This window comes from Zootoca vivipara, chromosome 4 (assembly GCF_965207765.1).
Source record: "Zootoca vivipara chromosome 4, rZooViv2.hap1.1, whole genome shotgun sequence".
Taxonomy (NCBI): Eukaryota; Metazoa; Chordata; class Lepidosauria; order Squamata; family Lacertidae; genus Zootoca; species Zootoca vivipara.
The window spans coordinates 45,038,752-45,282,544 of NC_142587.1; the positions used below are offsets into that span (position 1 = coordinate 45,038,752).

General features: G+C 41.2%; 2 protein-coding genes and 1 long non-coding RNA gene across 9 annotated transcripts; 1 reads left to right on the plus strand and 2 right to left on the minus strand.

The window, feature by feature from the left end:
- Positions 1 to 14,208: 14,208 nt before the first annotated feature.
- Positions 14,209 to 205,312, minus strand: CFAP47 (cilia and flagella associated protein 47). Of its 5 annotated transcripts, none has more exons than XM_088667791.1 (64): positions 205,017 to 205,312; positions 204,251 to 204,402; positions 202,516 to 202,631; positions 200,774 to 200,912; positions 200,216 to 200,444; positions 197,215 to 197,375; positions 195,911 to 196,047; positions 194,232 to 194,467; positions 191,981 to 192,173; positions 190,214 to 190,424; positions 188,779 to 188,931; positions 188,034 to 188,214; positions 187,237 to 187,333; positions 186,799 to 187,015; positions 185,512 to 185,756; positions 184,239 to 184,369; positions 183,576 to 183,698; positions 183,065 to 183,196; positions 181,799 to 181,876; positions 180,559 to 180,703; positions 174,682 to 174,770; positions 173,605 to 173,770; positions 169,067 to 169,167; positions 167,325 to 167,484; positions 165,350 to 165,545; positions 162,716 to 162,928; positions 160,188 to 160,285; positions 158,737 to 158,862; positions 156,865 to 157,075; positions 155,140 to 155,346; positions 153,279 to 153,372; positions 152,635 to 152,742; positions 151,825 to 152,020; positions 147,113 to 147,210; positions 145,550 to 145,666; positions 144,086 to 144,220; positions 143,066 to 143,178; positions 140,882 to 141,032; positions 138,919 to 139,007; positions 137,853 to 137,939; positions 132,257 to 132,339; positions 128,898 to 129,100; positions 127,034 to 127,142; positions 125,017 to 125,243; positions 124,130 to 124,307; positions 115,614 to 115,807; positions 114,675 to 114,818; positions 112,666 to 112,839; positions 107,670 to 107,781; positions 105,288 to 105,401; positions 100,030 to 100,127; positions 81,489 to 81,667; positions 80,483 to 80,590; positions 76,617 to 76,728; positions 69,335 to 69,439; positions 66,557 to 66,713; positions 58,484 to 58,576; positions 47,639 to 47,798; positions 44,933 to 45,030; positions 40,045 to 40,197; positions 26,395 to 26,566; positions 24,232 to 24,393; positions 15,371 to 15,539; positions 14,209 to 14,659 (listed from the first exon to the last, which is right to left on the minus strand). In XM_088667791.1, exons 1-64 carry the CDS (start codon positions 205,182 to 205,184, stop codon positions 14,450 to 14,452), a joined length of 9,513 nt encoding a protein of 3,170 aa, XP_088523917.1. In that variant the 5' UTR covers positions 205,185 to 205,312; the 3' UTR covers positions 14,209 to 14,449. The 5 variants fall into 5 exon arrangements, 4 of the variants coding, with proteins under 4 accessions (XP_088523917.1, XP_060129516.2, XP_088523919.1 ...); XM_060273533.2 differs by having other exon boundaries at positions 160,185 to 160,285; XR_015949533.1 differs by lacking the exon at positions 44,933 to 45,030 and having other exon boundaries at positions 160,185 to 160,285.
- On the minus strand, positions 109,973 to 112,649 carry LOC148685925 (uncharacterized). Its single transcript, XR_015949541.1, has 2 exons — positions 112,523 to 112,649; positions 109,973 to 110,790 (listed from the first exon to the last, which is right to left on the minus strand). It is a non-coding gene; the product is annotated as an uncharacterized LOC148685925 (long non-coding RNA).
- Positions 205,313 to 218,914: 13,602 nt separating the features above from the next.
- Positions 218,915 to 239,995, plus strand: PRRG1 (proline rich and Gla domain 1). 3 transcript variants are annotated; one of them, XM_088667797.1, is made up of 5 exons: positions 219,069 to 219,198; positions 220,042 to 220,116; positions 227,224 to 227,261; positions 228,106 to 228,266; positions 235,628 to 239,995. In XM_088667797.1, the coding sequence occupies exons 3-5, from the start codon at positions 227,243 to 227,245 to the stop codon at positions 236,129 to 236,131; spliced, it is 684 nt and encodes a 227-aa protein (XP_088523923.1). In that variant the 5' UTR covers positions 219,069 to 219,198; positions 220,042 to 220,116; positions 227,224 to 227,242; the 3' UTR covers positions 236,132 to 239,995. The 3 variants fall into 3 exon arrangements, with proteins under 3 accessions (XP_034970580.3, XP_088523923.1, XP_088523924.1); XM_088667798.1 differs by lacking the exon at positions 219,069 to 219,198 and adding an exon at positions 219,641 to 219,925; XM_035114689.3 differs by lacking the exon at positions 220,042 to 220,116 and having other exon boundaries at positions 218,915 to 219,198.
- The last annotated feature ends 3,798 nt before the right edge of the window (positions 239,996 to 243,793 follow it).

The window sequence follows — 243,793 nt, forward strand, 5'->3', positions numbered from 1 at the left end:
TGTTGCAAATTTGAAGCCGAGGTGAGCTGCGTAGCCTAATTTATGGTAGGGTTTGAGAGAGGAAGGTTGTTATTTATATTTCAGCTAGTTTATTGCATTCCCTGATGTGAAAGTGAAATCAGACATGGGGTAAGGAGGTTTGGATTTGAAAAAGAAACATTCCTGTGTTTTTAGGAATAACGGGAAGAGTTGCTACCGCTACAAGATGTAGGAGTACCTTGATGCATTTTCTTAAAAACAACAACATGAAAATTGTGGGATTAAAAATCCCTCAGTTTTTTTAAAAAAGTAGAATTAAGGGTTTTACATACTCCCTAATGCCCAAGCAACAAATGTGCTATACAATTAGTAAAGATATTGTATGGTCCCACATACTGTGCTTACTTACAATTTAGCATCCACATTCTTGCTTGGGCTTTTAGCTGAAATCTTCAACTGTCTGGGAAAAACTGCTGGAGAAGAGCAATTACCAAGCAGGAAAAGAAAATGATGTGAGAGGGTTAAGAAGCTACAGTATATCCCCCAAATGGATCTTTTCCTTTAGACTCTGCGGCTTCAGGTTAAGATAAATAATTAAATAACCCTCAGTGACTCACAACATCATGTGTTGTATAAAAAAATGGCAGGGTCCAGTGGCATCCAAAAATGTAATAAGGATGTAGCCTTCCACAAAACCATAAAAGGTCCGGAGGTGGGAGAGTTGAGGTGGGAGAGAGAGAGAGAGGGAGACTAGAGTATAGTGACTGAGGGACAAATACTTTCACACTGTGAGGCTAAATGGCAAAGAAAATGCAAGAAATAACACATATGACCCCATTAGAATTAGGTGTGTCCGAATCCCAGTGAAGCCAAAGAGTAAAATAAATGTCAAGTCATTAATTTCAGTTTAGCCTTGGCATACTCTGCTGAGGAAAATAGAATTCAGTCAGCATGCCTTGATATGCTAATATTAACACGACATGGGGTAGCGGGGAGATGACAGCTCTTACTTATCGTACTGAAAAAAAACAAATCACTGTGTTTCTATTAACAAACCAAGGCCTCCCTCAGTTGTTTATTGAGCATTCTTCCTGATTTGTGGGGTAGTTATACAATGCCCTTTGTCTGTTAAACATTAATAATGGTTTGTTTGTGAGGAGGTTATACAAGGTAGCATCAAGCAATTGTTATCCCACACTTTCCAGTGTATTCTTCTGTACTGCAACAAGTCTAGGGTTTGTTTTTCTGTGGAAGTGGTTTTGTTGTGCAAAAACATCAAGTCCACTTTAGTTCTGCAACCTGAATTTACTGCTATGCAATTGAATCCCACTCTACATAGGGGCAGTCCGGAAGCAGCGTGGGTGGTACTCTTTGCTAGTGGACTCTCATTTTGATGTCACTGTACTCTATTCTCTTGGGCTGTAGCAGACTTAACACTAACAAACTGCTCAAGAACCTGCCCACAAGTCTCATGGGACTTTGGGAGTCATTATCATACAGCGTTATCCCAGCATTAGCATACAGCATTATCATATGACATGTCTACTCAGAAATAAGCCCCAGAAACTCAGTGGGGCTTACGTCTGGTCAATTTGGTTCAGGAATGCAACCTTAATGAAAAGAGTCTGCAGAAAAGCCCCTTACATTTTAGTTTGCAAAGATAGGAACCATTTCATTTCAATTTGACAGTGTGGCAACTGGTTGACATTGGAAAGGCGAACAGCAAAATGATTTACAAGGCATGACATATTTCAAGTGAAATTGATTGTATTAAATGCTTCATTGAACAGCATAAATGGCAGGACATCCATGGTATTATTTTTCAAATACCCAAGGGTAGCAATTCTATAGTTATTAGCATCTGGTATGATGAAAATATTTTAAGGGAGTGACTTTTGGCTGTTAATGCTACATATCATATCACCAAAGGGAAAAAAAACCTGGCACATTGAAGTGATTGTGCTGAATCTGATGAGATGTGAAGACATTACATTAAAAACGACTGTTCTCTCTGTGGATCTGGGCATCTGATGGTGTTATGTTAGCTATGATTTCTTTGCAAAACTACAAGAACAAGGACAGATGGTAACAATGAATTGGCAGTGACAAGAGAGTTGTTTTAAATCGTTCTGTAGATGGTTCAACCCAGTCTACATTTTTAGTGGTCCATCTATGCTACTCAGCGGACAATATTCCAATTTCATATATTTAATTATAATATTAGAAACAAACTGGCCAAAGGGCATTTGGCTCAGTCATTCTGGGAGAAGTGCCAAGCTTTGTATAATTGGGGCATTCATATCTGTGATTTAACGTTTTTCAAGCGGGCCTATGCAATTTGTTCGTAGTCTGCTTCTGTTGCAAAATGCTTTCACTCTGGTGGGAAACATACCTTTGTTTCCACACAAGCTAGGGGGTAAAGAAATAGACTTGCCTTGAACCCCAGCTGATCATTCATAACAACTCCCAACAGTGGCTCATTTCTGTTCTCTGTGACAAAACCTCATCCCTTTTCCTTTTGAGTCTTTGATCAAGCCAGATTGTCAACACATGTTTTGCATCAGTCATCCCTCTGAAGCTGTCTGCTCCAGGTAGTCTAGGCAAAGGGCTTGTTTAAAAAGCCTTCTGTTTCTTTTGCTCGAATTGCAGGTTAGCTGCTGGATTTGTTTCAGCAAAAATAGCACATGTGACGCCTGACAAAACGGCACCACCTGCTCCGTGCATTGATTATCCATGCCGTGCTCTGGAGTAATTAGCTGTGGCATCTGAGAGTTATAACCAAAGCGGGTATCTGGAATGATGCAAAGAGTCTTCTAAGCTTGTAATTAAGCAGGCACTCTTGAGCAACCAAAGTATTTGTTTACGACACAAATAATCAAACTCTGCCACTGAATGCCTCTGTAATCTGAACGATCAATTCAATACATGCCAAAGGTGCAATGCAGCAATTGCATGATTATTCTGCAAGCGTTAATTCAAAAGCAATAGTGAAATATTCAGCCTTGCTAAGGGTATCGTGTGTGCAGTTTATATATATATATATATAAACTGTGCTGTCGATGGCCTTTTTCTGTCCTTATTATATGTTTCAAGATGGGGGACATGTGGCTGCCAGATGTTGCTGGACCACAGCTTCCACCATCTCTTTGACTATTGGCCATGTTGGTTGGGGCAGAGGAGAGTTGGTATGCAACAACATCTGGAGGCCACCGGTTCCCTACCTCTGCTCTACATGATTAAGATCTCATGGAAAGTGAGTTCTCATGGTTGAACCTGTTGGCTCTGCACCATGCTGTTTGCACATTAGCAAAATGCCTGTACCAGACAAGTCTTGTAAATGTGCATAGGCTCTCACCGTTGCCTGAACCCATGTGTGATCAGGGTTCCCAATCATGGGAAGAGTTTGCCTATGCTCAGCCAACTTCCCTCCTTCAGGGTGTGAACAGGGCAGGGCAGGATGGGCATGGGACATGACATCAAGGACAGAGGCAGAGGGCACAGTGCCGCTTCATTCATCCTATAGACATTGTGTGGAGTATAGCGAATGAAGAGGACTAATGCTTCCCCCATCTTTTAATGGGTTGATAGTGTGCACTCCAACAAAAGTGAGTGACTTAGAGTTTTATATAAGAAAGTATATTCTTATACAAAAGTGTGTGTGTGTGAAGCACACATATGTTGGGGTATATAGGGAGGAATTAGAAAATACAGTAAGAATAATATTACGGATGCAAAGAAAATGGAATTTAGGATATGAAGCAACGTTAATAAAAACCCAAATATATTTTCCACGTGCTCTTGCATGCCATACTCCCCTCAAAGTTTCTTGATGAAATGCTTATTTATGTGAGCCATTTAAATACAATTAACATCAGATTTCAAAGTCCCAAGTGATCTAGTGTGTTCTGTCTTTCAGAGTTTCAATGAATTAAATTATTGCTATTTCCTCCAGAATCTTTTTTTATGAAGCATTTTTGCCTTCCTAAATTAAGTTTCCAAGGGGCAACATACATACTGAATCGAGTGCCTTGTAGATATAAGAATCTGATTTTGGACAAGAGGTGGAACCTTGGTGAGAGGAGGGGTTTCATCGGGGTCAAAAGGTGGCTCTTTTCTTAGCGGGGTGTGTCTTCCAGTTCTGAGACTGTGTATATATTTTATTGTTAGGTCCTATTGATGGGAATTGCTCGTGCACTGCTTAATCTTAGTGTAATTTGGAATATATTGAAATGCCTACTGACATGATGATGGTAGTATTTATATTTATATTATTTATTTACTACTGCTGCCTTGTTCCAAAATGTTGGTCTTACATTTTGTTTCATGTTTTTGTCTTGCTTTAATGGTTTGTTTTTTGGTTTGAGGTTGATATATTATTTTGTCATTATTTTGTATTCTTTCAGTACCTTTATTGTTTGGCTTTGGTATGAATTGCTAGGGGATTATTCATTCATATTGAATTTACTGATATAAAATGTTTAGAGGGGCATTTTAAAATATTGATGCCATGACTATTTAGCCCTATATTTCTCTGAGGGTGTGCTTTAAACTTCCTTCCTTCCATGGACCTAATCATCTTCCCATGCCTCCACCCTTCCAGTTATGATTTTAGCTTCCCACACTGCTTCTATATAAGACAGTAGTTATTTCCCCTGATGGAATTTGCCCCTGTGAAACTACAATAGCATCAGCTGTATAAGTCTTGGGGCAACACCTACAGAAATGCTGAAACAGGAAGTACAAGTGATTTGTGCTTCCTTTTTCCATACTTTCAGGTTAATGAATGAAAAGGAAGTTGGATATTTCCCCTGTGAGAGATCCATGAGCTGAAGCCACTTGGGTAGTAAAATGTGGAGGCTTCACAAATAGAGTCTTGTTCCCACAGAACTCTAGTTCATGCTCAGGCTTATTGGGTTTAACACAGATTCCTTTTGATTATGCACTGGGACTTCTCTGAATGTTTCCAGATAGCAATCTATACCATTCAGACTAAGTAAAATGCCCTGTTCTGATCACCTGAATCCCAAGGAAACCAATTTTCCCATGAAGAAAGCTGTTCTGTAATCAAAGAACTCTCTCCTGCAAGGTCTTGCAGATATGTGAACATTTAAATGCAGACCACACACTTGTTCTCTGAGTTGTCTTGGGGCAAGAAAGAAATGGTAATTCTAAAGGAATCTATGTTTTGCTCCAAGGGTTACATCTGATTGCAAGGTTCTTATGCACAAACCGTGGTATTTCTCTTGTGATTTGTAAAGGTAACTTGAAATGTAACATCGGCACATGAATGCAACATAAAGCTTTGTTTCTGCTTTCGGTACATGTGCCATAATCCATAGGAACATTGCCTTACCCTGAGTTGGATAACCAGTTCATTTAGCTCAGTATTTTCCACACTAACTGACAGCAACTCTCTAGAAATTGAGGCAGGACTCTCTCTCAACCCTACGTGGAGATGTGAGGATTTGAACCGGGGATCTTCTGCATGCAAAGGAGATGCTCTGCCATTGAGCCACAGCCCTTCCGGTCTGTAATTCCTGGGGACCAGATAGGAGAACCCTGCTTCCTGACCTTTGCAGCAACCTAGGTGCTAGTTTCTATGACTAACCCTTTCAAGATATGCACCGCAGTCCACAGGAACGTAGGAAGCTGCCTTACACTGAATCAGACCGTTAATCCATCTAGCTCAGTATTGTGTACACAGGGTCTCAGGCAGGGCTTTCCCCTCCCAGTCCTACCTGGAAATGCCAGGTATTGAACTTGGGTTCTTCTACATGCAAGGCACATGTTCTACCACTGAGCTATGACCCTTCCCCGAATGATTTCCTATGGAGCAGATGGCTTCTGGACTGCAAAGGCATTCCCATTATTTTCAATGGAAGGAACGGCTCTGGATGCAAAATGTGTGTCTCCATAGTACTACCATTTTTGAAGTGAGAAGGGAAATTCATGTGTAGGGGCTGTGTGTGCTCTTTGAAGTGAATATGCTGTTTGGAATCTGGGGATAGAATACCATATATGAGGCAGTGGGGTTTGAACATTCTGCTCACACCCATTTCCAGCAAGTCAAGATCATGTTTAGATGGAACAGTGTCAGAATCGCGGCCAACGAAGTCTCTACTCCAAAGTAGCCAGGGTTTCTCTTGTTGCATTCAAAGGTGGGTGGCTTCATATGTCTAGTTGGTAAGCATTCTCTCTGACAAGGGTTATTTCACAAAATGGCTCTGTCTGTGAAAATTAGCCAGTGGAACCACCCCATGAGAACATTACCAACAAAAAATAAATATCCGAAAGAGCCTTCAGATAAATGATGTAGCAGATATTAAGCACCCCATTGTACAACTAAATCCATATTTGGCTGGTTTGTACCCAGATTGCGCAGTGTCAGAAAAAGGAGGGGGTATGCTAAAAATAGGATTACTAGCCTGTAATCCTATACTCTGTCATTTAAACAACAGTGTTTAGATTCTTTTTTATTTTTTAAACATTAGTATTTGCCTGTGGCATGTGTAAATTGTTTGTAATAATGGAAGCTGAGTTCTTGGCTAGAGGCTTTAAAATCCTACCGTATTAGGAGAGCTTGCTTGACAGAGTTCAAATATTAGCTTCGTATCTGCATACAACTATTGTGCTTTGAAAGGAAACTAATATTTCTTTTTTCACAGGCTCTGGAAAGCAGTGCTTTAGGAGCTGAATCCTCCAGAGCGTGACTGAGGGAAACAAGCAACATTCATTTTTCTTGGCACAAGAGGTCTTCAGGAGCATGTTCCTCCAGTAGGAATGGGAATGCCAAAAGTGAAAGTGTTGGTGTGCCTTGTAAATATCTATGCACAAAGGACCTGCTCTTGTTCACTGCCAGCCTGCCAGACAGGAAAATTACTACATATGTGAAACAAACTCCCCTGAAGACTATCGCATGAAGGCCTCACTGTTTGAGGCAATACAACAGAAGCTGCCTTTTGCTTTCATCGGTTGCGGAGACCTCCTGCCACTCATGAATCACATTTCCCCTCTTTTCTGTCTGCTTGAGATGCTTTGCTAGCATTCCAGGAAACGTTTGTTTGCCTTTCCATCTTTACTCAATGAGTGACCATTAAACAGGGAATATTTCTAAGCTGATATGAACAGAGCAAGGGATAGAGTCAGTGGGTGTGGAAGGCCTAGTCTATGGGAGCTGAAAATCCATTGAAAATGGGAGTGGAGTGAGACTGATTTTTGGTTTTTGAAGAGAAGTTGCAATACACAGTGGTACCTCGACTTACGAATGACTCGACAACTGAATTTTTCGACTTATGAATGGGGCAAATGGCCGTGCGCTTACGAACATCTCGACATCCAGAAAAAAACCTGTGGCGGTTTTAGATAGGGATTTTTCGACTTACGAATTTTTAGAAAGACTTACGAATTTTTTCGTTTTCAATGCATTCCTATGGGAAATCGCGTTTCCAATGGCGTTTTTCGACTTACAAATTTTTCGACTTACGAAGGTGCCTTTGGAACGGATTAAATCCGTAAGTCGAGGCACCACTGTAAAAAAGTGGCATGTGCAAGTAAAGGAATTTATGTGGGAAATAGAACAGTAGGCTCATAGCTTACGCGACAGAACATCTGCTTTGCAGGCAGAAGCCCCCAGTTTCAGTCTACGGCTTCTCCAGCTGGGGTTAGGAGAGATCCCAGTCTGAAATTCTGGAGAGCCACCACCAGTCAGTGTGGACAGTACTGAGCCAGATGGACCAGTGGTTTGATTCAGTGTAAGGCAGCTTCTTATCTTCTTGTACTGTCAATGAAACAGGGCCCAATTGCTAGATGATGAGCGAGGCTTGCTTTGACATAGTATATAGTGAGGAACAATCCCATATCAAGTACAGTAGCTGTGAAATTTGCACTCCTGCCCTGCCTTCTTCTTATTGATGGCACCAAGACCATATTACACCAGTCCTGAAAGACCTACATTGGCTCCCAATATTTTTCTGAGCACAATTCAAGGTGTTGGTGCTGACCTTTAAGGCCCTAAACCACCTCGACCCAGTATACCTGAAGGAGCGTCTCCACCCCCATCATTCAGCCTGGACACTGAGGTCTAGCTCCAAGGGCCTTCTGGCGGTTCACTCACTGCGTGAAGTGAGGTTACAGGGAACGAGGCAGAGGGCCTTCTCATTCGTGGCGCCTGCCTTGTGGAACGCCCTCCCATCAGATGTCAAGGAAATAAACAATTATCTGACTTTTAGAAGACATCTGAAATAACCCTGTTTAGGCAAGTTTTTAATGGATCTTTTATTGTGTTTTTAATATTCTGTTGGGAGCCACCCAGAGTGGCTGGGGAGACCCAGCAGGGGGGAGATGACAGATGCCTGCAGGCTATCGCCTCTCAAGAGTCAAGGAGTTCAAGGAGCAGAAGGCTCCCATGCCAATTTCTGGTAGCGATTCTGCAGGTAGGTGTGGAACCACCACAACACTGTGCCCCCAACTCATAACTTATAAAGTCACTTCAGACATTGTATGTCTGAATACTCTCCAGTGTCAAAACCTTGGAAAATGGATATTGAAAATGAATTTAAGTGTTTTATTCTATATTTTTGAAAACGGCTGGGAGGGTTGTTGTTTTTTTTAGCAATCAAGTGGTATATAAATATTGTTAAATAAGTAAGTGAAATAAACTGTGTTTCCTCCAGAAGAGTGGTACATGTCCTCTTAGGCTACAGTGCTATGTGAAGTAAACACTTCCGGGTGTGCCGCGCTCATAACCAGAAAAAATGCAACGTGAAGCAAACACAACTCGAGGTATGACTGTATAGCAGGACTTTCTTCTGAGTAAAATATGCATAGCATTGCACAATTAGCTTTCAATACAATCCTTCGTACCTGAGAATGTCCTAAGCATGCATAGGATTGAGTCATAAGAAGGCTTGAAAGATGGACTTTTGACCCTTCTTGACAGCCCTAGAAGCAAGAATAATTTGGACAGGCAACAATCATATCCATCACCTGGATGTGGGAGAGGATATTCTAGAAGCCAGTGACACCTACCGTAGCAATGATTTTTAGCAAGTGCACTGCTTGAAACAAAGAGTTTCTACTGAAATCACAAAATACATTTTTTCCCCGACCCAAGAGGATGCTGTGAATTCTGTTTTTTATTGTAAACCACCATGACCAATAGTTGTAACCTTGCTGATTCCTCCAGGGCCTAATTGGTGCCTGTTGCTGTCAACCTACTGCTGGGGGGGTGGGAATGTTTCCCCTGCTCCACACGCATTTCTAAATCTGCAAACAATAAACGGCTCTAAGGAGGCAAGCTGATGTTTTTCACTGCCAAGGCACAGTGATAGTGCCATTTTGGCCAAGTTGCTTTTTTAAAAGGAGAGGGTGCTTAGAAGCAGCAGCTTCCTTGTTTTGCTTTGCCATTAATTGCCATCTAATGGAAATGGGGGAGGGAACCTGCAGTTTCAAGTACCTTTTTACAGGGAGCCTGGCAGCTCCTAGCCCTGAACAGCCTCAGCACCAGTTTAATATACCTTGTCCTGGTTGTTATTATTAAGTGTGGACAAGCCCTGAAACTTCCCTGCTTGGGGGGTGGGCCCATTTGCAAACCAACTTTGTTACAAAGATTTCTGCAAACATGACATGAAGTCTAACATCAAACCCTGCTGTGTGGGAATCCCTTGCAGATTACTGCAGTGCCGGGAAATAGACTGTCAGGTTGTGTATCCACAGCAGTGCCCAGAGGAGGAATGGCTGCTGACAGGAGAAACACCATGGTGTACGGTATCTGCTGCAGCACAATTGGATGCCTTCATCTGCCCCAGCTGCAACAAAACATGTCTTAGTCTCTACAGCCACAGCAGGCTCTGTAACTCTCCAACAGTTTGACTCCCCCCCTCCCAAAGACACACCCCTCCATTCTCTCCCAAGACAGACTGATGCCTACAAACAAAAACTCACTATCCCAACATCCCTTCCACTTCTTGGTATTTACTGTTTCAGATCCTTTTGCACTTACGGTAAACCACCTGCATTACTGAATATGTAAGCTTCTAATTCAAGATAAGATGTGTTTCTTTCAAGTTCTTTGTTTAACAAGCTGGTTAACTTTCCCACTGTGATTTCATCCTCTCCTTTCAGTTCCTCTGCAATTTCTGTCTTATCCTGTGTCTTATCAGAGACAGAGATCTCTTTGTATTGCTGACATCCCAGCAGATGTCTGCGTCTGACCTTAGTGTTCTTAGTACCTGCCAGCATTTCCTTCTTGCTTGATTAATCCCCCATAACCTTGACAATTATCTAAGCCAGTTGCTGCACCAAAAAAAAAAAAAAGACAGTGGACACAATCCACCTGCACTCTTTACATTCAGTGCCTGCAGGTAGAGGATTCTAAGACTTGTGCACAAAGAACTGTCATCCATATCCTTTAATTTTAAATTGTGGAACTCCTCCCAGCAAAAGAAATCTGCAACTGTTAAGTCAATTCAATCCAGTCTCCTTTATTGGCATAGAAACTGTTAAGACTACAAAGAGGTGAGAAGCTATTTCAGGCTGCCTTGCCATTGGATCTTGCCAAACTTCAGATGAGAAGTGAGATCAGGTCCTGTATATGGTCAACTCCCCATCAGTATACTTGGAATAAGATTTAGGGCAGGGGTGGGAAACTTATGCCCTTCCAGATGTTGCTGGACTCCCAGTCCCCAACATCCCTTATCATTGATGGATGAGAGTTAGAATTCAGCAGCATCCGGAGGGCCACAACTTTCCACCCTGTTTTAGAATAATAAAGGTTGTGTGCAAGCCATACATTTAAAGCATACAACTTGCCCATAGAATCCTGGAAACTCTAGTTTAGCCCCTCAGAGAACTATAGTTCTTGCTCATACTGAAGTAGCTATCCAAGATATCCATTATTTATTTGCAGCATCTTGAGCAAACTTACTTTTGGCTTGCTTGTCTAGAATGATTTATTAAGATACTATACCTTATTTTGTTGTCTTGGAACATGCCATTCTTAGTGCTCTTCCATATTTCAGCTAATATTACAACGCTTGGTGTTTGCAAAGAAAAAAAAACCTCATAAAAAACAGAAGCATCCATTTTTCAATTCCAAATGCATGTCACCAAGAGGAGGAAATGCAGCATGTTTGAATGACATTAGAATGCGCCACATAGCTGGGTCATTGTTCGCTTTTGTGTTTCCTTAATATTTGACATTTTGATTGCCCTATCTTCTTCCTTTACCTTATCATCATTTCTTTTCTTCATGGGTTGTTTTTGTTTTTTTAATGTTAGATTCCTTGGAGTCCAATGAGCTGCCACTTCTCTCCTGATATCTTGAGAACATGTTCAGAAGAATCCAAGTTAGCAATGTCTGCTATAGCAAAAACACAGAATAGCCACTCCCTTACAACACTAGAAACCTTAAAGACCAACTAAGTTTATATTTTGGTATGAGCTTTCATGTGCATGCACACGAAAGCTCATACCAAAATATAAACTTAGTTGGTCTTTAAGGTGCTACTGAAGGAATTTTTTTTATTTTGCTTCGACTCAGACCAACACGGCTACCTACCTGTAACTAACACTAGAAACATCTGCAAAAAACTGGACTATTAATATTCATTCAGATGGGGATGTGCTACCATAGTGGGCTTCTGGTGAGCATGCAGTTACAGTTGATTTCTCTCCAAGAAGCCTCCATTGGCTGCCATGTTCTTTGATTCATCACCATTGTACCATTGTAGCCCACTGCTTGCAAGTGATACAATCCTCTTCCCATCAGTGGGTATTTAAATTATTGTAGGGGGGGGAATGGTTTCAACAGCAGTCAACTCATAGTAGGTCATTGGTGGCAGAATGTGATTCTCCCATCATCCACTAGTACCTACATTGCTATTGCTAGACTGTATGACTGTGCAACTGCCACAGGAACCTTTTTAATGCAACTTGTGATAAGTTATTAGTGTGTTTGTACTGTGATGCAATTGGTTGTACGCTGCCCTGAAATTCTAAATAGGTTATAGGGCAGTATATGTTTTGAATGAGATACAAGAAGAAAGATTTGATGTGTAATTTTGGCCTCTCTACACTTCAAAACCTTTTTAAAGATGCAAACTCCTCTATATGATTGCTTTTCTTTGGATCATTATATATTTTCTCTGTGTTCATTTTTAGTTTGCAGAAGGCTCTGGGTCTGCATTTATAGGAGTAGAGAAAATGTTTTTGAGGCCCTCACCTCCTTTTAGATACCATCTCTATTTCACATTATATTATTAATGTGTCACAGTCTTTCTATTAAACTGTCCTGTTGCAAACCGGGTGCTGATAGTGGCATTATGAGTCCAGAGTGAAGTAAACTATGGAAGAATATGTTTAATGTCAGCGCAGGCAACAGAGCCAAGAGATGAATTGAATTTCTTTCTGATGAATCTTATGGATCAGCAGATTTATCCAGAGTTATTTAAAAAGCAGTTAACATTCCATTAGCAACAAACTGTGATCTGTGTCAGCAATAAGACACTGTTCAGTCATTTATTTTAGAGCAAGAAGTCACTGCAGGGAGAAATACCATTATTAAATATCTGGCAGGCAGATAAACACCCTGGATGTGCCTTGATATTTATCTTTTTTATTATAAATATTAGATTTACCTGTTACAGTCCTATTGAAATATTTTGATTTTAACTATTTTTCTTGCTCATTTCAGACCAAGGAAGCCGGCAAATGCCATTCTTATTTTTTATCCTTCAGATTTGCAATTAAAATATACTGCTTAAACTGCGGGTAAAATAGCATTTACAGAGTTCTTTTAATGTGGTTTTATGGTTCTAGTCAAACTATCCCAGCACCACCTTTCTTCCATTCTATATTGGATGATCTAAAAGACCACACTTAGAATAACCCCTTATTTCCCAAAATAGAAGTTAAGGGAAGAGATCTGGGTAGTTATGCCCAGGATGGGTTCTCGAGTGTTAATTATGACAGGGTGAGTTTTGGGATAGCCATATAATTGCACCAGTCATATAGGGTTGTGCAGCAACAGCGGAAGCAGAAAGTGTTAGGGCACAGATGAAAACTCCTGGGGAGGTCTGTGTGAAACAAATCCATCCTTAGCGGAACATCAGTAAAATTTATAGGGATGTGCTAGAATATCTGGGTGGAGAATTTGCTCTTTTAGGGCCAATCATGAAAGACAGCCACAATGTTGTGAGGATTTTGGCACAATACTTCCCCCCAAAAAACATGCACACTCTGGAGCCTTCCCTCACTCTACCAATTATTCCTAGAAAGACAGGATTAAGCACTGTTGCCCTGCTTCCTGCAGAGGTCATATGCAAAGAATGAGTGCATATAAGTCCTAGACAAAACCCCAATGTCAACATATCCTAAAGCTTCAGATCACAGCATTGCTGATCTAGGCTATTAGGATTGCTAGGTAGGGACATAATCCATACATCACTGCACCCACATAATGCCCATTCATTTTATCTCACTGTAGGAAAGTGCCACTTGTTGAATGCTCTAATGTATGTTGCCGGCTGACCCAGATCCCTGCGGTCTTCACGACTGAATGAATTTAAGTGTGTCTTACAGCATCTTCCCCCACTTGTCTGCCAAGGATAGCTCAGCCAGAATTCCACAGTTCTTGTGCTACTGATATAATTTCACTGTACTCTTGCCAACGAAGCTGACACAGCAGAGACAGTAAATCAGTAGCTCCTACCAGTTCCACACCATCAATATTATAAATGCATCCTGCGGGGCAGGCATTACCAAGCGCCCTTGCTGTTTGCAATGCTCGAAACAACTTTTAGAATTTGTAGTCCTTAGTTTACAGAAAGTCAAAAAGGATACAAGTAGGAAGCAAGAAAAAGTATTTTTTAAAAACCAGCTGTATTGAACTAGTATTAATAAAATTGCATTAGTATTCAATGCAGTATTGCTGCATTAATTATGCAGCATAATTAAATGACTTTGATTCTGGGAAGCCCCTAACCAAGTGCTTAATTAACTTCAGTAATACCAATAGTAGATTGCAATGGTACCCTATACTTGGGGGGCTTGTTTTTTCTATTATGGCTATCCTAAAAAATGACGCTCGAAGCCACCAACATGAGTCTGACCCAAACTGACCCAAACTGCGGGAGGAGTGTCTGGCGTGCTCTGGTCCATGGGGTCACGAAGAGTTGGACACGACTAAACGACTAAACAACAACATCAAAAAATGACGCAGTGCTATTCTAATGTTAGGACATTGCAGATCTTGCAATATTTTTAATGTTAATATGCTATCACCACTTGATCAGGGAAACTAAGCAAAAATTTCCAGCACATTCTCCCAAGTAGGAAAAACAAACTACACTGAGTTGCTCACTAGAATCATTACAAAATTTATTGTTTTACAATTCCCTGTGTATAAAGTATTTAGTCTGAGAAAATACAACTCTTCTAAAAAAATAATAAAATAAAATGAGGTCATTATGCTTTATTTTGCTTTTAAAATGAGAGGTGCTCCTTTAATGGTGGAGGACACGCCAGTGGATAACAGCTTCATATTTTCCCGTACAAAGTTGCGTTGTTGCACTGAAGCTGATCTGACATATGTATTCCTGCAGTCAACTTTTGCTGATGAACTTGGTGGCACAGTTTGTGGGGGCAGGCCGTTGATCTGATACATCCATTGCATTGCTGTGGTCTGAAAGCACCAAAGAGAAATTTCAGTAGAGATGAGTTCATAGTCTATTACTGTGAAGCAGACAGCAGCTATCTGCCACAATGTGTGTAATTAGGTCATTTATTGTTCCCAGCATAGGGGGTGCTTCAAAAAGCCACATTACCGGAACTGCACCATGGTGGAAAAAAACATTACCGTGCAATAATAAAGCAAGGCAGAACATTTCATTTTATGAACTAAGAGCAGAGCGCTAGAAATATGTATACTGTCTAGTGCCCTAGATAATCAAAACTCTTGTTAATGCTCAACAGTTTGAAATGCAGCTTCTGAGGGAATTAGTTCACAGCAGGAAGTAAGCAGAAATAATAAATGGGCTGCTGGCTTTATTTGTACCCCAGGGGTTAATGGGGTGCTTGAAATAAACAGCATCAACTTCTAGCATCTTTGCTTGGGTCAAGTGAGTCATCTCACACTATGGGTAGGAAAGGCAACTCAGAATTCCACACTGTAAATTCTGTACATGCACGGAGTGTGATATGAATACTATACAACCAAGAACAAAAGTCATTTTCAGGTACCTTCTTTATAGCAGAGCTGACCTATTTCACTAGAAGGAGATATCTAGCCACAGGAAGGATATTTTGTAAGCATTTATTTTAGTGAAAAAATCCTTAAATCCATGAGCCTACTACAGTAAAATCCCCTATCAGGAATCCCATTGTCAGGGCTCACCTGTATTACTAATGTTGCTTTGTGTTTCTTGCTGTACATATTAGGCTTGAATCCAACAGTGATCCAGGTTCCTGTCGAGTCAAGTGGAAGAAGTTCCCCAGCTTGAGGCGATACAGCAAATTCTGGATCGCTGCCTGTTAAGAAGTATGCCGTGTAAGGCTCTGGGTACCTAAGTGAAGAGCATTCAAAATATATCATACATCATTTATCACCATGCAACAGTAGTCCTAAATAATTGGTATTCTGCTACAGGAGATCAGCAATGAAACATTAATGGTGCCTTATAGCTGTGCTTCCTGTTATTCAACTTAGTACATATACTGGTTTTCTTAGCCAGCCTATTGGAGAGACTTTCTGAAATGCTTGCAGTAATACTTGCTTTTTTAAAAAAATAAAATAAAATACAACATGGTTTTTAAATGTTTCTCCTCCTTACTGCAGGCATTTATCTAACTAGTGGTTTCCTCCTTACTTGGACAGAAGGAGGCAGATGTGTTCCATTCAATCTACCACACTTCTTTCAAGGAATCTGGGAGTCTTCCAAAGTAAGGGGAAGCTGCAAGAAATAGTGCGCATGCACACATGCACAAAAACCCACTTATCGTAGTAACAGCAGCTTCAAGAATCTAAAACACAATTGGTTAGGAAAATCATTGACCTAATAAGTCCTAATTAAAAAAAAAACCCTACTGGAAAGGTTATTTGGGCAGCATATAAGAGACCAGTCAGTAAGAGTTCATAAACTTGCATTCCAGGAAATGTTGCTGAAGTCCTTCCTGTAGGATAGGGCAGAGTTGTGCCTTGGAATCAGCTGGAGAAATGAGAAAATGCAATTCTCCATTCACCACCTCTCTCTGCAGATTCCAGGGCCAGGGGCATACCCATGATCAAAACTAGGGGGGGGGGGCAAGGTCATTCAGGTTGTGACATTTCAGCATGGAAAAGGCGAATGAAACCAAAATTTTAAGAAAATTATATATAATTATAGCAGTCCTTATTACGGTAGTTATTACAATTATTTGCTTGAATTTTTTTTTAAAAAAATTATTCTAGTTACATGTCTTATACTAATATCATTTTTCTTGGGTTTGAAGAAAACTTGTTCAAAACTTTCGTTTCAATCCAGTCCTGATTTTCCTTGAAGAATTTCTGATGGACGCTCATCAAACACAACCCAGTCAGTCTGTCCTCTCCCATCAGGGCCATCTTAAGCATATCCGGTGCCGTGGTGCAAAGATCCCTCCGGCGCCCCCCCCCCCCGGTTTCCCAGAGTCTTGGGTGGGGGTGGCCCAAGAGAGGGCATCCTGGGGGCAGATCCCCCATTGGGGGATTCCCTCCCCACAGAGGCACCCCGGGCACCTCCCCCTCTTTCCCAAGGCCTCTGACAACAGAGACGTGTGTTTTCAGGACCCAGCCTATTCTTGTGCTTGTTATTTGTTTTGACTTTTAAAAATATTTTTAAATGGTTGTAAGCTGCACTGGTACTAAGTGGAACAGTGGTAACAATAGTAATAATAATAACAAACACCAACAATAATGAAGCCTCCAGCGTGGGGGAAAAGATAGCGCCTACTAGAATCCTAGAAATGCAGCAGCAGTATGAAGAATAGGCAAAACAACATCCAGTACGAAGCATAAAGCTTCAAGCATATGGGAAAATGGCCTCAAGTTACGTGGAGAGGCTCAAGAAACAGGCATGGAGCTTGTTGGAATTTCCAGAGTTTTGAGAATTTGGCTCAATCTGGTTGATCTAAATTTAAATTGAAACATAAATAATTACCTTTGCTTTGAACCTCCCTCTCACATTCATCAATAGACTAACACTTTATCATAATAATAATAATAATAATAATAATACCGTTAATAATAATAATTTATTATTTATACCCCGCCCATCTGGCCGGGTTCCCCCAGCCACTCTGGGCGGCTTCCAACAAAACAGAAATTCTAAAATACAGAAATCCATCAAACATTAAAATACAGAAATCCATCAAACATTAAAAGCTTCCCTAAACAGGGCTGCCTTGAGATGCCTTCTAAAGGTCTGGTAATTGTTGTTCTCTTTGACCTCTAGTGGGATTTGTTGAGTTGGGAGGGACCCTGAGGGTCATCCAGTGTAACCCCCTGCAATGCAGGAACCTCAACAAAAGCATCCATGACAGATGGTCATGCAACCTCTGCTTAGAAACCTCCAAGGAGAGTCCACCACCTCCCAAGGGAGACCACTCTACTGACAAACAGCTCTTTCCACCAGAAGGTTATTCCTGATGTTTAGTTTGAAATCTCCTTTCTTTTAACTTGAAGCCATTCATTTGAGTCCTGCCCTCCAGAGCAGGATAAAACAAGCTTGCTCCATCTTCCATATCAAGGTGTATGTGTGTGTGTGTGTGTTTTGAAGCAAGCCAGAGGGTGTATGTTTTTTGTGTGGGCAAGTAAAGAGGTGTTGAAGAGAAGCTCAAGGGCTCTGCGTGTGTATGTTGGGGTTGGAGCAGCCCTCTAGCGACACTCTTCCTGTCACCATGGCTGCTAATGCGGGTGGGCTGCTCGTTCTCCCCCCCCCCACCGCAAAAGCGGAGCATGCTGGCAGCGGCTTGGGAGGAGGAAGAGCAGCATCGTTACGGGCTGCCCCCTCCCTCCCCTTCATGAAGGCAGCCCCTGTGCCTTCCCTGCTCCCTGTCAAACATCTCTCCCCCCCCCCGGCAGCTTGTAAAAGCAGGCTTTTGCAAGCGGCAGCGGCAGAGATACTTCACGGAGCAGGGGAGGAGGGGCGGGCTCGCTTTTCCCGGAGCGGAGATAGGCTACCAAGCCTGCCCCGGCTGCTTTGGAGGTAAGGAGGTGGAGCCATCCTCTGTGGCTCACCCCAAAGCAGCGAAGAGGGAGAAAAGTTGCCTACTCGGGTGTAAGTGGATCTTGTCCAGCTCCGCTGCCCCTTTCCGTCGCAGTTTTTGATTATTACAACTAAAGTAATCTTGGCTCTTGAAGCAATTTATGATTGCAAAGTAATTCTCTGCAAAAAAATAAAATAATAATCCCCAAATATTATTTTTAGGCCCTCTAGATTATTCATACATCCGTGGATGTTTTCTCAAGTTTATTAGATTATACCCAATAATATTAATTAGTTTCTGAAGAACATGTTGCAAAGGTAAACTGGGTCACTTGGTATTTCAAAGTGAATATTGCATTGATTACCGTATTTTCCTTCTGCACACAGCGATTTTTTTATATAAACAATACAATGTGTAGGAATCTCTAACTCAAAATATAGTTCCCAACAAAAGCAAGGCTTGTTCAGGTGTTCTGTGTTTAATTAACACATAAGGGGGAGCACGGGTGTGTGTGTGGAAGCATCCTAACTCTGCTTTCCCATTCCCACCCCCCCTCCATAAGTCGGAGGGATAACTTCAACAGGGAGTCTTCTCTACTAGTGGAGGCTCCCTGTGTGATTTAAAATCCTGGAAAATCAAGATATGGGAATCTTCTATGAGCTGAAAAGGCTCCCTGCTGCAGAAGTTATCCATGCAACTCCTGGAGGGAAGTGGGAAGGAGTTAGTGTGCTTGTTTCCCCCCTCCCCCTTGCATGTTGATTAAACATAGAAGTAGGACAGCTGAACAGTACAATTTGATCCAGTCCACAGAAATAAAAAAATAAGTACATTATATGGGCAAAGCCATTTCATTTGTCAAATAAATAATAAATTACTTTTTCAATTTTATGATATATATATATATATGTAAAGGTAAAGGGACCCCTGACCATTAGGTCCAGTCGTGACCGACTCTGGGGTTGCGCGCTCATCTCGCATTATTGGTCGAGGGAGCCGGCGTATAGCTTCCAAGTCATGTGGCCAGCATGACAAAGCCACTTCTGGCGAACCAGAGCAGCACACGGAAACGCCGTTTACCTTCCCACTGTAGCGCTTCCTATTTATCTACTTGCATTTTGACGTGCTTTCGAACTGCTAGGTTGGCAGGAGCTGGGACCAAGCAACAGGAGCTCACCCCATCACAGGGATTCAAACCGCCGACCTTCTGATCAGCAAGCCCTAGGCTCAGTGGTTTAACCCACAGCGCCACCTGGGTCCCATATACATACATACATACATACATACATGTGTGTAAAAAGCTTTTCGAGAGCAAAAATTATTAAAGGTTAAGAATGGACTTTTTCAAAAAAAGAAAAGCAATTTGGTATTTGAAATGCACATTTCAAGGTAGTCTTGTTATCATGAGATAATTTACAGTGGTAAAGTTTAATATGACAAGCGCAAGATAGTTGATAGGCACTTTTCAAGAAAATGATGACATAACTACAGGAATGTATAAAGGGCCCATCATTTATCATCACTGATTGCATTATGTACCTGTCCAAGAGAAACTTTGCTTTAATCAATCACTCTGGGGCATGAAGTTTAGACAACAAAAGATATTTCAGCTCTACGGATGACCCACTGCACTTTTGGAGAGAAAGCTCAAAACCCCTTAATGAAATAAAGGTTGGTTATACTGTTAAGTAACCCAGCCAGGGGCCAATATTACCTTGGTACCTCCATAGTGCCATTTTCCAATAAGACATTTAAAGTATTTTTCAGTATCAAGGAAATCTTGCTATGCATATGAGTAACATTTTGCTCACAGCAGGTTTATATTAACCACTATATTTGTATACCCCACATACCATGCTCTTTACTAGGGACTTGATTCGTTTCTTAACTTTCCCTACTTCTTCATAAAATCTGGCAGAGACCTGATATGTATGTATATATATATATATATGTTTGTATGTATGTATGTATGTATGTATGTATGTATGTATGTATGTATGTATGGGATGCTTGTGGTGCTGTGGTCTAAACCACAGAGCCTAGGGCTTGCTGATCAGAAGGTCACTGGTTCGAATCCCCACGACGGGTGAGCTCCCATTGTTCGGTCCCAGCTCCTGCCCACCTAGCAGTTCGAAAGCACATCAAAATGCACGTAGCTAAATAGGTACCGCTCCGGCGGGAAGGTAAACGCCGTTTCCGTGCGCTGCTCTGGTTCGCCAGAAGCAGCTTAGTCATGCTGGCCACATGAACTGGAAGCTGTCTACGGAACAAACGCCGGCTCCCTCGGCCTATAGAGTGAGATGAGCACGCAACCCCAGAGTCGTCCGCAACTGGACCTAACGGTCAGGGGTACCTTTACCTTTTACCTTATGTATGTATGCCCACTCAACAGCTGCTAAGGTTTGGGGTGCCTATTGCTGTCAATGTTCTCATTTAGACAGTGAAAACATATATAAGTGTCTTTTTCTATATAGTTTTCAACATGCTACAAGCTTACTATATTTATCATTAGTATGATCCCTGGATTCAATTTTTTCTGACTTTTGAAATAAATGGCCAACTAGCAATCATGGCACACCTAGATATGGCTGGGGTAGGAAATAAGTGCTGCTTTTCCCAGTGAGACTTGCCACACTTCAATTGCATTGTCTTGTGCTTATAGTACAGCACCATGGTGCTTCATCTATTACTTTCTGGTTAGTGGGTATTAATATTACAATACTCAGACCCAGTGCTATTTTTCGGGGGGCGGGGGTGCAGGAACTCACCATGAACACCTCCCTCATTCTCTTAGAATGGCAATGGCACCTACCTGAGAGGTCCCAGAACTGAGTTCTGGTGAGTTCTGGCTGAAAAAAATGCCCTGATCACAGCTTCCCTGTGACCTTCCCTGAGACTTTCAGGATTTAAATAGTATATGGAATTCCACATTCTGGCAATTCTTCATCTGATAGCAGCCTAAGGAATTAAGATTCTCCTGGTAGCACTATAAAAATGTTTGTTCAGCAAAACCAGGAGGGATGACAACCAGAGTAATGAATATTAGTTTCCTGAGACAAATGCAGTATGTGTTCTATTTGATAAATGACATTTTACCCCAGTCACCCTGATCTGCCCCATGCATGCTGTCATGTTTGTTTATTAAATAAATACAGTAAATAAATACAGTATATCACACCTTTTCCCCAGAAGACCCTAGGGCAGCATATGATGTCTAGTAAAGCCACGGGTGCAAAGGAAAAGGTGAGGGGTTTGATGCACACTCCTGACTGTTCCTTGGCAAGCAGGACTTGCATTCCATGCCTTTTAAATTGGGCACAAACTGGAAGACCTGCTGGGATTGGTTTCACTCAGTCTGAGCTCTTGAGTGCAGTTGATCCCTACCAAGAGTGGGCCTTGTAGTTGGTGCTGAATTTAAGCCCCACTTTTGGCAATAATCCTTGCAGCCATAGCTTGAGAGGAAAAAATCAGTAGCATGCTTTGAGTGCACTACTGATTCTTTCTCATCTAAGTCTCAATCACCTGACATATAATAATAATAATAATAATAATAATTTCTACCCCGCCCATCTGGGTGGGTTTCCCATGATGTTCTATGATGGATGGCTGTTCACACCTGCCAAAAGTGGGATGCAGAGGGTGGACCAGATATGGGCAGATCCAGTTATTTATCCCTATCCTATATAAAAGCATTAAAAGTAGTACTAATTGCCACTGTCTTGAAAGTAATGTGTATTTGGCCTGCAGATTAAAAACACTTCCAAGGATATTTCAACATTTAGTGAAAGATAAAACATTTAAACTAACAGACTAAAATACTAACAGAACTATATTAAACATTTTTTACTCAGTATGATTTGCTGAGTTCAGTTGCAATACACTTAGGGCTGTGCACAATGCTATGGTTTTCTGGCATCAATATTTTTTCCTACATTTTTTTCTTAACTAATAGAAGTCTAACAGTACCATTCATTTTCATAGCTCTCTCCTACTGTAGTCAGGCAGGTGAAGCCTTCTAGCTCATAAGGCCCACACCCCTCCCAAACCTGAATGAGAGTCATTTTCACAGAAGAAAGGCATGCCAGGTTGCTGTTATTTTAAACAGTGGCTTCAAATATTCATCCAAATATTCATCCAATCCTCCATTACTAAGCTAGAAATCTCATGACCTTCCTGTACTTTAAAGTTCTAGATACGAGGTCAACGGGGCCAGAATTCTTTCCCTGTGTCTAACAAATGCAGGTTTTTCCTATTCCTCAGAAGATGAAGAAGAAACATATGAAGAAAGGAGGGCGCTCGTCAAGGGAATTGTCAGCGTAACAAATTACATTCTTTGCTAGAGAATAGAAAGAATGGGGGAAACAGGGGCGGGGAGGAATATTTCCCAAGTGTAATATAGGCTGTTCTATGGTTTCTCTGACATGAATAGGCTGCATCATGGATCCTCTTTCTATATAACTATAATGATTCAGACTTTATTATACCTTTTCCTGGAACATTAGATCTCTTCACTACTATCAAACACCTACCAGCAGATTACAGCATTGCCAATGCAATTACTTCAACTTTTGTGCTCAAAAACAGCCTATTCTATTGAACCTGATAACTTCACCATTGTGACAGAAAGCATTGCCATATTTTGAAGGATCCTCTCGGCTGACAGCCATGAGCGATAGCTATAGCAACTGTCCGTCTCAGGTACACAGACGCAAAAAGTGGTCTCTTTGCAGAAAATCAATAATGGCCAAGGACATCCTTTGAAAGTGAGGAAGCTAAGATTTCAACTCGCAATCTCGTCTCTCTTCCAAACACTTAGCTGAACAGGCAATAAAAGTTAGATTTAGAAATTATGAAAACTTCCTTGCTTCCACTATTTAGAGATAGGCAAGCTTCCCAAAGCTTTACTTAGATTACTTCAGAAATTACCTGAGTTCTTAAAAAAGAAACACAGAATTTAGGCTCAATTCAAGGGCTGATAAGAAATACTCTGTCCTTTTCCCCACCTCCATTCCCCTCTGGGGAGGTGTATTTGGCCTGCAGATCATAGTGTATTTGGCCCTTTCCCCATGCTTTCATTCCCATAGGGTTTTTTCTTCACTCACAGAGGCAGGCCTACTGAGAGATGGGTATGGGTGGTACCGGGCACAATTTCAGGATGGGTCCACCATATGAAGCAAGCAGAAACCACAAGGAAGCCTATTTGCAGTGCTTCAGCCGCTGGAAAGCACAGGATCAGAAGAAAGTAGCAAGAGAGGGTGGAGCAAGAAGGCAGAGGAGCACCAAAACAGGCCCCTTTCACCTGCACGTAAGAGCTACTCAAGCAGGAGCCAGCCAGCAGAGGGAAGCAAGGTACATTTTGTTTAATAATTGTTTTTTGATTCATTCATTCATTTTTGTTAGGGCAGGGCAGAGCTAGGGCAGTGCCTGAAACTTGTTGCAAGAAACAAATGCAAACCCCAAAATGCTCTAGGCACAAGGAACACCATCATTTTAGACAGAACATCTTTGGACAATATTTTTTTTTTATGCTGCATGATTACACAGGAATAATAATAATAATAATAATAATATGATGATGATGATGATGATAGTTATATCCCCATAATGATCCAGGAAAATTATTCACCTGAAACAGTTTCTCTTGGTGTGTTTGTGTATGGGAGTCCTCAATTATTTCTATGGTCCCACAGCCTTAATAAATGTTAACCCTATTTAGGCACCTATTTAGCCTGGCGTGCTCTGGTCCATGGGGTCATGATGAGTTGGACACGACTAAACGACTAAACAACAACAACAACAACAACAACAACATTTAGGCACCACATTCTTAGTATAGCATTATTTCCAAACAAGTCCTGATCTACTTGCTCATTGGGATATTTATTTATTTATTTATTTATTTATTTTGGGGGGGAGGAATCTGGTATCAGTCTTACTGACTAGTTGCATATTGTCCCTAAATAAGCTGAATCCCGTTGGATGCTACATTTCATCCTCGAAAAAGACCTTTAGGTTTTCCCCCTTAGATATTCTTACCTTGTTTTGCTTGTAAGCTTAAATTTAACTACCGATTCCTTGTTTAAGCCAGCTGCCTCAATATTGATGACATCATCCACTTCTGGTTCAGTGGCGACAAACAGTATTGGAAATTTCCAAATGCCTCCCGTGACACACTGTACCACCAATGTTGCCGGATGCCTTCAAAATTAAGTTTAAAATATTCATTATAATAGAAGGCATAATGCTACGTAAGTCAAATAAATCAATGTCCAAGGTGCACTTATATTCTTGTAGACCTGTAATGCATTACACAGCTGGTCCTAAATTGGATTGCAGACATTATTTTTATGCAGGATAGTATATCCATTCTTACTTTGGAAAGGGCTGTCAGCTAAATATCACATTATTTTTCCCGTCTGTTTCTGTAAAGAATGAAGAACCAAACTAATTGGTGCAGTCTAATTCACCTTACGCTTATATTTCAGCAGCAGTCTTGATTTCTACAAGGTGACACCTTGATTTATCATGTTGCTGAAAAGGAGAACTGTTTACAGTATGGCAACAGTATGACAGCTCAGTAATTGAGATGTAATTTAAGTTCTAGTTTCCAAAGAAATGTAAAATTCTGTCATTAAAGTCAATGACAACTCCCACAGACTTCACTGGAGATGGAATTTTATTCCTAAAGAAGCTACAGCTTTAAAAGAATTATTATTCTCTCCACCCACCCCTGAACTGCTGTAACTGTTTAACGTGTTCTTCAGATATAGTTAATCTTGACAACAATAAAATATACTGTGGGACAAAGGATGAGTGACAATGAGCTGTCCAAAACCATCCAATAAATTCCACAGAGAAGTAGAATCTGATTCCATATATCTCAGTCAAACGTTATCCAAAAGCCCCTAGATTTATTTTCTTCACTGTTTTTCACTCTCCCATAATGATGCAGGATGAGACACATAATGAGAAGTAGTGCGTTTTCAGAACAATTCAACTCTTCTTAGATTGACACTCATTGCCCAGCTAGGGCCATTGATATAAAAATGGCCAGAATTGGTCATTTTCAAAAGAAAAGCAGGAGGTAAATTTGGAAGGAACAGAATGTATTTACTCATTGCTGTTGATACAGTGTTCTGTATGACCCCAGGGCATATGACACTTATGCAAGCAAGCTTCTCTAGTTACTTTAAGGGATGGCACAGTTCCAGCATGTTTTTGCATCACATGAATGGGGATGTTTCTATGGACCTCCACGTACAAATTCAGATTCCTGCATCAGAATTAATTGTTGAACTAGAAACAGCTTCAGAAATCAGGATAGCAACTGTTGTTTTTTATAAGGTTGCAAAGCCAGTGGCCAAGCATGCACACACGCATGCCATCACTCTACGGGGGGGGGGGGGGGGGGGAACCTGAATCTAAATAGTACATTATATTTCCATGCATGTGCAAACTTATTTCCTGTATCTTGTGCATAGACCAGATTTTTATGGCATTTTTTTTTTAGGTTTGTTGGGGCCAATGACATCAAGATTCCAAATCATGCCACGAGTCTATGCAAATATACCAAGCTTCTCTTTATAGGACCCCCCCCCAAAAAAAAATATGGGCAGTTGAGAATGTGGGGTCAGGTAGGTAGCCATGTTGGTCTGACGCAGTCGAAATAAATTTAAAAATTAAAAAATTGTCAAGTACCGCCTTAGAGACAAACTAAGTCTGTTCTGGGTATAAGCTTTCGTGTGCATGTATCTGAAGAAGTGTGCATGCACACAAAAGCTTATACCCAGAACAAACTTAGTTGGTCTCTAAGGTGCTACTGGACAATTTTAAAATTTATTTCTTTATTTTGAGAATGTGGGGATTAGGCTAGCATATTCTGTCTCTCCATGTGACCACAGTTGCATGAAAGGAAGCACCTGGAAAGATCTATTGAATTCACAGGAATAGTGGTAGCCAATATTTACAGGCCCCTTGGGTGTCAGTGATGCATAAGAGAATTATCATCATCCCCTAGGGACACAGGAAAAAGCATTTCTAGTCCTATGTAATTAACAGACATACATGCCATACTTGGCTATAGATATGAATCAAAAACAGACCTTAATAAGCCTGAAGAAACAACAACAGAAAGGGGTTTCAATGAAAAGAAAGGAGGCCTTGTATCAGGCCTAGAGAAATGACAATTGGGCACTGTACCTCATTGGTTTGCTAGGTGCAAATATTATATTGAAGATCAAGGTCACAATTCCAGTTTTCAGATCCCAAAGTTTCTTCAGCAAGTTTATAGCTACTGCAGACTTCAGCTGAAATGCCACTCTATCAGATTCAAACTCAATATCATACACAAATTCTTCTGGGGTAGAGAATCCTAAAAAGAGAGAGAGAGAAAAAATAAGAACATAGCATTGTACATGTAGTATACGGTAAATAAAATTGGATTTCAAAGAGGAGAGACTTGCTGTTTTGGAAAAGGTTTGATACCAAAAATGAATATTTTTTACAGTTCCCGCCCCCCCCCCCGGCCACAATATCATCCTTTGCCCTCTTAGAAAGTAAACTGTGTATTTATATTGTCTGCAAATTGTTTCCACCACAATCTGACTGCTGGATACATTATATACAAGGTGATAAGACAGAAACTATTAATCATGTACTAATACCATAATATAAACAATATACACCCTCATTAACGGTCAGGGGTTCATACCCAGCACAGCACCTAGCTCCTTGTCTGTGATGTATTGAAAGGCAGACACGCAGTGCTGTGAAAACATAGTTGGCCATATTAGAACCTTTCAGCTCTCTGTGCTATCTAATTTAATGGGCTATGGTCAATTACAGATGACTGTAAATCTGAGTTTCTAAATAATAAGCAATTTAAGAAGTTACCTATGTATACCTGAGGGTACAGTAGGGAATGGATAAAAGCACCTCGAGTGCAGCAATGTGCTCTGAGGCACCACAACTTTATATGCTGATGCGAGTTCAAAAGTTACCTAGGCCTTGTCCAGTTTGAATAGCTAGTGCCAGAGAAATGGTGTGCTGCGGTGATTTTAATCAATTTCTCACCGCTGCAGGTGTCTGTATCTCCTGAAAAGCTGGAGGGAATCTATGGAACAGCAAGGGAAGTGATGTGTGAGTCTGCAAGGGGAATGAGGAGCTGGCAAAACTGCTGCTCAGTCCTCTTCCTCTTGTGAGGAGTTTCCACTGGATAATGGTTCTCTGCATGAACAAAATGAGTTTTTCCACTTGTGGGGGAGCATGTCTGGATCCAAATAGCAAGTGCTTCACTATTGCACTATGGTTAACAATGGTACTAAAGAACAATGGTACTAAAGAACAATGAATTATACAGTGCACATGCTGAAAATGACAACTCATGAAAAAAGACATAAGTCTGTGGGTAGGCATATAGGATCTGCTGATTTGATCATGGTCTCCTCCTCTTGGGGATATGTGCATGCTATGACATTAAGGTATGAAAACCATTTCTTGCCTTTGTTAAATTGATCCACTGCTAATTGTGATACTAAAGTGGGACATTCACAGTAGGACACAACTAAAGGCTCATAATTATTCCTCAGCACAAAATGTCACCACACAGAGGCTCTAACATAAAAATAGACTTAGTGGGGGAGAGGAGAGATGACATCATTTGAAACCTACCACAGAGACAAAATTGCTACTGCTGAACAGATGTTTCCTTCAGCAATCAAATCACTGGATACTGCATAGTGAATGTTTATTGTATTGTTCACACCGTTCAGATATGAAGAAGATGGAGCTGCAGTTGGTAATTGTGTTGTACATTCTGTCAATGCATTTCTAAAAGGACTCTATTAGCTTTGCTTCCTCCATATGTATGTGGCACCTGCCGTCATTCACTAATAATACATATTTATTTATTTTTCCTGGAGGCTTTCTGTTTTATGAACTCTGCTGTGTCTCTGTTAAGCACTCTGAAAGTATTTTACAGCACCTGAGGAAAAACATGTTTTGTAAGAACCAATTGAAGGTATATAAAACTATTTCTCTTTGCCAGTTCCATAGCTGGTTGTGAATCTCCACTGCAAATCTAATTTAGGGCTGCTCAAAACAGAATAAGGTAATTAGATTTTCAGTGAGAGCTGCAAACTCTAAAGACGACCACACCATCTTGCTATAAAAACCCCTCCGTGAATATGTTAATATTTTAGTTTTAGTATCTAGACAGCTCCCAGACACACATGCTGCCTGAATACAGTGACAACTGCTAGAAGCAGAAAAGAAAAAAGACTATGAATCATCATCACAAAATTGTCTAAAGTTGTGCGATTAAAATCAAACGATGAAATTTCCAGATGCTCCTAAAAGGCTCACAGACTTAATGAAAATGATAACGCAACTTAGAAAATATCGGAGTCTTAACACAATGTTACAAAATAGAAGATGAAGCAAGAATGAAGCTTCTAGTGTTTCTACCTACACACGTTAACCAATGGGCAGTATTCAGCACACTCATTCAATAGTGCAAGGGTTTACAACTGCATGATGGAACTCCCACCTCCCCACTCCTGCCTTTGTGTGTGCCCCATGCCCTCCCCAGATCTGTTCTGGAGAGTTCAAGGAATATGGCGGAGGAGGAGAGAGGGGGAGGAAAGTTCCATTGCACAAGTATATGTAAGCTGATCCTGGAACTTTTACGGCTGAAAGGTGGGATTTAAATACTCTAAATAAATAAAGTGGTACCACCCAAAGGCAGGTTTACTGCCTCTACCAGCAGATGCTAACTGTGAGGAAATGGCAGCTTACTTTGACTACTTTTTTAGTGAAGGTATAATTTCACAATATTATTGTTCAAAAAGTTATATTAATAGGAATTATTGATGCAACATCATGTGTGACAGTGATATGCTATAGGACATAGTAAATCCTGTATTTTTGTTAAAAGTATAAAAAAATAAGCAGTGTAAGATCTGTTAATTTAGGAAAAAATTCAGAGAATCACATAAAATGAGGTAAAGTAAAATCACAATAATGGAAGAATGAGAGAGGCAAGTCTCCTTCAGTGCACATAACCAGCTGAGGTCTAGAGATCATTTTTCTATGTAATGAGCTGGATATTCATCAAGGGTTTCATGCTTAGGGCTTCTCTTTGGCTGTCTTTAGAGAAATGATGGGAATAATTTATGGCTGTACTTTTGTCATATCTGCCTCACCAAGACAGATTCTAATTGTTTGCAAGGGCAACTTAAGACTTTGTTGTCATGCTGCTGCTTTTTTCAGACAATGGATCATTCTTATGTGAATCATATTCTCACGAGGAGGAATACGTCTCCTAAGCAGCACGGATAGGGGCAGAGCTCTAGCTAGAGGAGTGAATCTTTCCACCAAAGGAGGGAGTCCTTCCATCATGGAACGCTAGCCTTTCGGTCCAAAATAATGTTTTGGCTACTTCAAATGTGATGTGAGGGTGATTAATGGAAATCCTATAGTTTTGGAAAAGATAATGTGGTGATCAATCCCAACAGGGCTTAGGAGAAATGAAGTTGAAATTCCAACTGAGCACTGGTACAGAAATAGAAACAATTGAAAAAATGGCTACTATTTGCTCATGATTTGCCTGAGTCAATTATTATATGAGTATAGTGTATTAAATGGATTGCAGAGAGGGTTGAACAGGTAACAAAAAAGTTACTTCTCTCTTTGGATGCACTGGGATTTGGAAGAAGGAAGTGCCACCAATATCTCTATTAAAGTTCCCAGGGTTTGTTTCAATAGCTTTGAATAGGAAGCCTCAAGAGACGGACAAACCTGAGAATAGTTCAATTTGCAACTAATTCAATATAATCCATTGAATTAATTTGGCCTGAAAGGTAATCCTGAGCACTGGTGTGCATCAGGGCCTAGACTCCACTATGCTAAGGATGATAGTTGGAAAGACCCAGTTTCCAGAACGAATGCCACAGACATTAGAAGGAATTTTTTATACTCCTGAACAAACATTACGTATCCATGGCAAGCTGGGTATCATTGGCTCTGCAGTTCCATTGAAGCCAAACTGCCTAGATGTGCCTTGCATCTGCTAAGGCATCAAAGGCGCCATCTGTAGATACCTAAAAAAAACTGCTATGAAGCACTCCTAAAATCTAGCATTTGCTATAGTAGCGTTCCATGTGAAAGGACGCTCTGTATTGGCCTGGAGATGCCTGGAGAGAAAGCCTCTATTACAGCATGTTTCAAACAAGCTGAGTTGCAACACTTCCTGGTATATCCATTCATTACTGTCTCTTTGACTGTAAAACTCTGCCTCCCACTCTTCTCATTTGTAAATCTAAAGTAAACAAAAGAGCATCAGGCTCCTTCTGTCAAGCCAATGCGATTAGCTAAAATGTCCCTGCCTCAATCCCCACAACAGCTAACAAAGAAGTTTAAATCACAGGAGGCTCCAGGGAGAAAAGCACAAAAGGTATGTCAATCCCTTTACCCCTACTCACAGGAGAAGCAGAATGAAGATGCAATTTTGGAAGTCATTTCTCAGATATCTAGGACAAGTGCTCCTGACTGGCACTGTTAATTTTTTCCCAACCTGGTAACTGCCAGGAACACAGGATTGCTAGTCTTTGTTTATATTTATTAAAGCTCAACCGGAGTATAAAAAGTGATGCTTTCACCATAGCAGCTAGGAATCTCTCCCATAGAAAGAGTTCTCATCTCTCTCCATAGTGAAAAGGAACCCTGAACTCCAACACATCAAGCCACCTCCTTGCACATATAAGGACAGGTACTAACCCCCCACGCCTGCAAACCCAGTCAGCTGTCCAAGCCCTGACTCTCTCCTCTTCCTCTATCTTTTGCATTTAAACCTGACCAGGTGCCTTTTTCTTGAGGAGACCTGTTCCCTTTATGCTCATTTGCTACTTAAGCTCATCCTCTGCCATTGCCCGGAAAGCCTTCCATGTTGCTTCCTTCAAATTCTTGCCTTGAAACTTCCCCAACTGTGATTCTGCGTAAGGTTCTTAACGAATATGCTAATGCCTTTTTTGACACAATAAAATTAACCTTTTATCTTTCTTCCTTCCCCTTCTTAACCTTTGGGGTGCCAAATTCTGGAGTACATCCAAGGTCTCAATGACAAAAGACACCCCCCCCCAAAAAAAGGGATGTCAGGGTTGCATGTGAGAACTGCAGGCTTCTGTGCAAACTGCATGTTTCATAACAACGGTCAAAACCAGATAATGCAAGAAAAGGGGAAATGTAATGTAGGGTGAAGAAAGAACATAATGTTTGTCCCAAATAAATAAATAAATGCAAACATTGACAGCATTAATTACCCTAGCCTTAAAAACATACCAAAGATACAATATGACGACTATCTCAATCAACAAATACTTTTGTAGGATTTAGGACTACCAGTGTAACATCTGTTGGGTATAATCTACCTTGCATATCTATAGGCAGTAGAGGGCAGGGTTGCGACTAACAGATAGGGCAAAATACTAAACCCACTAAACCCCAAGCTCTGTCTCCCCTCTCTCTTTTGCATGAGGCAGCAATGGAACTAGTTTCCACCCTGTAACCTTAGAATCCAAAATATGTAAATATGAACCAACTGCGAGTAAAAAAAACCTTTTTGTTCCCTTAGCAATGCAACCTTTGTGTGTTTTATCTCCTCTTTTAAGCAATGCTAGTGATGTGTGAATGAGACAGAACAGGTGGCGGCGGCACTGTGCATCCCCAGGTAATTCCAGCTTCCAAGCACTTTAAACTATGCTATAAACCACTTTTATTTTTCCAAACCCCAAAACATCACTGCGATCCCCGGTGTGAATTCATATCAAGATAATATGCTAATGCAGATAGCATAGTGAAAGTATAAGGTTAAAACAGCCTGACCTTCCCCTGCCACAGAAATGGCCTATGGTGTGTAAAATCAACTATTATGGTATGCCACTCATAAATGATTAAAAATATTCTAGTATTTTAAAACAAAAGAGAAAAAAATGTTTTATATAAATAGATATTATATCTAAGAGGGTGAAAGCAAGGATGTTTAAAAATGGTCAATTCACACCGTCAAGTCACACATATAGGAATTAAACATTCCCTTCATTGCATACGTTTTGTAAACTTTAAAAATGCATAGTCCTCAGGAATACTGATGCAAGGGCAAGAACATACAAATTCACTTGCCATTTTTAACCTCATGGGTCAAGTAACCCTCTCCTTGTTGGGCAGAGTGGGGACCTTTTGTTGCGTGGAATCTGCTTTAGCTGCATCATATGGTCCATGGTAAATCCAGCAATGGAAAATTTCTGTGGGGGTCTCCACAGCTTGATGCCCTAAGCACATGCTTATTTTGCTTATTGGTTAATCCAGCCCCGAGTGTTGGGGACCAAGGAGCCAACTCTTGATATGTTTTAGAAATACCTTGTACCTAGAAATACCTATTGCTACGGTAGCTGGTGGGCCATTTATGTCAATGAAACATTCTGCAGGCCTACTGGGCTGCAGAAACTGTGGCGTCCTGCTCATGGACTTATGACACTTACAACATTTATGTCACTTCCCAAGGCCCCTCTGTTGGTTTTTAACGAGCTGCAGAAATACAGCCTCAGTGGTTTTAGAAAGGTTGACAAAGTTTTGCCTTTTTCAAATTCATTCCAAATTATTCTGAAGTCTGTCAGAAATGTAAAAAGGATCTATAACTCTAGATCTGACAATTTAATATTACAGAATGAATAATTTACTGTCTTTTAAAATATTTTCTTGCATAATTAATTTTAAATGTTCATTTAAAATTATTCACTTGATTTTACTTCAGATTCTCATACTTCTTCTATTTGACTCTCTCAGTTTAGGTAAGCCACATATTTTAAGCACTCAACTCACACCTTTATTTTTCAAAATGGAGTTTTGAGATACAGAAAGATCAATAGTTTTTATTCAGATATATCGTGTCCTCCCTCAAAGAGGACACGTGTTGCGGTGCGATCTGGCAACCAAACCCTGTGTTGTGGGTGGGTATGATTGGATAGCCACAACACCCTATTGGTAGGTCCCTTGATGCTGGGTTAATCAGGCCAATGGGACACTAGCCAAACCGATCAAGGGACCTATATATGCCCATGCACATGACTCAGAGCTTCCTCTTTCGGTGCGTGCATTCGGAACACCCGCCCACTTCTCCCTACTTTTAGGGCTTGCACGCTTGACCTTGCTATGGCGTTGTGTGTCGTCTGTTGTTGGGACAGGGGCACGGCAGGAATCTTCCCCACTTGGCTGATTGGCTGGTTCCACTTGGGGTTCACCTGCTGCGTAGCAAATCGTCACAACTTGTAAGGTTGCGGATAGGCTCTGGTTCAGGTGATAGGGATGGGGGAACGCTCTCGCCTTCCCTATGTGAAGGGTATTCCATTAAAGGAATCCGGGGACTCAAAGGTTTAGTCAACCCTGAGAGGGGGTTGTGCCCGTGCCTGAGTCCAGGGGGACATCTGGGTGGTGGACATAGCATGTCCCCGGCTTTCCGCCATTCCAGGTGTTCACCCTAGGCTGACTTATGCTGGTGCCCTGGGTCAGCGCTACCTGCAACGGTGCAGGGAGCTAGTCGAACCAGAGCCTATGCAGCCATTCACCTGATCTAATCAATGAAGTTGTGGCCTAAATTCTGCCAAAAACCAAACCAAAATTTGAGTCCTGTCTGAATTTATTTAAGGGGGAAGGTTTAAAGGTCTAAGCACGCAAATATTTTATCTGCCAAATTGGAAGTTTGATGAAACACAGAAATGAATAAAGTTTCTTTGTTCTCCAGCTAACAATGAATATTGCTACAAGGCTGGGCAATAGGTTAGACTGAGCTACACTTTTAAATAGACAACTGATTTCACTCCAGCATTTGAAGAGAAACCATTTTTTCTTTTTTCTTAAAAAGCGCAAAGCCTTCTGCCAAAATGGATGTCAATGTCAAATGTTGTGCTAGTTCCTCTTTCTCTGAATGTCTTCTTGATTTGTGCCTTGTCAATATGCTAGGAGATGAGAATTTGACAGACCCAACTAATAACCAATGATGAGTTGCAAAGGTGGAGGCTGGCAAAGGGACTAAATAAATCTTCACTCAGCTGCTGTTTTTGGCATAGCTGCCAAGTTATCCCTTTTTTTAAGGGAAATTCCCTTATGCTGAATAGGCTTCCTCGTGAGAAAAGGGAAAACTTGGCAGCTATGGTTTATGGAGACAAATGCTGTACTACTGGGGGAAACATGCTTATTCTCACTTGTTTTAAATAAAGTTATGGGAGTAACTGTTTTTGCCAAATTGATATTCCACTGTTTGTTTTTCAAAAATAGCTTAAATATGAATATACTGCAGTATAGCAATTTCATTCCATGCCTGTGGTGTTTCTATAAAACTCTTAGCCAGCTGCTTATCTTAAAATTTAATTATTAGCCCCATCTGCAAAGCTTCAAATCATCTTCCTGTCACGGGGTATCAAAACTGCAGATACGCTGCAGCTTTCATTTATAGAAATGTAATTTTTATGTATATTTCCTAAAATATTCTAGGTTTATTTTATGTATTTTGTCATTTGCATTCATGCGGGAATCTCAGACCAATACAAAAAATCAAAAGTGCTTCATAAAGAAAAAAGGAACCTCACCTTAACTAACTTCAAATCCATTTTAAAGTTTATTTACAGCCTTGCTTTTTTATTTTGTTAATTAATTAAAATATACCGCCCATTCATAAAATACCAGGGTGATGCACAACAACATATATGCACACAATTAAACACAATTAAACTGGCTCATCTTGGGGGCAGGGGGATTAAACAACTGAATAAGCTTTTGGTTCATAAGAAATTACACAGAAAGGGATAACAGATCATTGCAAAAGAAAGTGAAGAGGGGCCAAGATGCTACAAGGAAGAAACAGGAAGTTTACTTCACAAACATGGCTGCATGGTACCATAGCAAGAGGTGAGATGGACTCATCTACCCACATTAACATGTAAACACACCAACACTCCACAACCATACACTAAATATGCCACAACACAGATACCACTCAACCACACCCACCACACCATGCAGGTAGTAATTGTGTTGGTGAGGGAGCAGTCTTAATCAGAAATAAGCATTTCTGAACACAGAGAGCCATATATATCCATTTAGGCAGATCTAAAGACTTGCATGTGCTTTGTTTCTCAGAATAATTCTGTAAGATGGAAATACTGCAGAGCTATTATAGCAGGAAGGACAGGTCCTGAAGCTGAGGCTCCAATACTTTGGCCACCTCATGAGAAGAGAAGACTCCCTGGAAAAGACCCTGATGTTGAGAAAGATTGAGGGCACTAGGAGAAGGGGACGACAGAGAACAAGATGGTTGGACAGTGTTCTCGAAGCTACGAACATGAGTTTGACCAAACTGCGGGAGGCAGTGGAAGACAGGAGTGCCTGGCGTGCTCTGGTCCATGGGGTCATGAAGAGTCGGACACGACTAAACGACTAAATAACAACAATTATAGCAGCACTGTGCCAGACTACCAGCTAATGTCATGGGAAACTGTTTAAATGTGAAGGCAGGGGGAATCTCGCTTTATAGCCAGCAAAGGATGTTTATGTGTGATGATTCAAGTGGAGGCAGAGAGAAATGGGGGGGGGGGGGAGAGGGATTGCTTGCAAAGAGGAAACAAGACACTCATGCTGGTTCAAGCTCCAAAAAGCCAGAAAATTAAAAGCTATGGCTGATGACTTAACAGAAGTGCCCTATGATCAGAAATGATGCTGTACTTACTTACAAATAGTCCTTCAGGTACCCAAAGATAAAGGTTTGTACAAAAATTTACGGTAATAGGTTTTTAAAATAATAATAAAAGAACCAGATGAGGGAGGAAAGGGGTCCCTGGCTCTAGCAAAGATGCCTCATATTGCCCAGGTCCTGTATTGGCAGCATGCCCCAGTCACCCTTGCGCCATTTGCATCACGTGTAGCAAGTGAATGCCAAAAAAAGAGCATCGGTTTTCTTAGCACTGGTGACCTAATTAACACCTGTACTGGAGCAGCAAAGCACAATGCCTGTTCACCCCCAAATGAACATCAAGCAACGGGAAAGTCTTGCTTTATTGCACTGAACAGCCTCAGTGGATTGCACCCTCGCCACTAAGTCTGTGATAAGGGAGCTGAAACTGCTTATAGAAGTTATGACATCTCCTGTGTTTTCTTTTCTCTTTTTAGAACAATGTTCCTGTCATTTCCATAATCACCAGCATCTTTCTTTCAAGAAATGAGAGAAAGCAGAAGAGAAAACCACCTTATTCCATCAGGCTTTGAGGAACTGGCTGCTTTTAATGAAATGGCTGGTGCCGTGTTGATTTTATTGTAATTATTTCTATGTTTTTAACAGATCTTTATATATATCGTATCGTTTTAATTCTATTGATGTTTAATAGTTTTTAGTTTTTTCATGATTCCTCTATGTTTTCAGCAGTTCCTATTTTATCTGTAAGCTGGCTTGAGTACCCTGTCAGGGGAAAAGGCAGGGCATAAATAAATATATTGTAGGAATAATAATTCTTTCTAAGCTTCTTTGAAACCCAAATGAAGTGAAAAGTGGGGTGTAATTTTTTAAACTAAACAAATTGAATAAATAGATGCTTGACTGCTATAGTGAAGACTGGCAAGGTGTCCCCTGCATCATCACATCTCTTTTCATTTGCCATCTGCAGAAACAAGGCAGGGATTACAAATGCTCTTCGTTTTGGAGATTTCCAGCTGCTCTCAGTGTAGCGGGTGGTGGGATCAGTCCTAAAGCTTCCTTCCATTCTCCCATTCTTCTCCACAAAAGCTTGACATTGCTTTTTGTTAACCCCTTCCTTCCAACCCGCACAAACAAAAGAGGTCACAAGGTTTTTCTCAGTGCAAAAACTTGACTGGTGAGCAGACAAAACAGCAGATGCTGGCATAAACTTGGGTCCTTAAGATATAAAACAGAGTCCATAGGGTGATGCCAGTGGTGACTGGGGGACACTTTTATGTCAAATTTCCCAGTTGCATCTCTTGATCTGCTGGTATAGCTTGCTAAGAGCAAAGGTGTGCATTGAAAATATATCACTCATTAGAATGTCCATGGAGCCAGTTGCAGGAAGAGTTTGCCAACATTAAGTAAAGCTTGTTTGCGCTGTAAGTCAGTCTTTTGTGGCATTGTATTGTAAAGTTTGCAGAACCCTCAAATATTCTAGAGTTTTGAACATTAGAATAGCTGGTGCTGTAATTAACTTTTTAACAAAACCGTTAAATGATCAATCCTACCTAAGCCTTTAATTTTGAGATAATGATTTCATTGAATCTGGCCTTTTAAGGCATAGGCATGCCTTTTCCTAATGAATTTTAATATAACTGTTAGTAGAATTTCAAATCACAATGACAGGACATAGGAAGGCCTGGAAAAGTTTCATAACTTAAGAATTTATTCACATCTAAATAATTCAAATCCTGAACCACAGTTGTGACTATTTAAAAGTGAAATTCCTATAATTATCATCATAGATCTTTGGGTATAAAAATTGCTTGCTACACGCTGACTGATGCAGAATATTTCAGTTTGTGCGTGTGTCAGAGAAAGACAGAGAGAGAGAGAGAGAGAGAGAGAGAACTTGCCAAGCTGCTATCCTAGAGCTTTCAATGTGCATGTATGTTTTTAGTACAGTCATACCTCAGTTTAAGTATGCCTCGGTTTGAGTATTTTCAGTTTAAGTACTCCTCGGACCTGTCTGGAACGGATTAATCCACTTTCCATTACTTTCAATGGGAAAGTTTGCTTCAGGTTAAGTACGCTTCATGTTAAGTATGGACTTCCGGAAGCAGTTCCACTCATACCTCGGGTTAAGTACGCTTCAGGTTTGAGCACTCCACGGACCCGTCTGGAACAGATTAATCCACTTTCCATTACTTTCAATGGGAAAGTTCACTTCAGGTTAAGTATGCTTCAGTTTAAGTGCTCCACGGACTGTCTGGAACGGATTAATCCACTTTCCATTACTTTCAATGGGAAAGTTCGCTTCAGGTTAAGTACGCTTCAGGTTAAGTACAGACTTCCGGAACCAATTGTGCTTGTAAACCGAGGTACCACTGTAGTTGCTTGAAGAATACTAAAAGCACCATTAAATCTGACTAACTGAAAGGCATCACATTCTACCACATTCATTTAGGAATAATGACATTATAATGCTATTGAGAGAAGTCAGAATAAATTTAATTGATCCGACTATTTTTTTTCTGTCCAAGTATTTTTTACCTCATTACTTGCCTTAAAAGTTCTATTATTCCAAACCAGTGTCTTGCAATACGTAAGAGAATCTACTGTTAATCATGAAATATTGTTATCTTCATGTAGCACACACACATCAACACTTGAAGCATTTCAAAATGCGGTCATTGTGGTAAGCACATTTTACTGAATTCCATTTAAACACTATGGTATTTAAGAAATTAGATGAAATAGCGTTTAACTGACCTAGAGGGCACTTTTCTAAACACCAAGCATGTGCTACCTTGTTATTATGAAAGAACGGTAACCACAGACTTTGATATGAAACCATCAGCACCATACTAACTCACATGACAATATTGAAAATTCTAAATACAAAGGATTACATAACTCAAATTGAGAGCATATTGTACTTGACTAGACACTGTACTGTACTGTGATAAACACATTTGTCACAAAGACACCCTGAGGTCTCAAGGGCCCTCCACAGAAGAGCTAGCCTTGTATCCCCTCCTTCTGAGGTGGTCATGCATAGTCTGGGTTAATAAAAAGGTTAAACTGTTGAGTTTCTCTTTGAATAAAGTTTAGTGGATGACTTTTACCTCAGGATCAAACTCTATGCATGACTTAAATCCTCCCTTCATCAGATTGGCTAACAACTGTGGCATTTATGTACGGGTAACTCGTATGTTACCCGTACATAAATACGGATTATGTAACCCGTACATAAATACGGATAAATACGGGACCCAGGTGGCGCTGTGGTTAAACCACTGAGCCTAGGGCTTGCTGATCAGAAGGTCGGCGGTTCGAATCCCTATGACAGGGTGAGCTCCCGTTGCTTGGTCCCAGCTCCTGCCAACCTAGCAGTTCGAAAGCATGTCAAAATGCAAGTAGATAAATAGGAACCGTTACAGCGGGAAGGTAAACGGCGTTTCCATGTGCTGCTCTGGTTTGCCAGAAGCGGCTTTGTCATGCTGGCCACATGACCTGGAAGCTATACGCCGGCTCCCTCGGCCAATAATGCGAGATGAGCGCGCAACCCCAGAGTCGGTCACGACTGGACCTAATGGTCAGGGGTACCTTTACCTTTACCTTTTAACTCGTATGTTATGTGTGGCTTCAGTTCTGGCAGGCCATGCATAAACACAAAAATGCAAAAAGCTAAGAACCCATTACTGCTCCTACCCCCACAAAGTAGAGGGCTGCTTGCCTAGCTTTGGGAAGCAGGTACATAGGCTCTGGGCAGGGTCCCAGATCCCTCCTGCCTCCTTTCCAAAGCTGGATAAGCCCGCGATCGCATCGGGGGGGGGGGTTAATAAATTAATGAAAAGTGGGTTTCCTCCATTCTTCATTTATTCCCATCCGTGCAAAACTGTGATTGCATAAGTAAAATAAGTGTTAGATGTGAGTTACCTCTTCATTTTGCCTTCCTATGACTTACACTGATTTAATCATTTTTGTCCCACGGGGTACATTCTTTTCTGCCAGTGTATTTTAGCCCAGAAATTCTACAAATGATTTTAAGTATATCTTGATTTGAGAGAGCTGTAGGAGTGCTAATTCGTTTGGGATAAATAATTTCTGTGCTCTTCTTTTCTTACCTTCATCATTAATAGCGACGGACTTGCTTTTGGAAGGAATTATAATTATACTGTCTGAGACTACATGTGCACCAGATGTTGCAGGCGTTACACCAGTTAACAGCACTTCTATTCTTTCATCCAGTCTACTGCGGGCTCTGCAGCATACAACAGCTAGGAAAAATATTTTGTATAATTAGTTCTCTGAAATAAAAGGAGCTCATATCGAGAGCACATTACACCTGACTACATTATGCAGAAGACACATGAGAGGTTTTAGTTACAATCATAAGATGTCTGGTGAGTGAGCATGAGAGATGGGGTCTTTTTAGTGGCGGCTGCACAACTTTGCAACACCCTTCCAGCTGAAATCTGTTCCCCACTTTAACATCTACTTGTCAGAAGTTAGGGATTTCCGTTTCAATAGGCTTATAACATTTGTATCTAATTCTCGCTGCTGCTGTATCAGTTTTAGACAAAAAAAACTATTTTTTTTTAAACTGCTATTATATTTTGTTTTTAAATGAGTTTTCAACTATGACAGTATTTTGTTAGTTTATGATCATGTTATTGAGTCAAATCATGATAGTGGGGCTGAAAAAAATGACACCTGGCAACCAATGCACCCCTTTGGTTTCGGATAGTACATGGGTAGATGAGTCTAAAAAACATGGGGCACAAATTTTTGTGGCCCGCTAGCTGCTATAGTGGCTCATTTACCAGAAGTAAGGTATTTAGCATTAACTGTAGAAGTGTATACACTGGTACGTCGGGTTATGAACTTAATTCATTCCAGAGGTCCGTTCTTAACCCAAAACCGTTCTTAACCTGAGGCGCGCTTTCGCTAATGGGGCTTCCCGCTGCCATCGGCAAGCGATTTCCGTTCTCATCCTGGGGCAGAGTTCGCAACCTGAGGTACTACTTCTGGGTTAGCAGAGTTTGTAACCCAAAGTGTTTGTAACCTGAAGCATTTGTAACCCAAGGTACCACTGTACTCAGTTCTGACCAAACTAAACCTCTTAGGCCAAAATATACCCCACTATGAATGCATATGTAGAAGAGGATGCAACTAATAATGTTGTTGTTGCTGTTGCGGTTGTTGTTATCACCACCATCAGTACTACTACTATAAAGTCTCGTCCATTTCAAAATAACCTAAGTATGGCAATTTTAAAGAAAACACCAAGCTCTACCTGGTATATCTTCAGCTGTGTACAATAAGAAAGCTTTGACCACTTTAAAACCATTTACTGTCTCATTGTAATTATTGATTTCCTTTGCCACCCCACTTCTGAAACGTAGGCACAAAAATGACTGCACATGAAGTCAATGGTGAGTGAACCATAAATACTGCTTGAGTTTTGTGAAGCTTTCAGCTTAAAATATTAAAATATGGTGGCTTGTGATTATAAAATGCAGCATGTCTTATAAGCAATTCATGATTGCTAAACAACAGCTTAAGGGCACATCCCACATTCTTAGTTCAGCTCTTTAGCATTGAGCTAGCAATCCCTGACTAGAGCTGGCACTGCAAATGTGGTCATGCTGAGTGCAGTCACAATCCAAAGGACAGTTCATTTGTTTAAAATGGCTTAAGAAATGTACTGTTGAATTGAGGCCTTGGTGAAAAACATAGATCCCATCACTGCTTCTTTATTGTAGTGCAAAGCAAGGGTCCTCAATCTTTTTGGACCTGGGGGTACATTTCAAAATTTAAGGAATTTTTGCGGGTATCACAAAAAATAGATATTTCACAAAAGATAAACTGGTGATGCTCAGACAACCCCTAGCCACCCATAGGCAAAACACCTACAATCACAAAAACAGACAAAAATAAGCAGGCAGCAACTGCCACCCTGCAAACAGGCAGCCTTCTCAAGACAAAAAAAGCAATTTAAAAATAATTTAAAATAGAGAAGGGCAGGAGGCCTTGGTGGTGGTGGTGGTTGACTGTTATGTTAGAGACCCCAGGTATAAAGTGTGAAGACCAGGCATTGGACTACTGAATATCTGGACCAAAACACATGCATATTCTGGGGTAACATGGCAAGTATATTCATTGTCTATCTTTACTTTCTCAAAACATACATGTGAATGGATTTTCTTCCATGCAACTAACTTAAAGAATACCAATATACTGTACACATTTGTCATTATAGTACTTTATGAGGGTGCCATGCTGTGCAAAGTAAGAACGAAAGAAAAGATTTGGTGGTAACATTCAGCATTCTATCCTTAATTAATTAAACAGCAAATTAATGAGATGAAATCTGTAATTAAGATTACACTGGCATTTTTCTTCAAGTTAAAGGTCTTTAACAAATTAGAACATTGGCAGTACAAATAATATCTATTCCATTAAGTTCTATAATTTCATTCCTCAATAAGTCTCTCAATTACCTTCAAACACCAAGACAGACTATTGTTTTCATTCCTTTATGAAAGCTTTTGTATATAATTGACTCACACATTTTGAAGTGCCCTTATCAGCCCACGTGGTGTGTTTTTATGAAGGCTATTAGCTTTATCATTAAACTGATTTCCAATGTTCTTAATAGGTACCCAAGGAACAAATTAATTCTGTAATTGTGCTTTAGCTAAGAAATTAATGTATATACTTTTGGCATATTATCCCCAATTTGAAAACTAGGAATCCAACTGATATGGTTAACATTTTGTTACATAGAAATTTATTTTCCCAGAACTGCTATTAAGAATATATTTGTTGTTGCAATATTCCACATAGCACTCTATGGTGACACATATACCTGAATTCAGTGCATTTTGCCTATGTATAACTATGCACTATTAGTTGTATCCGCTTAAATGGTAGCCCCATTGAAATTAATGTACCCAAACATCAAAAGGGTTTACTCTGACTAGGATTAACGCAAAATACGACCCTTTCTAGAAGTTTTGGGGAAGGCTAGAGTACCTTTTTTGAAGAACATCCTAGGTTAAATCCCTGATGCCAAACAGAGGGCTGGAAAAGATTCTGGTCAGGAAACCTGAAGGGCTGCATACATTGTAGACGATATTAAGCTAGCTGGAGAAACAGTGTGACTGTATAAAGCAGCTTCCTGTATTCCCAGCATCTGCTGTCATCTAAGTAGCAAACTGTTTTTCACTGGTCTCATGTAAGAACAGCCCTGCTGGATCAGACTCAAGGCCTACCTGGTCCAGCATTCTGCTCCCACAAGCAGGACATGATTATAATAGCATTCTCTACTCATGTTCCCTTCTAAACAATATTCAGAGAGGAAATGCCTCTAGGAGCCAGGGCAGCATAATGTTGGACTAGGTCCTGGGACAGCAGGGTTCGAATCGCCACCTAGCCATGAAGCTCCCTGGGTGACCCCTGGGCTAGTCACCATCTCTCAGCCTAACCTGCCTTGCAGGGTTGTTGGGGAAGAGAAGAATCATGTACCCCACATTGAGATCACTGGAAGATAAAGTTGGTATATAAATGCAATAAATAAAATAATAAATATTAGAGGTGATATATAGCCTGAAGTAGCTATCTGTTAGCCTTACTGAATGATAACCCTGTAGTACACAACTAGCTCGAGCCACAAAAGATTTAGTCTCTCATTTTGAACAATAGGCGCCCATTGCTACACAGAGAGATCGGTATTGCTGAATTACAGCCCATGCATTGCTTTATGTGGGTCTGCCTTTGGAAATGGTTCAGAAACTGCAGCTAGTGCAGAATGTTGGAATCAGACTGCTGACAGAGAATAGCTGATCAGACTGTATAACATCAGTCTTGGCAGGACTCACTGGCTGCTGAGACATTTCCAATCCAAATTTAAAGTGATGGTTTTAACCTATAAATCCCCATATGGCTTGGAAGTATAATATCTGACCCAACACCTGTCCTGAAAGAAGCCTACCGAGACTCTTTAGTCCTTAGGAGGATGGCAACAAGGGAAAGGCCCTTTTCTGTTGTGACCTCTCATTTATGGACTGCTCTCCCCAATGAGGTCCACCTGGTGCTGACTTAACATCTTTTTGCCAACCTTACTCCTTTTTCAAGCATTTGAGTGGGCTGTTAATTGGAGCTACCGATGGCTTCCCTGCTGGTTCTGTTTGGATCTGCTGTGCTATTTTTTTGTGCTGCTTTCTAAAGTACTTGTTGCTTTGGTGCTCTATAATTATTTATTACTGAGGGCTGTTTATGTTTTAACTTTTTTGTATATTTATTCTACATTTTCTAGAGACTGCTGTGTATTAAGCAACTAACAACTGAAATAATAATATGAATAAAAGTAAAATATGTATATGGAAAAATACTTTGAAAGGGTAAATCAATTTCTCCCAAATAAATTGTGCTTATATAGCCATGTAAATATAAAACATATCCATAGAGACTGATCGAAGTTGGGTAAGTAACCCCCAAGGAGAGGGACTTTTTGGTAGTGGCACCCTGTTATGAAACAGTCTTCCCAAAGAGGCCTGTCCAGTGCTATCTTAGTGGTCCTCATTGGTGACAGAACCATTTTGCTCATCCAAGACTTTGAAATATGTCTTGGCCCTCTCCATTTTAAAATCTGTGTTTCATATTGTATTTTAATTGCTTCATTTGTCTTCTGAGCTTAGCAGATAACTTATGTTACAGGCATGCTAGAAACATTCAGGTAATAAACAGAAATAAAAAGTTCTCCTAGCAGGTTTCAGTTGGGATGCAAGTTTAAAATAAGCCTTTCGACATCCCGCTTCTTGAGTGTAGGCTACAGCAACATTCAAAATAATTTAAGTCAGAAAGAGGGAGAGCTAGTTTATTTATTTAGTCTCCTAAATGTTAGGGACCATGGCTCCATCTATTTCCAGCCTGAATTATAGCTAGAGAAGGGGGGAATACTATTTTCATTTATATAAGAAAAGTTTGCAGTTCTTGGCTCATATGTACCTGGTGCAGATTTATAGGGTGGCGATTCAGGAATTCCATGAATTGGATAAATCCAACGAATTCCCCGGATGACTTCATCCTTCATTATTACAGTGTTGCTGAGAAACATAATATATACATATGAATATGATTACTCTAGAAAATTGATACAAGTGATATTGACAATACAATTAACCAAGATTTCCAGCAATGCTTTGTGACCATTTTGAAATTCGTTCAATGGGACCAGCTTCCAGAAGGTGCTGCCTTTCAGTGGTGCCAGGCCCGGCTCGCCAATTGACTCTAGTGGTGCGTTGCGCCAGGGCGCCTGGGCGATCAGGGGGCGCCCCAGCAAGTGGGGGAGATGCGCGGCAGCCTCCCTTTTCCCTCCACCAGCCGCGCCGTGAGAGCAGGGAGGTAAGCACTAGGACCCTGTTCCGCTCTGCAGCGCCAGGGTCATCCCTCATCCCAGCGCTGTGTTTCATTGGTAGAGGCAACGCCACATGGCAGCACCTCTACCAATGAAACGCAGCGCCCTGTTGGCAGGAAGGAAACGTCCGTGGACCCAGCAAGTGCTGGAGTCGCAGGAGACAGCTGGGAAGGTCCCAGTGTGGCCCGGCCTGCCCAGGCACCCCAGCCCGCTGGGAGAAGGGAGGAAGGCTGCACAGAGCAGCGGCGCCCCCTCCCCCGCTCAATACGGCATCGGACAGGCGGGCGGCCTCCGGCACAGCGCGGCCCCGCTGTGAGGTGCGGGGGCCGCTGTGAGGCTCCCCCTGCCCCCACTGCCTAGAACGCCAGGTAAGAGCTTTCCTTTTTTTAAGAGTGGGGGGGCGCCCAAGGGATCCATGCACCAGGGCGCCCGATGACCTTAAGACGGCCCTGAGTGGTGCACTCAAGTAAAAGGCTTTTGGGGTTTTTAAAATCCACTTCTTAGGACAATCATAAATAGACTTCTTATTAACACTTGTCATTAAATCAAAACAAAAGATAATTAAATGAATCATATCAGAAGTTAATCTGCACAGTAAAAATTCTTTTCAGTTGGAGTTGGACACAAATATATTCTAAGATCGTGGCTATTGTGTTTTGCTACCATCCTATCCTCAATTATTTTCTTTTCTATAGAGAACTATATTCAAAGGAGATAACAGACTCGAAGCATAACACATCAAAATAATTGCTACAATCAAATAATTTAAAATACAGATTACAAAATTCTTTGCTTAAAGTACAGTGGTACCTCGGTTTACAACCGCAATTGGTTCCGGAAGTCTGTACTTAAACTGAAGCATACTTAACCTGAAGCAAACTTTCCCATTGAAAGTAATGGAAAGTGGATTAATCCGTTCCAGACGGGTCCGAGGAGTACTTAAACTGAAGCGTACTTAACCTGAAGCGAACTTTCCCATTGAAAGTAATGGAAAGTGAATTAATCCGTTCCAGATGGGTCCGCAGCATTTGTAAACAGAGGCGTTTGCAAACGGAGGCGGTTGTAAACCGAGGTATGACTGTATATCGCTGAAACAGTTTGTACAATCACCACTAACAATCAAGGGCACAGGCTGAGTACATATGTGGCTCTTTGAGTATCCTGTCCATACCCCCTGGGTGAACAAGTGGAGAGGTATCCATATCAGCCTGACCAGACAGAGCCATAGCTACATCACAAACCATTGCTATTGTAACTGCAGCTTCCAAGTCAGAATTGTATGCAGTGCCCTTAATCCTTAAAGTGTTTAGCAAATCAGTGGCAGCAGACTACTGAAGGTTCCATTAACTTTCTTGGTAGGAGTCTCTCACCATTCAAAAGATCTAGGCTGGATGACACTGCACAGATTCAGTTATATTGGAGAAAGAAAGCTTTCATCACTACCACAGAGTAGATACTAATCATGAGTTCTAAGATGCATTCAGTTGTATTCAACTCTAATTCTACATCATTTGTGCTGTAGCTGTCATCATAATAGTTCCATTGTCCTCAGAAGCTCAGAAAACGGTGGAGTCTATATGCCACTTTCTAGAAAAAGAACACTTAGAAGGAATCTTGTCAGGTTCCAGAGCCACCACTTCAGTTTCAGAGATCCAGAGGGCATCATTGTTAGGATTTATATTTTGAATAATGGGGGTGGGGGTGGGAGTTCTTTAAAAACAAAAACTCTGAGAAGATTTGCATAATGTTATTACTGGGGATTGCCCGCTAAGATTTGTTCTGCAAGATGGCTGTTTCAGAGGACTGAGTTTCTAAGGCTGGCAGAGAGGATACTTCGGTGCATTGCTCTCCACCACTTTCCTCCAGGGGCAGGGTACTACCGGTATCATATTTGCTGTGAAGCAAACTAGCATCTTCACACCTCTAAAATTCAGTAATATCAATCTAATAAGCCCTGGGTAGCTCAGTTGGCTAGAGTGTGGTGCCGATAATGCCAAGGTTGCAGGTTTGATCCCCGTATGGGGCAACTGGATATTCCTGCATTGCAGGAGGTTGGACTAGATGATCCTCGGGGTCCTTTCCAACTCTACAGTTCAATGATTCTATGTACAGTAATAAAAGTGTGAAAAATCATTCTAGACTTAGTAAATTCTAACCATTTCTAACAATTGCAACATTTATAGCAATATATAAATACTACAATATACAATCTCCTAAAGTGATATACCTCACAATTATTTTTCACTTCAAATAATAACAGATATCAAATTTATCTCCACTGTGACTAAAATGTTTACCTTGTTAGTGCTTTGGTTACATCAAAGGTGTCATCGTAAGACCATTTATCAGCATCCAACTTTTCAACTTTGATAACCAGCACAACTTCATACAGTTTCATTGACTGAGGTGCAAAAAATACTGGAATATCCAACTTGCTTTTTGGAGCCAAAACGATTCCTAAAAAAACCAGTAAGTAATTTAAACACATATTGTGAAAGGAGTGCTTTGTCTGCTACTCACCATCATGCCAGAAATTTATCTCCTATATATTCAGTGTCAGTTTCATGGACATAACATTTTGGTATAGTGTTTCTCAAACTGCAGGCTATAATGTGGGCTGACCTCTCCTTCTTGGCTGCCATTTTGCAACTGCTGAGTACAGTAATTTTCAACATTTTCAAGAAGACTCCGTGGACAAAAGAGTTTGAGGATCCCTGCTTCTGGTATATAATTGCATAGTTTATTGGTGGTTCCTCCATGGGAAGCCAGCAGGGGTTTCAATCCAAAACCAAAGAGATGCATATACCATCTCCTAGTTGTCTTGCAGGTACTGATTTCCCCAATATACTCTAAGAGGTAAAGTACATTTAGTGCTTACGGAAGTTGTCTGCCTACCACTTAGCATGTAATTTATCAAAACCTGGAACAATCTAGGTTTGGGTGCAGTAGTAGTCATTGGAGAAATCATGTCTGATATTGCATCAAAATACAATAACACACCTCGGAAAAAGCAGCTACCAGAAGCACCACTTCATGATGTTTCAACAACAGCTTGTTTTATCTGATATTGACACCAACAGTTTAAAAACCTGTTAATGGGCTGAAACCTAAGAACAGTAAGCAGAGGGAAGCTTGGCAGATTTTATTATGTCCTCCTCCCACATTATCCTCTTGCTTAGCCCCAGAAAAACCTGTGTGGGTGGTTGGTAGAGCCCTCCTGAACAGTGTGGGTAGGGGGAATCTCATAAAATAGGGCAGGGCACCTTTCACATTCCAAGTAAATACAGGTAACTCGCAACTCATGCTTGAGAGTGTTTGGGTGAGGAAGAGGCAGTTAGAGAGGATGATCTAAAGAGGCCAGAGAGACATACAGAGAGCTTTGGGGGGACAACGAAAGAGAGTGGAGTGTGTAAGAGGTGGTTGGGAGAGCTTCAGACTGCAGAACACAAGGTGGTGTCGGCGGCATAAGCTGTTGAGAAACCAAGGACGTGCAATTCTGCTTATATGTGCAAGAGCCAGGAACCTGCATAAGTTGTGAGTTACCTGTGCTAAAAGTCTACTTTGTTTAAAAGAATTTTGTTTTTATGTTATAATAATCTGGCCACTGGCTCTGATTCATACAGAACCATTACAAAATTCAGGAACAACTGAATCTATCTGGGTTTTCAACTTGACCTGAATTGCACCAGGCAATGATAAAAAAATAATCCCCGAATCAGCTAGCTGCCAGCATGCAAAGGACATCACAGGTGCATGCCAGGGGCTCAGTGGGCCAAATCGAAAGTACAGCTGCCATTCAGAATAGTCTAGCCACAATGATCCACACACTGGCAACCTCAACCACAGTAGTGCACTCTATGTGGCACTATCTTTATGCTTTGTTATTGTAGTCATCTTCAAAAGACATGGAAATAAATGAATATTCACATAAGCAATCCACTTGCATGAACAACTTAACATAAGATTTTTGTGTTATCACAGAAATCCCTTCTGCCAGTGTTACATTGCTGATGTGAACATACTAAAAATGTACTCAAGGGGGGGAGCTGCGTTGTGACATGGGAAGCCCACCCTGTCTTGGTTCAGTATAGGGGTTTGGTTTTTTTTAGGAGATGCACACAAATCCTTAAAAACTGCAATTAGTTCTTTGGAGTTTAAAATATGCACCTCTGTCTTCTCTTGGTAGTTTTAGAAAAGTAATTACAGCCACCAACAAACTGCCAGCTAACACATGAGTTCCTGTCATTGCATGCATTGAAAATAATTTAGTAGCAGCAAGTCCCCCTGGAGGGAACAAGACTTGATGCTGTGACTATGCTCTCAGAGGAAATTGTACAGAAAAAAGCATGGTTGACCTCATGATATGCCATCAAGTACAATCATTCCCAACAGCCATTGCTACAATCAAGCAATATGCATCGTGGCATGAGCTAGCTGCATGTATAGGCAGGTGGGGAAAGTGCCTATTTTGGGATGCAAATGGAGCTCGGTGGAAAGTGCATCTTTGGAATTTGATGTGAATGGAGAGAGGCAGCCTTTATAAGTGAATCTACATGACCTGATGGAAACCAGCAGTCTGCAGATTCCACAGCAGACAACAGTTCTCACATTGGTCAGGATGGGGAGGATCAGGTGGGCTCACATTACGCCACGCAGACTAGCCACATTGTGAGCAATATAAGGCAAGATCTTACAGTGCTTAATATTGTTAGGCAGCTAATACAAGGAGTATTTTTTAAATTACTTTTTGAAAACAATAACACAAAAAACAAGAAACAGTACCAAAACAAGTAAATTGGGAAATCTAAATTCCTAAGCCCATCTCACAATTTTATTTTATTTTTTAACAGATGGTATTAAATGTGAAATTAAAGCAGTAAAAATGTTGCTGCTGCTATCATTTTCACCACAATATTTAACACTATTGTTCTTCTTCAAACAAACAAAAGACCTGCAAGCGGTTGGATGTGAAAATCTCTAGAAGCAGATCACCACCTGGTTTGCATGAATGGCTTGCAGGGGGCCACCAAGCTGCTGTTTGTCTACTGCTATCGAGAAAACCTGAAACAAATAACCTCTCTAGTAGAAATTTTTAGATTGTGTTTGAAACTGGGGAGCTGCATCCATACCACTTGAAAAGGCAGCCAAGAGGAAACGGTACAGTATGTACAGTGAGGGGGGAAAGTATTTGATCCCCTGCTAAATTTGTCCGTTTGCCCTCTGACGAAGAAATGACCAGTCCATAATTTTAATGGTAGGTTTACTGTAGCTGTGAGAGACAGAATAACAACAGGAAAAACCCCAGAAACCCAGAAGACAAAAGTCAGAGGCTGATGTGCGTTATAATGAGTGAAATAAGTATTTGATCCCCTATCAACCAGCCAGATGTCAGGCTACCTGGTATCTTCACTGTATGTAATGAGCTGGGATTAGAAGCACCTGCTGTAAGGGAGAGGTCTTACCTGTAATCCCAGCTCATTACAGTACCTGTACAAACACCTGTCGACAGAAGCAATCAGTCCAGCAGATTCCAAACTAGCCACCATGACCAAGAGCAAAGAGCTGTCCAAGGATGTCAGGGACAAGACTGTAGACCTGCACAAGCCTGGACAGGGTTACAAGACTATTGCCAAGCAGCTTGGTGAGAAGGTGACAGCAGCTGGTGCAATAATTCGCAAATGGAAGAAACACAAAGTAACTGTCAACCTCCCTCGGTCTGGTGCTCCATGCAAAATCTCATCTCGTGGAGTTGCAATGATCAGGAGAACGGCGATGAAGCAGCCCAGAACTACACGGGGGGAACTTGTCAATGATCTCAGGGCAGCTGGGACCATAGTCACCATGAAAACAGTTGGGAACACACTACGCCATGAAGGACTGAGATCTTGCAGAGCCTGCAAGGTCCCCTTGCTCAAGACAGCTCAGGTACAGGCCCATCTGCAGTTTGCCAATGCACATCTGAATGACCCAGAGGAGAACTGGGTGAAAGTGTTGTGGTCAGATGAGACCAAAATCGAGCTCTTTGGCATCAACTCAACTTGCTGTGTTTGGAGGAGGATGAATGCTGCCTACGGCCCCAAGAACACCATCCCCACCATCAAACATGGAGGTGGACATATTATGCTTTGGGGGTGTTTTTCTGCTAAGGAGAGAGGACACCTTCACCGCATCGAAGGCATTGATGGACGGGATCATGTATCGTCAAATCTTGGGTGAGCACCTCCTTCCCTCAGGCAGGGCATTGAAAATGGGTCAAGGATGGGTATTCCAGCATGACAATGACCCAAAACACACAGCCAAGGCAACAAAGGAGTGGCCCAAGAAGAAGCACATTAAGGTCCTGGAGTGGCCTAGCCAGTCTCCAGACCTTAATTCCATCGAAAATCTGTGGAAGGAGCTGAAGGTTCGAGTAGCTACACATCAGCCTCAAAATCTTACTGACTTGGAGAGGATCTGCAAAGAGGAGTGGGACAAAATACCTCCTGAGTTGTGTGCAAACCTGGTGGCCACCTATAAGAAATGTCTGACCTCTGTAATTGCCAACAAGGGTTTTGCCACCAAGTACTAAGTCATCTTTTGCAAAGGGATCAAATACTTATTTCACTCATTATTATGCACATCAATCTCTGACTTTTCTGGGTTTCTGGGGTTTCCCTGTTGTTGTTCTGTCTCTCACAGCTACAATAAACCTACCATTAAAATTATGGACTGGTCATTTCTTCGTCAGAGGGCAAATGAGCACATTTAGCAGGGGATCAAATACTTTCCCCCCCTCACTGTATCCTACCTCCCCCTTAGAAAACTTGCCCGACTTGTGGTGTGCTGGGAGCATAAAGTGGCAGGAGCAGTTCAAGCATTAAAAGGATGCTACTGACTCAGTCATGTTCTGACCTGCAGTGACCTCAAAGGCAAGTCCGCAAGAGGGACTATGAAAAGACTTTTAAAGAAAACACAATGAACGTTTCATCTATTTGATAATACGACTGTCATAACTCAGGAAAAAATATTTACCAGAGACAGAATATTTACAAGCTCTGGTTGCCATTTCATGAGGCTTATCTTTCATAAAGATATTGGCACTTCCAACAGCAGCTCTTTACACTTTCACTGATTGAAAGCTTGAATTTAACAACTGTTCTTCTGGTATTAAAGAAAAGCAAGTTAACCAGTTGCTGTTTAGATGAGAACAAATGGATTGAGCACTGATATTAGTAATGAAATATGCAGTGACAATGCAATTTACTTTGTTTTGAAATGAAGCCTGCTTAAAGATCAGCCATTAATAACTGCTGCTAAAAAAACACACCAAAAACAAACAACCAGTCACATATTCTGGCAATTAATATTAATTTATCATAAAAAGTGCACTTACAACTAACACTATCATATACAAGATTAATGCCATGATTCTATGCACATTTAGCAAAGTTCTGCTGGAATCAAGTGGGCTTACATCCAGGAAAATATGTTTAAGAATGAGGTGTTTAAAGAACACATTGTCAAACAGTATAGGAATGAACATAAAGAATGTTACAATTTTAATACTTCAACTCTGGGACAATGTTTTAGCCACACATATTTTGAAAGTATGTAACATAAAGGTTTCTGCTAGAGAAAGATACAAACTCCCTCTCAAGTTATTATGTTTGGATCTTTGCACCCAATTATTCTAAATATTTAGGGTTCCATTTATATCATTAAGGTATTGCAAGTCAATACATAAAGTAAAAGGATTAACTGTTATATCAATTCCAGTAGACTAATATTTTGTCTATGTTCATGTTTCAGAGTAAAATGTTCATAAAATTGCAGGATGTAAATAATTCTTTCAAATTCAAATATTTGAATTTTATAACAAATTTATTATCTTGATGAATGGCAAGAGAGGAAGTTCCAAGAGTGATTAGATCAGGAAAAAATATTGCTGGCTTCTTGAGAGGAGAAAAATATATAATTATTTGTCTTGGCTTTTAATTGTTGTGTCTCTTTGCACTGAATTTTATTGGTCTGTGACCTTAATAAACTATTTGCTTGCTTCCTATAAGAGTGACAGGTCCCAACTAGAGGTTATGATAAACATGTTTCTACTTAGGAAGATGGCAGCCATGTGTCTAATTCCCTCCTCCTGCACTGTAACACCTAGTACGGGTTGCTCACATCCTGACTTTACAACCTTCTCAATTTCCTGAACACATCAATACAGTGGACACTAGGGTTGCGAACATGATCTGTGCAGGAGGTATGTTCACAACCCGCAGCACCACGTCTGCGCATGTGCGGGTTGCGATTCAGCGCTTCTGCACATGCGCAAAGCATGATTTAGTGTTCCTGCGCATGCGCGAGTGCCAAAACCCGGAAGTAACCTGTTCCGAAACTTCCGGGTTTGGCATGGTGCGCAACCCGAAAACGCGCAACCTGAAGCGTCTGTAACCCGAGGTATGACTGTAGTTGCAGTCAGGCTTGCTTGATAAGTCCCTATGAACTCAATGGAGGTTACTTCTGTTTAAAATGTAAACAGGATGATGCAGGTAGTGAAATTATTGACCTTTTACTATAATACACAGGTAGGTATGAAGGAATGGACATTCAGAAAAATCAGTTACACATTGTGTGAGTCAATAAATCTAATTCTTAACTGCCTTATAGACTGAAGAGTGAAGGCCTAATAAATACTACTACTACTACTACTAATAATAATAATAATAATAATAATACCCCACCCATCTAACTGCATTTAATCGAAAACCTAAAGTTTGGTGCTAATTTTTTTCTAACTTGTTTTCTATAGGATATTTTAAAACTGACAGCTTCTGTACCATAATCCAGAAGCAAAATGGCACAATGACTGTGTTTTATTATACTTTGCATCTGTGTATTTGAATCATGGCAGGGTCCCTGTTACTACCATATAAAATAACATTTCTAATGATCAGCTTCCTTTCAAAGTTCTAAAAATTACATTGCTTTCAAAAACAAATAATACTAAACCAGTAGCAAATCAAAGTATCCATCTATTTTAATTTTTAAAAATTTTAAAATTTACATTCTGTCCTTTGTAGACACCAGGGCATGTTTATTCCAAAATCAACTGGAATAAAACTCCATCTGTTTCATTATCAAAGTATATTTAAAGCATGGAATATTTTATTATATTTTCAACCTTAAGTCACATACTGTACTCATTTTGTAGCAGTAAAAGGTAAAGGTAAAAAGGACTCCTGTATGGTTAAGTCCAGTCAAAGGTGACTATGGGGTTGTGGCACTCATCTTGCTTTCAGGCCGAGGGAGCCAGTGTTTGTCCACAGATAGCTTTCTGGGTCATGTGGTCAGCATGACTAAACTGCTTCCGGCGCAACGGAACACCATGATGGAAACCAGAGCACACAGAAATGCCGTTTACCTTCCTGCCACAGCGGTCCCTATTTATCTACTTGCACTAGCGTGCTTTCGAACTGCTAGGTTAGCAGAAGCTGGGACAGAGCAATAGAAGCTCACCCCGTCGTGGGGATTCGAACTGCCGACCTTCCGATCAGCAAGCCCAAGAGGCTCAGAGTAGAATTAATATGTTCTAAACTGAATAGCTAAATACAAACTGAAGCATAGCAGTAATAAGAATATTCCTTTTATATTAACTCAGACAGGTTTAACAGCACAAGTTTTATTTAATCCAAATACCACTATTCAGAACAGTAAATTGGGAAATCTAAATTCCCTTTAATAATGGCAAGGGATAGGTTTGTATATGTGATCTGAATGATTTATTATCTCTTCTATAATAATGTTTAGAGAAGTTTGTTAATCCTAGCGAATATGTGATGGAGTATCAAAAAGAAGAGAATGACAGTGTTGAAATAGGGTATATATATTCATTTTAATTAAATTAATCTTTTGCTACAGTGAACAATTTAAATAACTCCATTTGTCAAGAACTAGAGTTATGATATTACTAGATTATAAGAGTTATGGAGAAGGTAAATAATATATTCAAGGCAGTGGGATCCAAAAAACAGAACAGTGAGCTAACTTTGGGTCTTTCTATAATCTGGAGTTAAAGCTGGAAGATATACTCAACAAGTACTACTACACCTATGCCAGCAATGTTTTTACTATCAGGATGGGATTTCCTGGAGAAGATGGCAATAGAGTATGAAGCTGCATCCCTAATATGGATCCTTGATTGGATCAAGTTAGAAAGGGAGGAAATAACAGAACTGGAAGGACACGATAAGAGGTTTGGATGGCATCCTTACCTATGGTATGGAAAAGCAAAAGTACACAAAGGGTTCCATAACCACATAGTAAGGAGATCATTGTTCAAAGTGTGGGGGAAATATAAAGACTTACTAGAACCCAATGTGGTTATCACCTATTGAAGCACTATCACTTAAAACATTTTTTTGGGGGGGGGAGAATGGCCAACATATAGTGAATTACTGGTGGCAAGAGGGGGAACTAAAGCTGAAAGAATATGAAGAAATAAAAGAACATCTCCAAAGTTGGTTGCACCATAGACAGCTAAAGGATATTTTCAAGAGGACAATAAGAAAGGATTTTTATATTCGGTTTCCAAATTCCAAAAGGAAGTGATAGAAGAAAATTTGTAACTATTAAAAAAGGCATATAATATCATTTTGCTATGGGAAACTAAAGATGAAGAAGTAAAATTGGTCATGATTAAATGGGCACAAGACATAGGTCACAGTATACTATTTGAAGATTGGATAAAACTGGAAAGTAAATTTGAAATTCACGGATTGTATATTATTGAGAGAGAATTATATGAAAATGATGTATAGATGGTATATAAAGGTAAAGGGACCCCTGACCATTAGGTCCAGTCGTGACTGACTCTGGGGTTGCACGCTCATCTCGCATGATTGGCCGAGGGAGCCGGCGTATAGCTTCCAGGTCATGTGGCCAGCATGACAAAGCCGCTTCTGGCAAACCAGAGCAGCACATGGAAACGCCGTTTACCTTCCCGCTGTAGTGGTTCCTATTTATCTACTTGCATTTTGACGTGCTTTCGAACTGCTAGGTTGGATGGTATATATCACCGGTTAAATTGGCAAAAATGTATAAAAATGAAAAGAAAGAGTGTTGGAGATGTGAAGCAGAAGGTATGTTTTATCATATGTTGTAGGATTGCAAAAAGGTAAAAATGTACTGGGAAATGATATATAATGAATTGAAGAAAATGTTGGAAATAACATTTGGTAAACAACCAGAAGTTTTCTTGTTAGGTCTTTTAGGCCAAGATCAACCGAAAGAGAAGAGGACCCTATTCATGTATGCTACTACAGCAGTGAGAATTTTGATGGCATTTCTGCAGTCTTCCAATTTTGTGCTAACTAAAGAGCAATAAACACTAAATTGCAAAAACTCAGGCCAGAAGAAAAATGGATTTCAAAAATATCTTCACAAGGTTTTATTTGTGTGATGAAGAGTTCAAATAGGAATCAATCCCAGTATAGTAGGCAAATAAAAATAAATCCCAGTAAAAAATCAGGACAATGACATTTTTCTTCTGGCATGAGTTATTGCAATTTACTGTTTATTTCTGGACTTTACCAAGAACTCCAATTTCTACTTCAACTAAAGAGCAATGGGAAGAAAAACTAATTAACTTTTCTGGAAATGCAAAGAAAAAGAAAGAACCTTTTACCACATGTGGTGGACATGCCCCAAAGTAAAAGACTTATGGGAAAAGATTTATAATGAAATGAAAAAACTGTTGAAAGACACTTTTATTAAAAAACCAGAAGCCTTTTTGCTTGGAATAATAGGGGAAGAAATCCCCAAAAAGGATATTACATTCTTTCTGTATGCCACAACAGCTGCAAGATTATTAATTGCCAAGAATTGGAAGATACAAGAAATACCAACTATAGATGAATGTCAAATAATGGACTTTATGGAACTGGCCAAACTGACTGGGAGACTCCGCAACCAGGAAGAAGAGACAGTGGAAGAAGATTGGAAGAAATTTAAACTATATTTGAAAAAATATTGTAATATTTAAAATTTTAAAACCCTTAGGGAAGTTGATATAGGCCTTCGGGGTAGAATTAGGATTTATGTTTAGTGTTTTAGGATGTTTTAGTGTTTAATTTTGATTAATTTTCATATTGATAATACAGTATTTTGATTATCTTCAATTGTTAAAATGGGATATTGCTAAAGTTGATAAATATTGAAATTAAGATGGGGGGAACTTGGGGAAGTCACCCAAATAGGTTAATAAAAAGTATCATCTGGTAAGAATTTTTGTGTGTTGTCTGTTTTTGTTTTGTGTGTTTATTTGTGTTATTATAAAATGAATAAAAAAAATTGAAGAAAAAAAGAAAAACTGATGAACTATGCAGAATTGGCAAAATTGATAGACAGACTTCGGGGAAAAGACAACAGTGACTTTGAAAGAGAATGGGAACTATTTATAGTATACTTGCAGAAACAAAGGAAGACTATTGACTTGATGGCAGGATTTAAATAAACACTCACACCTTTACTAACAAAAAATATGTAGAAGATAAAGAAATAATATAGTGTATCTTTTAAGAAACAGCAGTGTGTAATAAGGGAAAAACAAATCAGAAGTGGAAGTTGGGGGAAGCCCAGGAGGGGAGGAAAGAGGGAATGTAATATAAATGTTATGGATATGAGATGTATGTAATGAAAGAAAAAGAAAATTGAATAAAAATTTAATAATAATAAAAAAGATATGTTAACTGAACCACATCAATGAGTATTCATCTAAGATTTAATTGGGATGCTGGGAGGAATGTTTCCTTCTCAACATTTTCTGCGTGGGCCACACTTCTTCTAACTCAGGCATAGGCAAACCCAGCCCTCCAGATGTTTTCGGACTACAACTCCCATCATCCCTGACCACTGGTCCTGTTAGCTAGGGATGATGGGAGTTGTAGTCCCAAAACAGCTAGAGGGCTGAGTTTGCCTATGCCTGCTCTAACCTGAGGACAGCTCCCAACCCATGTTAAACAAATACGAGTCCCACCACCACCACAATATATAATAGAGCAAAACAGTTCACTTTTATTGTTTCGTTAAATGGGAATTAAGCTACATAAATGAATATCTGTTTTCAACACTTTGCAAAAACATACATAAACCATACAACTGTGTACCTTGTTTTTGCTTGAGGGAAAGCCAGAAAATGCTGTCCTTATTGGGCTGGTGGGATACAGATTCAGGGGGATTATGCATGACATGCTGCTGATCTAATAAAAAGAAGGGAAAGAAAAAGAAAATTCTGTTATGCTTCAATGTCACATTCAAGGAAAGGAATTCACTGGAGGTTGAAATGTGATCAAAGGCTGTTCTAATGTAAGAACTGATGAATGCTCTTCAAAGTATACTTTGAAATAGGAGATGACAGTTTTTTAAGGTCTCTCTGCATTTTAATCGTTCTCCTATGCATGCCAAAAATGACTATAGCTACTCATGGAATCCTATTAAAATTATTTGGAATAATATACTCCCAAAAACCAAGGTTTTAGAAAAGGGATGTGCAAATATGTTTGTTCTTTAAAAATATATAGCAAAGAAGGACTCTCCTTCCTCGGAGGTTTTTAAGCAGAAAGTTGAGATTCATGCATTGCACAGAGTTGGATGAGATGACCCTCAGAGTCTCTTCCAACTCTGCAATTCTATGAAATTATATTCCAAACTGAAATTTTAACTAAATTCATAAAGGCCAGTACCTCAACATGTTACTTCTTGCTGTATTCTACATAGAAGTTTCTGGAGACACGTGTTTTAATCCATCCCAGAGAGATCATATTTAATTATGACTGTACTACATGGTGAGATGACCAACAAAATAAAAATAAAGCTCAATCTCACACAATACATAGCTATAGGAAAAATATGATACCAGAAAGAAACAACTGGTGTTGAAGCAGTGAGAAAATCGTCAGTATTAATTTGATCTGATAATCAGCAAATATAAAGTTATACAAACTCTGATGAATTATCACTGGGCAACCCAAACTCCAATCTGCCAGCCTGGAGGCAGTTAGGATACAATGCAACCAGGTAGCCCTCCAGCCAAAATGCAAAACCAACTCACTGCTGGCTAAAGGCCATTTGCCTAGTTGCATTTAGCCCAGCAAGAGGAAGCCCAGAGTGGCTGGGGAAACGCAGGTAGTGTTTAAATAATACAATTATTATTATTAAGTCAGACTCACCATTGATTAACAATGTAATGGCCAAAATAAGGCCAAATCTTGAGAGCAGGATTGAGAGAAACACAATCCCCAGTACCTGCCATGCTACTACTATGGAATATTACAGATTATGGGGAAGAGATACATATGACCCTACTGTAGACACTGCAGCTGTTAGATAAGTGAGTTGGGACTTCTTCTCTTTAAAATTCAAGGCAGAGAAGAACTGAGGTGCCATAATGCTTGCCTTTGAACTGAGAGCAGTCATTCATTCCTGAAATTTATATTCCAAACCAAGGAATAATGAATTTATATTCCAAGCCAAGCAACATAACTAATTTTAATATCACCTATTTTCATACAGAGTATGTAGAATCATAGAAACATAGAACTGGTGAGTTGAAAGGGACCCTGAGGATCATCTAGTCCAAGTATAGGCAAACTCAGCCCTCCAGATATTTAGGGACTACAACTACCATCATCCTTGACCACTGGTCCTGTTAGTTAGGGATGATGGGAGCTGTAGTCCCAAAACATCTGGAGGACCAAGTTTGCCTATGCCTGATTTAGTCCAACCACCTACAATGCAGGAGGAATATGCAGCTGTCCCATATGGGGATCGAACCTGCAACCTTGGTGGTATTAGCACCATGTTAATAAATAAGTGGTTTTCATTAGAATGGCCATGGCGTGGAGGGAAATATATGGTAACAGGCCAAGCCGACCAGCCTGTATGGTAGTCATAGGTAACCAGGAATTCACCTCAGGTGCCAAAATGTATTGGGCAGCCCTGAGCCTGCTTGGTTTCTGTGCTAACCACAAGGAGGGAAGTTGCAGGATAGCAACTTTGGAGCCTTATTTACAAGGCTGAATTATGCAAAGAACCAACTCGTCCTTCCCTCCTAACATCCCATAGTTACAAAGATTTATAACTTGTACACAAATTTGCTTTGCATGATTTAACGCGACAATTTAACTGTCATACCATCCATTAATTCATCTCAACCTTCTTTTTCCGAAAACGTACAATACTGGTCTTTACTACAACTCTTATCTCAAACTTGGGAATGTGAAGGTGATCACAGCAGCAACAGATAGGTACCTAATTAGTTGAGTTGACATTTACAGTGATTGCCAAAAAGACTATAATGGAAAACCAATTTCAGCAACATTGTACCGAGTATGGTGAATGACACATGTGAAAAAAATTACAGTGAGAGTGGAAAAATAGGCTGTCAAGAATCAAATGATGTTACATCTGCACTGTCAAACTGTCTAGCAGATTGTTATACAGAGCAACCCTGGTAAGAGTTGAATATATGCTTTTTCCAACTCTACTGGAAATGAGACTCTAAATGACCCAACTCACATTGCAATATTAGTCCACGTGCACCTGGCTGACACTGTAGAAAGACAAAGAAGCAGTCTTGCTCTCTTAAATTACAAAAGCAGTGGATTGCTCTTAAACAAACAGTGTGTTTTGGAATGTGTTGTCCCAGATAATCGATCAGTGAGATTACAAGAAATTACTTCTTCTGAGTATTTGTTCATGTATTTGACAGTTTGCTAGTGCAAATATTTATTCTCTGTCAAACTTAAGTTTTTGCAATATAATTTTGATAAATTGTATTTCTACAATTATTGAATATTTTGGGTGGGGTCCACCTAAGAAGCCTTATCAGCAAAAGTCCTGTAGAAGGGCTCCCATTACTGCAACAAGACTTTCCCCCTCCCCTCGCTGCCAAAACTGGTTCAAGGGGGTTCACAGGAGCAGGAACTGAGCAACAGGAGCTCACCCCGTCACAGGGATTCAAACCGCCAACCTTCTGGGCTCTGTGGTTTAGACCACAGCGCCACCCGCGTCTCTTAAAAAAAGAGAGAGCTATAGTTATGCTCAAAATAAATGTTTTAGTTAACATTTTCAACAAATGTGATGTTTATTTGCTCTTAATTATGTTTATTGAATTAAATGGGCTTTGAAGGTTCTAATACCAACTACCCGGAGGGAAAAACTGCAACAAAAAGAAGTTTGGACCAGGCTGCTACAAATCCAGCATTTAGTTCTGCTGAATACTTCATAGAAATTAAAAGAGTTCTCAGAGAAGCATAAGAGCAGTCAGAAAATATTTCCACGCCAATTTAGGCAAAACACCATGAATATGGGGTGACCAAGCTACACTGTATGTCTGTATACAATTATGTTTTGTAAATAGTTTTAGCTTTAGAAATCCAAAGGATGAGGCAGCTGCTATACTGTGGCAGTGAACAACCCCAGATTAACACAATCTCAGATATTGCTACAGAGATCTGTTTTAAGCTTAAAATGCTTACACAAGTAGATAAAGTCAGATCCCAAGGATGGAGCAATTACTCTCCTAAACTGATTAGTAATTGCAGAGACATTAATCTTTTAGTTCAGCACTTATTAGCATAAATGCCAGTTGCACTTTTAATGCATTTTTCCCTGTGAGGAGATACCAATATGTAAATCCCAATTTATGCAAATAAACATGTTTAAATATTACTGTATGAATGAATTTACAAATCCAGAATTTTATTTGCCCAGAACAATGATAGAGCTATTTGGTAAGTGTTGCAAAGGAAAAATCTAGGTCTTGGTGCCTTTAGCAATTGGAGGTCAGATGTTGATGTGTTGGGGAATTCAAACAACCAAACCATTCAATCTTGTGACAGTACAGAACTATAAAAAACAATGAATAGTCTATTTGCAAAATAACATTCACTGAACCCTGAAGCCAAAGATTCAAGTAGTTACTTGTGAATCATTATGTAAACCTAAATGCATTTAGCTTCTTGTTCTATTTAGGAGAAAGGCCATGCATAGTTCAGTGGTTAGAGCATTTGCTTTGCATGCAGAAGGTACCAGATTCAATCCTGCCATAAACAAGCAGGGCTGGGAGAAACCCCTGTCTGAAAACCTGGAGAACTGCTGCCAGTCAGTGTAGACAATACTGAGCAAGATGGACCAATCTTGTATAAGATGCGTCCTAGGTTCCTATTTGCTCCCTCTTCTTACTGTGCCTTTCTCTCCCAAGTTTGCTTGGTGTCCACCACAATAGTATTCATCTGTGCACATGATTTCTGCAGGGATTATATTGAAGGTCACTTCTATTATCATTTCTGTGGAAACTGTTTTAAGAAAGCACATTACAAATAGCAGCCCAATACCATGATACTTCTAAATACGCCATTTGGCAGAGTGTTTAGACTCTGTTTGCTTCTTATAATAGTTTTGTTGCTGTGCAAATCAGAAGAGATACTGACTTGAATGATAAATCAGGACAAAACATGCTGTTTTCTAAATGGTGCGGGATGAAATGCTGTAATAGTCACACATCTCTTCTTTCCAAAAAATGTGGTCATCAATATGCGTGCAGCATAAAACTGTTGATAGCCATTTCCTAACCATGTGCATTACACTTCTCCGGATCAGATTTTAAAAATATCCTGGGTCAACTAAAAGGCTGATTCAAATCCCAAATGTCTGGGGTTCATGCAATTTCTCACTGCAGAGCAATCCTAGTGTTCCAATGGGGAACATCAACCATTAGCGCTTGCTTTTCAGTGCAGATTTGTGTTAATCCCATGTACAGACAGGTGAACAATTCCTTTGTATTGTGTGATGCAGCTCCAAATACTTCTTCCTTCAGCGCTTGGGTACCAAATCATAGAATAGCACTAATGAGTGAACTCATTTCACTCACACATCTTTGGATTCAATACAATATTAGCTGGCCTGGATAAGTGATGTTCAGAAGGAAGGAATTTCTTGAAGGAGGATGCAGCTTGGCAGTCTGTCAGTTTGTTTTAATGCTCTTTTTTCATTTTGCTCCCCAGAGTACACAGAAGGAGAGCCCCAAACATACTCCAGGCTTTACCCAGGCACACTAAATAGAGTCTTAAACATACACCAAGTACAATATAGAAAGGGTCACGTAAGCTTGGAGCCAATTTAGAGCGGGTTGAGGAAGAAGAGATTGAATATTTCAGATTTACTGAATAATTTTTGGGAGAGTCTCTGTTCACTTCAGTTGCATTTCAGAGCCATATGAAAGGTGTATTTTTAAAGCTACTCAATTGGACTTCAAAAAACTTTATAAGACTTTTATATTATGTGACTGATTTGGATGTTATGTGTGTCTCGTGTTAAGGTGATTACAGAATATCATATATTAGTATTGTGATAATCAGCCGGTTACGTTTAGTATGGTGTTAACTTTATTACAGTCACAGACCAGCATAAGAAAAACATACAAATAAAATAACAGTTAGGATATAAATAGATAATTGTTAAACAAATAAGAACAAGGAAACAGGCACAGGATAAAACGTGTGAATAGAATAAGAGATTAAACACGGATAATGGATGGATAAAAACTGATAATTAAAACAGATAAGAACTAAAAGACACACAGTTAAAACTATAAGGGGTGGAGCTTAAGGGAATACAGGTGTTGCAATATGGGTGTTCAATTTAGGACTGGTTTGTAACACAAACCACCCTTCAGCAAATATTCATCATGCCAGCGCAAAATCTAGCAACTGAATATATGATATCTGGGTTTGCACCTGGAGTTGTAGAGTTGCTGAGTTGTTCTATACGTCCTGGGAATTTATGTCGAATAGGCAGGATAAACCTGGCTTGGATGTCTATATAATACTGACAATGGAAAGAGACATGTTCCATTGTTCCCTGTTGTCCAGAGCCACATGAGCATTTCCTCTTCTTGTACGGTGTTTCCTATAACGGCCTTCCTGAATGGCTGAGGGAAGGGCCTGACAATGGGCCAAAGTGAAAGCCCTTCGCTGTTTTGGGATTTCAAGGTTGGTTATATATGGCATTTGGGAGGTGAGGTATCTTCTAGTTTCTCTGATTAGAAATGTTGGGGACCTGACTAGATCTGCCTGGCGTTCTGTGTCTTCCACATGCTGTTTATTGATTTTTTTTAGCTTGTTCATACCCCATGTCAAGTAAAATCTGTGGGCTGAAGCCTAGTTATATTTTTCACTGCTTGTGCCATGTCGATTGGAAATCAACCTTAATAGTCAAGGGAGCAAGGCCACTCGGGAAGGATATCTCAACCAGTAATTAAAAGTGGCGAGCCACACTTTGGCCTCAATTCTTATGGATTCAGTTTCAAGACGTATATTGAAATCTTAGGAATTTGGATTGAACCAATTCTAGTGGTGTGCAGTTGGCGGAGGGGCCTAATTGGGCACCATATAACAGCTGTGCAATCAATTTGGCCTCAAACAGTTTGAGGGCTGCAGGTACATAGTGTCCACCTTTGGTTCTGAGGTACTTGAGAATAGCATTAGGGCATTCCCTACAACGTAGTCGCCATGGGCTTTTCTGCTTCCTTATGAGTGAAGGGCTATACCCAGATATTTGAAGCAGGTGACCTGCTCGATCTTGTGCATCGATGTACCATGTATGTGGTTTGGGCCTCTTGGCAAAAAACATGATTTTGGTTTTCTGGTAATTGAGTTCCAATTGGCTCTCCTTGCAATAAGCTGCCAGTGTTTTCATGGCTCTTTTAAGGCCTATCGGTCATCTTAAGAGGATTGCTGCGTCATCTGCGTAAAGAGGCACTGGAATATGCTTTCCTGTGAGTTTTGGAGGGTGAAAATTCATATTGTGAAGGTGGGAAAATAATATCATTTATATAAAAATTGAATAGAGATGGGGCCAGTATGCCATCTATGTGGCCATAAAGAAGGAATAGACGGTGACAAAGTGAGAAATAGTCACACTGCCAACCTTTTCCACATGATTTTGGGATTTTGATTTTATGAGAGTACATCATAACAGGCCCTTGGACAACAGATGAAGATGCAAGTTGCATCTGTATTGTGGTGATATGTGCACTCTGAATGCTGCAACGTCAAAGACATTGCCACCATGTGGCAATCCATGCCTTAATAAAGGGCCCCAATGGTGGTTGCAATTTATATTCAATGAGCATTTAACAAGAATGCATGCATGTGCCTTGCTTTCCCAGGAGCCATCAAACAGATAAGCTAAGAACAAAGGCAAAGCTTCACTTAGTCAAGTGAATCCCTGGTAACCTCAATGACCTTTTTAGCTAGCACAGAGCACACGGGACTCCAATTATCCTAGGCAGACAGACCAAGGCCCAACTACATATGATGCTAATGACATGATTACCGTAGCAATGTTGCTGGGTGTGTGTGTTTTACATTAAAATATTAGGTGTGAGGGGTAGGGGATTTAAGCTTCTGTTTGGAATGTCCAAGGCGGCCTGGGCAAGGTTTGTGTGGTGGTGGTGGTGGCATGATAGGAGGTGGGTGTCCTGGATTTTGGATGGGAAAATTTGCTGCATATGGGGTTTCTTATCAGGATCCCAACATAGATGGTGGTGAGTGGGGTTTTTTCGGGGGGGGGGGGCTGCCATGGTGCCAGGTATCTGTAGAAACAGCTGAACATACAATAGTAGTTTCAAGCATTTAATCCAGTAGAGACCAACATGCTGTCAGACAAAAAGATGAAGAAAGGCAAAAGTGGTCCATTGCCAAAAGCAATCCAAGTTACAGAAGGAGAACTGACTTGAAACCGTTTAAGGGGGCCCTGGTCTACCACCCAACCTGTTCTGGCCTGTTAGCAAAAGATGTACCCTTGCTGGTAAGCTTCTTTCCTTGTAGTTATCCTACTTTGGCTAGAGCTGGGGGGTTGTGAACAGGGTAAACCTTTCTTGATGTCCTTCAGGTTGCCAACTAAAAAGCAGATGTGAGATCCAGCAATGATATCCCACCAAGGAGAACTTGGTTCACCAACTGTAAATACAGATAAATCCTTCTGTGCCCAAGAAGAAAACACACTTCTTTGCCTGTGGGCTGGCAAAGATTTCCACTCAAACTTAAAGTATGTGCTGAATGCTAAACCCCCTATTGTTTAAGCAAAGCAACATGTTTGGGTACTGAATTCAACTGAACAATAAGGACTTAAGCATTCAACATATATTGCATAATGATAAAAGGAATCTACTGTACCTGTTAAAAAGACATCCAACACTATGTCTTCAAATGTAGGATTCCTGAAGCTTATGATGATAGAAGAATGGTGACCAAGGCAAGAACTCACACAAGCTGGCTCCAATGGCTGAGGAATCAGACCAACTCCAGACAATAAAAATACCCATTCCTCAAGCTGTGGTAAGAATAACATTGTTCACATTTTAATCAGAAACCACTTCTTTGTCCTTTTTTTCATTTTCCTGTAAATGTTAAGCTTCAGGTAAAAATATGATGGCCCCAATCAAGGGGTTTTTATATACATAAGGAACTCCAATGCAAACTCAGAGCTCAATGCAAGGAAGACCATTCACTTGCAGCTCTAGATAGCCAGCCAATTCTAGCACAATTTATTTGGCTTCCTTCTTTTAAAAAGTTTCATACATTCTACCTGTTACCCTTAATTGGTAATGAGCTAATTAAGCATTAGAGGAAAGCTGTTTCACCCACTTCACTGCTTACATTTTTTTGAAGTGAATTTGAGATGATGCATTATTCTTAGCAGCATATTAAATAGAAGAAGCTGAAAAGAATGTAATCAAAGAATACTTGACACTCTAATAATAGATCCTGCTCGTCTCTAACACTGCTCAGTTTTATTAGTCTCACTCCATTACAGACAGATATTGCTGGTTTACTGGGAAAACTAGGTGCTATAAGTATATTAGTATCTCGACTAACTGTTCTACTCATCTTGGCATTTCAGTTGTGCTGTTCCAACAAAGTTAATTTCAGTGATCAAAAACAAGAACAAAGTGATTGCAGTCAGAGTTCAAATTCGTACTGCAGAGTGTTCTTCACACAGCTGCAAACCAGAAACAAACGAAGCAGATAATAACCCATAGTGGTTTCTCTCAATTCAGCAATGAGGCACAATCAGAAACAGTTAAGCCTTGTCCTGTAAGTCCTGCCATTAGCTGATTTTATATTAGTCAGTTACTCAGCTATGAGACAGCTTAAAGTGTCATTTCAGAAGCATTTAATCAGTGAAATCAAGGGAAGAAAATCAATGCCAATTTTTAAGGTTAAGATTTTGCCAGGCTTCCTATATATACAGTGAAAAGGACCCCTGAAAACCTTTCTTAAATAATCTTGGCACTGGAATGGTAGAAACGTAATGCTGATGTATATTCAGTATGCTACCATCATGCAATAGTTTAATACCTTTCTCTTATGAAGTTCAGTCGATAATTCAAAAGTTTCAGATGATTTAGGGATGAAAAGAGCAAAGTGAGTCACAAAGGTTAGAGCAAAACACTGAAAAGGTTGAGAGGGCTGGACATAGCAAGTGAAAGGATGAGATATTGATTAAAGGTTTGGCTGAGATAAAACTTGAAGATTTGCCACTATTTGACAGGAGAGGCATGTTGACAAAAATTGAGTGTCAGGCCTCAATTTGAACCTGAAAGGTTTCAGTGACTTATTTGCTTATTTTATGGCTTTGGTATTTGATAAAGAACAAGACTTTTTAATTTATTGATCAAAGTTCTGTGAGCTATCATGGTTTCAGACAGAATAATAGCACTTCATCTTCTTGAACTGTCCTTGTATATACACCATATATACCAGAACTGCTAGCACTTAGTTTTTCTTGCTATTTCTCTTTCAACTGCATGTTAAAGCAGAGAAAATAATCAAAACAGTATACTTTGTCAAGCAAGCTAATCTTATCTGCTTTGATTTTCAGATGAATGGGTCTTTTAAAGTGAAATCAGTGGAATTAAAATATACCAATAGCAATAGTGCAATTGTGAAGTAAGTCCCATTGTGTTTTGCAAGACTTGTTTCCAGGTAAATGTGTCTTTCCAAGGCTAAAGTATAAGGACTCTGATGTGAATCCAGCAATTTGGCTTAATTTGGTTGTGGATTAGTCTGTAAATCACTTCAAACTTTCAAAAAAAATATTGGTTTTGCTACATTATAAGGAATCATACATTTTAGCTAGTAATGAGATGAAGTGTTAATCCTATTAGATTAGAGAATCAAATAACCCAACAAGGGAATAATATGCACTTTAGAAACCAAACTTTTTTACTCAAGCACAAATAATATGCAAACATTAGAGCATAATAATATCATAATATTAGCTCATTTCTTTTGTCTCTAACTGCAGCTTTAAGTAAGGTAGAGTTGGAGAAGGAGATGAATCTTATTAATTTAGTTATTTCCCTTTCAAAATTCAACACAGTAAAGAGGCAGAAAATGCTAATATTTTGAAGAAACCTTTAAGTAAAATTATATCTAGTGTTTTTAAGCACTTCTTTTTAATAAATAGGATATTAGCATATGCCATATGAGATTTGTGTGTATTTTAAAAAGTCATAATAGGTTTTCAAAAGAACAGTGGCATTTGTAATTGTATACATTTTAGAATACTTTCCTGAATGTTAACCAAGCCATAACTGTTAGTAACCTCAGTCAAATCTCAAGTACCTAGGTGAAAATCAAGAATATGTGCATTTTCAAATGGACTACCCATGAAGGATCCAATATCAACATTCCAATATGCCTCTGAGCAGGATTTTAAAATCACCAGGCCCTGAGCTTTATCAGGCCCAGTAGCTCTTTCCCTGAGCATCTACAACCCCACGTTGTTTCTGATCTTTAGGCTAGTCATTCAGGAAGAATGGCAGGATAGAAGCTTTGGCAAGTGAAATACAGTCCACTAGCCTTACCTTGCCTGCCGCTGGACCATATAATAATATTTTACAATGCTAGATAATATTTAATTCATCAAATCTAATTGAGCATCCATACCTGTGGGCACATGAAAGTGATTTTTGCTGTGTGGTTGGCCCTTCCTAGGGCAGAAGGAAAAAACCGAACTGGTACTTCGGTGGTGGAATGAGGAGCTACAACCAACTGCACAAACATTGTGGGAGGGAGATGAGAGAGGGGGGTGGGGAGGAAATGAAAAATAAAAATCAATTTTATTTTGGAGCCAGTTCTTTTATTGTGCCTTGTATCAACACTGTTGATGTTTACGTAATTAATGTGTTCCACTGTATGCCTTCTCCACTCTCAGCATGCAGGATCTGCTAAGACTGATAAAGTGTACTGCAGTAAACAGTGCTTAGCGGCAGTTGCAGCACATGTATTCCCCAGCAACTAAAAACTAAAAACATTATGTTATTAGCCACAAAGAAAGAAGTGGAGGCTGTTTTTAAAGTATGGATGAAAGAAAGAGCGCTTCGGTTTTTCAGGTCATATACTGCCACTATATCTTCTTTTTTCACATTACAGAGATGCTTAGAAGTCTTATATTGCTGCACAATTAAAAAGCCAGATACCATTTTAAAGGGCAATGTGGAGTATATATTTACAGTATATGCTGTTTGTTTTCCATCTACAGTTATGCACATTTATATGGGCTCAAAGAAACTACCATGCTGTGATGTGCTTACTCCAAATTAAAAGAGTTGGATGCACAATAGTGGCCAACTATATGGTGATAAGATAAAATTGTTTGAAGCTTCTAAGCAAGGAACTAACATTTAAATCCAAGAATAAAATTACTTGGTACACGTGCAGCCTAGTGCCAGACATCCAACAGCATATCTGCCTGAAACATACATATTGTTGCTGCAACTTCTGATTGGTTTTTCTAGCACAGCATCCAAACTTCACCTTTAACTTTGCTAATATAAAGGCTGCCATGTTTTTCTCTTTGTTTGATTTCTCCTTAACCAGGAAACTGTATGTTTCACTTAAGCCGGCATGAGTCAGATCAAAATAGCAGTTAGGGATACAAGATAAACTTGGTTGTTGTTTTTGTTTGTTTTTGCATTTTAATACAAAAATATCCAATTAATGTTTCCCAAACCATTTTTACATGGGATATGAAGTAAATGCATGATCTCATTTTTATGTTAATAAGAAATATAATATTCATGCATGTTAAGAATGTTAAGATCCAAGTGACTAATATCAATAATATAAGCATCCACACGAGTGTTGCTAAACTAACCATACAGTTTAAATGTGAAACTTGTATGTGTGGCACAAGACAATGTGTAACACACAACACCTTTGTTGTATTCACAGTGCTCACTTACGAAACCATACAAATGCAACTGAGCATAATAAGGTGAGACTACACTGTGGTACTGTCGAAGTGCAGAAGGGAATATCTGCATGCTTGGTTCAGGGTTCAAGTTCACAAGCTGTTATTCAAAACTGTGCATGTATTGAACATGAAATATAAATTTTGCTGAGAATCACATAAAACATATGCAAGAAGTTGGACCCTGGGTCCCTCCAGGTAAGCCGAGATCAAAGCTCTTATAGAAGTTAGTCCTTATCCCAAAAGCTGGTCCACCTTATTGTTATTCAAGAAGCTTCTTTGCTATTAGGCTGATTACAATGAAATTTGCTCTGTTGGTCAGGACTTGGTGATATCTCTCTGGAATCCCTCAGGCTGCTGCTAAAGGCATAGCTTCCTACACCGACTCCCTCCCCAGCAGCTTGTTTCCTGTGATGAGTTTCTTATTTATCTTTTTATTTATTTATTTATTTTGTTTATATAGGCAACTTATATCAAACCCTTCACTCAAGGGTTTGCAGGTGGGCTTCAGTCAAAAGAGAGAAAATACAAAACCACACAAAATACAAGCTGGTGTATACAATTAAATCACAGTTAGTGTTCCTTGATTCCTTGGGAATCACCCAGCAAAACTAGATTTTTATAATGAAGAGATATAACTATTAGAAACCCTGCCTCAGTTGAGCTCCAGAAATACCATGCTACAGTTAACTATGCATGGACAACTATGTTTAGCATTCTGTGGAGCTGAAAATTCATCTTTAAAAAGTTGTTCTTCTACGCCAGGCACCCCCAAACTGCGGCCCTCCAGATGTTTTGGCCTACAACTCCCATGATCCCTAGCTAACAGGACCAGTGGTCAGGGATGATGGGAATTGTAGTCCAAAACATCTGGAGGGCCGGAGTTTGGGGGTGCCTGTTCTACGCAATATTAAGAGCTTTTAAAGAAAATAATCAAGTGTTAAGCTCAAAAGGTGAGAGATCAGTACTTGATAAAAAACATCTTTTCTAAAAGAATTCATATACCATAGCACAAATACACACACAAAACTCTAAGAGATACTAAAGGGATGGGTGTCACACAATTTCAATTAGAATCTGAGATCCTGTGCACTTTGAAGGTTCTCTTGAAGCAAAAAGGTGGCAGCTGGCTGATTACTGAAAATGCTCAAAGCCACCATATTTTAAGAAAGAGGCAGAAGTGGAAGTGTTTGAAATTCACATGCCCAGTGTTGAAGACTAATGCATTTGGGATTGAACACTTTCATGAAGTAAATTTAGGTAATTTATTTTTAATGTGCCTTTACAGATAATGTGCCATGAATAGTGGTGGCATTTAAGCATCTGGTAATGAATTAGAAAAGCTGAAAGCAGGAAGGGTATATTAAACTGCCTGGACAGTTTGTATGCAGGCTACAGGAGTCAAAATTCATTATCATTAAGTTTAATCAATTTCTCTGCTAATGATCTGACTGTAATATGTATGAACCCGTTAGAGCTCTTCCAAAAATCTATCTGCAGCAAGCTAATAATATAATGAATCAAGATCATAGTGCTATGCGTGCAAATACTGATTTGTGAAATTGTAAGTAACAGAACACATCCAGCTTTTACTTATTTTATAATGAAGTGTTTAATATATTTTACATTAAACAAACGGAATGAGAAAATGTCCGCTCCAGCATATTTGTTCAGTTTGATGAAATAGAATAGTAAAATGTTCAATACATAGAAAGGTCATTTTATTGAATTCAGAAAAATCTGAATTTTGACTTAATATTATGCTACATTACAGCAACACAAATTTGTTATCATAAGCCAAGAAAAAGCAAGCAGCTTAATAGACAAGATTAATTTATTATGCTTTAGAACATGAATGCCTATCTTAAATGCCACAAAGGCATTTTATAGGTTTATCTGATAGAGGTACATGTTTCACTTCTTCTACCTTTCAGAAACTTGTAACGATTTACAAAGGACCTTGCATTTTAAGAACCACTACAACATGAATACATAAACAACACATAGAAGCTGCTTCTCAGTGACTCAGCTTCAATAAAACATTAATGGAAAGGACACAACATTCTAAAATCACAGTACAGTTTCTAGCTTTGGAGGCAGAAAATGTTGCTGGCAATAAATTTTGTTCTGTCTGAAAATGAACAGAACTACTCATGTCCAAATAAAAAATAACTGTCTGACAATTAATGAGACTCTCAGGTCTATTGTTCAAATTTCCCAGTCTGGAGCCTGATATGTGTAGAATCTATAGGACAGACTATTTCTAGAAGGGATTCAGCTGCCCATCTCAACATCCTATGGCTTGGAAATGCCAAGGTTGTGGGTTCAATCCCTGTGCTGCATATTCCTGCATTGCAGGGGGTTGGAATAGATGATCTCTGGAGTCCCTTCCAACTGTACAATTCTATGATTCTGTGACCTAACAGTCTAGATCACATAGTTTAAAAGTTCCTGAATACCTGAACCTGCCTTATACTGAATCTCACAAGCTGCTCCATCTGATCCAGCATTGTATACCATGTCTGGTAGCAACATATCAAGTAGAGAAGGTTTCTGAAGCAAGAACTGACCCAAGAACTTTTGCTAACAGTAATTCACTAAGGTATTTTCTACAGCCAAGATTTTCATCAGGTTGGGAAAGGAAATGCATCCCAGCAGCAGCAGAGTAGCACAGAGTGGATGAGATTACTTATATTGCCACACTACAGCCTCTTGCAAATCTCCTCTTTGCCATCTAGAGCCTCCATCTGTCATGCGGACCATAGAAGCAGAGTGACGGAGACAAATATTACCTTGAAATTCAAAGGTGTCCTGAAACTTTGAGTGGAATTAGACATTGCAAAAGGCAATGATGAGCTGCTGCTACTACCCATCTATCTCCAAATGTCTAGTGAATTTTATTGTTTCACTATAAGAACTCCAGCTGTAGGGCGGTATATAAATTCAATGAATAAAATAAATCAATAAAATTGTGTGATAACAACAAAGAGATTTGTGGCACCTAATGCTAAACGATTTACTGTGGTATAAATTTGTTGACTAGAACTCACTGCAGTAAATGTAAAACCAGATGCATCTGATGAAATGGGCTCTAGTCAATTTGTTAGTCTTCATAGTACCACTAGGCTCTATGTTGGTTCTACTGCAAAAACAAAACAAAACCCGAACACAGCAAGCCTGCTGTGGGTGACAATGGCTGCCACCATCAGAATGGGGCAACTCAAAGAATGTCTTCAGGGTGGGATCGACACACGTTAAAAACGTTGTGGATTTTTTTTTATCGTTTTAAAAAATGTGTTGCAAGGGCTATAGCTCACAGCCACCATCTAGTGTCACAATTGTATATTGCACTTTACGACACATTTAAAACGTTTTATTTGCAGCTGTGGGTTAAACCACTGAGCCTGGGGCTTGCTGATCAGAAGGTCGGCGGTTCGAATCCCTGTGATGGGGGGAGCTCCCGTTGCTTGGTCCCAGCTCCTGCCAACCTAGCAGTTTGAAAGCACGTCAAAGTGAAAGTAGATAAATAGGAACCGCTACAGCGGGAAGGTAAATGGCGTTTCCATGTGCTGCTCTGGTTTGCCAGAAGCAGCTTTGTCATGCTGGCCACATGACCTGGAAGCTATACGCCGGCTCCCTTGGCCAATAATGTGAGATGAGCGCGCAACCCCAGAGTCGGTCACGACTGGACCTAATGGTCAGGGGTCCCTTTACCTTCACCTTTAAGCGAGTCCCAGGTCACATAGTAAGTTTCGCCAGATATTTTAGGCAGACGTAGATGCTGATACAATTGGCAGCCATTTTGCATAATATCCAGTTGCTCTTAATGCAATTGGTTGGATCTAGAGTGTCCCTTCTACAAGCAGAGAACTCCTTCTGCTTACAAAGAAAACAGACCCAGTGGAGGAAGAAGGTGACTGCCCCTGAGATGTCCTTCCTCCTGCAGCCCACTGTGCCACCTCTCACACTATTCTGCTGATTCTCCCAAGCCCAGCTTGTACAGCTTTTCATGGGACAAAGGGAGCTGCAAGGGTTAGAATTGGCCAAAAAAAGTGTCTCCCCTGCTTTCTCCAACCGGAGTAGCTTGTTGTTGCATCTCCTGAGTGTGGAGGTGAAGGGTTTCTGCTGATGGGAATTCTGGATCCAAACCTATGCTTTGAACATCCTCTGTTCCCATTTTGCCTCTCTAACAGTTTTATTGTCACCTTTGAAAAATGAAAAGAAACAGACTCCCATTTTCTCCTTTAAGCACTTAACATTTCCCAATTATATGATATCAAACTGAGAAAATAAGGCCAATTATCAATTTATTGTATTCAGTATATTCAATCCTAAAGTATATTAAACACCTCATTATAAAATAAGCAAAAGCTGGCTGCTCTCTGTTACTAATCATTTCACAAACCAGCATTTGTGCAAGTAGCCAAACTCTATAATCTTGATTCATTATATTATTTACTGTAGAAAGATTCTGCAAGAGCTCTAACAGGTTCATCCATATTATGGTCAGATCATTAACCCAGAGATGGATTGGAGTTAATGATAATGAATTTTGACTTCTATAGATCACAAACTGTTGAGGACATTTAGCAATTGTTTCCCTCCATTCAGCTTATCCAATTCATTATCTGATGTTTATATGTCATCATTATTCATAAGGATGTTGTAAAAACAAACATGCAAAAATAATCAATATTTAGTGCGAAAGATTTTAAACCCACTTGTTTCTAAAAGCTGTTGGATTCATACTAGTATTCTTATCTTTTAAGCAGGTTGGGTCCTATTGCTATGGCAACAAGAGTCCCAAAATAGTGCTCAATGCATGACAGAAAAATGGATAAGATCTTCAGTGACAACATCTATTCAACTGTCATAATTGATGTTTTCATTCCCCAGGAATGCCGCTATGCTCCTTCTAGTAGTGGCCATCTTTCAATGGAGTTACCTTTAAGTATAACCCTGAACACTTTTTAAAAGGAATATTCTTAACTTTCCAAAAGTAAAGACACTTTTAGAGGGCAACACCTAGAATCTACTCATTATGAAGTTTGGATTAATCTTTCCTTAAACCGCTGGTAATCATTTCTAGCATCTTTGGGATTCATCCTTCTCTGTACTCTGATACTTTATTATTAAGATAGTTGTACAGTCCAGCTCTTTGAGATTCATGTTACATCCTCTCTTTTTACATCTTTCCTGGGGATCTTAGTTCCTTATATCAATGCTCCACTATGGTATATTTGCTTCTTTCCAGCGTCTTGGGCCTCTGTCTTGACTTTTAAAAATAACTGGCTACTGCATGCTTTCTCAACATCAGATTATTAAGTTCTGTCTAGAGACTACTCCTTGTTGCTCAAAAAGCTTCAGAATACAATCTGAATATACAAATCAAACCAAATCTTTATTATGGTCACAGACCAGCATAAGGAGGGGGTGGGGTACAGTCATTTAAAATCTGAAAAACGATTTGAAAAACTAAAAAGAATTAAAAGTCTATAAAAATCTAAAGGAAGCAAGGAAAGTCTAAAAGAAGGGTTAGGAACATTAGATGGGAGTGGCAGAGCATAAGAGGTTAGCATATATAAGACTATAGCTATCAGTCTACAGAGCACTCTGATATGAGTGCTCATCAAATCTAGTTTGTGACACAGGTCATCGGCCAACGAATTTTGAGCACTGCTGTGCAGAATGTGGCAACGTTGTATGTTGTAGCAGGGTTGGTATCTGAAAGTAGCAAGAAGGTAAAGAATTGTCCTGTGCACCCAGGATACTTATGCAGTAATGGTTAGATGAAGCTAGTATGAATGTCTCTGTAACACAGGCACTGTAGAAGCACATGCTCTGTCGTTTCTATTTGCCCAGAGTTTTGTTGCCTTTAACATATAAAGCCACCACACCAGATATTTTCCATAATTGTTACATTCCTGCATAGTACCCTCTCATATGATAATAAAATAATTTTGTTCTTCAACTTACAGGGATTTCGGGGTCTATCTCCATAATAAAATGGGCTGAATTGCTATTCATATAGTTCAGCTCCAGAATTTCGTATGTAGGATTAGCTAGAAGGATATGCTGATGGACCCATCTGCAACAAGCATAAAAAGTCATGTTACTACATCATTATTAAGTACTGGGATTGATTCAGGTTCTACTGAATAATCTGATAAGATTATTCTTGTGTATTTAGAAAGTAATGTAATGATCAATGCAGAACAAAACTTTTTACTGTTACGAGCAGCTGCCCTCTTGGATCTTAAGCAAATATTTCCTATACCTGCTATCTAAAATCTTTTAATTGTCAGCCTAGATCAACAGGGGCCTTAAGCAAACTAAATATTCACTCTACCAATGAATCCCCTCTTCTCGAGCTATAGCTGTACCAATATTTAAATACCAGTAATAGGCACTGAATAGAATTCATAAATCAATTTTAACATGTCAAGTGATCACTGTTCCTCTATTATTAAATTGACACCTAACAGATTTATAATCAATGTAGCTCTCTTTTCAAGACTAATACCGTCTTTCCCACATTTTAAGACACCGTCTTATCACTTTTTTTCCTCAAAAAAACACTGGGTGGCTTATTTTCAGGGAATGTCTTACTGGTATTTTTATTACATCAGGAGCAGTGCCCCTCTTTCTCCCTGTCTCCCTGCGGGGCAGGACTCTTGACTGAAAGAAAATGACGGGCAACAGCCACCACCAAGCTCCATGAGAGGGAGTCTGAGGGAAGGGAGGTGTGTGCATCGCTGGCCCAGCCCTCTCTCCCCGGCCCTGGGATGTTCGTGAGGGAGGGAAGGAGCTCCTCCGAAGGGCTGCTCTCTCTCTCTCTCCCCTCCCAGGTGGGGACTCACTTAATAGCAATCTGCTACACTGGAGCTTCTTAAATTTAAACCAGTACAGTATAATGGAATCTATCTGTGTGATGCAGTCGTAGCAGTAGCCTATACTAAAGCAAATAAGGATCTCTACCAGCCAGCCAACTGCCCAAGACTTAAGAGCGAAAGTTCCAACAATGTAGCACTTTGTAGCACTGATAGCAAAGAGGCTACCGGCTGAGATACTGTAGAAAACAAAGCAGCCAGCTGAGCAGCAATTAAGATGGTAAATGGTAGCAATTAAGTAGCAATTGAGCCAGCAGAAAGCGGGGTGAGATAATCTGCTGGTCCTAACAACCCGTCCGTGTTTCTCTTACCCACAAAATGTTAACTTTTGTGTAGGGTGTAGGGCAGTGTTTAGCAGCTCCTAAACAGCGAGAAGGGGAAAGTCCTTAATCCCCAGGGCAAGGACTGCGCCACCGGCAGCGATCCCGGTACCGGTACAAATCCTTAAAGGGGAAGCTCTACAGACAAGCAATGGAAAGAAAAAAGAATCCTCACTTTTTAAAAGGCTATTAAAAGGGGGAAAGGTGGGGGGAAGCGAGAGGTGGGCTGTGTGTATGTGTGTGTGTGTGTGTGTGTGTGTGAGAGAGAGAGAGAGAGAGAGAGGCGGGGGGGGGGAGAGAGAGACGCGCACACAGAGTCTCTCCCTAAAGGGGAAGGCAGCGTCTTCAATCGCCCCTCTTTTTTCCCTCGTGCTTTCATCTTCTCCCCACCGCAAATGCCACTTTTCTCCTCTTCACCAAGCAAGCAGAGCTCACACAGCCTAGCTAAAAAATATATATTTTGGAATCCTTTTACAGGTATTTTAAAAAATGCTTACAGAAACAGGAGGGGGAATCACGAGGCTGCAGGAACGGCTCTACGGTGCATTTTTACAAGCTTTTAAAAGAAATACGTGTCTTTGGAGCGACAGTAAAATGGGGAGAGATTTTTATGGGGGAGAGTTGGCTGGCGGGAGGTGGGAAGGGTCTATCACTATGTCTTATTTTCGGGTTATGGCTTATATCGCGCAACTGCTTAGAAATCCTGCTATGTCTTATATTATGGCTACGTCTTAAAAAGGGGGAAACACGGTAGTAATATATTGTGGCCCGACACATAGATTATACCTTTGATCTAGTTTTCACCATAGGGTGAATTGAGAGTATTTCATTTATTAGTGTGACAGCCTGTTCTAGATGGGGTGGCATTCTCCCTAAAGAAGTAGGCACATAGCTTTGTGAATATTTTAGTTTTGTATTTTTTTTATCACGTATGTAATTTTGTACTTTATCCTTGGTTGTACATTGCCCTGGACTCTGTTAAAGGAAGGGAGATAAATACAATAAATATAAATAAATAAAGCTATGTATCAATTATAGAACTGTTAAAACAGAAATATAACAAGAAAAGATCACAAATAGCCATATAACAGAGTCCATAAAAGCTACAGAGTCTACCCTCAGTAAAACCGTACAAAAATTAATGATACCCAAACTATAAATGATGATACCTGTATTTCCTTTCAATGAAAAAAACTGCAAGGGAAACTTGTAATTAACTGACTCCTCCAATAGCATTTGATTTAATGCCATAGACCTGCAATTCCTCTTTATCATTGTGTAACCTTGAGGACTCAAACAAGATGACCACTCTATGCTTAAAAACAGATTCATCCACCCCTTTTCACTCCCAGCTTTTTGTCCACATGTGTTAACTACCAATTGCTCTTTGGGCAGCCTTTGTATTTAAGACTGAGGCAGAATTATCAACCCTTAAGCTTACATATAAATTAGGTACTCTGCTCTATGTTGTGGTTGTGGTGGTCTTTTAAAACAAACAAACAAAAAACCTTTTAAACCTTTAATAATTTATGAAACTAAAACCATATTTTTTAAATCAGCATATGCACTACCCAAAAATATGTACTTCTTTCTCAATGCTCTTGCAACTCTTGAAAATGCATGTACAAAAGATGCAGTGGGGTTTTTTTAATAAAAAAACTGTTTTCCAAGGTAAAGGTCACCTGGTATTACAACATTGGTTTTATCTGGATTGTGCTATAATTTCATAATGGTTTCAATTAATAAAAATGTCACTATAAATCAAAGGACAAGAGCAAAGAAAAAAGCAGATGCTAGATGGGACAAGCTAAAGGTCTATGATGGAAAACTGTGATTGCAAGCACGTTGCTGTACCTGATTGCATCCTCACAGTCCCCACAAAGACCTCATTCTGAGAAACAATATGACTGAATTATACCTGAGAGAGAGAGAGAAGGGGTGCAGTGACCTTACTGCAGACTCCTTATCTCCACCAATTTTTTATAATAGTAAAGATTTAGTCGAAGAAAAATTTACAGGCCATGTGATTTCCGCTGCTCTCTCCCCCTGCTGTGATTGAAGCATTCATAAGATGTTGCAGCTCGCAACACGATGGCAATCTTCATCATGTGAGCAGGACCTCTCAGAGCAAAAGTTATTGAAGCACAAAGTACTATTTGTCCTTATGGAGGAATAACAGAAAATACCTGAGACCTATTCTCCCAACCTGTGTAACTTCAGTTATTTTCTTTTATATGGTATATTTGCAGAACCTGGGCTACGAGGCAATATTCAAGGGGTCTTTGTCAAGTAAATGGAGAGATAGAGTAGTAGTGACTCTGAACTAGAATGTCCAAAGTATCCTTCACATTTAAAGTCTGTACAGAGTTTTAACAGAGTCGAATGATTAAGGGAATCACTCCAGTTTTATACTGATGCACACATTGCTCATCAGGCATCAACCAAGCTAAGCTGATGACCTAACTGGCTCCAATCATTCAAACTCCCCTGCAGTCACCTCTAAAACAATCTCTTCTAAAACACCAAGGTAGTCAGATGAGGAAGACAAGAACATATTATATAATAATATATTGCACTACTATTTCATATTTCAGCATATTTGAACTAAAGTAAGGAACAATCCTACACTTACTTTCCAAGTTCACATTCTGCTATAGGCAATGTTTGGGACCGAGGTCTCTGTGCCTTCAGTTTCAGCGCATACCAAAACTCTCCATGCTTCTCTGACTGGAATACAACACTAAAATGAGAGATATATGAAGTTGTGAATAAAATGACTTTGCTGTGCGCAACAGTTCTAAAGGTTGTGGTGTTCTGTGAGGGCTGGGGCCATTCATAAAGGTGATGGAAAAGCTCATCACAGAAGCGTTATTCTCATTACTTCCCTCAACTACTACCAGGCGGAGGGAGGGGATCACAACAAAAAGAAATGGGGATCAGTAGTAGTAGTAGTAGTAGTAATAGAAAGCAAACATTGAAACAGCTGCCCCTTTATTGGCCAATGGATGAGGCCAGGGTGGTTGTTATTCTGCCATTATGTTCTGGTCTTCCCCTTGCCATGATGCTCTATTAGACATGACTTCATATTAGAAGTTTAGTTAAGCATCCAATAAATAAGTGACATAAGAGTATGGCAGAGTTCAGTAGTCTGGTTCAGCTGAAGACTATGAAAACATGCTATAAGGCAGGAACCAAGTTCAAAAGGTCAGCAATCTTATTGATTCTAATTATTATACTGCAGCCTCACTCAGGTTTCCGCCGTGATTAGACATCTTTAATTTAAATGCCCTCCATATTCATTAAGCTGTAAATTATTTTTAGTTCACAGAAATCTTGAAGCAAAAGTCTTGGATCACATCATTTATAGTAAATAACATATGAAAAATAATTTAGCTATCAATCTGAAGTTAACATGAATATTGAAAAGGCAGCATGAGAAAGCAGCTCCAACTACAGAAAATGACTAAAATCCATTCTTCGTTTTTAAGTCAGTTCTGCTCAGCGAAGTGCAAGCTTTATTAAAATGATGTTTCATGGAAAAAGTAGAATAAAGGCAATTAAATAATATTGCTAAAGTGACAAGAAGGACGATAGATCTAGAGAAACTCTGTTCTAGCAGCCACAACTGTAGATCTTACCTTCCATCCGAATCTCCAGTAACAGCTGGAGAGTACTTTACTTCATAGTGAAATGCTTCTTTTGGCTGGAGAACAAGGCTTCTTTCACCATTAAGTGTAACAGAATCTATTAGCTCCACTTCTAATTCCAGAATATCAGCTGTGGGATTGGTTACAGGAATTCCAATGCAAACAGTATCCTAGAAAAGAAAGAAAGACCATGTGTCCTTAGCCTTTACCAAACATGTCAAGAAAACAATGCTTATTGTTTTATGTATGGCTTTACATCCACTTTGCCAGATCTGTTTGCTGAATGCATCATCATACAGTAGTGGTGAAAGCATATCCACAGATGCCACAAGAGAATGAAAGAAATTGCCACAAAACGGTACAAGCATCACAGCAAGAGGTGTTCAAGCCTGAGGCCATCTACCTGTCAGGAATATTTGTGGGTACTGAAGAAATAACAACCCATGCTAAAAAAGCAACTCCTGACTTTTGTGCTCAAGAGACATTCCATGGGGACCTCACAGAAACAGGCATTATTTCAACCAGGAGAGATGCCAAATAAGTGCTCCTATAGTTGCTTCAGTACAGCAAGTGCGAGGAAGCTCAGTCCCATTCCAAACTCAGAAAATCAAAGGATGGAGGAAAGCACTTCATCCCAATATTAAACCCAGTTACAGAATTCCCCTTTGACTCATTGCTAGGCCAAACATCAAGTGAGAATATGCAAAAATTAACAAGTCTTGATACAATTCAGATGTTTGATACGATTTTACAAGATGAAAAGAGGTTTGTAATAGGTGAAAAGTAGCCTCAAGTTCAGTTTTAGGGTCGATTAATGCATGCATTTTCATCACTTGATGCCTTATACATTGCAATGTAGTCGAAGCAAAATTCCAAGTATTGTTGATACTTGACCAATAAATTATTCTATTCTATTCTATAAAAAATTTCACCTCAATACAGAACAGCTCCAGTCTTCCTGAGCTTTATCAGAAAATCCAGGCAGGGCAGGATGTGAGGGGTCTCAGGGTTTTTCTGAGACCTCTCAGAAAGACCAGGCTCAGTCCAAATGCTGGTGCCTGCTTTTCCCAGCAATGTGCCTGCCATCAGCTTCCTTCCTTCTGCTTCTGGGATTTCTGGAATCTTTAATTTTAATTCCTCCTAGTTTAATGGACTGGGCACAGAGGAATTAAAACTACAAGTCCCAACACCCTTGGTGGTGATGAAGGAGTCTGAGATGCTGAGAAAGCTCCACTGTATCATGAGAACACAGGGAAGTTTAGGAGGGTTCTAAACATTTAAATCTCAGAAAGCAAAAAGAAAAAAGAAAAAAATCAAGGATTATTTATATATAACAAGGATTACTCCTAGCGTTTGAGGTGGTTCATATGTAAAACTGACAGTAGGCATGGGATGACCATAGAAAGGGAGGGGGAGTTTACATTCTCACTTTTCTACATTAATAGGTGGGAGGAGGACTGCAGAGAGCACTGTGCAAAGGCAAGTGTGTGTATGTGTATATATATATATACTTAGTTCAACTTAACTTCTCATTGTATTCACTTTTACTGATACAATAGCATGTTAATATTTGTAGACTGCTTTGGAAGCCTATATACTGAAAAGCAGCACAGAGGTGTGAATAATAAAATAATAAATTACACACATAATTATTACGGTATAATATATATAATTATTATATATTGTGGAAAGGAGATACACAGATACACACACACACACACACACACACACACACACTTTAGGATTTATATCCTGCCTTTTCCTTAAGCCTCAAAGCAGCTTACAAATCATATAACAATAACAACAACAGTACAAACTACTGGCCACAGATCCTTGCCACTGCATAGCAAGAAACAGTTACCGCTAACTCCTCTCTGACAATCAAAACTAGGAAGCAAATAGGTTTTATCTCACACAGTATAGCAAAATAACCTTCAATTTTTGTTCTCAGCCCTCATTACTTAGCAAAAGAAATAAATAAATGATCACAACACCATAATATTTGCTTTAGAAATATGGTTCAAAGGGAAGATCCAGTCCTTTCATTGAGATGCCCCTATAAACAAATAAAACGCTACACCGACAGCAACGGAGTTAAGGATAGTTCTGTGGAAAATATGGATCATTCTATTTATGTATAGTATAATAAAACAGGAAGGGGTGGGGTATGTGTGTAAATAAATGAGAAAGATAACAATAATAAAGCTTAGGCAGGAAATTTACTGCCTTACGAAGAGTGTGGTATATCTTTGCCTGCTGCCCTTCATAAGACCCCTTGCATTTACAGAAAACGGCAATTTAGACTAAATATGCATTTAAAACATTTAATGTTTTACAGATGGCAGAGTTATATCCACCTAAATCATTCACTAGCCTTGCATCAATAAGACACATTTTAAGGTTGCAATGAAATACTTTAAAGCTCAGATGAATCATTTTACTGCTGTAAACAAATTTTAGAGTCCCATTAACTTTTTACCACTAAGGGCTTCATAGCAAAACTTTGTAAAAGGAGCTGAAGCCAAGAGTTAATAAACAATTCATTATTTTTAAAGAAATCCTGTTCGACAAACCTGGCAAGAGTCTAAACACCTGCTAACATCTATGAGCAGAGCAATGCTACTCGCCAGATCCATTTACAGGAGGAAGATAAGATTGAGCAGAGGTGCCTTTTCCCTTACAGCAGAGGACCTGCCCTAACCACAGATTATCCCACGGGTGCTGAGCTGGTGCTGGTGGTTATTTCACAGGTAGGAGCCTAAACAGCCTCGTCCCTGTATACCTGAAGGAGCGTCTCCACTAGAGATGTAAAATTTCCAGAAATTTTGAAGCTCGGGAAAAAATCCGGTTCTTTTCGGGGGAAAACCAGAATTTTTTGGAAAAAATGCTACATTAGCACTTCTTTTTTCTTTTCCAGATTGAAAGTCATTCTGTTACTTTAGAAACATAAAATATAACTATGGACAATTTTAACGGGCATAAAATTATCACAACTACCCTGTTTCTCATATTTTAAGACATACCCATAAAATAAGCCATAGCAGGATTTTTAAGCATTCAATGAATATAAGCCATACCCCGAAAATAAGACATAGTGATAGGCGCAGCAGCAATGCCGGCCGCAGCAGGAGGAGGAGGAAAAAATAAGACATCCCTTGAAAATAAGCCATAGTGTGTTTTTTGAGGAAAAAATAAATATAAGACATGTCTTATAATATGAGAAACACGGTAGCATATTAAAAATATAGTGTATCCAAACAGGAACTGAAATTTAACTTGTCATTCATCATTGTTTGCTATGCAACATGCTTACTCCACCTCCCATGTTTTGCCCATGAGACCTTATGTATTTCCTCACACTGATGTTGTGTGGTCTGTTAACCACTTTAGCTACTACTATATGCTTAAATTAGTTTATTTCACCTTTTAAAGACTGTTTTACAGCATTTAATGTGTCACAGTGGCCGGATGGGACTACTTCAGAGTAACGACTCTACACCGCTCTGCATTTTATCTTTTTATTGGTGCTGCGTATTTACAGTGCTAAAGGTAGAGCTATTTACAGAGACACATCTTTTCAGCTTGAATCAGTACCTCCGAATGGCGTTTGGCGCGTCTTTCGCCAGCATAACAACTTGGGGAGACCCATCCTCTTTCCCCTACGCTTTTTGCGCAATTCCGGAGTTGGGGGGATGGGTCTGCCCCCCTTTCTTCCTCCTTCCTGTCCCACCTGGGACGATGGCTCCTCTACCCTGCTAGAGCCTTGGACACCACTTCCTGTTTCCCCACTTGAGCTGGAGCTTTCCCTGCTTTCAGCCGGGCTCTGGGCTGGGCTGGAACTCAGGAGGGGAGGGACTTCACGATAGCCCCTGTCCCTCACATCCACCCCCCTCCCAAGCCCCCCTTCTCCCCTCCCGAGAGGCTGCACGGGTGTCGGCGACGACTGAAAGCCTAAAAACTCCGTGCTGTCCGAGCCGGTTGGTGTGAATACCTCCCCCCAGTCCCGTTGGCTCCCTCCTTCCTCCTGGGAAGACTGAAATCCCAAAAAGTCCGTGGCCTCAGAGCTGGTGGGGGTGAAAATCTGCTGCCAGTCCACCTCTTCCTCTGACCGGGTGGACCGCGGAGACGCCCACACCTCTTCCTTTTTTTTTTTTATTTTTTTAAAAAAATATTTTTATTAATTTTCCAATTAAAACCAATTATATCACATTCAATATTTCAAATTATACACATATATATATCAATCAAACCGAATGTTATGCCAAATCATCTAAATAATTTATTTTTGGGTTCCCATGCTTCAAGAAATTGGGAATTCCTCGCAACTGTCCACTGCCGTCTTATTTCTAAAGTTCAAATCGTCCTCCAAGCTCATAATATTCCAAATCTTCCCCTTACAGTCACCTAGATGTTTTCCACTTTCATCCGATTGTTCCAGCTGCTGAGATAAATGTCAAACGAAGTTTCACAGATGTTCTTTCTCCTGTGTGAGTTAATCAGTCCAGCCTCCCCATAAATCTTCTTAGTGGAGCTCCCTGTTGCGACGGAGTAGCAGCGCCATCTTAAAAGGCTCAAATCACTTTCATTTTCTCTCATAGCCATGAAGATTTACGATTTATAGAATTTACAGCTTTTTCAGGCAGGAGACCCAAACATCCAACCATGAACTCTTGGTAAATTAATGGATCTCCTTGCCCTATAGCTGAACTTAGCTTCAGGTCGCTGCTCCAATTTAAAGTGCGTCACAGCTCATAAATCCTCCGAACGCGTCCAGGACTCCTTCCGTCTGACTAGGGGGGGGCTTTTCTCATCGGCAACTTCACATCTTTACAACTCACACAGTCTTTTGCTTCTCTTTCACTCCAAACAAGCCAGGACATCGCGTCCGGGAAGATACGAGGCAACAATATGAAGAAAAAATAAAAACTTGCTTCCCTTATCGCTCCGTCCCCATCAATCCTTCTTCCAGATGTCGTACATTCTTTGACTCCTCTCGCTCAGCAGCATAAAATTCTCAGCAGTAAACAGCGCTTCTTCCCCTCCTTCTGAAGTATGTCCATAGATTTAAGCCTAATTATCTTCTTTAACCATGGAAATCCCCGCCATGCAGATTAGCGTCCGGGAGTCCTGGCCGTCGTAAGTGCTCAGCCCAAGCTCCCCCCACTCCAAAAACAGTCGGAGTGGGTCTGGGGGCATCGCGGGCCAGCGGCCCCTCTCCGTAACCCCCGGAGAGGGTAGGGGGTTGCCATTTACTCCCCTAGCAACCGCCAAATTCCTTACGAAGGTCAGAGAGATGGAAAACAGGTCCGCCATTCCTGCAGGCGGAAACCGGAACCGACGCCCACACCTCTTCCTCCGGGTCCTCAAACTCCGCTTCCCATCTCCATGGCGAACTGCTCTCTGCGACCTCCTCCCCTTCTCCCTCCCCCTCCCTTTCCATGTGCCAGGGTTTGGGCCTGTGTGGGAAGAGGGCGTGGAATTCTTCCACCAAGAATTCTTCCCGTATCTGAGTGGCTGGGACCCATTCATTCTGGGATGGCGGGGCATCCTCCCATGCCATGAGGTACTCCAGGCCCCCCACCCCCCTTCGTGAATCAAGTATGGCCATTGCTTCATTGAGTGGCTCCCTGCCTCCTCTCTCCCCCCCTCCCTCGGGGGGCTGTTCGCTGCCTCGGAACCTGCTACTTTCCCTGTACGGCGACAGCAGCGATCTATGAAACACTGGGTGCACCCTCATGTCCTCTGGCAGTGCCAGCCTGAATGCCACCGGGTTTACCTGTTGCGTGACTGTAAAGGGGCCCAGCCGTCTGGGTGCCAGCTTTTTGCACCTCCCTCTGGTGGGAAGGCCCTCCGAGGACAACCAAACTTTGTCCCCCACCCTGATGACCTCCCCTTGTCGCCTGTGGCGATCTGCCCCCTTCTTGTACGCTTCCTTGGCTCTCTCTAAGTGTTCTCTGAGCTGCTGGTGCACCGTCTCCAGGTCCTCTGCCCAATCCTCTGCCTGTGGGCCCTCCTCCTCCTCCTCCCCCTCCCTCTCCGGGAAAGATCTGAGGTCGCGCCCGTAGTTGGCCTTAAAGGACGACACCCCTGTGGAGACGTGCACCGCATTGTTGTAGGCAAATTCTGCTAGTGGCAGGCGATCCACCCAGTCCGTTTGCCTCTGGCTGACGTAGCATCTCAGGTACTGCTGCAGAATGGCGTTGACCCTCTCCGCCTGTCCATTGGTCTGCGGGTGCCGAGCTGTCGACAAGCTGACCTCCACCTGCAGGAGGTTCATGAGCCGCCTCCAGAACCTGGAAACAAATTGGCGGCCTCGATCCGAAATAACTCTCAAAGGTAATCCATGCAGTCTGAATATGTGGTCAACAAACAGTTTGGCCGTCTCTTCTGCAGAGACCGCCCTGGCACACGGTATAAAATGGCACATTTTGGACATGAGGTCCACCACCACCAACACTGCAGTCTTGCCCCTGGACGATGGCAGGTCGGTGATGAAGTCCATGGACACTACTTCCCACGGCCTGTGCGGTGTGGCTAATGGCTCCAGCAACCCTGCTGGTGGTGCTCTGACCACCTTTGCTCGCTGGCAGGCGTCACAGCCCCTTACATAGTCCCGAACATCTTCCCGCACCCCTGGCCACCAGAAGTGTCTCATGACTAGGTGAGTGGTTTTGTCCCTTCCAAAATGACCCGCCGTCGGGTTGTCGTGCATCTGCTTGAGGACCTTACCTCTGAGCTGGTTGGTGGGCAGATACAGGGCTCCCCTGTAAAAAAGGACCCCCCCGCGTGCTGCAAAGTCCTTTGCCTGCTCCCTCCCCCCTCGCAGCTCTCTGAAGATGCGGGTGGCAAACTCATCTGCTGCCGTCAGTGCTGTGAGTTCTGCCTCGCTCACCACTGCTGCTCCGCAGGACCATGCTGATGGGGGGAAAATGTGTCGGGGTGCCGGTGGCAACTCCTCCTCCATGTACTCCGGCTTGCGGGATAGGGCATCCGCCCTGACGTTCTGCTCCCCCGGTATGTAGTGGATGGAGAAGTTGAAGTGCGAGAAGAACTCTGCCCACCGTATCTGCCGCTGGTTGAGCACCCTGGCTGTTCTCCAGAACTCCAGGTTCTTGTGGTCCGTGCACACCTGAATGGGGTGCTTGGCGCCCACCAGGAAATGTCTCCAGTGTTTAAACGCAGAATGGATCGCGAGAAGTTCCTTATCAAACACCGTGTAGTTGTGTTCTGGCTGTGTCAGCTTTCTAGAGAAAAAGGCACAGGGTCTCCACTCTCTGTTGGCATCCAGTTGCAACAGGATCACTCCCAAATCTCTGTCTGAAGCATCGGTCTCAACGCGTAGGGGCGCATCCTGCACCACGTGGAACAGGTTCTGGTCTGAAGCGAACACCCTCTTGAGGCTTTCGAACGCTGCTTGCGCCTCCTGTGTCCACCTGAACTTCTGCTTGCCTCTCAGGCAGTCAGTGATGGGAGCCGTTACCCGCGAGAAGTTCTTGATGAACTTCCTGTAGAAGTTGGCGAAGCCTAGTAGGCGTTGGGCATCTTTGCGCGTCCTGGGGCTGTGCCAGTCCAGGATGGCCTGCACCTTGTCCTTGTCCATCGCTAGCCCCTTGTCTGACAGTTTGTAGCCCAGGAAGTCCACCTCTTTGGTGTGAAACTTACACTTCTCCAGCTTCACATACAGGTGGTGCTCCTTCAGGCGCTGCAACACCTCCCTGACATCCTTCACATGCTGCTCTGGGTCATTGGAGTAAATAAGGATGTCATCCAGGAAGACCAGGCATTTCTTGAAGAGGAGGGACCCCAGGACGTGGTGCATGAAGGCCTGGAAGCATGCTGAGCCCCCTTGCAAACCGAAGGGCATCACCAGATATTCAAAAGAGCCCAGAGGCGTGAACATCGTGGTCTTCCACTCATCGCCTTCCCGGATTCTGATCAAGTTGTACGCCCCCCTCAGGTCGAGCTTGGTGAAGATCTTGCCCCTGCGTGCCGCTGTCAGCAGATCGTCCACTCTGGGCATTGGGAAAGCCACCGGTTCTGTCATGTTGTTCAGGCGCCTGAAATCCACCACCAGACGGCGCTGTTGCGTGTCTTTCTTGTCCACCCAGAAGACCGGGCTGCCCCCTGCTTCCTTGCTTTCTCTGATGAACCCCCTCTTGAGGTTCTTGTCTATAAACGCACGCAGATCCTCCAGCTCCTGATCTGACATGGAGTACAGCTTGGCTGGGGGTAGCGTGGCCCCCGGCACCAGGTTGATCTGGCAGTCAAACGACCTGTGCGGGGGCAGGTGGTCGGATTCCGCTTCACTGAAGACCTCCTGCAGGTCCCAGTACGGCTTGGGTATCGCCTCACCCCCCTTGACGTGCATGGTGGCCACCGTGGCTATTGGAGGCCCCTCCCCTGGTTGGTGCTGCATGCAATGTTCCAGACAAAAGTCCGATCCAAACGTGATGCATCTCTGGTGCCAACTGATGGATGGGTCATGGCGCGCCAGCCAGCTCATGCCCAAGACGATGGGGGGGGGTCTGAGATGGTGGTGACGTTGAATGCCAGTGTCTCTGAGTGTCGCCCCACCGTCATTCTCATGGGGGGGGGGTCTGGTGGGTGATGGCCCCTCCCAGCAACTCCCTGCCGTCAATGGTGGAGACGTGCAGGGGAAAATCCAGCTGCAGACGTTGGATCTGGTGCGCTTCTGCAAAGTTTCTCGAAAAGAAGTTGGCCGACGCCCCCGAATCGATTAACGCGAGGACCGTCAGGGGATACCCATTAGGGAGCGTTAGCGTCACTTCTAGAACCACCCCTGCTCTGGGGGGGGGGGCTGGCGCTGTTCCTCGCTGTGCGGGTGGGTGGGTTGGGGCTGTTGTTTGCCGATTGCGCCTGGCTGCTGCCCCTTGTCTCCTGCAGCCAGGCTGTCTCGTTTCCCTGCTGTGGTGCTGCGTCAGTGGGGGAGGGCACAACCGTTCCCGCCTTTCCTTGCCATTCCCTGCGATGTGGGCAGTCTCTGACGAGATGCTGAGGGGAGTTGCAGAGAAAGCAATTCCCGCCTCTTCCCTCCTTGCGTCTTGGCGCCGCTGGGGTTTGAAAAGCCCCCGCGCGCGCGCTATCAATTTGCATGGGTTCCTGGTCTTGGCTGGCCCCTGGCATGGCGTGAGATGGCTGTTGGGGGAGTGGCTTCTCCTGCGACCGTGGGAACCAAGCCCGCTTTGCACGCGTTGCTTGCTTGTCGTTCCACCGGGATTCCTGTCTCACCCCCATCGCCAGAGCCGCTTTGCTCAGCTGATCCATATTACTGGGCTTTGGACCTCTCGAGAGCTCATCTTTCACATCCTCATTCAACCCCAGGTAGAACGCCGCTTCCATCGGAGGCGAGTGCAGTTCCCACCCCAGTCTGTGCACCAGCATGGTGAATCTTGACCAATATTCACGAACTGTCATTGTTCTTTGTCGTAAATTATGCAGTTCCTCTTTGGTCTGGTCCATATGGCTATCAGACGCATACATGGTTTTTAAAGCCTCTAAAAATAGTTTGACATTCTTCATGCAAGGATTTTTTGTCGCGATTAACAGTCTAAGCCACTCCCTGGCTGCCCCGGTAAGGTGTTCCACAATAAACGCTACTCTGTGCCCATCATCAGGGAACTCATCATGGTGCAGCTCAAGAGCATACACGATCTCAGTCTCAAAGCCATGATATTCCCTCGGGTCTCCATTGAACTTGCTTACTAGGGTCCCTGCTCTCCTTCCTGGCAGCACTTGGAGTTGGGCTCCCCCTCCTCCCTTGTTTTTCTCTGCATCCAACTTGTTTTGGAGGTCCACGGCTACCGCCCTTAACTGCTGCTCTTTCTCCTGAAGTGCTCTCACCTGTTCAGCAAGGTTGTGCCTGTCCTCTTTGACTTTCTCCGTTTCTTGCTTAGCCGCCTTTAATTCCCCCTGTGCCTGCAACGCCAGTTGCTGCAGGTCCTGCTGGGCTTTCTCCGCAATCTGCCGCCATTTCTCCGCTTCTGGCGCGCTCATCCCGGCAACTCCAAAGTAGCCCAAAAAAAGATTCGGAGGTAGCTGTCACAGTGGCCGGATGGGACTACTTCAGAGTAACGACTCTACACCGCTCTGCATTTTATCTTTTTATTGGTGCTGCGTATTTACAGTGCTAAAGGTAGAGCTATTTACAGAGACACATCTTTTCAGCTTGAATCAGTACCTCCGAATGGCGTTTGGCGCGTCTTTCGCCAGCATAACAACTTGGGGAGACCCATCCTCTTTCCCCTATGCTTTTTGCGCAATTCCGGAGTTGGGGGGATGGGTCTGCCCCCCTTTCTTCCTCCTTCCTGTCCCACCTGGGACGATGGCTCCTCTACCCTGCTAGAGCCTTGGACACCACTTCCTGTTTCCCCACTTGAGCTGGAGCTTTCCCTGCTTTCAGCCGGGCTCTGGGCTGGGCTGGAACTCAGGAGGGGAGGGACTTCGCGATAGTCCCTGTCCCTCACATAATGTTTAAAATATTTTCATTTCTTTTTTTCTTTCATAACACTTTTCTGATTGCCACGACAGCACATATACTTTCAGGCCCTTTTTGTTGCTCTATATTTTCTTCCAGTGCTTTGAGGCCTAGTGAAGAGGAACAGAACCAATGCATACCACATGCATGCAAAAACAAAAGTGAAACCTTTTTCTTTTCTGGTGACAACAGCACCTCCTAAAGCAAGAAATGTATCTTGTTCTTGTTCTTGCATTGGAGAGAGTTCAGTTTGTAACCTAGGACTCGCTTGTCCTCACAGAAATTAGAATAATCTGATACCATACATATTTTTAGAAATAATTTACAGTGGTACCTCGGTTTACAAACACAATTGGTTCTAGAAGTCTATACTTAACCTGAAGCGTGCTTAACCTGAAGCGAACTTTCCCATTGAAAGTAATGGAAAGTGGATTACAGTATCCTATTTTTAAAAGACATCTGAAGGCAGCCCTGTTTAGGGAAGCTTTTAATATTTAATGCTATACTGTTTTAATACTCGATTGGGAGCCACCCATAGTGGCTGGGGAGACTCAGCCAGATGGGCAGGGTACAAATAAATTATTATTATTATTATTATTATTATTATTATTATTATTATTATTATTATTTATTATTATTATGTCCCTGAAATGAGCATTCTGGGGGATGGGGAGAATAGAGACAGTAATGGATTCACTGAACCCAAGGCCCTTTCATTTGCTGAGGAGAACCCAGGAGTTCTATGCCAGCCTGGATCTGCTGCACATAATCTCCCTGCCACATTGTAGCCAATGAAAAACAAAGCCCATGAAAAACAATGTTTTCAGTACTTATTCAATGAAACGGTGTACTAATCATAAACAAAGCAAAGCAGACAAATTTCAACCGTGCTACTGGGATTGTTGAGTGAAGCTTGAAAATATCGTACTTGTCAGGGGTTTTAGCTAATGCACCTGGAAGCTCTTGATGAATACTAGGGATACTAGGTGCTGGAGAAGGGTGGAAATGTTGAGAAAAGATTGTTGCCTTTGTATCCTACTTGTGGGTTTCCAAACAGGAATGCCTGCTTGATGGGTCTCTGGCTAGGTCCAGAGGGAGCTCTTAGATAGGGTTGCCATATTTCAGACAGTGAAAATCCAGACAGAACAGTTGAACTTTTTTAAGTTTTGCTCAAAAATTCACAAAATGTTTGGCAAATTTGCAAAAAAATAAGTTTTTGAGCTATTTTTAAGGGAAATTGCCAAAAACGACACTGCCGACATGGGTTGCCATATGTTCGGATTTTCCCAGCCATTTTTGCGATTTCCGCCTGACTCCAGTATTCCAGATATGTCTGGGAAATTCTGGACGTATGGCAACCCTATCTTAGACATTTTTTCACACTGCTCTGCACCCTTTGGGGTTTTAAGCTGCATGCTTATAGCTTTAATATTTTTCAGCTATCAATAAATAAACCAAGTGATAAGATAATTGGCTCAGGAAAAATGTGTCGGGAAAGTAGCAAAGCTGTCTCACATTTTCTTCCACTTTTTAACTAATTATAGAATTTCAGAATGCTGCAGTTTTCTGCATATATTAATTAAAGAACTGCTTCACAAAGAAAGTGTGGTCTACACAAATTGTTAACATCTCTGCATCTGCCAACATTCAGCTCCTTCGTAAGTGGTCCTCATTTAGCATGTTTAATTGAACTCCTATTAAATTTTATATGGAATATTTCCCCAACATTTGGAAAGCAGAGACCTTTTCCTATGCATTCTTGCCCCTTAGGGCTTAATTGCAAAGATTCCATGCAAAGTTGTTACAGTGTTAGTATTGTAGTTTAAATTCTACTGGTTGTTATCTAAACTACAGAAGTTTGTGTGGGGAAACACTAGAAAGCACTCAACATATTACTCTGAGCCACTTAAAACATAATACGCTGCAAACTTATTCACAAGTGTGTTTTTTAAATAACAGATGAAGTGAAATACAGAATTTTTAGAAATATCATTGAATTGAACACATATCTTCAAATGTGTACGTTGCAAAGGACTCTTGAACTGTCTCTTTACACACACACACACACACACACACACACAGTCATTGTCCTAAAAGAAAGCCTGTAAAACAGGGTACTACAAAATTATATTTAAAATAACTAAGGAATCTAGGTTATAGATATATCTAATAAAATAAATACGTATTTTGGTTTGAGGCCTTGTTGCAATAAAGCAGGCATCCCCAAACTTCGGTCCTCCAGATGTTTTGGACTACAATTCCCATCTTCCCCAAGACTGGTCCTGTTAGCTAGGGATCATGGGAGTTGTAGGCCAAAACATCTGGAGGGCTGCAGTTTGGGGATGCCTGCAATAAAGTATCATTCAATTACCAAGAAGTAGTGAAGGCCATAGAATTACAGGGGTGAAAAGGAGCAAAAGTTCATCTAAGCCAGGTCAACTTCTTGCCTCAGAGTTCTTCTTTCCCTAGTTAGCAGTTTCAATGCTTGGTTTTCCATGGCACCTGCACAATGCTGCAACAACATTTTATATTGCTATAGTAATTAACTTTGTACTAACGTAAAGAAATGTGGTAAAATCCAAGCAACTTTTTGAAAAATCGTATGTCAAAATCTGCTTCCAACAACAGGAAATTTGCTGAATAACCAAACTGTAGATGTTTGCCTCATATTAAGAACTCCTGCTGAGCAAACACAATGATGATGATTTTTTCCCTTCAAAAAACAAACTGTTATTTCCCTAGCTTTATCTCCCACCCAGCCCTAGTTGTTTTAAACCTTATGATGCATTTAATTTAGCTCTCAGAAAAAATGCATAAGCCCAGAGCAGTTCCAGACACTGAAAGAGAGTTACTGCACATTTACGCCAGTGAAACAAAACTTGTCTCCATTTCAACATCTTATTCAGCAAATTAGTTGTTGAGTTTCAGATAGCATTTCAACACACACCCGGTTTTATTGAATAGTCACTACTACTGTTTTAAATCAACTTTCAACTGCATTAATTTATGCATTTGGCATTAGGCCTATAATATTCAATGGGATGGTTTTATGTTTAAAGCTTACAGAAAGTACTGAGCTAATGACAAATTAACAAAAAAATGTTCTGCTATTTGACATGATAGGCAACTCATTTTCATGAACATTAACACATGTCTAGCCATTCAATGAATAGCCCTCTGCTGACCATTTTTCAGTCTTCCTAGGTTTATTTGAAGACAGTAGATATTTTATGATCTACGCTAGCCACCTAGTGATGCACCAGAGAATTGATTAATGTAGTATTTTGCAGTCACTGTGTACATATCAAATATTTTCACACTAGACATAGCTGTTTATTCTCCTTTTGATACTTACTTCTTATGATCTGATCTGATTTATTTGCTATACAGAGCTTTTAGTTAGAATGATTAACAGCAGCCTTCTCAAAGTTGAGATATTTCCTCATCAGCCATTGTTGTTTCACAGAACACTGCCAGGTGTTGTGAAGTGCACAATTTTCTACAAATTAAAATCCACCTTTAAGATGTGGTTCTCAACTCCGATTTCAGAAACATTATTATTATAAATATGCCAACTCAGTTTGAAGTTTATGAGAAAATGTCCTCTCATTTAAATTGACAAAAATAAACATTATTAGTTTCTCTACATCCATAATGATATGCTCTGAAACTATATTGAATAGGTGTACATTTATAAAGTTATCAGTAGGACTGTCACTTAATTTAATGTGAAACCAATTTATTAAGTAACAATTAGCCCAACCCAGCAAGAAAAAAATTCTTAAACAGATGATTTAACACAGGCATCCCCAAACTCGGCCCTCCAGATGTTTTTGGACTACAATTTCCATCATCCCTGACCACTGGTCCTGTTAGTTAGGGATGATGGGAGTTGTAGTCCCAAAACATCTGGAGGGCCAAGTTTGGGGGTGCCTGATTTAACATGTCCATCCCTTAGCAAGTTTCAGTGCTGCATGTACATCCCCTTGTAAGGCTCAGCGCGCGCGGGGGGGGGGGGGGACACCAGACCTAGAAGGGGGGAGTAGAGAAAACTAATAATATTAATAATACCGCACTGAAAGAATTCAACACAATAAAATCGCAGATAGCCTAGAGCTGAAGAGCAGAGGATAAAACTTTGAACCAGCAGACTAAAACGGGGGGGGGGGGACAATTGGAAATGAATAAAAAGCATTAAAAACAAACACAGCATGGAGGGTGGAGGTGGGGGATTCTCCAAGAGAACCTTGTATAGTCTAAAGGGAAAAGAAGAGAAAACAAATGAATTGATGGACAAATAAATCAAGTAGCTGTTGTTTGCTGAAAACAGAAATAAATGAAGAAATAGATAAATAAATCACACCAAAAGCTTCACCAATCATCCAAGGGAAAGGGAAATGATCCTGTACTGACCTCTCGTAAAAGTTTGCAAACTAAATGGAAAAGAAGAAGAAGAAGGGGCAGCGCAAATTGACTGTTTTTAAATTGTTAAGAAACAGAAAATGATTGGGAAGGATGCCAGTAGTCCACTGCTCTTATAAATGCCTTGATTTCCAAGGCACAATTTGCAGATGGACAACCACGTGAAAAATATGGGCTCTTGGCTGGCCCTCAGGCGACAGGCCCACCCATCTTCCCCAGGATGAAAGGAGCTGAGGTGACAGTGAGCCAGGGAGGAACTTCAGAACTATTACCTAAGTCCCTGACTAACGTCATGCGAAGCAGAGCTTTCCTAGAGGAGAGCTTTCCAAACTCTTCCATGTTGATGACACACTTTTTAGACATGTGTCATTTCACGACACAGTAATTCAGTTTTACTAGCAAACTGGAGGTTAAACTAACCCTTTTCCAGCCCCGGGAGGAACATGGGGAATGTTTTCACAACACACCTACACATTGCAGTCGATGTGTTGCATGTTATGACACACAGTTTGGAAAGCTCTGCCCCAGAGGCTGTAGGGGGAAGGAGGGAAGTCAAGATAAGCCACTGTTCCTGCATCTTCCACCAGAGGGAGCTTCCAATGGATCAGAGTCACTTTAATAAACAGTAGGAACTCTTAAATTCTCAAAAGGTACACCAGATCCAATCCAGTTACAGGTAGGTAGCCGTGTTGATCTACAGTAGTCGAAACAAAATAAAAAAATCCTTCCAGTAGCACCTTAGAGACCACCTAAATTTGTCATTGGTATGAGCTTTCGTGTGTATGCACACTTCTTCAGATACACTAAAGCAGAAGTCACCAGACCCTTATATATAGTGAGAAGATGGGGAGGGTATTACTCACTATATATAAGGGTCTGGTGACTTCTGTTTCAGTGTATCTGAAGAAGTGTGCATGCACACGAAAGCTCATACCAATGACAAACTTAGTTGGTCTCTAAGGTGCTACTGGAATAAAATAAAAAAAGTATTTTGTTCAGATCCAATCCAGTATATACTGAATTATTTTGGAGGCAAGAAGGATTTAATAAAGCAAGTAGACTCTGAGACCCTCAGGGCTGTTGGCTACCCTGCCAAGGCTGCTAAACTACAAAATGATTTATATAACCATTTAAATTTCATGTTGTTTTTACAACCTATGGCCACACAATAAAATTCTGCTACAAAAGCTACAGAGCAGAGTATATGGAGCTAAATCATAATTCAAGGGGGAGTAAGGTGAGAAACTGAGAAAGATGAATCCAGGATCTAGTGTATAGGATCCAGAACGGGCCAAACAGGAAATGAATTCAGGGGGAAATGGGGAGGGAGTTTAAAATTGAAATAGTGAATTCTGAAACACACAAGGAAATAAACAGAAAAGAAGGGGCAGAAAGGGGATGGAACCATATAAATAAACTGTTCAGGCCCAAGAAGGCTGGTTCAGAGAAAGTGGCCAACAGCAGCCTAAAAAACAGAAAACGGGACCTATTCAAAGCAAGAAATTTATCCTCTTAAAAAGATGGCAAAAAGGCAAGCAGGCCTTGAGAAGCCTCAGAACATGCAAAAATCTATTAGCTAAACTTGAAACTAAGCAAAAATAATATTAAGCAAAGAAGTGAGTTGCCTCTAGCACTGGCTACTACAGGCTCCTTTGAAACCCCCATTAATTATCTCTACTTTTCTGCATTCTACTTTTCCTCATTACAATTCAATTATGTATTGGTAAATGTATTGGTAAACGATGGAGCAAACTCCTGCAAAATCAGTTTTCCATTGTTTTAGAGGATGACACAATCCCAAGTCTTACTGGGGCACAGATCATTCAGTGCTGCTAGCCACAACCAATAACAGATCGTGTACTTTATCCACACTGGGGTCTTAGCTCAACTACAGCATGGTCATGATTCTGCTTCTCAAACTCCAGACAAATATTTCTTCCCTCAAGACAGACATTCAAGCCTACTTCGGGCATGAGGAGAATTTCTTGACCAAACTTTCCTTACATTCCTTCTGGGGTAATCATATTTACAAGCACATAGATTTGTTTCCCAAAAGTTAGCTCAGTAACAGAGAAGGTTTTGTTGGGTTTCAATTGTTGTTTTGTGCATGCCATTCCAATGCTTATTTACTAGAGTGGTCTTTTTTGTAATTGGTATTAACCAACCCATTATCTCAGTACACACGTCAGAAAGCAGAAACATGGTGTTAAGAAAATATATTGGTATGGCTATCCCTACACAGTATTTTACCATGCAAAATGCAGCCCTCCCCACAATGTGAGCTTGTATGCAGAGAAATTAAATGGAAATTGGCCCTTACTGAAATTTGCACTCCTCATTTTCAAAAGTTAAGCACATTTGAACATCCTCTCAACAAACACATTTTGTTTGTTTTTTCATGCACAGCATGCTCACTTATTATTAATATTTTAACAGCACATTTCAAGAACGACATACATTCTTAGAGAATGTTTTCAAAATTGCACATAGGAAGTAGGTACTTTTGTTTTGTTTTTTCCATTTCTTCCTGAATAGCTGTTCTATTTTCTCTTACTGTCAAAGAGAGTGCAATGGTTTGCATATTAAAACAAACACCTTTCTGTTTCAGCTGCAGATGTGGGCTGCTAGGCAGCTTATATAAACAGATACTAACTTTCCATAATGCATTAATGACTTAAACCTGCCGAAATAAAGCCATAATTGGAAAATACCTGTAAAACAGAAAACTGTCAAATAATCTGTCAGCTATTTTTATGCTGTCCGATAAAAATCTGGCTGCTATCGAAGGCACAGACACACCAACACAGCTCTTTAAAAGCATGCCATCACTGGAGTTCTGCAGAACACCATGATCTCATTTAGCAGGATTATTGGGTTTATGACCTGTGGTTTCCCAATTCTGAACACTGTAGTACGTTCCACTGTGAGTTTTGATTTCAGATAAACACCAAGTCACATTTAATATTATTCTCATTAACAATTGTTCTCTTCCACTCTTTTCATACAGAAACTACCTCCTTAAATTTGAGCATTTTTCCTGGATCTGATATCTTTTAGGAAGGCATTCACTGTACGTTGACTTCAAAATTTTCTCCCTCGTTTCTAAATTTGGGGCAAATCAATTTGTACTGAAAATCAGGACTAGGTCATATACTCTGCAAGAAGAGCTTTTAAAAGGGGAGCAACACACAGAGAGAAACAATGGTGTTGTTCAAAATGTGTATACAGTATGTAATTTAAAGTTTTTTGTTCTTACAAAGTAATACGCATACCTTAAACCAGTGTGCTCTGGAGAAGAAAGCACAACTTTGTATAGAAAAACCCCAAGTATAAGCACGGACAAGTTTCAGATTACACCAAACTGACTTTAGCTATAGTTTCCAATGCACGGCTTCTACAGTACATTTTACAACCCCCTCCTTCAATGTGCTGGGCATCAACTCCCCCTACAAGAAGGCATTAACCATCCCCTGGACCCACCCAGTCAGTCCCTTCTTGCAAGATATTTCATAGCCAGGGAGGACAAGAGCCAAGAGAGCATGTAAATTATCACATGAACCTATCCAAATACACAGCTAAGAGATCTCTTTGGGCCATAAGTGAAAGTAATCTTACCAGAACAGCACATTCAACATGTATAGTTTTTTCTGGTGCAGCAGGTATACAATTTATTTCCAGGGAAAACCAGACTTTGCTGTATGGTGGACTTTGTCCTAAACAGGTCAAGAAACAAGGAGGGCAGGGGGGGAGGAAACACAATGAATCTTGAGTATTAACTGAAGACTTAATGCAGACATGAAATCATTTCCTGTATGGAAAGCAGTTATGCCCCTTAATACCTAAATTCTATAGCCTTGGATCCAAATTGCAACTTAGGGGCATGCAAAGCCTTGAACTAGCTCTGTGAAATTGTTGTATTTTTAAAAAATGACACCCACACTCACCCTGAAATATTAAGTTTACCAGGTGACAGAGAGGGTCAAGAGGCTACAGTTCAAGGCAAACAACTCTGAGGTATCCCTGGTCTCACTGAAGTAATTTCCTGATTATTTGGATACTGGCTAAAATAGACTGACATTCAAAACAGTTTAATGATGGAAATGTTCAAGAACCTAATGTCATTTATTTACATAGCCATGTATTTGAGATGCATTTTTCACTTACATTTCGAGTACAATACAAAAAGCCAAGGGTTTTGTCAACCTCCTTTAAACAAAGTCATTTGCCCATGGAGAATCCATTAATACTTTTCTCACCATCTGGAGAGAGTTGCTCAAGGTATGGGTTTGCTGTTGCCAGGAGCAGAGCAGCTGAGGGTCAGAGAAAGCCCCAAGACAACCTTTGATTAGCCACTTCCGTTTCCCCAGCAACAGGGAGAGGAGCAACATCAGGTAAGACCAGCGGATGGCACTGCCCATGGCTCAGGCTCCACCTGTCTCATGGAAGTTCTAAGATGGGTGAGGTACTTGCTGGGGTTGTAAAAAGTGAGTTAAAAGCCCAGCAGGCAAGGCCAATTTAGACTCCTTGTCCCCACTACTCTACCAGAAACAAAGAAGTTACAACCTCCTTCCCCCTAGGTCTGCTGTCAAGGACAGGCAGGGTATAAGATTACGTATGGGAACTGGACCCATTTCTTGCCACATTTATAACTCTAGCAATTCTCCCTATCACTCCATTAACTGGATATTAGTAATCTAAAATTTTGTTCGTGACATGCAGTTGCAGTCCTTGGGAAACAAACATTAAAAGGCTGAAATCTTTAGAACCTCTTAACAAAATCTTCTAAACATGTACTCCATAGAAAACTGAGATCGTTGTGTCGTTGTGGGTTTTCTTTCTTTTTAATCCGCCTCAAAGCATTGTGCCATCACTTTTAGTTTGGAGGTTCCAGTTCCCTAACTTCTATAAATTATTTTGCATCAGATAATTTTACATAGCTTCAGTATTGTTGCTTAAATATGTTGAGAAGTCAGGGTTAAAGTCACACAAATTTTTAGGCAACAACCTCTGCAAATTATGCTATTCATATATCAATGTTTCTTGATTAAAAACGTAAGAATCCCCGAATCCCCTTATGTTTGTGGCTTGGAGCTACACCAAAAGTAACATTCTCTTGTTTAATCCAAAATTTAAAAAAACATTTTTAATGGTAATTATATCTAATGTATTTATTTCAGAATGTGACACTGACACACACACACACACACACACACACACACACACACTTTGTATGGCATTTATATTTAACTGGAAAAGGAGAGATGCCTTGCAGTATCAGACCACAGTCTGCTGATCTACTGTTCTGTTTCCCACAGTAGTCAGCCAGACTCTACATGTTTATCAAGTATACTGTTGAGAATGCAACAACAAAACATCTTACACAGCAGGGAGCAAAAGAAGCTTTTGAATATAAATGGAATAAGCTTCTGTTTTTCACTCAGTGTGATCTATTATTCTAGATTCTACCATTTCACACCCACCCACGTGAAAATACATAGGCAATAGGAATTAGTAATTTTTTCAGGTCAGTATGTGGGTCATGTAAGTTACAGGAAATATATTGTTGACTAAAGTACTGAAAACGAGCCAGAGGAAAGCTGTACAAACTATAGAATAATGCAAGCTAAATTGGAGAAAATATGTATTTGGTAAAAATAAATCATGCCTTTGTTAACAGAGAGTTGGTTAGATGGGTGAAGGAAACTAAGTGGAAATAACACCACTTGATTTTAGGCAAGAGGTATTAAAAAAAATCATAGCCCAATTAAAAAGTAAATTGGAAAAATGTGGACCAGCAAGTGTGCACCTTATGTGATTTTCTTCTGGTTTGGCAAGCTGTATCCAAAAATAGCAAATAATAGAGGCTCTGGTTCGACTAGCTCCCTGTACCCTTGCAGGCAGCGCTGACCCTGGGTATCAACCATAGGTCAGCCTCAGGTGAACACCTGGGACAGTGGCAAGCAGGAGCCCTGCTAGGCCTCCACCCATATGTCCCCTGGACTCAAGGCTCCAGGCACAACCCCTCACAGGGAAGACCAACCATGAGTCCGTGGATTCCTTTATCAGAATACCCAATGCATAGGGATGGCTAGGCATCCTGCCACCCCTATCACCTGAACCAGAGCCTATCCGCAACCTTACAAGTTGTGACGATTTGCTACACGGCAGGCGAAACCCAAGTGGCACCAGCCAATCAGCCAAGTGGGGAAAATTCCTGCCGTGCCCCTGTCCCAACGACAGGCGAGACACGATGGCATAGCAAGGTCAAGCGCAAGTCCTAAATATAGGGAGAGGTGGGCGGGTGTTCCAATGCAGAGCCCCAAAGAGGATGCTCAGGGACACGTGCATGGGCTTAAATAGAGGTTCCTTGATCACATTGACTGGCATCCCTATGGCCCAATTGCACCCAGGATCAAGGGACCTCCAATAGGGTGTTGTGGCTATCCAAACATTCCCACCCACAACACAGGGTCTGGTTGCCAGGTCGCACCGCAACACATGCCCTCTTGTTAGGGAGGACCTGATTTATGATTTAGCAAAGGGTTTAGGGCACTGGATATGGTAAATACATAAAATGCCTTTATTGATTATTCATCCGTTTACTGGCCTGACTAGATTCTTAGGACTTGTGTGAATCAACCTCAAAATACTAGTCTGTTTGGATGTTTAGCTGGTTTTAGACTGGACACATCATTACCCGGTATATAAAAGAAGCTAATTCTGCCTGTCTAATATAAGTTTCAAGTGGCTTGTTGTTGTTTTTAACAATTTCAGTGTGATTATCTCAGGGAGATAATGCAATGCCACTCCAGTTTAAAATCTGAATCACCTACATGAACTAACCCCTTAAAACAAGTCCATTAATATTAACAATAAGACAGCCCTAATTACATAAGCATCCCTGCAATTATAGAGAACAAAAAGCTGCAATTAGGCAAATCATACTCAGCCACATACTACATGTACATTTGATATTAATGGGTTTTCATTAGACTATTCTTTTGGAAAATAAAATCTCAAACATTTCCCAGAAACTGCTAATAATGTAATAATGCTCTGAGGGAATATATCACATGACACTAAATATAAGTAAATATAATGTCCAACAAATTGACCAACATAATTATTTTAAAAATTGATAGACCACAATAAAGCAGCAGGTAGTAAAGAAATTATAAATGTACACATTTCAACTTAGTCTTCAAAAGAAAACCTGGATTAAATATTCTAGCGAATAAAACCTAGGACTAGATAAATCTGTGATCCAAGTTTGCTTTTTGGTCCTTAAACTAGAAACATACACAAGGAGATTCCAAGTTCCAAGTGATCTAATTTGTTAAAAGTTATCAGCGATTCTTGATTATTTTCTTTGCAAAAGGTTTGTTTTAAGAATATATCATGTCCCCTTCATTATATTATCTTCAGGGGGGGGGGTACATGTTTTATGTGGTATCATAGCAACTCAGAAAGACTACAGATATTTGTCAGTCATGATTGCTAAAAAATATTCTCTAAGAAACAATATTCCTATGTGGAATGCCTGATCCCTGGCATTCAACATCAGTAAATGTGTGGTCAGAAAGGTGAAAGAGAGTTAGACATTTTCTGTTAGCCATTATATCCTTCTTCTTTTTCCTTTGCAAAACATAGGATCCTCATTTATCACAGCAGTACATAATGCATTTTTGTCTTTGTCTTATGAAATCCTTCGCCAATTTGTTGGGGGTTTTTTTGTAAAGGTTCTGGTATAGCCTTATAGTTTAAATAAGATCCTTCTCTTTTCCCCATTCACTCATGCTCAGTTTGCTTTAACTACTATGCCAGTTTCACCTCAGTGCTATTGCATAACTTTTATCCCCAATTATGTATTTCAACCTTACATTCTTTCTTTCACCCCTTCTCTCCCTGCACTGTATAATAGTCTGCACTTCGAGTTTTTCATTTTCTCAGGGTCACTAGAAATATATGATTATAGGCCAAGAAATATGAATCATACTTTTCTATCTACTGCAAAAGTAAAAGGAACAAAACACAGTTGTAGTAAATGTGTGACTAATTGCATCAGTAACGTATTCAAATTTAAGATGCACTGTAAACTCAAATAACAACATGTGCTGTAATAACATATAGTAAAGAGCTTTGCTTAGAATGTTTTGTAAAAATATGAGAACAAATTACTGATGACAAATATTATACAGTGTGAAAAACTACATGGTAAATGTTATAAAATATGCATTGAAAACAAACTATCACTCTGTGTTGCAAAAAGAATTTGGATTTAGAACAAACATTTGAATGATTCAATGAAGCTTGCACCAACACAATATGAGCTGAAGACTCGTACATATGGTTGCTAAAACAACTAAGGGTCATGTAGCACCCTAAAGAGTAACAAATTTATTGTGTCATAAGCTGTCATGAACCACACCCCACTTTATCAGATGCATGATTGTGACTTCCAAAAAAAATGACACAGAGCAATTTATTTTCAACTGATCAGTCACAAACATTACCAGGTTTCCACTCGTAGCATAGAACGATTTATAGTTCCAAACTGGTTGTGAGGACAATTTAAACTGCTCCCTGAATGGAATATAATTTCAATGGAAAGGTTCCTATACTATTCTGATATATTTTTTGGTCTAAAAAGCCTTAAGTTTGATTACTGGCAATAGTGTTTTAAATACAAACAAGCAGTTTGTATTTAACCTAAATAAGTATGTTTCTCAAAACAACAAAAGACTAGTCAGCTTACATCCAGGCAGTATGCATTATTTAAAAAGGCATATAAAATATGCATTTCACTGAAAAATGAATGATGATAGAACATCCATACAGACTGATAATGAAATTACCCATAATAAAAAACCTACCAGTGTTTGCTGCACTGCCTTTTTTCGGTGGTGCTCCTGATAATTTCTGAGGGATCTGTACACCATCTGTCTTCTGTTGCTGTTCTCCATCTTCAGCAGTAAATATAATTACACCTGAAACAAATAGTTACCAGATGTTCTATTAATCAAGGCATTCACTTCAAAAGATGGCCTGATACCCTCATGGCGGTGTACACACAACCCTGCTTATCAGACAAAATCCATGTTTTTAGCTTAATTGAATTTTTGTACTAGATATTTCATTTTGGAGAAATATGTGGAATTAGGGCCTTCAAATACGGACCATGGCTTAATAAGCTTTCAGTAAATGACATCCCTTTTCCAGTTCAAATTTTAAGGTCTGACCCCCAAAGTAAACATAATGTTGTTAACCTGTTAGACATAGTTAGATATTGGGGGACTGTGCTTCCTTCAGCACCACGCCGGTGTGAATTCTGCCCCACCTTTCTATTGTCAATTGTGGTTAAGCAAAGTTAATACCTTCTATTTTTCCCTGTTGTATAATTTAGGAATTTTATAGAAATCAATCCCATTTACCCTTTGCAACAGAAAAGTCCCTAGTGAATATGTCAACTTTTGGAAATCTCATTCTGAAATCTAAAGAAGATGGAAGTGAGCACCTAGGCTCCAGTTTGAAGGTAGGAGACTTTTACAGATAAGCTATATAGACTAATTTTTACATGAAAGCAGGACTACAATGAAAAATCAATTACAAAAGAATTTGGAATTTTAAAAGGGATTTTTAAGCAAACAAATACAACTGAATATTGTATTGCTTCCCTTTTCAGCAGTAATGAAAAACTCAAAAAAGAGGGGAATATAACTTTATGTCTGTAATATCATGTATAACAGAGTAAAAGATACAACACAATATGCAAAAGAAACCATATTCATAGTTCTTTGCCCAGCCACATTTAGCCAGAATATTTAAAATCTTCATATTGCCAAATTATTAGATTGTATCCATATGTAGTCATGCTCAGCATAGACAATTGGAATCAGTGGAACAAATTAGTCATGGCTTACTTAAGTCCCACTATTTTCATTTTTTCATTGTTACTCTAAACATGCCTAAGTCTGGATGCAATCCACTGCAGAATTCAGTATAAAGTTGTCAGATAGAAAAGTGGGGGAAACCTCTGTTTGAAACTCCTGCTAATTGAAGGAGATAGTTCTGGACTAGATAAGAGATGGGCAGAAGGTAGATCAGGAACTACTGGTAGACCTCTTGATACCTTGCAGTAGGGTTGGCAAGGATTTCTGACTCCCAAGTTTCATAACAGCATGAACAAATTAAGACCTCCTCACAGGGGCGTAGCCAGGATGAAAATCAGGGGGGCGGAGCCAAGAGGCGGGGGGAGGGGACACAGCGGGGCAAGGAAAGCTCCCTTCTCCCTTGCCCCATTTCCCTCCTCCTGCCCCGGCGATCGCGGAGGGGGAGGAGGGGATCGGAGCAGCCCGATTTTGGGCTGATCCGACTCCCTCCTCCCCCTCCGCGATCGGCAGGGGCCAGGGGGAGCCAGGATCAGCCAAAAATCGGGCTGCTCCGACTCCCTCCTCCCCCTCCGCGATCGGCAGGGGCCAGGGGGAGCCAGGATCAGCCAAAAATCGGGCTGCTCCGACTCCCTCCTCCCCCTCTGCAATCGCCGGGGCAGGTGAAGGGAAAGCCCCAGAGCTGTGCAAAGCGGTTGCCTGGCTTTTCCTCCGCCCGCCCCACAGCCAGCCAGGGAGAAGGGAGACGGCACCGGGCGGGCAGCGGGGCAGGCTGGCCAGCGGCCCTGCTTCTGGGGGGGCAATTGCCTCCTCCTGCCCCCCCTGCCTACGCCCATGCCTCCTCACTAAATTAGACTGCTCAAGTAAGGAAATCTTGGGGCTACCAGGAATAAGATTTTTGTGTGGAAGGACTGTGAGCTCAGCTCAGTTATGATACTCAAAACAAATCCCTATGCTCAGCTGCTGAAGGATCAGTCCATTAATAGGTTATTGTGTTGTTTTGGCTACGATAACTGTAGCAAAAACAGCAGAGAAAGCCTTGACTCTGAGCATGCTCTCTTCTTTCTTTGGCTTATAGTCAAAGACAAATTGGCATAAATGGCACAATCCTAGAGTAGTTCAGCATTCCTTCAGGAAAGGGAAAAGTCAAATTGCCTTTGAGTTAGGATAAATCTAGGTTGAGCTTAGATTTTTAATTGCAATGTTATTAAAAGTGGATTGTTGAGGAGGGAGAAAAACTTTTCTAATTGATACTTTGAAAAAAAACAGAGGTCAGTGATGCATAATTTCATTAGCAGTTAGCTGTGTCTTGTGGAATCATGTGGTAATTATCTCATACTTACAATGTAGCACTAGGTTAAAACCTACCTTCAAATTTTCCACGTTTCCATGGGAATACAGTCAGAGTATAAGCAGCTGTGTCACCAGGTTCTACGGTGAGAATTGGGTCACCACTGACAATTGGAATATCTGAAGATACCTAGTATGACAAAAAAGCAGCAGCAAAACCAACAATGGCAAAGGCAGCACTGTCATAATAATGTAGAAAATGTAGCTCTTAGCAGTGAGTTCAAGTACGAATATTACTGCATTCCTTTTAATCTTTCCTACAGTGCTTAATTGACGATAGATTGAAGGGAACACTTTCTGCTGTGCTCTTTCAAATGTATCAAAGTTAAAATTTGGTACTATTAATCAAGTGAAGGTACATTAACTCCTTGAAATATTCCTTCTGACCAACTACTGCTAAACACTTAAGCAGGGGTGAATATGTGTAAAATGGCAGGCTATCTCCTAGCTGTGCTGGCCAGGGTGGGAGGTGGGAATGAGCAATATATTTCTTTTCACCCCAGCATTCTTTGAGTGTGGGGATGGAGGGAATCCTGTCCATTGAAACAAATGTTATAGGCAGTTACCCACACCAGCTCCTGGTTGGCATAGGTAACAAGCCCAATCCCGGGGCCTCTCACAGCAATAAAGAGACTTTGGAACCAGCAGATCCAAGGCTGTTTCTGCCCCATCATCATCTTGTCTCTAGAATACCCCTTTTGAGGCCTACCACTGGCAATGGAACTACATCTATGGAGCTTTCTGCCTTGACAGTAGATGCCACCACCAGCACAGAGGAATCTCTGCCCCATCCTAACCCCCTGTGGATATGGGGAAGGAGAGTAATGGTTACCTCTTCATCTAAGGAGCTATGTCAACAAGGCAGTTCTGCCTAAGAAGGAAACATGAGATGAAATGCAGGGGAAATGTGCTGGTGTGAGATTGAGTAAAGTGAAGTGAAGTGAAGTGAAGTGAAGTGAAGTGAAAGATAAAATAAAATAAAATAAATCAATCAGATATTAGGGTGGTATCTACCTGGGAATAGGGATAATGTTCAACCATTAATCTCATATTTCATTAAGGCTCTAGTGTGGTTAAATATCAGCAATACATTTAACTACATTTAAAGCATTAGGGGGATTGAATATTTGTGCATATCTCCTCTGCTTTTCACACACCTACTGACAGGAGGAGAAACCAGAGCCTGCTTCTTTTAGCAGTCAGCAATGAGGAAAGCAGCCGAATTCCCCCCGGCTCAGCCAAGAGCAGCTGTTGACAACAGGGGGCCTTCGCCTCACCACTGGCATCAGCTGCACTCAAAAAAGGAAAAATTAAATATAAAAATAGTTTGAGGGATTTTTTTTTAAAAAGTATATATATATATTGCTTCACAATATTTTCTAGAATTTTTAAACCAACTAAAATATTATGTATACTGATTAAATTTCTTTCAGGGTGTGTATAATATCACCAGTTCTGAACAGATTAGAGGAAAAGAGAGAGATTTCACAATTGACTATTGCTATAAGGGAGGAGAAATAGTCCTGGCCTATGGAGTCTTTCAATCCAGCCAACAGCCTCCCCCTCTGCCCTACCAATGATCACCTCTGCACTCCACAAGGCTGATTCAAATTCCCCCCTCTCCAGCAGGGAATAGAGATGGAAGAGAAGTTTTATTTGGTTCACATGTATAGGGGAACCTACCTACTTTGTGCTTTCTGAAGCAACAGAAGAACTGAAATAGAACCATCCTTCAAAATTCACACTTGTCTGAATTTCGCAGTGCTCTTCTCTAACTAAGTAATATGCACAAAAATGCATGTGCTGGGGTGTGCATAAAAGTGTGTATATTAATGAAAACATGTAGAAATGCATTACAGTGGAATTGCATCTTATGTAGGAGTTAGCAAGTGAAGCAAAAAAACCTCTTAATCAAGAAAAACTGAATAAGTGAGATTATATATATATATATATATATATATATATATATATATATATATTCTACATAAATAAGTAATAACAGAATAATGATTCTGTTTCATAGCCTGTTTTTAATGGCTCCGGCATCACACACAAACTTGATTTCAGAGGGCACAAGTGCAAAAGTGCTGAGGCAGACTCTTAAGATTCCTTCGCATACATACAAAGTTGTGTGGAAGCCACTTAACCCTGGCACTATACCACAGGGGTCTAATATTATAATTTGTACAAGAGCCAGTGTGGTGTCTTCTCCGCCTAACCTTTCTCTCAGGGTTATTGTGAGGATACATTGGAGGGGTGGTGGAATCATTACACCACGCTGAGCTTCTTGAACGAAAGGTGGGATATAAATGTATTTTTAATAATAATAATAATAATAATAATTTTATATCCTTCTCCAAGCACTTAGAGCAGATTGTGTCAAAGAAAGCACAATATAATTATCACAAAACTGCACATTAAGACAATGCAACAAAAGAAAACAATGGAAAAGAGCAAGCAATATAAAAACATCAGTAGAAAATGCTCGGTGAATATGTGAATGCACAGCACAGATACTGTTCATATTAACCTGCTGGAGATCTGGGAATGACAGTGCATGAAACATATATATTGGGGGGGGCACATATTTTAACCTTGCATGAGGATGCTTTGATCTCTGGTGGGTTCTTCAGAGGATTGTCTCTCATTCTGTAGAGAAGACTGGGGACCTTAGTTGAGGACTATGCCAGCATATCAAATGTCAACAGGCCAAAAGGCATGGTTTCCAGACAGGATGAAATATATATATCAGTTGTTTTTATTAATTCACCACAGAAATAGGAGGGGAACGGGAAGAAGTAGGGAAAGAGATGTGCCAGATCTTAAAAAGTTCACTTTGTGGTGAAGTGCAGGTAAGAAAACGAAAGAATAACAACAGAATGATAATGATATATGAAAAAGCCAGGGTGCAAGGGTAGGGACATTTTTCCATTTCATTCCAGTAGTTCTTGCTTTATTTGTTAAATGATTTCAAAGGGAGCAGATTATCAGCATGAGGGAAAGAACAGAATCTTGTGGGACTTCCAAAGCTCAATTGCCTAGGGATCAAGTGCTGGTCCCTCAGCATCTCATTCTGAAATCGGCCAGCCAAACAAGAGCAGAACCAAACAAATGCCCCCCCCATGCCAACTCAGAGAACCTATCCAGAAGGCTGCCATGGTCAATGAGATCAAAAGGCACTGAGAGACTCCAGGAGAATCAAGAGGGCTTCTCTCCTGGTCACTGCAGAGGGTGACCAAAGCAATTTCAGTTGCAAAGCAAAGTTAAAACTAACCCACTTTAAACACATCACCCACTTTGAAATAAATGGAACCAGCTCCTGTAGCATTTTTTTGGGGGGGGGGAGCACAGAGGAGAGACTCCCCTAGAAATTTAGGAAACAAGCTGGAACACATCTTGAATGCAAGTGGATGAAAGATCTGAATGAATGCAAACAAACACTGGTAAGGGCTCATTGTTGAGCCTACCTAGTGGCAGTGAAGGCAGCAAAGAAGACATACTTTGCTTCCTCCACTGCATCCTCTTTATTTCACCCAGCAAGCTTTTACAAGTTGTACAGGCTGGCCAAAAGCAGGTGGTAGAACCAGATGTAGCTCACTGTGACTTGTTTGCAAAGCATTTTGAGGATAAAATCACTTGCATGCACCAAGACCTTGACTCTGCTGGTACAGCAGATGAATTTCATGAGCACAGTCTAGTCCTGTTGTGTTGGATGTGTTTCAGTTGGTAAGGCTTGAGGATGTGAACAGGGTGCTCGGATAGGTCAGGGCAACCACTTGCGCTCTAGACCCTTGCCACTCTTGGCTGATAAAAATCAGCAGGGAAGGAACAGCTGGCTGGGCCAGGGAGGTGATCAATGCCTTTTTACAAAAGGGGGTGGCCACTGCCTGTTTGAAGGAGGCAGTGGTGAAACCACTACTTAAGAAACCTTCCATGGATTCGGGAAAACCTAACTAACTACTGGCCAGTTGCTAATCTCCTTTTCCTGAGCACAGTTCTGGAGCGAGTGATTGCAGACCAGATCCAGGTGCTTTGGGAAGAAACTGATTTTCTGGATCCATTTCAATCAGGGTTTAGGCCCAGTTTTGGCACAGAAACTGCTTTGGTTGCCCTGTCAAGAGAGAGACAAGGGAAACACATCCCTGTTAATTTTTCTCAACGGCTTTCCAAACCATCGACCATGGTATCCTTCTGCAGTGAATGTTTCAGGGTGGTTCACAGAACACAATCAAAATATAAAACCACAAAATATATAACCTACCCAGATCACAGGATCATCTTCTGAGGCCTTTCTATGTGTGCCTCCTCCTTGAGAGGTGTGATGGGTGGCAACACAAGAACAGGCCTTCTCTGCAGTGGCTCCCTCTCTGTGGAATGTTATCCCCAGGGAAGCTTGCCTGGTGCCTTCATTATATACCTTTAGGAGCCTGGTTCCTTTTCAACCAGGCCTTTGGCTGATTTGATTGACATCCTATGCCCTTTTAAAATGTGGGTGAACCACCCTGAGACCTCTGGTTATAGGGTGGTTAATTAATTAATTAATAAATAAAACAAATAACCTGCTACTATGGAGAATGGAGGACCAGGCCATGCGGCAAAGGAGCAGGATCTGAACTCCACCAACTGGTTTGAATTAACTAGCCATATCGTTGGCTGAAGGTCTCAATTTGTTGTGGAAAAACTGGTGTTTACAATTCACTTGTAATACTTCACTGAATTAAAGTAATGGTGGAAGTATTAAAAAAAAATAACACTGGGCAGGGGAAAACCATCAAGAACAATTTAAACATCACTCGTTTTTAGTAATTTTGCAGTGGTAAACCTTTCCAATATGAATATGACATTTTCAAATGAAGGGAGGACAAGATGACTCTAGCATCATCTGCCACTCAGATAGCCTTCATAATGATGAGTGGGATAGCAAATGCTCCAGTAAATCATAATAATACATGCATTAGGCAGAGAACTATTGTTACTTTCACTCAAACCTGTATTCAAACCTGCACAATTTTACCTTGTAGTGCAATTCCTCATTGGTAAAATTGGGTACCATTATGAGCTTCTGTGTAATCTCTCTAACTCGGCACTCTATCGCAAGATAATCCAGCGCCAAAGGTTTTGTTGCAATCCCCTTCAGGACAAAGACATGTTCTGTGCCATCTGCTTCATTTTGCAAAATGAGTTTCCCCTATGATAGTGAAAGAAATGAACATTCAGCAGGGTGCAAACATTTCTCCAAAACTTCAGAGTCCACTCGAAATGAGACCTGAATGTGCTAGTGGGATGAAGAATTACACAGAGCTGCCTTGAAAACTATTCAGAAACTTAAATGAGGGCAGAATACAGTTGCATGGATGTTTGATGCAAGTTGTAAAGTCAGAACATGTGATACCAATGTTGCACCATTTCAATTTGCTACCAGTGCCATTTCAGGCCCAATTCAAAATGCTGGTGCTGACCATTAAAACTCTTAACAGCTTGGGTACAAGTTATCTAAAGCACCAGTCTGTTCAATACAACCAGCTTTGGGGGTCCTGCTCATTTGCCTACCGGTAAAATCAGTTCGTTTGGTAAGTACAGGGGTTTCTTGGTGGTGGCCCCATCATTTAATTATTACTGAATGACTCATGCTTAGTTCCTTCAGTGCAGGAATTCAAGCGGGCCTTAAACATCTATTTCCAGCTATATATTTCCTTAATCTCTTTCCTCAATGTGTTTTCAGCTATATGATTAGGAGTAATTTTGTTTTATATATGGAGGACGGTATTACATCATACTTACAAAATTAAGGTGCTTCTTCATGATGATTTATACCACATAATGTGTTTACTTTTTTGTGTATCATCTCTACTGCATACACTACTTTGTCAGGCCATAGCCCTAGTGGCCTATAAATTCATTAAATAAGCAAACAAACATATCATGTACATGCCCCTGACAGAAAGAACAACATTAAAATATAAAAAGTAAGCATACAAATACAGAAGCAGTAGGGCATCTGAGCCAAATATACACTCTTCACAATCCATATATCCATTTTGCAATTACTGCCACTGCACAAGACAAACCATACACTATCATACAATGCAATAACCTGGCTGCTTATTCTAAATAAATCAGCCGCATGGAGTCCAAATTATTTCCTTTTAACAAAACACTTTATTGGTCTGGCATAAATTAGAAAAGTTATGAATAGCTAGGCAGCTATCATCTACAAGTAGCAGTGAGATGCATTGTGGGTGTCAAGTTGCCCGGCCAGATGCAATCTGTGGCCCTGTGAAAGAGGTGAAATAACCTTGACAGGATGCGGGTGTTGGGTGAGATCAGCCAAATCTTTACTGACTACAGCAGGAAGTGAGGTTGGCATGGCAGGAGGGCAAGAGTGAGTTCCTCATTCACCTCAGCCCCTTCTGATGAAATGCCATTGGGAAATACCCAAACACCCTCCATGGGAATGTACATTATGTGTCAAACCCTGTCACGGCAAGTCAAGCATCCAGGGTTTTACTGGACGACTAGACTGAATCCAGCCAGTCAGAGGCTCTAACCTTAGCCAATCCTTCCCTCAAACCCCTTATATGTATCTGAAGGTATCTGAAGTGTGCATGCACACGAAAGCTCATACCAATGACAAACTTAGTTGGTCTCTAAGGTTCTACTGGAAGGATTTTTTATTACTATTATTTTTTGTTTCGACTACACCAGACCAACACAGTTACCTACCTGTAACTAGAACTATGGAAAGTAGCAATAAGAATCACACATAGATATAACTATAGAGGGCATTATTTAAAGTCTTCAGCTCTTTACATGCTTAGTTCATTTTTGCTTATGGGCACATTCTCTCATTACTTTGAAATGTTTTGAAGTCACCACATTTACAATGTCATTTCTATGCTGTTAGTATTATGTTTATAGATACCCTTGCATTATAAGAACTTATAAATTCCACAGCTATACCAGTTCTCATTAAATGTAGAAAAGCTAATCAAACAAGAAAAAAAATGTGTTTTGTTCTCCTACCGTAATTACACATTCGGAAGTTGGCTTAAACATGAGGGTGTATGGAGTTGTTTCACCTGGGGCAACGTATATAAGCGGGGGGCCATAAAAACAGCATCCTTTTAAATGAGCTTTAAGTTTCCAATCTTGTTGACTCATGTTAGTCTGAAACAAGAGAAAATCCAAATGAAATATCTAAAGGTACAATGAATATCAGTAATTAAGGATAAAGGGGTGAAGCAGAAGTCCTCATGGGAAATATAGGTTTTGAATATAAGCACATGATCTATACAGTTATCTAGTACCGTCTAGTATCAGAAATGTTAACTGATGGGAGCTCTCAGAAGACAGCTTTCCCCTCCTTCTCCCCACTGTAGCCACCAGTGTCCTCTGAAAAGCCTCTTGAGGGTGGGAGTTAAAGGAGCCCTCTTAAACAATGCAGGATATTGAAGGCTGCTGGAGGAAAATTTATTTTATTAAATTTACATACCACCCTTCATTTGAAGATCTTAGGGTGGTTCTCAACATAAATGACCCCAAATCAATCAGAGGTTTGCCCAGTTTAGAGGCATTCTCTCCTCCATCTGCAGCTCAACACTCCCCATTTCTCAGGAGGACTCAACCCAACTTTCCAGAGAGGCTTGAAGAGTGCACATGTGGCTGCAGGGCAGGGCAGGGGAGAGAGAAGGATGGAAAACTTCCCTTCTATAACTTCCTTGAGCTAACTTTTTTAAAGATGAGCCTATATCTTTTTCTAGCATTTTTAGCATAATAATACATTTGTGGCCAAGAGATATAGAAGGTAATCTGTATCCTGTAAAGATTAACTTAATGCAGGAAGAACTCTCATCCCTGCTTTCCATCTATTTATACACATATTTATGTGTTTGCTCAGTCAGCAGTTTTAACCCAGTAGTGACCAGCCTTATTTAAATCTTGGATGAAGCTAAATGGACATACTATTGGAATGTCTTGAGTCACTGCTTGATATGCTGGAGTGACAAACTCTAGCTCAGCCTCGGCAGTATTTGTATTCACCACACATTCTATATGAAAGAGTCGGACATCGTACTTCGACTGAAGAAGAATCTGACAAGGATATCGGCCAGGATACTTAGGCAAAAACTTTATAGGAAGCTCAACTTCTGCAACTTCTGTGGGGAGAAAATAAACATTGTTAGTTTAAATATTGTAGGAAGCTCAACTGCAGCATCTTCTCCCAGGAAGGAAGAGGGGTAAGTATTTTTAATATAAGAGAGAGAGAGAGAGAGAGATGTACTGGTGATGCCTAAATCCTAAAATTATCATTGTTACTTTATTAATCTGATTGGACACTTGCATCTATATGGAAAATGGACCAGAATTTGAGGGCAACCTGATTTATTTAATTTCACAACTATCACATAAAAAGCACCTCAACTGCAATTAGGAATTAGAACAAAAATTAACTGGCTTCTGCTAATGCCCTCCCTGTCCCTGCTCTTTATATTTATACAGCTACTGTATCAACCTACCAACTATAGACTGGGGTTTATACCATGAAAACCTTTAGGTGGACTTTACTCCTTCTGTTTAGAAACAATCATCTGGTCACAGTTAAGACCATTAAAATGTGATCCTAACATACATAATGGAAGACAATGTACTATCACTGAGCAGCAACAAAAGAAAAATTCAAGTACTGATTTAAAAGCCTTTTGTGTAAGTAACCTCATGTACCAAAAATACTGGCTTAACACACCACCTACAACAGTATCTTTAAATTTGCTGCAAATATCATTTTAGAGAGTAAGTCTTACATGGAAACTTTGAGAGAAAAGTAGAAAAAGCTGTAAGGATTTGTAGGTGTGCCTGTCCGGTTTGCCATAGTATACTTCAAAAAGCTTCTGACAAAGCACCTCACCAAAGACATCTGAGGAAGCTTAGCAGTCAAGGAATAAGAGGAGAGGTCTTCTTGTGGACCATGAATTCGTTAAGTTGCAGCAAGCCAAAAGGAGTAGCCAGTGCACCTTTCAGGCTTTAGGATTTACTCTGAGAAGTACCTTTTTATTTTCTCCCATGAAGCAAGAAGTGGTTTTGTGCCCTGCAAGGGGGGGGGGGGTTACCCTTCCTCAGCATCACAGCCCCAGTATGATTTGGCTTCCTCTGCAGCTGCTTTTTTTAAAAAGTGGAAGATCCTGATCATCATTATTAATCTCATCTAAATATCCTGAAGCTATGGCAGAGCCTCTTCCAGAGAGCCAGTGTGATGTAGTGGTTAAGAGCAGTAGACCCGTAATGTGGTGAACCGGGTTTGCGTCTCTGCTCATCCACATGCAGCTGCTGGGTGACCTTGGGCTAGTCACACTTCTCTGAAGTCTCTCAGCCCTACTCACCTCACAGAGTGTTTGTTGTGGGGGAGGAAGGGAAAGGAGATTGTTAGCCGCTTTGAGACTCCGTCGGGTAATGATAAAGGGGGATATCAAATCCAAACTACTACTACTACTCTCTTCTTCTTCTTCTTCTTCTTCTTCTTCTTCCAGCTGGACTTCTCCACCCCTGCCCCAGTGCTATCTTACTACAAGCTGCCCTGTGGGGAAAAGCTCAGGAGCAAGGGAGGCAGGCAAAATAGACCTCCAGCCCAGCTCTTGCTGGATTAACCTCTTCCCACCACAACCATCTACCACCAACGGCCCTGTAAGAATTCCAGGAGAGGTAAGGGGGCAGGCAAAGAAGTCATCAGGAGCCTTCTCTTGTCTGTCCCAGCTGGACTCTGCTCTCCCCACACAAGGCCATCCAACACTGTCAAGTGGGAAGGAACCTGATGGCTTTATATTGTTTATTGCTTTTTTTAAAAAAAAAAGTTGATGTTGTCAGTTGTCTTGGAAGGATTTGTATCCTGAATAGCAGGCTATAAATAACTGTAATGAACAAATAGTGTCTTCATTGGCTATTTGATCTTCCTGTTATAAAATGGTGTTCAGTAGCAATTCAAGCCTTTACCAACTGGGTAACTAATTGATGCCACCATTGCCATGTCAATACTTTCATTGAACTCTTTGTTATTGCTTTAAAAAAAAACCCTCAATTCACAACAGGAATAACACAGCATTGTGTTATGTGCCTCCAAAATTAGCAGGCGATCAAACAGATTATAGCACCTCAGCTTCAAACTTCTCTGAAATAAATTAGCTTGTTCTCTCATAAAGACAAGATTAATGACCTGCTAATTTATGAATTATTGCCTCTTTTCTGTTTTGTCACCAAGTTATTATCCCCATCGGCTATCTTCCACAAAAACGTCCCACGTTTGTCAGTTATACTAGTAATAAAACTCGCTCACTTATTCTTGGCTCATAAATATTTTCCCCCCAAATTAGAGATTGTAACTATCTCGTATCATTCACGCAGTACATGGGAGCACAGAAAAATCCACATTAGATGATGTTTCAATTTTTTTTGGTATATAGTTTAAGTATTCAGTACCACAAGACAAAACCCATAATTCTTTCACACAAAAATATTAGCAATACATTTTAGATAACAAGCCTTTATTATCAGTATAGGTCTAATTTTCCTAACCACCCATGTGCTATTCTTTCTCCCAATAGCTACACAGGATTTGCATTTTGCAGGATTTATTGCACACCAGAAAGCATATTGGGCCAAGCTAAAGGCTGCTTTTCATGGTATGCTTGCATTCTGGTTTTGATACTCAAGTATAATTAAACACATATTTAAACATACTGCAGAAAGCGCTGTCCAAAATTAGGATTTGCCACACCAAATGAGGAAGTCAAAGCGGATAATTCTATCTGGCTCAATTCAGGAGAGGTATTCACAAGTCACACAAAGATCATTCTAGATCTAAAGGGACTTACTGACATAGTTGGATATTGTATAAACTTGATTTCTAGCAGAATTAAAAAGTTGAAGATGTTATTCATTGAATTCAAGTAGATGTTTGTTACAAACCCAAGGATTGGGTCCACTTGTGTTTTCTCCTGGTATATTACAACTGCCAAAACTATAATTAACAGAACAGCAGCCAAGAGGTAACATTTAATTAACATAAGAACTGCATGCCCTCATTCCAAGCAATTTGTGGCTCATCCCGCACCCACTGTGCACAAGGAGAAGTAGCAGTAATACTACCTACAATTCTGAGATGATACTTTTTGTAAAGATGCTTGTCCCAATCTAGTAAGGAAGATATGCACATGTAAGTGGCCTTCTATGTGCACTTCCATTGTTGATACACATCTGAATGCACATCTCCTTCTGCATATGGTTCACAATGCCCATTTATCCTACTGAACTGGTTGTACATCTTTTGATGCAATACTGAGATGCACATTTATTTCTAAAGTCACCAGTTCTGACATATAATTAGCCCTCCATAACTATGATTAGAACACTGGTGGGCATCTCAAAAAGTCAAATCTTAGTATGTATGTAAAACAAAATAGGCCACCCACAGAACACAACCAGAAGGGAAAGAGGACCACTGATATCATTGTGCTGGGGAGCAGGTTTAAAGCTCCAGGAAATTACTGTGAAATAAAAGATTGCTCCGATTACCCCAGACGCTGAACAGAGGCAGAATTCATAAGGCATATAGTGAAAATGATAAGCTGTTCTTGAGTATAATATGAAGGCATATTTTTAACATACACATATAGAGAAGTATTCAGGAAATTGTGCTTTCTAGATAGTGTTATTAAATATGTAAATATTTATGTCTTCTAAATTGAGTAGTGGAAATAAATGTTATTTCTAACAACCATAGATGTCAACATATTGTGAATGATTTGCTAGCCTAAGTAATGTGAGGTGACATGCTATTCAATCTTATTTGCAAGGATTAGTGGAGGATGTTTGGCTGTGTGGTCTGCTTTATTTTAGTGATGTGACAATCAACAGTGTAGCCATGTCAAGGACTGGCTGGACAAAAATGAGTGGTGGGAGGCACAAGTCAGGGAACCCCAGAGGAGGAAGGCTCAGGACCAGGAGATTGGTGGTGGGACACCAAGGAGAGTTCAGGCGGAGAAGAGTTCAGAAGAATCCAGGGAGTCTCCCTCTCCTGCTGCAACAGGCTCCCCTCCCCTCCTCCCTGGTCCCCAAGAACCTGCATAGTAATGCGAAGAGCGGGGAAGAGGTCAGAAGTGTGCAGACTGCAATTTTAGAGTGCTTGAGAAACAGCCGGGAGAGGAGGAAGGCAGGGACCTTCAGTTCTGTCAACTGCTCCATAGAGGCAAGGCCTGCTGGGAAGTGTTGCTGAGACCACTAGGCCGAGTGTATGTTTGTTTCTTTGAAGAAAGAGTTAACTTTACTGAAAACAGAGTTGTGAATCTTTTAGTGCTGCCCTGCGTCTGACACACAGGCATGTATATCTGTTGCTTTCTAATGAATGGATCATTAGAGATGAAAAACCATGGAGAGACCGAATTAAAAAGAAGATAGAATTAGCCTATAGCTAATATCCACCCTTATTTTAGTTTCAGAGTATTGAACAGCTATTGATTAAGCATGAAAGCACAGCACACCAAAAGACAGAATGTAATTATTAAAAATTTCATTTAAATTATTCAGGCGCAAAATTTAAAAAAAATAAAGCATATTAAAGTGGTTAGTGCCTTAACAGTTCAATAGCACTTCACAAGCATCAAGTACAAAGCAAACTATTTAATCAGTCATTGGAATATTGTAAGTTAGAGGAAGAAGAAGGGGAGGAGGAGTTTGGATTTGATATCCCACTTTATCACTACCTGAAGGGGTCTCAAAGCGCCTAACATTCTCTTTTCCCTTCCTCCCCCCCCCACAACAAACACTCTGTGAGGTGAGTGAGGCTGAGGGACCTCAGAGAAGTGTGACTAGCCCAAGGTCACCCAGCAGCTGCATGTGGAGGAGCGGAGACACGAACCCAGTTCACCAGATTACAAGTCTACCGCTCTTAACCACTACACCACACCACACTGGCTCTCTCTATTCACATGTATTTATAACTCCAAAGTCTACCTGTCATTGTTGCCTTCTGACCTGAAAGATGGTCTGGTCTGCTTCTGTACCTTTAACAGCAGTTTGATATGTATACATTAGCAGATAAAACCTCACATGGTACGAAGGTACCATAAGATTTCTGCATTTAGAGTCATAGGAACAAGGTGCAGATGATGATGATTATTTTTTTTAATGCCAACCATATTAGTTGTTCAAAGCTTCAGGAATTAGACCTCTGTTCCTCTTCTCATCAACATGCAGTTGTAGTTACCATGATGGCCAATTCTTCATTTTTGTGCTTATTATAAAAAAGGGAGTTTCGCTTCTTTGCTAAAAAGATCCAGCTCAGTCTTGTAAGATGGAATTTGAATTTGGAATATATAGGCTAATATTTGTTTTCTGAAGCATTACATATAAGTACCTAATTGAAGACAGCTTGGTATGTCACAGCCAGCTGGCAGTCTTTTACTTAATATGCACACAACTCAAACTCTATGAAGCCTAAACACCAATAGCACCGATCCAAGCTACAAACTATTTAATTAACGTATGAATACAAATGTGCGAGAAAATTGGTAAGAGTTACTTTTAAAAGAAAAGAAACAAGTATTTTAACACATTAAAGATAAACCAATATTGTATTCTCTTCATAAAGGTTAAAAAAAGGTAAAAGACCCCTGTACAGTTAGTCCAGTCAAAGGCGACTATGGGGTTGCGGCACTCATCTCACTTTCAGGCCAAAGGAGCCGGCGTTTGTCCACAGACAGTTTTCTGGGTCATGTGGCCAGCATGACTAAACCGCTTCTGGCGTAACGGTACACCGTGACAAAAACCAGAGCACACGGAAACGCCATTTAGCTTCCTGCCACAGCGATCCCTATTTATCTCTTACCTTCCAAGTTCCGGACTGCAGAATCCGGGACCGGCAGCCATTTTACACCGGAAGTTGCGTCGATGTAACTTCCGGTGTTGCTTTGCCCTTCTATGGGCACCCATAATGGCCGCCGCCGGCTTCAAAAGTCGCTTGTACGCATGTCAGGAAGTGTGCCGACGCAACTTCCGGTGTCGCTTCGCCCATCTATGGGCACCAAAATGGCCGCCGCCAACACCGGAAGTCACATCTATGCACTTCCGGACATGCGTAAATGCGACTTTTGAAGCTGGCGGCGTAAATGCGACTTTTGGTGCCCATAGAAGGGCAAATCGGAATGAAAAAAAATGGCCGCCAGCAGGAGAAAATAATGGAGAAAAACGGGAGACGAAGTGATACGGGGGACCACCGGGAAAAGGTGAGTAAAAAAGGGGTTTTCCCGAGGAAAACGGGAGACTTGGCAGCTATGATTTATCTAATCACTGGTGTGCTTTCGAACTGCTAGGTACTACAATGGAGCACTTATGCAACAAAATCCAGTGAATTTCAAATTAGGTATCCTGAATATTTAAGCAACCAGGCAAACTTGAAATTACCTCCTTTCATTGCTACAGCTATGGTTCAGGGATCTTTAATTTGACCCCAAAGACACAAAGATGGCACAGACTGACAATGTGAAATATGTAGCAATATTTCACTCAGGTACATGAAGAAAATCATGTTGATGTCAAAATGAATCAAGGGCTCCTTTGAGATTAAAAATGAACTAAGGGCTCTTTTGAGATTCAGCAAGTGTGATAGTATCTTCTTGAAAAACTGGTAAGCAATTCTGAGACATTTTATTTTTATGTTAGCTTATTCAAAATATTTCCAAACAGATGGATGCCAACAACAACATCGGTAAGATTTCCAGTAAACATGTTGATAATTAAAAGTTTTGGATACCAAAGTCAGTCACTGGCCTTTTTTGTATGATTATTCCACTACATATCCTGTATAATAAAAGCTGTTTGTCCCACATGCTCTGTTTACTTCACTGGCACAAGCTTTTACTTCCAAAGCTCCAGTCCTTAAATTTCCAACCATAATAATTTTTTACTGCTGACTTTAATCATCTTTTGAATACTCTTAAATACCTGCTTTTAACTGTCCTTTATCAATCATTTTAATGTTCTGTTTTATATTTTTTGTAAACTGTTTAGAAGCTCTCTTACCATCGTGCGGTTTTTAATATATAATAACAAATTCAATTTTAAAAACACACACACTCCTTTTCCTTTCAAACAGAGTTTGAGTCTTACTGCAACATACTATTCAGTAACTGGGTGTCGGTTACTTCTGGGCCTGGCATGCCAAAAAATTGCCTTACGTTTTGCCCCGGCTGTCCTCAAGTAGAGATGGGAAGGCCTGGGAAAAACCCAGAAAAATGGGGGGGCAGGTCCCCCCTGGTTTTTTCCAAAGACGTTTTTAGAAGTCCATGAGAAAAATGACAAAGAGGAAGAGGAAGAAGAAATGGGAAATGATAGCAGTAGTTCAGAAAATGAGATAGAATAAACTGCATGTATACTGCATGTTGTATCTTCTGTTTCTTTTTCTTTTTTTAAGCACTACTCAAAGGGTAGACCTTCTATGGAGCTTAAATATTGAGGTGGACCTTAACTTTATTTGCTGTTGGTGCGAAGGGGCAAATCTAATTTTTTTTTAAGTTGCTGGTTTCTTGCTTTTTTGGTTGCTTTGAGGGAAAGGGGGGTGATTACCTGTTTTATTGCAAGCATAATACTTTAATATACACTGCGTTTCATGCAATTTGTTAAACTACTCCACACTGAACTTTGTTTCAATTTTCCCAAATTTTCCATCCCCCCCCCAGGGAAAAACAGAGGGGGAAACGTGTGTTGTTTTTTCCATGGCTTCAAAATTTCCGGAAATTTTACACCTGTAGTCTTACTACACTGATGTTAGTTAGTAGCTTGTAAAAAAACAAGAGTAGCTTTCCTCTACGACTGATATCCCACTCCCCTTATGCCTGGTTATAATGAAAATAAGCGAGGTGCAGAGGAAAAGAAAATGCTCCTGTAATCTGCAGAAGTTGTAAATGGCTTCAGACCATCTCTCATCTCCACAGTACAGATATTGTTCCACTCACTGGGCATCCATTCCCAGTGAAGAACATCTGCAGTAAACAGGATGGTAAGATATATGAAGAATTCCAGCATTAGTATCAAGTGTTGTTGTTGACAGTGGTAGTAGTAATGACCGCTCCCCACATAAAAGGGGTGTGCATTTTGCGTGGTCACACACAGCCCCCTGGGATCCCCGGGACAGCCATGGCAGTTCGGATGCTGGCGCCGCCTTCCTGGGCTGGATGCTTGTGGTCTCCGCCCACACAATCAGCCCCCACACATGCTGGATAACCCTGAAATAACCCAGATCCCTGGTTAGGGGCTGGGAAGGATAAACACCCAATGCCTGAGCCAAGGTCTCCCTACATCTGAATCTTAATAAAGTTGTGGCCAATTTTTAATCCCATAAAACGTTGTCCTGTGTCGTTATTCCGCTCGGGGGCTGCCTGGGGTTTGGGGGGACTCCGCCTGACCATGCAATTTATTAATCAGATGCTTGTCACCTCTTTCTTCTGCAGACCAAATACGTTCTTTTCCCTGGTGTGTAGGATGAACTCTGCTTGATGCCAACACAGGTATTTCTATCTTTTCAGGGCTTTCAAAATATTCAGGCATGCTCACTTCAACACTGTACTCAATATATTTTTTAGAAAATTTAGGAGAGTTGTGCAGCGCATCTTTCTGCAAATAAAAGAACAGCGTAGTTGATTCTTAACTATGTTTTCATACTAACTGCAAGTCAACGAGGAAGCATGTAAAAGGTTCTGTGTACGCAGCTAGATTTTTATTTCCCTGTTTTTGCAGAATTATTTTCTTAATTATATTACACAATTATCAAAATACCTTCAAAATCTCCTATGTTTAAAAAGCCATTTGGGGGATTTGGTGGCACAAGTATAGTTTACTTTTTAACTTCTGCCTGTAGGAATGCTATATTTCCCTTAACCCCATGCCACACACCAATTTTTCTTTTCAAGTTAAATGGATGATACTGTTACTAAATTATGTTGGTTGGAACAATTAAGGATGGGAGCGGGCACAGAAATGTCTAAAGAAACTGAATTATCTTGTGCATATGAATTGTTTTTCGGCTGGAAGAGGGTCCACTAGCCCAGGAACCACCATACTTCTGATCCAACCCTGCTACTATGTGCTGAGACGCTTACTCCCAGGTTGGTGGTTACCTCTCAAAATCAAACTCTGGGGGTTTGGGCAGCTTTATAACAGAATGGAGAAAACTGCATTACAAGATTGGTGCTCAGATAATCAGCTTGACAAAAGGGCCCTTTACCAATCGTGCACTATGCAGTCAAAATGTTGCTTCCCTGTCAGCTTCAAAATGCAATGAACAAAGTACAATTGTAAGATCTGCAGTCAATAATGTTATTACCTCAACTTGTGACAGACCTAAAGCTGCAACTGCAACTCGAACACTGCTGCTCTCAAGTGTCCCAGTGACCTTTCTTCGCTCATACTCCAAAGCAGACATTTGCTGCTGTGCTGCAAGAGCCAGAGCCTTTTCCCTAGCTTCATTCACGAGAGGGATCTTCAGCTTTTCTTGAAGCATATTACCAACACAACATTTCAGACAAAGCACTGGTTGTATTTCTCTGTCACCTGTAATAAAGAAGAGCAAGAGGTAACATCAACAACGGCCAACTAAGATTTTTGCTTCTACAGCACACCAGGCAGATGCTAAATTTGGTACCATAGCACCAATTGCTATGGCTTCCCAGAGCGAGAGCCAAAAGCCTAGTGTTAGAAAAAGCTGACAAGGACAACCCAACCCCAAAACTAGTGTTGCTAACTTTATTTCTCAGCAGGGCTCCTGTGCTTCTAACACCTATGATTCAACAAAATGCACCTGATAAATAAAGTGAAGGAATAAAATTTCATCTGGTAGATTTTCTCATGTCAAGCAAACTACAAAGATACAGAAGTCCTGCCAGAAAAAAGTTGGCAATCTGAATTCCCATTTCTATTATGCACTGGAATCATGGAGAAAACTAGCTTGAACCCACTTGTTTTCAATTTATCAACTAAAACAGTTGAACTACAATGCTATTAAAACATTTTCTTCCCCTTTTAGCAGCCATGATGGAAATAAGTCTTAATCTTATAATTCTTGATTTTTCTACAGTTTCTACAGGTTTTTCTACAGCTTAAATACATATAAAAGAATGAGCATAAGGACATGGCTGATGATTGGTACATGATGCAAACAGATCTAATCACCAAAATATTCACAAATGACTAGGCAAAAAGTCATTGCTAGCATTACAGTTCAAGCTGCTGGTTTCATTCAAAAGCACAGCACGGAAAAGATCTTGAGTATGTAAAAACGGAGTTCAATTAAACACAGATGGGTTTAGAGACTTTACATGCCCTATTGCCAAAGCTGTGTAGATCTATGGCCCAGTGGTGCTAAAGAAATGTAGCTATATTTCTCGTTGGTACTACTGTCAGTATATACTCCATTTTGAAGAAGCCTAGGGGCACACTGTCTCCACAAGCATCAATCCCTTGCTGACAGGGCTTTTTGGCCCTCATTAAATGGACATGCAGGAGTATGTCTGAATCACAGGCCATGAAAGAAAGGTCACTTGTGTAGTAACTGTAACTCTTCCAAGGTAATTTGCTGTTTGGATCCATGCAAAGTGAAGGAAGGCTATACAAGCTATTATCTTCAAGAATTACAATTACAGATAAGTAACCTTTTCTTCTCCTTTAACTATTGCCTGTTTGGGTTGCCAGCTCATGGTCATTATCAACCAGTAATAAATCCAGATGGCAGCATGGCTAGAGGATACTAATTGAACAAAGATAGCAAATTTGAATTTTGCAAGCTGAAGTAAGTCTAAATATAAAGAGACCTGTAAAAAAAAAAAAGCTAAACAGGTTCCCAGGCCTGAAATACTGTGAAGGATTACAGCATGAAGCTTTTTTATACCTTTAAGGGTAGTTCATGTGGCTTTGATAAATGGTCAGAACAGAACTCTATACATCAATTTTTAATCCTTTGGAGTCTAGGAACATTCACCTGGCATAGTGCTCATATAAGCAGAGTCATAACCATATGCTACCAATATACAATGCTGAGACAACCAGGAAAGAAGCTGTAACTGATAAAGATGTATGGAGAACACTGAAAATAATCCTTTGTTATTTGCACCAGTAGAGAGCAGGCATATGCAAGGATAAGAAATACGTGTGAGCAAGAAGTAATTTGTAATCCAAATAAAAATGTCTGACTACCATTTGAGGTACCAGGAAAAGTAACATTTATATATTCCATGGCAGTTTTCTGATGCCTCTGCATTGCAAAATATTTCACTGCTTGTGAAATTTATTGTATCTAAAAGTTTAATGGGGGGGGCGGGAGAGATATTTTTACACCCCCACTCTACCTTCTAACACGCTGCTAATGCACAGAACATTTGGGCTATTCATTGGAAGTAAGCCTGAAGGCAATGGTAAATCACATGTTCCTTCCACCAGGTACACAAATTCCCCAATCTGAAACACAAGAACATATGCATTTCAATTTCGACAACAATTCATGCAGAACAAATTAGAAGCCTCTCAGACTATAAACAAACACAAATCCATTGCAGCAACATTGAAGCTTGACTTACAAGAATATTTCATGCATTTGAGAGTCTTCGTTTTAAAGCCTCTTCATAAACTAAACTGGAAATACTATAAGGTATAATAAAATAAATCTAGTAATTCAACGTTGGGTAGGAAAGAATTAGGACCAGAAGTATTTGTCATTATTTAACTCGGATGCCCTATCAATGCCATGAAAGCCATTACTCCCATTGATTGCATGCATTATTTGCATGTAAGATGTGATGTAATTGGCTTAACCCATTTGGACCTTTAAATGTGTGTCAGTCTTCAGTGGAGGACTTCAAGGATATCAACCTATTAGACTGATCCCATGGTACATTCTTTACTTGCTGGAGTCACAAAAAGAAAACTTGGTATTAGTCCAACATTTTTCACATACGTATATCCAAACATTAAGAATATCATCTATAGTGGCATCCCATTCTAGAGCTCTAATCCTTAAGGCAGTATTTCTGCCATTATTAGGACAGCGTGGTCCCACTCATTAACTTTGAAATGCAGCTACAATTTAACAGACACCCAGAATTTATGGTTATACCTGTAGGCAATCTTGACACCTATCAATGAAGGTCAAATTAACAGTACTACTCTTTTCTATTTCACAGCATGCTGACTTGCATTTAAAAATAAAGGTTGAAAAATCTTGAGCTCTCCTGCTAAGACACTTACACAACTGCAACTTTTTAATAGCCATATGGTTCAAAACTGCTGAATATGGAAACCAATCCTTTAAAAGTAAGTATGTGTGTCTCTGTGTGTGTTTTAATCTAAAACATTCCCTCCATGGACACACACACAGCAATTCAGCAGAGATTGCTAAGAGCACCACAACGATGGTGACTGTATGCATATTGGAATTGTTGTGGAGCAGAGGTTTTTACAACTCCACCCCCAGCAGTCCAGATAGATCTTAAATTGCTTGATAGTGTCATTTTCCCCATCACCTAGCTGCTGGCTCATCAAATCAGCATATGGGTAAAGTTGGTGGGTTTTTCGGGGGGGAGAGCCACATGCACATCAGGGGCTGTGGTGTGCCTACATGTGTTCTAGTGACAGTTTTATCTCTTACAGCCTGCTTATCACAGAATTGGAAGAGAGGTGGGGGGGTTGCTATTTCCCCCAGTTCACCTGAGGTTTCATAAAAATAGCAGCAACAGCTATAGAAATATCAAAGGGACTGGGAATGCTTTTAACATCAACTCTCCCCAGTCTATTTCTTGAGTTCCCCATCAGCAGGACAATTCTTTTTATTATATTGTTATAATCAACTATAAGATGCTGGATATAATTTGACTGAAAAGCAGGCAATAATTTCATTAAATGAATGAATGAATGCCTTTTTAAAAGTGCTTTGGTTTGTTTACTTGTTTTAAAAGGTATGTGTCGGCATGCAGATATGGATATGGAACATCTTCCATACTTTCTTCAGGATTGCTTAATATTGACCTATGAGTCAATAGGAGGATTGGAGAAGATAGAAGGACTTTGCAAGAATGTACTAGGATATGACAAGTATTTGATGTTGGTGCATTTTATTTTATTTTTATTTTTTGCATTTTCAATGAACTATAAGATTTAGTGTCCCAATTTTTCTCATGTCATTCACAAGGGCAATGCATGTAAAATATACATATTTACCTGTTCATTGAATAAAATTATGGCACAATAACGTTTTCCCATAGTAAAAGGAAGATAGTGAAGGCTGAGGATTGAACTGCTTTCTCCCGTTAGGAAAACTACAGCCATTGGGCTGAAGAACTCTTGTAAATAGTTTGATTCCTTAGTTGCCACTGCATCATCTGGAGGTTCATCTACAGAATCAGAGCTCGTAAATTCTTCTGCTATAATATAGAAACATTGTAAGAATGCAATTACAGTACAGAACAATATGTAATATTTTAAATTCTTAAGTAATACAATGAAACTTGACATATAATAGAAAAATGCTAATTCATGCTTTCCATTTTTATCAGCTTTAACTATGCTGCTCAAAGAGCAGGAGAATTTTGAATAAGGTGCTTTTTTAAAGGGCCAGAACCACACATTGCCTGGTAAATCTGTTCCTGGATATTCTGACATGTTTGTCTCTGCCTAAAAGCAACTTAGGGAGTGTGGGGTAGGGGAGAAATTAGAATTGTGGCTGCAGTGTGGGAGAAGGGGCATTAATCCTTCCTTTTAACACCATTCTCTGTTGCAAATCACCCCAGTTGCTATGAGCCATGCTATGACTAGACATAATGCAGGCATTGGGAAATTTGAATCAGGAATCAGCAAAGAGGTCCATTTCAAACAATCATGCAGTTAATTTCATATACTCATTTAGTTGTAACTGTATTCAACTAACTTTTAATCAGAGTAGACCCACTGAAATTAGTAGCCATTAATTTCAATGGATCTACTCTGATTAAAAGTTAACTGAGTACAACCCAATGTCATACTCAGAGGTGTAAGAAGACAGTGATTTCCTTTCTAATTTGAATTCATTGCAAGGACCACTTATCTCTTCCCCCAGTGAGCAGTGTGTGGCCTGACGCTAGGGGTGGGGGGCAGGCGCCTGTTTCTCACATGAGTGGGAAGACATTGTTTCCTCCTCCAATGGTCACAGGGGATTCTGGTGGCTCAACTGCAGTTCTGATCAATTCCTCACAGCAACTGCATGCTGACGCTCTATGCTCCCCACCTCCCTGACAGCATATAATAATGGACACCACACACTTATGTTTGGATCAAATAAGGCCGCAGATTTATTGAATACAGATGAAAAGATTTGGCATAGGCACTGGGCAACCATTAACTTCTGGCCCACTTGCCAGAAGTGCTGTCAAGGGTCTATTTGGCAGCGAAGGATTCCTAAGACTTACATCAAATTAGTTGACCTCTGCAGGAATTGCTGCTTTGAGTCATGCTGTGCCTCTGATATAAGCAACTCCCCCCCAAATCCCCTTAATGGGATACCATAGCACTGGAGGGGCAGGAAGAGACTACAACCCCCCTTCATCCAAGACTAAGGTTTGCCCAGTGCCTATTCAGTAATCAAGCAACAGTCAGATTGGGTGATTTAGGATACATACCCAATGACTATGCCAAGACTGACTTACATCTGTAATCAACAAAGTTGTGGCCCATTTTATCCCAAAGCAATTGTCCTGTGATTATTTCATCTCCCCATATTAGCCCTTGACTGCTCACGGCCACACTGTACCCGGGCCAGCAATCAGTGCTATTTCTGTTCTGCTGGAGTTTGATTTCTGCCAAATACTATCCCAGTGTCTGCTGTTTAATGTAAACTAAATAGATTATGTAACTAATTGTGCAACTTATGTAACTTAAATTAAATGACTTTTTTGCCTATTTTTGATATTTATATTGAAATGAATGTATCATTTGCTGATTATATTCACTTGCCTGATTTATTTTCCTGACCACACAAACACAAACATACAAACTGTAGCAATTTCTGCTTCCCTTTTCATCAGAATTCTCTGACCTTTACCTCCACTTAAAGCTAGTTCAAAACAAGAGGCAGGAACGGTGACTACTCTTCCAGAGTTAAAGCTTTCTTTCTTTAACATCCCACTGAATGCACACAAATCCCTGAATATAAGAACTCTCCATTGTGATCTATGTTATATACCAGGGGTCAGCAAACTTTTTCAGCAGGGGGCTGGTCCACTGTCCCTCAGACCTTGTGTGGGGCCAGACTATATTTTGGGGGGGGGGATTGAACAAATTCCTATGCCCCACAAATAACCCAGAGATGCATTTTAAATAAAAGGACACATTCTACTCATGTAAAAACATGCTGATTCCTGGACCGTCTGCGGGCCGGATTTAGAAGGCGATTGGGCCGCATCCGGCCCCCAGGCCTAAGTTTGGGGACCCCTGTTATATACTATATATTGTAGAAGACCATTTTATATACTATGCATTATAGTAGAATATGTTATACTGTTATACACACTTAAAAAAATACATACAAATACAAGACAGCAATGACAGATTATTTTTTTTGTTAAATAAGTAGCTTCTTTTTTTTAAAAAAAAAAAACCTGGACAACAATCTTTCCTTCATAAAGATAACAGCATGCAGAGCAATTCTATCTAGAGAGAAGCTGAGTCGCAGATCCACTGCTGCTTCCAGAGTCCTCTTGTTTTATGCCAGTCAGGGCAGAAAGGGGGAGGGCAGTTCTTTCTTAATCGTCAACATTGGGAGCAAGGCTATGTTTTCACTCTGAATCTGTATTTCAGGAAATATTGTTTTTTCCTTTTTGAAATAAAAGTCTTAAGTCAAAACATATATCTAATATATGTCAAAACAAAACAGTAAAACAAATGAGATATTTCCTCTTTCAAAAGCTGCAAAGAACTAACAGTTATTTAAATAAGATATTTAAATCACTGATCTTTCAGGAGCTCAGCTGCCCAATACATCACTGAGAAATAAGGCCAACAATAATGAATCCATAACCTGATAGGAAGAGGCAGGAACTCAGAATTATTTGTAAAATTATTGTTTCAGTGCTCAGCTGAAACCCCATCAAAAAGATACACAAAGAAAAGGCTCCATCAGAAAATACTTTGTGGACCTAAGACCTGGCAAATAGACTTAATAGGATCAAAGGATGCACTTGCAGGACTTTTAAACCCACCTCTCCTCTCCTCTCCTTTTCCTCCTCCCCACCCTACTCCTGCTCTCCACACCAGTGCACTGCAACTTCAAGCTAGAAGTGCCTTAGGGTGCAATCTCACTTACTTGGGGTAAAACTCATTTAATTCTGTGAGACTTACTTCTCAAAAGACTTATACAAGAATTACATTGATACTCTTTGGGGAAGGTAAAATACATTTGGGCACTATAAGCCTTCCCTCCCCACCCCCCAAAAATCAATATTTATAAATACAGTAGGTTTTTCTTAAGTAATCAGAAAAATGCTATATGTAGTTTAACAAATTAAACTGTGAAACCAATAAGAAACATGATTAAAAATAGAGCTTACCAGTGTTTGAGCTGTCCTCTTGACTGCAGATTTTTCTTACACCTATCACTTCATGTCTTTTATTCAGTATCTCAGATTCGAAGCTAAAAAAGAAAGAAAAACAAATGTTTATTGACATAGAGAATAGAGGCCAAATTCCTGGATCTTGGTGTGCCTCGGTTATCACAGTTATACCCAAACCTTAACAAGTTGAATCATATAGACTTATTTCATTCATTAATATGAATGCTAATTTACAGGGATACTGACCAATTGCCTTTTAAAGTAATTTACCCAACTATGTCCACCATGACCAAGTCGGATTCATAGCCTATTAGAAAGATTCTCAATACATTTTTAAGGATCAATCACGTCCAGAACCTCTTGTTCTCAGGATGCTGGATGAAGTCAAGGCATTTGATTGTTTAAACTGACAGCCTCTCTTTACAATTTGAGGTTCCTTTGGTATTTGTGCATCCTGGGTTGATATGCTCTCAGATTTATGCTATGGATTACTGGCCCAAGTTCTGGCGAATGGGGAACACTCATAGATATTTCCCATTGGCCGGGGCACGAAGCAGGACTCCACACTACCTTGCCCTAGCCACAGAACCCTTAGCTTTGGCACTGTGAAAGCAGATGAGGATCTAAAAGGTTTTGAATTATTCGGAAAAATCCATCTTATCAATATGTTCACATATGATGTTGCACGATTCCTTTCTGATCCTAAAGCCTCTTTACCTGCTATTATGCACCAACTTGCTATATGTGCCAAGATATCTGGGTTCACTGTTAACTTCGCCAAATCTGAGTTCATGTGTATACACACACCCCACCAAACCTACAACTGAACTGATACAAAACAACTGGCCAGAAATACCTGGGAGTGAATATACCTATGACTCTATCTAAACTATAAAAACTGAACTTTACTCCCTTGATAAAACATTTAACAACTAAGCTCAAAAGCTGGTCAAAGTTAACCATCTTTACTTATTCCGAGTCTTACCAAGAAGCATACCCATCTCTCGTTTAATAATGGGTCAAAATTTTATTAAATTTTGTTCATGAAAACAAGAGACCTCGGCTACCTCAACGAACCCTTTATAGGGACAAGAAAGAAGAGGTATAGCGATATCTAACCTAAAACGGTATGAAGACTCCACTCACTTACACAATACTCTCTTGATTTTACAATACAGTGGTACCTCGGGTTACAAACAGTTCGGGTTACAAATGCTTCAGGTTACAGACTCCACTAACCCGGAAGTAGTACCTCAGGTTAAGAACTTTACTTCAGGATGAGAACAGAAATCGCGCCCAGTGGCGCAGCGGTAGCCGGAGGCCCCTTTAGCTAAAGTGGTACCTCAGGTTAAGAACAGTTTCAGGTTAAGAATGAATGTCCGGAACAAATTAAGTTATTAACCCGAGGTACCACTGTACTCAGTGGTCCAATGTTTCACCTGGATCACTGTATCCAGTATTTTAATGCCACTGCCATGTTACATTCAGTGAATATGTGCTACCAATCTTCTGTTGTTGTTGTTGTTTAGTCGTTTAGTCGTGTCCGACTCTTCGTGACCCCATGGACCATAGCACGCCAGGCACTCCTGCCTTGCACTGCCTCCCGCAGTTTGGTCAAACTCATGTTCATAGCTTCGAGAACACTGTCCAACCATCTTGTCCTCTGTCGTCCCCTTCTCCTAGTGCCCTCAATCTTTCCCAACATCAGGGTCTTTTCCAAGGATTCTTCTCTTCTCATGAGGTGGCCAAAGTATTGGAGCCTCAGCTTCATGATCTATCCTTCCAGGGAGCACTCAGGGCTGATTTCCTTAAGAATGGATAGGTTTGATCTTCTAGCAGTCCATGGGACGCTCAAGAGTCTCCTCCAGCACCATAATTCTTCGGCGATCAGCCAAAAGCATCAATTCTTTGGCGATCATCCCTTCATGGATCAATGCCTTGTCGTGGCGAAGGGGCTTGAATAACTCAGAGAAGCTATGAGCTATGCCATGCAGGGCCACCCAAGATGGACAGGTCATAGTGGAGAGTTTTGACTAAACGTGATCCACCTGGAGAAGGAACTGGCAAGCCACTCCAGTATCCCTGCCAAGAAAACTCCATGGACAAAGACCAATCTTCTACCTAGTTCATTAAGACTCTTTAATCTCGCCCCTTATGTTTCCTTCACTGATATAACTTCCTAAATAGTTACACTAAATGTTCTTGCAAAGAATATAGCATCACATGTGTATAACAAATATGAGGTAATTGATCTTGATATCTGATCTTTAATTCCTCCAGCAAATTGTCTTAATCCCAGTAATTTACCTGAATGTCTAATTTAGGCCACAAAATCTAAGAATTTCTATTTCATTAACTATTATAATGGAGTAACCTTGAATTTGAAAATGTGTCCTCATCTGCAATTCCGAAATCTATTTGGAGTCTCAAAGGAATCCCCTAAGCCAACAATCTATTCAGTTACTCTAAGCTCTTTCAATTACAATTCTATATAGTTAACTGGCTTATTTTAATTTGTAATTGTAAATTCAAATTGTTCCCTTGAGATTATGACTTACTACCTCATGGATAGCCATGTGTCACTGAAGGATCTTACTTGGTTCAATCCTAAACACAGCTGAAAATGTCTAATTGATCAGCAAGTGGTTTAGGACTGAAGCCTATGGGCAGTTTTATATTCCTTTATGGCAGCTATTTCTCTTATACTTATTTTCATTTTCAGCATACTTTCTCTCCATGTGAAAAGGTATAATGTCCCTCTATGACTTGGCTTACCTCCTAACATCAATGTAAACAAAAGAATATAACACAAATGTCATAGTGAAACCTTGAAACTCCTGTGTTTGATATCCTGTATCTTGTTCTTAGCCTGTTGCCCCTTTTATTTGTTATGCTGTGGATTCTGATCTTTTAATAACTCCTGTCACAGGAACTGTCACAGGATCGCTGGCGGCTACTCTAGAGTAACAAATCCAACACGTTGCCTTTTCATGCTTTTATTATGTGCAGACTATTTACAGTGCAGAAGCTGTACAATGTACATGTTCTCAGTCTGGGTCAGTACCCCGGAATGGGGATTCCTGCGTCTTTTTCCAACAAATTGGTCTTGGAATCCCCAATCTCCACCCCCTTTTTTTCATGCGCAGCTCCGGAACGGGAAGGAGAGGTCTCCTAGCCGCGGTTTCCTGCCTCCCCTTTTCCCTCTCCCTTCCTTCCCCTCCATGTCGGTGCAGAGGCTCTGTGACCCTGTCAGAGCCTTGCCCTCTACTTCCTGTTTCCCCGCTCGACTCATCCCCCTCCCCGCTCCCACTTGTGCTCGGGGAGGAGCTTGTTGTCACGATGGGAGGAGGCAGCCTATAGCTCCTGTCCCTCACAATGGGTAATGACTGCTCACACAAAAAATGACACTAAAGGCCTATTGCTTCACAAAATGTATTTCATGATACTTTGGTTCCTGGCTACAATTGATCACAGTAGGATTAAGAGACAAATATTCAAATTTCACTGTCTGAATAGGTCAATCTAGAAGCCATCACAACTGATAAGGCAATTATACAGCGAAGAGAAAACAAACTTAGGGTTGTATCCAACTATATTCTACTCAGAATAGGCCCATTGAAATTGTGGACCTAAGTTATTCATGCCTATTAATGTCATTATGTATGTTATTCAAGACAGTAATCAGCTGCAGAACATACAAGTCACACTAATTTCTTGCTATTATCTAACTGTGGAACAGGATTACATTTTCCATAATTAAACCTTGCAGCAGAATAATGAAATTAGCAATGTTAGGGTTAATGTGAGCTTCATCAGTTATAAAGACTATAAAAAAAGAAGAAGAAGAAGAAGAAGCATATATTTTAATGAATTGCCTTCAAAGAGAAGACTTTCATATACAGTCATACCTCGGTTTAAGTATGCTTTGGTTTGAGTACTTTCAGTTTAAGTACTCTGCGCACCTGTCTGGAATGGATTAATCCACTTTCCATTACTTTCAATGGGAAAGTTCACTTCAGGTTAAGTACGCTTCAGTTTGGTTGGACAGTGTTCTCGAAGCTACGAACATGAGTTTGACCAAACTGCGGGAGGCAGTGCAAGACAGGAGTGCCTGGCGTGCTATGGTCCATGGGGTCACGAAGAGTCGGTCACGACTAAACGACTAAACAACAACACGCTTCAGTTTAAGTACTCCACGGACCGTCTGGAACGGATTAATCCACTTTCCATTACTTTCAATGGGAAGGTTCACTTCAGGTTAAGTACGCTTCAGGTTAAGTACAGACTTCCGGAACCAATTGTGTACTTAAACCATGGTACCATTGTATTGGTAAACCACACCAAGGAACTTAGGGTATAGCAGGGATTCTCAATTTGCATTTCCTCCTGCCCCCAATTCTAGGAGGATCTTTAAAACAGTCATGCCTTTTCAACGGACTAGAATTTTTTAAGCTTCCACCTATTTCAAACAGTTTTCAGAAACCTCTTATAGGAATACAGTGAGGTAAATAAATTTACTAAGTACAATGTGATAGTTTCTTTTTACCTCATATATGGAAAGTTACCATTGTGGAAAGGATGGCTATACCACATATAACAGAAGTTAATAATACTGAAATATTCCATCCGTAATCAGGTACAAAGTGAATGTTCGATGCATATATAAGATTTTTCAACCACAGAATTTCAGTAAATATAGATGAGGAGATATCATTGTAAACCCCATTCACAGAAACCACTGGTGCAAAGCTATTGATGGAGAGCAGGTCATGCTTTTGTCCTCAGCAAGGTAGCTCACACAGGAACTTCACACAGGAGCTATTGAGTTATAGTTACCTCAACTTTCTAAGCATCTGGATAGAGTTCACATTGTGCTAGCAGAAAAGTTCCGACTGTGCAAGCAAATCAACTTGCTAGACAGAATGATCCCCTTCCTCCTTGCCTACATGCTATTCTGTGGGGTCTCCTGACCCCCCCAAGCCCAATATTGGGGGGGGGGGGTGGAGAGGGGGAAAGCAACACTGCGCAAGTGGAACCCCTTGCACAGGGCTTCTGCCGATAGGCAAGATTCACCTAGCAAACCTCATTATTTCTATAATGACCAATATACACAAGGAATGTCTGCTGCTTTATAAAGACAAGCATGAGGTTGGTCCTTCCTCTCACCCATTAAACCAGAATGTGGGTGTAAGAAACACATGTACCATTCCTTTGTATAATTACACTCTTGCAGGATTCCTTCATTTAACTGCTACTATAAGTGTCATAGTGCAATAACCTACTAAAGGTAAAGGTAAAGGGACTCCTGACCATTAGGTTCAGTCGTGACCGACTCCGGAGTTGCGGCTCTCATCTCGCATTATTGGCCAAGGGAGCCAGCGTACAGCTTCCGGGTCATGTGGCCAGCATGACAAAGCTGCTTCTGGCGAACCAGAGCAGCACACGGAAACGCCGTTTACCTTCCCACTGTAGCAGTACCTATTTATCTACTTGCACTTTGACATGCTTTCGAACTGCTAAGGAAGTATAAAAAGATACGACAGAATTATATTATCTCTCACTGAGCTGCAAGTTAATAACTTTGAAAACTTACATTTTCGTTTTATCTTGTTTAATATGGCTGAGTTGATCCAAGTTCTCAGGCTCAGTGATGCAACTGGTTGATTCAACTAAAATGATACTAAAAATATTTCCAGTTTAGCAAAAAGCCTACAATATTTAAAGGTAATAAAACAATTTACAAAAATAGGAATACAGCAACACTTGACCTACCCATCCCAAAGTCTCTGTATTAGCAAAAATATTTAATAACCAAACCTAAGCTTTTTGTTCATGTACTTTTTACCTAGACAACAGAATCCTTGGAGAGATGAGGCCTACCCAAGGTGTCCCTCCCATGTCCCTCCCAGCTTATAAAAGCAGCTGTTGGGAGACTGCTGGAGTGGGTAATGGGAATAATGAATGCTTCTTTAAATCAAGGCAGAGTCCCACCTCCATGTCTAAAAGAAGCAGTGGTGAAATGTCTTCTTTATAAGAACAAAAACTTCCAGGTATCCCAAAGTTCTGGATAACTTTCAGCCTTTTCTGTGACTGTTCCCATATTGTGGAATTTCCTCCCAAGAGAGATTAGAGTAGGTCCCTCCATACTATCTTTCCACTAGCAGCCTAAGACCTCTGTATTCAGACAGGCTGTGGAATGCTAGGTGCAGATGATGTTGACCAATCAGCATTTTAATGCTGGTTTTAAATGCTTTATTGTATTTTATCTATTGTTGTTAACTAGTTTGTTTTCATTATTTTGTATTTTATAATGCTGTTTTAAAACTCTTAAATCTGAAAAAAAAATCCAGGGTGAGTACAGCCTCTAGCCAACCTCTTAAAGACAAATAAAATGACATAAACCTCTGTAGCCAGAAAACTTGAATGCCTATGGCCAAAAGCATCATTTTGGGGAGAAAAACAAAATTTAACACAGATAAATTTAATAATACATGCCTGGAAAACCATTCATTTCTTTATAATTCAGAGCATCTTATCTATGTCCTGGTAAATGATGACATTTACTGGTTTTTAATGTTTAAAGCAAAAACAGAAAATTATGGAAAGAAGTAATATACAGAACTGCCTAGAAACCAAACCATTTCAATCTAATGTGATACCTGAATGGCCCATCCATTTCGAAAGGACTAATAACATGCAGATTTAATTCGTTTAGTTCATAACATGGAGATTTGCATTTTAATACACCCTGTAAGTAAATGAAATAGGCATTAGTTTTATAGCTCACAATTCAGAGTTAATTATATTTTTAAATAATCTGACCCTTTTGTTTTCTCTCTCTCTCTCTCTCTCTCTCTCTCTCTCTCTCTCACACACACACACACACACACACACACACACACACACAATGGTTAATGGCAGTGCAATGCACACTTCGAAAAGTGTAAAGTTCTGTCAATAAAATATTCATAGAAATGTTAAAAGGCAAAAGAGCCCCTTTCCAACAAATACAGATGGGGGCGAAGAAATGTCGGCTCCATAGAGTTGGCACACCCAGTGGGAATTGACCCTTCTCTTCTCCTTTTACTTTTACCCTTACATCTGACTTCTCTCATCCCCCCTGGACTAGCCAGGAGCTCTCTGCAGGAGGGCATCTGCTGCTGTCTTCCAAAGGATGACTTTTTCTATTTTTAATAGAAAATGGTGGATTTACAAGAAACACGTGAGCCAGTGGTTGTGGAGAGGCAGTTTAACCAACTACTTCAGCTATTGTGCACAGACCGTTTACTAAATAACCCCTTTTCTCTGATAGGGCTGCCTGCCAATTCCTGGAAGCACACCTCTAGGTTGCAGCAAAGAAGCCAAGCATTTTCCATCTCCGATTTCTGTCTACCACAAGAAAGGAAAACATTAGAGTCTCAATTCTCTTACCTCTTCCTATTTTCCATAATTCCATTTCCTTGCCTGTCTCTGATTCTCACAAGACGAGGGAAAGGATGACTTTGTATATAACCTTTCACCCTTCATAATTCTTTCACTCTTCCCAACGGAAAGCTAAGCCTCTATGTCTCTTAACTCCAAACTCCATATAAAGCAACTTTCTACCCTCTGGTCTCTCCCTTCTTCGCAACAGTAACTAAAGGTGTGCTCCAGGCAACTTGTGGCTGGGTTATCCCGTGCAATGGATTCTTAGCCCTTTTTCTTCTGTATGTTTCTCTGGTGCCATTTCAGTTCCTGTTTGTTGCTTCTAAAGCATTTTATACTGTACTGTACTTGCATTTCTTACAATTCAACCATACTTCTTTTATAAATAAATATTATTACAACTGCAACAACAGTTTAGTTACTGTATTGCTAACTCTCCAGAGCAACCACGCTAATATTATCTCCTTACTGGTCAGTGCTAAATCCCTCAAAGTAAGAAAGGTATTCAAAGCCAATGCAGTTTGGTTTGTGCACAACTGTCTCTAGCAAGAATCAAAAGAAGAGCATTGCTAATTCCCCAAATCAGCACTTCCTGTGAATACCCATGTAAAATTCATGTTCAGACATGAGCGGAACTGGCCAACAGTGAGGAAACTTTTTTCAGCCTGAGGGAACACATTCCTTCATGGTTAATATTCTGGAGGCTGCAAGGCAGTGATGAGCAGGACCAAAGCAGGCAGGGCCAAAATTGAGGGACACACATTCACTCGCTGCTCTCCAGCCTCCAGCAATTAAGCTTCAAACAAGCATGTTAACATTTTGTGGTGTGGGGCACCATTTTTGGCTGGGCAACACAGTGCCCAGGGAGTGTTAGCTCTTTCTTTCCCAGCTGGGATCCCTCCTCCTCAAAAAATACACCTCTCACATCGATTGGGCTTTGGGTGGATTGGGATGTTCCACTTAAGCATCTGAACCATGGACCAGTGGTTCCTCAGCCCTGTTTTAATTATGTAATACAGTAGATATTTCAGCATCTTCAATAATCTTTAAACATGGACTCACTATATAATATCTTAGGGTGTTTGCTATCTGAAACAAACAATAAATATGGCCTATTATTCTATAACACACATGAAAACTTGATTCTAATGGACTACAGATTTTATCAAGTTTACCCATTAAGCGCATAATACCTACAGCAGGTTTAATACGACTGATCTTTGTCATCAAGGAGAAAGCCATAGTAGCCCCAACCACTCCAGTTAAAGCCTTTGTAATAAGTAACAGCACAGCTTCAGCAGGATGCAGGAAGCGACTAGTAAACTCCACGTTTATAGTTGTTTGGCTCCTAAGTCAGGAAATACAGCAGTACGTTTTGTAATGGCATTATGGCAAAGTCTTTCCCAGAATAAATCACAAAATGGTAAAATAAATATTTCAAATCTAGTAAAAGTCTGTATTGAATAAATATTTGACAAAAGAAGAGCATGGGGGGAAATAAGCCTTACAAGCCCTAGAAAAGAATCCTGAATAGTAAAATAAAAATATAAAAAATGAATGGAACACCACTGACTAAAACTGGCACAGAAAGATTTGTGTAAGCCATTAAAATTAAACCCAAAGTAAAATTTACATTATTTATAATTTTCTGAATAAAACTTATACCAAATTCATTGCATTCTGTTCAAATTAGTATTTAATTTATTTTCACCAGATGTTCTAGAGTTCTTTTTCTGGATCTGGTATTAAATGGGGCCCAGAGACACGTTGGGAAAATTAAGACACGGAGCAATGGGAGCCCCACTGTTGCTGCTTTGCAGTGTGCTCAGCCACCCACGATATATAAAATGTGGTGGGACTATGTGGGGGTCCAAGGGATGTGTCCCTAGTTGCCATGGCACCTATGCGAGCTGAGCTGTAGGAGACAAGTGTAGGATACAATCAGTCTATCTACAAAGCTCAGTTTTTATTATTTTCTTCATCCTTTTAAAGTTTTTGTTTTAAATATTTTATACAGTTCACCCAGACCTTAGCTGATAATCATGAACAACTGGTTTTAGAAAACAAACATCTTTTCAAGTATGTTATTGTTCTAACTTCATGCTGTATTAACTCTGGAGAAAACATAGCTAAATGTATTGACAAAGTGCTGTTTAGGAGGTTATGTCAACAACTCCTTAAACTCCCAATTTTGCCAACATTTAAAAACGAGAGATTTAAGCAAGTAGCTTACACTTATTGACTAAAAATAACCTACTGTGTTAAAATGTCAAAAAGCAGGATGCACTAGAGTTGGCAAAATTCCATACAGTTAGAAAATAAAGCTTTTATTATTTTTATAGAATTTTACAAAGCAGACGGGGAAAGGAAAAGAAAATACAGCTTACTTATCTATAATCTTACTTACACAACATCTTATATTCTTATTTCTCCCGATTTGGAAGATTACCGCGGATTGCTTAAATTAATGAGAAGGAGTTGTATACTTCATGTAGCTCTACATGAAGTCTTCAACTTCATGTTGAAGACAACCCATGGTACCAGGAGTCAAATACATTGTGTGAAGGTACTACAAAACATTTGAGGGCTAGTCATCCTTTGTTTCTATTATGGGAGGTATAAGGAATATAAGATGAGGAAGTTTAAGAGGGGAGGGACATCAATATATTCCCCTTAATTTCTCCCCATGCTCCCTCTTGCTCCTCCACAACACTGCAAATGCCCCCTTTGGCTGCATCCACTTCCATCTGAACCCTCTCCAATTCCTCCTCCTCTCCAGCTTCATTTTCTCCATCACCAGAGCCCTAAAATTGTCTCACACATAAGCACTTAACTTAAAAATAAAATAAAGATAGTCATAAGTTAATAAAGAGCAACAGGAGCTGAATTATAGAAATCTTAACGTTTCAGACATATTTTTCCCCATTGAAAGTTAATTTTGTACCATCACTTTGTTTTGAAGCAATTCTAATTAATACAAAGTACAGCAGCGGATGATCTGTGTTGCTCAATCTATTGAACTATTTGCAAGAAACTTAAAATGGCAATTTGAAGAGGAAGAGCTCCTTATTTGAATCCATTTAGAGATCAAGCACCGAGGGAAAGCTTTTACATAGCATTTGCTGCTTTACCCCGATCTGATTCAGACATAATACATCATGGGCTCACACACTCCCTCCACTCCTCATACTTGAGAGGGAAAGCCAGCAAGTGAAAAGGGATTATACAAGCCCATAGCATGCTTCTAATATACACTGTGATTTGAAGACTGAGAACATTATGTCTCATCCAGACATCTGCTGTTCTGCAAAATATCCTACAAAAGATAAAGAAGGAATAGAGACTATCTCATTCAGTAAAACAAAATGGAAGGCTACTTACTTTGGGGGAATGGTGACCATATTTCCTTTAGGTAATGAAAAATCAGCACATTCTCTTCCTAAAATTGTAGCAGTGTAAACCAAAGGCTTGATACTTGGGTTTTTTAACTGTATCTGTTGCAAATAAATAAACAAATAACATTTTATTTTATTTCTATCCCACCTTTTCTGAAAGCTCTCACCAGATAGTTTATTCTAGAATGTTCTCAAACACAACACCACAAATAGTGGTATTGTGAACAAATAGTGTAATAAAATAATGCCAGGTAGGGATGTGTTATTCATGTAGCAATAAAATCAGTAAAAAGCTTGAGTGTGTGAAGAAAAAGTATTTAGATTCTGTTTAAAGGCCACTAGGCAGAGGGCCAGCCTTGCTCCTGGTAAACATCGTCTTGATTGACTTTTAGTGTCAGCCCAGAGCAGGACCTCTGAAACTGATATTAAGAGCCCAGGAAGGTTCAAGCAAAAACCATGCAAGATCTCAGTTTATTTTGCACAATATTCTGTTGTCAGTACAATGTAGCACATTGGGAAGTACAGGGCTCCTTATCACCAGTGATAACACTAATGGATGGCTGTGATGTCTGAGCTGCCATGTTCCAGAAAGCCACTCCAAGTAGGAATTGTCCTGCTACATGGGGAAAAGATTGCCTTTCCCCAGCACTGAAATATTGTGGAAATATATGCAACACATAATCAGTAGTATTTACATAGTGCATCTATTAAGGTCTTGTTCACATATCATGGTAAACCATAGCTAATGGTTTGCCATGATCATGCCCTTCGCATCTGTTTTGCTCCTCTCTGCTCATGCACAGAGGAAGAAGCAACAATCCCAAAGATTGATCAGTAAGCCAAGAACAATACAGAGCCTGAATTGTGGGGAGAGAAACAAACCACAATCCTAGTTCAAACATAATACTAAACCAGCGATTAAAGTTTTGTTTCCTCCCAGCACAAGGAACCCACAATGTAATTTCCTTAAGGAGTCACTTAAAAGTAGAAAAAAAACAGTTAGTACCTTTCTAACAACAGTACCATGAAGCGGACCAGCAAACTCGACAGATTTCTTAGGTAAATACTGTGGAAGCCACTCATATAAATAGACACAAAGCATAAGCATTGTGATTGGATTTGGATCACAAATGTCTGTAGCCTAATTTCAAAGAGATACAGAGTAAGTTCATGCTGTGGATAAAGATCCCCCCACCAAAGCTTATAAATGAAGGAGTTTCAATATCAAGTTATCATCTTGACCACTGATTTTTCATACATAAAGGAACAAGAAAAGCAAAGGGTAAATCCTAGACACAAGAGTTTAAGCATTCAAACACCAAGACATAGAAAGGATATTTCACTGAGAAACAGAGAATAAATTTTACTTTCATTGTGTTGTTATAAATTGCATGGCTGCTGAAAATGAGGATTGTAGAACTACTTTAGCTAATAGAGATTACATTTTCACCAAGTTTCAACATAAAAAACATATTTACATAGTCACAGAGATCTATCATTTACATTTTACTAAATTATTGAAGCTGCAAGGTATTCTACAAAACAAGCATTCTGAAATTCAGCGGATGCAGTTATTCACAGGTACTGATTTAGGACTAAATGTATCCACCCTTCCATTACTGCATCCCACATCATTTAGAATACCTCAGTAAAAAAAAAAAGGATTAACCAGTTCACATAATTGGTTCATTAATAATCTCATAAAATATGGCACCATTCATGGCAGTAAAAGTACAATGCAGCTTTCTGCAATTAGAGTAAAGCAGATGAATATCACAACTGTTAATATATATTTTTATTTCCAGGGCAGAAATGCATTCTCTAACCCAATGGATTTTATGGTAATTTGGGTTTAAAATGCAAGTAAATGACTGAATCTAGCAAGCCCATTTGTTTAGCATTCAGATTCTGTATGAAGGTAACCATTATTTTTCTATGCATAAACCAAAATATATATTACATTTCCAGCCCCTTTGTTCAACTGTGTTGATTCACCTCAAGTCTGAGCTACAATTCAGTGGCAAACTTTCTGATTTGCTTTGCTAATTTAACAGCTGCAGTGAGGTAAAAGGTTGATGCCCAATAGTAAGAGCCCATGTTTTGCATGTAGAAGTCTCAGGTTCAATCCCTGACATGTTCAGGTAAGGGGATGTGGCAGGCCCATGCAGAGGGGGGTGGGCAGCCGGCTAACCTTGCCTCAGGCCTCGGAGGGCTAAGCCGGTTAGGGAGCCCTGCCAGGGACCACCTGCACAAATATGGGCCTCTCTGCTGGGGTAGCCAAAAGGGGGGGGGGAGCTCCTCCACCCTGGCCAGTAGGCACCCACAGTGCCCTTTTAAGATTGCCCTGTTCAAATAGTTTTACTCAATGCCTTTTAGCAAGGCCATTATGGAAAGTTAACTTACTTATCCCAATATACAAGAATAAAGAACAAAACCGTTCATAGACCATTCATAACTTAGATCCACTTACCAGTACATGTATGTCAAGGCTTATTGCATGAAAAGCATTTACAAGAATCAGGCAATTGTGAAGGCATTCTTCGGAAGTTTGTGGATTAGTGTACATATTCACAAAGTGCGTTGAAATCTGCAGATGAGATTTAAAAAGCAACTCCTTCTAAATAATCTTAGTAAATAGGTCCTAGTTCAGGATTTGGAATCAACATTCCTATTTGATACTTTCTGATTTCCTTACACATCAGGCTCTCTACTGCCTTGTCTTCAAGAGCTCACACATTTCCATTCAAAAAAACAGTGGGTCCTTTTCTTTGTTCCTTTGAACATTGTGGCACTACACACCTTGATGACACCTTATTCAGAAAGGTGCAGTTCTACGTTGCTGCACTTCCTCACCTCAATTCCTCACTTACTGTTGCTGCCACTCCAAGAATCACACCAAAGCTGGCTTACTGCATGTCAGAACAGTGGCTCATCAAGACCACTACTGTCTGCTGTGACTGACAGTCGCTCGCCAATGTCTCAAAGGTCATTCCTAGCATGGCCACCTGGGATTCTTTCAGCTGGAGATTCTGGGGACCGAAATGGCAATGTACAGCGACACAAAGTAGGTGCTACACTACACCCCATTTGCTTCATCAGGAACCTCCAAAACAAAGTGATTTTGTCAGTAGAAAACCACTTAGTTTACTCAATTACCTAATTGACAAGCTTTTCCAGTAGGAAAAAAGGTCTCTGCCTTAGGTGTTCATTTTGTGTTGCTGTTAAATCTGTCTTCTGGGGTGGGGTTACAGCTTTTTAAACTATTTAAAGCTGTTTTTATGGTTTGCTTGTAAATGACTTTGAGACATATGTGAAAAGCAATTAATTAATTACCAACTCCAACCAACTCCTGTGTTTTCATATCTACTTAATGGCTTCCATTCACACTATGAATTCAGAGGTTAATTTAGAACCCACTGTGGGACAATAATCTGGAGATCATGCACTGGTTCCAGTGTGTATTTATTTAGCTGCAGCCATAAGCAAAGACAAAACAAAGGACACTTTACCCAACAGAGAGATTGTGATATATGTCACTATAATACAATTTGGATTGGAAGTGGAAGAGGTTAGGAACAGACAATGGAGTAGAGTAAGAGCACAAAATGGCAATGAGGGAACACATAGAATGCATTTAGGGTGGTTAAGGAAAGTGGGTCTTGATGATGGGCATGAAGCAGAAATACAGCTTTAAATGAAGGGAGAAGTGAGAGCCCAGGGAGAAGGATGTTACAAGGCAGAGACTCGAATGAAAGACTCAGATAACAGAAGCTATTAAGTTGTGAGTCTGAGCACTGTGAAGGAAGAAAAGGAAAGATTAGAGAGAAGATAAAAATAGGTAGCTGGCACAATAGCAAAATGAGAGGTGGATAACTTATTATTTCCCTCCTGTTCAAGCTCAAGGTGATCATGGCATTTTCTATTTTCTATCAATTGTCTATCAATACATTGAACACTGATTTCTCTTATGCAACACAAGTATTTTAAAACTGACAAATAATGTTTCCATCAAAATAGTGAAAAACTTTCTTACCAAATAAGGGCAATATCTGGCTACTTGTGCAGCAAGGACAAGGCCATCAAGCAGATCTTTATCAAAGTTTACTATCCATCTTGTGGGTGGTATATCACCTGTTTGAAATAAGAATTTAATGTTTTCCCCTGAAGAATCTGTGAGCCTATTCTGACAAAACTCCTGCATTTTTTCCTTGTGGAAAATCATATTATAAACATAGTACAATATTTCAAGTATGTCTACCCAATCTTCCTAGATAAATGGTAGTTTAATTCTCTCCTGCAATGTCCCCTCACCAAATTATGTTGGTAGGCTTTCAGTTCATTGTCCTTTAGAATGAAGATCACATGAAGCCCAACTACATCAGATCCTGCAAATAGATCTATAGACTGATCTATAGACAGGCTATTCAGCACATGGAAGTATTTATAGATAAGCATTCATTTGAATTTTCTATTGGCAAATGATGCATGTATGTTACCCTAAAATGGCTCTCTCTTTTTTGGGAAAATCTCCTAAGCTAATAGCTGGAATGGAGGTCCTTACTCTTATATATAAAAAGGTAAAGGTAAAGGACCCCTGACAGTTAAGTCCCGCCGCAGATGATTCTGGGGTTGCGGCACTCCTCTCGCTTTACAGGCTGAGGGAGCCGGTGTTTTTCTGCAGTTTTTCTGGGTCATGTGGCCAGCATTACTAAGCCGCTTCTGGCGCAACAGAACACCAAAACCAAAGCAGTGCACGGAAACGCCATTTACGTTCCTGCCAGAGCGGTACCTATTTATCTACTTGCACTTCGTGCTTTTGAACTGCTAGGTTGGCAGGAGCTGGGACCGAGCAATGGGAGCTCACCCCATCACGGGGATTTGAACCACCGACCTTCTGATTGGCAAGTCCAAGAGGCTCAGTGGTTTAGACCACAGCACCACCCTCATCCCACTCTTATATATACACCATACCTAAAGCTCAAAATTGCTAGACACAGATTGTTCATTAGCACTCAAGCTCAAGAAGCACTCTTAAAGTACTTATTTGGAGCTAGTTCTCTAACAAATGAAATATTTTATTATGTAAATAAAACAACAGATTCTATTTACTGATGCCCAGCTAAGCTGACTAGTTTTACCTCTGCTTCCTTTTTTTGCCATCTCAGCCCTAACAATTATTTGCTTTTCATGTGCAGTGTTGAAATGCAAATGCATTAATTAGAACTCCCATATGTCTTAATTGACAATTATGTTACTCGGCTTTAATAATTAATACATCAGCACTTAGAATATTTACCAGCCAAAATTGCATTGCACTAGAGTCATAGGTAAACACCATAATGAATTAAAATGTAACCCAATTCCAAAACCCAGCCCTGGAAATTTTTAATATTTAAAAGTAATTAGAAGGTTTCAGCTGCACTAAAAGGTAGAGCAAAGCCATTGCAAAATTAATAAAAGAGCATGGGGTTTATGTCACTCTATGCAATAATTGTCATTAAAGTCACCTGGTAGCCATGGTGACCTGAAATTACCCCCAAGTCTCTTATTCACAGCATTGTACCCAGCAGTCCCACCCTTTGAAAATCAAATTGTATGTATGATTCCCACAATGTTCTAACTGCTTTATAAATGTGTGTTGTATTTTATATGTATTTTGTTGATTTACTCTTAAACTATGTATTTTGGTCTATGTTGTAACTTTAGAATTGTTTAGACAGACAACTGCAAAATTATGTATTTGCAAAATAAATAATTTTAACAAAATTCAATCGGGCATATGCAGTTCAATGTTGAGTGAATTCATATGAGAAAAAACCTTCATTGACCAAAATTAGACGGGGCAAGGATGGCTTGTTGCCTTGCTATCAAAAGTGCCTTGGTGGACAAGCCAATAGCAGTGAAGAGGAGAAACTGCAACTGCAGCTTACTTGCCCATTCACCATCTTCTTCTGGAAAGCAATAGGGAACTGGGCCCAATCTTCATGATGGAAGAGGACCTGAAAGCAGCCACTTCTGTTTCTTGTCTCTGTTCTTGATGTGGGCTTGATCTGAACAAGTGGGCAACTGAGCACATGCTGATGGCACTGAGGACAAGGAGGAGGCGCCAGTCCCGTTGTGCTGGGATCTTTGCAGCTACCTAAGGATCCCAATCCCTGATGCTGGCCTAGTTCTCATCTATCAGAAATATTCTGCTGACTATCCTGTTTGGACTGTTGTCAACATTCATTGCTACACAGCCAAGATTTTGGACATTACACTGAATACCCAACATTTTATGAATTTTGAAGTTTTCATAAGGATACTGACAGTCCCTGGTAAATATTGTAAATATCTGAATACAGCTTCTTATTTTTCAGAAATAAAAATCATCTAGGGTTGTCAGCAAATTTTAGATAGATATTCATGTTAATATGCATATAACACCTGTACACCCTAACTATATTTTAGGTTCTGAGATCAGATGCACCCACTCTTCCAAAAAGATTTAATAAAAATATTTTACTACTAAATTCACACTACAAAGAGGTACATAATTCATAGCAGAAATGTCACTTAACATTTAAGATTATCTCCTTCTGACTTTTGAAGTAAAAGTCTGGGAAGGCATAAACAAACCTTCCATTAGTGGTCCCAAACTGCTTTTGAAGCATGGGTAAAAAAATTTATTTAAACAAGTTTCTAAAGGCTTCTAAAGTTTATGATGGCTTGGATGAGTGTCAGAGTTTAAGAGATTATCACTGTGGGGGGAAATCTATACAGTATAGAAAAGAACTTGTGCCCTTGTAGCAACAAAGAGCCTGAGAACATAACTTAAGGCAACATCAAGAAAAGAAGGTACAGCACATGCAAGATCAAACTTATGACCGGTCATTTTACCCGACATCTCAATAGTATCCAGTTCAAAGATTTTATTTCAATGCATGGAACTAAAGGTGCTTTTTGCTCCAACTTACTAAAGAGCAATGCTATTATGCGGTGCTAGACTTTCAAGTAGAATTGCTATCTGACTGGTTTTAATGGGTTCTTTAAAACAAGCAAACGAAAGCAGTTCTCAGAAAGCTGAACCATAGAAGCCCTCAAGCGTTCTGCATGTTCAGGCTGCAGAACCAGAGGAATCCATGCAGGCAATCTGCTCATGCAGGGTTTTCAGTGACACAGGACATTACTAACAGGGGCGCGGGGCATGGATATCCTTTAAATTCTGGTGTCCAAGGAGGGCGTGGCCTCGGTGAGCATCCCAGGGGGGGGGAGACGCCTGAGGGGACGGAGCGAGCTGCCCATGGGGGTGGAGCGAACCGCCCATGGCGGGCTGCTTCCTAGGTGGGGGGGGGAGGCGTGCCACTTTGCCAGCAGCCTTCCTCCCTTCCCTCTTCCTTTTGACAGCTCGGGAGAGGCTTCCCCTGCCCCGGAAGTAGCCCGGGAGTGGGGGGCAATGGTGCACCACCCACCCGCCCGCAACTCCCAATCCTCCTGTGAGCTGTCAAAACGAAGGGAGAAGGCCACTGGCAAGGCGGTGCAGCTCCGCCCCTTCCCCCGACGGCTCAAGGTAGGCTTGGGAGTCGCGAGTGGACAGCGCACCGAATGTCACCCCCTCAGTGATGACACCCGGGGCGAACCGTCCCAACCACCACCCCTTCTTCCGCCCCTGCTCTTGACATCCACTGAATGCAGCAACAAAACACAGCTGTAAGCCCAAATAGTTGGAACTGAAATAAATGGGAGGATGGAACTGAACTGGAAGAGAAGGGAGTGGAGAAGAAAAAAGGAACATATGAGCCTGAATGGCACTGTCAATCTCTTAACCATGGAGACGGAGACATTTAACAGCAGGTATACTATGACCCTCAGTATCTCTGTTTATTATAGCACTTGTCCGTCTTTTCTGCTGCCAGTCTTCTATCATACCCTGCTGGCTTCTCCTGCCTGAGCACAGGAAATATGAACAGGTAGTTCATGTGCAAAATATTCTTCTGATATGAAATTAATACTTAATAATATAATATCAATTTGGTGTGTATGGTGTATATGATGCAGAATTACCATTATAAAAAATGTATTATAAAATTATGTTGAGACTTGGTTAAATAAAATAGCTTAAAGTAAGTATTTAAAGGATTCGTGTCACAAGCCTTGTAGTAATTCTGCATCATATACACCAAACTGAAGTTATATTCTTAAGTACTAATTTCATATCAGAAGAATATTTTGCACATTATTTTAAATGTTAATGCTTTTCTAACTTAGACTGCTTTAATCTAACTACTTAAAGATCAAACTCAGCACTGCAGTCACAGTCGGTGTCGAAAGAAGAATTATACTGACATTCATCGCTTTTACATTTTCACTGGTATAATAAAACAACAACTAAAATTTGAGCAGTGCATAGTACTGTCAGAGAGGTGAATAAGTCACACAATTGACTTTTAAAATGCTCTTTTCAAAGGATGCCTTTGTTCTGAGACTTTGAAAAGACTTTGAGAAGTCATTTTGTTCAAGAAGAAAATAACTGAAATGTCCAATTTAGAAAAAAACGGCCTCAAAAATTACTTTTTCAAGAGGGACTACGTTTCAAGGCGGACAGCTTCATATTTCAATATCTGAATGCATTTACAATGTTTTGACCAATTCTAAACTTATTTTTAAATCTCTCTTAGAAAAATCTTTATAATAAACTTCCTGCACATAAAAAACCAGGACTACCAGCAGAACACTAGTTAGCAAGTTGGTGTGGTTTCCTCCCACCTTTTTGGCTGTCTTTCCACACAATTGTTCGTGTCTTCTCAAAATTTCTGTTCATCCAAATAAGAAGAATTCTTTCAGATGAAGAGTATATATTACTAGACAAAGGGTCAGCACTTATACGTGGAACATGTTCGAAGTTTTCTGAATTGCTTTCGGTATCGTCTTCAACAATGGAGACACGGTGCAGAACCAAAATCTAAAATGGACAAACTATTTAAAACTTTCTTCTATATAACCAACAAACACAGATTTACTTAGAATAAGCCCTACTGTCCCAAGTGAGATATCTTACACAAACTCTTTACTAAATATACTACCTAATGGTAAGATCCTGCTCTAACACAAAGGCAACTATCTTCTCCCTTTTACTTCTTCTCTATGCTTCAGAAGAGACCCTTGTCCCATGAAGTCTATGTACCTTTTATTTGTACCTTTAGTCTAATGTGCAGTTCAGAACATAATTATCTTTCGAATTTCACACTTCTCCAAATTTTGCGGTGCAGTTCTGAGCTCAAATATACCAAAATGCCAAAAGTGCAAACATCACATATTTTAGGATAAAATAGGTTTAGAAATATTAACAATGAGATTACTGAAAAATAGACTCACCTGCCCATACCTATCATAACACACCATGGCTGAGCAGATGAGAAACAAAAGCAGAAAGCTGTTCTAAACCATGGTTTGTCTGCTGTACATCTGAAAGCTCAAACCACTGCATGGATTCTTAACTTAGGGTTAGCACAAACCACAGTTTCACATTATGTCTGAACCCTGCCTAAGACATATGCACAAGTTTGCTGATCTTACCTTGTATATTTGAAGCAACACATCTGTCCAAGCTCGCTTGCTCATGGCTTCAAATAGACAATCATCCAAAACATAAACATAACTGTCATTAGAATCAAACGACCCAACCTTCGGATAAATATGAGAAACTTGTGATTTATACTTTGGTTTTGTTCTAAATTGGACAATAGCAAACAGTAAATAGTAAACATTAGCTATTGCTTTCTAATATAATCACCATGTATAACATGTAGAAATGCAGAAAATGCTGTGTTATTATACATGAGGATATGCATATAGTGCTGCAACTGAATTCACATCACATGGGCTTCATGGGCTGCAAAAATTTGTCTGTTAATAGGCTGGCATCTAGTAAGAAACAAATCCCAACTTGCACTCCGATGAGCAACTTGAGCAACTTGGTGCAAAACTGAACATTCCCTCCATTACATAACGTTATTATAAGGTAGAGAGCATAAATGTACACTGTAAGAAAGTCACAAGCAAACTTTTAAAAATAGTAGCAAGTATAGCACATTTGGAATTAAACACAGCATTATATGTGTCTATGCCAGTGGGGGGGGGTGTTCTTAATCTTTATGCTTAAAATTAAGCCCAAGATCAAGATTGAAGTGCACTGATACATTTACATTATATAAAATTACCTTCACCATAAGCTGTAAACAGGCCCATTTCTTATAATCTTCAAAGTCAAGGAGAAACTGAGGCAAAATGTGAGGAAGGCATGCTCCTTGACCTCTAAGATCAATATAGAAACAAGAATAAAGGATAAATAATAAATAAAGTCTTGGAAATTGAAGTTCCTTTCTCACACTCTTCACTGATGCACTGTATTCATGCACCCTTTTCTGTGCCGATACATTTGAAATATATAGCTATGAAATTCTGCACAAAGTAGGCAGGCAAGAAATCTGTCCTAAAAATCAAGGGCACTACTCACTACAATAACCTTATGAAAAATATAGAAAATTGCGGTATTAATTTCAGTATATTTCACTAGATGTTGATAATGAAAAAGTATTCTCAGTCTGTATGCCTAGATTTCTTTGTTTAATAAGGCAGACACATTTTTCTCCTTTTTAAAAGAATTGCTTGTGTCCTATTCCTTTGTCTTACCCAGACAGCAGTCACAGTCAGAATTAAACATCCTTATCAGCATTTCCAGCCACGGTCATTTTGCAATCTAGTTCATAGTTACTGGAATTTGTATTTGAGTGAAACATGGGGTAATAAGTCAATTTTATTAACTATATTGGGCAATTTCTTTATCAAAAGAACTTTAATGTGGCCACAGTGGCCTATTTGTGATGCTAGACATTCATATAAATCTTAGCACACTGCCTTCACTGCAGAAACTTCCACATTTGGTTTCGTTGGACCTGAACAGCTCTTGAACATGTGATACAATTCACAGGCTGTGAAGACCTGAATTTATTTTGAGTGGTGAAGTGCTCTGGTGCCACCTTTTAACCTATGTATATTGGGCAACATCTGTGCCTTTCACCATTTGACCAGCTTTTGTCAGGTCGAATGAGGTCTCCCTTGTGGAAAGACTGGTATGAAAAAAGTGTTGAGCCATTTTGCCTTATTTTATAACAACATTGCAGCCAGCCAACCTATAGGAGGAGTGCATTCACAACTAGAGTACTATTACAGTGGTACCTCTGGTTAAGAACTTAATTCGTTCTGGAGGTCCGTTCTTAACCTGAAACACCACTTTAGCTAATGGGCCTCCTGCTGCCACCGCGCCGCTGGACCACAATTTCTGTTCTCATCCTGAAGCAAAGTTCTTAACCTGAGGTACTATTTCTGGGTTAGTGTAGTTTGTAATCTGAAGCATTTGTAACCTAAAGCGTTTGTAACCTGAGGTACCACTGTACTGAGATGGCCTTTTGATGGGTCCTAGACCTCTTGCAGCTAGAAGTACAAGGAGGTCCTCCCCAGTAGATCTTAGGTCACATAGGGGAAGAGTGGCATGGGGGAGAAGTGCTCACTCAGATAATAGTGTCTCAATCCAGATAACCAGGTTCCTAGCTGCTTAGGGCTTATACATCAAAACCTTGAATTGTGGTTAACTGCCAGTCAGCACAGATCTTTGAAGGCTGCTGTTCAGTTGTCCCTGAGGGCCAGACCTAGCAGAACTCTGGCAGCTACATTTTGCACTAGCTGCACCTTCTGAATACTTTTCAAAGGCAGCCTCATGGAGAGCACTTTGTAATAATCTAAAAAGAAACAGCTGCAGCTGGAAATAGGCACTTGGTGCTACTCAAGTCAACAGAGCTTCCAGCTTTCAGGGGGAAACCAGCCCTGTCCAAAAGAGGCTGTGTACCTAATTCCCAGATGCAGGAACCACAAATCCACAGAACCTCAATCTTGTCAGGATTCGGCTTCAGTTTATTGGCCCCCATCCAGCACACTACTCCCTCCATACGCTGGTCAAGCATGGCTTAGGAATACTTTTCAACTAGACAAAACATAATGGCAAAATATCTTTAAAACACTCACCTGAGAAAAGTGATCATTGTAGAATGCTGCCAGTGAAGTTGCACCACTCGCTGTATGGGGTCACATGGCAACGACTGGCTTGAACTAATTCCAGGAAGCGACTGCCCACTCAAATGGAGCAGCAGGTCATAAATAGTCCTTATATCTTTACCAAGGTTTTGTCTAAGCTTTTCATCAGATGAAGCCATTTGAATTTTACAGACATCACTGAGCAAAGAAATAAAAACAACTCTATTTCATTATTAAAAGCAAGCTAATATTAAAACACATTAGTAATGTGATAACTCTCTGGCTAGAAATTTAATTATGAAATATGCACTCCACTATAGTGATTCTGGTGCTCATCTGCAGACACCAGTGTACATATAGAGCTCTGGGCCCTAATCTATACACAACCACTATATGAAACTTTAAACTATTGATTAAATGCATCTGTGCTGGATTGTTTATTTCTGTCTTCTCTGATAAATTAAGGTATAAAAATAAAAATTCTGTAAGATGCCTTTTACAACCATATCATAATCAATTAGTTTATCTATGTGCTGTTAGATCATTAAATCTCTTTTGGCAGGTAACTAGTAATAAATCTTTCAACAAGGAAGCCCTGCTTTACAAGAATTCTATTGCCTTCCATTGCTATTTTTATTCTAGACGACTTTATTTGATTGGCATTATTATTATGCATCCCTCTTAAATTAATTTGTAAAAAATATATATATTCAAAAGAACAACTTGAACATCCCTACTAGCATCCCATGTTCAGGCAGGTAGGCAGAGCAGAGATGGAATGGGACAGGTGAAATCTGCGCCAAACCATACCATACCACTGCCATTCAGTTTTTGACACAGATTTTCTTTCAGCCACCAGGCCCTATAACTTCCCAAGATCTTAAAATTTTTTAGGAAGAATACAAATTAATGTTTGTATATATAAAACACATATAGTATATATGGTGCATGAATATTTTCTGTTCCTCCTCAGAATATAAGTAGTGACAGAATACCCAGTGGAGCTAGACACAACCTGTGCACATGCATATGTACAAAATGTCCCAAATTTAACATTTACGGTTTTTTAACCAAGTTACCTTTTGTTTAGAAAATACATCTGTTGGGCTGTAGTGAACCTCCACAAGTGAAGAAAAATAATATACAAATTTAAGCCTTTCTAGCTAGTGGAAGACAAAGGTAAATAAGTAAAAAAAAAAAAGATTTGTCGCACCATATAAGTTTTTTTAAAAAAACAAAAACAAAAAACACCAAGGTATAAAGCTATCCAGCTTTGGTACTGTTTTTAGGACCCTGGGAATCAGGTGACTCAAGGGAAGCATTTCAGTCAATGGGTGGTATTGACCTAAGTTTTAATCAGGGTAGACCCACTGAAATTAACGAACATAATTAAGTTAGCTGCATTAATTTCAGTGGATCTGCTCTGAGTGAAACTTAGTCCAATACCACCTGCTATAACTAGAGGACAGCAAACATGTTATATATACTCATTTTTTAGTATTTTAAAGAGATACAGTGGTCAGAAAGTAACCGAATCAAGGCACACATAGAGCTGTGTCCCCTTTCAGCTGTGTATATTTGTCGCGTTTCCTCTCCCCGTCTTCAACCTCCTACCGAGATCTCAGTAAAATTCCAGTAAAACAGTTCTTTTAATCAAACGAAAAAGACATTCACTGTTTAAAAGGCAGGAAGTGTGAGAAAATAATGAGCTAATACCGTCTTAGAGAATGTGGAACGGAAATGGGATTTGGCCCTTTAGACCAACCAAAGAGAGTAAACCAATTCTGAACTGCTGAAATGACTTTCTCATGAAAAGCATACTCCACTGTGCCTTCATCAGGAAAAACCAATGATTCAAATTTGCTTCTAGCACGTCTAGTTGGATAGGTAGATTCACTCTTCAGCATTTCAAGCATCTTTTCCAATTCTGCAGAAAAATATCTGAATTTAGTTGTAATTATACCACTTCTTAGAACACAAAGTAGTAGTAAAGCACTTACTTTCTTTTACGTTTGATTTCTGCTGGAAAGAAAACCAAGGACTTTAGGTGTGTTTGTACACTGTGGCGGCTGATCAGTAGCTACACTACTATGAAGAAATCATTAGCAGACTAAATCAATGTATAGCTCCATACTGGAACATGATTAATTAGATCAGCTGATAATAAATGCATTGACATTTCTTCAGTTCCAGCAGTGTACTAAGTAGAGGTGTGCACTCATCACAAGATTCAGCGCTTCAGAAAATAGTCCCAAATCAGCTCAGGCTGCTTTAGAGACTACTCAGCAACTCAGATGTGAATCTCAGTTCAGGAAAAGCAAAGCATTGTGCCTTCCCACTATCATAGGTAAATCACTCAAATTACTAACTTTATTTCATTTTCTTTAAGACAGTCTCAAATGAAATTTGCAGGTATACGATTCTCTCCTAGCTGGGTAAAAGCTGGCAAATTCCAGACAAAGAGGTGCTGGCCACATCTAAAGTTTGCTTTTTTGCTTTTTATTTTATTTTTTAAAGGTACAAATCTATTTTCTTTTTGACAGAATCTGATGGCATTTGTAGGTGTGGAATGCCATTGCGGGGATTAATGCTGCCAAATTTCAAAAGGATAGCTGCATTAGTTTTCCTGCAACTGCAGGCCTTAACAGTTCTAAGGTAGTTAAAAACCCCTCTATTGTTTTGTGAGTTTCACCTGCATACCGGTAGCTCAGTTGGGTAGAGCGTGGAGCGAGGCCACAGGTTTGATCCCTGTATGGGACAACTGCATATGCCTGCACTGCAGGGGGTTGGACTAGATGGTCCTCAGGGTCCCTTCCAACTCTACAATTCTATGATTTTCAAGCAAGTGCCAATAGCAGAACTGGCGCACGGTGGTGCATTATTTCAATATCCCTCCCTCAAAGAACTGTGGTTGGCCAACCCTGCTAAAATCATTCCATTTGAATAGAAGCCAGATTGTCTATTTCAAAACTACTGCTGGATTAGACTAATGGTCCATCTACTCCGGCATTTATTTATATATTTATTGTTTAATCTATTTATATTTGGTCTTTTAGTGTGAATCCACACAAGACAGCTAATAAACTAGCTGATATTCTTTTTCTCAGCAGCAACATCTATTGAAACTTTCTAATATTGATTCCCAAGAATGTGATATTTGTTTTGATATCCTGTCCAGGAACATACATAAAATCCTGATTAGCATAGTTAAGTCAGTTTTGTTTGTTGTGTGAGTAGGACCATAGCCACCGCATAGCATATCTCCTAAACAAGAATGCCTCTTAAATCAGGCATCCCCAAACTTCGGCCCTCCAGATGTTTTGGACTACAATCCCTATCATCCCTGACCACTGGTCCTGTTAGCTAGGGATCATGGGAGTTGTAGGCCAAAACATCAGGAGGGCCGCAGTTTGGGGATGCCTGTGACTTAAACCTACAGGCGTCTGGAAGCCTATATAGCTATAGCCATGCTGCAGGATTTGGAATCTAACACAGAATCTATTAACTTCAGGCAACCCTGTAAATCTAAACTGTCATTAACAAACATTTCTAGCCCTTGTGGTTGTAAAGAAAGCCTGTACATTATACCTGCAAAAGAATCTTCAGAGTTGGTGATTCTCTCAAAAGTACCAGAAGATATTTGTGAACATGATCCTGGAACATAGCATGGATGCTGCAAAGTTTCTCCGGTGCTGTAAATTATCTCATTAGACTCTATAAATTTGATTAAAATGTAACATGTTTTACAATACTTTCTGCAATTAATAAGTACAAAAGCATTTGCCACCCCACCCACCCACCCCGCTAATTGCATACTACATACCATAGACATGGGCCATGTTTGGCCCTCCTATCTGTTAATGAGCCCCCTAGCATTCATCTGACACATTTTCTCCCCCTTCATTATATTATATTATCTCCTGTCCCAAACAACCCTCTAAATTACTAGGTAGGAGAGCAGAAGCATTGAGCAGCAAGTGGAGGCACAAAAGGAAGGAGTATTCCTAATCTGTACATCACTGAAGCTGGAGAAGCTAGGGTTGGCTGGTGAAGGAGCAGTGAGGAGGGACAAAAGAAGGAAAGGGTGATCCTGGACAAGCTGGGGAAATCTAAGAGTTTGTGGGTTGAAAGGAGTACCTAAGCCCAAAACTCATTTCTAACGGGTTCGGCTGTTGGGTGTGCAAGCTCCTCCGTCCTTTCAAGTTCTCATATTCCTCCTACTCCTCCAGATACTAGTTTGTGGTGGCAGCTGTGCACCAACAGCATTGGTAGAGCTGGTGTTGGCTGATAGTGGAGCAGTGGGAATGAAGAAGAAAGTGGTGAACCAGGAATCTGAGAGGAGAGCCCCTTCCAATGCTATCAGTTGCTCAAATTGCAAAATTTATCCAAACTGTAGAAAGTGAAGAGGTGATTTGCAAAGCAGCCAGCTCCTCCCACCCCACATCAAGTTCTCAGCAGCATCTGCAGCATTAGAGAAGTCCCGATTGGAGCCAGGGAAGGGAGGGTATGGAGAGGGGGGACACATATAAACAGCTGGTTGAGATATGTGGATGGATGACTGGATGGGATGGGAAGGAAGGGGTGTGAGACAGAAAGAGAGGTTGTGAGAGTTATCTAACTTTGTATGTGGAGAACCAGCTTCCATTTACCGCTGCTGATTAACCTCATCTTCTGCAAATTTATTCATTCTTGATTTACTCATTGCTCCTCACACACCTCTCTCTCTCTCTCTCTCTCTCTCTCTCTCTCTCTCTCTCTCTCTCTCTCTCTCTCTCTCTCTCTCCCCTCCTGCTTATTATCTGTTTTTCTTCATTTGAATAACACTGGGCATTTTAAGTTTTCACTGCTACTCTTTCCCATCCACACAAAGTATCAGCTTGTACAGGACATACAATTGAAATGCCGTTTGGTTGCCAAAGAAAATTAGAAGCCCTTTTTAAGGATAATCTTACTATAATGTGTTAACTATGATAAGTAGTTGAGCTATCCTTTAAAATGAAACTTCAGTCTAAGTAGATAAAACGTTCCACGCTCACCACTTCTCAGGGTAATTTGTTGGTTGGTAAGGTGGCTTGCCAGGTAGGGATATACAGTAAGGAGGCAATTCTCTGCCGTTGCAGACACCTGAAGTGGGAATCTAGAAATACAACAACAGGAGGTATTTTCAGTTAACACATTCAGTTTCTTCGATACCAGGGTCCCAAACCCAAGACTGTAATGCAAGCATTGCAATGCAAGCATGGGAAACCCACGATCCTTCAGTAGTTGTTAGACTACAGCTCCCATCATCCCTGACCAGGGGCCACCCTGGTGATGGGTGATGGAGTACAACAATATATTGATGGCCTTTTTCAATGCATACATTCATATTCCTGCACATAAACACTTTCATTCATTTTAGTAGAAGGGGAAGCAATAAGCACACCAAGCAACAGAGAAACACAACAAAGCAAATTCTGCCTAAAATGGGAAGCCTGTTATAATACCTCCGGAGGAAGTGTATGTATGTAGCTTAAGGAAAGCTGAGTTATGGAACTCCTGTCCACAAGGAAAATCATTGTACAAACAATTTAGAAATTTTGAAACATGGATTAGATATTAGTAGGAAATGATGTAATTGCTAGCTGATTATGCCAAGCTCTGCCTCAATCTTGTGACTGGTGACTTTCAGTAATTTTCAGCCGTGGGGATAGAAAGCCTGAGAATAGAAAGCATGTTTAACATGATTAAAGATAGATAACTCCCAAAACAACAGCATCACCTGCTTATTAAGCTTTTCAGGATTTATGCATTCCTAGTCAGGTTTGTTATTTTGCTACACCTTTAAGACCATGAGTTAGGAAAACATCTCTAGAGAGCATTTATGGCATAATTGCTGGTTGTTTTAGTCTTCTGCTGCCTGACATTATTTCATGGGATGGGTTTTTAATGTTTTCTAGAAATGTTTATCCATTTTGTTAGGCATCTGGGGACGTTAAAATTCTGGGGGGTAGAAATATAAATTTTATACTATAATTGTGCATTGTGAATATACAAAAGCTTATTTTAAACTTATGGCACCTAATTGAGCAGCACTCCAAAAACAGGACAGAGCTATTAACTCATTATTGGTCTTCAGGCGTCACTTTATTTACCCAGGCTTTTGTGAGTTAATTTATTTATTATATTTAAATCCCACCTTTTCTCCAAGGAGTTCAAGGTGGCATGCACACTTCTTTTCCCTCTAAATGTTATCCTCACAACAACCCTGCCAGGTAAGTTAGTCTCAGAGACTGTGACAGGCCCATAGCTGCCAAGTTATCCCTTTTTTTAAGGGATTTTCCCTTATGTTGAATAGGCTTCCTCGCGAGAAAAGGGAAAACTTGGCAGCTATGGACAGGCCCAAGGTCACCCAGTGAGCTCCTTGGCTGAGTGGAGATTCAATCCCTGATCTCCCACGTCCTAGTCCAACACTCTCGCCACTTGATGCTCAGCAACAATATCTGAATCAGTGTTTACTGAATTGTTATTACTTCTTTTTAGCATGCTTTTATTGTTTGTGTTATAATGTTAATATGTGTGTTGCACATGGCCCTGAGCTCCTTTGAAGGAAGCACAATTTATAAATATATTAAGTAATATAAATAAATAAAACTGGGAAACGCCCAAGAAATTACAATGGTGAGAAGGAGTAGCAATCAGCTACATGCTTGCTCACCTCCCTCTGTTGCTGTTTCTTTTGTAACTTTACTACCAGCCCACAGGGCTATTTTTCTAGAAAAAAGAGGTGCCAGAATTCACCACGAACACCTTCCTCTTTCTCTTAGAATGGCAATGGCAGCCACCTGATAGCCGCTGGAACTCACCTGAGAGGTTCTGGAACCCACCTCAGAACTGAGTTCCAGCGAGTTCACCCTGGGGAGAAAAAAGCACTGCCACTTCTCTCTTTGATGGCCAGGAGAAGGAGAAAGAGTAGCTGCAGGCTCCAAAGGACCAACAGGTCAGTCAGGATGAGCCGAGCCAAGATAAAAAAGCAGTCAATATACAGAGCTTTTGTGCTGAGCATGCCCCATTTCTTGCAACTGTCTTCTTGTTTTTGTCTCCGCTCTCCCCATAGTCCTGGCACCTGGTGTAACTCTCATGAACCCATTTCTATACCAGAATGCACTTGAGCTATGCTGCCACACCTCCTATTAAAAAGGCTACACAGGGTCCTTTTCCTCCTCTTCAGTCCCACTTCTGCAGGTGAGTGGGAAAGAGGAAACCACTAGTGAAAAGGTGAGGAGCCATCCCCTCTTCACTCAGGTGGATGGATTATTTGGCCACTTCACTGGCTCAACAAAGTTAGGTTTTTTTCCTGCAGGCCACCAAAATCCTGGAACCAGCACTGGGCCACATGTTCTTTGGAATTCTCTCTATGTAGTAAATCAACCATTTCAAACAGTAGCATTTTAAATGAGATTTGCCCTCAAGACATAATCTGACTACATCTTTCTCCATTTTTTAGACACTTCCCCTCAGCTAAGTGACATCTTTTAAGAATTTCCCCAAGTTATTTCTACACATAGAAGTACCTAAATGTGACTACCTGTTCTTTTCTCCATCAACAAAGAGTACATTCTTCAAAAAGGAAATAGGCTTTGAAGAACAGAAACTGACATGGCAGGTAAATCCAATATTGGTTCCTTCTGATGTCACTTGAATTACATTGCCATTTGGAAAATCCACTGTTAAAGGATCAATCTGATGAACATCCTCTCTAGAGTCCGATTCTGAAATTTCAACTTGCAAGACTGTCGAACTATTTAAAAAAGAAGAAGCAGTAAGATATGTAGTCCCAAAGGATCAATGTAACAAAGTTGAAGAATATATTTTCACAGTTGTTTTCAGAGAATTACTTTAAGGGGGGAAAACATTTTCTAATTAGCTGTCAGATGAGAATCCTTTGAGTAAAGTAACAGCTAGTTTGTATTAAACAAGCACTTCTTACTTGGGAGTTCATAAACAAAAGGTGAAGGACTTCAGGTTATATTAAAACTTATTCATAATTTTCATTTATGTTTATACTGTTACATTATCCAGCTTCTTGAAGAGTAAAATTTAGAGGAACACCAAGCTGATTTTGCATATTGCTTCGTTGAGTCTGGTTGCAATGCCACTTCAGCTAGGAACACCATTTAGTGTTTGTACAAAGAACAATTTTTAGCAAAGTCAAGGGCTTGAACACTCAGTAGAACTTCCTTCTTCATGTGGAAAGGCACAACCCCATGCTATATCACAGTGATGTCCAACAGGTTGATCACAATCAACAGGCCAAGCCCCAAAAGATTGTGGTCAATCGTGGGTTGCCTTTAAATTGCCAGCCGTAATTAGAATTGTGGTGGAAGTCTCCGCCCCCCCCCTGCTGCCCTCATTCTGTCCGTAAAATGGGCGATTGTTTGTGATACTAAGCTTATCTTTATCACTTTGCCCACTTGTTATTGTCACAGGGTTTTTTAAGCATTTTATGACCTCCCTCCCTAAAAAAAGCTCCACCACTTTGTCTTCCCCTAAAAAAAGTTCAACAACTTTCTGTTCCAACTGCAGTATATCACAAGCTGATACCCTGTTCAAGTTCTAAAAGAGGTTTATGATGTGACGTGATGAGCTATTTAAGAAAAACACATCCAAAGCCCTCCAGGGCATGCATGAATAGTTCCTCAGATCCAATTCATTCTAAATAATAAAGGAATGTGTAGACCAAAAACCTATAAAAGCACCAACTTATATATTTTGGTGAACACAGTCCTACAATTAGCACAATCCTACAAGGCTAGTTGAACCTCTACAGCAGCGGTGGCCAAGTCTGAAGAGACTGTGATCTACTCACAGAGTTAAAAACTGGCAGTGATCTACCCCCTCTTGGGGGGTTCAGATCAAAGTTGTTGAGATTTTTTTAGGAAGGCCCATTGTTGAGCTTTTCTGAGGCGGGAGGAAAGCCCTTGGGGGGGGGGTGAATGGCTAAAATGTTGAGCATTTTTTTAGGGGATCCAAAGTTGTTGAGCTTCTTTGGGGAGCCAGTGATCTACCAGTGATCTACCACAGACGTCCAGTGATCTACCGGTAGATCACGATCAACCTGTTGGACGTGCCTGCTCTACAGCACCAAAAAAAAGCCCAAAGGTTTGGGTAGCTGGAGGTTAAGTAACATAATAGGCTAGGTAGTAAATGGTATAACTAAATGGCAAACAGGTCTAAGACGTTCCTTACTAAATCATATTCTAGATATGGTGCTGTGCCCAAGCAGAGCTGTCCTGGCAGCCCTATGGATGCTACAGAAAGAGCCTTCAGCGGACCAACTTCCCTTTCTGCCCAACGCAATGCATTTCCAGAAAAAAAGCCTGTAGCATGTCAAAACAGTCCAGCATAGGCTTAGATGATATGATGTCTGGTCCTGAACTAGCACATAGGCGCATACTTATTGTATCTTCTCCATGTCTGGCATCATAAGACATCAGGCACTGGAAAGTTGAAAAACAATTCAAGCCGAAGTTCCAAAAAAAAAAAAAAAAGACTCAAGAAAGCATTCTCTGTAGGCATGGCTTGAATTTGGCACTTTTTCAATTAGGTACCTTTTTTTCTGATGTCACGCAAAGTAAAAAGAAGGCACCAAATTCAAAAAGCTCTGCTTCAAGCTATGGCTACAACAGAAGAATTTTTATTTGCAATTGTGACTTGAAATTTCTGTCACCTCCTGTCATCATATTACCTGCCCACCTGTCCAAGTGGCCTGCAGAGGATTTTCACTTCTGGATCTGGCCATCTGCTCTGATCTAATTCCATACCCCATCTCACAACAAATTACTGACACATAATAAGGCATAATTAATTAACCCAAGATCCCTAATACATATTATTGTAAGAATTAGGAAAAGCGATGTAGGTAAGCCTGTCTCACAGATAAGCTATCCTGCAACTTCACAATTTGTTGCAACTGTTTTCCCCTATTCATTTACCAGCAGCACAAGACGTTATTTTGAAAAGAGAAGGCATAAATTAATCTCATGTTGTTGTTGTTGTTGTTGTTGTTGTTGTTGTTGTTGTTAAAAAGAATGTCACTTCCTCTCATATGTATAAACTCACCCTTTAAATTAATAAGAGTTTTACAGAAGAACTCCAGTAGGGGAAAGCAGTTTATACTTGATTGCAACTTAAACTGTAATTTAGGTAAATTGTAATTTACCTTAAATAATTCTGAGGAATTATACAGACATCTACCCCTGTTTCCACATTGAGAGGAACTGGAGTCAGTATCACGAGCTGAGGTTCAAAGTTGATCTTGGATGACATCATAGACCCAGATAAAGTGACTATTCGGTAAACAGATACATCTTCATTCAGAAGAACTGGCACTTGAGCTGTATATGCCCCAGCTGAATCTGGAAAAAAATGTAATGGTTATCCATATTAACATAAATTAAGTGTGCTTTTTAAGCAGCAGATTAGACTAGATTCTTGCTAAGCATGCTAAGCTGTAGCATTTCTGTTGGATTCAACAGATTTTTCTAGGAAGTTATTTTACAAAAAGGCTTTTTTTAAAAAAAACTTTATATACTACATTTTCTATAGGAGCCCAAGAAGGATTCAATAAAGATATAGCATAAAATAAATGAAAATTAACCATAAAATCACATTTTAAATGCTTGCTGAAATTTTTAAAAAGTGGTCACCAAACACATGAGGGTCATCAAGGAGAGGCGTGCCTGATCTCAGTTAAGAGGTCCAAAGAACTGGACCTAGAATGCTGAACACACAGCATGTGTTAGATATGAATAATGCATGTGAGTCATGGGAACCAGTAACAGGGACTCCCTCAAAGATCTCAGTGATCGGACAGGGGTATCATGAACCTAAGTTGTTATGAGTCTTAAGAACATTGATTGGAGGCCAGTGCAAGTTTTTAAGCAGTGGAGGTGTGTGCTGGAGGTAACTAGCCTAGCTGCAGCATTTTATACCAGCTGGAAGTTTTTGTAAAGGGGCCCAGCTTTTATGAAGGGCAATGACTCACTTCAAAGATCTTTACCATTTACTTCATTCTTGCCAAGTTTAAAAGATAACATACTCTCTTTGACAACTTTTGATACAACATCAGTAGTGAGCAAGTTCACAATTAATATCTTCATAGGTTGACACAGGCTTGTACTACTCTTCATCTAGTCAAGCAAAAACTGCTTCCCAGCAGCTAGGTATGAAAGCCTTAAATACGGTATCTTTTTCACCTTTATTTGACATACTACTATCATCAAAATGTATGGATAAGTAAACAGGACAGGGAAAAGTGGAGTAATTATTTTTGTGGACTTACTGAATGGCTGATTTAGCAGTTAACTTGCTTGTACCAATCTTGATAAAACTATAGCTCCCTGTTCCTATAAATACACACTTTGTGATGTTTCTATCACTAGCCCTTTTCATTACTGAACTTTCCAACATAAAGCAACAGAAAATGTTCTAAGTAAGCAAGGAAAGTGCTAAGACCCTATTTCTCTTTGTAGTATCTCTATCAAACATTCCATAGATGCACAGCAAGCAAAGTTTTAGACAGGCTGGCTTTGAAAAGAGAGGTGAGTTCACAGCTGTACTAGTAGGAATTATCCATGACACAGGCCTAGTCTCAGGAGACTTGTAAGCCCTTGACTATGTCGAATATGTTATGCAATAAAGCAGCAATGTCTGAGGCTGCAGCAAAGCAACCTTGACTTCCTTCTTAGTATTTCCCAGACCAAAATCCAGTTCCTGCATGGTGGAATGTGGAGCTCAGCTGATTCATCCTGGCTTGCATATTTGTTTCAAGATAGAAACTGATGTTTCCCGAGCTCCTATAAACACATTGCAAGTACACTTTTCATAAGACAACAGATAGGAGCAATTCTGAGCATCAGCAAATTAAATTTTGTTCAGAATCAAGTCAACCTCCCTAGCTTATGGTTGTTTATGCATACAGAATTTACAACTTGTGTTCTTCTGGTACCAATCAACTACTTTGCAAACATTCAGTGAAAATTGTGTTTGCTTTAAAACAGAATAGGAAATATAAATGGTGCTGCTGCTTTTCAGAGTCTTCAAAACCCTTTCAAAGGCGGAAGCTTAAACAAAGAGCATTAATTTTAAATACAGAAAGAGAGAGCAAACTGAATCAGGTTTGGGGGAATACTTACATGGACAGAAACATATGGTAACAACTGTAGATTGGCCTGGATAGAGAACTCCAGTAAACAAACTAAATTTGAAGATGCCATTATCTACTGCTTTGCCAGCAGCATCAAGATCAAATCTCCAAGTAATCTGTTTCTTTGAGACGTTATTCAGGTGTAGCTTCTGCAGAAAGATGTGGACGAAAAAGTTGGGCCATTACTTTCATTACTGCAGCGAGATATACTTATCTGTTTTTAATTAACATTCAGGAGACTGGAGTTCACAAAGTCATGTCCCACCGCTCAGATTTCAAGCTTATGTTCCCAAAACCTCAGTAGCAGTCCATATGATAGCAAAGTCATGCAGCTGTCCTCCTGATACCAGTGTTGCTACAGCACATTCAACTTTGCTGTCAATCTGTGCCACCCTAGACCTGTCCAGGAAAGCTGGCGTAAAATCAGTGCTGGGACGGCAGCCACACAGTTCCACACCACACCATGCTACAACTGAAAAACTTCAAGAGCAACACTTAATTGTATCACACAAAAACAGTGACATCAGGATGTCATCCAGGTATGGATGGAAACAAAACCCTTTAGTCTGGAAATATGTTATTAAGGCAACAGACAAGTCCATGAAAACTCATGGAGCTGAGGCAAGTCCTAAACAAAGCACTTGATATTGGAAGTGGAACTAGTGGTAACAAACTGGAAAAACCATATGTGGCCATCCTTCCTTGAAATGTGGAGGTAGGCCCCAGAAATGTCATTCATTTGGTTGACTCCTGCTTCAATAGACTTAAGTCTTGTTGTGGAATGGCAAAATGAGTAAGGATATCAATGTGATCACTCCACAATGCCCTCTCTGCTCTGGTGAAGCTCAGAATGTTCCTTGGTACTCTGGGCTATAAAACAGGCTGAACAACGGTTGGAGCACAGGTAGATCCAGTCTCATAGTGAAAATAACCAAACACAGATTAGAGCTCATAATGGTACTTACCATGTAGTATGGATAAGAGCAATAAACTATAACTTAATTCACATAAGACAGAGGTACTGCGGATAGACAGCTCTTCAGTCCAGGAACTTGGAAGGTAGCCTGTTTTGGATGGAGTAGACGTTGTCCCCCCAATACACAGTACACAGCTTGGGTGCACTCCTTGACCTTGGTTGTCATTGCAGATCCGGGTGACATTGGTGGCAAGGAGTGCCTATTTCCAGCTACAACTGGCTGACCAGTGCAGCTATTCTTGGATCAGGATAGCCTGACATCAGTAACACATGTTCTAGTGACCTCACTTTCGTATTATTGTACAGCATTCCTAAAAGCTCTGCACTAGCTTCTCTGTGTGCTACCAGGCTCAATTCCATGTGTTAGTGATGTTTTACAAAGCCCTGAATGGCCCAGAGTCCAAATAACCTGCAGAAGCACCTCCTCCAATACCAGCCAACTTGATCCTTAAAATAATCAGGAAAGGGATTGTCTGCTTGTGGTCCCCACTGGAATGTCAAGTGAGAAGATGTGTAGAAAGACCTCTATGGTAGCAACAACTCTGGAATGATCTCCTCTTAGAGATGCATCTGTTTCCCTCATGGTTGAGTTTCAGACCCAAACTGAAAATATTTTTATTAACCAAGGCTTTTGTCATTTAACAAACAGAAAGCACATTTCTCATGAACAATAAATGTACCTCCGTTTAATGATTCACTACAGAACAAGAGTAAAGCAGAACTGGAAGATCCAATCATCTCTGTAACATACCTACCTTTATGTTACTGCTGTCACTTATAACACCCAACTTCAAACTTCTCCTACAATACTGAAATATGATTTCTAAAGGAGAAACTTGCAGTGGTGGCTGTAATACTGTTGAAAGAAGAAAAAAATACACATAGTTATTTTTAAGCTCTGGACACATGCTTCTGCAAGTATCCTTTGTTTAAAATCTATAATCACTTAGACGTTCCTGGAACTGACTTACTTTCACTGTTTGATTGAGACATTGCCTCAAATGTCACAAATCTGACCCTCCACAAGAACATGCCACAGGCTCTCACAGTCTGGACTCTCTTCTTCACTTCCTCCCCCCAACTCAAACATAGTTTGCCCATTTACAGAAGGGCAAAACAAAGAGTACTGTGGCAACTTTGCCACAGAATTGTTGAGTAGTTTGAAGGCTAACACCATTATTCCGGTATGAATTATAATAGAGCACAGTCCATTTCATCAAGTGTAATCCTGCATCATACCATGATGGAGAGGAGGAAGGGCACTTCAAGAATGGCATGGTTCAATCACATCAGTTGGGCCAATCTGGTGCTCCTGTTGGCATGTTTGTGCCATGCCAACTTGACCATCATGCTCCTTCCACTCCCTGGTATGCTCCCATCTGCTGCTGGCCATATGGAGGGGTGGTGTGTCCTGTTCACCACCTGATGCAAAATGAGAATTTGCTGCCATGCCACTCCACTGCCACAGCCTCTTTTACCTGGGTTGCAAGGCTTCTGGTGAGATCTTGCGAGGACTTATGCAAGTCCTCGCAAGATCTCACCAGTGCTGCTGCCAGTACCACTTCTCTGCCAATGGCAGCAGAGCGGGCAGAGTGCCCACAGTTGCCTTCTATTGCCCAAGACAGCAGCCTCACCCTGCCTCACAGGTGGGCCGGCCCTGGCTATATGAGAGTGAAGTCAAAGAGAAACGATACGCTGAAAGAACAAACAGTGACAATTACAGGAAAGCAAAGTACAGTAATGACAGTGACAAATTAACAAAGCAATGTTGCTTTTAACACAAACATCCTTGCCATTCGTTAGCTAATTAAAACTTGTAATTTAATAAAAATGTATAATCTCAATCCAAGGTGACAAAATTGGATTGCTTGCTGAGTTCTAATTCCTTTGTTCAAGGATGGCCATTTTTATGGTCGGTTGCAGGGTGTTGGTAGGGTTAAAATGTTCCCCCCTCCAGGTTTCTGGGTACTGTCAGTGCTGAATCAGATTGTGTTAATTTATTGTTTTGTCTAGAGATTGACCTGTTTGTCCTACATAGAATGCAAAAGGGCATTTCTGACAGATTATGATGAGCAAGTAAACTTTAATTAGTCGCTGCCATTTTTTATTATCTGTTCTTTTTGAATATCATTTCACTGTGCCCTCACTCTCCTACATCCTGTCCCGCCAAAACTTGTCAGTTTTGGATTATAAAATGGATCTGAGGAAGTTGAGAGTAGTCTACAAAAGCTTATGTCATAATAAATTTGCAAGCCACAAGACATCTGAATCTTCATAATTTGAAGAATTTGCAAACCGTGACTTGGAAGCAGTCTTAATTGTAGTTTGCTGATCTAGATGTCATAGCAAACTATTGGTTAGAGAAAATCATTAAGTATTGGAGGAAACCTGGGCAGGAGAGAAAGGAAAAGAGTAAAATTGTGTGAGTCTACAGCCTGATTCCAGCCTTGAAACTATGGTATGCAGGACTAGGTTACAAGGTCTGAATTAAACCTACATATAATGAGCATTAAACTTTTAAATTTGCACCCAAAATAACAAGAAGAAAATAACATTAAAGCATAATAAAAGGGATGTCTTTTCGTATACCTATCATGAGGAGGTCAGTATCTCCTTCTTTTCAAATGAATTTAAAGCAAAAAATACAGTATTCTTCAAAGACAATGTGAAGTGCTTTAGAGTTGCTGCTAATTAAGTCAAACTGAATTGAAGTAGCATTTAAATCCATCTATTTTAATCATAGTCGAAAAGTAATTTTCACTAATGATGGAGAGTTCAAGTCATACTATTTTCTCTGAAACTACAGAATGTCATAAACCCATTATTAGCCTCTCTATTATTGTAATGGCACTTACATTTTTACAAAAAAGTGTATTGATTATGCTTGCTGCTCAAATTTAAGTATAGCTAAAGGAATAATAGAAACAGAAAGAAATAATAGCATTACTTTTTATTTCATAGAGTAATTGCTGCATTGAAATAAAGAAATAAAAGTACTATATACAGCCTAGAATTTGATAAAATACTTTTAAGGCTGTGGTGCTATGCACACTTTGAAATGACTTTCTTCTGAGTTAGTGTGCCACATTTGCATTGTAATCATTATTAAGGCTAGCTATTACAATGAAAAAAGAAAAGCTTGGTGGAAGAGGGGACCAACTGCTACAAGAGCCTATCAGGCATGTCTTATGACCGATTCACCTTTATATCATATTATGGTATCTTGCACCCAATTCCTAAAAATCTGCAACACTTATGGCATTGTATTTGGTGGCATTATACAGTGGTACCTTGGTTCTCAAACGCCTTGGTTCTCAAATGCCTTGGTTCTCAAACACCGAAAACCTGGAAGTAAGTGTTCCAGTTTTTGAACATTTTTCAGAAGCCGAACCGATGCGGCTGTTGGCTATTGTTTCCGGGGCACCTGCACCAATCAGAAGCTGCGCCTTGCTTTTTTGAACATTTCAGAAGTCAAATGGACTTCTGGAATGGATTAAGTTTGGCTCTTTTGTTTTTGCTATTTATTTTGCATTTTTGTTTTTGAGGTTTATTCGGTTAATTTGTTTTTGTGACTGTGTGGAACCCAGATCAGCTACTGATTGATTGTGTGACTTCTGAAATGGATAAAAGCCCCCCATCCAAACAATGAGAATCATCAGTGCATGTAAGGGAAAAAATAATTTTAATTTTTATCATCTACAATACTGTCTTATTTATTTTATAGTACAGTATATTGATTACAGTCATACCTTGGGTTACAGCTGCTTCAGGTTGCGTCTTCTTGGGTTGCGCTCCGTGCCGAACCCAGAAGCACATGCGCAGAAGTACTTAATCGCGTTTTGCGCATGCGCAGAAGCGCCGTATCGCGACCCGCACATGTGCAGACGCGGGTTGCAAATGCTGCGGGTTGCAAATGTGCCTCCCGCACAGATCACGTTCGCAACCCGAGCGTCCACTGTATTGCTTTCATTTGATGAATCAATGGTCTTGTTAGATAGTAAAATTCATGTTAAATTGCTGTTTTAGGGGTTGTTTTTAAAAGCCTGGAATGGATTAGTCCATTTTGCATTACTTTCTATGGGAAAGCGTGCCTTGGTTTTGGAATGCTTTGATTTTGGAATGGACTTCAGGAACGGATTAAGTTTGAGAATCAAGGTATCACTGCACTGGCATAGCACATTGTGCTATAAAGCTTATACCTGACTAAAGAGCTTCAGGGATTTTCCTGATTGGTTCAAACAACTACAGCACAATCCTATGCATGCATGCTCAGGAATAAGCTCCATTACTTTCATTCGGGCTTACTCCCTGGTAGGGATGCAGAACACAGAGAAATGGGGTACAATCAGTGCTTGATCACTGAATGTAACCACTGTGTAACGCCTGTGTAACTTTTGGTAGCCAGTTACATGTAAAACTGCCAGTCTGGGTGCAGCCTTGGAGGGAAATCCTTCTTTATAACATGTCTCCTCCCTATACCCAGTGTTGCACTCAAAACTAAAGAGAGCCAAAATGGAATGAAAGTTATTTAGTCACTTTTTTCCACGCTGACCCATCATTTCCTGTGGTTAATAAAAGTTGACACTGTTTAAAACAAGAAAAACAAGAAAAATGGCTGGGAGAGGCTGCAGAGTTAGCAAGTATAGAATGATGTGTACAAATCAAGATGCAAAGTTTATTATATTTTAAATGCATCTAAGATTACTAGCATCATTTCCTTGCCGCTGAAAATTACATCAGTCCCTATTTTTCTGTGCATGATAATTGGTTGTAGAATCTTTGAGTGGACTGAGTGATGTGGCCAGTGCAAGGAGAGCGTGCCTGTTGAGTGTAGGGATGTATGTTTATATTAGTTTTGTGTAGTGTGTACGCAAATTATTTTGGTAATTGTATGATTATATGTAAGAGCTTTTTTGCATTATTTATGAGATTTTTCTAGATACATACTGTAATTATGTTGCATTTTGAAGTTGCATTTTGATTTTTTTTTTGTATAGAGTTTGCTTCTTGGGTTTTTGTGTATTTTACTTATGTACATTTATTTATGCACTCAGCTATATTGCTGTTTAATTATGACATTATTGTCATCATCAGTACAATGTTGACTGTGGCTCTTAAAACAGGACAGACATCCAAGTTATCACTTGACTGCGATAACTGCTCTGTCAAGGCACAGCTCTGTCAGCTGGTTTCGCCACTTCTATCAAGAAAAAGCTCAAGGGTGCAGGTGGGAGGCAAGAGAGCTATATTACGATATGCACACATGTTTATGTTGTTTCTAAGGTTTACCTACCAGTTCCCTGAACTTTGCACACTTTAGTAGGTATAGTCAACAATTGAGGCCGTGGGACAATGATATGCTTTGCTGAACCAGAAAGATTTGTTTTTTTGGTGACCAGTGAAGATTCATCCTCATCAACGTTAATATTTATTGGAAGACTGAAGTCATATGCTGCCACCTAGAGGGAAAAAGTCATCACTTTTTCACTGATAACAAAAAGGAATACAGAAAACACACACACACACACTGTGTGTGTGGGAATGCCTGAATTGAACAAAGATTTTGCCTATGGACTGGAGCACTTGGCATACCCAAAACACATTTAATAAAAACTACTTCAAGTCTTTACAATGAGATATTTTACACTCTTCATTGAACAGCGCTATTCCCAGATCGTTGGTTATAGAGCAATTTAATATTTTTACCTACCTTCCTTTTAAAAACCACATATTATGCTTACTTGCAAATCAGTACATCATGCACAGATGTGTAAATATTTAAAGACCAATCATATGGCATTAAAAAAAAATCTTGTCTGACTAATTCCTGGACCTTGGCTACAAATAATATTATTGGCAGTAAGGGATACCAAATTAGGCTATTTACCTAGAAAGACTGGTTTTCTAAAGGTAAATACGTGGACTCTCAGGCAACAGAAGCAGGGAATCGGCTAACAATTCCTACCAGGCACAGTGGGAATACTGCTAGCAGCTTCCTCAGAGCAGCAAACAAACAGAAATAAGAATTACCATGAAAAACCCCTTACTATCCCTCCCCCTTTATGTACAGTCATACCTTGGATCCCAAACGCCTTAGTACTCAGACGTCCTGGCTCCTGAATGATGCAAACCCAGAAGTGAACTATTTTTGGAAGTCAAACACCCGACAGGGCTTCTGAACGTTTTGGATTCCGGATTCCATTCGAATTCCAAGGTATGACGACAAGGTACATGCTTCACTGCTATACATGCTGCTATGTAGTAATTTAGTGACTAAGATGACTTCAGCAGGGTTTTTTTAAAGTATTACAAGTTAACTCTTTTTCACATGATAAAAAAATGGTTGCTTATTATTATCTCGTATACTTACTTCTTTTGGTGTGAAACTCAGTGAACAGTCCAAAGCTGAATTTTCTTTTATAATTGCAGTATAGAAACGGGAAGTATCTGGTGTCGCATCTATCAGAAAACAGAGTGTGTTTTATATGCTATTACCATTTGTACTGATTACCTTTATAGAACTATGCTATTATTATTATTATTATTATTATTATTATTATTATTAGAATTATTATACTGCCCTATACCCGCAGGTCTCAGGGCAGATTAAGAAAAGGGGGGAAATGAATGAGTTAGGGAAGTGGTTCCACAGTCATTTCCAGAATTGCTAGTTTTACCATTTTGCAAGAAAAAAAAGAATTGGATTTCACCTCAAGATCACTGTTCACTGAAGAATTTACCCATAAATTGAACTAACATGCTCTCCTTATTTACTGTCACATGCACAGTAGTAAACAATGTTCCCAAATTCCAGCCACTTAGGATTTACAATTTTTGTGTCATGAATGAAAAAACTGTGGACAAAAATATTCCACAATAGCTACTGATTTTAGTCACTGAGCTGATTTTTTTTTTGTCACAGTTAATGTTAACCTATTGCAGTTAAAAAAAAAAAAGTCCCACATACTTTTTCAAGCAAAAAACACGCCAGGGGTGGACCTACACACGGGGGGGGGGGAGAGAGACACGCTATAAAGAAGTCAGAAATGAAATCGTTACAACAACAACAAAACGCTACGGAAAATTGCAAAGAATCTTTTTTATTCTCCAGTGCCATCTGGTGTTGCATGTTTCTAACACATTCAAAAAGCTGTTTTTTGACTATTGTAGCTAAGTCCCAGGAAACTAGTTACATTAACTTCTTCTAACACAATACATGTGACTTTTTTGTAACATTTTTACCTCTCCCATATTTGAATTCTATTGCGTTAGAAAAATTACCCCATCGAACTATATAAGTCAGTTTCATGCTAACTGTGGCTATTTATTTATTTTATTTAAATACATATAATACTTTTATTTTAAAAATATAACAATGCAGTCAACAACATGAACATGTTACATTACACTAGAAGTCGTATATGCTGTTAGGCAGTGTTTCTCAACCTTTTTTGGGCCACGGCACACTTGTTCCATGAAAAAAATCACGAGGCACACCACCATTAAAAAAGTTAAAAAAATTAACTCTGTGCCGCCCTATATTGACTATATAATTATGACTGTAATTTATTCTGTATCTCTTCCTCTCCCCGCTTTTTAAATACCAGTAAATGAAGCCAAAAGAGAGACAACAGTGCTTAAATGCACAGATGTTTAAATGCACCTACTTGCAGGCATGCTAAGGTAGATTTCATTTGGAGGGAGGGGAGGAGAGGTGGAGAGAGGGAGAAGGGGAGGGAGCGCAGCCCAGAGCCGGCTCCACTCGCACTCTATTGTTCCAGGCACCGAGGCAAGTGGGGGTGGGGAGAGAAAGAAAGAAGCTGCAGGGAAATAAAGCGGCAGTTGCTTACACGCGCGTAAACGGGTGCCGCTTTATTTCCCTGCACGGAGGAGGGAGGAGGGAGGAAAGCTGGAAAGCTCCGCGAGGGAGGAGGGAGGAAAGCTCCATGAGGGAGAAAAGCCCCGTGCATCCCCTCTCCCTGGACTGAAAGAAAGCTGTAGCTGCTTACATGCGAGTAAGCGGCTGCTGCATTCTTTCCCTGCAGGGAGGAAAGCCCCGCGTGTCCCCTCTTCCTGCACGGAAAGCAAGTGGCAGCCACTTACATGCGAGTAAGCTGCTCCTGTTTTCTTTCCCTGCAGGGAGGAATGTCTTGTGAAAGATTGGCGGCCGCCAGGCGTCGTGGCACACCAGCCAGCGTCGGGCGGCACAGTACTGTGCCGCAGAACAGCGGTTGAGAAACGCTGCTGTTAGGGTAGGGGTAGTACCTCTGGTGAGGGACACTTCGTGCTCCTTCTAGGGTATTTTGTCCACGTTAGCACTCAGCTCTCACCTGTGGCCCCTAGTAGCTGTCAGCATGTGACAGCAATCACTCCCTGGAAATGGCTATGAATGGCCAGCTAAACCAGGTGAGTGTAGCTGATAGATTTCAAGCCCTCCATGAGTTAGGGACTTCCCCTTGCATGCAAAGACAGGCTCCAGCAGATTGAGCAGATGAGACCAACAGTGGGTCCAACAGTCAAGAAGGCGTTTTCTGCAAGTGTTGTAGAGTGAAGTGACAGGCAGATAGGGCCCATCAACTTGGAAAGGTAGCCCATCTAGAAGAAAAACTCTGATCCTAAACATCCTCTGCCTTGTGGGAAATCTTCAGAAGAACAGGCCTATACAAATCTGGAGTGGAGTCCCTAAGAAGGCGGCATGGTGCCTTGTACATCTCACTCCAGTAACTCCTGCAGCCAAGCTGGTGCCAAACATATTGCTCTGCTTTCCTGTGGAACCACATCAGCGAAGCTGAGACGGGGGTCTTGTCATCAGGGCAACCCAGGACCTGCATACAAACTGCTCAGGCTTGTGCATTGTGAAGTTTGACTTCATCCCCAGAGGCATACTCCAATTCCACTGTCTCTCAAGACAGATGGGTGACAACAAAAAGAATTTGCATAAGGTAGAAAACTAACTCCAAAATTGGCTATGTCCAATTTTTAGTTTCTTGGAAGACTGTATATATGCATCATTTAAGCAGGGCTGAGGAAAACATATATGCGGTGAAATACCAGTTTCTGAATCTTACACTTGAAAACCTAGACTCTCATGTCCTAAACAAACCCATCAGGAAGTTTAAACTAAGTGGGGTGTACATTTGAGATGTTTTAGAGAGTGCTGAAGCCTCTCACAGAACACAGGGGGCATTATTCAAAACTGTTTTGTAAATAGCTACAATTGCTACAGTATTCGTATGTATTTACAATCATCTTCTTCAACTATCACAATTCTACCTCAGCCATCAACAGCAGAACAAGCATATTCCCTGTGGTGTATAAGCAGCAGTGATGCTTATAGGCAAAGACAGAAGTAAACAACCTTAAGTGATCTTGACTGAATCTAAAATGCTTCAAAGTCCACTGAAAATATCAAAAACATGAACAACAGTATATGACTTTCTGTAACAGCAGTGGTCTTTCTGAAGGCTATTAATGGTTTGCTATGTCAGCCATGGTTTCTGGCTAACATAATTTAACAGGCAAAAATGAGGGCGGCTTGATACAAGGGAAGTTGACTCATCTCAGACATAGCAAAAACAATCCAAGTAAATTTTGTCACATTGTGAATTGATGGTATAATAATTTCATGAAGTTTCCATATCATAAGTATCCTGGTTCCATTATGTCATGCGGCATGTGCTGACTCCCAGTTTAGAAAAGTATTGAAGAGGAGATCAAACCAAACAATTCACCATATTGTCCTGGCTCTCACTGAATGAAGAACTTAAATTCAGAATAGGATTTCTGCAAGAATCCAAAGGTCAAAGGCACAGAAGGTGCATGGTATGGCTAGGCAAGCTTGGACTCACATTATAAAGGAGTGGGGCAGGCTTGACAAGTGTAGCAAACGGTGCAACTTTGGACTGGGCAAGCAAATGGGGAATCCTCCTAGTGGGCTGAGCCGGAGCCACAGTGTCCTGGATAACAGAGGTAGAGATAGTGCTGGCTCGGAGTCAGACTTGACATCCGGCACCTCTTCCATAGCAGAAACTAGCAGTGGTGCAGGAGGCAGATCCAGGACTTTGGGCTGGGTGGATGAGGAATGACTCAGCGATAGCATGCTGGGTCCCTCCCTAGGATCCAGCTTCTATATCCTCCACAGACAAATCTCACGGGGCCCAAATGGGGCCCACTCCAGCCTGCTAATTTCCTTCCAAGACTCCATTAGCCTCCCTTTAGCTCTTCCCATCCCTTAATTTCATCCAGCAAGCCTGAGGTGTCTCCATGCGACTCATGGCATCAATAATTGAAATAAATGGTTTGACTTCCATAACAGAAACAAAAATGGCTGCAAAAGTCAACTTCATGGGTGGATCCAGCATTAAGCACTGGTAAAGGAACTGGTGGAAGCGCCCCTTGCACGCACACCACCCATATTGCTGCCTCCCTCCTATTCTGCAGCCCTCTTTCTACGCACACTGGGGTGATATATGTTACTGTACCTTTAAGGTGAATAGACTTAAGAGCAAACCTGTCAGTTCACTTGTTCAATTAGAGAAGGTTCAGTTAAGTTTGTGGATGCTGTACATATATGGGGGTTTGCTTTTAAAAAAAATGTCTGTTCTAAATTGTTATACTGAATCTGGAACATCATACTGAAGACAACACAGAGTACTAGGGGGGGAAATACATTGTGTGAAACTACTATGCAATATCTGAGAGCTCGGCATCCTTTTTCTCTCTCTCATAAGGCAGCCAAGGAAAGGAAGAGGGAGACATATGATTATAAGTGAGGGATACAGAGAGGAAAATAGTGATTTTTAAAAACAGCATAGGTTTGAGTAAAGCCAGCAGGGATGAATAGGCACTGCAGTTTTAAACAACAGCAGGTCGTTGAGCAGAGCAAACAGAGGCTGACAGTGAGAGGAAAATTGTGGTTTTAAACAACAGCAGAAGTTTGAGTAGAGCAAGCAGAGACAGAAAAAAGGGGGAAGACACTGAGGAAAAAAGTGGCAGTTTAAAACAATGTTTTAGTACAGCAAGAAGGGAGTTGGGAACAGCTCTTCTGTTAGCTTCCATCTCTGCTATTTCCCCGTGTTAAAAAGAAAAAACACCACCCTCCCTTCTCCATCTATTGAGACCTCTCCCACCACTTTCCTCTCTCAGTGTCCTCTTCTAGCTACGGCCACTGATGCTGTGCAACCTGCCTTCTTTTATGCTCCTCTGCCCCACCATAATTTCATGCAAAGCCAGGACTCTAATGTTGTTGTTGTTGTTGTTGTTTAGTCATTTAGTCATGTCCGACTCTTCGTGACCCCATGGACCAGAGCACGTCAGGCACTCCTGTCTTCCACTGCCTCCCGCAGTTTGGTCAGACACATGTTGGTAGCTTCGAGAACACTGTCCAACCATCTCATCCTCTGTCTTCCCCTTCTCCTTGTGCCCTTTCCTGGTGCTCAGAAATGCACGGGGAGGACTACTGGCATGGATTCTCATGTGAAAAGCTTTAAGAAGAACTTTACTAACTCGCTGGATGTATGTTTATATACATTTCTATACAGTAATACCTCTGGTTACATACCATCCTCCTTGCGAGCGCTTCAGGTAACAAGCTGTGCTAACCCGGAAGTAGATGCTCCTGGAAGCAAACTTTGCCCCAGGATGCGAGCAGAAGTTGTGTGCCAGAGGCGCGCATGCAGCAGCAGACCCCATTAGCGAAAGAGCGCCTCAGGTTAATAATGGTTTCAGCTTAAGAACAGACCTCTGGAATGAATTAAGTTCATAACCTGAGGTACCACTGTAGAACATTAGAGAAGTGTTTTTCCTTTTTTTCCCCATTCATGCAGCAACTACACAATATTTCCTTGTGTAGAAGTGCTTAAGCCTTTTCTTCTTTTACCCAGACAACTTTTCCCAACTTATTATAGCACTGAGCCTAGGGCTTGCTGATCAGAAGGTCGGCGGTTCGAATCCCTGTGACGGGGTGAGCTCCCGTTGCTCGGTCCCTGCTCCTGCCAACCTAGCAGTTCAAAAGCACGTCAAAATGCAAGTAGATAAATAGGAACCGCTACAGCGGGAAGGTAAACGGCGTTTCCATGTGCTGCTCTGGTTTGCCAGAAGCGGCTTTGTCATGTTGGTAACATGACCTGGAAGCTATACGCCGGTTCCCTCGGCCAATAATGCGAGATGAGCGCGCAACCCCAGAGTCGGTCACGACTGGACCTAATGGTCAGGGGTCCCTTTACCTTTAAAACAAACAAATAAATACCTGACTGCAAAGGAAAATGTAGTTCAAAGTCTTCGTGTTTGGATAAATCCACTGTCACCTTGGCCCTTGTTTTTCCTTTGTTCTCAATAAGGAATGGAATTTTTTGCGTAGAGCCAACATAAACCCCGGGAAAGCAAAATGAGTCCTTTAAAAAGAAGAAATAACAAGCACTGGTATGACCTAGGACAAAGGTAAGGAGCTAAATCTGCTAAAAGCCATATTGAAGAAGCAGCATCAAGCTGAGTAGCCCACTGTTTAATACAGAACGCATGGCAGTAGTTTATTATTCCGTTCATTGCCTCACATTCTCAGCAGTTTTAAACAGTGTGGCAATATCAGCATCAAGATGTATATATGGACCATTTAAGCTATTTAAGCCAATGTTACTGCTAAAGTACATTCTGCTTTATTTAAAATAGCTTTATGTCATTAAAAGGGAATCTTGGGAAACAGCCTTACTCAACTGGTTTACAAACTAAGGTAGCTGTCCCTTATATTTTCATAATGTAGCAAGCTCACTGACACCAAGCAGGTCTGAGTTAGCACCTGGATGGCAGACCACCTGAGAATGCCGTATGTACTGTTCCTCAAGTATCACTGTGGAACAAAGGCTGGATAGAAATGAAACATTTAGTTTAGTTATTTTTAAAAAATTGTCTTGTCAGAGTAAAAACAAGATTACACAGCCTCTGGACCTATGCCATAGCACTTTGCCCCTAAGGAAGAGCCCAATCCTTGGAAGGATAAGCACTTCTGTTCTCATGCTGAGGATACACCTCCGGGAGGTAGGAGGGGGTTGGCTTTGTTAAGCACAGGGGAACGTTTTGGGAGAGAGGAGAAGCCTCCAAATTATTCTCTGGTTTAAATTTTGATCTGAATTGTAGAAGAATTTGGGGGCTTAAAAAGTTTCCATCTCCTTTGAAGAAGGTTTTCACCACTGAAGTTTGGAAGTTTGCCAACATCTCTACATATTTTTGTAAGTAGTACAATATTTTAGCATAAACACAGCTAACACCATTCTTTGTTTTCAGCTTCCAAACACCTACATAAAAGCACAATCCAGCCTGTGTTAAACTCATTTAAGCCCATGCTTAAATCCCCCCCATAAAATGAGGACAGAAAAAAGTGCCTTTTTCATTGATGGTGCCCTAGTTCACTTACACACAAGAGATACACAAGATCCAATTCTATGTATCTAATACATATAAAGTAAGTTCAGTGAAGAATGTCACATATTTACCATACTGATATATATGTCAGGAACATCTACAGATCCACCAACCCTAAGTTCCAAATATTTTGCATGCCGGACAGCTATCTAATTAATAGGAAAAAAGATAAAACAGTAACATATTTTGCCAGTATATCACCCTTGCAAAGCAATATTTCTAATGTGGAACTTCCATGCTCAATTGTATTAATACAAAGCATTTCAAAAACTGTTTTCTAAAATGTAACTGATGATACTGATGTAGTTCAGGTGTACAAACAATTGCAAGCTAAGATATCAAATAGTGCAGCCATTGCTGAAGCTAAATTCGTCAGAATGGGTTTTTTATGTTTAGAAATTGATGTTACAAATTTATGTTTACAAATTGAGAATATGGAAGACAGCAGAGTGGGGAAGAGTGAAGTATGTATTTGGTCTGGAATAAGCAAACAAATCACTAGTACTTGGCCATAACATCTAGCCATTATCCCAACAAACAGTACTGTCAGGGCTAAGCTTGTCTTTACAACTAGAGTTCGGGAGTGACTCTAGAAACCTATTTAGCCCAACCCCAATCTCATTACATTCTGGTTTTGAGTTAGAAAAGCATGGTACCGTTAGTTTTTAAAAGCCACCCCCTTAGAGAACAGTGCAAATATAACACTCCTGTTCCCTTTAACCATGATTAAAATATGAGAAGAAGGCAGTGGAACCATATGCTCTTACTTTGCATCTCCTCTCCCTGGTGTAGGAAGCCTGCCTGGAACAACTGAGCTCAGGTGATGCTTCCTCTCCCTCCCTAGCGGATTAGACTGCTTGATTCAAGTCAAGTCATGGAACATAACATAATTCCTATCTCTGGGGTCTCATTGTCCGAGAAGGATTTCACTAGCTGGGGTCTCCGAGAATGGTTTCCTGATATCCCCCATTTTAATTTTCTGTTCCATTCACCAGTCTGGACTGATTGCCTTTTAAGACCTTCTCCCACTCAAGTTTCTAATCTTCAATCAATCCATGCTTTTCCTGACCCTATTTTGAGATTGTTATTTTTCAAGGCAAACCATCCCTTTAATCATCCTCACAGAAGCTGAGGATTCTATCGTTGACCGTTTTACGTCCTCAGCAGATATAATCTGAATTAATATTTCATTGCATCACAGAAGCTCAGCCAATCAATGCAATCTTAGGCTTCACAGGCATTATCCCCCCCCCAAAAAAATGTATTTGCATATCAAAATATGAGTATTTTTTAAAAGCGAAGCAAATGTTTTAGATAGTTATTCAATATGTTAATACCTCTACTCTGCTATCGAATTTCATTAATGCATTTGGTCTGAAATAGATGTTGATTTCAGTGTGTCCTCCAACAGGTACTACACCCTGAAAGGGAGATATAATCATTCCAGGAAGAGGATTGGCATCAATGACCTGCCAAGGAAAACATAAAATATTAGGTTTCCCTGAAAATAAATTCTCACATCTATTTCTTGCCTTCCTGATCAAATTTTCAAAGCAGGTTACCAAAAATAAACCATACTAACAATAAAGATATCTCACATCCAAAACTCATAAGAATTAAAATAATCATGAAACAAATGATTCAGTTAAACAAGAGGAATAATGATAAAATGCCTTCTGGGATAAAAAGGTTCTGAATGCCCATCTCATACAATGTGGGAGAAATATCATCTCATACAATGTGGTCTGAAATACCATTTTTGAGCACTCCAATAGCTGTAGATTTGGGCTATGAAGGCAAGAACACACAGCAATATGCACAATGCTATCCACTTTGGGTACGCCTTACCTGAAAGTACGCATGGTTATGTCCTACATTTTGGAGAATGGCTGTCTTGCAGGTAGTCAAATGCAGAGGAGCATGATTAAAGGTGATCCTTTTTTCCTTAAACTGAACACTGGTGGTGCCAAGCTAATATCGAGAAAGAAAACATAATAATAATAATAATAATAATAATAATAATAATAATAATAATGCATTACCATCAGAGCACTTGTTCCAGCACACATTCAGATTCCCATTACTCATGGAAGCTAGAATGTGAGCATGAATAAAGATAGACAATAGTTTTTAAGGAAAAGGGTGTTAGATTTTTTTTAAATCAAGAAAAAACAACACTGTTTCTCTGAATGAGAATGGTACCTTGGCACAGCTGCAGCACGGTTTTATTTTAACATTCCGTAGTTAATTCTGCTGCAGTACAGATTTCATTTTACTTATTTAAAGTTGTCATTTCGAACCAGATTTAGGAAGCTGCCTTACACCAAGTCAAAGCATTAGCTCCATCTAGCTCAGAATTGTCAATGCTGACGGGCAGGACTGTTCACCTGGGACCTCTGACTTGCAAAGTATGGGGTCTACCACTGAGTTACAGCCCTTCTTCGGAATCATAAGGAGTCACAGGCCACATGGAAAAAGTACTAGCCATATAGTAAAAGATTACAATGTTACCTTTGCCAAGCATTTTAGTTTAAGGGTTTTTCCCTGATGCACACACAAATCAAATTCTCCTCTTGTTGGAGCAGAGAAACTTGGGTGCCAAGCCACTTCACACTCTAGATCTTGACAGGCATCTACAACACCTAAATTAATAAAGAAAATGAATATATTACAGCTGCTAAAAATGTAAAGATTATGGAGGGTAAAAAGTAATTGGGAAACTTAGCTTAAATTCTGCTCTCCAAGTCTCAAGTTTGTGAATACACATTGTTAAGAAATACTGTTATAGAGTCTGGGCTTCAAAACCACAAAAAATGGCATAGTGTACAAAAGTAAAATCTTAACTTGTCAAATTATTCCACATTGATTAAAAATAGAATCTGAATTAATCAGGCAATGCTCCAAAGCCAACCTGTTGTATTTCAAAGACTTAGGTAACTCTGCTAGGTTAGGTAAATGAAGAACAAAACAACAACAGCCCTTCACCATTTTTATTAGGTGACTGCTGGCCATAGACAGAGGGTAAGAAGCCTTTCTGCTTCATTGTCTGCTTTCTGTGGAATGCAGTTCTCACCTTTCCTGATACTTAAAAGCTTTTGATTACCTTTGTGGTGTGTGTGTGTGTGTGTATGTGTGGAGACAATAAAAAGGTTGGGTATTCATATTATTCTGCTTAGCAACACTAGCTATATGATGCTGGACCACAATCTTAGCTATGTGGTCAAAGGCAGCAGAGTAATTATGACTGGTTAGTCAACTAAGATGTCATTAAGCAAGTGGCAGCCCTAATTTTTAACAGTTCATCAGGTTAGTAACTGACCCATGAAGTCAGTGTCAGACCACAATATGGAAGACCTGGGTTATGGGTTCAAGCTCCACGTTGGGCAAAAGATTCCTGTATTGCAAGGGATTGAACTAGATGGTTCTTGGGGTCCCTTCGAACTCTACAACGCTATTAGGACCACCTCTCAGTCTAGCCTATTTCACTGGGTTGCTGCAAAAATAAAATGGGCAGTGGGAGAACCATGTATGCAGCCCTTTTGGGAGAAAGAAAATGTGGTAAGAGAAATAAATAAAGGAGTACCTTAAATACCTGCAAACATATCTGCCCCCAAATTTTGAATAGACCTATTCACTTCTGTATAGACTTTCCTTTTGAGGCACAGTGGCCAATGTGACAGAGGGCTTCCCCTCATCCTCCTTCAACACTTTAAATTGCAGCATATGCCCATCACATGTTACTTTATTTTATCACTGCTTGAAATAGTCCCATAATATAATCTACCTTGCTCTGGGCATATGGAAAATGCCATTCCTTCATCTGTAATTACAGGCTTCCATGTGAATTTTGCAGGGCAGTTTCCACGATTGTAGAGTGTCACTGTTGTTCTAAATCCAGTTTCTGCTAAGTAGCTAAAGGCAGGACTTAAAGTCACTTCCCTCGTAGAAATTTCCAAAGCAACAGGTACTACTAATGCTACCACTAACACATGTCCAGTGTGATGCTGGTTTACTGAATACACAAAAGACCTGTAATGCAGAAGAGATTGCATGTAAGATATTAAAATGAAACATGTGGTGAAGACGATCGTAAAAACATGTTAAGTCAAATATATTTTAAAATACTTTGCAAAAGTATATGCTGTTGTTGTTGTTTAGTCATTTAGTTGTGTCCGACTCTTCAAAGTATATGTTAGTTGTGACCAAACGCTGGAGCATCTTAAAAAACTGGGCTTTGTAAATTATAAGACCCCTTTTCAGGGGGGTGAAATCAGAAATAGGAATCTATTTTAAAACTTGCATTACTTAAAAGGTGTTTGGATCAAGGGGAAGTTTTTTTAAATAAAATCCAATGCAAATGCTTTCAAGTGTGCATATGATTGACGCCTAAATGTTACACACACACACACACACACACACATATATATATATAAATACATACACACACACACACACACACACACACACACACACACGTGTGTGCGTGCAGGTATGTATCTATGTGTGTGCATATGTGTGTGCATATGCTTATATAGTGACCAGGGCGATAGCTAGGGGGTGGCGAGGCGGGCCCCTGCCAGGGGAGCAGGCAATTGGGGAGCACAAAATCAGCTAAAAATACATCCATAAATAAAAATATCAATTATTGCCTCATAAGAAATGGTTTTAAATAGAGGGTAAATTGAATAGGTGGAGGGAGGGTTGGAGGGCAGGTGGAAAGAAGAGCTAATTTGTCCATGGCTAGGGGGCGCAATCTGGGTGGTTCTGCCAGGAGCGCAAGATCACCTAGTTACGGCTCTGACAGTGACATCAACACAGAACTTTATTAGATTCCTGCCTTTAAAAATAAGTCATCCAATTTGGTCAAGGCAACATGTATAAAATATTTGTGCAAATATCAGCTTGCTTTTCAATTCACAGTTGTACCTCCCCCCTTCCTTTTCTTTGTTAAATTTAAAAATAAAAAAATATTATTTATATAAAAAGACAAAATGCATAAGAACCCTTTCCTCCCTCAGAGTGCTTTAATCAAAAGTTATTTCCACCCTAAAAAGAAAAAAAGAAAAATTACTTTCGAAAGTTTCCCAGTTTCTTGTTCTCAAGCACAACTGGAATATAAGTCTTCGTAAAAGGTGGAATGACGTGAAACAAAGGGCTGGTCTGTTGCAGTTCCTCACTTTCAATTTCTACTTGTACCCAGATATGGACTGGGAGATTATTCACCAGATGCATTTTTCTGGTAGATGTAGAACCCACGTAAACCTCTCCAAAGTCAATGGTAGAGGGGCCTGAAAAGAATGGGAAAGAGATGTGACTGTAGATTTAAATTTAAAAAATGGTTTTTTCTACTGTGAAGAATTAGGATCAGAATTTATAATTAATTAATTCTATCACCATTTATTTATTTATTTATACCCCAACCTTTTCATTGCAGCCTACAGATAAAAATAAGAACATGATCAATACATGATTTGTCCCTTATTGTGTTTAAAGGAAGGAGAAACTTTACCAATGAATATTTGATGAAGCTGCTTTGGTGTCAAAATTAAACTACAGTCTTCAATCTCTTGTGGCAAAGTTGGTACAGGGTTAAGTCCATCACCCACCTGTAAAAATGGCCAACAGAATAACCACTTAATATATGAATGTGTTAGGTTTTTCTTCAAATGTATTGAACACAGTCCATAGAATCTGGGTAAACAAGTAAACAGGAGGACAGGTTTATGAGAGGAAACATATTCTGTCGGCTGACAGCTCATTTCCGGGAAAACAGGAAGGCAGAAGGCAACACTCACATGCATGAGATGTTGGGCACTGTTTATCGATCAACATTTCGAAAAGAAGTTTACAATACGCAATAAGGGAGCATGGAAAAGCAGGGTGTTTCATGGTTCAACATTCATTATCATAGACCCTACACAAACTTGTACATACTTGTACAACTAGTACACACTATAAAACTGCATTGTGTATCTGGGGAGGATTGACAACATCTTCACCAGAGGTATTAGTAATAGTATTAAAATCTGGAAAAATTAGATTCTCCGGCAAAGGAAACACTACCAGAAGAAGCAAGGTACCCAGAACCACAACAAGAAGGCAACACAGGAATATTTAATACACAAATAAATCTTAATCTTCAGAAGTCATTAGAGGAGAAAGAGGCTGCAGCTCTAGGACCACTTTTCTGGTAGCAATCACACTGAAATTAACAGGACTGTTGAGAAAACATAGATGGGATGAGGCTACATAATGTTTTGAGAAGCTGTAAGTAAGCAAGATAATCTTCAAACATATTTAGCTTACCTCTCTGGCTGAAGTTTTAGATTCCATTTCTGCTAACTGTTGACTAGTTAATAAGCTACTCCTTACACAAGCAACCTCTTCCTCCAATTTCTCCTCCTGTAAAATTTTAAAGCTTGGAGATTTCAAGCCTGATGCTGGTTTTAACCCAATATCCACAGGATTATTAAGTGATTTAAAGATCCTATGAGTTGGAAGTATGGAGAAGAAGCGACATTCAGCTATAAAGTAAATGCACTGTGAAAAGTTACAACATTTTGAGTACATATTTTGATTAATTTAATTCACTAGAAAGAGAGAGAAATTTCCCAAGGCAAGCCATTATATTAAATACTAACCTACACCAAGTTACCTTTTAATTATAAAGCCTGTCACAGTGCATATATTTCAAACATGTCTTCCTCAAATTACTTGGCATAGATAGATAGATCTCAGAGTCCAATGGAGTTTGTGGAGGAAAGGAGGGAGGAAGAGTAACCACACATGACAAGACAATTAGCTGACACTGGAGGAAGCAGCTGATCACCAGGGACTGCAATCTGAATTTCTAAATGTCACTCACGTGGGATTCATTGTTCTCAAACCCATTCAGGTACGTAGAATTATTCTCAACCTTTAAGTCACATTTTCTATACATTATTCATACTGGGATTTGTAGCTTTTTAGAAAAACGAAGAATAAAACTATAGCGCTATAAATCTGGAAAGTGATTGAGCATTTTGGCAGTTTATTTGGAAGCAATGTTTACCGAGCAGCTTTTTTATGCAAGCGACGCTGTCTTAAACTCTGAAGATAGCTTGCATAGTAATCCTTATTCACTTGCTTTTCCAGTTCTTCAAATAACGTGTAAGAAAACTCTGGATCCAAATAACTGTATCTGGCAACCTTTGTGAAAATAGTCCTAAATGTGTGAAAAGAAATGCAGCCTCATTAGAGCAGGAGCAATTTAAATGTGTGCCGGATACTGAAAACAATTCCACTTTTGCTATATAAATAAGTTATTCATACCTCCCTTATTCACTGATCATTACTAGCATTTTACCTTGCCAAGACAATCCTAACATAGAACTGTTGCCATTTGCTGTTCCACTCTGCATTGGAGGTAGGAGGAAAGAAGCTATCTTTGCATATTCCCCCTTCTACTGGGCCTTTTCAAAAGCTGCTCCCAAGAATTGGGGGCCCTTCTGGAGCAGCATGCAGTAGCACCAGTGGGGTGGGTTGCAGAGAGAATGTTTCTCCTTTCTCCCCTGAACAGAAGCCCTTTTGTTTGCACAACCATCACCCTGGAGCCAATCCAATATTAGCAAAATATATTTCAACACAAACAGTAATCACTTGCACTTGAATTCGGGTTAACTATATATTTAATTCACAGGAACAAACATTAAAGGCTACAAAATAAAATATTTAAAATAGCACCCAATGTCACAAGAGATTTCCATTCATGCAATGAATCTTCCCCCTTCCTCTCCTCTTCCCACTGCCTAAAATAATCTGGCCTGGGCAGTTAGGGGGGCTATTTGGAACAGATCTGAGGGCACTTGGAGAGTGACATGTGGGAAGAGAGAAAAGGGATGTCCTGTTGTGCTATACGATGGACAGTCTTTGATGTCACCTTCAAGGTGATATTTTAATTATTGTTATTGTTAGGGACTGGCTAGATGAGGAGGAGGGGTGGGAGGCACCAGCGGGGGAACCCCCAAGGGGAGCCCCAAAGGAGGAAGGCTTAGAGCCCAGTGACTGGTGGTGGTGACAGTGGGACACTGAGGAGAGGTCAGAGGGAGACTGGGGAGAGGAATGGTTGAATGCTGAAGAGGCAACAGGCTCAGGGAGCAGCTCAGACTCAGCGGCTGAAGGAGATGGGGGGGTCCCTCTGTTGACTCCATAAACACGCAGGGCAATGCATAGGGTGGGGGAGGGCACAGATTACAGGGTCCCCAAGGTAGTTTGAAGCTGCTTGGGAAACATTCAGCAGAAATGAGACCTAGAGGAAGTAAAAGGCACGGACCATCAGTCCAGGCAACTGCCCTATGGTGGCAAGTCCTGTTGGGAGCTATTGCTGAGCTGTATGCCATTTTCTTAAATAAAGAATTAACTACACTGCTTAATTCTGCATCTTTTTACTGACCTGCATCTGAACCAGCTCTGACAGTTATAAATCATTATCGCTTTTTCAATATTACCTGTAATCCTTTTGCAGTTCAGCAGGTCTTATGCTGGCTTGACGATCATTAGGAAAAGCTACCAATGCATTGCTCAATTTCTTTTTTATCCGGTGGGCATGCATTAGTGTCCGATCTGATTTAAGAAGTGCCACTGGAGCAACATCAGTGGTTTGTTCCGCCTTCCTAGCTACAAATACTCCCACTTCATTGGTAATCTGTGGTGTTATACCTTAGAATTTAAATAAAAATAAATTATATGTGTATCAGATATCATCTTTATTCCCTTGAACTGCAGAAAACTCAACTCCTAAAACAAACATATTTTGTTTCTAAAAATGAAGGACTACATTCCTAGACTAGTTTTATAAGTGTGCTTATATGAGTTATTACAGTCCCCAAACTACGGCCCGGGGGCCGGATGCGGCCCAATTGGGCTCCCAATCCGGCCCGCGATGACCCCTGCCGTTCGCCGCCGCCCGCTCTTACGGCGCGCAGCACGGCAGCACTCTTCCAGGTCGGGAAAAAGCGCCAAAAATCCTTTGTGCGCATGCGTATGGGCCTCTCCCGACCCAGAAGAGGTCATTTCTGGTGCACTTCCGGGTCGGGGGAGGGCCATACGCATGCGCACAAACGATTTCCGGCGCTTTTTCCGACCTGGAAGCGCGCCGCCGCGCCAGTAAGCACCCGTGCGCATGCGCACGGGCGCGCACTCCCCCGCACTCCGGCCCGCCGTGCGATCGACGCGGTGGGAACCGGCCCAAAGCCCGGTAAGTCTGGGGACCCCTGAGTTATTATATAGGGACAGCTCAGGACATTTTGCTGCCTGAAGCAAAGTACATGACGACAACCCTCTCATTCCACACTTAGAAGCTGACTGGACTGTGACAGGTGGATTTTACTTCAAGACTGCCATCTAGATAATGTCCTCTGCACCTCAGGTAGGAAGCTAGCTTAGGAGTACAGGGCAGGGCTCTATCACCCAACAAAGAACAATTGGAGGAACAGACAAGCTGCATCCCAGCATGTGCCACCTGAGGCAATCGCACAGGAGGAGCAAAGTGATCTCTCCCAAAGTGTGCACATTTGCTCATTCATCCAAAGTCAGTGTGGGGAACTTTTGGCCCTCCAGGGATTCCGGAAGTACAACTCCCTTCAGCCCCAGCCAATGGCCAGGAAGGATTTGAGTTGTAGTTTAGCAGCGTCTAAAGAGCCACAGTTTCCTCATACCTGTGTTAATCCATGGTTTGGCTGAGCATTACATGTGAAAGAGGGCAATGGTGGGGATCAAAGCAGACCACACACATTCTGAATACAACAGATATGAGTTACCTGACAGAACTCTCAAATTGCTCTTTAAAAGCCTCCATTCAAGCTCAAGAAAACAGTTTGCCAGTTAGGCCTGGTCCTGACCTTCAAGGCCACTTCTCCACTGGGGCAGGTGGGCAGGCAGATGGGTGGAGAGTTAGATCCACAGGTGGAGACAAATCAAACATCAACTCCTCTCAAGAAGCTCTGAGTTTCAACTAGAGCACTCAAGGGGCCCCAATTCATTTTCGGGGCATGCAGGAGGCTGCTCACCCATCCCTAGCCACAGGGTGACATGTGACTAACTTCACCAATTAATTATCAGAGCATTTGAACCAATTACCATGCCAAAGTCACCAAATACTAGTTCTAACATTTCAGCCTCTGTCTACCATTTGTCTGAATTATCCCATAAAAGAACTGACAGAAATGTAATTTCAAACACGTTAAAATTGTAGCCTCTTTCTCTTACTAACTTACCAAGGTTGGGTTTCAGAACCACTTTATTGGTTACAGAGTTGCACACACCAGAAAAAATTAAGTATGTCTGATGGAAAGGTTTGATCTCCAGTGCTGGTAGGCCATCTTTTTTTGCCACTGGACCAATGATATCTATCACCTGCTTCATTGTGAAGGTTCCTACGTGACGTGGAATAAATGAAAATAAAATATCCTAAAGACAAAAATAAATAAATACAGATGTTTAGGCATTTTAAAATATTACATCATGCTCACTCATTGTTTCTTTAAAAAAAAACACCAGCATGTTAAATTCCCAGCATTCAAATAAATAGTTTTCATTTCTTGAACTTTAGTAAAAATTCTCTTAAACATCCCTATCCAACTACTTAGGCTTCACAGTCTGTTGACTGCTTCATACACTATACAGCAAGCATGGTTCCTTACAATGAACTTGAAAACTACAATTCTGTAACCATTTACCCAGGAATAAGCCCACTGAACCTGACAGGATTTGCATCTGAGTAGATGTTTAGAGGCCTGTAGTTTAAGTGCATAAACAGGAATTGGGAGAAAGAAGTTGAGGAAACAGAAGCCAATGGTTGCTAATGAACAGAAGGACAAGAGAGGCTCAGGTGGCAGTGAGAAAGTTTGTGTGTGTTGGCTCAGTAAAAAGATTCAGCAAAGGCAGGTTCTCATAAAAGGCCAATAACATGATATTCTGAAGATAAAGGAGGAGGAGGAGGAGTTTGGATTTGATATCCCGCTTTATCACTACCCGAAGGAGTCTCAAAGCGGCTAACATCCTCTTTTCCCTTCCTCCCCCACAACAAACACTCTGTGAGGTGAGTGGGGCTGAGAGACTTCAAAGAAGTGTGACTAGCCCAAGGTCACCCAGCAGCAATAGCGTAAGAAGATGGGGGCGGTGAGGGCACGCCACCCCGGGCAGCATGATCCCAGGGGCGCCATTGCGGCTCCGCCCGCCCATCCTGGGCACCCCGCCCCCGCAGGTGATGTGCCCTGCCCCCAAAAGGCACGCCACGTCCCTGGGGGCAGCACGCCTGCTCTCCGCCACTGCCAAGGAGCTGCATGTGGAGGAGCGGAGACACAAACCCAGTTCACCAGATTACGAGTCTACCCGTCTTAACCGCTACACCGCACTGGCTACAAAGAAGAAGGCATCAAGATCGGAGTGGAGTTTGGCAGCAGATTAGGTAGACAAAAAAGAAAAGAAAGAGGAAATAAGGGAAGATGCAACCAGATATATATGGCTTTAAAAATATGGAAGAGAAGCTTCAAGTTGATGCAGAGTTTGATAGGCAACCAATGTAAGAAAGAAGGGTAATGACTGCTAATAGAATACAGAGGTACCTCGGGTTAAGAACTTAATTTGTTCTGGAGGTCTGTTCTTAACCTGAAACTGTTCTTAACCTGAGGTACCACTTTAGCTAATAGGGCCAGCCGCTGCCACCACTGCACGATTTCTGTTCTCATACTGAAGCAAAGTTCTTAACCCAAGGTACTATTTCTGGGTTAGCGGAGTCTGTAACCTGAAGCGTCTGTAACCTGAAGCATCTGTAACACGGGGTACCACTGTAGAGTAAAAAGTTGTAACAGGTGCATTCTCATTATATACTCATGGAGGGTTGTGGATGAATGGATGGGTTGAAAGAAGGTGGTTATGATAGTTAGCTTTAGCCAGAGAGAGGAGAATGTTTCTCATCTATGTACGTAACAGTAAAAGGTGCTTCTTGTGGACAAGAAATGGATAAAGTAACAATTCTGTAACTGCTTTGAAGCAGGAAGACAAGAGAAGCAAAAAGGAGTAAAATTTCATGCATCTCAGAAACCATCTCTCAATGACAAGGGAGTGTCATTATACATCTTTAGGCGCCAGGTGAAAATGTTCTGCTTCAACTAGGCCTTTGGCTGATTAATATTCTACAACTTTTTTAATCTGCTTGTGGGGGAGCATTCTTGTTTTGTTTTTGTTCTATTTATTTGTGCTTTTATCTTGTATTTTTATCTTGTGAACCACCCTGAGTTCTTTGGATGAAGGGTGGTATATAAATTTAGTAAATAAATACTTTAAAAGCAAGCTCTATTTTTTTTAAGTAACAATCATTAATGCATGCCATCATTACAGTAATACTGCTTTAGCCGCAACTTAAATTTACATTATTGGACTACACAACACTTCACAATATAAAGCACTTTGAAATTTAACCACATATATGCTGCATAAGATGAAAGAAAAATACAAAGATAGTACCTGTGTAGACTTTGCTTTTACTTTTCCCTTTTCAGGACAAATATTATAATGTGCAATCTTACGAAAAGCAAATGATACAGGAAGAATATCACATTCATTCTTGAGCGTGCAAACAATATCTGTATGTTCACCCATGTAACACTCCACAAAATTAACAACTGGTCCTGGTTTGAATGTCAGAATGACTGGAAGCCCTGAGCCTATCAAAGCCAACTCAACCTGATGACGATTCTTTTCTGTAAAAAGCATTCAGATAAGAGGATATGCTATCATTTACAGTGGAAAGACGGACAATATAGCAACCAATTTACTTATAGATAATGAAAGACTGTCTTCATATAATTTGCCCCCCTTTTATATGATTAAGTCATACATGTATCAATGTACAGAAATTTGAGGCAAGACACATTGTATGATAAATGCACATAAAATGCCCAATTGTAATCAGATTTTTTTAAAAAAAAGATGGCGCAAGATCATCATAAAACCCCAGCCGCTAACAGCACATGCCTAGCTTCCAAAAGTCATTGCTTCCTGAACATACATGGGCTCAAACTTTGACGAGTATCTAGGATAGAAAAGTGTCTTTGTTGTGGGCAGCCACCAAGCACAAGAGATTGGTGAAAACACCTGGGGAAATTCCACATACTATTACAGACCCCAAACGTATGCAGATTCCTGCAGGATAACCAGCCTTTCAGCCAGAAATCAGCGGCGCGGGATCTGGAGGACTGCCTTGTCATGCTTTAACCAGAAGACCTTACATGGAAAGAATAATGTATGATGTCATTACAGCATGCTGGTACCTAGCAGCCACTACACCTTCTGCAGCCAGTACAGAATTAATTGGGTTCTCTCAGTCATCCCTAAGAAGTCATCAAAGGAGGAGAGATAGCAAGGAATGCCTGATTCCTGACATGCAGGCCACAGAAGGTGCTGAGACCCTGAATTATTCAACATGTGCACAGAAATTCCTCCTCACCCCTACCCGAGCCTTACTCTCAGAAAATGCCAAGGGGATCCTATCTCGGAGTGAAACTTTTTTGGTGAGATGGCTTTCATCACAGCAAAACATGGCAGAGGCACAGGCACACTCTCTCGGCCATCTTGCCCAAAATGTCTTGCTCTGAGGAAGGTAGCCCTTGGCCCGTTCTCCAAGTGAGGCTCAGGCAGGGAAGAGGTAGAGGTGGAAAGCCTTGCCTCTTCAGGGAGCCAACCAGCCGAAGAATGGAGTGAGTGGGGACGGGGGCATTAATTTGCTGTTGCTTCACTCTTGCCACCTAAATCAAGCCTCAAGGTATGTAATTCACACCTTTTTTACAGTGGCGGAGCTTCATGCTCCGGCACCGGGGGGGCGGAGAGCAGGCGGGGGCAGGGCTGGGCGTGCGTTCTGGAGGTATGGCGCGCAGCCCGTGGGGGCGGGGTGCCCAGTTGGGCGAGGCAGGCAGCCACGATGGCACCCTCGGGATCGCGCTGCCCGGGGCGGAGCGCCCCTATCGCCTGCCTCTTCCTACGCCCCTGCCTTCTTATTACATGCAGAGGTGGGAGTTTTCCAATTAATTTAGGTATTCAAATTATAGTTTATTTTATGCAAGCCCATTACTCTTCTTGGAAATTTACAGAGGGAAAAGTACAGTTCTAAGCCCATTCCATTTATTCAATATTTAGAAATGCCATACCATCTGTAGGTCTGTCACCACCAGCCACTGCTTCCAAGAAGTCATTTTTGCTTCTTATAGCTTCAAATTTCAGAAAGAGAGCATAATCTTGCCTCGGTGGAGTTTTGCAGAGGTCCCCCCTGTCTCTTTTCACCATTCTGAAATTCACAATTACATTTATGTTTCTAAGGGGGGCGGGAGAATATATGCTGTTAATGTCTTAACAAGTTTAAACAGAAAAAGTAGGGCAATTAAGGTTTCTTATGCAACATCAATATAGCAACACTAATTAATGGGGTGTTCCTACAGGGTCATTACCTCACTCACTGTGCAGGATAATAAATACTTGGTTCTTGACTTCTCACTTGTTACTATGCTAAGAATGTTCCCTATGTACCAACTTCCAAATCATCTAAAAATACACAACTCTTTTCATAACGCTCCATGTGAATTGATACCACCCCCCTGCCCATTCAGCCTAGTTGCTGCTGTCACAACCCTTGAGCCTGCATAAAGGTAAAGGTAAAGGGACCCCTGACCGTTAGGTCCAGTCGCAGACAACTCTGGGGTTGCAGCGCTCATCTCGCTTTATTGGCCAAGGGAGCTTCCAGGTCATGTGGCCAGCATGACAAAGCCGCTTCTGGTGAACCAGAGCAGTGCACGGAAATGCCGTTTACCTTCCTGCCAGAGTGGTACCTATTTATCTACTTGCACTTTGATGTGCTTTCGAACTGCTAGGTTGGCAGGAGCAGGGACCGAGCAATGGGAGCTCACCCCGTCGTGGGGATTCAAACCACCCACCTTCTGATCACCAAGCCATAGGCTCTGTGGTTTAGACCACAGCGCCACCCGCTTCCAATAATTCCAACTACACCTCTTGTATTACACTTTTTCCCCAATAGCAGGCTCTGGCCTCAGCTAGGCAACTGAGACAAGAAGTGATTGGTCTCCAGACAGGGTATGCCCTTTCCTGTCACCCACTGCAGATGAAAGAAGGCAATCATACCCCATATTGTCTTTGAAAACAGAAATCTTTCCCATAACTAGGAGAGCAGTTAGTCAAAATAAGTTAATTACAAAAGTCAGAGGACTGCTTTTTCAGCTATGAATGAATCCTATATCAAAAAGAGAGGAGTGTATCATATTTGGGGTCAATTTCTAGTAATTTTAATCATATATGTGTGTGTGTGTGTGTGTATATATATATACACACACACATATACATATAATATTATATATTGTTGTGTACTGCCCTGAGATCTACAGGTATGGGGTGGTATACAAATTTAATAAATATTATCATTAAGTTCACATTACATGCTTACTTTGGGCTAAAACAAATAGAGATCATCATTTTCTGATCAGGCTGCAGTGTTCCTTCATTGGGAATGCAGGCAATCAGAGTGCAAACGTCTTGTTCTGCTTTTCCATCAGTGTGATTTAAATCTTTTAAAACAGCATTGGTACTCTTCTGAATATCAGTGCCCTGTAAGACAAAGTAAGGTATAAAATATATTAAGAGCCACTAAGTTTTCTCAGTTGTTAATGCTGGTCTTTTCAGACAAAAAAAAAGAGCAGAAAAACATTATGCATATTGAATAAGCCTAGATTGTATTATATAGAAAAGCAATAAAAATAAAATATCAGAGAGTCTAGCACTGAAAGAGTGGCAAGGAAAAACTGTCATTATTTGAAAGAAACTTGTCCCTAGCACTAGATCCCTCCTAGTTTGTATTTATTAGACATAACTGGTATAATACAGCTCTTTTAAAAAAGAAAGTAAGAACTTTCCACAGAATTATTATGCCCTAGCAAATATGCATCTTTATGACAGGTGGAGTATGTGGGGTTGGAAGGCCTTTACACTGCAGGAACCCAGAGAGGATGCAGCTCGCGCTTACACAAAAAGATGCATTAAAATTGCCCCATGGAGTCCTTTGGTGTGTTCACAATGCTGCCTTAGAGTGCAGTAAAATTGTTTTTTCCTTGGGTACCTTTCATGCTCTTTCCCCCTTAGCTGTTCACAGCAGCAGACTTCATTTTATTTCACCAAGGGGTGTTGACAGGCAGGGATGCCTTTATCCTATGCAAAGGTATTCACACTTTGGCTGGAGAGAAATTAGGAGTGACTTAAGGACCCCGACTGGTGTGAAGCTGGTTTATTTATTACTTATTTGTTGCATTTCTATCCCACCTTTTTCTCCAGAGAGCTCAAGGTGGCATACAAGGTTCTCCCTGTCCTCATTTAATCCCCACAAAACTTTGATCTCCCAGGTTCTAGTCCAACACTAACCACTGCACCACGCTGGTTCTCCTACACACATGTTGAGAAACAACACATCAAACAGTAATAACAAAGTACAGAATATATGTCCATTTTAGATGACATCATGTGAACATCAATGAAAAGTCCAACACAGGAAACACAGTAAGCACATCTTTTAGAAGACATCTGAAGGCAGCCCTGTTTAGGGAAGCTTTTAATGTTCAACAGACCATTGTATTTTAATATTTTGTTGGAAGTCACCCAGCCAGATGGGTGGGGTATAAATAAGTTGTTGTTGTTGTTGTTGTTGTTGTTGTTGTTGTTGTTGTTGTTGTTGTTATAAACAGGAGTGTGAACACAGGCCTTGCTGACAGAGGCCAAGCCACACAGCGTAAGGGTGATGGGAAGGGTTTGGTCCTATCACAACATTAGGCCCAAATGCAGTGCTGTATTTTTCCACACACAAGTGTTTTATTTATTCTTTCTTCCTTTCAACTTAATGACCACTTCCCATAAAACACTCTGAAACTATTTAACAATAAACACACATATTAGAAACCATGTCAAGTCCAATACAGATAAGAATAAAAATGTCCACTTAAAAGGCTTTAGGAAAATTAAGTCTTCAATAGACACCAAAAAGCTATCAGAAATGGTAATTGGTAGGAGTTCCAAAGGGTAGGTGCCACCACACCTAATACCAAACGTTGTATAGAATAACCATTCTGATGAGATTGTATCTTCAAGAGGCCCTTTCCTGCACAGCACAGTGATCAGTTGGGCACATAAGGGTGAGATAGTACACTACTACTACTACTACTATTTACCCACCTTTCAGAGATGGCACACATTTACACTGCACATTCTGTTTCTTGTTCATACTACAGTGTGATACAATGCTGTGAGAGCTGGTGTCAGTTCTATCCCTGCCCTTGGTTACAGAAACAAAATAAAAAAATTCCTTCCAGTAGCACCTTAAAATGGTAAAGGGACCCCTGACCATTAGGTCCAGTTGTGACCGACTCTGGGGTTGTGGCGCTCATCTCGCGTTATTGGCCAAGGAGGTCAGCGTACAGCTTCCAGGTCATGTGGCCAGCATGACAAAGCCGCTTCTGGCGAACCAGAGCAGCACATGGAAATGCCGTTTACCTTCCCGCTGTAGCGGTACCTATTTATCTACTTGCACTTTGACATGCTTTCAAACTGCTAGGTTGGCAGGAGCTGGGACCAAGCAATGGGAGCTCACCCCTTCTGATCGGCAAGCCCTAGGCTCTGTGGTTTAACCCACAGAGACCAACTTTGTCATTGGTATGAGCTCTCGTGTGCATGCACACTTCTTCAGAAGTGTAACAGGTAACAGGTGTCTGCAGAACTCCAGGTGATCTCTTGTCCCTAGTGGGGAAGTTACTCAAAGAATTACATTGCCATCTTGCATCCCAGGACTCCACTCTCTTTTTGCTATATACTATATCTGCCTTTTCTCCCTTCTTCCTCAGTCTCTCATATTGTATATTCCACCCCACCCCGTCTTTCCTTATACAGTTCTTCTGTTGATGCCCCTTGTAGTTTCCTTTCCTGCTTGCTTTTTCACCCTTCTCTCTCTTTCTGGCGAGCCACTGGGGATGGCAGCCCCAGACTCTTCTGCCCTAATTCTCTTTCTCCTTCTTGTCATAACTGAGCCACGTCTTTTCCCTCTACCTACTTCTTCTTGTTCCCTCATAAATATCTCCTCGTCCTCCAGAGCGCCCTGGATTCTCGGTTTCTATGTTTTTCCTCTGTTACTTCCATCCCCTTCCATCTTCTTCCCTGTGAGACCTGGCTCAAGCACTCCCACATGCTGACCTCGATGCTCTTTGTATCCTTCCACCCGCACAGTTGGAAGAGATACATATAGATAAGAAAAACACACAATATTGACCGAAAGAAAAACTCTCTTCTACATGACTACAGCTATGGAAGGGAAACCCTGCTGAAAAACAGACAGAAAAGCAAGAGTAAAGTCATCAGGTTTGCTTACATTTGAAAAGCTTTTAAAAATAATTCAAAAAAGGTTTCCTTACCATCTCTCCACCAACAGCATTATCTTGCAGGATTGCCACCCAATCCATGGGCTCTGGGCTTTTATTATGAAGAACAACTTCTTCAGTCTTGGTGGTTCCAAAATAGACACATCCAAAATTGACACATTTTATTTTGTTTGATGGAGGCATACCCAAAAGCTCAAGAACTTGCTCCACTATATTGGCTTTGATTAATATCTGAGCTTTGGGCCGTCCCTGCAATTTCACACTTTTGAGTAAACAACAGGTAAGAAGGAACATAAGGGGGAAATATGAACAGATAAGAACTGTGTTACAATAGTTTATTAATCTTATGAACTCAATATTTTACTAGAGCATTTCTACAACACATATATTTACAGTTGAAACTTAAAGAAGCTGCCTATTTCTACCATTCCAAGCTGGGTTGAAAGACAGATAATTTTACTGGGAGACTAATCTGCCTACAGTATGTCACTAATATATTAAACATATTTACAGCTTCAGTGCTTCCTGTCAGAGTAGACAGTGGTATCGGTGTCACACAACATTCTGAGCAGAAGGAAGACTGCAACTTACATGGCTGTCTCATTAATTGTTCTGGGTACATCTGTACAAATCTCCATATTAATCAACTGTTCTGATTGGGGTTCCACCACTCCACTGGTTGGTGCTATCGAAATGGATACATTTCCTTTGTATTTTATAGCAAACGTACCTACAAAATATATAAGCATGTTGTGCATTGCATGTAAAATTAACTATTTCCACTCTGATGCATGGTAGCACAAAATGTGGGCAGAGATTCACTTTACTTCCACACCTATCTTCACATAGCAGGTGGCATTATCCTTCTACTTGCGTAAACACTGACGGAAGAGAAAGAGAGTTCTTGCCAGAGGAGATAGCATTCTAAACCTAAGCTCATACAGAACTTGATTACCATTGAACCTACCAACTCAGCATCAGGATTTTATCTCATTTTTAGCAGCTCTTTTTTCTGTCACACCAAAAAAAAATTAAAGTAGTACTGCCAGCTCTTGAAAGATAAAATGCTGAGCCAGGTTGTAAAAACCTTGGGAGCAGTTCTTACAGTCATTCAACAGGCTGGAAGAGAAGGGATACTAGAATTCCCATTGTGCAATGAAATTGGATGTCTCCCAATGTCACAAAAGTGTGACAAACCTATGTCACAAGCAGGGCCGTCTTAAGCAGGTCGGGCGCCCGGGCGCCGTGGTGCGCAGATCGCTCCAGCACCGCCGCACCACCCTGTTTCTTCCCGCGGCTGGTGGGCGGGCGCAACGCGCAGCGTGGTTTCCGCACGGCTTCGCCAAGCAGCGCCCCCTGCCAACCCGGCGCCCTGGCGCCACCCAGCCTACCCCTAGAGTCTGCCCTGGTCACAAGAACTAAAAACACATAACTCAAGTGAGCACAGCTCTAAGCACTTCAAATCACAAATACTTCACATTAATAAGGAATTAAGCATTTGGAAGCACTCTAGAAAAAGAGTAAAGCTGAAGCAAAAAATGAATCATTGGCAGATAATTAAGAACTCTTAGAAAGCAGAAAACTCCAGAGCAATCCCAACCCTCCTCCATCAGGCTGCTGCCAACATTACTCCATCAGCACCAGCCTTTACATTCCATCTACTTAACACGCTGAAAGTAAGTCCATTGGTGGGATCCCCACCAGCTGACCCCAGCAGAAACCCCCAAAACATTCAGAGGGATCCTAAGTCAGTTTTACAGCTGTTGCCAGAAGACATAGATCTCAAAGCAGACCTGATCATTGTGCTTGCCTAGAGCTGGTGCAAAGATCAGGCCCAGTCACATTGCCCTTCACTTTCCGAACTGTGAACAGCAGGGCTGTGAAGGTGGCAAGAGCTCCACAGAACCACCACAGCAGGAGGTTTGGATTGCTCCCTTAGCCACAGACTGCAAGTCAAATCACAAGCATGGCGTGTGGAAGCAGCAAAATGAATTCTCCCCAGTGGTGTATGCACACATACCTATTTCACATACTGTACCTAGCATGTCATTGTATTTTGGGGTAGTGAAATACAATGACATGCTCCCAAAATTTTAAAAATTAATGGATAATGAGGAAGGAGAGAAAAACCATTTTTGCTACCCTTGTCTAGCAACACGTGACACCATCTAGGGCAGTAGCTTTCCCAGAAGTTGATAACCCTATTTTGGAGTGTCTAAGAACTGTGAGACAAAAATGAATATTTCAGTATATACTATAGTTAGGAAACCCATCAATATACCATGTTAACAGAAAAGAAATCTGGTATAATTTGCTACACAGAAAATATTTACCTGGAGATGATCCATAGTTAGTAATTTTTAGATTTTTATTAATTACGTTACTGTCTGCAATCAGTGTGCCAAAATCTATCTCAGGTTCAATTTCTAGGCAGCAGCATGGGATTAATCTGGAAAACAATTGCACTTTTAATTGGCTTTCTGGCATTACTTTGTTGGCTGCATATTTTAAAGATGCTTTAGGAAAGAAAGCTTTCCTCCCATTTTCAATACACAGAGAATTTAATTATGTAATCTCATTTAGCAGCAACATCAGCAAACATAAGAGGTTTATTAAAATGTCATTTTGCTTTCTTAATTATTGGAACTTAAGGACAATTTAATCACATTGAGTTGCAACTATATTTTTAATTAGCTTGAATGTCTTTGTTTCATCAAATTATAAATTCTTAAAATGGATCTGGTCTACTTATGCTTAAGAAAAAACATTAATCACAATTTAATATACAATGAGCACACTGGAATACCCCAACAATTTTATAGCATTATAAAAGTGTCAATATTGTATGAGCTCATGATGACTGCTGTAAGAGACATTCAGTACAAGAAAGTAAGAGAAAAAGATAAAATCACAGTAAGAACAATATGATTTGGGCTGAAAATGCCATATGCACGTTCCTGAAAACAAGCACCGCTGAGACTCAGTAGAACTTACTTCTAAGTAAACATGGATTGGTTCACATTACAAATCATGACTAATTTTACATAAATGTGCCCATTATATAACCTAGCAGCAAAACAGCACTGAGTCCTGAACCTCACTGTTTTAATACATTTTGGTAAAGAGCTAACAAATCAAAATGGAAAGATTAAAAATCTAGTGGCAGCCACGAATAAGGATAGCAAATTGTCCAGAGTAAAAACCTTGAGGGTGCTTCATGAACCATTTCTTCTGGAGGTGAAGGTTTCCTTTATAGCCCAAAGCATTTTATACTATAGGATGGTTTAGCTATCTGGTCAACTTTCGTGACTTCATTTATACTATTAAGAAAAGCAGGACACAAGTGAAATAGTACAAATACAAAATACAAAAAAATTATACAAATATAAATACAAAAAGGAGCACAGTAAAGGGTTGATAGCACTGCAGCTTGGGTCAAAACTCTTCATTGAACTGGTAGGGCCGCTCCTGCAACAGCAGTATAATTCCTAAGGATGTCACTATTATACCTGATAGACTCCCTGCCCTCAGACCAGAACAGCATCACTAGCTTCTGCTCATGGAGTGATACTAGCATCACTCCACCAGTGCAGAGCTCCCTGTTCCACTGAGGGAGGTGAATTGTAGCAGAACACATGTGGGTCATTCTGAGCCACAGCAACACGTGGCTAGGAACAGCTTGTCTAGTAATAAACATCAGTCAAGTGGCAACCCTATGTCACAAAGAGTAAAAATTGGAGCATTATCATTTTAATAAAATAAATAGCCCATGCAAGCTATTATTAGGGCTAGGAGAGAAATGTCTATTGGAATTAGTTTAAGTTTTCCTCTCAGAGCACAGAGGGCAGTGTTGGATTTTTTGTAAGAATAATAGTCTTCATCCTGTTTACACACCCACACCTACAGCTTCCCCCCCCCCCCAAACTATGGACATTAATTGATTACAAGCAATTAGTATGTAGCTCGGTCCCTAAGGCCACTTCACACATAATAATTTTAAGTCACAGTAATCATATGGAGAAAATTTCACCTTGTTTTAACAAAAGTTAATATGTTGAAATGCCATACCCTATTAGAGGAATCTCAACTATCTGTTTTCCTATGTGAAGGAGTAGCCTGTCCTGAAGGTTTATATCTTTATCAGGATGATATTCCACAATGGCTGTTATGTGAAGCCCGGAAGCAACAGAGTTCTTTTGATTTTCCACAATTAGTTTGAACTGCAAAAGAAGAAGAAGAAGAAGAAGAAGAAGAAGAAGAAGAAGAAGAAGAAGAAGAAGAAGAAGAAGAAGAAGAAGACCATTCAAATTCCAATTCAACTGTCATTTGATTTCAGTGGGATCATATATTCATTGCCCATCCATGAAATATATTTTGCTGGAAGCTGCCAGAGAGGCTGGAGCAACCCAGTCAGATTGGGGTGGGGCATATAAATATTATTATTATTATTATTATTATTATTATTATTATTATTATTGACCAGTGACGGGATTTTGATTCAAAACACTATTCAGAAACTCTCCAGTAGCAAACGCTCTGCCTCTGGGTTTCTTTGGTTTTTTTAAATGCCCACTTGATCTGCCAATATTTACACTGTTACGAACTTGGGGAGGGGGGTTCTGTATTTTTTGGGCAACAAGTGAAGCAGCAAAGGGGAATGGAGGGGGGAGAAAGGGCAGGTTGGGGACGTGGGCACTACTAACAGTAGCCTCAGGAGAAGGAGGCGCGTTGCGAGGGGTGCAAAGGAGCATTTTTAAAGGGAAAGGCCAGTTCTCATCAAGGACCAGTTCTCAGCTTGCCCCCGGCCCGCCCCCACTGATTCCTGCCTCCCCACCTGAGGTCGTTCCGGAGGCATTAAGCGAAGAAGGCAACTGTGAGACTGCAGGTTCTGGATGCTCAGCAGCGCCCGGTAGCGTCTTCCGGGCACCGCGTCCAAGAAGCACACCTCGGGCGGCGTAATGCGCACCCCGGCTACGTGCCACGAGGCTGCGGGGGGTTCCATGATCCTTCCGCACCCGCTGCCGCCGCCCTCCTGCTCGCTGCCCCGGGAACTCAGGGCTGCCTTCTGGCCAAACCAGCGCCCCGCCTGGAGCGTCCCTGTCTCCAAGGCGACTCGAGCTTCCTTCCGCACGCCGCAGCTTGGGAACGGTCACCTAGCAACGGGACTGGCGCTGTTGATTGGAGGCGAGGCTTAGAGCGAACGTTCCGAATCCTGTGGCGGAAGCTTCCTGGCTTACCATAGAGAGACGGGAGCGTAGAGTGGAGTCGTGCTGAGGTTTACCCAGCAAAAGGAGTGTGTCCTGTCAGAAATGCAAAGATGACTTTATTAGCGCAGTGGCCACTGCGGCTGAATGCGTAACAAAATGGCTTTGCTGCGTTGTTGTTGTTATTCTTCTTCTATTGAAATCCTGTTGTTGTTCTCCCTGCTTCCTAGCAACTGATATGATAGCCCAAGGGCCGAAAAAAGTGGCATTGCTGGGTCTTGTAACAGCGAGCAAGTGAAAGCAGCCAGGCATGCCCTCTTTAAATCAGTCTGATGTGTGGCCACTGTTCGGTGAGAAAAATGTTGAGGCAGGGAGACTCGGGCTGCAATCCTCACTGGGCTCTCCACAGCTGGCGGGATCCTGGCTGAAGCCAAGGAAGGGGAGTTAAGCCGGCATAGCCTTGCTGTCAAAACTTTTATATGCCTGTTGTCTTTGTCCATGGTGCTGGAGACTCTTTGCCAAAGGTGCTGGAGGAGACTCTTGAGAGTCCCATGGACTGCAAGAAGATCAAACTTATCCATTCTGAAGGAAATCAGCCCCGAGTGCTCACTGGAAGGACAGATCCTGAAGCTGAGGCTCCAATACTTTGGCCACCTCATGAGAAGAGAAGACTCCCTAGAAAAGACCCTGGTGTTGGGAAAGATTGAGGGCACAAGGAGGAGGGGACGACAGAAGACGAGATGGTTGGACAGTGTTCTCGAAGCCACCAACATGAGTCTGACCAAACTGCGAGAGGCAGTGGAAGACAGGAGTGCCTGGTGTGTTCTGGCCCATGGGGTCACGAAGAGTCGGACATGACTAAACGACTAAACAAAGCCTCGCTGTGCTGAGAACCTCTTGGCTCAGCGGGAGAACTCCTGGATCCCAACCCCACACATGCAGTTGGATTTTTCACTCAGCCTACTCCACAATTAATGAGGTGGTTGCAATGATACAATCAGGAGAAGAACTGTTTTCCTATACCTCCTTGAGGGAATGGATGGGGGAAATAAAATAAAAAGATTAATCGTTCATTACATGTGGTGACTGACCAAAGCTTGGTATCTGAATGCATCTTTTGTATGTGAAGAGTTCCATTAAGTTATGGTCAGATACGCATGGGAAAGAATCCTTTCTGAAAAACTGCTGACAGTGTCCACAAACCACAATATTAAGCTATATTGATCAATGCTCTGACATGATATAATGCAGCTTACTTTGTTTCTATAAACAGTATGTTGATTTGAAATTAAGCACCACTGAATTAAATTATTGTTCCTGATAGATAATTGTGCATTCCAAACTTGCTCATCTAGAGGTAGGCACCACTGTAAAAAATAGGAATTGCATTGGACTAAACATGCATAAGTTTGGATTATAGTTTTACTATGAGCTATATAGTTTTCCCAGTTCAAACTGTTTCATCAGTTGCTGAGTCCCAAGTTCAAACACACTCAGTTTAGGAATGCTTTGTTTCTTACCTTACAAACTGGGAAGGAATGTAAGTGTACAGCATATGGTAAATGCACAATGATTTTTAGTATCAGTAAATCTGCATAAAAACTAGACTGAAAAAATGAATGATAAAGAAAAATATGCAGAATATGTGTATAATAGTGCCACCTGCTGACTTCTTCTTAGTATGCAATAGCTATGTGGGACAAGAAGCTACAGTTAGAACTGGATATGGAACAACTGATTGGTTCAAAATTGGGAAAGGAGTACGACAAGGTTGTATATTGTCTCCCTGCTTATTTAACTTATATGCAGAATTCATCATGCGAAAGGCTGGACTGGATGAATCCCAAGCCGGAATTAAGATTGCCGGAAGAAATATCAACAACCTCAGGTATGCAGATGACACAACCTTGATGGCAGAAAGTGAGGAGGAATTAAAGAACCTTTTAATGAGGGTGAAAGAGGAGAGCGCAAAATATGGTCTGAAGCTCAACATCAAAAAAACCAAGATCATGGCCACTGGTCCCATCACCTCCTGGCAAATAGAAGGGGAAGAAATGGAGGCAGTGAGAGATTTTACTTTCTTGGGCTCCTTGATCACTGCAGATGGTGACAGCAGTCACGAAATTAAAAGACGCCTGCTTCTTGGGAGAAAAGCAATGACAAACCTAGACAGCATCTTAAAAAGCAGAGACATCACCTTGCCTACAAAGGTCTGTATAGTTAAAGCTATGGTTTTCCCAGTAGTGATGTATGGAAGTGAGAGCTGGACCATAAAGAAGACTGATCGCCGAAGCATTGATGCTTTTGAATTATGGTGCTGGAGGAGACTCTTGAGAGTCCCATGGACTGCAAGAAGATCAAACCTATCCATTCTTCAGGAAATCAGCCCTGGCTGCTCACTGGAAGGACAGATCGTGAAGCTGAGGCTCCAATACTTTGGCCACCTCATGAGAAGAGAAGACTCCCTGGAAAAGACCCTGATGTTGGACAGTGTTCTCGAAGCTACGAACATGAGTTTGACCAAACTGCGGGAGGCAGTGGAAGACAGGAGTGCCTGGCGTGCTATGGTCCATGGGGTCACGAAGAGTCGGACACGACTAAATGACTAAACAACAACAAGCTATGTGTTTGACGGATGGGAGAGTTGTAAATCAGCAGTTATCATGCAGTGTTCTTTTGGGGAACCTTGGGGAACTGTTATGATTAAGAAATAGATCTTTGCAGTCTTGAGATTATTTTTTAGTTTAAAATGACCAGGATTGATACCTTTAATATGAAACACACAAGCTCTATCTCTCAGCTATGATCCACTTTTATTCTTTTTAGAACAATATTTTGCTACATATGTTAGTGAACACACCTTTGGTTTTGCTCTTATTTTGAAAAGCTCTTTTATGTTCACTAATGTATAAATCCATAATGTGTACTAAAGTTGAAATCTTGCACACACAGTTTTTGGCCCATTACTGTAGCTTCTTTTACTTCTGTGGGACATGTGTATGCTTACAAATTCAGAAAAAGCTGTAACTGGAAGGGTGTGGGATTTGTTTTATTCCCATTGGCTTCGCTAGCAGCTTAGAGGTGTAACTGGCCTGAGAACCTTGTTAGTGATACTTTACAAAGAAATGCTTTCTACTCGTTTATAAAATGCTTTAGGTAGAAGCATGAAGAAGAATACTAGGCTAAGTATCTAGAAATGAAATAAAAAAATTCCTTCAGTAGCACCTTAAAGACCAACTAAGTTTTTATTTGGGTATGAGCTTTCGTGTGCATGCACACTTCTAGAAATGCTAACACTTGGTGGCCTGATGGTGTGGCAACATAAGCAAATCATCTGTCTTTTAACTTGCCTCCTTTAAAGATTGGTTTGTTCATTTTCATAATAAATTCTAGTTACAGGTAGGTAGCCGTGTTGGTCAGAGTCGAAGCAAAATAAAAAAATTCCTTCAGTAGCATCTTAGTTGGTCTTTAAGGTGCTTCTGAAGGAATTTTTTTATAATAAATTCTGAAAGTGTTTGCTGTCATCTATGAACAAAGTATTTATTTATTTATTGTTACCCCATAACTCAACATTCTCTGGATATTGTATGTGATTAGTTACAATATTATGAATGCCTATATGGTCTTTGTTTGGTTTTCTTGTTTTCTTGCATTTAGCAATATTTGATTACACCACTTGGGTAGATGGTTTAAACACTAAAATGCACTAAAACAAGAAAACCAAACAAAGATTATATTGCCATAATAGCATATCTAATCACACACAGCACTTAAAAACAGCCTTTCAGACCTGGGACATATCTCATTCTGTCTGTGTAGACAACTGAATCGACAAGATACAGAAGATAACAATTATGGTTAGGTGGGATCTTTAGCAGAATGTGGTGCATGGCAAGATATCATTACCTCTTTCCTTCCACTCCCAGCCCCTAAAATACCTTCCGGTACAGTTAGAACACTTAGAACAAGCTTTTTAATCATGTGAGGAGGAGGTTTTAGTTCTGATTGCACCAAGGAGGAAATTAACAAGTCTCCTCTGCCTGAGCACTGCATCTCCAGTAAGAATTGCACACACACACACACACACACACACACACAATACACTCATAATTAATAAAAGTTAAAAGGGCAAAGTAGATGCCCACTACCCACTAAGTTTAATGCATAGTTGGCTCTCAGATGTGCAGCAAATAAAGTTTTTCACACATCACACAGGTTATCTGTGAATTCTTACTTTCATTGTTTACATAATATATATACTGATTTTCAATCTGTTTATAAAGCAGTTTGTAACTTAAAACCATATATGAATAATTTAACAATAGCAAAAATCCAGTGAAACCAAAGCCCATAAAATTGGTCAACAAAACCACCAGAGAAATAGGAGGCCTAAATAAGCTCAGCTTCCAAACTCCTACCTCACTTTTGTGGGTATGATTCTCTTTTTTTTAAAAAAAAAATTTGAATAAGAATATATCTGTTTTCTGAAAGAAATGGGATGGAATGAGTTTCCTGGGGCAACTACTGAAAGCACGCTGCTTCTGCTTCTTGTTGTTGTTGTTTAGTCGTTTAGTTGTGTCCGACTCTTTGTGACCCCATGGACCAGAGCATGCCAGGCACTCCTGTCTTCCACTGCCTCCTGCAGTTTGGCCAGACTCGCGCTACTTCTAGTGGGTGCTAAACAGACATCCACAAAAGGGAGGGCCCTGCAGAGCTTGTCTGAGGCCTGGGGTGGAAGCCTTGTTGGAATTCAGTTATAAACTCAGAAAACAGTCAGTCCCTAACTAGCCAGCAGGCGCTCCAAGGCCTGGGGCAAGCATACCCAGCTGCCCCCCACCCTGCACAGACCTGCTGTGTGTGTATGTGTGTGTGTGTGTGTGTGTGTGTGTGTGTGTGTGTGTGTGTATATATATATATATATATATATATATATATATATATATATATATATGCCCCTGCGCCTGCCCTGTGGAACGCCCTCCCATCAGATGTCAAAAAGGAAAACAGCTACCAGATTTTTAGAAGACATCTGAAGGCAGCCCTGTTTAGGGAGGCTTTTAATGTTTAAAAAAATAGTGTATTTTAATGTTTCTGTTGGAAGCCACCCAGAGTGGCTGGGGAAACCCAGCCAGATGGGCGGGGTATAAGTAATAATATATTATTATTATTATTATTATTATTATTATTATTATTTGTTGTTGTTGTTGTTGTTGTTGTTGTTGTTGTTTAGTCATTTAGTCGTGTCCGACTCTTCGTGACCCCATGGACCAGAGCATGCCAGGCACTCCTGTCTTGCACCGCCTCCTGCAGTTTGGTCAGAGTGACAGTCACTATCCCTTCTTCATGTAATAAGCAATTGACGAATGCATTTCATTTTTGGCTTGAAATAAGTATACATGTTTCCAAAATAGCACATGAAAAATGTCAGTTATTTACAGGCAGCAGACTGATGTCCTTGCAGGTTTTCAATTGTCTCTGTACCTGGAGCCTTACACAGTAAAGCACATTCACATACAGCCACTGGTTATCTGTAATGGAGAGAGAGAGATAGGGGCATGTCACTCGGGTCCGCTAACACGGATGAGCCAACCCCAGCTTTAAGTATTTTGACCACAGACCCTGAGCTCACTGTGGTGCAGCATATTTCAGGAGCAGGCTGTATGAACTATGCATCCTTGGCATTCCAACAGAAGTAAAGATCCAGAAGAATTATAGATGTATCCCACTTTGTTTTGTAACTTTGCCATTTGCATGCATGATATCTCCCTAGACTGTATATCTTTGAATTTTGTTGGAACAAGAACTCTGGTCCTAGTCCTAGCTAGGCGCCTTCTTTAAGGCTGAAATTCTGGTACAGTTCTGGTACTGTGATACAAGCCTGGCCTGCCAAATTTTCAGTCTATGTTGGGAAATAGAAGATGAACCAAGAACTTCCTGTTTTGAAGTTGGGATTTGGTCTAAGCCAGGCAAGGCCAAACTTAGCCCTCCAGCTGCTTTAGGACTACAGTTCCCATCATCCCTGACCACTGGTCCTGTTAGCTAGGGATGATGGGAGTTGTAGTCCCAAAACAGCTGCAGGGCCAAGTTTGGCCATGCCTGGTCTAAGCTATCAGTATCAACCACTGTAGGTATCAGTGGGGGCAAACAATAAACCATGGTTAGCAGAGTGGGAAGCTTAATCCCAGACCTGCTGCTGATTGTTGGTGACTGGGTAGCATTGTAACTACTGCCCCATGGAGTAAACAAAGCAACATGCATCTATAAGTTCAAGGAGGAAATAACTTGATGTATAGGACTTCTTTGTTTACTGCTATGTATCATTGCAATGATGGTTGCCTATTATTGGACAATCTATATCAAGACCCAAATAAGAAGCTTACTTGTTTGCTTGCTTGCTTGCATAGTACAATCACTTTTTCTTACTGTTGCACCCCAAACGCCAAGCAGCATGAGAGCCCAGGGGTTCCAGGCACTTTCCCCACAGTGGAGACTGTGGTGTCTTTAGGATATGTGGTTTATTTACATATATATACAAGCTGCACCTGCAATGGAATTCACAGCATGAGAACCCCAAAGGGTATTGTTTTTCCCATAGCTACCGCCTTGGATTCAGACAGAAACATTGTGCTCTGCCCCTCCAGCTTGCTGCCTTTACCAGCCTGCAACCATTTATCTCTGCCCTAAATTCTGGCTTATGTCCTGCTAGCTATCTAAGAGCTGGAGGAGGGGCCCCATCCATTTGCTGTCTGGCACAGAGTCCCCTCCCTTTTGCTCTCATAACGGCCCATCACCTTTCCTTTGATCCCCATACTCATGAGGAAGCTAGCCTGGTTTATATTTTAAAACCAAGCTGAATCCAGGGGTTCAAGAGGCTTATTTAAATTCTTATTGGGTCCAGGAATTTAGGGGAGTCTGGCTGGCATCCCTGAACTCATACATATTATCCTAATACTTTTAAGTAGTTAACCATCTAATGTGTGTGGCATAGCAAGAAGAGCCTTTCTATACACAGTAAGTGGCATCTTGTATTGCAGGATCTATTAAATGCCCAATTTCAGATATATTAAACTGTTCTTCATCTCTGTTCAGTCTGTTACAGGCCACAGCTCAGGGCAGTGCTGTCTGAATACTAAATATGCACGGTTAGCTTCACCTTCTCTTATCGGTTTCTAACACTTGTGGCCTATAAGTTATACACCATAATTAAACATAACTCCCAAGAGAGAGAACTTAATCCCTGCTGGTCCATAATAGGGCACTGATAATATTATTATTTTTCTTGTAATAATGATTCACACTCTCTAGGGGATATGCTGTTTTGGTGTGCTAATTGCACTGTGATTGGAAGATTAAACAGCAATAGGGAGCATGTGAGTAATACAAAATGCAGAACCAAAGCACATTGCAATGGACGGAACCTGCTGCAATTAATTTGTGAGGTTGGGCACTGTGAAATGAGGTGATGAAAACTGCATTGCTGCTGAAAAGGATATACAGTAAATGTTATTTCAGTAACCAACAAAGATCTAAATATAATTGACCAGGTACGTTGCTATCCAATGCGTTAATTTATTAACCTATAAACACATAAGCAAACATACTCAATACAATGTGAATATCTCAGATCTTCCTTGTCACAAATAGCTATACAGCTCACACAAATATTTGCACAAAAAAATGACAAAAGGGCACATCACAAAGATAATACAATTAAAACTCGTGACATAACATATTAATGAAGTTGGTCAGGACTGTGGCAATCAAATAGGATTATATCCAGAAGACCAAGCTGTACAGATCTCATCTATAAATCGGAATGGAAAATCAAAATAATTATTAAGTTTTTCACTGCAAATTGACTAGTATCCCAGTTCTGTGCCTGTATACTAGGAAATGTTCCACTGCATTCAGTAGGACTTGATTCATAGTCAGTGTGCTGGCACTGCAGTGTTGGCTGCTTGGGAATTAGTGGTTTAAAGAACACACAGTTCAGAGCCGAATTGACAAAGTTCAGGAGAGCATGCAGATTGTGTCATTGTACATACTTGGCCTTTTAAAATTATTTCTCAGAAAACAACCATTTATGTACCGTACTGAATGCTGCTGTGCTGTCAAATATCCCACTGCATCTGTGCAGTCACTTGTGCACTTGTAAATAGCTTGCTAGCTCTCAACCAGACTATTTAGGCAGTCAGGCTAATCTATATGCACTTACCTGGGAGTAAGTTCCATTGAACTCAATAGACATGAACTGAAATTGCAGTGTCAGTGAAGTATCATGAAAGGCATCATCAGCTGAGACACAGATGTTCATTTTCAAAGTAGCTTTTGAAACTTGTTGGGTGACTTAAAAAACAGTTTGCGTATGGTGGAGAGGCTGCTGCTCTGTGAAAAGATATGCAAGTCCATAGGGTGTGTCTAATGAGGCATTTCTGCACTGCAACCAAATTTAAATTATTGCTTTATCATTTTATAGCAGGTATATGGCTATTTAAAGCCAGAATGTAGAAACTGCAGCATTCCAGATGTTCCTGGACTACAGTTCCCATCCTTGCCTGCTAGCCACACTGGCTGTGGCTGATGGAAGTTGGAGTCCAACAATGTGCAGGGTCACAGGTCCCCACCCCTGGCTTAAAGACAATATAACTCATGGCATTATCTCCAAATTTAGATGCAAAAATAGCATACAAACTTACTCATTAGTTTAATAAGGAATCACAAAAAATACTTTGTATGTACTCAACTTGTATTCTTGGGAAAAAATTGTTTACTTTGTCTGCAGTCTTTCTACTTGTACAATAGCCAAATGCCTATTGACTGCTGCTTTAGCATTTGCAATTGGATCCGAAGAAAATTCCAGTGACAGTTGGTGACTAAATGCACTTATTTCACTGCTTTATTGATCTTGCAGATCTCGCTTGGAATGTTATATCAGGAAGAAAGTCATTTCAGAGGTGACTTGGTGAGATAAGTGGTGTGCATCCTTTTTATTTTGAAGCAATTGTGGAGAGGAGGAGGAGGAGGAGGAGGAGGAGGAGGAGGAGGAGGAGGAGGAGGAGGAGGAGGAGGAGGAGGAGGAGGAGGAGGAGACTAGGAACCTCCTCCTCCTCTACTTTCCACACTGCAAACATTAAACCTGTTTGTATTAAGATGGAAGATGTGCATATTTTTAAATCATTAGGAAATGCTGTTCCAACACAAGTCACCTTATCATCCATTTTGTGCCACGACAAATATCATAGCTGGTGAATCAGCAGCCTGTAGGTCTGATGTGGTCAACCAGTCCCACGACTCAATTTTCCAGCAGCAGTGCCACCACTGGAAAGCACCCTCTCTCTGTTTTAGCATTAATAGCAGGATTGGAATGATAGGGAGCAAAACTGTTCCCTCTCCATAGTTTTAACCAAACTGCTTAACTTGTGAATTTATGAGTTTGCTCAAACTCTAACCCTTTTGCTGAATCTAGAGGTGATTGGGAGTCGGTCTCTCCCCCAAACTTATAACAATACAAAGCTGCCTCCTGCCAAGTTACGGTAATCTGTTCAGCATTGCCTAATGGACAGCAACTCTTCAGAAAGAAGTGTTGTCTCCCCCAATCCTACCCGGAGAGTCAAGAGATCAAAGCTGGCACATTTTCTCCTCTGCTGCAAACAGAGGAAGTTTTCATACTGGTTTATTGAGCATTCACTCTAGTTTGTTTGCAAGGAGGCTAAACAATGATGTATTGAAACAAGTGTTATCTCATCATTTTCCTTATCACTGATAGTCCTATTTTTTGGAGAACCAGGTTTGTAGCATGATAACTCCAAACCAGCTTTAATTGTGCAATATGACCTTACCAGTGTGTGATTAAATCCCACCTGACTTACAGTAACTGTCTGGAAGCACCAGAAATACAAGTCCTCTCACACAGCTCCCCCAGGCTGTTGCCTTTTGCCAGCTCAGCTCACTTTTAGTCACAGCGCCATGCAATGAAACTGTTGCATGAGCTGCCACTGTGAAAAATCAGGGCAGAAATCATTCTTTATAGATTTCTGGGACTCAAGGCTATATTTTAAAAAGTGTTTGTGTACATATATTGAACTAATAATTGAATTAATTCCATTACAATTGAGCAATTTTGTTTTTGAAACAAGCCACATAGCTTGATTTATAAAGCAGCTGAAGTAAGCTGAAATGAACTTAAATCTAACCTAACTCTAAATTACTGGTGCTGCCCTTGGAGTGAGGTCAAATATATGTCAACATATATACCTGGTAAGGCATGTAGGCTCCTGTACAAGGTAACAGAGGTCAGAGGAAGAAATGCAATTTGCTCCAGAGCCAAATGCCAATCAAACCTCAGTGCATGTTCTCTCTGCCGCATGTCGGGTAGAAAGAATACAAGAGCTCTGAATGTGTGTATGTTTAATGAGTGCTACTAGTTCAGTCGGTTGGGTAAATGCGTCAAGCCACAATTCTATGCACACTTACTTACATGGAAGTTAACCCTTTGAACCATAGGAATTACTCCTGAGCAAACATGTGTAGGAATAGACTGTACATCTTTCTTACTGTGTGAATTTAAGTGCAAATAATGTCCTCCTTGAACATCTACATTGTCAAGCTACATATTTGTTTAAAACAGCAATTGATGACTAGCCTGAAATAAATCAGGTCAGGTTAATAGGTACCAGGTAGCCCTGGAAACTGGACTTGTAATGACAACTGTAGCACAGACATCAGCGTAAATATGCAATATACAGCACCTAGCCAACGTGGCTGAACCTTGTTTAAGAGGGATTATCTGTAAGCAAGATAAAATAGCACGTAGCACCCAACCCCCATCTAGTTTGCTAAGGAAGATACTTAACTGATAAGCTATTTTTGCAATGTTGTAATATGCCTACAAGTGGTGACATGCTCAATCTTTTAAATTAATGCAGGCTTTGCAATTGACTGCAATTTGCTTACAGCCAGGACCCTACCTAAGGGTTGATAAGGTTGGCCCCTGCCAAGGGCGGAGGACCAGGGGGCTCAAAATTGCACCTCTCCACCATGGCTCTGAGTGATTAAGATGGAAAGCAGTGAGGGGAGGAAGGCAAGAAGGCACACAGATAAACCAACAGAGGAGATGGGGGGGAATCAGAGCAGAGCAGACCCTGGTGGCCATGAAGGAAGTCACTGGCAGAGTGCGATGGCCAATGAAAAGCAAACCTTTTGAGTTTCTGGTCCATGGTCTCTCCTGGCTTTGGAGGCACTGATACAACTCCTTGCCAAGGGAGCCAAGGTACGCCTCTGCTTACAGAATAAAGTTGTTAGGCAGATAAAGTACCCGAAAGTAAAGGTGTTTCTCTCCCTCCTGTTGACCAAGTTTTTAAGAAGGTGTATACACTTTATATTAGAGATTAGGGATGCATTACTGTATCCTGGAAGGAAGCCCTGTTGAACTCGAAGTCTTACTTTTGGGTAAACAGGTACAGGGTTGCACTATAATATTGCTGCCTCTTGGGCTACATACATATTAGCAGCTTAAAAGGCAGCAAGGGTGTTCACACACTCTCTTCCTCTCTCTCACACACACACACTGCATTTTAAGGTGCATTTTTACGTTGCTGTACACACGAGAAAGTGATGGGGATGCTTTCACTCGATGCACGTTGCCTGGCTTGTTTCCCCCACAGCTGCAACTCTACTCCCCAAACTCCTATGCAATAAAGCCATCACCTGTGCAGGTGCAAGAGTACCTGAAATGTTCACATTAGCTTAACTGCAACTTCAGTTTTCAAATCAGATGGAAGCTGGTTTGAATTTTGTGTGTGTGGACGTGTGATTAACTCCAATGGTTTGCAGTGCCATCAAAACTTCTTATAACAAAGCTTCTTATACCAGTAAATCACATGAATAAAAAAAACATATTCCATGCCCGTGTTATACCCAGTCTAACCATAACTAAAAGGAAAATCATAAAAGGTTTTTAAGCTATGTCAACATAAATTTATGACAAAATAGAAGCCTGTTTGGGATCAAATACTGTACCAGTGAATGGCCAATGACGATTGTAATTTCCTTAAGAAATTGTGCCCAGAAAGTGTGAGCAAACCCGCCATGGGTGCCAATATGGAAGCAGGTTTGAGAGTAAATGGATCAAACAGCAGATTAATTTGTTGTTGTTTAGTCGTTTAGTCGTGTCCGACTCTTCGTGACCCCATGGACCAGAGCACGCCAGGCACTCCTGTCTTCCACTGCCTCCCACAGTTTGGTCAGAATCATATTTGTAGCTTCAAGAACACTGTCCAACCATCTTGTCCTCTGTCGTCCCCTTCTCCTTGTGCCCTCCATCTTTCCCAACACCAGGGTCTTTTCTAGGGAGTCTTCTCATAAGGTTGCCAAAGTATTGGAGCCTCAGCTTCAGGATCTGTCCTTCCAGTGAGCACTCAGGGCTGATTTCCTTCAGAATGGATAGGTTTGATCTTCTTGCAGTCCATGGGACTCTCAAGAGTCTCCTCCAGCACCATAATTCAAAAACATCAATTTAATATTAAAATAGACTGCAAATAATGTCATGTGTACAAACACCTACATCAAACACCTACAGCGGGACTGCACTGGAGCTGGAGTAAATAGCAATGTGTGTACACAGGTTTGTACTTGATAAAAACCAAACTGGGACATACAGTATGTGCAAACAAAAAAACACACAAAAAAAACACCTAACAGCAAAGTTTAATTCTGCTTTTCATAGTTTCTGCTGCAATATTATGGGGAATTTTGACAAGATCTCACTTGCTGCTCCGGTGCTGGAACTGAAGAGACACATTTAATGGACCAGAAAAGGGAAGGTGTTGAAACATCTATATTTATTTCAAAAACAAAAGCTAGATGTTAAAGCAATCTAGCTTGCACTCCTATAGACCCTTTGAAGTTAACAAACATAACTTCAAGAGTAAAACTTGGTTGAGTTCCACCCATAATGTTTTCCTGGTACGTGACAAACAATAAATGTTTTTGTGTGCTTAAGGATACATTGTTGACCATTTATTTCTTATTAATTTACTGGGGGGGGCACAATCATTAACTGTCCACTAATCAACACAAGCGGGCTATTTTTCTCACAACAAATAAGGTAGGAGGAAACCTTCAAATCTGGTAGAGGTTTTTTGCACAGCCTCCTTGCTTTCCCGAGGTCTGGTGTCTCTGCACCATGGGGCAGTAGAGCAAAAAGCTGCAACACACCCATAGCAAGAAAAATTTGGGTGAGGATGCCTCAAGTGGGTGGTGAATACTTGTAGCTACGGACGTTCCCGCGGGCTTAACATTTAAAGGCGGCCCGAAAAAAATCAAATATGCTGTATGTTCCCTTGCCAGGTCACGCCGCTTGCGGAGCTAAACCACGGGTGCAGACATTTCGGCGCCAAGAGTTAGTAGCATATGGAAGCCAGGCATTTCTTCCGCATGCCCGCTGCTTTCTCCACGAAAGGCCTGCCTCTCTTGGTTGAGAAGGATTGCTCCGGCTAAGTGGCTGAGACGCATAGAGCAGCCTTTCGCCTCCAGCGAATTGTCTGTGCACCCACAGGGGAAAGAAGCAACACCGGATTAGAGGGCCATTGTCGTAGGAGGGGCGTGGGTCTCCCCGCCCTCGCGCGCCGCTCTCCTTTTTTCCCAGCTTCCCTAACGTCGCGGGGGTGTTGTTAGGCGGGCGTTGCGCCTGCGCCAGATGCGCCTTTCTGAACTGGGAGCGTTGCCTCGGCAGGAAGGGCTCCGAGGCTGCCGGAGGGAAGAAGGTGCGGCGCGTCAAGGAGGGAGGCTGCGGCGCGCTCCTGCCGCGGAGAGGTTCGTGGCTCCTGGGCCGCTTCCCGGTGCCTGGCAGTGGGAGGAAGGGCGCTGGCGACTGCGGGGGGGGGACGACTTAGCCCGGGCGGCGCCCTCGGGGTTCACCCTAAACTGAGGGAGTTGTTTGGCTCTGGGAACGGCTTTGGGAAGGTGGCGACGGGAGATGAGCTGGGCAGAGAAGTCCCGGAGCCTGGCTCTTTTTCCCTGGGTTGGGGCCGCGGGGATGATGTTGCTGGCGATAACAAAGCGGGGTTTCCTTTGGGCAGCTCTCGGGCGCCCTTTCTCCTGTATCCGGTGATCCTCGCTGTTGGAAAGGGGAGCTCTCCTTCCTGACTGCCGCAGGAGTTGCTTGGTAGGTGGCTGGCAGGGTGTCAGCCAGCCAGATGTTGATCTGGCCGCAGGGAGTTTGGTTTGTTGTGGGCTGATGTTTTGTGCCCGGCAGGACTTATTTCAGAGGGTCGCAGCCCGAGTTTTGGAGAGACGCCATTGTCGGATTCGGTTTTTTTGTTTTCGGAAGCGGAGATGATGGGAAGTTTTAGGAGCAAGTGATCTAATCCCTTTAAGACAAAAGTATTTCTGAGATTTACGTCCCGAGAAGGGAGCTGGCCCAAGTATTCCCAAAGAGCGTTTTACAAGAATCGGAATGGGGAGAGAATGGCCTGTCCTCGTTTTCCGATCACAGGCAGCTGCCTGCTTCCCTCCCTGTGAAATGGCTTCTCTGCACGAGGTAACCTTATGTCCCCCACCACCTCCCTGCCTTTCACAGCATCAAGCACTCGCTTTCCAGTTTCACCCGTTTTTAATTTATCAGGAAATTGCTCCACTATCTTTGTTTTTCTGCAGTGAGCCTTGACCTCCTACAGCCCTTTCTGTGTCATAGGCATCTTTGACCTGCCATGCGGTTTTTACAAAAAGAAGGTATTGTACTTCAAAGTATGCTGCAGAAAGCTTGTGCGCTGCCAAGTGACTGTGTTCGGTTACTTGGTGTCTAATACCGGTATATCTCTGCTTGCGCTAGCAGTGCAGAACCAAATGTGTTTTTTAAAGTTTCTTGTCTGAGACTTCGAATTTTACTGGCTGTGTTGGAAGTGTGCGTTTGGTGATGGCACAGATATCACATGTTTTGATTTGGCTATCTGAGGGCCCAAGTACAAACCTGTGCATTAAATATGAAAGGTAAAAAGGTAAAGGGACCCCTGACCATTAGGTCCAGTCGTGACCGACTCTGGGGTTGCGGACCAGAGCGGCACACGGAAACGCCGTTTACCTTCCCGCTGTAGCTATTTATCTACTTGCACTTTGACATGCTTTTGAACTGCTAGGTTGGCAGGAGCAACTGGAACTCACCCCGTTGCGGGGATTGAAACTGCCGACCTTCTGATCAGCAAGCCCTGGGCTCAGTGGTTTAACCCACAGCGCCACTTGCGTCCCCAAAAATTGAATGGTACATGCATGTATTTAGTCTCCTTCTGTTCTGAAGTACATATTAGTAGGCTGACCCTACTTATGCCTATATTTTAGCATGAAATGGGGTTTAAAATGCATAGATAACACACGTTAATATCCTCAGCTGTTTAGATGCTAGCACACAAATATTTGAGGACCCACATGGTGTAGTGGTTAGTGTGTTGGCCTAAGATCTGGGAAATCAGGGTTCAAATCATCCATTGGACTTGAAGTTCACTGGGTGACCTGTGAGCCAGTCACTGCCTTTTAGCTTAACATACCTCTCACAGTTTGCTGTAAAATACAATTGGAAAGGGGGAGAACTCATTGTGCAGGGTATTCTACCCTATGCACATGGAGGAGGGCCTCTGGTGATGATCTTGGTAAGATATAAAATAAAGAATGCAATTGTGTTCAACAATTGCTGTCTGTCAAATGCATCAGCAATCAATATCCTGGGGTTGGCTTCCATAGACCGTGGTTGTTGAACACAAAGCCCAGTGGATGGCTTTTAAGCAGGAAACTTCTGCTTCCTGACTATGGCTTTAACATTTCGCTTAGTAAGCTATTTTTGCAGTTTGCATTGTTGACCAGAATGACTTTTGTTGGCTGAGGCGTATTAGAATTTTGCAGGTTGTTTTTAAGTGTTTCAGCAGTTTGATTTTTACTGGGATGAGTTTAGAAAGCATAGACACTTATGAAATAGCACACATATGTAAATTTGGGAAACAGTGAATGAAAGTTCTAAGGGTCATGACTAATTTTAAAAATGGCATGAAGAGTCCCTAATAGAAACAGACCGGGAAAATCAATGGAATGTCAATACAGACTAAAATAATAAGTCTCAAGGAAGTACTAGGTGCCTTCCTGTAATTCATGGATCTCAAGGTTCCAGTGGCACTAATGTGTAAAGTTTAAAAGGAACTAAATAATACAGAAAAACTGAAGATGACAATTAAAGTATCTACAAAGTGGGTCAAATCAATGGACCATCCTGGCAAAGACCAGATAATATTCTTGGACCTAAGAGAAGTGAACAAGTAAACATTTTCAAATGCCTGCCGTAGAAGAAATCATTAGTAAATTAGCAGGAGCAGCAATATTTGTAGTCCTGTGAGCCCGTACTTGACAGTTTCAACAAAAGTTCAAAGCAATTTCTTCAGCTCCAGATGTAGCAAAGGATGACCCATCAGGCATGTGAAGGCCTTGATAGTGTTGCATGTTATATAGATGATGATGATGATGATTCTGGTGTGGGGAAAGACACAGGAAACAGGAAATGTGACTTATATGAGTCAGACTCATTGGTCCATCTAGCCCAGTATGAGCTAGGTACACCGACTGCCAGCAGCTTTCCAGGATTTCAGGCATGTCTCTCCCAGGAGACAAATGGAGATGCTGCAGATTGACCCTGAGACCTTCTGCATGAAAAGCAGATGCTGTACCACTGAACTACAGCCTCCCCAGACAAAAATGTAAGAGTGACATGTCACAGGGCGGTGTAGGTATAGTTGCAGCTCATCAGACATAATTACGTCTCAATTGTGGGCACTGCACACATTAGGAATTTCTCACAACAGCGGAGTACAAATGATTGCATACACTTTCCTGCTTTAAAGCAATGCTGTTTTTCCATGATGTAAAGTGACCCGAGGCACAGAAGCTTCCTAGCCCTGCACTGCTTGAAACTTTCTAGCTCCAGATTTCCAATGATAGAATAATAGCTGTGTATTTTACAGTACAATCCTGTACACATATACTCTGAAATAAGATCAGTTGAGGTCAGCAGTGCTTACTCTCAGTAAGTACTAAGTAGGTAAAGGATTGCAACTTTTGTAGTCCAAGAGTTCTGGCCGTTTTACCTATCTGACTGGGTGTGTTGTTTACAGGAGATGGGCTTGTTATGTGTACATACTGTACAGCCCTATGAAGCAGCAACTTAACGGGGCATCTAGGCTACAGGACATCACAAGAACCCCCAAAGTGCATTAGGTTTACATAGTAATGCATATGATTGTGTGCAGATATGTGTCTGGGCACATACAATATAAAATCTGTAACTTAGCAAAATCAGACACCCTCAAGCTCCACTTCCATACATTATGCTGTCATAAGGTATATTCTAAATAACAACATTTCCTAATATAAAATTCAATGCTGACATGGGGGAAAGCCCTACCCCTGCAGTCCAACGGCCATTATCCATAAAAAGTTCCTTGCTTACTTTGGAAGGTACATTACTAAAACGTCATATTGTGCTGGAAGCGTTTTGCTAACCTCTTACTCTTTACATATTTATTTAATAAACAAGTAGCATACAGAGTTCTATTATCAGACCAGCTCTATTGCTGAGGTCAAAAGAAGTTACCTATGACTACGGTATTTCCATCGGACAAATGATCAGTGGGACTCAACAGTATGGCTAATTTTGGATTGGGGCCGTTGTATAATATGTTTTAAAATATCCCAGTGCCTTGGTTCAGATATGAGTGATATCATTTCTAGGACAGTTAGCCCAGACAGGTGAAAGTGAGTATGCAGCACATAGTTAAACTATGGGATTAATTGTTACAGGAGGCAGTGATGGTCACCAACTTGGGTGGCTTTCACTGAGGATTAGAAGTATTCATGGGGGATAAGGTTATCAATGGTTATTAGTCATGAATGATGGCTATGTTCTAGCTCAACAGTCAGAGGCAGTATGCTTCCAAATACCAGTTGCTGGAAATAACAAGCGGCGAGAGTGTTGCTGTGTTCTGGACCTGCTTGCCAGTGTCCCATAAGCATCTGGTTGGATGCTGGACTATGTGGGCCTTTGACCTGATCCTGCAGGGCTCTTAAGTTCTTCGACTTTCACCTGGCACCATAACCTTGTGTGTGGCATGTAACATTGCTATATTGGATTCTATTTTTATTGTTGATGCTGGTTGGTTATTTTTTATTCTGCTTTTTATTTTACACGTATCTACCTTTGCATGAAGAGTAGACTAAAAATATGGCCAAAAAAAGAGAGACTTGAACAATGTCATATGCACATTGCAGTCACTCCCAAGATTAGATTAGCCATATCTCTCCCTCCTCAGCAGTACTTGCAACACCTTTCAGTGTTGACGCCTAAGAGGAATGTCCGTGGGTGTTTGTGGGATTTGCTCTCCCTCCAAACCAGCTGGGAGCAAGCTTTGCAGAACACCCTGCATCCCACAATAATTTCATGCAGTTCTCTAAACACCCACAAGTTGCCTTCATAAAACTCGCATGTCTTGTATACATGCACAATATGACTCTGTTGTGTTGTTTTTTTTAAAAAAGAACCATGTACCTTATCAGATAGGGAAAGTTGTCATTGGCATTTGCTGTATAGTTTGGGGAAAAGGCTGGGTTTTGAATTCTAGGGGGGTGGGATGCATTGTAATTACAATGCAATTACAGTAGTGAAAAGCCCCCAAAGCTGCTTCACACATTTTGTGCAGTGCCTAGGTTGTAGACCAGGGGTCAGCAAACTTTTTCAGCAGGGAGCCAGTCCACTGTCCCTCAGACCTTGTGGGGGGGGGGGCGGACTATATTTTTTTGGGGGGGGGATGAACAAATTCCTATGCCCCACAAATAACCCAGAGGTGCATTTTAAATAAAAGCACATATTCTACTCATGTAAAAACACCAGGCAGGCCCCACAAATAACCCAGAAATGCATTTGAAATCAAAGGACTCATTCTACTCATGTAAGAGCACGCTGATTCCCAGACCGTCCACGGGCCGGATTGAGAAGGCGATTGGGCCGCATCCAGCCCCTGGGCCTTAGGTTGCCTACCCATGTTGTAGACACTCAATAGTAATGATTTACACAAAGAAGCTTGTACACAATGTATGAAAATAAATAAGGCTCTCCTGCCCGTACCACCATTAACTAAAATTTGCTTAGTGTAGTGCAGGGCACCACCTTCTCAGTGGTGGGATCCCAGTTTTAGAATACTGGTGCTGTTGAACTTCTTGTGCCAGTTAAAGATGTGCATTTTTGCTCATGATTTTGCTGGAGTTTAATGTCAGATTGATTGATGTGATTTTTGTTTAATTTGTGATTTATGTAGTTTTATTATGTTGGTGTACAGTACTGAAATTCCTTGCAGTGAATTGTTGCTTCTTTCTATTGGGAGGCGTCCATAGTTTAAAAAGAAGATAGAGAATTTCCATGTTCCAGGTGTGCATTACTTAGGACACTTGCTGCTTTTCAGGCCAAACTCTTAATACTCCTCCAAAAAAGGAAGGTATACTAATAATAATAATAATAATAATAATAATAATAATAATAATAATTTATTATTTATACCCCGCCCCTCTGGGTGGGTTTCCCCAGCCACTCTGGGAGGCTTCCAACAAAATATTAAAATACAATAGTCTGTCAAACATTAAACCTCCGTGAACAGGGATGCCTTCAGATGTCTTCTAAACATCAGATAGTTGTTTATTTGAAATCTGATGGGAGGGCATTCCACAGGGCGGGCGCCACTACCAAGAAGGCCCTCTGCCTGGTTCCCTGTAACTTGGCTTCTCGCAGTGAGGGAACCGCCAGAAGGCCATTGGCGCTGGACTCAGTGTCTGGGCAGAACGATGGTGGTGGAGACGCTCCTTCAGGTATACTGGGCCGAGGCCATTTAGGGCTTTAAAGGTCAGCACCAACATTTTGAATTGTGCTCGGAAACGTACTGGGAGCCAATGTAGGTCTTTCAAAGTATCCTTTTAAGGTATCCTTAAATTCCAATTTAAATGCATTGTTTCAATAAAAAGGGCGGACAGGGTCTTTTTGTTGTTGTCAGATAGTTTTCTAACGCTTTCTAAATGTAGATTCATTTCTACATCTAGCTTTAAATCTGGGGTTGTCATTAGAAATTGCTTTTATTGCTGTTTCAGAAGGCATATGCCTCCTGTACTCCTGATGCTGGAAAAAGCAATACCAGGAGTACAACCCTGTTAATTCTCCTGGACCCCTCAGTGGCTTTTGTTGTCATTTACTACAACATCCTTCTCTGGATAGGCTCTTTGAGTTTACCATATGATGTTCAGGTGGTTCTGCTCCTACCTGCTTGCCTGATTTCTAGAAGAGAGCACTGAGGGACAACTGTTTGGCCTTGAGGCATGTCTGCCACAGGATGCCACAAGCGCCCATTTTGTGTGCCATGCTTTTTAACTTCTGTGTGAAACTGCTGAGTGAGGTCATCTGCAGAGTTGGGTGTTGTCTGTATGCTTGATGATTCTGAACTTTTAAAATGCTGATTTAAGCAAGGCACAGAGTTGTCTAGGATGAGTAAGGAGAATTAAGAGCCAGTAAACAAAATAGGGGTAGTTTATTTGATGGGTAGTTAGTTTGGATGGGATTTAACAATTAATTAAAATGGAGATTTGAACCCTGATCTCCCAGATTTAGTCTAAAACTCTAACCCAGCCTTTCTTAACCTTGGAGTCCCCAGATGTTGTTGGACTACAATTCCCATCATCCCTGACTATTGGGCCTGCTAGCTAGGGATGATGGGAGTTTTGGTCCAACAGCATCTAGAGATCCAAGGTTGAGAGAGGCTGCTCTAACCACTACACCACAGTATTCCACATGCACTCCAGCTGCTGTCTAGCCTGTTTCATTACCCACAGATCCTCTAAATTTATGTATCGGCATTGCAATTCATTACCTTCAAGAACACTATTTATTTACTTCTGTTCAAGATATTTGTTTACACTATAGTGAAGGGCATGCTTAGGTCTTCTCTGGAGAGCAACATGTTAAAGTGCAACCAGGAAAAACTGAGCTGCATTCCTCAACTTTTCTCATGGGCTGCTCCCATATCCACAAATCTCATGCGGGAGAAAGGCATGTGTTTCGCACAATGCTGAGCCATGTTCGTTCTTGCCTTCCTTTGAATAGGAACAGCGCTTTGTGAAACTGGTTTTCATTTAAGCCCAAGTCTGCAGTATTTCCAGTGTACAAACCAGATTACTGTCCTCCAAGCAGCCATGTGAGATGGATAAGACTGGAAGATTGTATTGTCCAAGGGCATTAATTAGTTCAAGATTTATATCTTTAATGCTCCAGAAAGTAAACGCCCACAGTTGCTAATAAGCAAAATTAAAACATTAAGAGAAGCAATTTTTAAAGCCTCTAAAAAGCTGATGAGCTCTATGGCTGAGCAGAAGTTTGAATTTGGATACCCCCCTCCAGACCCAGCACTCCTGTTATCTGCATCCAGCCAATGTGGTTCATGTATTTGAAATCATGACAACGAAAAGGCTTCCCATGTTTTAAAAGGAATGAACGGTCATTACCTACCCTTTGTGTAAAGTTCCCGTGCTTTACGCACCTAGCAGAACTTCTCTACCCGTTCAGTCTTTGTTAATGATAATCACTGTATTAATTATTCTAAATAATGTGTTTTGTACTACTAAACGAGACGCTGGAGTTGAACAACAAAGCTGCTTCTCTTTTCAAACTTTGCTGGCCATCAACTTGACAACATTTAATCATTTTTATATACGTCTTCGAAAAAGAGATGTTCCTCACATTTAACAATGGGTGCCTTCTTTTTTATGTTACAGCTGACCTCTCCAGACAGCAATGCTAAACATGGATGGTGGTAAGTTTGTGTGTATGTTCCAGTTTGTGTTTTCACTTGGAAGAGTGTGTAATGCCCTGCCAGGATCTTTGGTGTCAGTGTATGTGTGTTGAAGCAAAGGGCATTGTTTACTTTCCATGCCTATATCTGCTGTTCTGTCAGCTATTAGATCCTTCCCTTTCTCCACCCCAATAAAGAATCTTCACTGTCTGACAGGAGTCAAGTATTTACTCTAGCACAAAAGGGCTCACGTGAAGTACTTGTAGTGGGGAAATCACAAGAATTCATCCCTGAATTAAACTGCATATCCATTACGGGCACTGAGTAGGCTTCCACAAATCAGATCATACACAGCAGGTTTGGCTTAACCTTAAAAGCTCAGTTAGATACATGGCCATCTGGCACATGCAGGGGACTTGTGGCAGCTGAACGAACCTTGAATCTGGGCACTACAAGTTGCGTATTTAAAAACTTGGGTTTTGACTTGATCTGTAAAAGCCACAAATCATCTATCATCCCTTCTTCTGCTATTATATTCCAGCCTCGGAAGCTGAATTGTTTCTGTGTGGACAATTCAAACATGTGCTAATCTTACGGGGATGAGTTGAGGTTGACACTTAAAATGCATTGAATGTTCTCTGTTCACCTGGCTTGGTACTGTTTGAAATGTCCTTAACTGCTCCAGGCCCTTGTACTTGGGACAGTTAAAAATGATAACCATATAATCACTAGACACATGTGCTTTATTTAGAAATAAGTTTACATATTCTTGCCTTAGAAAAAGAATTATCCTAAACTAAATAAAATAAATTAAACCTAATGTTTCTATTTTAAATTGCTAGTGACATTTGGGTTTTTTTTGCAGTGTTCATCTCAGAGACTAAAGCCAATTCTGTCCTGAAAAGATATCCGCGGGCTAATGGGTTTTTGGAGGAATTAAAGCAAGGAAACATTGAACGCGAATGCTTTGAAGAAATTTGTAACAGAGAAGAGGCAAGAGAAGCTTTTGAAAATGATGAGAAGACGGTAAGTTAGCTATGCAGTTGTAAAGGTATGCTTCCTGAGTTAACTTTCTTTTTAATGATATTGATAGGTTTATATTTCTTTTCGACATAATGAACACGAAACTTTGTTTAATCTCTGAACGAGAAGTTAGTTCAAAACTGCAGCAAATTGAAAGCAAGAAAAAAGAGAACCTGAATTACTAGAAACTCTTGCCTCCATCTCTCTTATCTCATACACTGGAATCATTGAGTGGTGTTCAGCTAAGTTTTACTTGGTTGGATCCATTAAATTCAGTGGGTTTACTCGGAGTAAAAGTTGAATACTGACCATTATTACAGCCTGGCCCACAGTATACTTACATTTGAATCTCACTGAACTCAGGGCTAACTTCTGAATAAGCTGTAAGTTTGTGACATCTCTGTACCCTAGTGTGAGGGACAAGGGATACAGGGAAGTCCCTCCCATCTTAAGTTCCAGCCCATCCCCAAGCGCTGGAGAGAGTAAGGAGAGCTCTGCCTCCAGCGGAGAGTCAGGAAGTGGTGTCCGAGGCTCAGGCAAGGTTGTGGAGCCCATGCCTCAGGTGGGACAGGAAGTTGGGCGCACGGGGGGGAGGCCAATCCCCCCAACTCCCGAATTGCGACGCAAACGTAGGGGGAAGAGGTTGGGTCTGCCAAAGCTTTGGTGCTGGAAGAAAACGCGCCAATCGCCATTCGGAGGTTCTGACACCTCACCTTAAGGATGCATTTTTACTGCTCTGAACACTGTAAATAATCAGCACTGAATAAAAGCCTTAAAAGACCATGCTGGAGTCGTTACTCTAGAGTAGCCATATCAGGCCCTCTGACAGCAACCTCCGAATCTTTTTTTGGCTACTTTGGAGTGCAGCGATGAGCACTCAAGAGGCTGAGCATTGGAGGCTGGAGGCCGAAGCAGCGAAGCAGGAGCTACGGAACCTCACAGCGCAGGCACAGCAGCAATTGCATGCCGCTCAGGAGGAAGCGCGAGGGGCGCAGGAGGAGCTGAACAAGCTGGTGGACCAGGTGAGGACAAAAGAGGAGACTGAGAAACAGCTAAGGGTGATGGTATTGGACCTGCAGAAAAAGTTGGAAGAGGAGAAAGCCGCTAGAGGTGGGGGGGCGCCCCAGCCGCAGCTAGTCCAAGTGAGAAGGGGACAGAGCCTAGTCACCAAGTTTAGCGGCGACCCTAGGGAGTACCTAGGCTTCGAGACAGAAATAAATTATGCGCTGGAATTGCATGCAGCAGAATTCCCAGATGACGCGCACAGAGTCTCCTTTATCATAGAGCATTTGATGGGGGCCGCCCGTGAATGGGTAAGACCGCTCATCGCGCAAAAAAATCCTTGCATGAAGAACGCAAAATTATTTCTAGAAGCTTTAAAAATAATGTACGCTAGTGACAGTGAAATGGAGGCCACTAAAGAGGAGCTACACAACTTAACACAAGGAAAATCGACAGTTAGGGACTACTGGGCGAGATTCACCATGCTGGTGCACAAACTGGGGTGGGATCTGCAAAGTGAACCAGTGAAATCAGCCTTCTACCTGGGTTTGCACGCAGACGTTAAGGATGAGCTGGCAAGAGGTCCTAAACCGCGAACTATGGATGAGTTAAGCAAAGCGGCGCTAGCGGTGGGGGTGAGACAGGAATCCAGATGGAATGACAAACAAGCGACGCGCGCAGCAAAACCTTGGTTCCCACGCTCCCAGGACAGACCACATCACCAAACCCCACCCCAGGGCCCGCCCCCAGACCTGCCCAGACCAAGCCCAGAGCCGGAACCGATGGAGATCGGGGGAGCGCGCGCGGGGGCTTTTCAAACCCCGGCGGCGCCAAGACGCAAGGAGGGAAGAGGTGGGAATTGCTTTCTCTGCAACTCCCCCCGGCATCGCGTCAGAGACTGCCCTCATCGCAGAGAGTGGCAAGGAAAGGCGGGAACGGTTGTACCTTCCCCCACTGAAGCGGCACCACAGCAGGGAAACGAGACAGCCTGGCTGCAGGAGACAAGGGGCAGCAGCCAGGCACAGTCAGCAGACAACAGCCCCAGCCCGCCCACCCGCACAGAGAGGAGCAGAGCCAGCCCACCCCTCCCAGAGCAGGAGTGGTTCTAGAAGTCACGCTAACGCTCCCCAATGGCTATCCCGTGACGGTCCTCGCCTTAATTGACAGTGGTGCCTCAGCCAACTTCTTCTCGAGAAACTTTGCAGAAGAGCACCAGATCCAGCTTCTGCAGCTGGATTTTCCCCTGCACGTAGCCACCATTGACGGCAGAGAGTTGCTGGGAGGGGCCATCACTCATCAAACCCCCCCCCATGAGAATGACGGTGGGAAGGCACTCAGAGACACTGGCTTTCAACGTCGCAACCATCTCAGACCCCCCCATCGTTTTGGGAATGAGCTGGCTGGCGCGCCACGACCCCTCCATAAGTTGGCACCAGAGATGCATCACGTTTGGGTCGGACTTTTGTCTGGAACATTGCATGCAGCACCAACCAGGGGAGGGGCCTCCAATAGCCACGGTGGCCACCATGCATGTCAAAGGGGGTGAGGCGATACCCAAGCAGTACTGGGACCTACAGGAGGTCTTCAGCGAAGCGGAGTCCGACCACCTACCCCCACACAGGTCTTTCGACTGCCAGATCAACCTGGTGCCAGGGGCAACGATACCCCCAGCCAAGCTGTACGCCATGTCAGATCAGGAACTGGAGGATTTGCGTGCGTTCATCGACAAGAACCTCAAACGGGGGTTCATCAGAGAAAGCAAGGCAGCAGGGGGCAGCCCGGTCTTCTGGGTGGACAAGAAAGACACGCAACAGCGCCGTCTTGTGGTGGATTTCAGACGGCTCAATTCAGTGACAGAGCCAGTGGCTTTCCCCATGCCCAGAGTGGACGATCTCCTGACAGTGGCACGCAGGGGCAAGATTTTCACCAAGCTAGACCTGAGGGGGGTGTACAACTTGATCAGGATCCGGGAAGGAGATGAGTGGAAAACCACGATGTTCACGCCTCTGGGCTCTTTTGAATATCTGGTGATGCCCTTCGGGTTGCAAGGGGGCTCAGCATGCTTCCAGGCCTTCATGCACCACGTCCTGGGGTCCCTTCTCTTCAAGAACTGCTTGGTCTTCCTGGATGACATCCTTATCTATTCCGCTGACCCAGTGCAACATGTGAAGGATGTCAGGGAGGTGTTGCAACGCCTGAAGGAGAACCACCTGTATGTGAAGCTGGAGAAGTGCAAGTTTCACACCAGGGAAGTGGACTTCCTGGGCTACAAACTGTCAGACAAGGGACTGGCGATGGACAAGGACAAGGTGCAGGCCATCCTGGACTGGCACAGCCCCAGGACGCGCAAAGATGCCCAACGCCTCCTAGGATTCGCCAATTTCTACAGGAAATTCATCAAGAACTTCTCGCGGGTTACGGCTCCCATCACGGACTGCCTGAGAGGCAAGCAGAAGTTCAGAGGCGCAAGCAGCGTTCGAAAGCCTCAAGAGGGTGTTCGCGTCCGACCAGAACCTGTTCCACGTGGTGCAGGATGCGCCCCTACGCGTGGAGACAGACGCTTCAGACCGGGCGTTGGGAGCGATCCTGTTGCAACTGGACGCCAACAGAGAGTGGAGACCTTGTGCCTTCTTCTCCAGGAAGCTGACACAGCCTGAACGCAACTACACGGTGTTTGATAGGGAACTTCTGGCGATCCACGCTGCTTTCCAGCACTGGCGACACTTCCTGGTGGGCGCCAAGCACCCCATCCAGGTGTGCACAGACCACAAGAACCTGGAGTTCTGGAGAACGGCCAGGGTGCTCAACCAGCGACAGATACGGTGGGCAGAGTTCCTCTCGAACTTCAACTTCTCCATCCACTACATCCCGGGGGAGCAGAATGTCAGGGCGGATGCCCTCTCCCGCAAACCAGAGTACATGGAGCAGGAGTTGCCACCAGCGCCCAGGCACATTTTCCCCCCATCAGCATGGTCCTGCGGAGCAGCAGTGGTGAGCGAGGCAGAACTCACAGCACTGACGGCAGCAGATGAGTTTGCCTCCCGCATCTTCAGAGAGCTGCGAGGGGGGAGGGAGCAGGCTACAGACTTTGAGGAAAGGAGGGGTTTGCTTTTTTACAGGGGAGCCCTGTACCTGCCCACCAAACAGCTGAGAGGTAAGGTCCTCAAGCAGATGCACGACAACCCAACGGCGGGTCATTTCGGAAGGGACAAAACCACTCACCTAGTCATGAGACACTTCTGGTGGCCAGGGGTGCGGGAAGATGTTCGGGACTATGTAAGGGGCTGTGACACCTGCCAGCGAGCAAAGGTGGTCAGAGCGCCACCAGCAGGTTTGCTGGAGCCATTAGCCACACCGCACAGGCCGTGGGAAGTAGTGTCCATGGACTTCATCACAGACCTGCCGTCGTCCAGGGGCAAGACCGCAGTGTTGGTGGTGGTGGTGGACCTCATGTCCAAAATGTGCCACTTTATACCGTGTGCCAGGGCGGTCTCGGCAGAAGAGACGGCCAAACTGTTTGTTGACCACGTATTCAGACTGCATGGATTGCCTTTAAGAGTTATTTCGGATCGTGGCCGCCAATTTGTTTCCAGGTTCTGGCGGCGGCTAATGAACCTCCTGCAGGTGGAGGTCAGTTTGTCTACGGCTCGGCACCCGCAGACCAATGGACAGGCGGAGCGGGTCAATGCCATTCTGCAGCAGTACCTGAGATGTTACGTCAGCCAGAGGCAAACGGACTGGGTGGATCGCCTGCCACTGGCAGAATTTGCCTACAACAATGCGGTGCACGTCTCCACAGGGGTGTCGCCCTTTAAGGCCAACTACGGGCGCGACCTCAGATCTTTCCCGGAGAGGGAAGGGGAGGAGGAGGAAGAGGGCCCACAGGCAGAGGAGTGGGCAGAGGACCTGGAGACGGTGCACCAGCAGCTCAGAGAACACTTGGAGAGGGCCAAGGAAGCGTACAAGAAGGGGGCAGATCGCCACCGGCGACCGGGAGAGGTCATCAGGGTGGGGGACAAGGTTTGGTTATCCTCGGAAGGTCTTCCCACCAGGGGGCGATGCAAGAAGTTAGCACCCAGGAGGCTGGGCCCCTTCACGGTCACGCAACAGGTCAACCCGGTAGCCTTCAGACTAGCACTGCCTGAGGACATGAGAGTGCACCCAGTGTTTCATAGATCGCTGCTGTCGCCGTACAGAGAAAGTACCAGGTTCAGGGACAGCGATCAGCCTCCAGAGGGAGGGGGGGAGACGGGAGACGCCCGACAGCTCAATGAGGCAACTGAGATTTTAGACTCAAGGAGAGGGGTGAGAGGGCTGGAGTACCTGATAGCATGGGAGGACACTCCGCCGTCCCACAATGAGTGGATACCGGCCACGGAAGTACCTGAGGAATTTTTAGTGGAAGAGTTCCACGCCCTGTTCCCCCACAGGCCCAAGCCCTGGCACATGGAAAGGGAGGGGGAGGGGGAGGGGCGGGAGGAAGGGATCGCAGGCAGCAGCTCTCCATGGAGATGGGAAGCGGAATTTGAGGATACGGAAGAAGAGGTGTGGGTTTCACCGAGGTCGACTACGTCAGAGGCAGGAGAGGACTGGCAGAACATTTTTACTCCCACCAGCTCTGACGCCACTGACTTCTTGGGATTCCCGTCTTCTCAGGGGGAAGGAGAAAGATCGCAGGATTGGGGGGAAATTTTTACACCCACAGGCTCGGATGCCACAGACTTCTTGGGGTTTCACTCGTCCCCAGCAAGCAGAGAGCCCCTGGGGAGGGGGGGAGAGGAGCCTGGGAGGGGGGTGGATGTGAGGGACAAGGGATACAGGGAAGTCCCTCCCATCTTAAGTTCCAGCCCATCCCCAAGCGCTGGAGAGAGTAAGGAGAGCTCTGCCTCCAGCGGAGAGTCAGGAAGTGGTGTCCGAGGCTCAGGCAAGGTTGTGGAGCCCATGCCTCAGGTGGGACAGGAAGTTGGGCGCACGGGGGGGAGGCCAATCCCCCCAACTCCCGAATTGCGACGCAAACGTAGGGGGAAGAGGTTGGGTCTGCCAAAGCTTTGGTGCTGGAAGAAAACGCGCCAATCGCCATTCGGAGGTTCTGACACCTCACCTTAAGGATGCATTTTTACTGCTCTGAACACTGTAAATAATCAGCACTGAATAAAAGCCTTAAAAGACCATGCTGGAGTCGTTACTCTAGAGTAGCCATATCAGGCCCTCTGACACCTAGTTTCGCAGATAATTTCACTCACTGTTGGATTCATATTCAGGCAATAGAAAGTGGAGCCATTTGAGCTGTAAATTGAAATTTGAATGTTACAAGTGGCTGTCCAAGCTGAGAGGGGAAACTGCTATACTGTGCCAAACTGCCCAGCATTCATAAACATTTAGTGGTGGCTGGTGTTCATTGGGCCAGGTAGGGTAGAAACTCAAGAGGCCAACAGTAGGTAGAATCAGACCCCGTGACGGAGCCAATTGATTATGGTTTTGTCCCCATCCATCCTGCTGAATTCTACCAGAGAAACAAACCAAGGAGGGGGAAACTGACAGCCAATGTCCCGCCTACCCACCGCACCCTGTTTCTTAGATTGGTTGTTAGTAAGAAGGCAGGTGAGACAGGCTGTTTGAGGCAGACTGGGGCTGGTAGGGGAGTGCCCCATTTGCTGTCATGGACCAGCCTCCACAGAACATTTTGTCTCTGAAGGAGAGGGCTACCAATGGCTACTAGTTACAATGTCTATGCTCTATCTCAGGCACCCCCAAACTTCAGCCCTCCAGATGTTTTGGACTACAATTCCCATCATCCCTGACCAGTGGTCCTGTTAGCTAGGGATCATGGGAGTTGTAGGCCAAAACATCTGGAGGGCCGCAGTTTGGGGATGCCTGATCTATCTCCACAATTGGAGGCAGCAGTGGGAAACCATGGGAGGAGATGGTGCTCTTGTGTTCATGTTCTGCTCCCTGATTTCCCATAGGCCTCTTGTTGGCCACTGGGAGAACAGAATGCTGGGCTAGATATTGTCCTTGTGCTATGCCACAAAGTAATGTAATGGGAGAGATGTTTTGCTGTTTTATCTCATTAATATGATAAACAGTGTCTTTTTTCTACCTCTTCTCCCTGCAGTTAAGAAAGGAAAATAATTACTCATAAATGTGTGCACAAGTGTTAAAAGAGCTTCTAATGGAATTGAAATAAACATTGGTTGATACAAGGTCATATACTGGAAACGTGCCAGAATGCTTGTTTGCCTACTCCTGAAGCAGTATTTTTGTGCAGACAGCCATAAAACCTCTCTTTCTCCATTTAGCTTTAAATCAGAAATGGGGGAGTGACCTCTCAGAAAACCTATTTTCTTCTGTCGTATTTTCAGATGGAGTTCTGGAAGGACTACACAAAGAAGCTCAATGGAGAAATTGATGGAGGACATAACTGGTATCCATTTTACCTTGTGGTTCCATTAATCATTGGCTTTTTCGTTATTCTCCTTATCGTATTTATCACATGGAGGTGCCTGTTCAGAAAGAAAATGCGTAGACGTTCCATGTATGCCCATAGCAGAACCAGAGAAGTCGCAGGTGACAGAACTGTTGCAGATGGAAGCAGTCCACTTCCTCAGCCACTCAGCATTCTTCATTCCCCCCAGGAAGAAATGTTTGAAGGCAACGGACACTCTCCAGGATATCTGAGCTACACAGATGGACGTTCAGACTCAATATCAATCAGGCTGTCAAATTACGACCCACCGCCATCGTATGAGGAAGTGGCTGGTGCAAATGGCCCGAGAAGAAAGGAAACGGAAAATCACTTGGATCCACCGCCTCAATACGAAGACATTGTGAATAGCATTTCAGTGACTCCTATTACCACTAAATGAGCAGCGAGAATTCTGGGCCCGGTCTTTTAAAGGGGATGAGGAATGAAGCCTGATACTTTTTTAGCACTTTATTGCAGCTTAATTATACATTTCGAAGATTTGTAATGCTAACACCACTTCCTCTTCCCCTGTCCCAGATTAGTATTGTTCCACATATTCCCCCAGCCCTGGAAACAATGCAGTTTTGATACAGTTGTGCATACTTCCAGAGGTGCAATTTCTGTCTTTCTGTATTGCTGGAGGTGATCTTGCAGCAGACCTAAAGGGCTCCCTAACCACACACACACACACACACACACACACACACACAGGAATCTAAAACCAAAAAAGGCCAATAATTTTTGTCCTTTTGCTTTTTGTGCATTATAAGCCACACCTAACAGAAACCAGTTAAGCCAGCTGGCATGAATGGTAATAGCTGCCTCTACCAAAGAGAGCACATTGCCCTGGGTAAGGTTGAAACATTTTGACGAATAACACTTCGTATAGTTGTGAAAAATGTGGTAAGCTACTGATTAATTGTAGGTTCCAGCAAAAAAAATTTTACTCCTGAGGTGGAGCATAGTACTAAAAATATTTTTCCCCGATTATGTAAACTAGAAACACATACTGATAGTAATTAATTTTGTTCCTGTCTTCAGTGCAGCTATAACAACCTATCTTCCAGAGTAAAGGTTAAGAGTACAGGGGAAGGGAGCTTTTTTCTGTGATTGACATAAGACGTGATAAGCCCTATACAGAAGCTCTCTCTTTCCTGCTTTCTGTGGGAAATGTGTCTGCTTGAGAGCCCATTGCACTAATTATCCCATGACCAGTGGGAGTATACCTTATCAGTATTTGGTTGCAGTTCAATGAATTGTTCCACGTTTGTATTCATTTCATATTTTACACACTATGAAATGGCCTATTGTTTTTTTTTTTAGTTACAAAACTCAATTCTGACCAGTCTGTGCTTTTTCACTTCAAAGAGATGCTGTTAAGATCTGACTGTTCTCTTGTTTATGCATGCTGGCTTTTAAAAGCAGATAAGAGGTGGTGCTTAAATCACCAGAAATCTATAGGTGATTTTATTCCAAAAGCAGTGCTGAGAAAGTGCTGCTTCTCTTCGCCCTAGGGTTTTAATAGCAGCTCTTATTTCTCAATGGGGGGGGGTAGGAAAATGAGTGAGAAATGTGAAGGTGGGGGCTTGCCTGTACATATTTATCTCTTAAAACCGATTGTTTTGAGCCGTTCATGGCGAACTACAACAGTGCATGAAGGTAAGAAGAGGGTGATTTCTCCCCCGTAACCTGGTGAGGTGTTTCATATTACAAGTTCCATCATCACTGACAATTGACCAGGCTGGCTGGGGCTGGTGGGAGTTGCGGTCGAAAACATCTGATGGGCAGCAGATTTTGGAGTGCTGCCCTAAAGCATTTCAGTCTGGCTAACCAGACAAGAGTGAATGTGGCAACCTTTCTCATACTTGGCCCCCCGTTTTCCTAAGCTGAAATTGAAGGCATTCTATAGTGTCAATTATCATAGATTTGCCCAGAAAGTAATCTCTTCTGAAGGCAGGTACCTCTACTGCATTTCTGCATTATGGGTGTTATGTGGATCATTCAGCCACTGTTATTAAATAAATATTACACAGAGTCCCAAGAGCAGTGTGTTTTACACAAGAGCAGCAGAATGATCAAAACCACACCTCCAGTGCAGAACCGCGGGCAAATTACTTGCCTCTCACACAGGGTCGTTGGCAAGAAGACATGCCCACTGTCTCAAAGGAACACTTTTAACAACTTATTTCTCTCAGCACACTTGCGATTCTCTCACAGTCACAGTAGTTTGTGCTAACACACATTTTGGGAATGACTGGTTGATGTATTCTTCAAGTTAAAACAGTATAGGCACACTTTAAAATTTGGATTTAGCATATCATATGAATGGACGAAAGCTTAAAATGTTGAACCTGTTAGAAAATAGAATCGTGGGTTTTTTCCCCTCCTACACAACTCTCTTCAGCTTCCACGTTGGCGGCAGGTGTTCTATTGACAATGGGGTGGATCCAAGCATAGTTGTGCTTGAAGCAGAGCCAGTGGAATCAATGGGACTTAGCCGTGGCTGAAGTTCCACTGGCTTCAGTGAGTCTTAAGTCTAGATCCAACTCGCAAGGTGCGTATGGTCTTAAACTTGAGGTCACTGATCATTGTGGTTATGCCAAGTGTACTAAGTAGAATAAAAATGGGGTGATTAGCTGTAGGCCCATGTGCACATTCTCCCCACACCCAATTTTCTTTCCTGGCTAATATATCTCCTTTCTTTCTTCCCTGTGTGTTCCCATTTTGTGTTTGCACCCATTTCCCCAGTTTTTGGACTGTGGATTCTGAGCCACAGTGGCAATGTGAGTACAGAATCAAGAAGCGGCCCTTTGTGTATTTTTCAGAAGTGTTGTTCCAGAGCAAGAAGGGTTCCGTGTCTCCCTTTTTGGGTTCCAGCAGGGTGCATTGCTTTTTGGTAGCAGTAACCACCATGGTGGGGGGATAATTTTACCTTCCAGGTATGAAAATATCTCCAGTCCTGCCTTTTTCTGCTGGAAAACTATCCTATATCTCTGTTAACAAGGCATTTATTAGTATAATCTTGGTCAGATGAGACACACACACACACACACACCAGTTACCCCAAAAAGCTTGTGAAATCATAGCAAGCAGTTAAACTTGTAGTGCAGCAAAGTCAGCTTTGTGAACTGGGTGGCAAATGGAACATGCTTGTATTCTCCAGCAAGACATTTATCTTTGCTTCCTTTGACTTTAAATTAGTGCATTGTGATGGGGAAATCTCCAGTGGCTACTGCTAAAGGGCTTGTTTTAATATCTGCTAAAGATAAATTCAATGAGACTGCACAGCCTTCAAGGCCAGACTGTTTCCTTCTATGCAGCTTTACAGATGGAAGTTCCTAATAATATTCCTCTAGATGCTTCTGTTTTTACTTTACCTCAAAACACCTTGATGCACAGCCAGAGTGAATCATTCCTGTGATAAAGTGCCTCATATCTGACTTACAGAAATCACTTGGGATGGGGCAGAGAAAAATCTATTGTTAAGATCAGTTCTGTTGTTGGCCTCTTCTGTTGCTGCTGATCAAAGAACGCTCGCATGATACACACCAAGAGAAGCTCCCCAGTTTCTATTGAATCTCAGATTTTCCTCATCTCATGTATAAATTTAGTCCTGTGTTGCAGGTGGTTCCAATTATATAACCCATAAAAATGAGGCTTCCTATTAGCTTGATTTTTGTGCATTGCTGTTCCTGAATTGATCACGTATTAATCCAACTAACATGATTTATACAGAATGTTTATTTTTTCAAAAAATGGTTAACTATTTTTAAACGGTTGTTGCCTTGCAGTAGATAATATAAAACATAACCTCGCCTATAAAAGTTTTGGATGTGTGTATTTTACGTTAATAATAGGCAATGTGATATATTTTGCACCTGGTGTATAACAATGCCATTATCTTGTGAAGTTCTTAATACTTCTATGTTATAAAAGAAGTAACAATGCAGAAGCCATGTGTTGTCCATAACAGTTATCCTGACTCTGGTGACAACTTGTTCAGTGCATGTAAATAACTCCAATTTTATTGCAGTATTAAATGTTTTTTAATATGGTTTACATTTAAATTAATGCTATTTTAAAAACATTTTGGGGTGGGATCCTGGTATGCAATAAAGCTATTTTTAAATTCTTGGTGCCTTGGTATTTTACTCAGAGCAGAATGGTTCTGTCACAGCCTTGCTTTTTTATTGTCTGGAACAAAAGGTTATGAACAAGTTTTGATATATTGGCACTGTAAGACTAATAAAAGTCCAAAAGATTATCCAAGCTTGCTGCAGTATGTAATGTTAAGTTACTTTGTTTTTAAGTGTTGTTCAAAATGAAATACCACTGCTAATTCTTCCCTGGAGTATACATTCATCTAGGCCTAACTTGAGAATTCCACAGGACCATCAATGAGTCATTGCCAAGACCAGAGTAATAGGATAACATTACTTGTTATCACCTTCCCGGAGGCCAAAGAGCTTATTTGAAGGAAATGGATGTACGTAGTGGAAAATAACTGTCAGTGAATTCCAAATTACTTCAGGACCTTGAGCCAGTCATAATTAGTCCATTTTCATTGAATTGGTTATCAGTTTCAGTTGTGTACATCTTGTAAGGCCGGAATAAAATGTAAAGCAAATTTTGAATATATTTCTTAGCGTTGGAGGACAAGAAATGTTTTGACGAAGCATAGGGCACATTGACTTTACAATTATTCCTGCCCCTTCCTTAAGGGAGTTTGGATTAGGTGGTTTTCTCATGCTCTCTTCCTGCCCTGGCCTATCTAGCAGGGATTTCAGTGCCAATCTTCAGGTTTCACACCAGATGCAATATCACATTGTAGTTCCCCAGCATCCTTATACACAATTATTTTAAAGGAATGGGATCATCACACACACTGCCCTATATATAGAACCTATCCCCCTGCTCCAAGTTGCTTCCATAAAGGTGAGTGTTGAATGTGTGTGCTAATATGCTTGACTGTGGAATGATGTGGAAACAATTGCTTTCTGTGGGTTGTCTTGAACTCTCGTGTTTACAGCTTTCAAGACTCAGGAAATGTAATCTGTGGGCAATGTAATTGGTCAACACTCCCACTGAAATCTCACTGGTGGTCTTTGGAGTTGTGGATTGCATCTGTACTCCAAGGAGATTTAAAACAACAAAATGCATGTTTGGTATATTTGAGTTTAAAATGCACCATCTCCTTTTTAAGTATTTCATTGTTTCCCTCAAATAGGAAGGCTTAAGTTCACTTTACAGTTGACCAACTTTTTAAATGTTCTGTTGCTATGAAAGCTCATACCACAATCAGCCTACTTGGTCTTGCCTCTAAAATAAGCACCCTAAAACTGAAAAATACAGTCTCACAGGATACGCTTGAAGACAGTTGATTCCAGATTACACTAAAGCAAAGTATAGGGATCAGCCATTCACTACTTTCCAATTGTTAATGTCATACCCTACTAGGTACAAAATATTCTAGCACAACCTCTGTTATATTTACTATGAATGTCCTATGTTTTCCTTAATCTAAAATCAATCTCTTGTTCTCTATAGATTGAACAGGAAAACAACAGCTAGTAGCTTGCTCTTCATTGGGGCCCCTCCCATTTCTGTTATTGTGAAAGAAAAATGCACACAGTGGCAAACCGCACCTTTTCATGTAGTATGTAGTTTCACCCACCAATGCAGTGGTACCTCAGTTTATGAACACAATTGGTTCCGGGAGTCTGTTCATAAACTGAAGCAAACTTTCCCATGGAAAGTGGATTAATCCGTTCCAGACGGGTCCGCAGAGTACTCAACCTGAAGCGTACTTAACCGGAAGCATGGGTGTAATTGGTTCCGGAAGTCTGTTCATAAACTGAAGCGTTCATAAAATGAAGCGAACTTTCCCATTGAAAGTAATGGAAAGTGAATTAATCCGTTCCAGGTGGGTCTGCGGCGTTCGTAAACCGAGGTTCCACTGTAATAAATTGGCCCAAGAGGATTTACAGTGATGAAGTTTCCCCATCTAGGGCAGCCAGCATCTGAGGGTTGGGCTGTGGTGCAAAGTACACTGCCTTTTCCCACCTCCAGTGCTTATGGAGCTGCCTGTTTTGGGGCTGGGAGCTTCTAGAGAAAGTCTTCTCTCCTTGAGCATTCCTTTTCCTACCAGGAAAGCTGTAAGCAACCCTGCCTGACTTGGACCCAGCATAAGGCTCCTCGGTCCCAGGCAATGCAGTGGTAATCCACTACATACAATGCTTCTAGTGCTATCATAAATACCCTGAGAAGGCACATGTGGTGCATGAGAAAGTATATTTTATAAGTGAGCTTGTTACTGATAGCAATATAGACTTTCCATCCATTTCTGCTGAAACAGCATGTTTCATCTATTCGTAAACATTTAGCACTGACAATGTGCAGAAGCTGGAATGAATATAAAAGTATTGCAAATAGCATAGATTCACCCAACTAATGAGATCCTGGTTTAGAGAACTAATCTTATTTTGTTTATTTAAAAGTAACATGTTTGCTGCAGGACCCAATTATTCTCCACTCATTCAAATTACAAACCCGTTTGTGATTGGTGTGGAAGAGAGCAACTGGCCATTTGGAGAGTCACCAATATGTCCTTGTCTGAAATAACTATCATTAGCTGAATCTTTGAGCTACAGAAACCCAGCTCAAAGACTTGCGTTTCTGAAGAGTGCCTGTAAAACTAACAGTTGAGTTTCAGCTTCAGCTACAATCTCTTGAAATTACTGTCATTGCATGCCATACAGAGGGAGCTGATTTGCAAAAGGGAGAACTAGCTTCAGGCTGAAGATGGAAATGCTGTGAAAACAAGGTTGACTTTTAAAGCTTTTGTCATTGTATTAGCTTAATTCCTTAATGTTTTTTCTTGTCAGTTTGTTTCTTTTTCTGCTAAACACAGAGAACATTTGTCCTGCATGTGTCCTCAGTCCATCTGAGGCGGTGTATTTTAATAGAGGCTGGATGGGATGCTGAAGGTGTCACCTTTTTTTGTTCACTTAGAAAATATGTTCTAGATGATGTACACAAATTAAAAAGCAAGGCAGTCCCTGTACACAGGTTTGCTGGCTGAAAGGCATGATATAAAAGGGAAGATGAAGCCGCTGTCCCACCTCTTCCTTTTCTGTAACTAGGTTGGAGGGCTGCTAATAGATGACAATTCAGGGAGACAGAAGGAACCAACCTAGGCCCCATGTGGACTTAACTTTTAAAGCAGCAATGTACCATGTTAAACCGCAGGAGCACCAGCTTGGCCCCACAACTCTGGGTGCCATGCAGCGTGCATGACCCTGGCATCAAAATTTGTGGGTGCCTGGGCCCTTCATGGGAAATTGGTAGGTGCTCAGGGCCCCAGGGAATTGGCACCTATGTTAAACAGTCATGGCTTCCCCCAGTGAATCCTGGGAACTCAGAGTTGTTAGGAGACGCTTCAGAAGAAGGATTGGTTGATAAATTAGTCTGTGAGGGGAATAGGGACCTCCTAGCTCTGTGAGGGGAATAGGGACCTCCTAACAACACTCAGTCCCTTTACACTTCCCAGAATTCTTTGGGAGAAGCTGTGATTCCTTAAATAGGTATGGTACTGCTTTACCTATTAAGTGTCACAGTTGTCATCCTATTCATTCAGTTGTCACCCTATTAAGTGTCACAGTTGTCATCCTATTCATTCTTGGAAAGGAGCATCGATTCAATCAAGACATCTTATCACAGAAAATTATACAGTGGTACATCAGTTTAAGAATAGTCCTGTTTAAGAACGATTTGGTTTACGAACTCTGCAAAACTGGAAATAGTGTCCCAGTTTGAGAACATTACCTCAGTCTAAGAATGGAATCCGAATGGTGGAAGGGCACGGCCATCGGAAGGCCTCATTAAGGGAAGCGTGCCACAGTTTAAGAATGGTTTCGGTTTAAGAACGGACTTCAGGAATGGATTAAGTTTGTAAACCGAGGTACCACTGTACTTTATAGCAAAATGCATAGGTTGGATCTTGTTACCTCCTATTCAGGGATTTGGAATTTTATTTATTTTAATCCATAAATTGCCTCCTCAG

What these genes read in the sequence shown, in the direction of transcription:
- CFAP47 (XM_060273533.2), bottom strand. Translation starts at nt 205,184, where the DNA reads ATGGAACCCCCCGCAGCCTCGTGGCACGTAGCCGGGGTGCGCATTACG. An exon ending in CATTAGCAGCGTGTTAGAAG is followed by an intron (nt 125,244 to 127,033) that starts GTAGAGTGGGGG and finishes TCTTTATTACAG; the next exon opens with GTGACAGAGAAATACAACCA. An exon ending in CGTCGCTATTAATGATGAAG is followed by an intron (nt 26,567 to 40,044) that starts GTAAGAAAAGAA and finishes CTCTCTTTTTAG; the next exon opens with GATTCTCTACCCCAGAAGAA.
- PRRG1 (XM_035114689.3), top strand. An exon ending in TTGAAAATGATGAGAAGACG is followed by an intron (nt 228,267 to 235,627) that starts GTAAGTTAGCTA and finishes TCGTATTTTCAG; the next exon opens with ATGGAGTTCTGGAAGGACTA.